The 227,282-nt window shown below is 44.4% G+C and overlaps 2 protein-coding genes and 1 non-coding gene across 6 annotated transcripts; 1 reads left to right on the top strand and 2 right to left on the bottom strand.

Annotated features, from left to right (window-relative positions):
- Window positions 1–5,767: 5,767 nt before the first annotated feature.
- On the bottom strand, window positions 5,768–46,416 carry MORF4L1 (mortality factor 4 like 1). Of its 2 annotated transcripts, XM_077827610.1 has the most exons (13): window positions 46,320–46,416; window positions 37,523–37,569; window positions 30,535–30,602; window positions 27,727–27,813; window positions 26,804–26,884; window positions 23,408–23,470; window positions 18,739–18,764; window positions 18,008–18,096; window positions 16,836–16,937; window positions 14,290–14,378; window positions 10,298–10,470; window positions 9,879–9,963; window positions 5,768–6,455 (listed from the first exon to the last, which is right to left on the bottom strand). In XM_077827610.1, exons 1-13 carry the CDS (start codon window positions 46,357–46,359, stop codon window positions 6,371–6,373), a joined length of 1,035 nt encoding a protein of 344 aa, XP_077683736.1. In that variant the 5' UTR covers window positions 46,360–46,416; the 3' UTR covers window positions 5,768–6,370. The 2 variants fall into 2 exon arrangements, with proteins under 2 accessions (XP_077683736.1, XP_077683737.1); XM_077827611.1 differs by lacking the exons at window positions 27,727–27,813; window positions 30,535–30,602; window positions 37,523–37,569; window positions 46,320–46,416 and adding an exon at window positions 27,469–27,562.
- A 508-nt stretch (window positions 46,417–46,924) lies between these two features.
- On the bottom strand, window positions 46,925–46,997 carry TRNAK-CUU (transfer RNA lysine (anticodon CUU)). Its single transcript has one exon. It is a non-coding gene; the product is annotated as a tRNA-Lys (tRNA).
- A 17,358-nt stretch (window positions 46,998–64,355) lies between these two features.
- ADAMTS7 (ADAM metallopeptidase with thrombospondin type 1 motif 7) lies at window positions 64,356–202,543 on the top strand. 3 transcript variants are annotated; one of them, XM_077829171.1, is made up of 25 exons: window positions 64,356–64,778; window positions 72,202–72,557; window positions 80,504–80,702; window positions 85,693–85,889; window positions 87,243–87,326; window positions 88,259–88,383; window positions 89,773–89,922; window positions 93,020–93,163; window positions 103,183–103,327; window positions 103,873–103,965; window positions 105,504–105,649; window positions 115,151–115,320; window positions 115,792–115,925; window positions 121,890–122,010; window positions 123,913–124,157; window positions 134,087–134,228; window positions 146,695–146,821; window positions 147,722–147,935; window positions 153,972–155,909; window positions 158,413–158,565; window positions 159,386–159,559; window positions 161,111–161,257; window positions 162,324–162,483; window positions 194,381–194,494; window positions 200,475–202,543. In XM_077829171.1, the coding sequence occupies exons 1-25, from the start codon at window positions 64,694–64,696 to the stop codon at window positions 200,636–200,638; spliced, it is 5,727 nt and encodes a 1,908-aa protein (XP_077685297.1). In that variant the 5' UTR covers window positions 64,356–64,693; the 3' UTR covers window positions 200,639–202,543. The 3 variants fall into 3 exon arrangements, with proteins under 3 accessions (XP_077685297.1, XP_077685299.1, XP_077685298.1); XM_077829172.1 differs by lacking the exons at window positions 64,356–64,778; window positions 72,202–72,557 and adding an exon at window positions 85,400–85,537 and having other exon boundaries at window positions 80,671–80,702; XM_077829173.1 differs by lacking the exons at window positions 64,356–64,778; window positions 80,504–80,702 and having other exon boundaries at window positions 72,425–72,557.
- The last annotated feature ends 24,739 nt before the right edge of the window (window positions 202,544–227,282 follow it).

Consider the following 227,282-nt stretch of genomic DNA (forward strand, 5'->3'; position numbering starts at 1 on the left):
CAATGGATTTAAAGCAGTTAGCACCATCAGGCAGTCCCTCAGTTCCTCTGACTCTGAGGATCAATTTCCCCTGTCATCACCAGGAGATGCAGTAACCCCTGGTTCTAGCTCACCACCCTGCAATATTTGGCATCTATTCCTCCTCAAGCAGATCTATTTAATGTCTCCAACTTTGCAAGGGTCACATAGTACATGGACTCACCTGATGGGAGTTCTAACCCTATCACATCAGTGATGGGTAAACTAAGATGTAAACTGGGACATGGTGACCTGGCTGTCAAAACTCTGCATTAAGCAGTCCAGGTAACTAAAGATGTTAATAGCTTCCAGAAAGCCATCAGATTGACCATATTAATTTAATGCAGCTCAAGCTGCTCTTTCCTGGTTCAGTATTTCCATAGATTCATAGCTTCCAAGGCTAGAAGGGATCATAGATGACCTACTGAGGTCCTGTGAGCCTCCAAAACCAGCCTCTCTTTCTAACATAAGCTACTCCACATGTAATTGAGTTTCCATAGCAACTAAAAAAGGTCCCTTCCAGTCCCACACTTATGATTCTATGACCATGATCTAGTCTGACCTCCTGTGTAACACAGGCCAGAGAACTTCCCCACAATAGTTCCTAGAGCAGAGCTTTGAGAAAAAATCCTATTTTGATTTTAAAATTGCCAGTGATGGAGACTCCACAAGGACACTTGGTAAATTGCTTGAAAGGTTAATTACTCTTAAAAATTTACACCTTATTTTCAGTCTGAATTTGTCTGGCTTCAATTTCCAGCCAGGGGATTGGGTTACTCTCTTCTCTGCTAGATCGAAAAACCCATGGTCAAATATTTGTTTCCCATATAGGCACTTATAGACAGTCATCACATCATCTCTTAACCTGATCTGTGTTAAACTAAGGAGACTGAGCTCCTTGAGCATCACGGTAAGGCAGGTTTTCTAAGCCTTTAATCATTCTCGGGGCTCTTCTCCAGTTTACAACATCTTTCTTGAATTGTTTGCAGAAGAACTGGACATAGTATTCCAGCAATGAGCACACAAGTGGCAAATACAGAGGTGTAGGAACAGAGGTTATGCATCCAAGGATTGCGTTAGCCCTTTTGGCCAGTCACACTGGGAGCTCACGTTTAGCCGATTCTCCACCATGGCCCCCACATCTTTTTCAGTCACTGCTTCCCAGGGAAGAGTCCGCCATCCTGTAACTATGGCCTACATTCTTTGTTCCTAGAAGTACACATTTACATTTGACTGTATTAAAACGCATACTGTTTGCTTGCGCCCAGCTTACCAAGTGATCTAGATCACCCTATCAGTGACCTGTCCTCTTCATTAATTACCACTCCCCCAATTTTTGGCTTATCTGCAGACTCAGTGATTATTTGTTTTCTTCTAGGTCATTGGTAAAAATGTTAAATAGGGAAGAGCCAAGAACAGACGCCTGCAGGACCCAACCAAGAACACACCTGCTTGATGATTCCCCATTTACCATTATATTTAGAGACCTATTGATTAGCCAGCATTTAATCTAATGTGTTCCATGTTAATTTTATATCATTCTAGTTTGTTAATCAAAGTGTTTGAGGTACCAACTCAAACACTGTTTGATAGTCCAAGTATATTATATCAAACACTGTTACCCTTATCCAAACTTGTCAGCTCAAAAGGTATCAAGTTAGTCTGACAGGATCCATTTCCCATAAACCCAAATTGCTTGGCAATAACTATTATCCTCCTTTAATTCTCTAAAAATCAAGTCCTGTATCAGCTGCTCCATTATCTTGCCCAGCATCAATGTTAGGCTGACAGGCCAATAGTTACCCAGGTCATCCCATTTGCCCTTTAATATTTCCACACTTTCAAACAAAGCTAGTTAAAAGCTGATCAGAAAATTAAAAAGAAAAAACACCAGAAGAGTGATTCCTGCTGAAAAGCTAAGCACAATGCAATCTCTTGAGAGATTAAGCCTTTGACATTTAACATTTGCTGGTTTGCTACTTTTTATACAGACATTGTGGCTTTCCTCCACCAGGTTTGTTCCATTGACACGGAGATGCACACGCAGCCGGTTATAGAACCCCTGCGCTGAAACACCCTCAGCAGCTCCTTTGGCTAATGGAGGTCAGTGGCTGTAAACAATTCCTGCATTTCCACGTTTTAGCATCTTGAGATTCCAGTTACATCAAGAGAAGAGTCAGGAAGGGCGGGCTGGGGGGACACACCCTTACACAGAATTCTAATCATGTCACTCCAGCAGAGACTGTGCACAATCTTTACCAGTTAGTGACCACTTACATGGACTAGGACAGATGAACATGTGAAATCAGCATGTGTACAATGCTGATCACAAGATGGTTTGTGTCTTTATGCCTAACACTTATCTAATTCAGTAATAAAACAAATGCCAATATATAAATCTTGAGTAAGGCATGCAGTTTTGTTCACCCTATCTCACAAGATTATAACTGGAAAAGGCACAAAGAAGAGCAACAACAATGATGAGGGGTCTAGAACAGCTTCCATATGAGGAGAGATTAAAGAGACTGGGACTATTCGTTTTAGAAAAGAGATGAACAAGAGTCATAGGTGCCAGCTCCCTCCAGGCCCAGGGGGCACTCAGCCCTCTGCTATGCCCTGCCCCCACAGAGTCTGCGCTTATCCTAAGGGTGGGAATATGAGAAGTCTACAAAACAAATGGTATGGAGACAGTGTTATTTACTGTTTCACATAAACACAAGAACTGGGGATCAACTTATGACATTAAAAGCCAGCAGCATTAAAAACCAAATGAGTAGTTCTTCACCCAATGCACAGGCAACCTAAGGAACTTATTATCATGGGACGTTGTGAAGGTCACAAGTACAACTGGGTTCAAGATAAGTTCCTGAAGGATAGGTCCATCAATGGCTATTAGCCAAGATGGTCAGGGATGCTACCCCACATTCCTGGTGTCCCTAAATTTGACTGCCAGAAATTGGGAGTGGACAACAGGGAATGAATCACTTGACAAATTGCCCGGTTCTGTTTATTCCCTCTGAAGTATCTGGCACAGGCCATTGCCAGAGACCGGATACTGGGTTAGATGGGCCATTGGTCTGGCCTAATATGGCCGTTATGTACTTCGGATAACTCACAAGAAGTGTATTGATTTGTGACTTCAAGATCACTGGAAAGTAGTGACTGCTACAAAGCAGTTGTTTACAGAGATGAGCAGAGAGGTGGTAACACATCAGGAATGATTTTATGGCTGAAAACTTTGGACTCATTTGGTCACTCCAATACCATCAGAAGAAAGTTTCTGCAACAGAACAGAAGGAAATGTTGTAAACCGGGTGAAAAGTCAATTTGCCAAATCAGTGTTGAAAGTTTATCTAAAAAGCTACATATACCATGCAAACACGTACCATAAAAGTTACACATACCATGCGTGGATAACGTGCTCTTTTGTTAGCTTGTTAAAAAATAAGAATATAATTTAAACATTCAAAATTCAGCCGTCGGTAGCCTCATGAAAAATGTACAGTTAAGACAGTTCTCCCTACCTGATCGAAACACAAGAGGCAGCATCAATGGAAGGATGAATCCAAATCTATCATGAACACCAAAAAGTTAAGCAATACAGGATGCAAACAGTTGCAGCAAAGGCTAAAGAAGTGTTTCATATTGTACAGCTGTGCTATAAAGATAAATTACTGAGCAGATAAATTTCTTTTTTGTAGAATTAAAGATTTAAACAGCAGATTTTCTTTAAATAATCAAATCAGACATTTGTGAGGGTCCCCTTGTCAGACTGGATTTTAAAGTTTAGAAGGGTGAGGGAAGGCAGATGTACAAGTGGTAGATGTACGCATAGCAAGTTTTAGGTTGCTATTGTTGTAGATTAAGTTTAAGATCGATAACCAAATAGAAGCCATGACAATGTCAGGTGTTAAGACAGGAAACTAGCTTTAATTCTGATTATTTTCTAAAAGAAGCTATGTTTTCCCAGGTTCTTATTTTAAAAGGTTTTTTGCCAACAGGGTGTGTCAATGATTTCAGACTGGAGAGACTGAATTCTGCCGCCTACGAAGACTTTACATATTCATAGTTCAACCACAGCAATATTTTCTCTTGCAAGTGTCTGAAATCCTTTCAAATGATCCCAGACTGGAAGCTTATATTTGGGTCAAGACCCACCATTGTGAAGTCCTTAGCAGGCGTGTGTAGCTGTAAAAATAAGAATTGAAGTACTGGTATGAATTTGCAGTGATAATTCAGGGTGATCAACCCTAATTTAGGGCCTCTGGGTGCTACCATTATATAAATATTTAATTATGTTAAGGCAGATGTCCGTTGAAAGGCTATGCCTCATTTATATCCTTTAACTATTCACTATGCCAGGGACCGGCAACCTTTGGCCCGCGGCCCACCAGGGTAAGCCCCGACAGGATGGGATGGTTTGTTTACCTGCTGCGTCTGCAGGTTTGGCCAATCGCAGTGCCCATCGGCTGGGGTTCGCCGCTCCAGGCCAATGGGGGCTGCGGAAAGTGGCGCGGCCCAAGGGATGTGCTGGCCACCGCTTCCACAGCCCCCATTGGTCTGGAACAGCGAACCGTGGCGAATGGAAGCGGCAATCGGCCGAACCTGTGGACACGGCCAGTAAACAATCAGCCCGTCCTGTCAGGGGGCTTACCCTAGCGGGCCGCGTGCCAAAGGTTGCCAATCCCTGCACTATGCTTAGCACTCAGAAATGACTAAAATCCATCGTACTTGTTGAGATTTTAATTTGTTAGATCAGTGCTTGGCAATGTGCTTTAACAGCTTTCAACCTTGTATGAATATACTGTGATTAAAGATACAGACGGAAAATTAAGAGGGAAAACTTGGGAAAACATTATTCTAACAAATTTTCGTTTCTCGTCTGCTCAGACAAAAAATCATATCAATACATATTTAACACATCTTAAATTTTTTTAAGGATTATCCAAAAGAAATGCATAGAACTCATTGCACTCAGTGTGTATTATGTAAAATTACAACCGCGACTTCATGCATATTGTTTGGAACTACCACGTTATTCAAGAGTTCTGGATTAAAGCCACTGTAGATGTACAAGTTTCTTCATGCATGGTTTGCATTATTAATCTGTCCCAATTTAGTTTAGAAAGATATACAAGTCAAGTATATTGCAACTGTCTTATCAGTAGATAGGAATTGAATTATTCCCTACTGGAGGGAGGAATCTAGTCCATCAATAGAAAAAAAAATAAATAAAGACTTTTGATGCTTCTTTACCACTGGAAAATGGGGTTTATTGAACAAGAGGCACACTGGGGCTTTTTGAGAAAAATACGCTAGTCCTACTTCACATTTTATCTGTCCAGGGTCACAGTCCTGTGAATTTCAAGTTTCTGCTGTCTGAATGGGTTGGGAGAGGCTGAAAAGTGGTCTGTTTTCAAAGTGATTGGTTTCAAAACACTGTTTCTAATGATCTTTTACAGCTTTGTTGCTGTTCCATGCAGTTTGATTTCTTTATTCAAAGAAGTTGGAGTAGGAGTGCTGTATCCTAATGGATTTCAGTTAGGAGTAAGGAATGCTGAAGAAGGCTCAGACACAGCACCTCCAAATTACAACTAAAAATCACAAATTCACACTTTATACTGGTATTTTCAGAATACTGCAGATTTAACTATGACAAAGCAATTTGATTTATGACTGAGCGCTAGATCACGTGAAAATGCTCCAACAGATGAAGCAGGACACAGGTCAGTTAAAAAGTCAAAATAGGTAATGTTTGAAATAAAAAAGTTTATTTGAAGACTTGAAAAATAGCTCCTTGAAAGACCAACATTTCCAGAACACCAAGATACAATACATTTTTCCATTGTGTTAGAACAGAAAAGTCACAATCCTTCAACTCACTAGGCAAGGAATGAATTTATGGATCAACAAATGCTATACTTCAAACACCAAGAAAGTGAGTCTGCTTGAAATTCAGACTAATTAGTAGCATGTAAGTTAGGTGATCACAACCCTGTGGCACACTTGTCATCACTAATCAATAATGCAGGTTAGGTAAGAGCTTAGTGTCAAAACAATGAACCTATAAACTTTAAGGAGCTCAGACAATGAAAATATGCTAATCGCATTTCTTTCCACATCCCACTGATGGGTTCCCAAAGCCTCCTTTTTAGGCTTCTGTTTCAAAACAAACAAAAGAAAACTTTAGAACTTACAAATGTCAGTTCAGTTTTAACACACACTTTATTCACTTCAAATTTACATAATCTGTGCAAGAGACATGTGCAATGGAAGGACAAAACAAAATGTAGACATGGACAGCACTGTTACAGAAGATCCAAGTATTACTTCACTATACAGAGGCATGCTGTTATACTGCTTTCCGATGGTATTCGGGAGGGGCTACTTCATAGTCACTGGCACTAAACAACGTGGAAGCATTCTTCGCTAAATACCTGTGAAAAATATACACATTCAGAAATTAAAATACCTTGTTGCTCATTGTCTCAAGATTTCAGTTTTAGTGTACACAAACAGTTATTTCACTGCTTGGAACCGGATTCCAGCATATGCTGTTGAAAAATCTGTCAGTCTTTGAACAGCCCAGAGAAACACCGAGTTTAATTCTGGACAGGTGTCAGACGTTGTACTATTGAAATCCTCCCTAGTGCCTCACTCAGAATTCCAATCAGTGAAATCATATTGTCAAACAAATGAGACCACAGCCAAGTGTTGCCACAAGACCTCCGCCAGGTTGAAATAGGTTCCATTTCGTATCAAGTGTCTGTCCTTTCTGGACGTCTGCCAGTCACTCAAGCAGGCAGGTAAGAAGTACCCTACTGTTCTGTACAAACAAGTGTGGTTCTTAACAGGTGCTAGGAGAAGCTTTGTAACTAGGGCCCCACCAAATTCACAGCCGTGAAAACCACATCATGGACGGTGTAATCTGGTCTCGTGCGCTTTTACCCTATACAATAGGGATTTCAAAGGGGGGACCAGCACGTGTCCAATTGGGATCCTGACCCAAAAGAGAGTTGCAGGAGGGGCTGTGGTATTGCCACCCTTACTTCTGTGCTGCCTTCAGAGCTGGGCGGCCGGAGAGCAGTGGCTGTTGGTCAGAGGCCCGGCTCCAAGGGCAGCACCCAGCCAGCAGCAGCGTGGAAGCAAGGACGACAACCACACCAGGCCACCCTCCCTTCTGCGCTGCTGCTGGCGGGGGCTCTGCCTTCAGAGCTGGGCTCCCGGCCAGCAGCCGCCGCTCTCCAGCTGCCCAGCTCTGAAGGCCATGCCGCTACCAGCAGCGCAGAAGTAAGGGGAGCATCACCGCACCCCCCCCACAATAATCTTGTGACTCCTCCCCCCCCCAAACACCCCCCTCCTTTTTAGGACAGGATCCCTACAAATTAAGGCACCACGAAATTTCAGATTTAAATAGCTGAAATCATGAAATTTACAATTTTTAAAATCCTTTGACCATGAAATTGACCAAAATGGACCGTGAATTTGGTAGGGTACCATTTATAACCAAGGCTAGTAGAGGAGTGGCCAATAAATATGGCATTCTACAAACGGAGTGCTGCAGCGATACTCAGGCCGTCTTTGTAGGGCAGATTCAGGTTTCCTCCCGAACCACAAGCTTTTACATTTTAAATGGGGATATTCTTATGGTTCTGTAAGGCCCCCTGTGAGAATCACTAATTTTATCACCTATTGCACTTCATTTACTAACATTTTCAAACGTTATGGATTCGCTACCAATTGCTTTTAGCCTGTCTTTGATCTATGAAATTAAGTCAGTTTTCAATTCTTCACAATAGTGTTAAAGAAACAATGGCTTTATTGAAGGAATAAAGAGAAAGCAACAGCAACAGAATGTGGTGGTAAAAAGACTAGATATAAACAGGTAGTTAGCGCATAGAGAAAATAATGGTATGCCTCTGGAGTATTAAGACACAAGGCCAAGCAATTTCAAACATTAAGTATTTAAATTGCCTACAAGACTGAGACTGCCTGACATTTCCCTCCCATACTGGAAAGCAAGAATCGTGCTTGTGCATTTGCCGGGGATTATAAGCATAGACACCAATGACAATTGGAGAATTAACCCTGCACCCGGAGTTCTAAAGCATAAGCCGTAACTAGAAGTCCTCTTAAATTTTAGAACTGCAGAGGATTCTTTCATAAATTAAAACTTAATCAGATTTTAAGTTTCTAAAATACAGAGGACTGATTCTTTAGAGTAGACAGCTCCTCCACTAACAGAGCATGAACTTCCCGCTTTTCGATTTCACATTTAAGTCCTATAGTAAGATAGAGTAATACTTTAAAAAGCACCTAACTGACGTAAGAGTCTAAGTGTCTCGAAGTGCTATTGAACAAACGGGACTTAGACTTTGTTTGTAACTGTCGCCTTGCACATATTTCAGGAAAGGCAGATCAACGAGTTCTAAACGCATCAAGAAACAAATGGCTTAAGCTTGGCCTTTCAATGAGCTGAAAGATGGTCTCGTAGCTCAGCTACTTAACTGGGATTAGCTCCCAGCTCTGCCACATACTGAGACACTTTGGATAAGTCATTTAACCTCTTTTGAGCTCTATTCCCCATCTGTAAAATGGGGAGAATGCTCCTCCTCCCCACACTTTTGTCTGGACTGTCTACTTGGATAAGCTCTTCATGGCAGGGACCATCTCTTATTGCATGTATGTAGAATTGGGTGCCAATCTTGACTGGGGCCTCTACACACAACTAAAATATAAAGCTGCATAATAAATTAAAGATGTTTTTCATTAAGGCAATCATAGATGAGTTTTTGAAACTCCTGATGGAATTGCTCTGATTTAGCAGTTTGCAGCAGTGCATGCAAGAACAAAAATGGATCTTTTTTCTACCCAAATGGTTTGATTGATCTTTTTCCTTTTAAACAGCAGTGTACTGGAAAAGAGAGGGAGTGTATAAATTGGGCTTGTTTTTGGCTTAATTGGCTTGTGAGTTGCTAGTTTTTTTGCTTATAGCTTGTTGCTTTCTTTTTTTAATTGATCAGCTCCCAGCAAGCATGGGGCAAGCAGGGGGAAGACTCAGGGGTGCACAGCAGGCCCACCACAGTCCCAGACTGCAAGCTGCGGGGGAATCTAGTCATAGTGTTGGGGTTCTTAAGGATTGGCTTGTTTTGAAATGGGATTAGCTTGATTTGTGGCTTATTGTGAAAGTTGGGTGCTTATTTACCACGTGAAAGTTGGAAACTGCTTCAGATGTCAAAGAACTTTACTGAATGTGAGTAATGACAGAAAAACTCAACTGCAAAAACCCATGCATTTCACCTTGGTTATGTGCCTTCACATGGAACCACACACTTGTCTCTAATCAGGAACAATTTTGCAGTACGTCAACACAGAGTGCCAAAGCAATTTCTAGTACAAGACCTCTCGTACCAACTCTGTGTTGCTACAAAGGTATGACTCACTGCAATATTAACCAAGCAAGCTTTTTTCAGTTTAGTTAGTACAGAAAAATTTAAGCTGCTTTAGGTAAATTTAGGTCCTGAAACTTGAAATCTTTAACAAGTTACAGCCTATTGTGCATTTTACTGAAGAGTAATACTAATTATGCATAACTGACCACCACCACAAAACTGCAAGAAAGGCTGTCAAGAGATCGAAGTGCTTGCTCTGGATTAGTGTTTCAGATTAACTGTGACATGCACTGTCAATATGATAATCAAAATACTGTCATAAAAAAATTATGAGTCAGAAAGCATGCAGGTCACAGTGTATAAACACACACATGCTTAACATTAAGCATATAAATAAGTGTTTGCAGGATCAGGGCTTTAGCGTTTTTAAAATACCTTCAACACACAAACATGAAAGGCTGAACTTACTTCAAGAAATCATGCAAGTAGTTTAACAACAAAGCCAGGCTCTTCTCATCAAGAGGGGTGTAGGCAAGCATAGCTCCAATTCGTACTGTTAAGAAAAGCATAAAGTTGTCATGAAAAACAGTCAAATATAACAAGTTTCACCATACATGAGTATAAATCCAAGATCTGTTCTAACTTCAGACTGCCATTCTTCCCTATGCAAGCTTGTCTAAACAACTATGTTTTGAAAAGTTCCATTCTGAGTAGGTGATTTGTGGCTTTGAACATTGTATATAAATGACCCAAGCATAGAACTGAGTCATTTGTTTAGGCATTTTACTCTGATTCACTGTATTATTCCAATTAACAGGACAGAAAAGAAGTCGGAGCAATGTAACCATTTGTCCCTTTTTATGGTGGAATCAAGATGCCATACTTACCAAATAATCGTAGTAGGTGTGGTGCACCATAGACCTGTGACATAGGTGCATCAGGATGATCTGCTAAAATTTCAGCATACTGTGGCCTCTCAAATTTGTACAGCAGCTGAGTCCCCAGCATTACATTGAAGTACTCTTTTATTCCAGCAACAACTTCATTAACAGCATATTCTCTGGCAAACAGAAAGGAAATGTGAAATACCATTAAAAATTTAAATAAAAAACCAAACCGAACACCAGGGCTGTGATTTTCTCGGGATAGTTGTGCACTTGACTTTTAGAAGTCGGAAGAGCCAGTATTCATAAGATGGCACAGAGAAACATATGCATCATTCTAGTGGTTCTGCTTTTTAAAAATGGGGTATTCTGGCTCTACATGAAGACATGCTTCAAGCCAACTTAGTTCTAAGAAAAAAGTGACTAAAAGGAAACATTCTGCCTTCCCACCTGCATCTGATACTTATCCAAATGCATGACTAAAGTGGCACATTCAAAGCAAGATAAAAAGGCGATTTCTTAAAGTCTTGGAACATACGCTCGTCAGTTTCATGCCACACACATTACTAACTTCAGCAACAACTGGCATTGGAATGAAGTCAGAGCTGGGTTTGATAGCTCAAGCAGTCCTGCACTTCATGATGGCAAACAATCATTCACGCAGCTGAATTTTAAAATATCTAACCACACTTTTTCAAAACCATAATACATATGGCCCTACAAATCTTCAACTCCATTGTCTGCACCAGAGCCATGCTATGCCTCCAGCTTTAAAATAGTCTGTTGGAGGAACCCTTCGATGTGCCCAACAGCATGGTGGTCTCACTCTTCCTTCAGTTTAGGCCACACAGCCTCATCGGCTCCTGAGTCTGAGCTTCAGCACTCCTGCTTTATACCATGAGCTGTATTCAGTGAGTCCAAGTGAGACAGACTCCTGGTAGAGGCTAGTCCACCCTTCCAGGATTAATGCACCTCACCCAGTATTTACAGTCACACTCAAGCAGCGTTTTCAAAACAGCAGGGCTTATTAGGCAGCTGGAAGACAGCACAGGAAGTCCTGAGATTAGCACAGAGAAACAAAGGTTAAAGCACAGTCCATTCTGGTCAGTCCAGAGCCCAGCCATGCTGTACTGAACTCCATTTTCAACGGAGGAAGGGGATGTCAGTCCAACCTCCTTAGTTGGTTCCCAAGTGAGAGAGAGAGCGCTCAAGTTTCTTCCAGAACTCACCCTCCCCTCAGTCTTCTGTTCTCAATTTGGGGTTTTTGCTTAGCTTCTCTGCTGAGAGGCAGGGAAATCCATGAGTTATTGGAGCTTGCATTGTCTTGTTGACCAGGGTTGGTTTCAACCAGTTCTTTAACGACTCTTCACTCCACCCAAACAGGAAGGGGACACACGCCCTTATGACCCTCAGAGACCCTGAGAAATAATTTAATCCTCCCCCACTCCACCCCCACATTGGGTAGCCATGCAAAGTTGAGCAGGAAACTGAGGCACATATTGGCTTCATACGAAATATTACAAACAGTTCCCACTTCATCACACATAGCTTTGACTTCTGTACAAAAGAGGTCAACTACTGCATCTCTCTTAACAGAAGAGACACTCAGTCCTTATCCCTGTAAGGAAATTCAAAACGTTGAGGTTACTGCTTTTAACTTTACACTTCTGTAACATCAGCAAAGAACATAAGCCTTTCACATCGAACAGATTTAACATTTGAGGGAAAGTGCTGTGCTCTGCATAGAAGTAAGGAAGGGAAAAAGATGTACCATCCGGAGAAAAAAATTCTCTTCCCCTCAAGTTAGTTTTATTTCTACAGGGTTCACTTACCATAGCGAATCCATTAAACCAGGCTATTCTCCTGACATTTTGCAAGGAGTCCAATAATACCCAAACAAGAGGTCAGGACACATCAAGAACAGGATGGAAGACATGGAAGTTCTAATGCCATGATATAAATCAGTGTCATCCTCATCTGGAACACTAGTCACCCAATCTCAAACGATATTGTAGAATTAAAGGCGTTTTCAGAAAAGGATCATGAGAACAATTAGGAACGTGGAAGACTCATTGATGAGAGATTGAAGGACTGATAGTTTATCTTTGAAAGTAGACATAAGAGGGAATGTGACAGAACTTTATAAAATGAATGACATAGAAAAGGGAGATTGGGAGCTTCTGTTTTCCCTGTCTCAAAACAAAAAAAGGGGGGGGCATTTGATGAAACTGAAAGATGGCAAATTCAAAACTGATAAAAGGAAACACTTCCATGCAATTCAATTAGACTGGAATTCATTGCCTCATGATTTAATGGAGGCAAAGGGATTGGACCATTCACTTGGAATACAAGCATACCCAGCATTCTAGCAGTTAATACCAACAAAAAACCTTTCAGGTCTTAAACCAATCTCTATTAGTAATTAAGGTACGAATTTCACGGAGGGTACATTATCTCATATCTGCAAGCTGCAGGGTTTCTTGTATCTTCCTCTAAAGCACCCGGTACTGGCCACTGTGAGAGACAGGATACTAGACTAGATGAACCCCAGTTCTAATCCCTAGGTTTCTATTCCCACTGACATCATGTGGGTGTTTATTTCAATGGACATTGGATCAGACCTTGGATCTGGGAGAATCCCGTAGGAGCCCTTACAAGATGCACAAAGAGGGTAAGATACTGTGCAGCTTCTTAGAAGGGCTTCCCCTCATGTGCCTCAAAGTGCATGACAGAGCATTCCAGTAGTGTCCAGCCCTAGAAAAATCCACTAAAAGAGAACTAAAACAAAGCTATTAAGGATTGCACAGTTAAGCACTCAGAAGTCAGAAAGTGTAAGCTACGGTCTTGCAGGAAACTTAAATAGTGTATTATCTGCATACAAACAGGGGGCAACACTAAACAGGGTGTTATAAGGGAAACGCTAATCAACCTAAGCTATTCAGAGCCACTCCAACTATAACAATTATATATAAAGACATGCAAGCCCAATTTTCAAAAGTGTAAACCTAGATTTTGGCATATACAGGAGCACAAGATTAGCCCCCTTTATGAACAGCACTTTTAGCAACTGGACCTTGTGTTACATATACCAATAGAAGGAGAGAAACAAGCAGGTACATTTACACTGATATTTTCAAAGAAGCTCAAGGAATCAGGCTTCTTTGAAAATTCCAGCCTGACAATTTGGTAGCACAGAAGTTATTTAATTATTCAGGTTCACTTCTTGATTTGCACTGCAGGTACTCAAGTACCATTTGTATTTAACAATTTCTGTGGTCGCTGTGAGATTGGGAGAGGTTTCGATCAAACTGACCTCCAGGTTGTATTTCAGCCTTCATTTTAATTGTAACCATCAGTCACTTTGTGCTTTAGCCTTCATTTGGGGATTAGAACGTTCCTTTCGGGCTGGGGACTGGTCACAAAGGTGAACGACTATAAATGGGAGTCGGAGAACCATCAACTCGGATTAACTCTCTGCTGCTGTGTTCTGGATTTGCAACCAGGAGGCATAACTGACTTGACTCTACCCAAATCTAAAAGGACAGGGCTGGAACTCCTTGGTCTAAGCACATAGCTGGAAAGCTGCAGTTTGACCACCTGACCACAGATGAGACACTTTAAGGATGGGTCTGTGAGGGGGAAGCCATCCACCACCAGATAATGAAGAGGAATGGAAGAGGAAGGCAGCAAGAGTGGTCTACCTTGCTTAAGGATGCTGAACAAACCCAAGGCTGACAAGAGCAGGGAGATCAAATCGGGTGGATTGTGTTCAAGGGTTTGCGCTTTTCCAGAGATCTAGAACATTCTAGTGCTGTTCCACAGTAAAGATCTGTGGTTAAGAAATTCCTGAGCTAAACTGGGCCCAGGATTACGTGTGGTCCATTTACAAGGAAGCGGTGCTCATCCAGGAAGGGGGACTGGGACAGGCTGTAACAGTCAACAGCAGAAAGCCATTTTAATGGCTAAGACATGCCTTTTAAAATGCCATTACTTACTTATTATCAGTGTTTCCTCGTGATTTCTTGTAGCTTGCGTAATCCTCTAAAATTGAGTCAACGTTCTTCTTGGCAGGAAGATAAAAGAGCTATGAAAATCAAAGAATAAGTAGATGGACTAATGCAAATAGTCTCACCTGCAGAATATTTGTGTCTGCATACTGGTTTTAAAGTACTGACAAATACAAGAGGAACTTTGTAGAAAATAATTTTTCTACAACATTCAGCTGTTGAGAATTTGGAGCTAGGATTTTACTTAACCATGAAGGTATTAAATCACAACTAATCATTCCATCAAGTTTGCCCCTTCTCTTTTTGCATGTTACATGCTTTTCAAAAGTCATCTTTTACTGTTTGACTAAGCAGAGCTCCTCAGAATCTAGAATATGCAGCTATGAATTCTAGAACATCAGCAAACAAATCCCTACATGATCTAGTGGATATAGGTAGGAATTACAGAACTCCTCCCATCCAGGGACAAGACGGAGCACCACAATATCTTTATGCATCAAACCTTGCCCACTATTTTAAGTTATCTAAAATAAAGTATTCTATTCTAAATCTAATAGCGGATAGCATTGGGTTACACACAAGAGTCCAGACTCTTCTCTTTTGGCTCCCTACAGATATCAAGGGCTCCTCATTTCTTGTTCACTCTCTGCTAAGATCTGCTTGCTGACAGCAGACATATTTCAGACACCACTGAGCACACCCTGTATGTTTGTAAATTGTAATGCATGCAGATGGAATGTCTATCTAAAGAGGGCATCACCCAACTGCACCAGAGCACAGAGAAGCAGAGGAGTTACTATTCAAATGCATGTGCCATTAAGGATTTTAGATTCTAATGTTTAACACTGTACATAGAAGCCATTATATATACACATACAAGCCACAATTAAACTGTATATTAGTTACTATACTCACTTTTCACTTCTGAAACATGAGCTCAAATACAAATCTTTTGTCACAGCTGGATGCAATGAGCCAATTCCTTTCACAAGAGCATTCCAGTCTGAGGAGATTCAGAAACTGATGTTCCCAGAACTGGAAAAAGTACTGTACTGAATACCACTATTAAAGTACATTTTCAGAGTTGCATGGGAAAGCGTCCACAGCCTTATTTCAGGCTCAAGTCATGGCTACTCATCTCTTAAAAATGTGACTTCTTTTAAAAGCAAAAGGAAGTAGTTGTGGTAGACTCTTACAGGCAGACCCAAGTTCGAGATCCACTCTAGGCTTTGGTGTTCTCTCAACTCCTTTCCTATCCCGAAGGTTAATCATAGAAGCATAGGACTGGAAACAGCCCCCAGCACTCAGGGCAGGACTAAGTAACTACTAGACCATCCCTGACAGGTGTTTAACCTGTTCTTAAAACCCTCCAATGATGGAGATTTCATAACCTTTCTAGGCTTAACTATTCCCATGCTAACTAGCGTGACAATTAGGAAGTTTTTCCTAATGTCCAACCTAAACCTCCCTTGCTGCAATTTAAGCCCATTGCTTCTTGTCCTATCCTCAGAGGTGAAGAACAAATTATTCTTCTCCCTCCTCCTTGTAACAACTGTTTACATACTTTAAAACTGTTATGTCCCCTCTCAATCTTCTCTTTTCCAGACTAAACCCCAATTTTTTCCAATCTTCCCTCATAGGTCATGTTTTCTAGACCTTTAATCATTGTTGTTGCTCTTCTCTAATTTGTCCATCTTCCCTGAAATGTGGTGCCCGGAACTGGACACAATACTCCAGTTGAGGCCTAATCAGCGTGGAGTAGAGCAGAAGAATTACTTCTCGTGTCTTGCTTACAACACTCCTGCTAATACATCCCAGAATGATGTTTGCATTTTTTACAACAGCGTTTCACTGCTGACTCATTTAGCTTGTGGTCAATTATGACCCCCAGATCCCTTTCTGCAGTACTCCTTTCTAGGCAGTCATTTCCCATTTTGTATGTGTGCAACTGATTGTTCCTTCCTAAGTGGAGCACTTTGCATTTGTTCTTATTGAATTTCATCCTATTTATTTCAGACCATTTGTCCAGTTTTGAATTTTAATCCTGTCCTCCAGAGCACTTGCAACCTCTCCCAGCTTAGTATCGTCCACAAACTTTGTAAGTGTGCTCTCTATGCCACTAGCTAAATCACTGACGAGGATATGGAACAAGTCAATGTATAAAATGCTGCTATGGACCAACTTTCTCTACCAGCTAAAATGAGTATGTATCAAAAGGCAAACAGCCACAGGCAACATCATGAGTTTAAAAGGGCAAGCTGACATTTTAGTTTATGCCTGCCCAGACTTAAGAAGCCTCCAGGATGTGCTCTTAACATGCAGCTCTGCTGAACATCACAGGTGACCTGTGGGAAGAAACCAGCTGGTACCTACAACCCAGTCAAATAAGCCTCAAGTAGACATAATACCAAGTATACTTTCAAAAATAGACCAACACATTCCCCCAGCTGGAAGGAGCAGAAGTTCCAAACTGTCAGCTGACATCAGTCTACATGCTTATAGATAAAGGATAATTTTCACAATGTGAGGGTTACCTGTTTTTGCCTGGTGATCAAATCCCAGTCATCAACAAGCCATGGTTTCAGCTCTTCTGGAATTTTTACCTTTACTTCAACTCTGTTCATAAAGGTTTCTTCCTGAAGAATCAACAAAAAAAGAAGTCATCCTTCTTTGGTCATTATACCCAGGTAAGTCTTAATTTTCCAAAATGTAGCTATTACATAACAGTCTATCAAAAGACTCAAGACTGCAGCTGCTATTGTTACCTCAAAATCTTATGGAGTGACACACAGTTCAACTCTTGCCAGTTCAACTCTGTTAGACAAAGCTATCCCCATGGCAGCACTTCAAGTCTAAGATATTAACCTTACAAAACTAGTAGAGCTTTTCCACTTGAGAGCATTACTTCTCTTTTCTGTTACATTACCTATTCATTAATTCATGCTTACACCACCACTTTGTTGAACAGGGACAACAGTCAATAGTAACAGCTAATCATAAGCCAGCTTTTAAGTAGTTGCGTAACTATGCAACTTCACTTCGTTACAAATGCCTCATGCAGTGCTGACGGCTCAGTGTCACCTCTGACTCTAGACCCATATGTCTGATATTCTTTAAATGCTATTAAATAGATCTATTGACAAATTAAGTGTTTTCCTCCAACCAAAAAAAGTTTAAGACCACTTAAATATCAGAATTTATGAAAATAAATATTTTTTTAAAATAAAACCGTTAATGGAATAGTTAAGTCCCACAGCTGCAAACATCATCTCTGAAATACTTAAGATGCAGCCTCAACTAAAGCAGTGCTTCGAGATGGAAAGAACAAACTCAAAGCTCTCCGATTTCAGTCTGAAAGCTGCTCACAACGATAGCATGTTAACTGGTGGCATTTTCCTCCGTATACTTATCTTTTGCCAGAAGCACAATGATAGCTTGGAGTGCTAGGTCTGGAAATTCTGTATTAAACAGGGATAGGACGCTAACTCAGGTAAATACAGTACTCAGAATATTTTTCCCCTGCTTCAATTACTGACATATTTGTCATGCATTTGTGACCAAAAAGATAAAGCAGATCAAAAGCTGCAGATTTCAACAGGAACTTGTTTAAAAACCAGTAACCAAAGACTGAAACAGAACTACTAAGACAAACCATTCAATCTGTTACAACTAAATGGAGAGTTACTACAGAGTTAAAAATACATACACTTTCAACCGTGGGATCTACTCGAGCCCTTTTCTTCCTAGGAGGCTGGGGAGTCTCGCTGGTACTGCTGCCTTCCCCAATTCCAGGAGCTACACATACAAAAAACAGCTATTATTTTGTTGGCAGATGCATTTTATATCTACACTAACAATAGTATTTCTACTGACATTTTCACTAAAGGACTTGTTTGACTATACGCAGGTCTCAAACTGCAGATGAATTCATTGTTTTCAATAAAAAAAATCATTCCCCCTCCTGAAACCATCCCCTACATTGATAACTTGGACACAAAGATTACAGGTTACAACGCAATACAAGTTCTATTGCGGACCCACTCTTACTCCTGCATGTCCCCACTATGCTACAGCAGCTGAGCCTGGCCAATATTCCACACTGAAAGAAAGAATACCCAACACCTGTTTAATCAGAGAAAGAACGATTCTACTGCAGAAGTGTTATATGCAAACAATTTGTGTTGTTTTTAATTTGTAAGCAGTCCTGACCCTGACAGACATTTCCATTTGTATGATTTTAATGCTTCCACCTGGTTAACAGCCTAAAATCCGAGGCAAAAGTTATTTCATAAACTTAGTTGGGCAGATCATCAACCAAGTAAATGATCATAGCCCCAGTGAAATTGGAACTATAGCAATTTACATCAGATGAGCATCTGTCCCAGTAGATCTTCCATTATGTACCAAACACTAACTTACGAATAAAAATATGCTTACTTTTCTGTTTGTTCTTTTTTGTTTTCCTGCAAAAATGGAAAAAAACCCACATTATTTCAAGTCTTAAGGTACCATAAGAAATAAGTCTTAATTTTTGTGGACACCCATACACAAAGATCTCTAGAAAGTATTTAAAAAGTTAATCAATAGGCAACTTGACCCAGTAACCCAGGACAATGAACAAAAGCCCACCAACCCGCTTGACTACATAGCGAGAAGAAACTAATAAAATAAAGGAAGGTAGAGGTTGTCACTAATGTAGTGTCATTTACTTTCTCCAATATAAATATAAAGGTACAACCAATGAAGTTAAATGGCAACAAAGTCTAAACTGATAAAAGCTATTGATGGCATGCTCTTAGCACCATAGTTAATCCTATGCCAGCTTTTTCCATTTAATAGAACATTTACAAGACTGTTTTGATGGAATGGTAGTGTAAAAGTAGGTTATATAGGTGGGGATTAAAAAAACCCACAATGCATGGCTAACTGATGGAATTCTCTGACACACAATAGAGGCCAAGAACTATTAGTATTCAAAAGAGGTAGTGACATTTATTTAAATAATATCTACAGTGCTGTGCAGAGGTGATACTTCAAAGTTACCTTGGGTAACGTGCATATCTTGGGTAACTAAATAAAATTTGTAGCTGGCCAGTATTTCAGGTATTTACTATCATAAGCTCAGTGCTGTGAAAGGAATACAGCTTGATAGGGAGGTTTATAAATTAATTAAATCTCAGTCTAATCTTGGGTAAAATTGGCATGTTTTAGTATTATCACAGATGCAGAGGATGAGAAAAAATTAAAGTAAATGGCAAGGTCAGATTGATAAAGATGTGTGAAGCTAGTATGGATTGTCTTTCACATCTGCATCATGATTGACAAGAACAGTTCACTACCATACTCACACACCACCAGACACTGTTCAGCACTCGCTCTGCTCCATGTACCTTTTCAGGTTTCTAATTAAAGGCAAAACTTTAGACTGTTCTCTAAACCCATTACACTTCAGAACAGCTTTTCATATTTTTATGCTAAACACAGAACTGTACAGAGAAATCATTTCCATGAACAACTAGAAAATCTAAGTTTGTTACTTTAAATGAAAACATGTAAACCCCCTTCAACTAGTTTTCTTAACATTCACAAATGCAGAATGTGCCTAAAATCATATAAATTATGCCTAAAATGCAAAATCAATCACATACAAGCACAATTGTTTTCTAGGATATAGACAACTGCCTGTGTTACATATGCATCTGCTAGGCCAAGCCACTGGTTCAAGTTGTCTGGATACAGTCCTAAATAAGATCTTAACCATAATTCTGTCACATTCATATTTGCCTATCATCTTCAAGGGCAGATTTCTAATACTACCATGACTTAGTCCAGATAAATTTGGATGATGGAACAAGAACTATCTGTCATAACTGTTTGGGTCATGTTCTTTATAATGTGATGACTAACAAATATGCTCCCATACACTAAACATGTTGTTGTGATTTTGTTCCATACTGTAAGAGTGAACCTTCAGAAATTCAGTACAGTGTCAGGTCAGGTCTCACTCTATTCATATTTTAGACACCAGTAAGTCAGTGTTCACATACAGAACCTTTTTTCACAAAGGAGCCTCCATTTACACTGTTTTAGGGCCCAATCCAACATCCACTAACATCCAGTTGGCAAAGAATCAGGCCACTAGTGAAGCTGCATGTGCATTGGGTTTTCCCCAACAGCTTCTGAACTCTTACCCTGTATGTGACTAGGTACTACCTGGGTAACAAAAGGGGACAAGCAGAGCCACCACAGAAGTGGTGGGGGTTAGGGAAGAAGAGGCATTATAAGAGTTACTTTTTTCCCCCTACATGGGGTGCGTAAAATGTATCAAAGTGTTTTGCAGATGTGAATGAGGAGTGTTAAGGCAATAGATCACTTCGCTTCCCACTGAAATGCAGCCACAAACAAGGTGGAATAGCTGTCATCCTATGTCAGTTTGTGCGGGGGAAAAATAGAAGCAGACAGGCTGAATGTCACACAAGTGGAATTCTGACCAGAACACAAAGGCAAAAAAGTTACTCTTAAACACACCAACTAGAAGCAGAGGCCTGGGGGGGTCTTTATAATCCATAAGAGAACTGGAGCAATTGTGATAATTAGGGAATATAAATTAAAGCATTTAAGAACCACTGCAATTTGTCAGAACAAAGAATCCTCCTAGGTCTGGAGCGGTTCTGTTTTTTGCACGATCGATATGTACAGTATAATGCAGGTGCCTTGTGCTCTCCCATCTCTCAGATCCTTAAATTTCAAAGCTATTGCTCTGTATTAGGTCAAAGTGACTATCATTTTGCAAAAAGTCTGACAGACAGCGGCAGTGCAGCAGGGGACTACTAAAAAAGCAGCAAGACACCAAGGTCTCCTGTTGAAATAGGTTAAAAATAGCTCACTAGTAACAGGTAGCTTTTAAAGAAGTAGCTGCTCTCTGAGGTTTCTGTGACCGCCAGTCTGCCGAAAGAGTCACCTCTACATCGTACAAGGCTGCGCTAATCACCACTCTCTATAGTAACGGAAGCAAGACACCTTAGTGAAAGGTTTATTACGAACAGAAGTAACTCAAAGTTTTGTGACCGCAGCTGTGGAGGAATCGGCTTAATCCCGCTGTTGAAGCGGCACTGAACAGCAGTCTTCAATTTGACATTTACTCAGTATCTTTCACCCTGAAGGATCCTGAAGTATTTTACAGGCTACATAGACAGGAAAAACTTTACCTACTACTGAAATGCAGTCCTCTGAGCCTGAACATGGCAGCTGTTTAACAGCATTACAACTGAGGACAGGAAGTGAACCTCACTAACCAAAAGACTGAAAGGTAAATGCCATTTTAGTGACTGTCCAGAAAGCAACAGAATTCTGGGGCCTTTTAGTGATGTCTGGTTTTCAACTGAAGTCTATATTTTCAGATGCAGAATTTTAATGGGCATGTTCTAATCTAGCAGTGGGCAAAAGAGTTTGAACAGCTCATCTTCCAGAACTCAACCACATCTTGATAACAGAAAACACATCTAAGCAAGATTTCGTTTTCAAACACTCAACCTTAAAATATAGTTTCACTTCATAATATCATGCTGTGCTCTCATTCTGCCAGTGGAACAAATTATGCCACTTGGCAACAAGATGACTTGCCAGTCAGCCAGCTCAGAAATGCCACCTTTCCAACACCTTGAAGTGTACATGCGGAGAACTGCTTCCGACCATGTGAGCTTTCAGAACAGAGAACTGATACATGACCACAGTTCCCCGTTAAAAGGAAGTCCGAGTTTAACTCAGCCTTTTTAAATTCAGCATACAAGTTCTTGCTGTAGCATTAGGCAATAATATGAAAGTTAAAGCTCGAAATTAACTTCACATCTTAGGGACTTGAGTTCTATTATTCATGCAGCTTTACCTCATTTTGCTAAAGGTGGACACCTGAAACATACACGTGTTTCAAAGGATGGGTAGAGCCTGAAGTCTGAATCTCCTATCAAAGGGAGAAAAATGTAAACAAATTCCAATTCCCAGGTTCCTAAATTGTCAACGCAGTTGCCTTGGTAGCACTTCTGGCCAGAGCTGTAGCAAATCATGCTATTTAAAAAGAACCACAAGACTTCCATTTCCTGACTTCTCTAACAGGTTTGCCACTGGCTCTTGTGTTCTGATTCCCTAAAAGTACAGAATGTCTTTCTTCACATATTCCAAAGCACTGGCTGCCTTCTGACTGCTCGCTAGCTGTTCTATGTGAAAAAACTTCTGTAGCTAGGTCAGCCATGTCAGAAGGTCAGAACCCCCGAGTTGTCCAGGGACAGCAACCAGAAGCCTGCAATTTTGCAGAGAAAAGTACAGGGAAGTTTATCTCTAGAAAATGTTAATCCTGTTTTTTTGATAGCCAACTGTCATTGTATGGCATTCTTCCCATCCGTAAGAACAGCACCATAAAACAAATTTGTATTATTAATACAACTAGCACATTACAAATCATTGTATTTGGTTAAAAATTACTTAATACCCTCAGCATACTTTTCTAACATACAAACTATAGCAGGTTACAGAATATGGATTTTGAAAGTTCCCAAATCCATAGTTACATGAGACTCAATCCTTACATTCACAACACCATCTATGAGCAAAGGCCAGAACTTAGCCCTACTGATGTCAATAAGAGTTCTGTCATTGATCTCAGTGACACCAGGACTTCACCCTTTGGTAAACAGGTAGCAGACCAAGACTAGTCTTCTAAAACCACCAATTTCTAACACACAAATAAATAAATGGAAGTCTTAAAGTTAAAATGTCTGCAGTTCCTTTTTAAATGGATGCACAGAATTCTCACTGAAGAGCGCACATCTCATAGGTTTGTATACTTTCAATTGGCACAGTGCACATGTTTAGAAATAGGTAAGAGCTACTAGCCCATACAGACTTTTAAAAAGAATTTTAAGTAGCAACTGTACTTTATGGAGATGTTGTCAAAGTAAGAGTTACTTCCACAGTTGTTACCTGTGTTATCACCAGCACCTTACATTATTGCAACTTAAGACTTTAAGAGCCTATAAAAGAAATCTACAAAAGCAAGGAAATTTGGATTTCAGGATGAAAATCCTGGTGTGACAATCCATCCTTAACTCACCGCGTCGATATTGTAGGGGTCTCCAAACAGCAAACTGTATGCGCTCCATCTCGTCTGAAAAATCTAGGCACAATGGGGGTTGAGTTAAGGACAGAGTGTCAGACCTGATATTTAGCCTTTAAGAGAATCTATTTAAGCTTCAAAAATTTACCTTTTAGAGGACGTTAAAAACACATTCCACATCCCTGGAGCATGATACACATTTACATTGTTATTTCCTTGCTATATTGTTTGGGTCACTGAAGAGCCAAATTTTTTTTGTTGTTGTTGAATTTTTAAATTAAAATTTTTCTTTTTAGATTACAGGCATCCTCCAAGGATGCTACAGAAGGTAAATTCTGAGGCCTAAACAGATTGACAGTGTTACCCCTCTAAAAATGTAGTTAGATCAATTACTTTCCCTCCCCCACTAACCACACTCTGCATCTGCAATGCCCCTTTGTTTTTTTAAAATGCCAGTTATGGTTTCTTTAAAAGAAAAAACCCTTATTTTAGTAGTGCAATTTGAGAGGATATATTTGCAGTTCTCAGATCCCATCTTCACTTTCTGGCTGAAGTGTTCTGCAACTCTCTGCCTTACAGTCGCAGGCACAGTGTTGGGATACTATCATGGGGAAGTGATTTCTCTTCCTCAGTCTCCATCAGAAGGGGACAGGGAGAGTTTCTGCTGTTGAAGGAAGCCATTGTACATCCAAGCTGCTAACTGAGGAGAAAGCACCAACGGTGCTGACAAACGAAAGCGAGGAAGAGCAAGTTCAGTGCAAGAGGCACAAGGCCCTTATGCTAAAAAGGTACCTTTACTACCATGAGGTTAGGGCCCTACCAAGTTCAGTCATGAAAAGCGTGTCATGTACTGTGAAATCTGGTCTCCCCCCATTGAAATCTGGTCTGTGTGCTTTTACCCTATACTATACAGATTTCACAGGGAGACCAGTGTTTCTCAGATTGGGGGGTGCTGACCCAATAGGGAGTTGCAGGGAGGTCACAAGGTTATTTTAAGGGGGGTTTGCAGGATTGCCACCCATACTTCTTGGCAGACAGAGCAGCGGCTGTTGGCCAAATGCCCTGCTCTGAAGGCAGGGCCCTACTGGCAGCAGCATAGAAGTGAGGGTGGCAATACCACATCATGCCATCCTTATTTCTGCGCTGCTGCTGGCAGCAGCTCTGCCTTCAGAACTGGGCTCCCAGCCAACAGTCGCAGCCCTCCAGCTGCCCAGCTCTGAAGGCAGGGCTGTCGCCAACAGCAGCAAAGAAGTAAGGGTAGCAGTACCGCAACCACCCCTACAAAAACTTTGTGACCTCCCCGCAACTACTTTTTGGGTCAGAATCCTTACAATTACAACTACCTGACATTTCGGATTTTAATAGCTGAAATCATGACATTTACGATTTTTAAAACCCTATGTCCGTGAAATTTACCAAAATGGACTGTGAATTTGGTAGGGCCCTACATGAGATGAACAATAGCATCAAAAGCCAGTTCACTATTCCAATAACATCTTCCCTTTTCATGGATTCCTCTTATTGATCTGAAGATCCATCATTGATTAACTGTTCCCCACCCCAAAAATGAGAGACTCTTATCAAGGTTTAGGAGGACAGTTAACCTACCTATGACAGTGTCCCAGCTACTATGGGACACTATCAACCCCAGTTTCTGTTCTGGGGCAACAGAAGAAGAGATACATCCTCCTCTCAGATGCTGTTTCAACCGTGAAGCAAAGCCAGGGCTTGAAAACATGGTTTCAAAATTACACAAAATAAGACAGGCTCTTAAAGAAAAAAAAGCCCACACCAGAGTGGTGTTTCTGATGTGCTTTATAACTAGAGTGATTGAGAGGGTTATGATAGCAACTTTGAATTTCATTGCTTTTCTGAGAGAGTTAAATCTTTAGGGGTCACTCCTGCTCACCTTACTCTCACAAGCCATCCCAGTGAATTCAACTGGGACTGCTCACATGAGTAAGGCTAGCAGGAGCTGGTCTCTAATCTTACCATTAGGAATGTTCAATACCATGCAAATTAGGAGTGGGGAAAGTCAGAACTCTGATCTCAAAAGCATGGATACATATACTCATGATATTAGTAACCATAACCCTGTTATGGTAACAGAGCAACACAGAAGCACAACTGTACTCTTACCAACTTTACTGTCCATAGAATCAAGTGCACTAGGCCCTTCGACAGGAACACCAGCTCCTGTCAGTTTAAATCTATTATGCTAACTTAATAGTGTTACACTAAAAGTGTCTAAATAACACTTTTGACATCAAAATAGAAGATCCAAAACAGAGATACATATTTCATAATGCTAAAAAATCACCATCATCAAAAGAATGATACAGGACCTAAAAAGGAGATTTGAAACTACCATCAAATGCCTTTATTTTTAGGAAATGGTGTCAAACCTTAGCCAGCTCTCTCTTGACAAAGACCAAAAAGCAAATCAAGCTAGGAGCTCAAAGTATCACATTAGCAATGAATACCTTCAAAAATTAATCAAGCCCACCACCTTCTGAAATAAAATATTAAAAGTACATTGTGGCTACGAGTCTGGAGCGAATTTTGCTCTAACATTAAGTGCCTGGATGTAACTGAGTCTAGATATAACACCACAATCCTAGTCACTAAAACCCTACAGATGGAACTGAGACGATCTGTTGATTACTTGTGAATATACGTTTGTTTTCTAACGAACACTTGAGCTTGGGTCTGGGTCTCTCAAGCTTGCAATTTTAACATGCAAAGCCATTTTGTTTTAAGACCCACACACGTACTTAGCATTATTTTTGTCCAAAGAAATAGAATAGTTAAAGAACAAAATGCAAAAAATGCAACTTGTGGTAAATAAGCTAGTATTCCATGAATGGCAGAATATCACAAAACTTCATTTGCATCCTAAACCGTCCTTTAATAAATATACACCATGAAGGCAATATGAAATCTATTCTTTTGAGCTACATCCCTGTCTTCAAGGATTCTTTATTACTGTTTGCGTGACCAGGGTTGATTCTGCCATTCCATGGGGAAATATCAGTTTCACTAAGATCTACCATGTGAAATATGATGTGCCCTTATAACTTTTGTTCAATAATTTACGAGAAATTGTATGTAAAGACTGGTGCAGAATTTAAAAATGTAAGTGCATCCAGTCATGTAGTTTCAGCAACATGTGGGTACTGCATTAGTGAACAGTGCATTGAGAGAAGGTTTTGCTGGATAGATAAGTAGTTTGTCACAACAGAAGCACTCCATGTTTATAAACTAACAGTTCTTTGAATTTTAAGCAAAGATTTTGCACTTTAAATTTAACCTCCGGAAACTCACAAAAGAGCGCTGCTTAAGATTTAAGTGTAATGACTGGTAAGCAAAGATAATTTTTAAAAACCTTCTTACACTTCAACATTTTTCTGTTGCAGACCAGATGTCTTCTTGCCTGGAGCAGCACCTCTCATCTTGCCCTCTGCATATTGTTCCCTTTAAAAACAAATTCAGCAATAAGAGTTTACTGTAAGAGAAGCTATTATCTTTTCTAAAAGGTAACAGTCCATACAAACATTTAGAGAATTTGTAGTGAATGGGTTTAAAGAGAACAGACACTGAGGAAGCTCCTTCATGACACCGGGGGGGGGGAGGGGGTGGGAGGGGTGGAGGAGGAGAAAGAAGAATCCAACTACTGACAAGATTGAACTTCATTATATAGTTCTGACCAACCATTTTTACTTACACATGGACACCCAACTCTTCCCCACTCCTCCCAATATTCAGAATTGAGAAAAATACACGGGAGCTGCTTCAGAAAGATACCTACTAGAAATTTGTATTCTAAGAGGTCACTTTTTTCCAGAATAAAACAGCATTCATATGGATCAATACATGTAGAGCCATCTTATAAAAACTTAGTCTTCAATAAGAGGACATTACTATTTTACAAGATATTTTAGGTGACTATTACATATATATACACACACATCTATGTTTTATTTTCTGAGATACCACAAAGCAGTCTCCTTCATTTAAAACTATTTTACCCTTTTCCTTGCAACTTAAAATTCACATACTTCAGGTTTTGATTACAAGCTATCGGGAAGTCAAGGAGTAGTGATCCATTTGGCTGAAAGATTATGAAGATAAGGACAGGTCCACGTTAGAAGTCTGAAGACAGGCACAAAAAACAAAAAAAGGGAAAGACAATATGACTACCACATTCCTTCAAATCTAAAAAGCCCATCTACTCCCTTGGAGATTTATTTCTTGGGCTGAAGCACTGTAAAAAGGAAATCATGGTAAGTCAAATCAGTCTATCACAAAATACTTACTGATTGGCCTTTTGAAGTTCTTTCTGTTTCTGCAGATTCGTGTCCACGTATTTGAGCACTCTGCTTTCTGGAACCCATTCATCCCAGCTGAAAAATTAAACCATCATTCAAAAACACTACATAATTAGATTCTGTTCCCAATAATCAATTAAAGACTTCACAGGATTTGAGACTGAACTTTTGCTTCTGTAAGTCATGAACTGGCACAATTGAAAGTGTAAGTTACCAGATAAAATGCATTCCCACTGATTGAAGCTTTAACTGTTTCTCTAGGACAAAGTGAAATTCAGTCTTTCCCGCAGAGGTTGCCAATTGTGAAAGACTCCAAATCTTAAAATTTCCTTAATTTTTTTTTTAAGTCCAGTTTTTTTTTTTAAAAAGTGCTACACTTACTGTAACATGGGAAATCTGGAGCCATAACTAATTTATGCAGCAAGATAAATTTACTGTATCTTTTCCAACATATTTTATAGGTGAACAAATTCAGCAATAAGATCTTACTGTAAAAAGAAGAGCTCTGATTTCTCTCTGTAAAGGAAACCAAGATGGCATGAACATTTGAAAAATCTGAAGTAAATGATTTAATAAACATATGTTGGAGAAATTGCCATTGTAAGCAAGCAAATTCCACTTTGATAAAGTGCAGATAATCTTTCAGCAATTTGACAAAGGATTTTAAATTAAAAGCACATTAAAAATGGCCATGTGAAATTATGTACACGTTTTTCAAAATATATCAAGTTGTATGTTTATTTATATAAATGTGTATGTAATATACAGAGCTTTGTAAATTAGAGTTTCTCAACCATTCATTTCATGGTGAAGTAATGATCTCATTGCAAAAGTTGTCAAGCTTAGAATGTCAATATGGTAAAAACAAGTTCACTATAAGTCTTCAAGATTCTTAAGGTAAGTTTAGTGTGCAAGTATTACAAAAAACAAAAATAAAATACATCCAACTGTACATATATTAGAGGCTATATATTTAGGATGAGGCCTTGGTGAAGTATTTAAGCCACTTGATCTTTGCTCCCAAAGTTTATATTGTTGCCAGAAACCCTCAATAGAAGAAAACTGTACAACTGCATGAGAATGTATTATGCTATATATGACATGAAAACTACTTCCTACCAAGGCTTGCAGAACACACTGGAAGCCAAGCAGTTTAAAACTCATGTATTATAAAGTCATAAATTAAAAAGCCATACAGTCCCAGTTGTCTAGATGTTGCAGCAATGCCACTTTTAATGGAGATAATTGGAAGCTTGGAAAAGCAAGAAAATAATCAAAGGCAAACAGTTAGTGCAAGTGGAGAAAGACAAGAAAAAGTCATTTGACACAGTCAATGACACCCACCACTACCGATTAAATAGAAAAGAATGGATTTTAACTGATCCCAAAGAGTCAGCATGAACTTAGCAGCAGGCACAAGCGTTCAAGTTCCAACTTGTTACACAAGTGTTTACATGAGGACACTCCTTTGGCTGTTCACTGCTTTGGGGGAAACATTTTTTGAAGATACCAGATACCAAAACACGAAGTTTAACTTGGACCTCGCTACATGCTGACCAAAAAAAAAAAAAAAAACCACACAAACAATTCAGCCTCGTGTGTCCACAGTGCCTTTTTCAGAGTATATGGCAGCAATGTTCACATGAACCAAAACGACTCTGAAAACTGCGGTCTCTGAAGGAGACTGGGAATATGAAATGCTGCAAATTCTATCAGCTGCTAAGGAAAAACAAGTATTTACTGCTCCTACACTCAGTGTTAGACCAAAGAATATAGTTAAACTTGAACTGAGCAATAAAACTGAGGGCAGTCTAGTAATATTCTCCTTTTGAAAATAAGAACACTTCGCAACCTGCAAGCGCCATGTGGATGCTGCATCACGATTGTTTACAGAAAGCTGGTGACCAAGAATAGGAACAACTTGTAATCAAAACATTTTATCAATGATGTTGTTCTCAATCCTTATTGATCACCCAAAAAACTCACAAGAAATATACTTGCAATTCCAAAAGCAAGATGCTCACACAGACTTTTTAATCTTTGGAGACATGAAAGAGAAGTTTTAGTTCCTGAGAGGAAGAGAGAAAATTCTAAAAATCTCATCATTTTTACAGAAAGGAAAACCTTGTAACCAGCTTTACTACAACCTTCCATCACCCCTGACCTCAAACAAGTTTCTACCCAACAGGCAGATGGTGCAGTAGAGACTGAAAGCCTCACTTATCAGAACTTAGGGCACACATCCTCTCATCTATTCTGAGAGCAGCCTTCCCCATCATGCCACTAATCCTACTCCCTTTTACATCACCTGTAGTATTTGATTACATAAACAGAACAGATGTGTCTGACTGGAGAAAGTACTGCTCCACTGTTCAACAAGCAGGGATTGTCCCATACCCCAGTAAACAACAAAAAGTTTTTTGTATCCTATATCTTCAAACCTAGAAAACATTGAAAGAGTTCTCAAAATGGGTAGGCTGTGCACTGGACTGCTGCGATAAGGCAACCTAGTTAATCTAGCAGCACTTTGAGCTAGTTTGACTATCCAACTGATGCACCAAGGAAATGTGCCTTTAAAAACAAACAATTATTTGAGCAACATTAGCTTTGTATTATTCCAGGCTTTAAATGGTTAGGCTTTGCTGCAGTACATTGACTTAAACCCAAGTTAATTTCTGAGCTAGTGAAACATCTTCAATTGACTTATGCTCGGGAGTGTCAGTCCATTAAGTTAACACCATCTTGGGCAATCAATAAAGGAAAATTAAGTCTTGTTTTCAGAGACTTATTACTCACTTTTTATTCCAACCACTGTAATGTATAAAGTATTTCACTTGTTTGTCCTTTATGGCAACCTTTACACACTGAAATAAAGAAGAAAGTTGGGTTAGCAATATGATTTGGGGAAAAAGAAAAAATCTTTGGAAGACTGATTAAAAGCTTTCAGTCTAAATACAAAGATTGCCGTGCAAGCCACTGAAGCATTTGGCAGCAATGTCACCACAGACTAGAAATTTTCCAGCAAAAGATACACAAAATATTTAACTGAAATACAAAGCCTATAATAATGTATCAGAAGGGCTATATAAGCAGAACAACTAACTGATACTCAGCCACCCAGAGGTTTTTTGAAAGGCTTAATAACTTCTATTAGGAGGAGAGCAAGAGAACATGCTGCTGAACAGAAGACACAAGGAGCAGGTCACTTTAATCTCTTCAATACTCTCCAGATGGCTAACCAGAAGTCACGTTTACATAGTGAATGACTCAAGGCTTGTCTCACTACCATACTGCGGGTGTCTATTAAGCAGGTCTAGTGAAGACTCACTAAATCAACAGCAGAGTGCTCTCAGGTTGACTCTGGTACTCCAGCTCCCCAAGAAGAGTAAGGGAAGTCGACTGGAGGGCATCTCCCATCCATGCAGTGCAGTGAAACCACCACGGTAAGTCGACCTAAGCTATGTCAATTCCAGCTATGTTATTCATGTAGCTGGAGTAGCTTAACTTAGGTCGACTCACCCCAGTAGTGAAGACAAGTCCTCAGTATCATTGTTCGCATGCATACCCCTATCTCAGAGTTAATTACAGGAGAGGACTTCACAAAAGTAAAGAACTATTTTGGATTTCTGCAGCCACATAGCAAGCTCTACATTCAGCAGTAACTGTTTGCAGGCTGAAAAATTTCTGAAGGATAAAGCTTAGCTTGGTCTCACTATACTAGAGTGAGGTAACCTAAAACATTCCAAGCCCTGAATATCTGATCAAGGTGAAGATAAACTGTTGTTGTTACACACTTTAGCTAAGATAGAGTATACAATAAGAGTAAAACATAGGTAATTATAAAGAGTAAAACAAAATAAGCTGCTGCACCAGACTACAATACTATTCGTAGATTCATAGAATAAGGCCAGAAGGGGCCATTAGAGCATCAATTCTGACCTCCTGTGCATCACTGGCCATTACATTTCACTCACTTACACCTGTATTAAACCCAGTAACTTGTGTTTAGCTAAAGTATATCCTTCCAGAAAGGCATCCAGTCTTGATTTGAAGACATCAAGAGAGAGAATCCATCACTTCCCCTTGTTCCAACAGTAAATCACCACCGTTAAAAAATTGTCCCCTACTTCCAATTTGAATTTGTCTGGCTTCAGCTTCCAGCGACTAGTTCTGCCTTTCTCCATTATATTAGAAAGGCCTTTAGTACCCAGTGTTTCCTCCCCATGAAGGTACTGATCCACTAATCAAATGCTCTCAATCTTCTTTCTGATAAGCTAATCAGATTGAGCTCTTTAAGTCTCTCACTGTAAGACATTCTCAAATCACTTTGGTGGTTCTTTTCTACTCCCCCTCTCCAATTTGTCAACATCCTTTAAAAATGCTGACACTAGAACTATTCTAGTATCGGCCTCACCAATAGAATATACAGAGGTCAAAATCACCTCCCTACTCCACACTCCAAGTACCTCATTATCCCTGTTTCATATCACATCACACTAGGTTAGGTTGTTAATTGCTTGGTCACTAGGATCCCTAAATTGTTTTCAGAGACACTGCTTTCCAGGATACTATTCCCCCATTTGGCTGGTATGGCCTGCAATCCTTGCTCCTAAACATGACCTTGCATTTGGCTGTGTTAAAATACAATGTTTGAATGGGTCCAGGTAACCAAGAGATCCTGAACACTCTGTACAACTGCCCTGTCTTCATCATTTACCACACTCCACCAATCTTTAGCTACATCCAGACTGAGAGCGAGTCTCCTGGTCCTACACACACTTTCCCTACCTCTGACTGACCTACTGGGAGCATTCCTAGCAGCGCAGCCGCAGTACCATGGGCAGCGGTGACACAGCGTAGCTGTGCTGAGTTCATAACCAGCAGTTTCAGGCAGGTTTGTACTTGGCACAGCTAAGTTATGCCTCTGCTGCTGCCCTGGCTACTGTGGCTACACTGCTGTTTAGACTCCTGCTAGCTCAAGGAGGGCTAGCGAGAGCACGTGTGCACAACCAAGAGAATCACACCCCTACCTCACATGTTAGTGGTAGATTTTGTGTCATCTACTGATTTTATCAGCAGTGATTTTATATTTACTTCCAGATCATTGATGAAAAAGACATTAAATAGCGTTGGACCTAGCATCAGTCCCTGCAGAACCCCTTTAAAACACCTCCATTTGATGATTCCCCAGTGACAACTACTTCGAGAGCTGTCATTTAACCAGCTGTTAATCCATTTAACATGTGCTCTGTTGCGATTTTATAGTGCTTAATTTTTTTTTAATTGAAGTGTTGTGTGGTACTAAGCCAAATGCCTTACAAAGGCAAAGTATATTACATCTGCACAGTTATCTTTATCAACCAAACCTGTGATCTTCTCAAAGAACGAAATCAGGTTTGTTTAACAAGACTGTTTTCCATGAAACCTCGCTGACTGGCATAATATTCCTAGCATTCAATGCTGTATTAACTGAATTGCATTTTGTCCAGGACTGACGACAGGCTAACCAGCCTATAGTTACCCAGGTCTACCAGCTTGCTCTTTTTTGCATAGTGGCACAACACACACACTGTCCTAGAATTTTCCTAGTATTCCAAGGTTTATTAAAATCAGTGGGCCAGAGATCTCCTCAGCCAACTCTTTTTGGACCCTTGAGTGCAAGTTATCCACACCTGCTGATTTAAAAACCAATCATTCATCCCTAAGAGTTTACAAACCATCTAAGTGAAGAACACAGATTAGAATGAAAAAGGCACGTGAAGTTCAAGTCAATCAGAAGGGCAAGTTTTGTGGACCCCAGTATTTTCCTTACCAACTGATCCTTTTATGGAAACAGACTGCATTAGTCTCAATTATGGAGAAAAATCATTCCTTCTACACTCCCAGCTGTCTTATATAGGGAGATGGAAGAGCACAGAAGTATAAAATAGTAGACTAAAGGAACCAGGGGGTGGGGGAGGAGAGAGAGAGAGAGGAAAGGAAATCAAGGATACTACATACCATAGACTACAGACTGAATTCTCACTTAAAATGCAACTTCTTTGTGCCATTCAGGCAGCACAAAGGGGTCAGATACTGGCTCTAAGTGGACAGCAGGAATTACTCTGGCAGACAGTTCTTGCACCATCCACCTCACCTCCACCTAGGGGATGTATTGTGCAGCATGGGAGAGAAGAGATAAGCTGATCATACTCCGGTGCGTGTGTGATGCACAAGAGATCACACAATAATGGCATAAGATGGAGCAGCCTACAAGCTGCTCCAACTCACAGAGGAGTCTGGGCTGGTGGCAGCAGAGACTGGCCCTCATAACTAGGAAGCCATAATGATTTCCCTGGCCATCACCTCCCCTCTCCTGCGTCAGGAAGAGCTCAGATAGAGGAGGCAATCTGGACCCAGGTGCACACATTCAAAATGAGCCCATCTTCAAGTGCCAGGGGAAGGGAAGGAACAGACTAAATAAAATGCAACAGATTGCTATTAGAACAAACTTACTGCTTTAAGTTTTGCATCCATTGCATTATGTTAGTCTTTGTCAGCCCAAAACTTAAAGAAAAAAATTTAGTGTCTTAGCTGTAAGAGATACACTCTAAACAACAAACTGAAGTCTCACTGCTAGAGAGGTACTCTTGAAAATGTTTACTACATTACAACGACCACTTCTAGATGGCATAAAGAAAATTTGGGACATTTGTAATCAGTCTCCCTTTACCTACTCCATTCCAATCAAGTCCTCCCTATAGTAATTTTTTTTCCAATTAGCCTTTACAGATACTAAAAACTATTAAATTAAAGCATCAGTTTTCCTGGTAGGTCTAAGCATAAAACTAAATATCTCAAGAAAACTTCTACAAAATTCCCCAGCCAACATGCCTACAGTTCCTTCTTGGTTCAAGAGGAAAACAGAGTTCTAGCCAGTATCAAATAGATCAGGGACAGAACTTTTAAATACTCAGATGATACTGCACAAAGGCATCAGGTGAAGACACAAACCAAATGGTTTTAAAAAAATGAATAAATGTAGCAAACTCAGACTCGCATATGAAGCGCGTACATGTTCTTTTAGTAACAAAGCCTAATGCTTAGTTCCTGAGATTAACACATTCTCACTTCAATTTTTAGGAGGACACTGTCAATCAAGTTTGTTTTAAATTTAATCCAGGATCTATAGCCATCTCTGAGAGCGTTGAGAAATAAAATTGGTCTCAGTTCCAATTTTGTCTTGTCTAATGAACACGGACTTTGTTCAGCATCTGCATTCCTAACGAAACTCAAATTAGCATAATAGTCATGCATCAGCATTAGGACCCAATCTTGTGATGTGCTAATGCCTCCCACAGAGCGACAGGTACCTCAACTCTCATTAAGGTCAACAGAAAGAGTGGACCTTTAGTGAGTATACCAGGATAGGTCTTTAGGATCATGGCCCGTAAAGCCATGCCTCACTAGCGCTAAGCTACCACGGTATTACAAATGGTCGAACCTGCTGTAATGACTGGCTTTAGAAATTCACCCTAATTGTGAGCTCAACTGTGGGAAAGTGGATAAATGTTTACAAAGTGTTCCAGTCACATAGAACAATAAACATTGATGGGAAAAGGTACAAAAGGGAGAGACAGACTGAATTAGTCCAATCAAGGCAGCCTCCTGATCGAACTCCAGGACTGTGTTAAGCTCATGACTGGTAAACAAGAAAAGCATGGGACCTAAAATTGGTGCCTGAAAATAAGCCTGTTGGGGGACAAAATGACAAAGGGATGAGTTATTCCACCCACCACTCTTTTGGGGCCCTTAAAAAAAAAACCCAGAGTTTTGGGGATAATTTGAGGATGAGTGCAACAACTGCTGACTGAAAGAAGGGAAGAAGCAAGCATCACCATTGTGGCTGCTACTCCCAAAGGCTCCTGGGGCCCTGGAATCCACTGAGACATTGTTGGACGTTCAGCATCCTAACCAGCCCAGGCCAAAAGAGGGACCCAGAAGACATTGCCATCTCCACTGGCTCCAAGTGAATCTCAACCACCATGTAGTGCGTCAGACTTCATCTCTTCCTCCACCCCTTGTGTTGTTCTTTCCCCTTCTTAATCCTTCTCTTTCCTACCCCTCTTCTTCTGCCTTCTGTTCAATAAGAGTCTTGTTAGCCAGCAAAGACAGCATCTTTTGCAACACTACTGTAAGCCTGTAACCAAAAGACAGTAAATGCAGTGCCCGTACCAACCCATGCTGGTACAAACCTGCTAGGTCACAAGAGTGGCTGATAAAACCATGTTCTCTGTCTGTGTTGCAAGCAGTGAGGCTGAAAGTGAGATCAGGCACCAGAGAGAAGCTGCATTTTCTCTCTTGTGTGTTCTCCTCATCTTCTAGGAAGCAGGATCATACTTTAAACAACCACTATCTCAGCTCCAGCCCCTCTCAACTAATGTCTTCTCTTTCCCCCCCAAAAGGACTGTTATTAGCATCTTTAACTCCATCTAGGACTGTCAAACAAGAGCAGTTTTCCTTCTAAAGGGAAAAGGAGCAATGGATGTTCAAATGAAAGCCTTAAGACTTTACATTTAAAATGTTTTAATTATTTCTCCTTTTTCTGTATCTTCAATAAAAGATAAAGGATTTTTAATGGTGTTTGCGTCACGGTACTAAGCAGGCTGAGGTCTCTGTAAACCAAATCCCAAACTTTAACCCTGTTTAACGTTGGACAGGGACAGGATCATATTAACACTTTTGGCTTTTCAGGCCCATTGATTCCATCTCAATATAACAGACCCGTCCACATGCCATTACTACCTCTGCAGGAACTATTTTAGTGCATTTGACATGGTTCCTGAATCCTATCTGAACGGAATGCATAAGACAGAATGGGCTTTGACTACTTCTGTAGATCTAGTACGTACTGAGGAGAATTGGTTACTCACCCATATCCACCCCTAAAAAAAGGGTAGAAAACATTTGGAATTGGAGTAATCTCACTGTATGAAATATGTTGTAGTCCTGCTCTGCCTTAGAATACCCTTTTAAAACCTCTCCCACTACACCTCATTTTGTCCTAGTACAAGACAGAGCTTTTTTGGTTTTATTGTTATTCATTCTCCCTTGACGCAATTAGGTGTCATTTTGTCCCCACCTACACAGATTTACAAGCAACCTTAGAGCCTAAAAAATTTTTTTTAGAAACTGATCTGACTAGAAATATGGTATGGGGATAGAGGGAGCTTCAGTAACCTGAGACAATTCAGTATTTTATCTAACAACTGAAAGATTAAAGTATTAAGAGATGACATTCATGATGAATGGGAGGCCAAACTGGAAGCCAAACCAACTTCCAATTTCTTATTTTGTAATATATGAATACATACACATGCTCCTTAGAATCCGAGAGCATATTTCGAAATAGCAGACTTCTAATAGGAGCCTACATGATATATATTCCATTTGACATTTGGTGAAATCTTTTCATGTTTTTACACACACGCCTAGGTCCATTCACATGGCTTCAAATTCCCACTTACTACCTCCATTACACCTTTATCTTGCAAGTTTTTAATTTGAATATCAATATCCAACAAATGTATGTGCTTTGCAGTTTGTAAAACTGCAGGTTTTTTTACAAAAAGCAAAGTAATTTAATATTTTCTTTTCATCGGTTCTCTCCTCAGTTTAGCTTGAATTCTTGACTCAATCCAATCTAGTGCTTAGCCAATAGGCTACTTAATCCATTCAATTCTTGTGTTCTTTATGTAAATGCTATTTTTTGCCGTCATCTGCAAAAATGAAAATCCAGACATACCTTTGCTTCATAAAGGAGAGGTCCATGAAAACACAGCACTCGTTCACCTGGAAAAATGTGCAAACAGCCATCTGATTAGACATATTGATGAACAATACTGCATACGAAGACATGCATTTTACAAAAAAAACCACAGGAAACCAAATGCCATTAAGAGTGCTGTGCCAAGAGACTGTCCAGTGGCAGCATATTACCTACACATGTCAAGCTAGAAAGCAATCCAAAGGTGGTCATAACTTCAAAAAGCACCTGCTTATAAAATGGAAGATGAGTGGAGGGTTAGCTCAAGGCTCTCTGCACCACCAATCCCCATGCTGGGGATGTGCAAACGGGTTGCCTGCTGAGCAGCCTCACAGGGGTGCCTGTGTATCCCCTGTGCTCTGCAAGAAGGACTTCTGTGCAACCCCTGCACAGGCTGGCACTGAAGGCCACACTGTATGGAATATCTTGGGCTGCCCCAGATATCTGTTGATGCAGATACATAATGGATGCAAATAGCACAAAGCCCTCTCTCTATTCCAGCCCACAGCCTGGGGCAACAGCTGTGAGGGAGAGGCACAGCAGCCCTATACCCAGGTTCTGAGCTGGATTTTACCTGCCTAGCCTCTCTGCATTTTAACTGGATAGAGTTCTATTATGCTGGCTTTACATGAGTGGACTGAATTTCAACCTGAATGTACAAGCAGTAAATAGCACAGCAGAAACAGGTCAGTCTTGTTGCAACAGAGTTAAATTCTTTTAGAGTGCTCGGTTTCATTTTGTTTTGAGAAAGGGAACATGATTCTCTCTTTTCAAGCCAACCTACTGTCTCATTTTAAAATTATGGTGCAAAAGCAGCCTAGTATTTAAATAAGAGTTTTCCTTTTCCTGGAGGAAACTCAGCACCTGACATTTCTATTGCAAAAAATAAACTAAAGAAAACTAGATATAATGACATCAAGTTCTCCCCCTCTCCAAAGGAGCCAAAAAAAGAGTATATCTGAACAAGGGCACGGGGGAAGGGGGAAGAAGAGGCTCTTTCACTTTTGAACAGATTGTTTTTACAATCAGGATTTCAGCTGCTATAAGATCCCTATTGTGCAGTTGTTTACAAAGTGGAAGTCTCATTTATTTAACATAAGATCTCAGAGGGCAGATGTTTCCTCCTGTACAGTACTCCCTTGTAATAAAGGTCACACCCTTCACATTGGTGACCAGTTCTGAATACCAAAATAATTAAGCTGTACCAATAACTTACAGGGTTACAGTCCACTACTGAGTACCCCACATTCCCTTCCTTTTGCAAGGCGGCCATTTCTAGCTTTGTCTGTCATTCCTTATTCTATGCCTACAGAGTAAGCTGAGTTTTAATAATCCTTTAACTGCATCAAATATTTAGTGATCAATTTACTAAACCACTTTTCCAATTAATACTTTATTCCCAGATTCAATATAGTGGTACAATAAAATAGATTTGGAGAGTTCACTGTAAATGCTAATCAGCGGGATTTCATGCTCACAGTGGGTCAGAAAAAAGATTCACTTACATGAGAGCAAATTCAAGATGATAACTTTGTACAGAAACTGTTTTAAGAAAGGTTTCAGAGTAATAGCCGTGTTAGTCTGTATTCGCAAAAAGGAGTACTCGTGGCACCTTAGAGACTAACCAATTTATTTGAGCATGAGCTTTCGTGAGCTACTGTAGCTCACAAAAGCTCATGCTCAAATAAATTGGTTAGTCTCTAAGGTGCCACGAGTACTCCTTTTCTGTTTTAAGAAAAAAATCCGTATGAAAGTGGCTTGCCGAGACTGGTTTGACATTTTTAGACACCAGCTTAAAAATATTTTGCACAGAGGAAGTACCCACTTTGAAGTCTATTGTGTATTTTTATTAAAATGTGTTTTCCATTATGAATATTTAATCTTAAAACCAGTTACTCAGCATGCAAAACAGCTATTTAAAAATTATGACTATACTATTTCACCTCTATTTTGCACGGTTTGTTAACACTACTAGAAAACAAGCCTTGTTTACCTGTTCTTAAAAATGAAGATTTTGCCTGTGTTTAAGAGGCGTTAGGCTATTTACATAAATAGAGACCAAGAACATTCTGTGGCATTATGGCTGCAAGACACCCAGCACGGAGAAATCAGAAAGGCTGACAAACCTTCTCCCCCACCACCACACTCAAACATTAGGAAGAAATTTACAAGAGTCTTCCCTAACACTAACTTAGATCAAAATAATTCCAAATCATATCTATACAGTATATAGACACACGAAGTGCACTACAGTGAGACCCCACCTTTATTTATTCAGTTCTCATTAAAAAAACAAAACCAAACCCATTTTTGAATGGAGCCATTTTTTGGCCAGGCATGCTTTACCAATGTTCTTGAATGCCAAACTATGCCAAGTGGTTTTGTTGCTTAGTAATGCTGCTCCTAGTTTCTAAGCTAGAGCTGGTCAGTCCATGCTGCTGTCCCGAGCTCGGAAGTTCTTCTGCCCACATGGCACAATCTTGGCTTCCATTGGGCTCCAGATAAGCCCCCCCCCCCCAAAAAAAGACAAAAAACCACACCTTGCAGGATTGGGGCTTAAATGCTTAATGCTACATTAATTTCACATGTGGAAGGTCTCATGTAGTCCATGGGATTCTAATATATACATTAACGACCTGATCCAACACCAAGTGAAGTCTTTCCATTGACTTCAATGGCGTTTCAGTAAATTGCCAGTTGCTGGATCAAGATCCAGAATGGACAAGATATAATGCAAAAGACAACTTTGCAAGATAAGTCTGCTTTTTAAAAATAAGTAAGTAAATACTACTAAATCCAGGGAAAATTTTTAAAGATCACTTGGTGTCAGCTTTTCTGAAGCTAAAATAAAAATGTGGCATATTATATATTACACCAGAAATTCACATCATCAGCACTTATGATACTTCTCTTTCCTATATGAATACATCTTAATCTGTGCATTTAAAAAAAAAAGCCACCAATCTTTCAAATTGCATATTTAAATATGAAGAAAATCTCATTTTCTTAAATCGTAGTGAATCCATTATAAAAAGCTAAAAGAACTCTCCCCTCTCGCCATCCCCACCCAAACATTCCCAATAGGATTCCTTCTACAGATAAACTAGAGCAGGGGTTCTCAAACTTCATTGCACTGCGACCACCTGACAATAAAAATTACTACACAAGCCCAGGAGGGAGGACCAAACCCTGAGCCCACCCAAGCCCCACAGGGGGCGAAAGGGATTTCAGCCCTGGGCAGGTGTCCTGTAACCTGAGCCTTGGGCTTCAGCCCCAGGCCCCAGCAAGTCTAAGCCAGCCTTGGTGACCCCATTAAAACGGGGTCACAACCCACAGTTTGAGAACCACTGAACTAGATAAAGGATATATTTGAGTAAGCCACCAACCTTAAAAGGGACACTCAATGCAAAAAAGCATACCTAGTAAACTGGTAATATACCTGGTTTCAGAGTAGCAGCCGTGTTAGTCTATATTCACAAAAAGAAAAGGAGGACTTGTGGCACCTTAGAGACTAACCAATTTATTTCAGTTAGTCTCTAAGGTGCCACAAGTACTACTTTTCTTTCTGGTAATATACCTGTTTATCAATTTCTTAGATTACAAGTGAAAATATTTTTTTTTACATCAAATCTGTCACTATTTATGTTCTGTTTACTAATAGGCTGTCCTCAGCACAGAGTGAAGATCAGTTAAGTTGATTTAATTTTAGATTCCTAGTGCTGTAATGTTTGTGGTTTAGGCACCACAGGGAAAAGTTTGTTGAAGTAAACGTTTTCAGTTGACTTTATTTCCTTTTGGGCTGTGAACATGTTTATTTTGATCTCAGGCCTCCTAAAAATGAAGTTTTATAAAATTTAATTTGAGCCAAATTTAAGTTGATGGTGCTCTTCAACTGTGAAACCATCTCACTTCCTTCTGTGAAGTTTCACTGAAGTAGTTATATAAGGTTTTGCACACCATCCAATCTGATGTTAGTGGAATGATTATAACATAAATCCCACCACAGAGACAATGAAATTCCTGAGCTTTGCATAATTTCCATACTAGATACTGAAGTTTTCTATGCAGTGTTGATGAGGGATTAAACACTTTTTTAGAGCCGAGGTGGCCAAACTGTGGCTCATGAGCCATATGCAGCTCTTCTATTGTTAAAGTGTGGCTCACAAGCCCCCCACCTTCTCTGCCTACCAGGCTGGGAGTGGGGGAGCTCAGGACCGCTATCTTGCAGTGGGATCGTGGGGTAGGGGCTTCTGTCCAGCACGGAGGCGGGGTCTTGGGGCTTCATCCCTGCAGGGCACACCTGCCAGGACTTGGGACTTCAGCAGGAGTGGGGCTGAAGCCTCAAGCCCTGGCTCCCAGCAAGTGTGCCCCAGCTCTCAAAACTTCTGAAGATTTGTTGTATGCTGTTCCTGTCGGCTTGTAGTCCATCTTTGTGTGGAATGGAGGTGTGGAGGGCTTCTACATCCATAGTAGCCAGGATGGTGTTTTCAGAAAGATCACCAATGGATTGTAGTTTCCTCAGGAAGTCAATGGTGTCTCGAAGATAGCTGGGAGTGCTGGTAGCGTAGGGCCTGAGGAGGGAGTCTACATAGCCAGACAATCGTGCTGTCAGGGTGCCAATGCCCGAGATGATGGGGCATCCAGGATTTCCAGGTTTATGGATCTTGGGTAAAAGAATACCCCAGGTCGGGTATCTGTGAAGATTTGTTCTTGTGCTTTTTCAGGGAGTTTCTTGAGCAAATGCTGTAGTTTCTTTTGGTAACCCTCAGCGGGATCAGAGGGTAATGGCTTGTAGAAAGTGCTGTTGGAGAGCTGCCTAGCAGCCTCTTGTTCATATTCCGACCTATTCATGATGGTGACAGCACCTCCTTTGTCAGCCTTTTTGATTATGTCGTCAAACTTGTTTCTGAGGCTGTGGATAGCAATGTGTTCTGCACAGCCGAGGTCATGGGGCAAGTGATGCTGCTTTTCCACAATTTCAGCCAGTGCACGTTAGCGGAAGCACTCTATGTAGAAATCCAGTGTTGTTTCAACCTTCAGGAGGAGTCCACCCAGAATCCTCCTTTATGTAGTCTTGGTAGGAACGTCTCTGTGGGTTAGTATGTTGTTCAGAGGTGTGTTGAAAATATTCCTTAAGTCGGAGGTGTCGAAAATAGGATTCTAGGTCACCACAGAACTGTGTCCTGTTCGTGGGGGTGGAGGGGCAGAAGGAGAGGCCCCGAGATAGGACAGATTCATTCAAAAACCAGTTGGAGAACACTTCAATCTCTTTGGTCACTCGATTACAGACTTAAAAGTTGCAATTCTTCAACAAAAGAAACTTCAAAAACAGACTCCAACGAGAGACTGCTGAATTGGAATTAATTTGCAAACTGGATACAATTAACTTAGGCTTGAATAGAGACTGGGAGTGGATGGGTCATTACACAAAGTAAACTATTTCCCCATGTTTATTCCCCTCCTCCTCCCCCCACTGTTCCTCAGACGTTTTTGTCAACTGCTGGAAATGGCCCACCTTGATTATCACTGCAAAACGTTCCCCCCCGCTCTCCTGCTGGTAATAGCTCACCTTAAGTGATCACTCTTGTTACAGCGTGTATGGTAACACCCATTGTTTCATGTTCTCTGTGCATATAAATCTCCCCACTTGTATTTTCCACTGAATGCATCTGATGAAGTGAGCTGTAGCTCACAAAAGCTTATGCTCAAATAAATTTGTTAGTCTCTAAGGTGCCACAAGTCCTCCTTTTCTTTTTGCGAATACAGACTAACACGGCTGCTACTCTGAAACCTATATCATTATTGGTTTTTCCAAAGTTACTGTTATTAACTGGCCAGGTTATGTTTCTTTTGCAATAGCTCTAAGGATAGACTTCAGTGTTGTACAAAATTAATCTCCGAAGCCAACAAAGCTTAATATACCCCTACAGTTGTCATTTGTCTATTCTAAAACCACCACCTATTTTTAAACCAGATTTTATGGAGTAAGTTGAATCTTTCATGGAAATGTGTATGTCATGTTTCAGCCCAATGAGAATTAAGGCCTGGTCTACACTACAGAGATAAGCTGCCATGCATCGAGCTATGTTGACTTAACTATGCAAGTGTCTACACTAAAATTTTGCTCCGACAACATAACTGTCCTGCTACACCGACTTAACTCCACCTCCATGAAAGGCATAGAGCCAATGTTGATATAGTTACGTCAATGCAATGTCAGTATAGACACTGTGTTGCTTATATTGACTATTACTGGCTTTCAGAAGCCATCACACAATGCCCCACACTGATGGTACAATCAGTAAAGCGCTCCTGGTGAGGCTGCACACTGACGTAAGTTAGGTTGACTTAATTTTGTAGTCTAGACATGCCCTAAATATTAAATTAAACTGGGGGTCTGTTATGAACAGAGGCAACCATAGCTATAGCAGTGTTGCAAGTCACCACAATAATCAGCACACGGGATTTTACAATATCCTTAAGCCATACTTAAAAAAACCATGTCATAAGGCAAGATTCAAGATCCCTAATTGGGCTATCTTATAAAAATATTTTAAGTAACAAAGTAAACATACTTCTCAACCTCAAGAAGGGAAAATCTTGACAGTCCTACTAAAAAAATCTTTCAATGGCTTAAATGCCCACCGATGTCCATGGGAGTGCTTTGATACACACCTATGAGAAAAACAAAAATCAAGCATATTTTGAGTAAAGGAAAAAGTCCAGAATCTCACAGGTGAGCTGAGAGTGTTGAGAAGTATGAAAAAACTAAACAGCCATTTCCTAACCCTTTCTCTGATCCAGGGAGTATTAACATCCTAAAGGTCCTCTGTCTCCTCAGGTACCAGAGCAGAATGGAGCCCAAATCTTGGCTAGCTAAAGGTCTCATTGAAGGATTGCCAAGGAGCTGCCAGCGCTCTGTAAGATGGAGCACACATACTGCACCTACCCCTCCTTTTACCAGAAAGGGGTAGCTGGAGGAGACTGCTTCCAGCAGGAAACCGTCCACCTTGAGCTAGGCTGCAAGGCCACTCAGATTCATCATCACCTGCCAGGATGGGTCATCTCCATGGGTTATAACTGGCCTTGGAGGCTGCATTTCAGCCCCACAGTCCACAAATCGCTAGTTTCAGATACACAGTGTGTACAGAAAAGGAGGACTTGTGGCACCTTAGAGACTAACCAATTTATTTGAGCATAAGCTTTAGTGAGCTGTAGCTCACGAAAGCTCATGCTCAAATAAACTGGTTAGTCTCTAAGGTGCCACAAGTCCTCCTGTTCTTTTTGTGAATACAAACTAACAGGGCTGCTACGCTGAAACCTGTCACAGTGCAGACAAGTGGTACAAAGCACAGAGCGATAGAGTGGCTTCCCCTACAAAAACTGCAGCAGTTGGTTGGTTGATGGGTTGGGTTTTGTTTTGTTTTTTTAAGAGAACCATCATTTCCTTTTACCGCTCCCCCCCGGCCCCGCAGAGTTAGAAAAAATAAACTGCAGCCAGAAGATTAAAAAGGCCCTTCCCCAGTGCAGACACGCCCCAGAGCTTTGTGCAATACTACAGCATGGATTGGCCACAGGATCAGCTCTGCTTGCCTCCCCATCCCCCAGACACCCCTACGCCCATAGCCCAGCCAGGGCCTCTCCCTGCACCCCCCCCGACCCCCCCCCCCATAGCCCAGCCAGGGCCTCTCCCTGCACCCCCCCCCGACCCCCCCCCCCCATAGCCCAGCCAGGGCCTCTCCCTGCACCCCCCCCCGACCCTCCCCCCATAGCCCAGCCAGGGCCTCTCCCTGCACCCCCCCCCCGACCCTCCCCCCACAGCCCAGCCAGGGCCTCTCCCTGCACCCCCCCCCCGACCCTCCCCCCACAGCCCAGCCAGGGCCTCTCCCTGCACCCCCCCCGACCCTCCCCCCACAGCCCAGCCAGGGCCTCTCCCTGCACCCCCCCCCGACCCTCCCCCCACAGCCCAGCCAGGGCCTCTCCCTGCACCCCCCCCCGACCCTCCCCCCACAGCCCAGCCAGGGCCTCTCCCTGCACCCCCCCCGACCCTCCCCCCACAGCCCAGCCAGGGCCTCTCCCTGCACCCCCCCCGACCCTCCCCCCACAGCCCAGCCAGGGCCTCTCCCTGCACCCCCCCCGACCCTCCCCCCACAGCCCAGCCAGGGCCTCTCCCTGCACCCCCCCCGACCCTCCCCCCACAGCCCAGCCAGGGCCTCTCCCTGCACCCCCCCCCGACCCTCCCCCCATAGCGCAGCCAGGGCCTCTCCCTGCACCCCCCCCGACCCTCCCCCCATAGCGCAGCCAGGGCCTCTCCCTGCACCCCCCCCCGACCCTGCCCCCATAGCCCAGCCAGGGCCTCTCCCTGCACCCCCCATAGCCCAGCCGGCCTCCCCCTAGCCCCACAGGCCTGCCCAGCCCCTCATCAGCCATACCCCCCCGACCCCCCCATAGCCCAGCCGGCCTCCCCCTAGCCCCACGGGCCTGCCCAGCCCCTCATCAGCCATACCTCCCCCGACCCCCCCATAGCCCAGCCGGCCTCCCCCTAGCCCCACGGGCCTACCCAGCCCCTCATCAGCCATACCTCCCCCGACTCCCCCCCCATAGCCCAGCCAGCCTCTCCCTGCACTTCCCCAGCCCCACACAGCCCCTCCATCACCCACAGCCCCCTGCCCCGTCCCCCCATAGCCCAGCCGGCCTCCCGCTGTAGCCCCCGCCCCCCAGCACACACAGGTCTCCGGCCCCCCCCCGGGGAGCCGTGGCCCCGGCCCGCACTCACCCTCCTGGAATTTGGGCTTGGGGTCCTGCTTGGGCGCCATTTATAAGTGACTCTCCCTCCTCCCCACCCCGCCCCTCCCAGCGGGGCCTCGCCCGCTCCGCCGCATTATAGCGGCCAGCCCCGCGCATGCGCGCCGCCGCCCGAGGCATGCTGGGATTTGTAGTCCTGTGCGGATTGAGGCCCGGGCCCCCGAGCTGGGCGCTGCTGTTGCGGGGGGGAGGCCCCATCGCTGGCATTGCAGAGCCAGCGACTCCCCGGGCAGGGACCCCATCGCCAGCTGTCCCCAGGGGCCAGCCCCCGGCCGGGGCGGTATTGCCTGCCCGGCTCCAGGGAGGCGGGCATGGGGCTGGCATTGCTCCGGCTCCCGGCTCCCGCTCGCAGCTCCGCGGTGCCCCTTTCCTCGCCCTGCCGACCGGGGCCGGGAGCCTCGCCCGCTGCCCTGACACGCTGTGCACGAGGGGCCCTGCACGGTGCCTGGCCGCGGGCTGCCGCGAGACGCGGCGCGGGGGTTGTTCCGGGCGAGCCGGGGCCGTGCCCAGGGCGTGCGCCCCGCGGGTCGGGCTGAAACCTGGTGCACTGGCTGAGAGAGGAAAAAGAAAAGCTCGCGCCCAACGTGGGGCTCGAACCCACGACCCTGGGATTAAGAGTCCCATGCTCTACCGACTGAGCTAGCCGGGCACTGCAGGGAGGCTGCCAGGCTTTGCTGTGGATCCTGCCTTGCCCGCCTCCGCCGGTTTGCAGCGTGCGTCCCGCGCTCCTGCCGCAGGCGGACTTGGAGAGGGCTGGGGCAGGGTCCCCGGGCTGCTGCACTAGGCCGGGCCCGCGCCTTTGTCCGAGGGCGATTTGCTGCCTTTTGCTTCCCTGCGTCGCGGGCAGCGGCAACGGGTGCAAAGCCGGCGCCCTCCCGTGGCTGGCCGCGAGCTGCGGGACCGGGGCCGGGGCCAGGGCTCCCACGGGATGGTGCCACCCTTCCCGGACAGCGCCGTTCCCACGGCCCCTGCGGGGGGGGAGGGGTGTCAGGATCATGCCCCCACCCGGTCATCTCTCAGCGGCTCGGGCCAACACATCGCGCCGCTCAGCTCTCCCAGTCTGTCGTTTCCAACGCCAGAGCACCCTTGCCCCAATCCCGCGGGCTGCTCCGTGGCCTGGGCGGCTCCAGCGCCCAAGCTGCTTCACCCGGCGCGACCGACGCGGCTTTCCCCTTACCCGCCTCCTCGAACCCGTGCACGCTGGGAGCCCCGCTGTGCACCGGCAGGATGCAAGAAACTGAGGCTCCCCTGCTCCCCCCCGGAGTGACTCAGACGCTCCCGCTGCCTGCACCACCCTAGCAGAGCTCGGCTTCAGGGCCTGAAGCGTTCCCCGTCTCAGAGGCGAAAATCCCAGCCCTGCCTCAGAAACCGCAGAGTTTAGTTCATAGTCAATCGTGAGAAATTGCAAATTAGGCCCAAACTTGTGTGTTCACCCTGTGTGTCCCTTTGCTCCCAAAATACATCTGCGCTTCTGCTTTTGTGACTAGTTTTACATTCATTGGATCAAAAGGAGTATTCGGATCTCTAACGTGGGGTGAGCTATGATCACATTTTTCATGTATTAACCAGTACCAGGTTGAGATCAGTTGGACAATAAGATGGAGGGGCCAGGAGACTGGTCTTGACCGTTCACAAGCACACAATTCTGTGGCTGTCAAGTCCACACCAATGGATTAGTGAGTACAGTGTATGTGCCCACCCCTCCACCAAACACGATTGTTTAAAGGTTGCCAGACTTGCAATCCTGGGGGGACTTTAACTTGTCGGTGCTCTCTAACATTGAGCCTCTTCACCCAGGTGCATGTTATGTGCTTCATATTTTAAATATTTCCAATAAACATTAAAAAAAAATGAAGCCAAAATGTAAATACCATAAGAGATGAAGTATTCAGGTGTTGCTGGCTGCAGGGGCCAGAGTCGTGGTAGCGGTGTGCAGGTTGTACCCTGGGTACGCACCTTCCAATTGTGCTAGATAACATCTCACTGGGAAAACTTCCTCTTCCCACTGCCCGTAGTCAGCTACTCGGCCCATTTTGAGGGACCACCTTAAACACAGAGCTAACCTGCTCCTGCTGCCCAGAGAGCCTGGGGATGACACAGTATACAAAGACTAATGAACCTAGTAAAAAAGTCAGTTCCAGCAGTGAATTGAAGATAGCAGCTCTGGAGGAAAGGGAGACGTCTTTCTCCCTGTCTGCCCTGTGGAATGCTGGGCTCCAGGCTGAGCCTCCCTGCAGGGCTCCTCTCCCATCACCACAAAAGCCTTCACCAAGGAACTGGAACCCAGCCAGCCAAATAACTGGTGCTTTATACCTCCATTAGGAAAAATATAAATAGCTTATGCATGTAAAAGCTAAAGAGGCGTAGCAGAGCGTTTGTTTTTTATTTGTGTTCTAGGTCTGAGAAATCTAAGAATTTGTACTGGAATTCATTCAGACAGGTATGTTCTGAATGGCCGGCAGCCAGTGCTTTTGTTTATAGCAGCGTATGTTGGTCAGCTTGTCGGACAGCCATTCCCCATTCCAACTAATCCCGTACCTAGGGCCCTACCAAATTCACAGCCATGAAAAGCATGGCATGGACTGGGAAATGTGGTCTTTTGTGCACAGATTTCACAGGGGAGACCAGCATTTCTCAAACGGGGGTCCTGACCCAAAAAGGGGTTGGGGGGTCGCAAGGTTATTTTAGGGGGGGTTGCGGTATTGCCATCCTCACTTCTGCACTGCCTTCAGAGCTGGGCGGCCGGAGAGCAGCAGCTGTTGGCGGGGTGCCCAGCTCTGAAGGCGGTGCCCTGCCCGCAGCAGCACTGAAATAAGGGTGGCAACACCATACCATGCCATCCTTACTTCTGCGCTGCTACTGAAGGCAGCTCGGCCTTCACAGCTGGGTTCCAGGCCAGCAGCTGCCGCTCTCCGGCCACCCAGCTCTGAACACAGCATCGCCACCAGCAGCAGTGAAGAAGTAAGGGTGGCGATACCACAACCCCCCTACAATAACCTTGCGACCCTCCAACAGCTCCTTTTGGGTCAGGATCCCGACAACTGCAACACCGTGAAATTTCAGATTTAAATAGCTGAAATAATGACATTTAAGATTTTTTAAATCCTATGACTGTGAAATTGACCAAAATGGGGCCATGAATTTGGTAGGGCCCTACCCATACCCTTTCACCATGCAGCGCACCTCCACAAATTAGGAGAAATCCATCCCCTGCAGAGAGCCAGGGCAAGGTATAAGTGGTGCCTAGCCCTTGTTCTGTTCTTTTGCAGAGGACTCAATCTTGTCTTATTGTAATTTATGATTGGGTAGCCCCCAGTGGTAGGGGGCAGGGCTCAGCAACCCTGGTACTGTCTTCTAGTTTATGTCCTATGTTCCTAACGCGCATGCTTCAGGGTTTCAGCCAACCACTGGCAGGGGTCAGGAAGGGATTTTTTCTCCCCGAATGTATTCTGGCAGGGGCTTTTATCTTCTTCCTCTGAAGCATCAGGGTTGGCTGCAGCTGGAAATGGGACATAGGATGAGGAGGGCCAGGGCCCTGAGGTGGCAGCAAGCATTCTCTCTCTCAGGTGCGTGGCTGGCCGGTTCTTGCTCACAGGCTCAGGGTCTAACTGATCGCCACATGTGGGGTCAGGAAGGGATTTTCCTCCAGGTCAGACTGGCAGTGACCCTGGGGATTTTTCACCATCCTCTGCAGCATGTGGGTGTGGGTCACTTGCCAGGATTATCTGGGTGTATCTCACTGAATCATTTCCCTGTCCCTGCAGGAGCCTCAAGCACTGGTGCACCTCAGGCCCTCGTAGTTCTCGGCCTCTGGTCTCCAGTGCTTGTTAGACTTTGGTCTCCATTCAGCAGTCGGGCTTAGCATGTGCGTGCTGGTGTTGGTGGCCTGTGAGATACAGGAGGTCAGGCTACATGACCTGGTAGTCCCTTCTGGCCTTGAATTCTATGATTCCAGGCTGTGAGCTACACACAGGATGCTTCAGGCAACACTCTGCTGTGTGCACTCTGCAGGCCAGGGCAGGATTCAGCCCTGTGATTCCACAAATACAAAATAAATAAATTCAAGTTGATCTAAAACAAACAATTTGGGGAGCAGATGTTTTAAAAAAGCAGCTTTTTATTGGCAGTTTAGTATTGAGCCTTCATTAAATAGCATGAGAAGCACCTTGTTATAAGAATGGTACAAGGGTTTGGCTATTTACAGGCCATTCATGTTTTTGTACAAGTCAGGCATAAAGAATCACTTTAAAAATTGTTCATACTTTGCTGCCCTTCTGTGATAAAACTCTCTCCATTTTCTTAGGCCAGTTATCCAGTGGAAAAGTTTATAAATAATCTTTTAAAGTAAAACTCTTCTAAAAAATAAAGATTCTGGTGGAGCTGTCTGACACCCTTATGTCAGTTTAGCTAGCAGGTAAGCTCTTTGTGGCAGGGACTGTCTTTGTTCTGTGTTTATACAGCACCTAGCACACTGCAGCCCTACCCCAGACTAGGGCTCCTAAGCGCTGCAGTAATAGCAATAAAATAAAAATAAATAATAATACAGTGTAAACATCACTCTCTGATGTTGGGCTCTCATGTTGCTGACTTCAGCTTGCCACAGAGCAAAATAACACATACAAATAAATACACACTTTACAATTATTCATGTTAAGACTCACATTTAAGACAACACGTTTTGTATTTGGGATGCCAGCGAAGACTTTGTACCCACTGTGCTCGCATTGTGCCCACAGCAGAGAAACGATGCCATGCTGCGCTGAGGCAAATGCAGCCGTCCCTCCAGGTGAAGGGGGAGATCCCCTGTTGGCTTCTCTCTTTGACAAGGCAGGACTGTCTCGCCAGGGCTCGCATGTGCAAGGAACTCTGTTCAGCCTGGCTCCGGAGCTGAGGAGACAAAAACAGTTTTATACGGGGCTGATGATTGTGTCACCCCACGTTATCAAAGCGCAGTTCACGCGCACCTTTTCCACATTCTTCGCTATTGTACGTGCAAAGACTCCCCGGGGAGTTCATTTCGAGGGGATCCTTGTCCTTCCTGAGCGTTTGCAGTCACCCTGGTCGGCTCGCACCCCTAGAAGCAATTTGCAGTTGCCTGGAAATGCACCGCCAACCCCATTGCTAACCGACAGCACCCGCATACGATACACCTGAGCTCTCAGACCATGGGCTACATCCCCAAGAGCTGGTGCTTTTCAACCCCCTTCGGTTCTTTACTCCGCCGCCGGTGCCCGGGGAAAATGCACCGATCTGGCGGAGTTTGCAGGAACTTTTGGGTCTCCTTTGGCCTTCATCCGAAGGAAGGGCTCGGGCCGGGAGCGCACGGGGGCTGCGCCGCTGGGCCTGGGTCCATGCCAAGCGTTGTCAGGTCAGCACGGCGACTCCTGGAGCTGCCCTGGAAGCCTGGCTTCCAAGGTGGGTCCAGTGCGCCTTCCCGGGGGCTGCCGCAGCCGCTCCCCCGCGGCTCTGGAGGGGGGTGCTGGTGAATGAAGGGGCGGGTCTTTCCCTCTCTGTGTTACCCGGCTCCCATCCTCCGGCGGCCGGCGGGCGCGCAGGGGCCCCAGCACAGCTCCCGGCGCGGCTGGCGGAACTCGGGGCGCAGCAGGCAGTACAGCAGAGGAAGAGGTCGGCGTGCACCGAGCAGCAGGCTGGCTCCCAGGGCAGGGCGCCCCAGAGGCGGGGGGCCTGGCTGGGCAGCCAGCGGAGGAAGAAGGCCAGCACCGCGATGGTGGGGGCCCGGGTGAGCCGGGAGCCCCGGGGCCGGGCGCTGCCCAGCCGGCGTAGCAGCGGCCCAGGGTGGCCAGCGGCAGCACGAAGGCCAGCAGGACCTTCTGCAGGTGGTAGAGGGCCAGCCGGTGCCGGCCGTCGGGGAAGCGCAGCCGGCAGAGCGGCTCGCCTGGAGGAGAGGGCGGCGGGCAGGGTGGCCAGGCAGGCGGCGGCCCAGAGGAGCGCGCAGAGGCAGCGCACGGAGCGGGGGCGCCGCAGGGCGAGGCCAGAGAGCGGGAGCGGGCCACGCTGAGGGCGGTGAGGAAGAAGGCGCCGGCGCCCATGTCGAGCACGGTGGCGGAGAGCACCAGGCTGCAGAGCGGGCCCCCGCAGGGCCAGCCGAAGTCCAGCGCCGAGTCGGCGGCCCAGAAGGGCAGGGGCAGCGCGAACTGCGGGTCGGTGGCCGCCAGGTTGCGCACGGAGGCGTTGAGGCTGGAGCGGGGTTGCCCGCCGCGCCCAGGGCGCACACGCCCAGGTAGACGGCGGCGCTCAGGATCCGCTGCGCCGGGGGGCGCGGGCCCGCACCGCCAGCTCCTCCAGGGTGCGGAAGGTCGGACGCTCCCGGGCCGAGCCGTTCGGGCGACCCCCAGGCGCGTTGGCGGGGCCCCCTTCCAGCCAGGCCGCCCCGCCGCGGGCTGAGAACATGGCCCTGCCGGGGCTCTGGTGGGGGGCGCAGCCTAGACGGGCTGCAGCCGGGGTCGCCTCTGGGTCCCTCGCAGGGCCAGGGGGGAGTCCGGGAGCTGCCGGGGAGGGGGCGGTCGGCGCGCAAGGCTGGGCGCCGGGACCCGCAGCCAGGACTGAGGACCCCGGCTGCCTGGTGGCCGGCTTCGAGGCGCTTTTATCGGGGAAGCAGCCACGGGGGCGCCTCCCCTGGCCCCGGCGATTGTCCGCTCGTGCCTGGCCCCTGGCAAGGAGGGCGGGCTGGCCTGTCCCTCGCCGCCTGCGGCCGGAGGGGCCGCCAGCCCCGGGGTCGCACGGAGCTGTCCGCGGTGCTGAGCGCGGCTCATGGGCGGCTCTCCAGGGAGGCGTCTTGCCGCCCGGCTCGGGGGAGCCTGGGCCCGCTGCCGCGCTTGGCTGATGGCTCGGCTCCTCCGACGGGTGAAGGGAGGTGAGAGTCTGCCAGCGCCGGGCTGGGGGGACCAGGGTGTAGGGCGCTGCCCTGGACTGGCGATGCGGCGGACCTGCCGCGTCCCCTGGCCCAGCCACTCCCGGGGCAGGGATCTTGTCCATGCGCTGCGCGTTGCGGGGCGGGTGCATGTGAGGCTGTTCCCTCTGCTCGCTGGGCTGGGGGCACCCGCTGGAGACCATCAGCAAGGGATTAAAAACCCCCTCCTGCGGGTCTGCTTCTCCCCTTCCCAGCGCAACCGTGGGTCACCCAGCGCCCCCGCCCGAGGCCACTTCCCACCGGCTGGAGGAAAACAAACCCACCGGGCGGTTCCCAAAAGGGCCTGAGCCTCCCATTACCGCCGATGCAGCCCAGGTGCTGCTGGGTCACAGGGACAAGGGTCATACCTGTTACACACACACAGAGACACACTCACAGGGACACACACTACCCCAATACATTGTCACACACACAGAGAGACGGACACACCTACCTACATAGAATCATAGAATATCAGGGTTGGAAAGGACCTCAGGAGGTCATCTAGTCCAACCCCCTGCTCAAAAGCAGGACCAATCCCCAATTAAATCATCCCAGCCAGGGCTTTGTCAAGCCTGACCTTAAAAACTTCTAAGGAAGGAGATTCCACCACCTCCCAAGGCAACGCATTCCAGTGTTTCACCACCCTCCTAGTGAAAAAGTTTTTCCTAATATCCAACCTAAACCTCCCCTACTGCAACTTGAGACCATTACTCCTTGTCCTGTCCTCTTCTACCACTGAGAATAGTCTAGAACCATCCTCTCTGGAACCACCTCTCAGGTAGTTGAAAGCAGCTATCAAATCCCCTCTCATTCTTCTCTTCTGCAGACTAAATAATCCCAGCTCCCTCAGCCTCTCCTCATAAGTCATGTGTTCTAGACCCCTCATCATTTTTGTTGCCCTTCGCTGGACTCTCTCCAATTTATCCACATCCTTCTTGTAGTGTGGGGCCCAAAACTGGACACAGTACTCCAGATGAGGCCTCACCAATGTCGAATAGAGGGGGACGATCACGTCCCTCGATCTGCTCGCTATGCCCCTACTTCTACATCCCAAAATGCCATTGGCCTTCTTGGCAACAAGGGCACACTGCTGGCTCCTATCCAGCTTCTCGTCCACTGTCACCCCTAGGTCCTTTTCCGCACACTCCCCCCAACACAAGCTCTGTAGCCTGATCTATAGATTATATATTAATTACTTAGGCATTCCCCGGTATCCAGAGGAGGGTTGACAGGTTCTTGTCTCAAGACCAGGCCCAGTATTATTGAAATGACGGTGTAGTTAGGAAGCCGGTGGGCACAGGTGTACCATTCACACTATGGGAACTCTTCTCTATTTACCCTTAGCACAACCACACTCACTTGTCTCAGGAAGGTGGCTAGTCATAATACAGAAAGTACTTCTGGACATCCGTGCTCACACCATCCCTTGCAGAACAACTTGCAATGCTACCCATTATCTTCCTTATCTTCGCTAGTGGCCGTCATTCTGGCCCCTCCTGCGGACTACTTCTCTCTGTCCTACCCCCCTAGGCTGGGATACAACTTGTATAATGTGTTACACTGATGCCACTATGGCTAATGCATATTCAATAGGGATTTCCCCCTCCCCCATTTGTATTTCCTAAGTCTGCTAATGTTGAGGTGTCCTACTTTTTTAGGTTACAGAGTAACAGCCGTGTTAGTCTGTATTCGCAAAAAGAAAAGGAGTACTAGTGGCACCTTAGAGACAAACACATTTATTTGAGCGTGAGCTTTCGTGCATCTGATGAAGTGAGCTGTAGCTCACAAAAGCTCATGCTCAAATAAATTGGTTAGTCTCTAAGGTGCCACAAGTACTCCTTTTCTTTTTTAGGTTAGTATATTAATTATTTCAACTCATTATTATATAGGTCAGCTCGTTGCCATGGCACGCTTATGGTTGGATGTTCTTCCCAAAACCTGCTGTTAGCTCATGTTTCTGTAGTTGGCTGATGTCATTATGGAGAAAATTCCCCCATATGCTCTACTTCCAGTTCTCCAAAACTTAGGGTTGACTGTTGGGGCGTTTATCTGTGCCAAAGTTCATAGGCCGCAAGCCTCCTGCTAGCTGCTGAAGCCCGTGTCTTACAGGATACAGGCCTGAAGTTTCCTTGTGGTACTGCTGAATATAATGAAGGTGGCATAATAAAGGCAAGGCAGTGAATATAGTAAAGGCAAGTTCACACCCACAAATGTTCACTCCCCCCAACACATGGTGTCTCACACACACACAAATGGGGACACACACTCCCCTGAACACATGGTTACACACAAAGGGACACCGTCACACACACAGAATTTAAAATAAGGAAAAGTGTGTAAAGACAGACAATCCCACTGGTAACCCATCACTCAAAGGGGGTCCCAGTCCAATCCCCAGGCCAGCCGCTTGCAGGGAAGGGCTGGCTGGGGACATGAAAGGTCTGGGGGGGAAGGGACTTTTCCCTTCACAGAACGAGCCTGTCCAGATTCTGGTGTTCCCCAGGCCTCTGGCTTTGCCATGGTAAACCCCTTTCTGTGAGAATGGATGGGTTATTGGAGAGACAGGCCCTGAGAGGGCACAGTGCTTGGCACTGACTGGCGAACAGAAGGCCAGCCCTGTCACTCCTCCACCTTGAGTGCATTCTTGGCCAACCTGATGAAACACCCAGGGGGCAAGATGGGTTGGATAGGACTCCAGGACATTGCTGTGCAAAAGAGAGAGGGGTCAAGGCTTTGAGGGCCCAGCTGTGGATGTGAAATGCACAGCTCCTTCCTCCCCCATCCTAAAGAATGGACAGGGGTGGTAATATTGCTAGAGTAGCCTCTGCATAATGCACAGGCAGCCTACCGGGCTTCAAGCCGCTCTAAGTGAAGGTTAGCATGTAACAGGCACTGTTCCCCACCAGGAACCATCCCTTTGCCAACCCTCCTCCTCCAAGGGTGCTTTCTCTTTATTTTGTGTATTTAGTTTGATACTGATTTCAAATATGTGTTATTAAAAAACAAAAAAACTCAAATACATCTCAGGTAAGAGTTTGATCTAGCTATCCTGCAATCAGAAGATGGAGTGGAAATGGTGGTTTCTAGATTATTGTTCTGTATCAGCATTGTTCATATCTAGTTCTATGAGACTAAGACCCTACCACAAGCTTCAAAGAGATCTGAGATCTCTCCTCACCTCTGCACATGTCGTCAATGTCAGGCTAACCAACAGCCAGGACAGGCTTTTGAAGCCAGCATGAGATCCATTTGTTTCCTCATGCAAAATTATAACAAACAGCACATATTTCCTCCTTGCTGCTTGTTAAATTTTGCTTTGTAAAGCAACTGGATGGCAGCAGTAATGGGGATGCCTGCTTGCAGTTGCACTAGATTTCCCTGATGAGATCATATCATGCTCCTGTGTAAGAGAAAATCCAAAGGAGATCTTTAAATATCAATGTAATTTGCATGGTGAGACAAAAGTTTACAGTTGCTACTAATGTTTCTTATCATAGATTAAATACTATGGTAACTGGTCATAAATACCATAGGTGGCTAGATAGTTAGCTAGAGAGAGCATTGTATAATCCTGGGGGAATTCTGCACCAAAAATATTCAAAATTCTGTGCACAATGTTTTAAAATTCTGTGTATTTTGTCAAAACACCACAATATAATCATGCCAGTTTCAATTATTTTGGTAATTTATTTCAAAATACAAGCATCTCTGTAGCAATATAGACAACAAAAAAAGATTAGTTACTAGGCATATTAATGCAGAACATTGAGTAAAAATTCATTTAAACTATGATACAGAAACATATTTCCTGCACCCGTCAGAAGCAGTGCAAAGTCTTGGGGAAGTCGGGGGTAACAGAGGAGCTGAGGGAGAGGGAACGAGTCTGGGAGTGAACTTGGAGGGTTGTTGGGTGTGGGTGGGAGAAGTATGCAACAGATTTGGTGGGGGGGGATTATTAGGGAGTTGTGGAGCCTCCCCCATGCAGACCCAGGCTGACCCCCAGCCTCTCCCATTCAGTCAGGCACATCTGCCCTGTCCTCGTGTGTCCCTGCAGGCCCCTACCCCGTCCCCAGGTGTTCCTGCACCCCTCTACACCCTGTCTCCATGTGGCCCTGCGGCCCCAACCCATTCATCCCCTGGATCAGTGCTGTCATCCCACTAGCTCCTGAGCCCATGCCCCACTCTGCCCCCCTCACTAGCCTTTCTGAACCACAGTCTGACTCTCCAGCAACCAAGTGTGACCTTCTCTGCCCATCGGGTGCCTCCTCCCCTGACCCCACTGTGAGGAATACAGCTCCTCCACCAGCTGACTGCCCTCTCTTCTGATGCCACAGCAGCTGCTGGAGAGCAAAAGGTATAACTGCAGCACCTCTCTAGTGGAATCTATATTCTGCAGAGAAAAAAAAAATCTGTGGGGGACATGGATTCTGTGCACATGCTGTGGTGCAGAATTCCCCCAGAAATAATTGTAAAATATGCATTTTCTGTATTGTGAATGAGGTGGGAAGGGAGATATCCTGGTAAAAATAAATTGTTCATAAAAGTTGTTGTCAAATCTATGACAAAGCATACCTGTTAAAGGCAATTTTAATTAACCTTCAGCCACTCCACTGTGAGCAGTTTTCCCAGCCTATGCAAAGCTAGGCCTGCTCAAAACTGGGATAAGCAACATCTGACTAGAACCCAGGTGCTATAGACAGTGGTGTTAGTAATTCATTTGATTGTAATGCTTCCTACTGCATCAGCTCTGACCCAATATCCCAACCTGGTTTTGTTAGAAGACACAGGAGGGACTGTCCTGCTGGAGATGCTGCATTATGGATGAATGATAAAAGCAAGTGCCTGGCCATTAAATCACCCATCTCACTTTCTGCAAAGTAGGGGTGTGTACCCAGCAAATTTCAACAGAAGTAAATATATTCTGCCTAATTTAAATTCCTTCTGCAGTTCACTGAAGTTATTCTGCACTTGCACACCCCAAAAAACAGCTGTGTAGTCTCTCTGAGAAAGGGCAGCTGTCCTCCTCTAGTCCAGAAACAGCACATTTCCGTAGCAGTGATTTATGGCCAAAATTTTCAAAAGAACTCAGCACACACAACTGTGGCCAGATTTTTTTTAAAAGAGTTCAGCATTCTAGGTGTGTTGAACTCCCCTGAACAACTGGCCACAACGGGAGCTCCTGGGGCGGGGTGGGGCGCGATTATTCTGGAAAATGTGGTCCTTTTTTAGATACCTAAATGGGATCTGAGCTCTTGAAAATCTGGGCCATAGAGTTCAATCCTTCCCAACGCTAAGTACCATCTGTGAAGGGCAAAGCACCCTCAACTTCCACTGATCTAGGTCCCATTGCCTGATTCATTCATAGTCTGTAAAAGGCGGAAAGCCTACCTGATAAAAGACTATCTAAACTGAACCTGTAGCCATGTGTGGAGCTGCCTCAGACTGGGCTCTTTACCAAAACACAAGCACACTATTCTTTCAAATATTACAAAAGCACTGAAAGAGCTCTCACATGTAACATAGCTGGAGCATACCCACGTCTATCTAGATATTGCTAGGGTGGCCATCTCTCCGTTAGCTTTTTGGACACAAATGATTCATATTATCAGGTTAAAATGATTGTAAATGGACACATCTGTGAAATCAGGCCAATTTATTTAAACAAATGTCTAATTATCCAACTGTTTATGGCTAAACTTTTATCAGTTTTGTTGTAAAAATCTCTCCTTGTCATTCCTTCCCCCCTCCGGGGCCTTTTCACACATTTCAATCATCAGCCAAATAAAGACCCAAACCAGCACAAAGGAAAAAAAGAGTAGCACAAAGAGACAAGTTTATGGGAAAGCTACTGGACATCTAATGCAGTTTAGAAATGTGACCCAGGTTTCAGAAATGCCGCCTCCCCTCTGCCCCCCCCCCCCCCCAAAGAGATAGTCAAATATAGTTTGAATGTCTAAGGGAATAATTATTTCCACATTTTTAGCATGACTGGCTTGTAAAATATCAGTGACGCTCAGGCAGCATTGCTTTACTTGAGATAAATTATATATTATTATTTTATCTTATACCTAAGCATCTGTTGATCAGCCTTAAACAGACCGTGATTGTTTGGTTCCCCCACCAGGTGTCATGCTCACTGTAAAATACAGTACCTTAAAATGTGATCAATATTATTTTCAAAACAATATTCCTGAAAATCAGAAAGGCAAAAGGGGACTAATTCTGCTCTCAGATACATACCCAACCCCAGTGTAACCAAAAATAGGTCCTTTAAAGTAAGCAGAGTAACTGCATTTAGCCTGGGGTAGCTGAACAAAATTTGGCCAAAGTGTAGCAAACATTTTGAATGTGTTTCAAAACATTCATAAATCTTTTTCTTTAAGGAAACATGAAACAGTGGCTGGATTTTCAGAATTGCCCAGCACAGATCTAATTCTGCCCTCACTGAAGCCAGAGTTGGGCCAAAATTAAGTGCTCTAAAAAAATCTCATCCATTGTGTTTTTGCAGCGATTCCCATTTGCTGGAACATCAGCTATTGGGGTGAAATTCACCCATGGGCAGAGGGCCAGAACATTTGATTCAATAAGTTAATTCATAACAGATAGAATCTGTCAGACTCAGAGTCCTGCTGCTTCACCTGACCACTGACTTTGCCCCTATCCCCTACTCCAGTCCATTTAGCCCAGTATCATAGAATATCAGGATTGGAAGGGACCTCTGGAGGTCATCTAGTCCAACCCCCTGCTCAAAGCAGGACCAATCCCCAATTTTTGCCCCAGATCCCTAAATGGTCCCCTCAAGGATTGAGCTCACAAGCCTGGGTTTAGCAGGCCAATGCTCAAACCACTGAGCTATCCCTCCTCCCAAAACTTAGTTAACAAGAGTGCAGAAACGGTCTGTAGTTGGTAAAGTTTCTTCCTGTTAAGTTAGAGGATGCATTTAGCTTGCTAAGTTTGATTTGGGATGTCAGTTTTTTGCCTGCTGAGGGTTTGTGTTAGTGCTGCTTAAGCAAGAGTTACCTTACCAGTGTCCTGTCTTCCAACAGCGGCCAAGGCCAGGTGCCCCGGAGGGAATGAACAGAGCAGGGAATCACCAGGTGATCCGTCCCATCACCCATTCCCAGCTTCTGGCAACTTTAACAATACATAACGCAAAGACTAGCTCAACTGTGCTTAGCAAGACCAATAGGTCTGGCAATGAAGTACTTCCTTAAAAAGCGTCTGTGGGTCTAAGAGAACAAAAACTTAACATCCTGTTTTCATGAGAATCTTGCATTTAAAAAAAAAAAAAAAAAAAGCACAAATAACCCTCCAGCATGTACTTCTCTGAAACCAGACACTCATTTTTGCCATTCATTAAATCTCTTCCCTTTCCTCCCTATTCAGAGCTTGCCTGGTGATGAATGTCAGCAACGAAGGAGGGATGCAGTTAGCAAAATGAAATAGGATAATCCTGCTAAATTACAATAATTGAATGTATTTAATAAAGATGTATCATTTCCTGCACTCCAAGTGCTGTGCTGAAGCAGAGGTTTAAATAAAAAATACTTAGCAAGGCAGAGCCTAGGATCATATTCTCCTTCAGCCATTTCTAACCTGGGAGCATTTATTCTGAGGGCTGTATCATGGGTCTTATTCTATACAGAGAATGTGCATGCAGGTTGCAGAGCACAGTCACCCCAGGGCACTCCCTGCTAGCCACACATGGTACTGCCTCAGTTTCCTTCCCCAGGCTGGGTCTCCTCAGCTCTCCACACACTGCTCTGTGCGGGAGATGGGGCTCTGCTCACCAGACATGACTTAGACAAACTCAATCCCTTTTAGGGTAGCGGAAATCCAACTAAAAAGTCCCAACAAACAAACAGCTCTTCTGCCCTCGAAGGGCTTTTCTTCATCCCACTTTCAGGGCTCTGTTCTCACCCCTTTGTAGGCTACCTTTGAGAGTCCCCAGTCTGGCTACCTGGAGTACCATTTTCAGTCCCTGCTGGGCTTGTTCCATGTACCCTTCCCTGCTCCATTATAGAACCCCAGATCCACAGGAGCACTCAGCTGACTCCTGCAGACCCTGACTCAGAGCCTTTCACAGGCATCTACCTCCTCTCTGTGATTCAAACCCCCACCTGAGTTCACTTAGCTCTTTCATAAGGCCCAGGTGTCCATTCATGTATCTGCTGACCCTCCTTAATCCCACCCCCTCAGGCTGGAAAGCAGTTAATTCATGGCATAGGCACGGCTGGCCCCAGCTCCCCTTAAAGGGACTAGGGACCATGTGAGCATGGTACACAGGAAAATGTAGCCCTATGTGCCTTATGTACAACATACAATTAGGGTGACCAGACAGCAAATGTGAAAAATCAGGACAGGGGTGGGGGGCAATAGGAGCCTATATAAGAAAAAGACCCCCAAATCAGGACTGTGCCTATAAAATCGGGACATCTGGTCACCCTACATACAATTATTATGTGAGGAGGGGGAGAAAAAACGTACTCCAGTAAATGTCCAGACCTTGTCCCAAGTGCTAGAGCTCAGTGGAGACACCGCTTTGTTGCATGCTCCTGCCCAAGCTTTCAAAGCGAAAGCTCACCAGGGTCAATGGCTCCTCAGGTGACATCGCGAAGGCACGTCAGTTTCATGGCCAGTGGTGCACAGGGAGCGAGAGGGCCAGCATCACATCTGACTGCCTTTGGCTGCCCTAACCCCATGGCTCGGGCACCCATTTTGCAGCTGGGTGAACTGAAGGTGGCCCGTCAGTGAGAGATCCAACGAGACTCAGATCAGTGACCTTCAGGATTGTAGTTGAGTGCCTTCACCACGCACCATGGCACCTCTGTTTCGCACTGTAAATAAATATCTTTGTTGCACTATTATTTGAGGAGTTGGGATAAGTATTAATTAAATCAGTACCTATAGAAATTCCAGCTGCTGAGCAGCCTTCTGTAGGACAAAGGAGTAAGGAAGGGTGGTTCTGTGATTAAAGGCCAGGTCTAAGAATTAGGAAATCAATGTCCTATTCCCATCTCCACTGCAGACCTTGGGCACTTAACTTCCCTGTGCCTCAGTTACCCCCACTTGTACAATGGGGATAACAACACTATTTCTCTAACCTCTGTTCAAGTCCTAAACCTGTGCAAATAAGGTGAGTCAATAGCAAGTGTGAAAAATTGGGATAGGGTGGTGGAGGGTACTAGGTGCCCATATAAAACAAAGCCCCGAATATCGGGACTGTCCCTGCTGGAACAGCTTCCTGGGGTTTATCATCAATAATAAAACGGCCCATTTTTGACCCACGTGGCTAGTCAGAGTTGGGGGGCCTGGGAGCAGAAATCAGTGATTGTCAGGTATTTCTTGGATGCAGCTTTATTTATTTACTAGGACTGTACAAAGTCATGTGTCTCCGAATGCAGAAGGGATCAAATAGCAGGAAACAGCTTCTTTTGCTCACAGCCCCTAAAGCATTCTCTTCAGGCTTCACCCCTGATCCCAAAACTTCTCCCCAGGTTTCTTCCGCAGTCAGACACCATGCTTACAGCTGCTCCTTCTGCCTGTCTGTCCCCCAATCTGCTCTGCATTTGTGTGTGTTCTCCCTTCCCTCAGACACCCCACCCCCTTACCCAAAACAACAAATAGCAAAAGTCCTCTGCCTGCTCATTCCAAAAACTCCTAGGTGCACTCACAACCCCTTTTTGTCTGAGGGGTAGGGGTGCCTTGTGATTAATGTATCCAGTTACGTTAATTGAAGGGTGCGTCCACATCCAATCTCAAAGATGTTTGTGATCTAAGCAGTCACCAGCACACAGCAGAGCAATAACAATACAGGGGAGCATACAGCAGGCCACCACTGAGATCAAGGCCCTGTTGTGCAAGGCGCTGTACATATGCATAGTAAGATGTAGTCTCTGCCCCAAAGAGTTTACCCCCTAGGTTGCCAAAACAAACAGTACGGGCAACTTGCCCTGGTCACACACCTAGAGAATCTGCTGCACAGCGGGGAGTTGATCTCACACCTCCTGAGTGCCAGTCTGATATTGCTTTGGGTCCCAGCCTTGGGACAGGTTAAGGGGTTCATCCCACTCCCAGAAATAAGGTCCAATACTTTCAGACCCTGTAACAGACATTGCTCCACCTTCCCCCCACACTGGTGGAGGAAGAGAAGCTGGTTAGTATTATTTAAATTAATGTTAGCTTTATTTCTAAAATCTCATTTCTGGCGACCTTGAGCCAGCAGCGCGGGACTTCTTGGAGAATGTCAGAATTAGACCAGCAGGCTGTACTGGGCAGTGGGCAGATGGGCACAAGTTAGAGCAGATTTGGGGCTACTCTAACTGACAATGGGGCATCTAGTCTATAGCTACTCCCGGACTCTGGATGGCCCCTCAAAGATGCCCTCCCCCTCCTGCCCTGTGCAAAGCATAGCTCCGGGGCAGCTCAGAATCTGGGGCCAATGTGTATAACTCCTCCCAGCAAGGTCTGCTGCGTACTGCAGTGTTTGAAGGGGCAGTCTTGTCATCTTTGTATCTCGGTCTTTACTTTGTTTTTTAAACGATTTCCCAGGGGGATGTAAGTTCTAGGGCGCTGCGGCTGGCCTGCCACCTTACCGGTCTAGAAATCACCTGGCGGACGCTTAGCCTTAGATAAAGTGGCTCCTGGGGTTACCCTTACATCTCAGGTTCCTCTTCACTCCTGCAGCAGCAGGGACCGGGGATCTGTCCCACCCGGAATGGGACCACGGAGGCCTGGGGTGGTTTATGCCCAGCCCAGCAGCACACTGAAGTCTCAGGGCAACCCCCCCTGCTCCCAGCCCCCGCCGCGGGACACGCAGCTGCGCTCCACGTGGGACGGGCCCCCCGGGGCCACCTGTAGCGCCCAGCTGCCCAAGGAAAAGCCCTCGGCCAAGGCAGATAACTCAGCGGGGGAGGCCGAGCGGGGCGGGGGACGCACCGGTGGGTGCTTCGCAGAGCCACCAGGCGGCTCCCTCGCACCAGCCCGAGAGGCCGGGCCCGGGGAAGGAGCCGCAGCGGCGGGGGGGGCCCGGGGGCTCGGCGGGGAACGTCTGAGTCACTCCCAGCGCTGGTCCTGCCCCGTGTGCGCGGCGAGCAGCGGCTGCGGCCCCGGCCCGGGACACGCTGGTTTCCCCCGGAGCCGCGGGGCGCTTGCGGGGCACCCGCGGGGGCTGTTCCCTTTCAGCCCGAGGCGGCCGGGGTAACGCCCGGGGCGCACACGCTGACAGCCGGGCACGGGGCCGGGGCCGCCGCGGAGCCGCCCCGGGAGAGCCGGCAAGTGCCCGCCAGGGGCCCCGGGGCGAGGACCGGCCCCGGCCGGGGCAAGGAGGCGTGCAGGCAGCGGGACGCGGCGCCGTGGGGCGCCGAGGCGAGACGGGGACATGCCCCTTCGCCCAGCCCGCCGGGAGAAGTGAGCCCCGGGTCGTGCCCAGCATGGCAGCCCCCCTGCGGCGCCTCCTGCTCCTCGCCGGGGTCCTGGCGGGCTGCGCCGAGCCGCCGGACAGAGCCGCGGAGAAAGGTCTGTACCCCGCGGGCGGCTCTTTTGTTTGCATCGGGGGAAGCCGCTGCGAGTTTTGCACCGGAGCGGAAAGAGAGAGGGAGGGAGGGAGGGAGGCGGCGGCGGGCGAGCCGCCTTGCCGGCCTGGCTGCAGCCGTGTTTTGCGGGGGAGCCTGCGGAAGGCTGCAAGCGGCTGCCCCGGGGCGCACCGGGCGAGGGAGCTGCAAGGTTTGCAAAAGCGGGTTTGCCGCGGGGAAGCGGGCAGGTGGGACTGGGCAGTGGCGGCTGTTTCTCGGCCGGAGACACGCGCGGTCCCGCCGGACAGAACCCGGGCCAGCTCCGCTCCTGCCCGTGGGTCCCGGGAGAGCCCGCTCAGTCCGGGCCCTTCATTGCAACGAGTCGTGTTCCGCCCGCCGGCGGGTCCGGGGTCAGCTGCCTCGTACCGGCCGGTGGACACCCGTGTGCGGCAGGAGAGGAGGCGGTGAAACCAGGAACAGAGGTTGAGCTGGACCCCACAGCCCCGGGGATCCGTTTACTGAGCGGCTGAACCATGCGCTTGGCAAAACTCAGCCGCAGGGTAGATGCAAGGGCCGGCCCCTGGGAAGCGGTGATGGCCGTTGACCCGGAGAGGAAGGGGCATGTGTCTAAGCGCTCCCCTGTCTCCAGCATTAGAAGCCCTGTAATGTATCCCCAGCAATAAACTCCTGGCTTGCAGCAGGTACCAAGAGATGGGAAGACTCTTGAAGGCTGGGACCCTTTCCTCCTTAGAACCAGAGCATGGTAGGACTGGGAGGCACCTCGAGAGGTCTTCTAGCCCAGTCCCCTGCACTCAAGGCAGGACTAAGTATTACTTGGCCCAGACCAATTCCTAGAGAGTCCCCCAGGCCTCAGAGCCGGGACCCTCCATCACTCAGATTCCCCATGAGCAGAGACAGAGGAGAAACTAGTGCAGATGCCAAAGCAGGCAAGAGGTTTGGGGAGATCCCCTGGCATACAGGGTGCTTTGGTACCTTCCCCTGCTGTAGGTGCCCTGACGAGGTCACACAAGTGGATCTACTGTACAAGCCTTAACTAGTCACCACATGTATCACTAGGGGGCAACTGTTTACCTGAGGAGACTTTGTCTCAGAAATCACATCCGCTGCAAAGTGATTTTCCTGGACGGTCGCCGCATACTTTTTACTTTGTCCCTTCCGGTGTGACAGGCATTTTTTTGTGGGTAATATAGATGTACAAAGACTGTTTGGTTTTAGAGGAGCAGCCGTGTCAGTCTGTATTCGCAAAAAGAACAGGAGGACGTGGGGCACCTCACAGACTAAGCAATTTATTTGAGCATGAGCTTTCGTGAGCTACAGCTCACTTCATCCGACTGTTTGGTGCTTGCAGTATGGACAGACCAAGGGATCTATACGTCTTCGAGGCTGCTGTGCCGAATCGTGTCTCCTGTCCTTTTTACAAGGGGTTCTCCTGGGGGAATTCTACGTCACCATGCATGCACAGAATACATGTCCCCCGCAGATGGCTGCCACTACGGGCCACTGGACCCAGCAGAGCCCAGCTCCAGGGCCGGATTAACCTTTTGTGGGCCCCAATGGAGCATGGTGCAGGGAGGTCAGTCCCCAGAGCGAGGGGCCAGCCAGAAGCAATGGGGCATGGCATGGCAGGGGCGGCCCTGCTCTGCCCAGTGCGAGGGCGCTATTTACAAACCGGCAGTTGCCAGATGCACAGTGGCCCACCTGGCCCTCTGCTGCCAGCATGCCCCTTCCCCTTGGGGGTGGGCCTAGGCCACACCACACAGCCTCCCTGCCCAACACCCCCTGACTCCCTATGGCCAGAGCCCCCCGGACCCACTATGCCCAGTACCCCCCCAAAACCCTCCAAACAAATGCACAGCGCCTTGCACACCAATCCTGCCCAGCACCCCCCTGCCCACAGCCCCACCACAACTGCCCAGCACCCCACACAGAACCCCCACTTCCTAGTGCCCCAACACACACATCTTCCCTGTCCCCTTACGACCCAGCACCCCCCAAGACTCCCCAAGAGACCCACTCCCCATGCCCTGTCTCCCGGCTGCACTCACCAGTCCTGTTGGGAGGTGACCATCTGCTGAGCTGAGCTGGCCGTGCAGCCAGGGCTGGTCCCAGGGCCAGGAATCGCTCTGGCCCCTCGGGAGTGGCATGATCAGCCAGGCCAGGGCCTGCCCCGGCTGGGCTCCCTCAAGACCCACTTGCCTGGAGGGGCCCAGCCAAGCCCCCTCTCCCCGCAACAACCTCCCCTCCCCACACCTGGCTGAGACTGGCCAGGCTTCTGCACCAGTCCCAGGCAGCTCGGCTCCGGGGAGTCAGGCGGGGCCCCACAGGTGGTGGAAGCGGAGACTGCCCGGAGCTGGAGGTGCCCTGAGGTCCGGCCGGGGAGCCGAGAGGAGCCCTCAGCCAGCCAGACAGCCGGCCGGCAGACCGAGAGAAGCAAGTGGTTGGCCGGGGGAGCCAGTGGGGTCTCTGTCACAAGAGGCACGCCCAGCTCGCACATAGAAGACACTGCTGGGGGGAGGGAGAGGGGGCGAGAGGGCTCCTGGCAGCTGTAGGTCCCCGCACGCCCTGAGGGAAGGAGAGGGCAGCGCACAGGAAACTGGGACCAAGCATCAGGCTGTTTCTCCCTCTGCATCCCTGGGCTCAGGGGGAGGTGAGCAGGTGTCTGGGCTGGTGAGGGGGGCATGGCTGGGCTCTGGGGAGAGGAGGTGTGGGTATCTGGGCAAAGGGGGGGCTCAGTAACTGGGCTTTGGGGGGGCAGGTATCTGGGCCATGGCGGCCCTGTGGCTGGGCTCTGGGGGGGGTGGGGGTTCAGGTATATTGGCTAGGGGGGGCCATGGCTGGGCTCTGTGGGGGAGAGGTTGTGTGCGTCTGGCCCCCGAGCCCGAAGGGGCAGAGAAACAGGAGCTGGGTTGTCATAGGGGTTTCTTTAACTCTCTACTCCTGGGGGAGTTTTTGTGTGTCTGTATTGTTACAGACATACTTGCTGACAGGTATTTTGAAGTAAATTACCAAAATAATTAAAACTCGTGTGATTATGTAGTGTTATTTTGACAAATAAAATTTGCAGAATTTTAAAATTTGTGGTGCAGAATTTTTAATTTTTTGGCACAGAATGCCCCCAGGAGTAAATGGGGTTTGGGATTCTCTTCTGGGATTGTTTGTTTCTATTAACTGTTGACGACTATTTAAAGAGATTCTGTGGTTAGGTGATGGTTTGTGGCTTCTCTGGAACTCAACTCTGGGGGAATCAGAGTACACTTTCCTAGAGTACTGGGCTGTATTATTCATGTTTTCCTGTGTCAGGTGGCTCTTCAAATGATGGAGAACATAAGAATGACCATTCGGGTCAGACCAATGGTTCACCTAGCTCAGTATCCTGTCTTCTGACAGTGGCCAATGCCAGACGCTTCAGGGGTAATGAATAGAACACAGCAATCATCAAGTGATCCATCCCCTGTTGTCTAGTCTGAGCTTTGGGCAGTCAGAATCTTAGGGACGTGTAGAGGCTGTGTGCTTGACCATCTTAGCTAATAGTCATTGATGGACCATATGAACTTATCTAATTCTTTTTTGAACCCTGTTATAATTTTGGTCTTCACAACATCCTCTGGCAAGGAGTTCCACAGGTTGACTGTGCATTGTGTGAAGAATTACTTCCTTCTGTTTCTTTAAATCCTGCTGCCTATTAATTTCATTAGGTGACCCCTGGTTCTTGTGTTAAGTGAAGGAGTGAATAATGAAGTGTTAGTTACCTTCTCCACACCAGTCATGATTTTATAGACCTCTGTCATATACCCCCTTACTCGTCTCTCTTCTACATTGAGCAATTGCAATCTTTTTAATCTCTCCTCATATGGAAGCTGTTCCATACTCGTAATCATTTTTGTTGCGCTTCTCTGTACCTTTTCCAATTTTAATATATCTTTTTTGAGATGGGGCAGCCAGATCTGCATGCAGTATTCAAGGTGTTGGTGTACCAAGGATTTATATAGAGGCAATATGATATTTTCCATTTTATTCTCTATCCCTTTCCTAATGGTTCCTAACATTCTGTTCGCTTTTTTGACTGACGCTGCACATTGAGCAGATGTTTTCAGAGAACTATCCCTGGAAACGCCAAGATCTTTCTTGAGTGGTAACAGCTAATTTAGAACCCATCATTTTGTTTGTATAGTGGGATTATTTTTTCCAATGTGCATTACTTCGCATTTATCAATGTTTCATCTGCCATTTTGTTGCCCAGTCACCCAGTTTTGTGAGAGCCCTGTCACTCTTCTCAGTCAGCTTTTGACTTCACTGTCTTGAGTACTTTTGTAACATACACAGACTTTGCTACCGCACGGTTTACCCCCTTTTCCAGATCATTTATGAATATTTTGAACAGCACTGGTCCCAGAACAGATTGTTGGTGTACTCTGCTATTTACCTCTCTCCGCTGTGAAAACTGACCATTTATTCCTACCCTTTGTTTCATGGATCGGTAACCTGGTTACAAGATAGGAGAGGACCTTCCCTCCTATCCCATGACTTCTTACTTTGCTTAAGGATCTTTGGTGAGGGATCTTGTCAAAGGCTTTCTGAAAGTCCCAGTATGCAATATCAACTGGATCACCCTTGTCCACATGCTTGTTGACACCCTCAAATAATTCTAATAGATTGGTGAGACACAATTTCTCTTTATAAAAGCTGTGTTGACTCTTCCCCAACATAGTGTGTTAATCGATGGGCCTGATAATTCTGTTCTTTACTACAGTTTCAACCAATTTGCCTGGTACTGAAGTTAGGCTTACCCGCCTGTAATTACCAGGATCACCCCGGAGCCTTTTAACAAAAATCAGCATTATATTAGCTGTCCTCCACTCATCTGGTACAGAGGCTGATTTAAGGGATAAGTTACATTATCACAGTTAGTAGTTCTGCAACTTCAAATTTAAGTTCCTTCAGAACTCTTGGGTGAATCCCATCTGGTCCAGGAGACTGACTACTGTTTAATTTATCAATTCGCTCCAAAACCTCCTCTATTGACACCTCAATGTGGGGCAGTTCCTCAGATTTGTCACCTAAAAAGAATGGCTCAGATAAGGGAATCTCCCTCACGTTGTCTGCAGTGAAGACTGATGCAAAGCATTCATTTAGCTTCTCTGCAATGGCCTTGTCTTCCTTGAGTTCTCCATTAACACCTCAACCATCTAGTGGCCCCACTGATTGGCAGGCTTCCTGCTTCTGATGTACTTAATTTTTTTTTTTTTTTGCGGTTAGTTATTGTCTTTTTCTAGATGCTCTTCAAATTCATTTTTGGCCTGCCTAATTATACTTTTACACTTGGCTTGCCAGAATTTATGCTCCTTTCTATTTTCCTCAGTAGGATTAAACTTCCAATTTTTAAAGGATGTAACCACCTTTTTTATTCTGCTGTTTAGCCATGGTGACATTTTTCTGGTCCACTTACGGTTGTTTATCTATCTATTTATTTATTTATTGGGGGTATACATTAAATTTGAGCCTCTATTATGGTGTTTTTAAATAGTTTACATGCAGCTTGCAGGCACTGAGCCAAGATAACCCTCACTAGGAACCAAATGTAGAACGTGTGACATCTTGCAAAGTCTCAGGGAAGGGCAAGAGAGCATGGTGACCCATATCATTTGGGAATAAAAGTTGCTAATGCAAAAAATGGAAATGAGAGTTGGAAGTATTACATCAAGTGAGATGGTGTTAGAATGTGTTCTGCCACATCCGATAAAAAGCAGAGATGGGTTCAAACTGCAAACTTTGGCAGACACCTGAAAATCTGTGGCTGATCCTGGCAATTACAGGCTGGTAACCTAACTTCAGTATCTGGCAAAGGGCAACAAAATGATCAGGGCTATGGGACACCTTCCATACAAGCATCCGATGAAGTGAGCTGTAGCTCACAAAAGCTCATGCTCAAATAAATTGGTTAGTCTCTAAGGTGCCACAAGTACTCCTTTTCTTTTTGCGAATACAGACTAACACGGCTGTTACTCTGAAACCTTCCATACAAGGAGAGCTTAAGAAGACTGGGACTGTTCAGCTTAGAAAAGAGATGATTAAGGGGAGTATGACAGAGGTCTATAAATCAGGACTGGTGTGGAGAAAGTGAATAAGGACGTGTTATTTACTCCTTCACATAACACAAGAACTGGGTGTCACGCAATGAAATTAATAGGCAGCAGGATTTAAACAAACAGAAGGAAGTAATTCTTCACACAACTCACGGTCAACCCGTGGAACTCCTACCCAGAGGATGATGTGAAGGCCAAAAGTATAACTGGGTTCAAAAAAGAATTAGAGAAGTTCATGGAGGACAGGTCCATCAATGGCTATTCACCAAGATGGTCAGGGACACACCCCCATGCTTTGGTTGTTCCTAAACCTCTGACAGCCTGCAGCAGGGACTGGATGACAGAAGATGGACTAGGTGGACCATTAGTCTGACCCAGTATGGCCATTCTTCTGGCTGTTCAGATTTGGAGGTTTGGTTCAGTCCATTATAAATCAAAAAGTAGCCATTTGCAAATTTCAGATCTGTATCTGTATCTGTATTTTGAACTCTTTTCTCTTCTTCAGTCTCCTCATCATAAGTAGTGTCAATAGAGCTGGTTTCCTAAACTCTCTCTGACATTGTGTTTCACTAATGCTATACTGGAAGACAAAATATGTATATTAATGAATTTCATGCTCAATGTCTATCTCCGACTGATTAAAACTGGATGTCATTTTTTGAATTTTTGTCAAAACCTTTAATTGAAAATTTTATGTTCTCTGGAAAAAAAAAAACCTAGAATTTGTTTATGAACATTTTTATTTTTTTGGGTGGCAGTTTTCAAACAGCTGTAATTAAAACAATCAAATTAAACTCTTCTCTATTGAGGATTAAATATTTACATTTGAGCTACTATTGCTTATGAAGTTCCATTATGAGCATGTAAAAATTTATTCAAGTTAAACAACTACTCACCCAGAAAACACCTTCTCTTGTTTCAGAGGGAGACTGTCTGCTCTTCATCACTACTTGTCTAATGAAACTTTCATATTTATTTGGGATTGTTTCCTCTGGAACTTTGTAAGAATACGGGTGTTAACTCAGGTGTCCTGACATCATTCCAATTTGAATAATTATATCTGCTCATGTAATTTAGCTTGCCTAAATTCTCCCTCTCAGATAATCTTCACTTCCTGTTCCGAATTATTGTGGTGTAATCCTTTGCTCTTTTAAACAGCTGACACTTATCATCACATATGTGTCTCCAGTTCAGAGGTGGGAAGAATGATCCCTCCCTACTGAGAATTTGTAGACCCAATAAACATAAAGTGCATTGGGATCCTTTGGGATGAAAGATTATCATCGTCTTTATATCTGATCATTGCAAATATTTTCTTCACAGAGACGGTTCTCCGGCAATATTCTGGCTATGACGTTGTTCATCCAATCCGAGTTGATGAGAGCGGATCTTTTCTGTCCTATGATCTGGCTCATCGCGCAATTCACAAAAGGGCCCTTTCCTCAAGGAACAATTTGCTCTCCTTTTATGAGCTGCATTACAAAGGACAGCACCTAAAATTCAATTTAAGCATTAATAACAATCTCCTTGCTCCTGGGTTTGTTAGTGAGAGACGATATGGAGGAATCACCAATGCCAAGATCCAGTCTTACAATCACAACTCTTGTCATATGATTGGAGAGGTCCAGAACTGGGCGCTGAAAGGTGGTTTAGCAGCTCTTAGCACGTGTGATGGGCTGGTAAGTGTTCCAGTTGAATTCAGAAAAATGATGCTTTAATCACAGGGATATCAAAATATTAGAAACGATGGGTAAAATCCTGGCTCCATTGAGGACAATGGCAAAACTCCCATTGACTGCAATAGGGTAAGGGTTTTACCCTTCAGATTTGATGCTGCCTCCACTGAAGTTAACGTCAAAGCTCCAATTGACTCCAGTGGTGCAGGTTCACATCCTGTCGGCTTGTCGGCTTACCTGTTTGGGACTATGCTCTCTTGTCTTCTTTCCATACCCCTGTAGAAAGTAGATTTCAGGTGTCAACCGCTGAAGACTGTCCTATCTCATGCCTCCTTCATCTGCTATAGTCCAAATGTGGGATCACAGAGGACTCCATTAAAAACAGTCCGTGCAGAAAGCTTAAAGAGATTTATGGTGAAACGATTCATGGTTGATGAAACTCATCATGTTTTCTGGACATCAGTGCCAAAGTCACACTCTGCTATAACTAATTTAAATCAGTGAAAATACCGGGTTTGTGTAGGAAGCAGCTAAATTTGGGTCTGAAACGAAATGACCTTTCCAGTGAAGGAAAGATAAAAGGTACGATAAATCCAGTCTGTTTCCATTAGTTATTAGACTAGAGTCACACCTGCCTGCCTTGCTGAGGATTAAACAAGTCAAAGGGTAACATTTTCAAAAATGCCTAAGTGACTTAGGACTCTAAATCCTATTTTCAAAAATGACCAAGGAATTTAGGAGTTGACGTGAAAGTCTCATTGAGTGCCCAGGTCGTTTTTGAAAATAGGATTGAGTCTTACATCACTAAAGCACTTTTGAAAATATTCTCTTCTATCTTGATCAATATAATTAAATCCAGACATCGCCGTTTCCATGCAGATGTCGTGGGGCAACAAATATTCTGATTGTCTTACAGCAGGCAGTCGAATGTATGATGTATTTGTCTTCTAGTGCCTGGCCCACAGACCGAATAAAGGGACCGACGACTGGGGAAATCCTTTTTAGCTCAAGTGATAGAGGCCTGAGGTTTTGGAGATAAGGAGGGCTCTAGATGTGGTTGCCCAGCAGGATGTGTGTGTGAGAGATTCATCTAGTAATTGTGTCAGTTGCCCTGCAGCATGGCTTAAGATTAATGTATTTAAACAACAGCAATATGCATCCGTGCATTGCATTCGTCTTCTGGCACGCGATGCTTTTTTAGAATCAGTAACCTGGACAGGTTACAGATTTGGTTTTGGTTTTTTAACTTGAAATTTAGGCATTTGCCACTGACATTCTGTGACAAAATCTTGATGTTGTTGGTCAGATGCTCAGCTTGTGCAAGTCAGTGTAGCTTCATTGCATCTGGCCCCGAAAGCCCTGTTGCAGATTACTAAGCAGTGGGCAGCAGATCGAACTCTGCACATAGCATCAGTTGATCTATTGGAGAAGGTGAAGGTAGTAACAGTGAAGATCAAATATTTGTAACTATTACCTGATGCTGAATGTTATTTGGAATTTAAGAATAAAATTTGGGAGATGCTTAAGGTGTCAGCTAATCACTGCAGAGATCAGGAAAGGTGTGATCACCGTGTGCAGGATGTACATCATGGAGAGAATACTGTAAGGTGCTGAGCACATCCTGGGAGGTACAGAGGACCCTTAGTTTCTACTGAAGGGAACGGGAGCTATCTACGCTCAGCATCTCATTACATTGCAGGATCAGGCCCTTTAGTTTGAACTTTCTCCCTAAGTTCTACAACTTATGAGAAGAGTTTCTGGATTTTGACATACAGCTGCTGAGTAAAGGGCGGAGATGCAGTGTAGTGGCCTGGGCACCCCAATGGGAACCAAGGAGTTCTAAGGCTGCCTCTTACGCTGACTGCCTCTCGGGCCTCGGTTGCTTTTCAAATCTCTGAAGTTGGGATGGGAGAGTAAAAACTACTTACTTCTTGAGCTGAACAAATGCCAAAAAAATATATATATTCCCAAGCATTCATTCAGATAAAAGAGGTGAATTCCTTTAGGAGGAGCCCATAGCCCTTTGAGTCGCATGTTTGCGAATGTCTTTCTGAGTGAAATATTGATTGCCAGATTGTTCAGGGAAAGGGGAAGTGTCATGAATGCTCATGTGAATGTATCTGCCCATAGATACCCTGGGCAAATATATAGGCACACTGGAAGTATTCACAAGGCCATCTTGAAAGCTATTTATAGGTGATGGACTTATCCAGTCAGGAAACAGAAGCAATACCATGTGACTTAGATGACCAGCCCCATTGCAGGAGTTAGGCATAAACAAATACTCAAAGCAATAACTGTAAATAGTTCATAGGCTGAAGTAAGTTCACATGAGCCATTCATCAAATAATATTCAAAGAAGAAACAGATTAGTGAAAATTGACGTCTGTTTGCAGATAATCCACAATCAGGAGAAGGGACTAATAACAAATGCATTATTTGCTAGGAATAACTCAGCCAGCTCAGTCCCTTTCACAGGGGTGTTGGGAGGACTAAGTAGCTAGTTTGTAAAGCACAGTGAAGAAGAAAAGTACAATGTAAATGCTAAGGATTCTTATTTAAAAGTGGATTTACTAAAGTAATGATTGACAGGAAAAATGGTTAGACTAGAAGAACTTCGCAATATGTAGTTTAGCAGAGCTGGTGAGCAGCTATTTATCATATGGTCAACTTATTTAGAATCACAAGAGAATAAACAGTTTAATGCTCCCAAATCAGTGAGCTTTTCAACTTCGCTTTATATATTTTTTCTTAAAGCTAAACCTGAATTTTTCAGCAGACAGACATTAAAACACCCAATGCTATACAAACAATATATAATGTCATATATAACAATTGTTGAAAGTAATGCAGCATGAGCTGTGCCTTCATTATAAAGGGTTAATCGCATATCATTTGGAATTGTGCTAAGAATTACTGTATGTAAACAAGGAAGACAATACAGTTCTGCAGAAGCTGGAAGCTACAGGGGTAGGACACAGTGGCTTGCTTTTATGTGTGATGGTAATACTTTACATTCTAAACTTAATGTTGTTTCCATCCAACTTGTAATGTACAAGTGACTTGAAATTTCTGCCTGTGACAAGATCAAGTGTAATTAGCATTCCTCAAGGCCAAATACCTCTTATCTTTTTGATCAACATCTGGTCTAGCATTCGTTATTTTGTGTAAGTTATAGTAATTACATGTTTAGTAGTATCGTTCCCCTGCCTTTCTAGCTTTGTGTTTTTATGACCACGTTTCATCTCTAACAGATTATTTTTAAAAAAGACCATCACACTTAGATCCTTGCTGTCCAGAAAATTAAAATAAAGCAATCTTTATTCCTTTGCCCATTAAGGGCCTTATTCTGCTCTCTCAAACTGGTTTTCTGCCAGTGTAATTTCATCAACTTCAGTGAAGTTACTTCTGATCTGTACCAGTGTAAGTAAGAACAGAATCTGTCCTATGTACTGTATAGGAATTACTGAGATAAAATAAGGAATTATCACATGCAATATGCAAAAGCATTAATAAAATTGTAAATATTGACGTGAAACATACAATCCCACCTGGAGCAAATCTCATCCCTTGATAAAATTTAATTTAAAATATTTTCCCAGGAGAAAAATCTCCTTGTGATGAAAATGTCCCTTTTGAAGGATATTCTGGGCGGTTATTAGGCAGAGGCCATGATACACATCCACCTTCCATTATGGGTGGGGGGACAGAATAAAACGTATTAAGAAACTAATTGAAAGCTCCCTAAGGAATAGATCTGCGTAAGGGACAATGTCCCTGGAGCTCCCATCTCCGCACCCCTATGTTGTAATGATCTTCCCAGAGACAGCATTAATAGCCCGTGTTTCTGCAAGTCTCCTTGGTACGCCACACTGCCAAGAATGCACCTGGGGCAGTCCTGTCCCTCTCTGAACACCGCGCGACAGGAGTGTCAGCCCCACGCTCATGGAATTACGGGAACAGCCCTTTGTGCTGTCAGCAGAGAGAACCATCCCAGTTACGGAGCTGAAATCCTCAGAGCGGATTCCAGGGGCTGCCGTAACCCTCCCATACACACCCGACGGCGAGCTGTGCTTTACTGCACGGGTGTGTCCCCTCCACACACCGCAGGTACAGCGTGAAGGCATCGTTCAGCCATAAGATACACCTTGGAAACAATGTAACCTGAAAAATTAATGGCTTCATTCTTAAATGAGAAAAGTGAGGTCAGACTGGCCGTGCTAAAAGCTAACCCCCTGGGCCTTCATTCCTTAACGGAGCTGCAGACTGCCACGGGGTCCACTCACTGCAGGTGGTGCCTCCTGCTGGCAGCTCTGGGGAATCTTTCCAGGCCCAAGGTCCCCTTCTGCTGCTTGCTGCCTGCCCTGCTGCCTCTCTCTCTGCGGCCACTCTTGCTCTGGGCCCTGCAGCCTCCTTTTCATGACTGGGCGCTCTGACCAGGTCACTCTCTGTTTCTCCTTTCCATGGTACCAAAGTCTCTCCTGCCAAATGGGCTCAGGTAGTCTTCCCATTCACTGCCCAGCCAGTGCCACTTCCTCAGTGGCTGGAGGGGAACCCGGGCCTGACCCCTACTCTGGGTTCCATCTCAGGGGCCTTTTCTTCAGCAGCCAAGGACCGTTCCCTCCTGGACCTTACTACCCTTCCCTAAGCTTCTTCCATACCTTCTAGCTCTCCCCACCCCCCTGGGTTTGCCAGCCTCACAACTCCCTCCTCCCAGGGAGTGACTGCAACCTATGCTCTGCAGCCCCTCTCTGGCTTTATAGGAGCCCCACTTGTTCTTGCACAGGTGAGCTTCCCCTCATCAGGGTCTTCCTCTCAGATGTAATTCTCCCAGCTTCCTGCCTAATAGGTTAATTGGCCCATCTTGCCTCCATTAACCCCTTTAGGGCAAGTGTGGGATGGACACCCCAGCACACAGACAAGAAAGAATCAACCAAGCATCAACTGGAAGATCACATGAACTATTGTTAAAGAATATGGCTCATGTGGACAAGAGCCGGAGACCCACACTGTCCTTGGTGTCCCAGCCTCGGGATTTGCAGTGGAACCCCCATCTCCTCCATAGGCTAGAACACAATATTAACCCCTACATTTGCCTGATAGAGATGGGCCCAGTTGGGAAGCTCTGGTCCAAATACAAACGTCTCCAAAGTTTGGATAATTGATTTTTTTATTAGTGTTTCTGGGCCCCAAGGGCAGAAGGCATCAGACACACACAGAGGTTGTTCTGTTTGCAGGAGGCATCGTGGAGGATAGCAATACACAGGACAAGGAACTAGGTGGTTTGGTGGGGCTGGTGTTAGCAACAGAGAGAAGAGAAGAGACACCATAAGAAATGAATTTCAGCTCCATGAGCCTGGTTTTCAAAGCTCCAGCTGAAATCAATGGGGGCTATAGATGCTCAGCATCTGGGAAATCACAGACCCATCATCTTTTCCATGGAGACCACTGGGTTACCACCACTAATTAAGGCCACAACCGTGCAATTGGATCTGTACAGCTAGACCCTTGTACAAAGCCCATTCAAGACACTGAGGCCTTGCATGTGCATAAGGGCCTGTCTTTGTGAATCCGGTTGCAGGATCAGGGCCTAATTTGGGGGGGTAAATCCTGCTCTTCGGTGGTGTGCGGCTCCTGTGGGACCCTGCCAGACCCAGCCTGGGCGTGTGAGGTTGGAGCATGTTGGGTTCACTGTGGGATGAAGTAGCAGGAGAAAAAAAGGAGCGTGAAGAAGTGGCCTACACCAGAGCGTCTTTGCATGGCCTGGGGTCATGCGTCAGGTAGCCTGCCTCAGTTTCCCACTCAAGGGGCTCCTTAAGGAAACTCCACACACCCTTTTTGTCCAGTCACAACACCCCTTCTTGGAGTCTGGATCAGATTAAAATAAACTCAAGGATGAAACTAAGTCCAAACCAAAGTCCATCCATTTAACCCTCATCAGGTCACTACCAGTCATTTCCTGCCTGTAGTCTCAGTCCCCCATCCCAGGAATCTCCTCTGTGCACTCCTAGCAGTCTCTAATCACCCTCCTTCCAGGCCTTCCTGCCTAGGGCTTGGCTTCCCGCTTTGGCAGGCCACTCCCAGGCCCTACCTGGCTGGAGTCGCATTGCCAAGTCCCCGGACTTTCTGCTGGAGCCAGCCCACTCCTAGCAGTCCCTGCTCTCCCACCGCAGTAGCAACTATCCCTTCACTGCGCTCATCTTCTGCGCTTTATAGGGAAAATCACCTGATCCATACCCAGATGTGCCTCTTCAGGGTTGGCCCCAGGCCTCCAGCCCTTAAGAGGCAGCCACCCTGTAATAAGGAGCCATAAGTGTCCAGAAATTCCCTTTTTCAGTGTCTTTGTAACAACAGCAAACAAACAAAATAGAAATAGCTCTGAAAGCCACCGGAGCAAAAGTGAATTGAGTTGTGTCTCTGTATGCCATGTGGCTGGAAGATTTCCACAGTGTGGAACTAGCCCTCTGGGGAAAGGAGAAGCTAATTGCTCGTAGTCAGGCCTCTTGTAGCATGTGAAGCCTGGTGAACTGATGATCATACTTACAAAACGTCTCCTGGAATAAATGGAGAGTCTAACAACAAGGCTTTATTGTGCCACATTTTAATCTTCCCTCGTTTTTTTCCTGCTTGTGGCATGCAAAAGTAATGAAAATGTCAGATCAAAAGCATAATAAACAAAGCTGAAAACGAATGGGTTATTATGTAAGCATCCTACACAACAATCCACTTCAGACAAGCCAGACAGAGAGCAAGGCTACTCCACAGCAATCAATGCAGCTCAGAACCCACAGAGTGCTGTTACAACATGCAGACACATTCAAATCACATTTCTAGCAGCACTACCCTCCCGCAGCTCAGTGATCATCCACGACTGAGAAACCTACAAACTCCTTCTCCAAAACTCCCTGTTCCTAGGAATGAAACAGATACACAGAGCAAATTCAGAGAGGCTGAAGTCAGGAGAATGGGAGCATTGCCTAATTGTAGTTACTATTGATATCGTTCAATATCACAGATTTGAGACTCAAACACAGAGCCCCATAGCGATCAGCAGTGGGAGAGTTTATTAAACAAATGAAAGCATTAGGATTTCATTTCCTGCCAAAGGAAAGATGCCAATAGCACCTCCTCGTTGTGCTGTCCGTGCAATTGTTTGGCTCAGTGAGTAACTCTGAGTTTCCCAGCTTTGAGTTCCTGCAGTGAACTTGGACCCCTACAGCTTCGTGTTCCTCTGCTTCCCTAAAGATGTTCTGATGCGTGAGCATAAGAAGCCAGAAGCTGGCACTTTGGTTAAGGGTGGTTAAAAACCATGGGTGCTTATACCGTGTAAATGGGCAGCAGCAACTACCTTGAATTTAGAGGGACACCCTAATAAAAATACTGCAACGTTCTACAAAAAACTACTCAAAATGCTGGAATAGCACTGTGATAAGATGTAGTACGTTGGTCTGTTACAGAAGAGTAACAGAACTGTTTAAATAAGGGCAGAGGCAAAGAGTGATTTTAACACAGGAGAGAAAAAGAAGCTTGCAACTTACTCGCCCACATAACCTTACTGTTCTCTCTTGGTGTTTTCTGTGTCTGCTTGTCTTCAGAAGCCTCTGTCTGTCTCTGTCTAAATCCTTACTGTTATTGAGCACCTCAGCATCAAACAGCCTTGCCCTTTGTTTCTAACTGGAGGCATTTAAACTTTGCAGTGCATGCATGAGTTTTGCTTTCTGAACCCTAACCCTAACCCTAACCTTTGACTAGTGTGTTCAGTCCACGCTGGTTTGTTGTTCTGTGTCTGGGAGCTTATAGTTCTCAGCATGGATAAAGGGGCAAAAGCAACATCTTTACAAAGCATCTATTTCTGCATGACAAATTCTGCAAGCCCATCCCACTGTAATTGTCTTCACCGTGAGCCAATGCATCATACAAATGACACTGACTTTCTCTCCCCCTCCCAGAGAGGTGTATTTCGGCTTGCAAATGAAGACTATTTCATTGAACCTCAGGCTACAAATAAGCACGAGGACGGGACAGCCCGTCCCCATAGGATCTATAAACGTCATGCTCCAAAATATGAGGAAGAAGAGTCGATAGTGGAATCCAGCAGAAAGCGAGACAGGAAACAGCCCGATACCTTGGGAACATGTGGAGTCCAAGGTATTTTATCTCCTTTATTGCAGTTTCATAGTGAGTCAAAAGCAGCTAGAGGATAACAGATTTTAATAATAGGACAATGAAAGATAAACACTTGGGGCCCCATCCTGCTAGGTGCTGAGTGCCTTTGATATCAAAGCTCAGCATCTACCTCCTGTGCTAAAGCATTCAGCATCCTCACACACAACTCTGCCTGCAAGAGGGATAGAAATTGAACATTAATTTGATGCTAAATCATACTGAAGTTTGGGGTTTTATTCCTGGAATGTATTGTACTGCAGGTCCAGCGTACCAACTAGCAATAGGCTGGCTAAAAAGAAATCTCTTAGGTCATCCAGAATATTTCCAGCAAAGACATACCCAAACTGCAAGTGCATTTATGCCCCAAAAGGGACAGAGCCAGAGCCTTCACGAAGTCTACTAATCCAAGACAAGTTTTGAAGTGGGAGATGCTCAGGTACTACAATGAGGGTAGCACAATGAAACTCTAGGATAAACAGATGTATCAATAGCTTGACAGCTATTCTCAAAGAGAGTGCCAAGTTTCCAGAATTGTAGACAAACATTATTTCCGCAGACGTTTGTATTATGGAAGGGCTGGCCGCTTTTCAAATTGCCGGTCATGAGTGAGTGACAGCTGCTAAGGAATTTGCTTGTACGGCACCAGGCAATCATTTTGTGGCATTCATAACTTGAGTCCCACAAGTAACAAGGGTTACGCTGGAGGGCAGCATTTTTATCGTCACGTGGCAAGAGTTCTGCATTTGCTACGTCTTCTCACGTGCATGTGCTCAGTCACTGCAGCCCTAAACCACAAGCCACTGATTGCCATGTTTTCCTTCCACTCCAACGTCAACTTTCTGCTTCGTGGTGACTGTTTGTTTTCTTGCAAATATGAGTTTTTTGTGACTTAGCAGCTGGTTGGACTTTCAGAGTGAAATAGTGGCTCCACTGAAGTCAAATTCTTCCAGAGCAGTGGGCTTCCTACATTCTTCTGGAATTTAGGTGGGGATTATTTGATCTAGAATAACTGATCCAAAATAGGAGAGATGTGAAGACTGAAATCAGCAGGCTTCCTTTCCAAGAAAAGAGCATGCCTGGAAAGACCAGTGGCCCCCTCCATAAATTTCAGCTTTTAAGGCCATCAGGGACCATTATGGTCACCTAGTCTGACTTCCTGAATAGGACAGGCCACCCAATTCCACTCAGCTATTCCAATATCAAGCCCACAACTTGTGGAAGAGCTAGAAAATATCTTTTAGAAAGACATCCAATCTAGATTTAAAGACTTTAAGTGATGGCGAATCCACCACATCTCTTGGTAAACTGTCCCAATAGTCCATTATCCTCACTGTTAAAATTTTGCTCCTTAACTGTAGCCTGAATTTATCTAGCTTCACCTCCAGCCACTGGAGCTTATTATGCCTTTGTCTGCTTGATTAAACAGCCCTCTACTGTCAGGCATTCTCCCCACATAAGTACTAACACACCATGATCACTACAGCATCACCCAAGAGTTTCCAAATTACATTTTGTACCTCAAACATTGACTGTTCTATTGGACAGGAGCTAGAGCAGATTCGATTTTGCAGGCTTGGGAGTGAACCTGTGCCAGCCTCAGAGAAGGATACCGTGTCTAGTCCCTTATGAAATTCTGAGGCTTTTCACAAAGATGTTACCACTCTCTTCAGAGGCAAAGGATAGCCCAGTGATAAGAGCAGTGGCCTGGGGACTGAGAGACCCATATTCAATTCCCTGCTCTGCCACAGATATCTTGAATGGCCTTGGGGAAGTCATTTATTTCTCTGTATCTCAGCTTCCCATCTATGAAATAGTATTTTCCTACCTAACTGGGGTGTTCTGAGGATAAATACATTAAAGATTGTGAAATGCTCAGTTGCTGTGATAATGGGGAGCTGTGTAAGTATTTTAGACAGGCTTCTCAATTGCCAGGGCAGGAAGCAAACGGTACATTATTTACCTTGTGTGCCAAGGCAGAAAGGTTTAAATGCACAGTTCCTTGGTTATGAGCTCCTTTGGAAAATTTGTAAATTGAATCCACTGCAGAACAGGTGAGACCCTCCACAGCTGGTCCAAGAGCCCAAATTTTCTCAGTACTTGCTGCCACAGAAAGTATCATCAGCACAATCACGCGTCCTTCCGACAACGAAGGAGACAGAAAAGGGTTGGTTAAGAATATTACCTAATATGCTTCCCATCCTCACCGTGGCTTCTCTGCGGCTGTGGAGCATAGTAGAATTCCTTCCCAGGTGAAGTAGGGTGGATGGTACAGAGCGCCACTGGACAGGAGCTGCATTTTGTTCCCTGTGCAAGGTACACTAGATAGCGGAGGAGCAGTAAATCTGTGTGATGTGTAACTCTAAGACACTATGAACATACTTTGAACATACTGTGGGCTTGAAGCAGGATTCACTGGGTGAAATTCTATAGCCTGTACCATGTGGAGGATGAGACTAGATAATTCATAGGTTTAAAGGTCAAAAGAGTCTACTATGATCATCTAGTCCAGAGGTCCCCAATCTGTGGGGTCTGCCCCCCCTTAGGGGGGCATGGACGAATGTTTGGGGGGGGGGCATGGCTAGGGCCTGGGCCAGCCCCCACGGGGGAGGGGCGGGGAGCGAGTGCCACCCGGCTCCACTGCTGGCCCCAGCCGCTGGCCCCCTCTCTCAAGGCTCTGCTCCTGGCCATGGCTGCCAGCCCCATGCTTGGGACCCCAACTGCTGGACAAGGCCCCTGGACAAGGCTCTGCTCCTGCCCCCAGCTCTGGTCCCAGCCTCGGCCCCTTTCCCTCTGTCTGCGTCCCCCACATCCGAGAACCGTGGCCCTACTCCTGGCCCCGGCTCTGGGGAGGTGGGGGCATGAAGTAAAAAGTTTGGGGACCACTACTCTAGTTTGACCTGCATAACATAGGCCAGAAGACCTCACCCTGTGACTCCTGCTTCCAGGAATCCTTTCCCTCTGGTTGATGTAGAGCACATCTGTTAGAACTCTGGGCAGTCTGGACGCTTGTATCTTGCCCCAGCAGAAGTTGGCCCAATAATATTACCTCCGCCACCTTGTCTGTCTCATATCCTTGGGCTGACACAGCTACAACACCACCACAAACAACCTTTCAGAAACTCATTCAAGTCTTGATTTAAAGTCTTCAGATGATGGACAATCCACCCCATGCCGAGGGAAAGGTGTTCCAGTGGTTAGTTACCCTCACTCTTAAAAGGTTGCACCTAGGACTGAATTGGCCTAGCTTCAGCGCCCTGCCATTGAACCTGGTTTACCCTTGTCTGATAGACTGAAGAGGTCTCTATGTCAGAAGTCTTTCCCTATGTAGGTATTTGTATACTGTGGTCAAGTCATCTCTTAGCCTTCTCTTTGTTAAGATAAATAAATTGAGCATCTTTAGTCTGCCATTACAAGCAAATGATCCCTTTTGGCCTTAAAAATCTATTAATTTATGATAATGAATGAGTGACTCCCCTGGGGCCTCGTTTGGCCAGATGATGATGCATGTAAATTTCCACTAGAGTATAGATTAGTAATTTAGTCCCAATCACACTATGGAAAAGAACATGTAGAAAATCTGTAGGATTTCCATTATTCTGGTCCTACCACTTTGGATTATTAAAGGGGCTGATTTCATTTATAAAACAATACCCAGCAAGAAATGGTACATTCACCACATATGCTGTTTTCTTCCAATGCGTCCTGCGGCATTCAGTGAACATACACGTACAGCAGGGTGAGTATTTAAGATGGTGTTTGCAGTTATAATTATATACACACTTCCTTTGGTGTCCAGAACTCCATGTTTTACCAGTTGCACCACATCATAAGACCCACATAAGTCAAAGCTTTACAGCAAAGACTGCAACAAAAATGAGTTCTAAGTAAGTTATTTTCATTAAACTTCCACGATGATATCTTAGCACTGGAGACTTCTCAAATTATCTGGATATTTGGGATTCTTTAGGACTAGAGGGCAAACTTTCTCTCATTATTTAAAGCACAATGCAGACCGTAAATATGTACAAGTTTATTGTTAATGAAGTAATCCTGACCCATTCCAGCCTGAACATAAAAGCAATTCCAGCTCTTTATGATGTGGTTAGTAAAGCTCTTATTTAGCCTGTGATTGACCCTGACACGGGGCAGCATCACAGAAGAACTCTCCACATGAGACTGCCCAGTTGCTCTATGTAATTAGGCCCATTCAAGCTTCCCTTCAGCATCATGCCATCTTTTCCCCTGTTTTTTTGCATGAACGCTCTTGCTGTCTCTCCCCAGGGTGGAACGCCTGGTGGCAGGCCCAGGGGATTCTTAGGGGAATTCCATCTCCTGTGCAGCCCTGCAAAGCCTGAGGTTAGGTCTTTGGTGGCTTTTCTAGCTTGGTCAGGACCCTTGGAGACCTTTAGGATTTGGTGTGAACCGTCAATCCAGTTTATGGGGCAGTGAATTCATTGTATTAGGGAGCTGTGGTCCCCTGGCAGAACCTCCTGTGCTGCATGGGTGAAAACGGCCCAGATTGTTCAGCCACTAATATTATTTATCTATCATGTATGTGCCCAGACACTCCTTGAGGGTTGCATAATAAATTGGTATATAAATAAAAATATTAATAACTGTGCAATGTAGGTTTCCCGTTGCTGTTTGAGTTTCTCCATGACCCGCGTGCAATATTCCAGGGCAGAGTTCCAGTAAAAGAACTTGAGCCAAACCCACATTTGGATTTCTCTCCAATACGCTAATGCCACCAAGCAACGGAAAGAGTTCAGAGGCCTTTCTTCTAAGTGGTCTTTTGAACATGTGGCTCGACAGAGTAGGTAAGAGTGAGTAAATGGTCTATCAGTCAATGGTCTGTGTCTTGAGAGCTCTAGTGGCTTAAATGGAATTAGTTCCTTTTTAAAAAAAAAATCCTCTTATATTCCACCAAGCTTTCAGCTGTTATCGAAAGCCCATTCCCTTCTCCATTCTTCAGAATCTCCGCAAAGCCTGGAGACGTCTGAGAAACGGAGAGAGAGATGGGAACAGAAACAGCAGAGGAAGCGAAGAATAAAGCAGCGCTCCATCAGCAAGGAGAAGTGGGTGGAGACCTTGGTGGTAGCGGACACCAAGATGGTGGAGTATCACGGAAGTGAAAATATAGAAAAGTACGTGCTGACCGTAATGAACATGGTGAGTGCTGGGTTCCATGACCGTGAAATCCACTGGTGTCCTTGGAGGCCTAAATATAACCCATACAGGTCAGTGGCATATATACAGGTCATTTGCATTTCCAGGGTTCAGCCCTTTCCAGTCATGCCACTTGCTTGTGCAGGGGAGGAAGGCTGTGGCTAACGCTCCCTTACTCCCCCATGCACACATGTAAGGCAACTGACAGTTCTCTGCTTGATAAATACATGGAAAGTCATAGCCTGCCCTCATTTTGGGCCTGATCCTAAGCAACGAGAGTCAATGCAAAGATTCCCATTGACTTTGGATCCAGTCCTTCGTGCCCACGACTCCCGATGTTTCCGGTGTTAGTGTCACATGTCACACAAGAGCTGCAGAGAAGATGCAGTCATGTTTAGCAACCTCATCTAGAAACAGCTTCCTGCAGCCCACCAAACAATGCTCTAAGCTGGGGCCAGCTGACCCAGGACCGAGTGGAATACTAGCTTGGCTAGCATTGGATATGTGAATGGCTTTCCTACGAATGTGTCCTTGTGAACAGTTAAAGGGAAAGAGGCAAGTAAAGCAGCCAGTAATAGGTGATGAAAAACCCTGGCACAGAACTAGGAGAGTGTATGTTATGTGCCGTAAGGGCTGTAATAAAAGTCAAATGCAGGCTTGAAAAGTTAACTACAGTAATTGCATTCATATGCTTCAACAGCGAACATTGATGCTTAATCTTTCAGAGCTCAGAGACTCATTTAATTGGAAGGTAGGTGGCATCTTGGGTTAATGAGCTAGCCCTTCACCTCCAGAGACCCACATTCAGTTTTGTCTGAGGTCACAAGTGGAATGAACTTAGTGATCTCAGTCTAGTCACCTGCTGGTATTTGCTCATATCATAAAACCACCAGGCAGTTTAGCATAATTTGGCACAATTAGCCTGCTCCTCTTTTGGGACCGAAGTAACACAGGTTTGGATGTGGCTAGCGGTTCCAGCAGAGGCTGGTGGGGCATCACCCCGGATGGAGCAAATGGTGTTGCACCAAGTTGGGGCAGTTCCCCTTGAGAAACCATATTCGGTCACTGCACAGCGTGAGCACGCTCCCACACTCGGTTTTGGTTGAAATTCGCAGCTCTAATGATTTCTAGTAGTGATTTGGGCATGTCATTAATGTTTAGGTCCAGCTCTGGGTCTGAACTTCCCTGGAGTTGGACCCATTCCTGATTCTAAGGAACTTCTGATTTGGGGCTACACTATCCAGCAGTGTCTTTTAGGACCATGCTTCTCTAGCCCATGTGTTTGCCATGAGTATTGCAAGCAGAGTGATTGCTTTCTCCTGCCCATTATTTCATTGGCTGTTTATATTTCTGCAGGTGGCAGGTATATTCCATGATGCCAGCATTGGAAACCCTATCAACATTGCAATAGTTCGTCTTATCCTGTTAGAAGATGATGAGGTAAAAAGAAAACTACATGACTAATATTTTTGGTCCATTTCCATCTTGGCAGCTCAGTATGCTTCTGTATGGTCAGTTGAGAACTGGCCATGAAAGCCCATAAACTCTCACTTTCATCTCATGTGCATGTCCAGAAAGATCTTGCACAGAATAAACACAGACACTAGAGACTCGATGCAGTGACTGCTGCATGGGTGGGATTCTCTTGGAAGCCAGCGGGAGTTCCACAGGCAGAGAAGCTGTAGAAGCTGGCCCTTATATTGAGAAGTAGCCATGTATTCAGTAGTTCATAAAGGATTCCCAACAAAATACAGGCATCATCCTCCCCATCCAGCAACCTACGGGAACTAGCCCTACTGCCTACTGGACATGCTGTTTTGCTCTTGGCAGCATTTCCATTAAAATTAGGGGCGGGCTGGCTCCACTCTGGCAGAGAGATGACTGTGAGTTAGGGTGTTTCCTAGTAGATGTTGTAGTCTTCTCTCTAGTTTCCAGAATTGGCTTAGTCCCATAGGAGCATCCCAGCTAGCAGCACTGTATGATTGATGTGAAATGCTGGTTGTTTGTGCTTCCCAGCTGCAGTTATCATTCTCAGCTAAGCCTAAAGCTGCTCAGCTGTTTGATCTGTTTCCCACAGCTGCATCCTTGTAAAAGATTCGGCAGCCTAATGGGAATATTTGCCTGCAGGTTTTTTTTACTTCCTTCACTAGACTGTCTAACATTTCCACTTGATCATAGTCAAATGACAGTAAAAAAGGGGTGGATTCTGAGCTCAGCTATGTGGTGTAAATCTGGAGTAATTCCATCTAAGTCAGTGTAGTTACTTCCAATCTGAATTTAGTGTAACTGAGATCAGAATCTGCCCCCAGTGTCTCTAAGTGACAAAAGGGACAACACCGTGACAGCAGACTTTTACTTTCTTATGTTGGTAGGAAGATTTGAAAATCACCCACCATGCAGACAACACCTTGAAAAGTTTTTGCAAATGGCAGAAAAACATCAATGTGAAAGGAGATGCCCACCCATTGCATCATGACGTAGCTGTCTTGCTCACCAGGTATCCTGCTTTGTGCTTTCTGCTTGCGCTAGCTCTCTGGTTTCAGCAATTTACCAAGTAGTTAGAAATACCTAAAAAGCTGGGAGATAGAGAGAGACACTAGGCTGGAGAGAGACACTAGGATCTAATGTGTGAGAGAGAAAGAGGAGGCTATTTAAATTCCATTTTCCTTATGTGGGCCCTTTTTTGACACTTACACATGTAACTAGAGATGCAACCTGCTGTTTTGAGATTAGCCTATTCCCAAGATTGGCACTAGCCTCAGAGTTCGGATCCAAATCTGGAATATGGATTCAAATTTACCAGCATCTGGGGCTGTTAAAATGCAAGGTTTTGGTTTGACCCCATCTCCAGTTTCCTGACCCCCACGGGGGATGTTCACTTGTATAAACTTGCCATTTTGTCTTATGGATTTGTAAAAGAGCATCAGGGAGGGTGTCTGATTCCCAGTGAAATCCTGTGGGATTTGGGCACTTGGATTCTTTAGGCTTCTTTGAGGATCCCAGCCCAAGTGTGTTTTCCTTATGGGTAAGGGGTACAGTCTGCTGGCTTTAAGCCACTGTAGTCTGGTCTTTGGTGATCTCAAGTCGTTTCACTAACTCCCAATACATTCAGAAGCATGGCATCTCCCACAACACCCTCATTTTCTCCAGGAGATTTACTTTGCAATAGAAATAAGACACTGTAGGGCAGTACATGCCTGTGAGGTTATTGTTACTGTTCTTCTTGGGTGGCTGTAGTCACTTTGCCATAGCTATCTGGGGCTGAGGTAATCCCGCAAGAAATGCACCGGCCTGTTGTGTCCCATTGCTTAATTATTCCCAGCCCCAGCTGTACTTTTAAAGTGGAATTAATGGAACCAAGCTGCTTTTGATTTTAAATTAACCAGGCTCCTTAGTAAGATGGGCTCCTGGGAGAGCAAATGGAAAAAGAGGGCCATAATTCTGTTACATTCAGATGCATCCACTCTTTGTTTCTGTTTAAACAGTTAATATGTTGTCACCTTTTATATACACACTATATATGTTACAGCTGGGTTAGCTAGATACTATGTCATGTCACAGGATGGAACCCCAGCACCCAATCAGCCAGAGGCTGCAGATATAATTGCATTGTGCAAATTGTATCCATCAGGTACACAGCACAGAGAGCCTACTGTATCGAAGTGAGACCAGAGTCCCTTCTACTTAGGGAGATGTTTACCATCCCCTACTCAATACAAACCTTGCAACATTGGGCGTTCCCCTTTCAATCTAATTGCTGACCCCACTCCAGAGTTTTCAGACAATAGTTTTGCTCAGTTTTATTTTGACACTTTGGAAGATGCTACGATTCAAACAACCGGTTTGTCCTGTGTGTGTGTTTTGTTTTTCCCCCTGCATGTAAAAGGAAAGACATCTGTGCTGCAATGAACAGGCCTTGTGAGACTCTGGGTCTCTCTCACGTGTCAGGAATGTGTCAGCATCACAGAAGCTGTAATATAAATGAGGATACAGGACTTCCCCTGGCTTTCACCGTGGCACATGAACTCGGACACAGGTACTTAGGGATTTGTTTAATCTCTTTCATGACCCCTCTCCTGGAAAGACACACCATTCAGCTCTTACTTTAAAAAGTGCAGGTGGTACACAAAATGGGAAAATATCCATCTGTAATCATAGAATAACAGGGTTGGAAGGGACCTCAGGAGGTCATCTAGTCCAACCCCCTGCTCAGCCTTGCCTTACTCAGGCAAAACTCCCTCTAAAGTCAGTGGAAGTTCTGAGTTTACCCTGAGGATTTTGCTCAGAGAGTTTCATTTTTAGAACTTTATTATTTTCTGAGTTTAAACTGTCTCTGCACACTCCCAGGAGTCCCAGTGCAGTTACATTCATATGTCAAATCCAGTCTGACTGAACTCTGACTTCAAGGCAAGCTGAATGGTGTTCTGTAAATGCACTGGCCCAAGATCAAACCAGAGTTCGTGAAATGTTTTGAACAAGACTTTTTAATTAGGAATTCTTCAAATTTAGTTTATTTATAGAATTGGTGACAAATGTTTGGGTTGTTTTTCCAACCTGTTTAATGCAATTAACTTTTGGAAAGGTCTTTTAAATAGCAGTTTAATACAGCTTCAGGAAACCATTATATATTTTAAATGTTAATTTCGTCTCATATTGTGTATATCACATTTCTGTGGGTAAGTATAGATTATCTGAAGTTTAATTTAATCAGTTTTGTTCAATAGTCTCATCTTTTCCTTGTTTGAGTTTGAAATAAGAAAGACTACTTCAAAATTCTTTTATATTTACATAAAAATATATACCTTAAGGAAAGTACCATGTATTGATATATTCACTGACTTGCACTAAACTTTGAATTCATTGATCCATTAATTAAATGTTTGCTTTACATTTTCCCCTTCTACGTCCCCCATTGGGTTTGATATCAGCTATACCACATAGATCCTCTTCTTTGCAGGCAGTATTTCTTCCACATTATTTCAATTACATTTTTAGCAAATGCCTCAGAAATATACAGAAGTGAATAATATGTCAAAATGGCAACTTACAGACAGCCTAGACAGCTGTAGTAAACCACAGCCTTTAAATTAAGTAACACCATTTACTGCGTGCTTTGTTGTCCCTGTCAGCACCTGGATTCATTGTCTTTTATATCTGTTGCCCCTGGGAGCTTTCCAGATTAGATGTAGTTACTGCTGACAGTGTGTAATAAATACATTTCTAAGTCCATGCATTTCAATGAGTGGGAAAGCAACAATATAGGCATTATTAAGCTTGGCGGCTGTGCATTTTCAAAAGCACAAAATGAACCATTTGTGGGAACAAGGAGCTAGGCAGTGACTCCCCAAGGTTCAGACTGTGAACAGCACGTTCCTGTACGCCAGTGTATGCAGTGATTATATGAGACAAATATTTGTTCATCGAGAACAAATTGGAAACAAGCTAATTTTCATCATCCTCTTCAGGCAGTTGGGCTTAGTCAATCATTCTTGCACTGAGTTCTCTAGCCGCATTCTGATCTCACTTGCCCTGGATTTAAGCCAATGACTTCAGCGGAAATACTCTGGACTTACACCAGTGTGAGAGGAGCAGCAGGCCTCTGGGTTGGAAGGACATAGAGTAACTATGGAGAGGAGATTATGAGGCTGTATCCCTTTCATTTTTGTTTGTGGGCAAAATTTTCAAAACCACCTAAGTGACTTACAGTGGGGCTTGGTGCTTTGGAAAATTGTACCCTGTACATTTTGGGTTTTACATACATCAGATAATAACTCACAGGGCCAATTTTAAGTGTGAGCCACCACTTGGGACTCCACACTGTGGGAGCCTTGCAGTCTTGCCAGTGTTGACTCACCGCCCCACTGCAAGAAAAGAGCTGCAAGTATCTGCCTGAATTTTATCCAACTTTGCTTAGTCTGCACTCAGTACCCTTTGTGCATTCACTTCTCAGGACCATTTGTGCAAGCGTGTTTTACTGGCAGCAATATTCATGGAAAGTGCACTGCAAAGTTGAATGCACGAGTAGTTGTGGAAACCTAATTTTAAATTCATACTTGTGGCTATAGCATGCTTGCCCAATCAAGAAACAATAGCATGTGACTTATCTGACCAATCATAACTAACCAAATGTAGCTCTAATACAGCAAGAATCAAATACTTTCTGTGGGGTTAAAACAATAATCACATGAAAGTGCATCAAATTTCAAACAAGTAAATCTGAGGAAACTGCCAACTGTTCTCAGGTATTGTGCGATCAGAAAAGAGGCTCATTGGATGCTACATCATCTGTTGCGTATTATCCATTCAGCTCTGCTTATTGTATGTGTTGTCCTGGTCTCCACCCTGCCCTCTCTCGACAGGCAGCAAACCCACCCCATGTCCACATCTCCACTTCCAGCCCTGAAACTCAAAATTGCCGAGGGAGGTTGTGGAATCTCCACCACTGGAGGTTTTTAAGAGCAGGTTGGACAAACCCCTGTCAGGATGGTCTAGATAATACTTAAGTCCTGCCTTGAGTGCAGGGGACTGGACCAGATGACCTCTCAAGGTCCCTTCCCGTCTATGTCTCCATGCCCTGCTGCAGGCCCTGCATAAAGTGCAGTAACGGAGGGGGGGGGATTCCCAACATCACCCAGCTACCTACTTCCCTCCACACATTGATTAGTTATTGGTATACAGCAGTGCATTAAGGCCCTCACTGTGACTGGAGCCCCATTGCTCTGGGCACTGTCTATACACCCAGGAGTCCCTACCTCACAGAGCTCACAATCTAAATAGACAAGGCAGAGAGAGGACGGAGCTTGCCCCTGTCACACAGTGGATCAGTGACAGAGCCAGAAATAGATCACAGGTCTCCTGGTTCCCAGCCCAGGGTTCAGTCCATTGAATCAGCTGGGTTCACACTGACAGTGATGTAACTTCTATTGCATTGGACCTGGCTTCATTAAAGTTGACGACGAGGTAAAATCTCTGTGCAGAGCAGTGGTGTGTTAAGAACAGAGTAACTGGGAGAAACTGTCCTAGGTCTTTGTAATGAAAGGCTTGATGTGAATGTGCTAGAAAGCAAAGCACCTGTGCTGTTGTATCCAAGTGTGCGGCTCACCTCTCCTTTGTGGGACTGTGCTCTTACACAGTTTTGGGATTCAGCATGATGGAAGCGGCAATGACTGTGAGCCAGTTGGGAAAAGACCTTTCATCATGTCTCCACAGCTCCTGTATGACACCTCTCCACTCACCTGGTCCCGCTGCAGCAGGGAGTACGTCACACGATTCCTCGAGTAAGTCCCCCACCCTCTCTCCTTACTTTCCTTCAATATCTGTGCTAGTGTAAGGGCTCCTCAGCCAGTCAGGAGTCAGGCGCCGTAGTCGGAGGGGGCCTGGATGAAACAGAGAGCTGGACTCAGAGCAGCAGGTGCAGAACACGTCTGATTGCTACTGGCTGGCCGCCTTCAGCATGGGCTTGGAGTGGCTGGGCTGCCTAGTCATTGGTAGGAAGTTCAAGGACTTGAGAGTGGAAGGAGGAAAAGTCTTATGTAGCGGTGAGGTGGGAATGGGAGTGGGGGTGGAGGTGGGTTTGCCCCTGAGGAAGAATTTTCTGGAGGAACAACAGGTCTGAATTGTGAATGGACTTGGGCCTGTGTAGCCTTGATCCATCCACAGCAAGACCCACACTACATCAAGACTTGGCAAGGACACGGGGCCTTCAGAGGTGGCTTATCTCATCTACTGATCTCTCATGTTTAACATTCTTGGGATGCATTTTTAATCTTCGTTGTGCTGTATTTTCAGTGCCTTAAAAAGGGAGCTGCAAGCCCTTTGTTAATGGAGGAAAGGCTCATTCTTTTTCACTCGAGCTTCTGGAGATAACTCCTCAGCCTCTCCTGTAAATGGGATTTTGACTTCTTTCAGCAGTGCATCTCACTGAAATGCAGCTTGAAAGGGCTTTCAGGTGTGGGTCATGCAGAAAGGACCATTCAACAATGAGCTGCAGATGTTCTTGATATTGGCATATCAAGGCAGAGAATGGGACAGAGGGCTGGGACCTTTGATAATTGGCAACCAATGTTTCTGATATTCTAGAACATGCATCACTTGAATCATTTCCTTTGTCTTCAGCAAATGTTGGTGCCTGACGTACTCCCAGTGTTATGACAAATTATTGAGATTTTTATATGGGGCCAATTTGCTGACATGACCATAAAGCAATCTATATAATGAGATCTGAATGCAGGAACTGGGGGTGAGTAGAAATGTGCAACCTCATTCTTCCCCCATTTATCGTCCATGAGCCCTTGTGTGTCCAGACTCCAGATCACTGGTATCTAATTTTGACAGCTGACAGGGAACCATTTGGGAAGTCGAAAGGAATTTGCTTTCGGACAGCACCTTTCATAGTCAATATTGCCAAGGGGCTTTCCCAAATAGGGAGTTAGATGACGGGACTTAGGCATTGTGGAGACAAACTGAGCAAACATCGGGGCCCAGTTCTCTGAATTGCTGGACCCCACCTTGACATGCAGTCAGCTGCCCTTCATTTCCACTGGACCTCAGCATCTTGCCGAATCAGGCCCTACATGAAGTACAGTCACAGGTCTGGCCATTGGAGCCCTTTGTGGAGAGGGGGCACGCTGGATGGGATGCTCGCAGTGAAATCCTGGCCCCATTGAAATCAATGGGAATTTTGCCGCACTGTAGGGTTACTCCTCTCTCTTGCTGAAAAGAGCACTGTCGCAACGCCACCGGTCTCCTTTCTAAACAAAGTCCTATTTTCTTTCCCACTGCAGCACACGCGCAGTGACGACCATCCAGCCAACCGGTGTCCGCTCACTCTCAGGCTCCGGAGCTGTGTAAAACTTCAGTTCCAGTCTGTTCTACATTTCATTGCCTCGTGCCACTGACTGTTAATCCTGATTGCTAATGCACATTTAAATCACACGCAGCTTTCTGGATCACACGTCCTTCTATCCTGTCACATAAACGCGTGGCATTACGCTATATCCTACACAAAAGGACCTGGAGCACTATAAGAGACGTTCTTTTGAATATAAAAAGAAAAGGAGGACTTGTGGCACCTTAGAGACGAACCAATTTATTTGAGCATAAGCTTTCGTGAGCTACAGCTCACTTCCTTGAATGTGTGTGTTCCATTGTTGCGCTCAGTGTAGATCCTTAAGACCTGTCCAATTTTCTCCGTTTAATTACTAGTCGGGATACTCACAAGTGCAGCACATGTGCATGCCCAGAAATACTGGTTCTGCTCTCACTCACGCCAGCGTCTCCTCACTCACGCCAGCATCTCCTCACTCACACCAGTGTCTCCTCACTCACGCCAGCATCTCCTCACTCACGCCAGCGTCTCCTCACTCACGCCAGCATCTCCTCACTCACGCCAGCGTCTCCTCACTCACGCCAGCGTCTCCTCACTCACGCCAGCGTCTCCTCACTCACGCCAGCGTCTCCTCACTCACGCCAGCGTCTCCTCACTCACACCAGTGCAAGTGAGAGGAGAACCGGACAGAGCATTTTGACCAATTCCGCCAAAGGGAGACGTGGCACCTGTGCTTTAGTTGTGTCATTTTTACATCACACTGACCTTAACAACTGGAAAAGTAGGACTGTAGCCACTCTGTAGACCCTGCTCCCCACCCCTGCACAATATAAGCAGCAGCAGAGTGCCAGGGAAAAAGGGGACACTTCAGTCTGGAACGTTCCACGCCCCTACGGCCTCGCACTGGCAAGCAGCGTGGGCAGCAATCTGGGGCCAGACAAGCGCTGCCCATAAGAGTGCTTGTGATCTCTCCTTTTCTGCTGCTCAGGCATTCCCAGCACCACTGCAAACATGACTTGAGAAAACCCAGGCACTGGCTTGTGCCAGTTGCCTTTGTCACGCTCTTGAGACCTGGTATTCTCATAGCAAAGCTTTACCTTGCTTTATCCTCTGCTCTGCACCGAGTGACTTTCCAAGGCAAACTAATTCTGTTGGTCTCTGGGCAGGAGGTATTCCATGCTGTAGCTAGGCTGAGACACATTCTTTTGTACAGCTGTTTATTTTTAGCACCACACTGCTGACTCTTCAGTTTGTTATTGGGTTCGTAAGACTGGTGCCTTGAGATTTGCATCCATCCGTGAGTACCTGGCATTGCTGGGACATTCCGCTTCCTTGCTGCAGGGAAAAGGATGAGAGGGCCTTCAAGAAGCAATGATAGGGGAAATTGCAGCTGCATCTCATCTGCAAGGAACCGAGCAGCCAGGCAGAAGGCCTAGCTATGGGCATGGCGTGCAGGCTGGCTGTATGACTGATCCCGCGTCTCAGGTACTCAGCTCTAAATGACAGCCAACAGCTTAAATACACAGCCTTGGCTCTCAGGTAGTGTAAGCTGGTGTAGATCTATGACTTCAGTGGAGCTATGCTGACTTTCACCAGCTACTGATCTGGCCTTCTATTTTTAACCTTCACTTTTAGAATAGGAATTTCCTGATCACCATCACCTTGAGCTGCACTTAGTGTCCCAAGAAAGAAAAGGATCATCTGGATGCATTTCCAGTTAATTTCTGTCTCTCTCCTCCCCCAAGAAGGGCAGCTCTTCCTTCAAGGGGAGAGAACACTTCAGCAAAAGTATTTCATTGTCTGTGACATCCCTCGGGCCAGGGAAAGGGGATGGTGTGAGCACAGAAATGTCTGTGTTGTTAAAATAATGTTGGCAGGAAAGTAGGGAGGTATAAGCCAAGGAATTAGACCCTCATGACCCGGGCTTACTAGATATGCCTGGAACAGTCTTTGCATTGAAAATTGCACTGTTCAATTTTGTATAAAAGAGAGAAAGAAATCAAAAAAAGATTTAAACATGTGAAAACAATTCATATATTAAATGGAGAGCTGCCCTGGGCGTGCATCCACGTGAATCTGCATGTCTGACTCGGAAGCCTCTGGGCCTGAATATGTGAGGGGCTGAATGCTATCAATGCACAAGAAGATCAGCCGCACTCAGCTGGCTGAGGTCCCAAAGACCAGAGATGGCCTCTCCCTAGCGACTCTTCCTCCTCCCTCATTGTGACTAGATTTTTTTTTTAAGTGACCAGCATCATTTAAATCTAAGAAATCCACTGTGAGTCTGGAGGAGGCTGTGAATCTTATTGCCCCCGACCGCTAATGGAGACCCTCCTTTGGCTCAAGAATAGCTCTGCTGCTCATGGATCCAAGGGTCGCTGGTGCAAGTCCCAGCGAAGTTGGCTGTTGCCACGAGTAGTTCAAACCACCCCGTGGAATGGACCCGGGGAGGCAAGTCTGGTATGGGGTCTGGTGGCTTAAATAACAGACTTAGGAAGCTACACCAATTGTGCACTCGCAATCAAGTGCATTGTCAAAGTAGGGCACCTGTGTAGTTTTCTCCCTCTAGCCTTAGCAGAAGAGAGTATTAAGGCTCTTAGGTGACACCATTAAGGGGAGAGGTTCCATAGTGAAAGTAGAAGACTGACTTTACTATGGGGGGAACAAACTGCGCCCGTTTCATGTCTCATCAGTGCCAGATTTCTCCCAGCCCTCTCGCTGTCTAGGCCAAAGGAGGGAGAATACTTTTGACAGGTGACGTAAGTACCCTTGGAGGTCAGAGGCTGGCTGCAGGTCTGACAGGAACTGCAGCTCAATGACACACAAAATGAGGGAGGATTTTGGCTTCCAAAGACGATGCATGAATACGGGAAAAGGGTTTCAAAGGCAGATGCCAAGAATGAGAAAACGAAGTGCTTTCCATCCTAGTGCCACTCCCTCTGTGTGATCTGAAAAGCAGGGGGCATCCAAAGGTGTCCATGTTGTGACGGCACTCTCTGGCTCGATGGCCATCCACTAGTCTGTCCTCTTGTGTATCACAACCCACCAGCACCACCGCACACCAACCTCAACAACCAAAGTATTCCAGTCCACAGGAGACTAGACTAGTATGTGCCATAGGCAGGGGGGAAGCTCATGGAATCAAAAACAAAATATCAGGAGTAATTATTCTTTGTCTGTTTGTTACAGTTATCTAGAGACTGAATGGCCATACCAAATGCCAGGGAGAGATCAAGGAGCAGGCTTTTTCGCCCTTGTTCTTTCGGACTGAAGTTTCACATCAGACAGTGAACAAACCAGTCTTAAGGAACAGCAGTGCAATGCCTTGGGTGTAGGTGGCACTTAGAGTCCAACTCTTGTAACTTGACTTGACACTCCGCTGAATGCATTGTTTCCTTTCTATAAAACACCCTTTTGATGTTTTCCCATGAGCAAGTAAACAAAATAGCTTTGGAGCTGCCAGGCCGTGACTTTGCTGGACTCAGAAATTAATGTAAAGCTTGCAACAGGAATATAATATTTCCTCCAGTCACATGATCAGCTCTTCATTTCATGCCAGTTCAGCACTATAGTATTCACAGAAATCCAGACCTCTCAAGCATGGTCTAGAGGACACTGTGTCCTAGCTCGAATTAGACTTCGATACATTTGGCTGGAAAGACCCAACCAAGTTCAAAGCAGCGGTCTGTTTAAAAGTGCTGGGCACCTGTCCCAAAAGGAGAGTCGCTGGGAAGCTGCCTGTGGAAAAAGATCCATGTAATTTTAAAGCATTGTGTTTCCAACGGGGTGCATGGGGCTGTGAAGCCAACGTTCTGACGGGAAGGGTGAGGAGATAGGCAGCCTTACTGGGCAGAGACACTGTGCGTTAGGCCAAAGGGGGAGTGCTGTCTGGGACCGGACTGGCTACACCCTTTGGAAAGATACAATGTGTCTGTCCCGGGGGGTACACTCTCCTCATTGAGTGTTGTGGAGAAGTGTATCTGACTGTGTGATAGGCTATAACCCCATGTACTGGTAGGCCTTGTCTACGTGAGAACAGCAGGCCAGTTTCACTTAAATCAGTTTCTAAATCAGTCCAGTTAACCCCCTGCGCAGATGCTCCGATTTTGGTTTAAGGCTGTCTTATTTTGCGTTAATTTGAATCTGTTCCCAGTCACCTTAAGCCAAACTGCTATAATCCACTTGTACACTGAAATCGGAGTATCCAGGCAGGGGTTTGCATCAGGTGAACCATGTTAGTTTAAATAAACTCCTTAAAGTTAAACCGGCGACACTTGTTCATAGACAAGCCCGTGAGTAATACAGCAAAAGCATTTGATGGCAATGAAGGCAGATCAGGAACACTCCAGAATTAAGTGCCCATGGGGCATCCTCTAAACGTATCCTCCTGCCTCACTGATGTTTACTAACCTCTGAAGACTTTAGCATCTGAAATACCACTATCAACAAACCTGGTCGTCTTTGCTTCTTAATAACTGTAGAAAGACCTGGATGTTTCAAGAGGTAAAAAACACGAGCTATGAGACCAGGGAACGTGGCAGTGAGGAACATTAGCTCGTACTGCATACAGCAGTAGCCACGGAAATGCAGCCTCCTTTAAAGGTGCTCTCCTCAGTACCTACCAGCTTCATTTTTGAGGGTTGTAGCTTGGAGATGCAGATCTGAAGGTCAGTGAGCTTTGGTGCTGACCATCTGTATTAGCAGGTCATTGACATTAACGGTATGACGTATGAAGCACCAGGACATCTGCCATTAGCCCTGTTTGCTCCAATGAGACCCTTTCCTGTAAGTGATGAAACTGAGGTCATGACTTCCTCAGAGTGAGGAACTTGGCTGTGACCTCATTACACAGCTAAAAATCTGCCACTTGTTCCTGGTGAATGTGCCATTGGTTGTACTCCTCCAGGGAGTCGCTGAGATGCTTTGCGATTGGTAGTGGGATTCTCTTGTAGCTCATCTGGAGACAAATGCATGGTACTAAATCAAGCAAAGAGTGCTTGTCCTGTCTGTGAATGCTAATCATGGTGGAAGTCAAGGGTGTTGTAAACCGACCTGAATTAACACCCTAATGCTGAAGAAATAAGCGGTTGCAGTTTTATAACAACTCCCCCAGGAGTGCTCTTTGCTCATATTGTGAGTTGGGTAAGGAGTTACAAGGAGTCAGGAGTTTAGAGCCTCATCAGACTGTTGCTACACGCATCTGTTTTACTATTGCACTTTAATAGCTGATTCCAGGTCATAAGGCTAGAAAGGATTTTGCAACCAAACCCATTCCAGCAGCAATATTGCAGGCTCAACCCTCTTACCAGTAAACTAGGAACTACCCAGAGAAGCACCACTAGGTTTAAGTAGTCTGATGGTCCCTCACAGCCCAAACAGGACCCTCTGTTCCATATTCCCTTTCTGGGGAAGCCTTTTCAGTTTCCTAAGACCAGCAGGAGTTGGACAGATGTCAAGATTTGAGACTCATTGGAAGACGTTTTCTTTGCTATTACCTTGTTTTGTTACACATTAGAGAACTGTCAGATCCCCTTGCATCCCACCCTCATCTGCCGATTGCAAATGACAGACATTTAACCCTATCTTTCCGTATCTCCCCACCCCCATGGTATGTAGGTGCCCCATTCATATACGTAGTAAATTAGCATATTTTCCAGGAACAAAGTATAACCATTTCCAGCAAGTGCATGTAACACATGTGCTTGCCAAGGGGCTTTGGGTGTGAGAACCTTGGTTTGCACGGGGAAAGCTAGTCACTAACTTCTCCCTCTCCAAGCCGTTCCAGGAGTATACACGCCTCCAGGACATGCTAAAGGGGACATTTTTGCAGAAGCTGTTGTTAAAAGGACTGGAAGGAGATCTCTGTGTTTGAATCCCAGGCCCGTGCTCCAATTTGTTTTATTCTGGAAGAGTCAGGATGCTTCTGACTTGCTTTAGCTAAGTAAAGAAATAAAGAAAGAAAATACCTAGCCAAGATGTTTTTAAACCGTAGGACAAGTGTTTCGGTGTAAGCTTGGCTCCTTAGAATGACAGAGTTAAATCTTGGATCAGGGTCTGCTTCCCCACAGAGGAGACAAATTGATTTGAGTGCACTTTACTATGTGTGGGTCTCTTGGACAAGGCCTTCCTGCCGAGATCCTGTCTGCTTTGCATGGTTTTTGAACTCTTACGGCATTGGCGTCTCTTGAAAACCCACCTGTTTGTCCCACATTTCCCCTCGCTCACTGTGGTGTATGGTGGTTGATGGCTGCCCTTCACTTTGGAGGCAGCTGCATTTGAGCAGAGCTGACTATAAATGTGAACTGCATTGGGATCCTTCTGTACTGAAAGCGCTGTCTAAATGGAGGATGCTATTGGTGTTATGCCTTAAAGTGTCCCCTTCCCCAAAATACAGGACTTAAAAGAAAATTAAAGTTTGTCTCTGTAGTTGTTGAAAAATATCTTTCATCTCCTCTAAATGCACCGCCTCTGCCCCAGACTAATGCATTCTCCTGGTCAAACTAGATCACTGCTCATTTTGCAGTGCAAGCACAGTGGCCTGGCTGAATACATAACTTTCTGGATATCCACAAAGCACAAGGCAGGAGGAAAAAAGCTGCAATGGAGCGGAAATAATTTCATTTGTCTTTTTCATCTCTGACTTTATCTCCTCTATGGGGTTAAAAATCCATCGTAACATAAACATCCTTAAAGATTCCTTTCAAATGCTGGTAAACATTTTTTTAAAAATATTTTGCCTCTATCCCTCCTGCTGTGGTGCTTTGAAACACCATTTGGATTTTGTTCCTGAATCTAATAAAACTGCTGCTCGTTTTGTCTACATCTTGTGGTTCTGTGGAAGTAAACATTGTCACAACTTGATGTGCAACTGTTATGCTTGGTCTCCTACGCATACTGGCATCCTCTTTAGCTCAGCAGCTGGCCTTTCTTAACTAGCATTGAGCGAGAACATAAACACGCTGATGCCTCACCACTGACATAAATGAAGCAGTGCATAGTCTTTTCCACACACTCACATTTGCGATGCCCTTACTTGTCCTACACCACATAGGAAGCACCCACAACTTACTGTGCTGATTTTAACTGGGAATAGATTGGATCTGCCAATAATTTCCTTTACATTCCCTCCCTGACTTGCTAGTAAGATATCCTGGCGATTTATTTCCATCTCGGCACTAACCGCATCTCTCTAGCTGACCTGATTTTGCAGCTCTTGACCTTAAGCTGTGCTCCTTTCAGGGTAGCTGTGACAAGGAGCCTGTGAGCTATTATATTTTAAATGACCTGCAGAACTGGTGCTGTCTTTTCCTTCTGATAACAACCATTGCACTGCAATGAGCTCTCAGAGACCTTTAAATGAAATCGGTAACGGGAGATATTGTTCCATGGCTGGGGTGCAGGAACGAGTGCAGGTTTCTTGAGTAAGGGATTTATAGACACGGCTTCAGAAGCGTCAGGCACAAAGCCAGATGATGGGAACAGGGAAAAGTGTCTCCCATAATAGGAACGAGGCCAAGAGCTCAACCCTGCAGTACGCTCTTGCAAGGAGAGAATTTAAAGCGCAGGCTGTCTGCATCAAGCCTGCCACCTCATCAAACTCTAAAGGAGCAAAACTAATAAACAGAGCAGAGGAAACCAGTGCTGTTCCATCTAGGCCTAAGGAAGGGTCTGCAGACTCAGAATTTCTTCTCAAATTAACCTGGTGCAAGAAAATCCCTGACAGCTGCTCTCAGGGAGGTGTAATTTTATTGCGAACATTTCTCATCTTGGCAGGTTAAGAATGTGTCCGAGCAGTGTTTTGCCCTCTATGTTGTGATAGCTCATTTAAACACAGTAATAACTTACTCGAGTGCTTTCAAGGTACCACAGTAAAAACCAGGCTGCCTCCCCATCTTTGACAATGAGGATTTAGGCTGGAGTTATTTGTATTCAGACCGATGGGTGGAAGATTTTTCTTCTCTTGATTTAATGTTAAATGTGGGGGTCTCTTTGCTGAAGTTTTCAATGGGGTCTTGCACACAAAGTGGGCCATATCCTGGGAGTTTCACCATTGACTTCAGCAGGAGTAAAATGGGTCCCCCATTCTGAAATACTTTACAGGTAGAAATAGAGCAAAGGGGTAATGCTTGGGAATAGCTGCTCTCATGCTGCCCGCACAGAACATTGTATGTACATGCACTGGGGTAAGCGGTAAGTGTTGGAAATCCTCACAGCCTCACTGGCTCAGCTGAGTACCTAACACTGAGAGCAGGCTCTCCCATGAAATCTCAGGTCCAGCAGGGGATCAGAGCAAAGAGCTATTGGTGCTCACCAGCTGCAGATGACTCATGGCTGCCATTTGAGTCACGACTCTTCCTTTGTTTGTAACAACAATTCTAACATTCTACAAGAGCCTGTTTTGCGAGTCTCTTCTTGCCCTACATTGATCCCCATCTGCTTGAGTCTGACTTGTCTGTTTCATGTTTGCAGTCGAGGCTGGGGGTTGTGTCTGGATGACCCACCTGCCAGAGAAGTGGTAGACTACCCCTTGGTTCCACCAGGAGTCCTCTATGACGTCAGCCATCAGTGCCGGCTGCAGTATGGAGCGTATTCCGTCTTCTGCGATGACATGGATGTAAGCCAGTTTTGGGTGTTCCTGCAGTTTTCCTTTATGAAATGTCAGAATTTGTGAATGCTGAGTGACAGGCTGAACTGTGAGAGTCTTTGCATAGACACTCACTCTCTGCTGATGAAGGGATAAATAAATCCTGCATTATGAATTGTTAGAGGCGAAAACACCACTGTTATCTTGGCTGAATTAGGAGAGAGGTTGGTTTGTTTGTGGAGCCCTCTGCCCCCAAAGCTCCTCTTCCAATAGATCCAGGGAGCCAAACTGACAGCACACACAGACATTCTCTCCTCCTGGTTTAAGGAAGGGTCACCGTAAAGGAGAGGAAAGTAAGGGGGCTAAATATGGGAAAGCGAACGTTCGAACTGTCAGAGAAAAGGGTGGCCAGAAAGGCAGTTCTAAGACAAAAAGGTCGCTGTGGCTTTCTTTGCTGACTGATTAGATCAGTGGGATAATTCAATCTGTGAACACGTTTCAAACAGGTCCGATTTGGGCTGGCCCTTTGGAATGCTCAGTAATCCCCATGCTGTGTCCACGCTTGTTTTCTGCAGAACGTCTGCAATACGCTCTGGTGCTCAGTGGGGAACACATGCCACTCCAAGCTGGATGCTGCCGTCGACGGCACAAAGTGTGGCGAGAACAAGGTAATTAGAGTAAATTGTATTTGCAGCCACAGTCGATTGCAGAGTGTAATTCCACAGCATCAGAACTACAGCTGTGAACATGCCTAGAAATGGATACATTCGGCTCCGTTGAATTTGTGTGTTCTGATAATTACTTAAACGTTCAGCACTGTTGAGTATTCAAACAGCGTATGCTTCAAATCACCGAGGCAGCCAGGTGCTAATGTTTGCCATGTCACGGCTACCGGCACAGCTTTGGTTAGGTGAGGTCTAGAAGGACCTAGCTACGTATATTTTTTCTGGTACATTGCATGAACTTGCACAAGGATCAGCACATCTGTGGGGTGTGGGGGAAATGGGGGATTTGATCTCCTCTGCTTAACTTTAAAGGTAAAGGGTAAAATCCAAAATTTTGCAGGCAAAAATACACCCCTACATCAGAATGCTTAATATAGACCCAGTCATGCAGTCCTTACTCTGGCACAACTCCAGTGGCTTTCAGGAAGAGATCTGCCTCAGTAAGAATGACAGGACTGGGCCCTAAATCCATTGAAGCAGCAGTTTGCTGAAGCAGCATAAGAGGTGGAGTTGTGTTTTGCTCCCTGATGCGTTCACATGGCAGCTGTTGGCCTTATGGGCCTGACTTTCCAAGCATTGCATATGCAACTGCAGCCTCATTCACACTCAACTTTCCTCCAGCCCAGCAGAGCGTAGCTAGAACGAAAGAGGAGAATTAACAACCAGCTCGAGGCCGCCGTTCCACCTGCTTTTTTGCAGTAGCAGCACCCAACAGACAGAGAAATCCCTATGTGGCATAGGGCTAGGGTAGCAGCTCCTCTGCCCCATCTCCAGGTGTAGAGGGCGTGGCAAGGGCAAAGGAGCATGGCCAGAGAGCAGCCACAACCAGCCAATCCTGGGCTGCTATAATGACCCTTGGTGGGCTATTCCCAGTGCGCACATCACAAAACAATCCTGAGACTCGTCTAAATTGCATCTTGGGACCAGGACAGTGGCTTCAGGTTCAAGTAGCATAAAACAGAATAACTGTAACATAAAACCATTTGTACGTCCCGCACTCCTGGGCAGAGCTTAATGCAGAATGGCTGGTCCCAATAATCTGGCCCTAAGAGTTTAATCTGTAGTTCAATTCTACAGATCATGAAGGACTCTTGAGGCTTTCCCTGTAGAACCTGCCATCTTACCCGTTCTCGGGGTTAACTGGGTAACCAGCTGGTAGAGCCTTTGTTATGACACCAGAACCAAAGCATTAATCTCAGGCTGGACACATGCGCTGCCTAGGCACTGTCAGAAAGCTGGAGCGCGAGTTGTGGTGAAATAGGTGTGTGTGAATCCAAACTAGTTTTACTCCCATGTGCACACCTCCCACTAACCAAGTGTCCCGGCGTTTCCCATTGCGCTGTGATGCCCACCACTCTTGTTCGGAGTTCTCTGTACTGCACGTTCACCAGATTAGGGATTTATAAACGAGTGCGGTTGGTGCCTTGTAAGAGTATTGTTAAATGTCAGCTGGCCTCACTCTTGTCTGGGTTACTCTGCAGTGGTGCTTCAATGGAGAGTGTGTGCAGGTGGGCTACCGCCCGGACTCTATTGATGGAAGCTGGGGAACCTGGAGTTCTTGGTCTACTTGCTCTCGGACATGTGGTGCTGGCGTGCAGAATGCAGAAAGGCAATGCAACAACCCCACGTAAGTTAAGGTTCTTGCTTTGTCTAGATGTGATTAGATTCATTAGCTAGGTGACTTCATTAGGAAAACCCCATTTACAGCACATATGTGAATATCTTCTTATCATCTAGCAAGGAATGACCCTGCCCCAAGCACAAACCACTTGGGCAGCGACCTAGTGATGTATTGCACAGTGAAACAGTAACAAAGAGGTGACCCACAGAGAGGATATTTTCAAATGCCATTAATTATATCTTTTAAAACATCTCTAATTTTTGACAGGCCGTGTGCGCAAAAAAATTCTTCTGTGCAAATTATTGTGCTGTGTGCAAATGTTTGTGCGCACGGTGTTTCCCCGTGCCCACGGGGTTTAGGATCTGTGCGCACGCACACACACGACAGCTTAGAGGGAACAGTGAACAGCATACATCTGAAACAACACAAGCAGTTCAACTGATGGGGCTAGCTAGGAATCTGTGCAGTGGAAGGTCTGTGGATTGAAGTTTAGAGTTTTCTTTGTTACCTTTACATGCAAATCACTCATGATTAGTCCAGGCAGAAAGCACCTGAAATCCAATTCAAAGGAAAGGTCAAGATGAAGCACTTGTGAATGTAACACATATGCAGTGTCTTTTTTAATGCCAAAAAGAAAAAATGTTCCTTTAAGCAGATTCAGAATCACCGGGGAAAATTTCATCACCATTTACTGTCCTTTGTTCTCAATGAGCAGTTTGCATACAGGTTATAGCAAGGTGTGTGAGCCACAACAAGAGGGTTTCTTTCTGTCAGACTTTAATGTGGCAGCGGCCAAATATGGCATAACTTTCTAAGAAAGGTGGCCCTATAATCAAAGCATCTGAACAACAGACTATGGTGTAGCATTGTCTATTCCACGATTTCTGGGCTGATACAGCTGATCCCCAGATGTCTCTTCCTTCCCCCACCAGATAACTCTTGGACTGTATTAGAAACAAAGGTTTCCCAAAGGTTACGATGTCAGAGCCTGTGACCCAAGGTGAGGAGCTGGAGTTATGATGAACCACAGCGACACAGTGGGTTTAAAGGATATGGGGCTATGTCATGCCATCAGTTCATAAGCAGAACTTCCCATTAAGTCTATGATAAGTTCTGCTTAAAAGGCAGAACTCAAAAGATAGGAAGGTTTTCTAAAATGAGCCCCCCGAAAAAGTGCCAGGGCTGGTGGTAAAAAAGAGTGAGGATTAAGCAGGATAATCTGTAAAGTGGGGACTGCCTCCAAGCTCCTTGCAGAGGAATATTTTCACAATGGTCTGTCCTTCCAAATGAGCTTTGAAATGACATTCCAGGTTTGCAGAACTAACAACACAGACCTCACAATTTAGGTGCATGATTAACAGCACTCCCATCCTAAGTGTTTTAATGCACGCCCCTGGTTTTCCTGAGGTCTTTTGAGTACACAATCAATCACAACCACAAGAGCAATTTTATGGTCCTTACTTATTTTTCAGGTGGCATTCAGCCTTTCGTGGCTTAAGGAGTTTCAGAATCAGGTAAAGGTCTCTAATGAGCCCAGAATAGGTTCCCTGGTTAACCGCTTTCATAAGTACATCGTTTTAGATGTGCAATTGAACTTGGTTTAAAAACACCTGTATGTAATCTTGTTTCTAGGTCAAGAGCAAAGTTTATGTTTGACATGAGTTTTGCTGGAGGAGTGCCGTTGTCATTTACAGAGTGTTTTAAACACAGCCACAGGCATGTAGGAGAGCAAACACTGCAAACCTGGCAGAGCTCGCCCAAGGAAATTATTTGTTTTGGCTGCTGTAGGTAAATCTCTTTGGCCTTGCCTTTCAGATGGAGCGAACATGTATATGAATAGGGTAGTTTTTCTTCTTTAGGGGTTTCCATAACCATAAAACATAAATTAATTTTATTTTCTTTAATTCAAGTTTCCCCCAAAGAAACTGTTCAGGGAAAATGTAACTTCCTTATGGTCATATGGAAATGGGCCATGGGAAATGTCACGACAAGCTGAAGTTGACAAAGGGTTAAGAAGCAGGAAACAGCTACAAATAGTGCCCAGATGTGCTGGTAGCTTCCAGACATAAAAAAATAACTCTATTTACTGGAAAAGAGTTCTACTAATTTAAAAAGACAGGGAAGAGTTAATTTCTTTTTTTTTTCTTTTTCTTTTTTCTTTTGGAACAACTTTCCCATTCTACCCTAGAAAACAAGGCAGAGCTTGGCATCTCCTACACACAGAGTGAAAACTCTTTCCATAATTTAAAAATTGCTAGCATGGAGCATTGAGGACATGATCCCAAACCCATTGAAATCAATTGAAATTGAAAGATTCCCATTTATTCCATTGAGTTTTGAATCATATCTGGCATCAAATGGCCCTTCCACCTCTCAGGGGCCCTGGTGGCCTCAGGACAGCCCTACAAACAGCCCCTTGCCTCAGTGTCCCTTCTTAGTTCCACAATAAACTTCAGAAGCAGCTTTTACAAGTCCAATAACAACCCTCCTTAGGAGCTAGTTTTTTTTAACAAAGTTCAAAATTAAACACAAAAAATTTCCCTCCAGCCTTAAGCTGGGCACCACCCCAAACTCCCCTGGTCTCAGGGATTTCTTTCTTGAGCAGACTTCTCCCAGCCCCTCCTAGCCGGGCAACTCCCCTGGCCTCAGGATCTTGCCTGCAGGAATCTCTCATTCTCTACAGTTTCCTGAGCTTCTCCCTCTCTCTAGCAACTTCTTGCTGCCCTTTGATTCTAATTAAATCCCACATCTCATCCCAGGCAGGCAGGTTAACTGTATAGGCTGGCGAGCTGCAGGCCTAAAAGGGGCAGGTCACCCCATTACAATACCCTTAATGAACTGCACTTCCGCTATATAAATGGTGTGGGGATGGGGGAGGAGGGGGTTTCAACTGCAGACACATGTTCATGTCTGGGCTGTGATCCAGTCCTGCAGTCCTTGCTCACATGAGTTGCCTAATTGAAGACGTTGCCCATTTCTTTGATAGCCCTCCAGACTTTTTTGCATTAAAATAATTTTGAGCTCATCCTGGTTCTGCTGTAGTCCACTTTTGACTAGTCACCTTTCAGTGATGGGAAAGGAGTTCAGTCCCCGTAGCTTCTCCAGTCTTTGGCCTCTCTACTCGGACTCCTTACAGAATTGCCAAATAGTGCCAGTTGTTCCTTCAGAGTAGATCTGAGGCCGATTGGGAGCCATGTGGAAAAGATGGTGGGTTCAGTTGGTTGTAAATGCTGACAATTTCCCCCCAAAATCATCATCATTATCTTCTTTTTCAACATCTTCTTCAAACATCTTTGTTTGAGGTCAGTGACTTTTATAGCCTTCTTCCAAAACTCCTGATTGGTCTCTCTAACGTCCCCTGATATCTGGCCATGTATTGATTCTTTGGCCTATTTTTGGTCATCTTCCGTCCATGATGATTGCAAGGGCATTCCTATCAATATAACTCTCAAGTCTCCATTGGACACATCCATACCAACGTAGCGTAGCCTCCCTCAACTTATCTTCAATTGAGGCAACCCACATTAGGATCCTCACAACCTCATTTCATTTCCTGTTATGGAGTGTCCAACCATTTCATCATCTCAGTATCTTCATTTCCGTGGTGGAGAGCATAGCGATTCCTTTTGTTGTGACTGGCCAAGTCTGTTCCATACATCCCAAAAACATTGTGCCGAAAAATTCAAACCAGCTCTTCTATTGCAACTTTTGGAAACTCTCTCTGCATCACATGAATTCCAGTGTTCTATATGTAAATAGATTGTTATGAAATCACTTATGCTGCTGGTATCAGGCACTTAGGCATTTATTATATTACAGCTAGAGTTTGGCAAATAACAGATTTTTCACTTTACCGGCAACTTTGAAAAGTAAAAAAAAAAATAGCTTTAGGTTGAACCAAAAACATTTTTTTTAATTTTTAGCAATTTGAAAAGTTGAAAAAAAATTAATTTCAGGTCACACAGAATGTTTTGTTTCGATTCTGACCACTTTTAACATTTTTGAATATTTTAAATTTTAAATATTTAAAAAATAAAATTAAAGGAAATTTAGAACAAAAAGTTGTTTGAAGCAAAAAAAAATCAAAATATTTTGATTTTTCAGATTTTTGTTTCAAATGAACAATTTGACAAAATGGACACAAATCTGTGAAACATTTTGGTGTCCCCAAACTGCCTTTTTTGCCTAAAGTTATTTAAGATGGAGATTAAGATGATTAAGAGAAAGTTTCAGATGAAAAATTTCACCCAGCTCTAATTAAAGTAGCACCTATAAAAAAAAAACCCAGTGGGGGTCACAGTCCTTTTGTGCTGGACTCTGAACAGAAAATAAAAAACAGTTCCTGCTTCCAAAAAGTTTACCATCCGTTCAGGTGAAGGTTTCTTTTCCTTATTTTATAAAAGGGAAGGATCTGGAAAGCAGCTCTAGCTAGTGTGTGTGGATGTTATGTCTAAACTCCGTGTAGGATTTGATGGAATACATTATTATCAGTGATAGCAGATGACAGGACAAGGAGTAATGGACTCAAGTAGCAGTGGGAGGTTTAGGGTGGATATTAGAACAAACTTTTTTACAAGGAGGGTGGTGAAGCACTGGAATGCGTTACCTAGGGAGGTGGTGGAATCTCCTTCCTTAGAAGTTTTTAACGTCAGGTTTGACAAAGCCCTGGCTGGGATGATTTAGTTGGAGATTGGTCCTGCTTTGAGCAGGGGGTTGGACTAGATGACCTCCTGAGGTCCCTTCCACCCTTGATATTCTATGATTCTATGATTCCACATCAGACCACTTCCCCAGTGATATCAGTTACACTGATAAAAATGACAAGTAACTCCACACCAGTATAAAACTAGTATAAGTGAGATCAGAGCCTGACCCAATGAGCTGATGTGAATTCAAGTTAGGTTATGTAGCTCTATATATGTTTCAATTAGTAAAATGTGGTATTGCTCCTTGCCACCTCTTCATGGTGCTGTATGTGTGTATGATCTTTGGACCTTTTCTTCTGTCCCTGAAGTGTAAATAAATAGTTATAGCAATTGTTCTACTAGTATTTGTTGGCCAAGCATCTATAAAAAAATGTACCAAGGGCAAACTGTAGAGGTATGGGCAATATAGAGGCTTCTGTAGTGATGTAAACAATATGGAGACAAATGAGAACTCACTTACAGCTGACTATTGAAGAGAAAACATGGTCAAAGTATTCTAGCTGGCAAAAAGTCTCTCCAGTGTTATACTAGTGCAAACACTTAGCACAGAATAAATCACATGCAAAATCAAGTGTGATGGTCAAAACTTTTGTTTAGCACATTTGAGATTTTCACTTTTCTAAGCACTCATGAGAGGGACATTCTTTCAAAGGAGAACAATAGACGTATGATTAACTAAACAATCACTGTAATTAATTGTAATTTTATAGATGTAATAACTGTGTTGTACCATGTGCTCCAGTCACCTGTCACAGAACATTAGACTCAAGGAAGTTACGCTGTGGATGTTATTTTCACAGCACTTGGAACATAAAGGGCTCAGTCTTGCACCCACAGAAGGCAATAGCTGTTTTGCCATTGATTCCAGTTAGAACAGGAGCAGACCCCGGGTTGGAGACCTGTCCTTGGGAAAGCTGAAGAGTAGCACTCTCCAACACAGACCCAAAATGGGCCACATTCTGATCTCTGTTACGCTGGTGTAAACCTGGAGTAACTCCACTGAGGGCTTCATTTCAAGGATAGAATGACTCAATGTTTATACCCACATGACAAGAGGACAGGACCTGTGCCTTCTATTTATTAATACAGAAATAGACTTAATGACATTGAGGATCTCTGTTGAAATGTTTCCAATAGCTGGTCCATTTTTGATAAATCTGTGGCCAATTCAGGAAGATTATGGTTCCAGTAATCCATGCTATTAGCCAAAGCAATCTCATCAGGGCATACTAGCAAAGATGGTAAAACAGATGGCTTTATTTTCTGTGGAACGTAACCAGCCAGTTTTATCTTGAGAAATGGCAATCATTTGTCAGTGATTGAAAACACTGAGGAGATGGCTGAGACTACAGGTTCCTACATAGATAATGATTCTTGACTGCAACTGCAGGAAAGAAGGGCTTCAAACTTCCAACATTACCATTGACGCTTAACTTTAATAATAATTTTTATACCACCATAAATCAAGCCCGTAAAATTGGACATATTGGTAACAGTAAAGTCACATTGTTGAGGTAGATCCAAAACGTAAATTTGGTTTTTAAAAGTTCTACAAAAAATCTCATAGAGAAGTCATAGAAATTATTTAACCTGTGCTTTACTTTATTTTATTCTAATTTTAAAAAATAAAATAGGGGTTTTGTCCCCCCCATTTGGCTTTAAATATTCCCCTGCAGTGTGGTAGTCCAGACATTGCAACATTCTGCTATGGCAGAACAACCCAAAAGTGCAATTGTCTAGAAACAAACCCAGAAGGAATTAGTCAGGTTCCATTGTCCTAGTGCAGTGAAATGCAAAATGTAAACAAGCAGACCCCTGATAAAAGTCAATTATACTTTAAAAATTCCGTCACTTTCACTAACTTGAATAATTATTGAAAAGAGCTCAGATCCCACAAAGTTTCCTTTGATGCCACAGCCTAGAGGCCTGCTGTGCTGTACAACGTGTTTACAGCACCGGATGCTTGCTGTGTGCCCACGGCTGCCTGACTGGGATATTCCTCTCTAAAGCATGGAGTCAGCGGAGAGGTTCAGCTGAACTGGAGGCCATCACGACAGCCATGGGCCTCAGGACTCACACCTTTTGATGTAACACAGACACTGGCAGGGCCTCAGATCTTCCTCTCACAGCCAGTTCACTGGCTCTTTGGGAAAGTTGCTTCTGAATGCAGCTATTGTTTCAGGGTGGGGGGAAAGGAGGGGGCAGAGAAGGCAGGAACCCTGCACTAAATTGTTGCTTCGTTATTTTTTAATTGGTGTTCAGCTCATTTCTGTTTGAAAGCCAGAATTCTATGGGCTTATTTGTTAACAAAGTCTGTTGAAAGATGAGCAAAGGACTTTGTCCCAGGGATCAAAGCTCCCTTACCCAAGATGGCAAACAATGCTTCCTCTTTTTTTTTTTTTTTTTTTGGGGGGGGGGGGGGAGAATGACATAACCTGAAAACAAGAGAGCTAGGTCTGAGAACGTCCACTTAGTAAAAGCCATCTTTGAGCTGCTGTGTTAATAAACCATCAGCAGGTCAAGTTCTAATCCCAATGGGTCCAGTAGACACATCTGCCAATTACATCATCAGCAAGGTTATTAATCTAGAAACAAGTTGTATAGCAGGGACTCAGGGCTTTCTTAATTTCACTGTGAAGTACTGGCTTTACGATGGATTTGGGTTTAACCTGGAATGTTTGCTGCTTTTATGGAGTTGTTTCTCAAAGATATACTGGCAAAAAGCCTGATACATCATTCACTGAAGTCAGTGGTAAAGCTCCCATCAACCTCAGTGAGGATCTGCCCCAGAATAAAGAAATTTCCTAATAACTGACAATATATCAGCAGGGGAAAGAATGAATGGATATGATTATCAGATACAGAGACACCAGCCATTGGTCTGATGTGACACAAATAACTTTCTTCTGTGGCACTTTCCATTTGGATATGTTAGCTGCAAAAAAGCGAGCTCCTTATTTGCGTTACAGTTGTAGGTCTGTCTGAGGAAGGAAAATCGTACTTATTAAAACTAGCAACAGATCTGAACCAAAACCACAGATCCAAACATACCAGAGCTTCACAGTTCAAATCCAGATCTGTCTTCCCTCTCTAGAATAGTCCTAATCAAACAGCTGACTTCAAACTTACACACATACACCCCCTGAAATATGGGTATCTTCAGATCTGGGATGCAAGGCTGAAACTCTGAGCTGTCTCTTGTTAGCACAGGTAATGCTTTCCATTCCATTCGATTGCAGAGTCCACGTGGCTACCTTCCGCTCTCTGCTATGCTGCGGGAATGCCACTCAGTACAGTGGAGTTATTCTGGATTTATGTTGGTGCAAATAACAGCAGAATTTGGCTCCATATAAATAAAAATGAAGTCACAGGGCAGGGATCGGCAACCTTCAGCACGCGGCCCATCAGGGTAATCCGCTGGCAGGCCGTGGGACATTTTGTTTATGTTGACTGTCCACATGCACGGCCCCCCGCAGCTCCCAGTGGCGGCGGTTCGCCGTTCCCAGCCAATGGGAGCTGCGGGAAGCGGCAGCCAGCACATCCCTGTGGCCCATGGCTTCCCGCAGCTCCCATTGGCCAGGAATGGCGAACCATGGCCACTGGGAGCTGTGGGGGGGCCGTGCCTGTGGACAGGGCCGTCCCTAGCCATTTGGGTGCCCTACGCAGCCCCCCAGGCCTCCCGTTCCCCTGGGTCTGGGAGGCAGGAGCTGTGGGGAGGCACTTCTGGGGGCCCCACAGGCCCAGAGGATTAGCGAGGGGCCGGGAGGAACCCATTCCACTTCCCTCGCCCCGGCCCCAGCTGTGTCGCTCGGGGGAGGGGGCTTGGAGGAAGGGATGCCCCTGCCCCGCACTCACAGGCAGCGGTGGGAAGCAGAGCAGCCCAGCCCCAGCCCGCTGTACTCCGCCAGCTCCCAGCCGCGCTGCTCCGCTTCCCGCCGCAGGTGAGTCGGGGGGGGAAACCTTTCCCTAACCTCCCCCCACCCCCACCGAGCAACATGGCTGGGGCCGGGGCAAGGGAAGCAGAGCAGGCTGGGGCCGCGTTGCTCTGCTTCCCGACACCGGTGAGTGCGGGGGGCATCCTTTCCCCCACCTCCCCACGCTCACCGGCAGCGGGAAACACAACGCCACAGCTGGGAGCTGGCAGAGTGGAGCGGGCTGGGGCTCCGCTTCCCGCCGCTGCCGATGAGTGCGGGCTCGCTGGGGGGAGAGGTGGAATGGGGGACGTGCCAGGGGCGGAGCAGGGAGGAAGGAGAGGAGGTGGAGCGGAGAGAGTTGTCTGGGGCCCCAAACCCGCAAGGGATGGCCCTGCCCCTTGCAGTGGGCACAGCCCATGGCAGGGCCAGCCGAGGGATAAGGCTGGTCACCAGGGCTGGTCCTGCCTCATATGCAGCATGTAGCTGCCTAAGGCACCATGAAATCTGGGGCAATTTGGTGCCCCAAATTTCATGGTGCCCTACGCAGCTGCGTATGGCTAAGGACGGCCCTGCCTGTGGACAGTCAATGTAAACAAAATGTCTCGCAGCCCTCCAACAGATTACCCTGTTGGGCTGTGTGCCAAAGGTTGCCGACCCCTGTCACAGGGTGTCAAATTATGTGGACTTTATCTGAGAAAATCTCCATGGACTTTAGACAGGGTTTTGTTTGACTGGGGAATCTGACCCAATGTGGTAAGTTAAAAGATTAGCAGCCAACGGGGATACCACTCAGAAATGTGCCCCTTATATTCTATGATAATTTAGTGAATTTCATCCTAATGTGTTGCACCTGCTTTTGTTTTCTGTTCTCCTGCTCTTGGTGGCAGACCGAAGTATGGCGGTAAATACTGCCTTGGGGAACGGAAGCGATTCCGGATCTGTAACATGAAGCCATGCCCCACAGACAAACCGTCCTTCCGCCACATCCAGTGCAGCCAGTTTGATGCCATGCTATATAAAGGGAAACTCTATAAGTGGCTGCCAGTACCGAACAACAGTAAGTCCAACCCCCTGAGCCTCTATTTGCTAGTCAATTATTTTAATTTGATTTTACTAATGATCTGTGTTAATGGTTAGAATCCATGCACAAGGCCAGTAAGTTTTACCTTTCAGTGCTGTCATATTATTATTATTTTATTATTTGCATTTCTGTAGCATCTAGGAGCCCAAGTCATAGCCGAGGACCCTATTGTATTAGGGACAAAATAGCGAACGAAAACAGGCAGTCTCTGCCCCAGAGAGCTGACATTCTAAGTTGGCAGCATTTCAAGTGAAGGGGTCATAGGTGCATTTGCAGGTTTAGTTTATGGGTCAAAAGATGATTATTCAGAGTAGAGGAAAGTCCTGACAGTGGAAGTCGTGGTTCTGTAGCAGGGATGGCTCTAGTGGGAGAAGACAGGACATGGGTGGAAGTCTGCAGATACTCTTGGCCCTGCAGGTTTATTTACAGTCTGTTTGGAACCCGCAGTCAATCCGTGTGAGTTGCACTGCCGCCCAGAGGACGAATACTTTGCCGAAAAGCTCCGGGATGCTGTCATTGATGGGACTCCATGTTACGAAGGGAACACAAGCCGGGATATCTGTATCAATGGGATCTGTAAGGTATGCTTTGGGTGTCGTCTCCCTTCGTGAAACATGTCTTTGAGAACCTGTGGAGGGGGCAGAGTTATTTTGCTGACTCACCCTAGAAGCCAGGCCAGCTGAGTCCCCTTTGTTTCAACTCCGCATAGCTCCCTGAGGAAGAGAGACTTAGAAGGAGAGACCAGGATCTAGCTGAGAAAGGCCCAGTTATGTCTGAAAGCACAAGGCTGGTCTTAGAGATTTGTTAAACGAAGACAAACCCAGGACAGCCCTATTGAGTGTGTGGTGCGCACGAAGGAACGGTGTAAGGACTTTGCCTGCTCGCACCAAAATAAATGTTTTATTGACAAACATTGTTATTATTTTCATACCTGCGAATGACGGTGTCTTTTCCTGACTCATGTGGATGGGGTTTTATGAAAATAAGACACGGCCATAATTGGACCCATGTTGTGGATGGGACTTGGCCTTCAGGAATGGAAGTAAAACAATGGACAGGTCTGAACAAAAACATTTTTATCTTAATATAGAACCCAGACCCTGTGGGTTTCTGATTTTTTGAATTTTTATTTTCTTTCTTTGAAACTCTATAAAAACTAATGCTGGCGTCAGGCCGAGCTCTGCTGACTGACACCTGGGAAGGACATTTCCCAAACTCAAGTGCTGCCAAAGCCAACGGGGAGGCAGATAGGAGGCATAGCAGCCAGCCTCAGGAAGCAATTCCTTTGGCAGAAACACCCTTCAGCAATACCATCTGCAAGGTGTCGCTGATGAAGAGCAGACTGTACAAGTTTTGTAGGCTGTCTTGCTGCTAAAACCCTCCTCAGGACTGTCGAATCATGCCTGCCTTGGAATACTGTAGGAGTCTTCTTTAGATTTCTGTAAAGACTTTTCCAGGGGACAGAGGGATGCAATCTTGCAAACTCTTACTCACACATACAGCCCTTACTCAGGTGAGTAGTCATAGAATCATAGAATATCAGGGTTGGAAGGGACCCCTGAAGGTCATCTAGTCCAACCCCCTGCTCGAAGCAGGACCAATTCCCAGTTAAATCATCCCAGCCAGGGCTTTGTCAAGCCTGACCTTAAAAACCTCTAAGGAAGGAGATGCTACCACCTCCCTAGGTAACGCATTCCAGTGTTTCACCACCCTCTTAGTGAAAAAGTTTTTCCTAATATCCAATCTAAACCTCCCCCACTGCAACTTGAAAAGATTTGAGATATAATGACTATGATATAATGAAAAGTCCCAAGATTTGGGATATAATGACTATGCCTCATGTTTTATCAGAAAACATTTTCACAAAGAAAATCCTCTATTTTATATTTTATAACTAAGCTCTATTTTTGCCTATTAAAATAGGGCCTTACCCAGTGCCCTGTGACATTAATGGAGAGCGCCCCAAAGTCGTCAGTGCCCATTGGATCAGACACGTAGAAGGCAATTGGAGGCATCTTGGTTTTGCAGTCCATGGACCAAATTTATTGCTATCTTAAGCAGCTGCAACTCCATGGACTTGCATTGACAGGGCTGCCCGCTCTCTGAAGAGTAATGATGGTTCCCAGGCAATTACATGTGAGCCACTTCCCTCCTCTTGCAAGTGCCCTAGAGCAAGCAGAGGAAGAGTGACCCGGACAGCACATGATTGGGATTCAACTGGTGCACTGACAGTCAGAGTCCATCCGTGGCAGGTGCATGGTACCTGCAGCAGCTCTTAGGTAAAAATGTACTTGAAGGACTGCCATGAAGATGGGAGTGTGTACGATGCAAGGGTGAAATTCCCCCCTGTGCCGATGACCAGCACAAGTCCTCACCTCCACTTAAACCACCCTCTGCACAGAGGTGATTTGCACCCTAATTCCTTGGCCAGAGATGTTGTTTATTTGTGGGTCCATTGTCCAGCCCCTCTCACAGTTGCAGCACATGGTTTCATTCGCAGCCAGCTGTATCAGCCTGCAGACCACACACAAGCAGATTTTCCATTCCATCGAGTACAATGAACCATGCAGGGATTACAACCGTTTCACTTTTGCTCCATGGCGTGGACTTCCACCGCCTGGGTTAGCTGTTGTGTAATAGTGGTGTGCGGACAGAAACAGTAGCTGGGCTAGTGCAGTGCTCAGCTTCTGTGTCAGCAACGTGCTCCTTCGGTGACTTGCCAAAAGCTCTCTTGTTCCCAGACGGCTTTCACCGCCAGATATTCCCAAACAGAATTAACGAAAACAAACCCAGCCAACTACTCGTATGACACTGGCCAAATTCACCACCAGCTTCCTTGTGCTTGGAGGGAGTTATGCCCTACCAGGACACTCCTTCTGTGCACCTGGCTGTTGAGCCAGCTCATTCAGTGTTCCCGGTGGGTCATTTACTCCGCTCTGACTATAGGGGAAGTGGGAGTGGATCTGCAGACAGGAACGCAGCATCTGGCACCGACCTGTTCCTAGAAGCCTGGGAAAAGGCTTGGGCTGCAGTTGATTGTGTTTATTTGGTATTAGCCTGTGAACACAAACAAGCCTGAAGGAGGAGGGTGATTTTTGGCTCTATACATCATGGATTGACTACAACTGGGTGAAGGCTGGGAAGCCACCCACATGTGCCAGCAGTGAACTCGACCTATAGTTCTCACGGGGGGTGAATGGGTAAAAAAGAAACAGCCACTGGACAAAGGGAAAAGATAAGTCCTTATCTTCCTGCTCATGTGAGTTGCTATGTACTCACCAACATCACTCAGAGCAGAAAGGAAGCTAAAAGCTGAGCAGCAGCGTGTGTGTGAACATACTCAAGTCTTGGCTGCTGCCAATCGGAGAGAGAAATTCCCAGACTCAAAAGAGGAAACCTGGTGCTGCCTGTTCCCCTTTATTGTGTGTGGGAAGAAGATGGTTGCAGAACGACACCAGCACTACAAGACTTTCCCAGATGTGTGTGGGCTGCTGGACCTTTCACTCCATATGGCCCAGAGAGGAGGTGGGGAAATAATCAATAAGCAATTATCTTTGCAGCTGCTTATGTCGAAACCATTCACGGAAAATCTCACTCTTCCTTAGAAACAGCCATTCAGATTTTGTTGCCAGCAGAGCCAGAGTCCAAAGCCCAGTGGCAGCTGCTTCGCCGAGCAGAACTCACAGAGCCGGGTCCACTTTTAGTCTCAGCTCAAAGGGTTGCAATCTTCATGTGATACGTACGAGTGAAAAATGAGATTTAGCAGCCTCGTGTGCAAATGACAAGTTAGTCAGCCAGAGCTTGCTGCACACACAAAAGCTGGCGCTGTCTTAGCCTCTGACACCAAAATTAAAACAAACTCCTTGGTTCAGAACAGGAGTTACGGTAGGAAAAAGTAATAACGTTCTTTCCCCATCACAGAAATAAAACTGTTTTCCTGGACACTACTGCACCCAAATGGGACAACTCGCCTATTCACACAGTGAGAAGGGGCACTCACCTCTTGAGTGCCTTGAAGTGGCTGGGTGCGGTACTGCAGACTTTTTCTCACCCCTGGCACCCCGGATTGGCTGCCAGCCAACCTTGGCGGGTCTTCAGTGGCTTGGCCCTCTGGCCATATCACAAAGTCCAGATGAACCCGGGGGTACTAAAGCGTCCAGTAACTAAGAGTCTCTTTGCCCTGCTAGGGCCTTCATCCCTGGCTCAGGGCCCTTTAGATTTGGCCTTTTTGTCCAGGCTCCCAAATGAGGCCTGTCCCCTTCTTGAGCTTCACAGCACTTTACCTGTGGCTGATAGGGGCTGGCCCGCCCTCTGCTCCGGGTTTCAATCCAGGGACCCTATACACAGCAGCCATGTACTGTTTATTCAATCTGTCGCTGCTATTTCCCTGGGCCTCTTGCTACAGGGCCCTTTTATCTCCAGCCCTAACTGTGGGCAGTGTCCATAGGTCCTTCTCCCTCTGCAATCGCAGTGTAAGTTCAGCCAGCCACGAGTGCTGTCTGCTTGTCGGCCTTTGGCCGAAGAGAAGCACCCTCCTTCGCTCCTCTGCTCCCTGCTGGGAACTGACCTGCTAAGGCCCCTCAGATTTTTTTATGTGAGCCTGCCGAACTCTGCTTGGTCATCGCTAGCCCTTCTAGCCTGTGGAGGACCAGGTCTCTCTGCCTTCTAAGATGGCCACGCCAGGGAGGCCTCTCTAAGCAAGCCTAGAGGATGCAGCTTTGCTGCTTTTTTCCTCCCACCTTGCAGCTTCTTGGGACGGGGTGTAGCAGAGCAGCAGGGCCTCCAGGAGGAGACCACGAAGGCCTGGTACACTCTGTCACACGCACATACTAAAAGGACCCTTTAGGCATTCACTCCGGGGCTTTTACTGAACTAAAATCAAATGGATACCTCTGGTACTGAAGGGTGAGACACTGGGCACTGCCACCCGCATGTGAGGGCACACAGTATGTTAGCAGAATATAAAAAATCTCCCTGACACGGCACAGAAGCTGCGCTGGCAGATCTGTCAATCAGGAGGCTGCCCTCTCCCAGCTAGAGAGCGGGGTTTAGCACAAACAAAGTCCGAGAGTTCTCGTCTCCTACCTGACTGACTCCCTACTCTTAGGTTCCTGTAACAGGAGACCATGAAAGAAATGAGCAGAAAGGTAAAAGGGTGGGCTGTTACAAATAGTATTGCATCCAACTTTCCATCAAAATCTGTGTAAAATTGAAAGGATGCAAACAAATGCTAGATGCTCACAGACAGGCCCAGGAGAAAATGGAAACAGGTATATGGACTGCATTCTTGCCAAGGTGTTTGAGTGCCTAACTTCAAAAAGACACCCAGGTGCTGTATGTGTAGCAATTTAATAACTTACCAGCACAACCTGGCTTTGGTGGCTCTTCAGTGAACTGCCAGACCTGACTCCTTCATCCCTTCTGAGCAGGACAGGTGGCAGGAAAAGTGGTCATGAGTAGGTGTACAGTTAGAAATCTGACATTGTGTGCCTCAGCGTAAGGTACATCCGGCTGGCTTCAACCCTGTGTAAGTGTTTGCAACTTCACTGAAGCTAAATGAGTTGCATCTGCTTGTACCCTGATCCCTAGATTAAGATGAACCGAACTTCAGAGCCGTTAGCTGAGACCGCATCATTTGTAAGAAGAGAGATAGAACAAGCGCTTGGATATTACAGCTACACCCTAGGATGGTGAAGTGAAACCAAATAGAAGGCTGGAATAGAAATGTAATAACAATACATTATTCTTCAGCAATGGCCGCGGACAAAACAGTTCAGGGCACAATCACCAAATTCATGTCACCTAAACATCCCCCCACCCCATGCTCCTGGGACAGGTGGGGGCCTGAACTAGACCCCCGGATCATCAAGTCTGCTCTCACTTACACTGGCAAAAGCAGTCGCCCTCGGGGCTATTGTGTTGGCTGGGGACTGGCAGAACACAGCACATTCCAGCCCTGGACATTGTTATTATCATTTGGAATTAATGTTATTGTAGAGTCCAAGGAGCCCCAGCTACGGACCAGGACACCATGGTACTAGGCGCTGTACATTGCCTTTCCTTGCCCCTAGCCAGAGACCCAGCCTACCCCATGCACCAGGGAAGCAGGAGGAACTGGCTATATATAAGTTCAAGATTTCCCCCATGCCAGAATCTGGCCCTTAATCTCCCTGGGTAACCCGTGTATCTGTCTTCCTTATTTCCCATCCTACCAGTGACAAATGGTACACTGCCAGGCAGGCTGCTCAGTGAGCCTGGTCCTTGTCACATTCATTATTTCCTGTGAGGACTGGTGATCCCATCATGACACTCTGTGACTCGCGCACAGTTTGCTGGCATTGAGAGACACCTGTGTGCTGTGTGATGGAGAAACAGACCCACTGACATCATTAGACCAGGCTGCCATGCACTGTCTGCCTTTCTGGGAGTGTATAATGCAGTTGTTGGAGCCAGCAGAAATTGCACTCCTCTCATCATTTAAAACCAGAGCCTTGTGATGAGATTGTCACTACCAAGCGTGAGCTCCTGGAGTTCTTGTGTTTCAGAATGTGGGCTGCGACTATGAAATTGACTCCAACGCGGTCGAGGATCGGTGCGGGGTGTGCCATGGGGATGGATCCACCTGCCAGACTGTGAAAAAGATGTTCGAGGAGAGCGAGGGTCTGGGTAAGGTTGTCTGTCACAACCGTCTACCAGCCTGTCCTTGAACTTTTGCTGGTTCCTGTTCTGAAAGGGAACGTTTGTGAGCAGCACAAGTTGGTGAGAATGCACAGCACCTGCCATGTTCCATAATGTGGCTCGTTTAGGAAGGGAAACGGGTCATAAAAGGTTAAACAAATACTGATAAGATATAGCAATACAAGGTGCTCAGAGGTTTTGCAGCTAGAAGGGACAGATCCACCACACAGATCCTTTTCTCCAGGAACCCTTCAAGCCAAGGCTGGAGGCTGCTGGACTGGAAGGCCGGGGATGTGCTGTGGAATGCATGCGTGAGCAGCATGTACTCCTGGCCAGTTCATGCTGGCAGTGGCAGCATTTGTAGTAACTTTCTGGGGATAGATAAGCCTCTACTCGGCAGATCACCATGCCGCTTAGGGGACACAATGAATGAGCCAGTGTGGTGGATGGTACCGGTCTTTCAGGGTCCTCGACTCAGAACAACACGGTTACCTAGAGCGAGTCACTTAGCATCTTTGGTGCTTCAGTTTTCCCTGTCTGTGAAACAGGGAAAACACCAACCTCACAAGGAGACTGTAGTTCATCACAGTTTATAAAGGGCTTTGAGATCCTTTGGCAGAAGTTGCTGTAAAAGTGCAGTGTACTGTTATTATTATTTATCATTATGTCTTTGAGCACCAAATTCCCTCACAACTTTTTTTTTTAAATAGGAAAGCTCTGTTTCCCTTCCATGCTTTATATGTTAAAATGCCAAGATGGTTTTTAGATAGATAGAGACAGCACTCCTTTTAATAAAAGAAACATGACTGGAACTTTGTAAAGTATAACTAAGCTCCCCTAATAACTAAACATTGCCCTGAAAACTGAGCAAGTGGACAGAATGAGGTTAGGTCAAAGATCTTGCCAATTTGAATAAGAAAGAGAAGGAAAAAAAAAGATTCTGGCTTGTTGTTTTAAATGATTTTCTTAATACAAACACCCTTAATCTGTAGATCCAGTTTTCCCCTTTATCAGCAGTGTGGGGGGAAGGGCAGGAATGGTCTGCAAACAGGAACCCTTCAATAACACGACTGTTAGGAAATTCCAAAGGGGAAAGTGGGGTCAGCAATAAAGAGAAGGTAAGTTATTGCCAGTGCAATTGTTCTGAGAGGTACTGGCTATGACATGTAGGAAGCTAAGGGAGTGATTCCGTCAATATCACTCATTTCATTCCGATTTATCTTTGTTAGAGACCAAAAATTTGAAATCACCCTTTGCTATTTAATCTTGCTCCTTTTAAAATCACTGGTACTTTTGCAGTTGACTTCAATGGGGCAGAGATTTAGCCTTTGGAACAGAGACATGTTAACCTGAATATCATCCCAGAGTTTACTGCCGGGAGTAAAAATATCCATTTACAGACCTTTGCCGCTAAGACGTTGTCTGCACTCTAAAAAGAAATCTGAGTTAGCTGGACCTATGGGTTCAGCTTAACAGAAGGTTTAAGAGGGTTTGGATGGTCTATGTGGACAAGGTAAAAGCACGTTAAATCCATTAAATGCATTAAAAGCACATTAAATACAATGTGGACACGGTAAAAGTACATTAAATGCATTGGTCAAGGCTCAATGGGGACACTTTTAGCTCTGCAATGGAATGGACTAGCAGAGAACACAGGCTGGCTCCATGTAAGATTCTGCATGTGGCACATTGGACAGAAAGAGCTATTTTATCTGAGCCCCCCAGTACCCCCTGATGTTGAAATCAGCAGCTAAAAGACAAAATAGTCTGTTTAATCAGCATGGCGGCTCTCATTGCTCTAGCGATTTGACTGGAAGTGATTGATTTATTTGGCCTGGGGTTCTTCTGTTTGTTTGACTGCCTGAGATTGACAGTCAGTGAAATTCCCAGGTTACGTTGACATTGGGATGATCCCAGCTGGAGCCCGGGAGATTAGAATTGAGGAAGTGGCAGAAGCAGGAAATTTCCTGGCCTTGAGGAGTGAAGATCCAGAGAAATACTTTCTGAATGGCGGGTGGACCATCCAATGGAACGGAGATTACAAAGTGGCTGGGACAACCTTCACCTACGAGAGGACTGGAAACTGGGAGAACCTCACATCCCCTGGGCCCACGGGGGAGCCCGTCTGGATCCAGGTACTTGTATGATGTTTTATTTTGCCATGTAGCTACATGTGACGGGTGCGAAGATCTGGGTGGGGCAGATCAACCTGCAGCAAGGCTCTTTACAAATATAAACTTAAAAAAGTGCCTGCGGCAGCTAGGAAAAGCCCTTAGTCCTTATTCGCTGATAACATAGCTCTGATTATTATTAGTAGTAGTATAATATTGCCTTGAGACCCCATCCAAAATCTAGGCCCCATTGGGCTAGGGACTGTACATACACCTAAGTCTCTGCTCCAGAGAGCTTACAATCTAAATAGACATGATGGACAAAGGAATTATCTTCCTTTTACAGAGGGGAAATAGAGAATTAAGTGACTTGCTCAAGGTCACAGAGGAATTCTGTGGCAGAGCTGGGATTTGAACCCAGTGCTGTCAAGGCTTTATCTATAAGACCATCCTTCCCCTTGATTAGGGAAGCATTAAGTTTTAAAGCAGAGCAAATGCCTTATCATGGCAAACTGGGTGGAATTTCTCTCCCAGTATGATTTCAAATCAGCAAAGCAAAGCTGAGCCTATCAAAATATTTTCAATTTGTAGTAATTGCAGCCAGTGGAATAATTTTGATTTTCCTCACTGAGTCCAATTTAAGCAGTTGCTCTGGTTAGACAGCACGCTTACAACTATGCACAACAGAACCTGGCAAACCTACCGCCAGATCCTCCCAAAATGAAGTGTGCATTTGGTGGACCTCAGAGCAACAGACCGTTAAAAGTCTTATGCAAGGAAAACGTTGGCCTGGTGGTCACACCATCTCGCTGCTGCTGAGGAACGGGAGCACTTGCCTTCGCAGCCTGCAGAGCCAAACCACAAGCGCTGTAATCCCTTTAGGGGAACTTGGCTGTACTGTGTTGGCAGTCAGACACCTTAGACTCTGGAAATCCCTTCTGCTCTTCCTTTTCCCATCAGAACTCACAGCTGCCTGTGGGATTTCTCTGTAGAAGAGCACAGTATGCCTAGCTCTCTCTGCTCATGGGGCAGTCAGAATTTCACCGCAAACTGGTGCTTAGATGGCGACTAGTAATCATGCATGTTTCTTTGGGAACAACTGTAATTAGCAGCCAGAAGGATTCGCTTGATCTGACACGCATATTTCCCAATTAGTGGGTGGATCCAGCCCATGTTCTTTCCAGCTGAAACTAATCCCAAGAGAAGCATTCCTCAAAATATTTACACAGGAGAGAGAAGAAATGTCTATTTCCTGAATTCTTTTTCTTATCTCCTGGGGAAAGAGATCACAACATTTTTAATAGGGTTAACAGAGCCCTCAAGATGAAACAGTGCTTTGACATAAGACCCCTTGGCCTAGATGCCCCTTCCTGAATGCAGCAGCAGTGTTGGGTTGGGTTGCAATGCAATACCATGACAATGCCATCATCCCATGACAATGCAGTATTGTGACCTGATGGCATCTCGCCAGCCCCTCAACCATCCTGTAGCCAAGAGTCTTGGCATGAGAGTCCACCCATGGCCTGCACTAGGCCACTAACCATTCGGAGAGTGGGGGCTGATGGATATGTATACAAATATAACACTTGGGTTGCAGTGTTAAAGGTGTTAAAACCACAAACGACAAGAATCTCTTACTCAGGGCAAAATCCAGACCCTCCATTCTCCCCAGCCCCCAAGAGTCATGTTTCTAGGCTGTAAAGAGGCCTTTCTCATGAACACAGCTCTGTAATAGCAGCAAGAGGGGAGCACCAAGAAACTTTCCGATGCAAATAGAGACAAAGATTTTTCCCCTCTCTTATTTTAAGTTATTGTTTCACCCTTTGGCTCAAGGAGATAAGCCAAAGTTGAGAGCCTTGCAGGGTTGCTTTCGTTAGAATAATAAATTGATGATATGCATCAGGTATATTCTCGATGCTATCTTGTTTATTTACCAAAAATGTACCCAAAATCCTGACTCCCTGAACACAGCAGAAACAAGCAGCAGCAGGCAGTTTCCATGCTCAGAAATCCCCAAGTCTGACACTCCAGCGAGCTCTGTGCCCAAGAAGCCCTGTCCCTCTGCTTCCTCTCCAGGTCCCACTCAGAACTCCTTCCCCTGTCTTTCTGCCTCCAGCATACACAGCCTGGAACCAATATCCCAGCCCCTGCGCCTGCCCCCAGGGAAACTCCTCAGCCCACATGGTTTAGCTATGACCTACCATGCAGCCTAGTACTGGGTGCCAGTCCCGCAGTCCGCAGCTGGTTTTACTACAGGGCTTGATTGTCCTTCCATTGAGCCTGAAGGAGAGTGCCCGCCCCGTTGTCTTTAATGAGGTCTGTTATGGTCTTTGGATCCCAGGCCCCCGCTGGAAGCCATCAGCACCTTCTAGTGTAACGTTACACAGGGATCAGCTGCAGCTCAAATTATGAATCTAAATTTCCATTTGGGGATTCCAAAAAGGTCTTGTCCAGAGACTTTGGAGACCCCAGTACAATTCCCTCCTCTGCCACAGACTTCCTGCGAGACCTCAGGCAGGTCGCTCAGCTTCTGTGTGCCTCAGTTCCCTGTCTGCACAATGGGGCTAACAGCACTTCCCCCCTACCAGGGCTACTGGGAGGATAAATTCATTAAAGCGCGTGAAGTGCTTTGAGATCTACCGAGGAAAAGCGCTATAGAAAAGATGATGATTCGCCATCCATTCAGATTTTGCTTCTGTGGTTCCGCAGGTCACCAGATCCACCGTGAAGGAATAGGAGTTCTGTCTGTGCAGTTCAGCAGACTCTTGTTTGTAGGGCAGGAGGCTCCTCTTCACTTCTGCCCATTCCCTTTATCTGTTAATCTGATTACTTACTTTTAGCAAGGGGAACAAAGTTTCTGTCTCCTGCCCAAACTTCTGCTCAGTGTGAACCTGCCTCATACTAACTAGCAGGTAGGTTTATGTCTTTCAGGTAGCCAGACTCACTTTACTAATGAGGTTTTGATCATTTTTCCTTTTAAAACACGAGCTCTTCTAGGACCAGCCAGCCGTCCCCTCTCCCTCATGTTTAAATACCTTTCCAAGCAGCACTACTTTGCAATAAAGGCCCCGTGTCACTATTTACATTAACTAACTCAATTGTCAGAGGCTTCTATTTACGCAAGCTCAAAATTTCATTCCAGCTGGATCTCTGCCAACTTAACGTCCAGCACAGGAGTGAGTCTTTAAGATTTAAGAATAGAGGGGGCTGACTTCTCCTCTCATTTTACACCACTTTACAACTGCGTCACTGTTTGACTTCAGTGGAGCTACGATCGTTATACACCAGTGTTAGTGGAGAAGGCCGATAAAATGCTGCCCAGAGACAGCTCCATGAGGGGAAAGGAGCCCCTACACAGAGTGACACTGCAGTGGTCTGCTGGGGACAGGCTTATGTGGAATTTGGACTTCAAGTTCCAAATCAAACCAGTCAGACCCCAGGACATTCAGAACGAAGCCTGAGCTTTCTACTTGCCTACATCCTGTCCAGTCATCGGCCGATCTCGCTGCGGTAGGAGCTAAGGACAGCGCTCCACCATAGTCGTGAATTTTTGTTGGCTTTTGTCAACTCTTGAGTTTTCATGGTGTGGGGGCGAGAACGTCAGAAATCATTGAATCATAGAAACATAGGAGTGGAAGGGACCTCGCAAGGTCATCTAGTCTATCCCTTCAGTTTGAGGCAGGACCAAGTCAGCTTAGAGACAGCATCCCTGACAGTGTTTTTCTAACCTGTTCTTAAAAACTTCCCGTGACAGGGATTCCACAACCTCCCTGTTCCAGAGCTTATCTATCCTTATAGTTAAAAAGGTTTTTCTACTGTCTGACCTAAATTTCTCTGGCTGCAGACTAAGCTCATTACTTCTTGTCCTACCTTCAGTGACCATGGAGAACAATTGATCCCCATCCTCTTTAAAACAGCCCTTAACACGTTTGAAGACTGGTATCAGGTCCCCGCTCAGTCTCCTTAAACATGCCCAGCCCTTTTAGCCTTTCCTCACAGCTCAGTTTTTCTAAACCTTTTATCATTTTTGTTGCTCTTTTCTGGATTCTCTCCAGTTTACCCACATCTTTCTTAAAGTGCGGCACCTGGAACTGGACACAGCGCTCCAGCTGAGGCCTCACCGGTGTTGAGTAGAGCAAGACAATTATCTCACATGTCTCACATACCACAATCCTGTTAATACCCCCCAGAATGATATTAACCTTTTTCGCAGTTGCATCACATTGTTGGCTCATATTCGATTTGTGACCCACTATAACTCCCCCAGATCCTTGTGAGCAGTACTGCTCGCCTAACAATCATTCCCCATTTTGTACTTGTGTGTTTGATATCACTGCCCATAACAGAAAATGAAGGCCTAGTTCTGGGGATCAGCTAGGGGGACGTCAGCGTAGGAAGGAGAGGTTATTGTTACGTGTGCGTGTTCCTAAAAAGTCAGTGTACATTTTAAGAAATCCACTGCACAAACACATCTGCTGGGCAGCAGGGATGGAGGAGGGGTGGGAATAGGTCCTTTGCCCTGGTTATTTCAAATGTTAATTTCAACAGGCTCTTTTCTTTGCTTAGACTAGAGCAAACAACCAAGGGAGCAGAGGTAGCAGTTAATGAATTTCAGAGTTTATTTATTCCAATGATGCGCTGTTTACTTTAACATTCCCCTCCTTCGCCTCTCATCCCACCCCACCCCACCCCACTCCACCCCCAGATTGACAAGAGAAGTCTTTTTTTCTTTTCCCAAATGATGAGAATGCATATTAGATTTCCTCCAGCTGGTAGGTTACTCAGGAGTTCTAACCCAAAACTTCCCCCCGTATCCTGGGCTCTCCTGTGACTGGGCTGGGCAGCCTGAACTCACTTTTGTTGTCCTTAGTCCCCCAGGAAGCCTTTTCACAAATATGTACATTTGATTCCCCATTCGAGGAACACTCTGAATAAGAGCAAGACTTGAATCCCAAAAAATCCCTTCTCAATGGCAGTTACAGAAGATCTGGTGCTTATTTGAAAATTGCCCTGTTCTGCAAACAAATCATACCATTTTACTTGTCACCCTACTCAGTGTAAAAACATTGCCGGAGGTATTCTGTTTCAGCGCCACTTTATCTTTTAATTGGCTGTGCGTGGCTTTGTGCGGGGCTATCAGTCTATATGAAGAGACGGTCTGAAAAGTGACAAGGAAATTGCATAATTTTAAAGCAATTATTTCTATGTGGATTGCACAGAAGCCAATTCTCATCCTGATTTTCAGCTATGGATCTGGCTGTGCAAATCCACATACTCACAGCTGCAGACGCCAGCCCTGGTTGGTTTAACACAAAGTCTCCCAGTTGACGGAACCTCTCGAAGCTTTAGAATGGGAGTTACTTGAGAACAGTTCTCGTTAGACTATGAGCCTGACCCTTCTATTGAAATCAATGGGCACTTTGCCCCTGACTTTCATGTCAGTAGAACCAGCCTCTACCCCCTTGTGGTTCATAGTCTGTTCATCTCTAACGACTGCAGTTCTACATCTGAACAATCAGTTGCCCAAAGGTTCACACAAAGTGCAGCATACGATGATGCCTCTTTGAAATACAGCCAGAGCGAATCACACGTGGGCATTTGGGTTTATTTGTTGATTTAACTGCATTATTCCGTTTTACTGCCCCTTAATACATGGAAAGACAGATTGCATCTGCTTTGTGAGCTGTGTTAATTCAAGGGGGAAAAGCAAAGGAAAAAGGAAATAAAAGACTCCCTCGGTGCAAGGCAAGTTGTTCTCAAATACCTGAAGGGGAGGAAGGGGCTCCCTAGGAATTCTTGGCTTTGTAATTTTGCAGCTAGACACTTAGACCACAGATTTCCCTACTTAATTATTTCCCCTTGTGTTTGCATTCACGTCCTTTGCAGGCTGCCTGGGTAAAAAGGTAAGGACAGCAACAGCTGACATGAGAAGCCTGCCTGTATCCTTTCCCTGGGATGCCAAGTTTTGCTGTATGTGTCAAATGGAACTCCAACCCCCAGCATCCACAACCTTATGACATTCCCTTCCACGAGTGGGGTGGGAGGGAGACAGGAGATCCTGGGGCTAATCCTCTGCTTCCTTGAACTCTGTGTTGTCATTTACGCTTGTGCAAGGTGAGGGCTTGACCCTCTGCCTGCTGAAGTCAGTGGTGCAGGATCATGCACTCAGTGCCGCGTGGGTGTTTGAAGTTACCACTCGTGTAAGTAAGTGGGGAATTCTGGTTGGATACTGTATCATGCCCACTTTGTACAGGTGCACATGGCAGCAGAAGGTGCAAAGCAGTGCACTATCAGGCCCTATATTCTTATTGTCCCTGTATTATTTGAGTGTTATGTCTTCTATTTGCAATTAATATGTTTCCCATCATGCATTATGCCACCACCAGTTTTTGATAGTCCTCTTCCAGAAGCTAGTTTCTGTCTCTACTTGTAAACAAAAACCTGTAGTCTAAGTATCTCAGCCCAACCTGGGACACCCTTCTTCATGCTCTTGCAAACCCAAGCCTTTCCTTGCAGAAATTAATTGTAGAGCAAGTCATGCGTTCCCCAGCCTCACTGGCCAAAGGGTCTATGCTATGCTTCATGGCACAAAAGTTTTGCATAACTGGCCAAACTCTCAGGCAGCATAACCCTGGCAATCCAGCCAGTGGCTTTTATTTATTTATCTTATAGTTAATTAAATATTTATTAACTCTAAGAAGTGCCTGTTACTGCTGCCATGTTATGGGACCCTCCCAGTCCCTTACAGAGTTTGGCTAAGTGGTTCAAGGCCTCTTAAAACTGTATTTTCACTTTCTTGATGGCACCTCATGCTTCTTTGGCGCCTCTTCCTGCATGTTGGAGCTACCAGTCTACCATGATGGGTTAGAAGTGGCGGTTAGGTAAGCAGCAACCTGTGGTACTTTGGCCATGTTTTCTGCTTTGATGGAAAGGCTAGATTGTATTAACACATCTGCTTACTTGATATTTATCATTTTTAGAAAGAAATAAGAGAAATCGTAAAGTTTTCTTGTCCTAACATTGTCAGTATCGTTTTCCCTTGTTAATGTTAACCATTCGGAATGCCTTACACCAGAAAATCTCTGAAAAGCTTCCTGGGATTTGTAGCCTAATTAAAACCTTCTGACAATGAGGTTTCACTATTCATCAGAAGGTTCTTGGAAGGAAGCCCTCTGCTCCACCAAAGTTCCAAGAACAACAGAGCTTTGGCGATAATGGAAGCACTTAGGCTAAGAAAACAAGGCTAAGCCCACAAGCTTTCATGAGTGCTGTGGCTTTGCTGATTGGTATGTGAGGCAGCTTGGATTGAATTGATATTAACCAGTGAATCCATTTCAGTCATGCGGAGATCGAGCCCCACATTTCACATGGGAGGAATGCATAACATTTTTTCAAGTGTGTTTTTGCTAACTGAAGATTGTTCTGGGTACTTATTTCATCTCCGCTATTTTCCAGCTCTCTGCGCTAGCAATTCTTAGACCACTGCAAGTTAGTGTGACTCTGCTGACTGCTTTGCTTGGTGCCATATCACCAGGGGCTATGGTCTCAACAGATTATATTTGCTAACCAGAGTTGGGGATGGGCAGTATTTGGTTGGGAGACCTCCAGGGAAAACCCAGGTGCTTCAGGAAATGGTGTTAGTCATGGTTTTGTCTCCCAAGTCAGCAAGGTGAGCCACCCACTTTTATTCAGATGATCATGCCAACAGTGGAAATGACATAGGCCAAGAGAGTTATTTTAAAAACAAATGTATTTTAACTCCTCTCACAAAGATTTAACCAAAGGCCTCATTTTATGATTGACCAGCTCAAATGCTTTACAGCAACGACTTCTAGAACATGCTGCTGCCAGAAGATTTTTGTTCCCACTCTCTCGTCACCTATTTTAAAGTACAAACTTGAATTGCATTCCCTTCTGGCTTCCCTCTCACACCATCTTAAGACAAGTCAGTTTTAATGGTTCACACATAACAGTGTTTTTCCTGATTTCTACAGCATCAGCATTTCTTCTCTGCCTTTCTCTGGGGTGACAACAGCCAGTCTCTCCTACAAAGCCAGGAAAAGCGAGAACCTCAGAAATTCCCATCACTTATAAAATTCCTCAGTGGAGATCTCAGGAAAAGTAATTTACACGAATTAGCATTCAGGCAGCTCAGAGCCAGGTAATCAGGCGGACATCCAATGGCTCCCTTCTGGCCCGCCCAAAAGTTTGGTATGTTCCACAGAGTGTGGAAGAGTTCATCTACTGAGTCTGCAATTAACACAGCCTGTTCCCATTCTCCTTTCATTCAGTTAGGATTAAAGATGAACTTCAGCCTGCACTCTGGAGCCAAAACCCTTCTCCCCTTTGGGAAAGCTTGGCCCTGAACTTCATGGCTTGCCCTTTATATAAAGAACTGAACCAAACCATCAAGAACTTTGGGAAAGTCCTAATCTGGCCTGCACTTGGAAGCTTGGCCTCATCTCTGATTAGAAGGGAATGCCTTTAACTATTTCCTAACCATAATATCCTTGCAATGGCTAATTTTAACACCACCAACCTTCACTAAGCTGATGTGGTGCTAGGAGGCACTGTGTTTTGGGGGGTGAGGTTTGTCAGATAAGACATAAAACCAAAGTCCTGACAGTCTGGACCCTTATCAAAGGTCCTATGGCACTTTTATGGCAGAGGAGGGAAGACAAAACAAGAGGTGTGAGCCCCATGGATGTGAGTAGGTCTCAGTTGTATTAATGGCATTGCACCTACCGCAATTTCCCTGTTGCTTCGCTTGGATTTGCTAATTTTCTCCCCCTGTTCTAAAACTCCTGGGTAGCATTGCTGGAGTAATTGTGATGGCTGCAGCTCCGTGGTGGGGGAGGAGAAGTGATCTTTATAAACACTTTATTTTTGTACTTTCGAAAGCACTTTGTTGCTTGCAGAAGGTGCTGTGTGAATCAATGTATAACAACAGGTTTCAGAGTAGCAGCTGTGTTAGTCTGTATCCGCAAAAAGAAAAGGAGGACTTGTGGCACCTTAGAGACTAACAAATTTATTTGAGAATAAGCTCACGAAAGCTCATGCTCAAATAAATCTTGGTGTCTAAGGTGCCACAAGTCCTCCTTTTCTTTTTAATGTATAATAAGTTTGCTACACTTGGCCAGCTGGGTAAATTGTATGGCCCGTGCTATAGAGGAGATCAAACGAGATAATCACAATGGTTCCTCCTGGCCTTCGAACCTATGATTATGAATTATCCAGGCCCACCTCCACATTTCCTTTACTGCTGCAGTTGAATCAGCCAGGGAATGACATCTCTATAGTAATGTCAGATTTGTTGCCAGTGATCCCCTGAACAAGAGGCTAAAGGTCAGATCCTGAGTTCATGTTAGGGTTACCAGATAGCAAGTGGGAAAAATCAGGACACCTTTTTTTTTTTTTTTCGGGGGGATAGTTGCATATATAGGACAAAGCCTCTAATGGTGGGATGGTCCCGATAATCTTGGGACATCTGGTCCCGCAAGTTCATTTACACCCAGTGTCAATGAAATAGCTCCACTCAAAGTATTGGGCACTAAAACTGGCCCAGTATCGGTGTGTTCTGGTTGAGCTATTCAGCATCTAAACACCCTCCCACACTGCAGGGGCCTAGAGCTCGTGCTCCAGCCTGAGCTCAGAAGATTACATGGCAAGGACACAGCCTGGCAGCCCGACTCCATGAGTCCAAGTCAGCCGGCACACCCAGCTGCAGATTTGTCTTTGCTGTGTAGACAACCCCTAAGGGCCTTGTGTATTGAACAGTACTCTCTCCAGTCTTCTCCAGATCACTCTATCGCACGCAAGTATGTTTGTGTATGTTATACCGCTGCATGGCAATGTCTTGACCTATACTAGATGCCGGAAAGCCCCATCAATGCCAACAGAAAGTGGTTACGTTGCTGAATGAGCTGTGACTCGGTTTGATTATCTCCTCACAGCTGTTGTTCCAGGAGACGAACCCAGGGGTTCGATACCAGTACACTATCCGAAGGGAGTCTGACCATGAGAACGAGATTCAGCCCGCAGAGTTTTCCTGGCGATACGGCTCCTGGACTAAGTGCACTGCCACATGTGGGACAGGTAAGTTTGTCGACCTTTTCACGTCGACCTGATACGCTTAAAACCAGTAGCTTTGCTCTCACACACTACTTTACAGCAGTAAGGGGAATAGAGGTGATTTTTGTAAAGTATTCCATGCACATAGAAACCAAGGAGTTCTGGTACAGCACATCCCATCTGAAATCAGTTTTACTAGCTAGTCCACTGATCAGATCTGTATGATGCTAAAATATTTGCTTAATCATTGGGGGTTACCATCAAAGTTAAGGTACCAGAATAGGTCTAGTTCTCGTGGGTACAGTGTAACCTCCCCAGTAAATAGGTCTGGAACATGCCGGTTCTGGCCAAATCTCTGTAAACATCATGTTTAAAGGGAACAAAACAAAATAATTCATTTGTGCCACATTTTACATCACAACCTAGGAAATACACATCAGAACAGTTTGCTGACATTTGTCTTAGAAACTCTTTGGCCTTAGGTTTCAGTGGGTTTGTAACACAGAAACAGCTGCTGGGGTCATAAATATCCAGACCAGACCCCCTGCGGAGCTCAGGCGCTTGGAGACTGCACTTTATCAGCTTTTTCCTCTTAACTTGGTGTCCTGTTACCATGCTGGTTGCCTGGAGGTTTCAGGGCCTTCTGGTTAATTCAGACAAAAGAGTTTTAGAGAAGTTGAATAAACATAAAATTGCCTGTATTTGGGTTTGCACAACACTATTTTAAAAAAAACAATTTCAAGCATCTCACAGAGGATCAGATTTGAGAGATTCCATGGAAATGCCTCATCCCAGCAGATCCCTGAAGCATGCAGGGCAGGGCTCATGCTCTTCCTTGATCTATATCCGTGATTCGCCATTCCCTCCACAGCTTTCTCCTATGCTCTTCTCCTCCTCCTTCCTGGTGATCAGTCTGTCTGCTTCAACAGCCTGTTTCAGGATGTGTGTAATGGGCTAGACACCACGAGGTGCCCCCTCGCAGCCAGACATCACAGCTCTCTCACTGGGCTAGCGCCCCCTGCCAATGGTCACGCCAGCACCTGGACTGTGTCTCTGCATAGTAACTCGGCCCTGCGGCCAGGACACCATCTTTCGTGCACCCTTTCCAGGTCCCAGTTGTCCCAAACTAAAAGTCTAAAAATGTCTCTAATGGAAACAAAAATCCTTCACCCTTTCTGGGGCTTTTCCTCAGCCGGGCTTCAGCTCAGCCTGCTGGGCTCCACACCCCCTGTGACTGGCAGGAGACTCCAGTCCCACCCTCTGCTCTGGGGTCCAGACCAGGACCCGCTCCCAAAAAGCTAGCTCCCAAAACACCCGGTCACCCAGTCAAAGCAATCACCCCTCATCTGACCTTTCACTCCTCGTCATCCAAGGGAACCCACACAACACCCTCCAAAGCCAAGCCTGGGAACTTAAATTCACAACTCTGCTAGACACTATAAACCGTGGACTCAGCAGAGACCATGATCGTATGGCTCATCACAACACTTTGTAACACACCCCACTGTCTACTAACCCTTAATTGCCCGCTTCCTTTTAAATTTAAATGGTCTCCTATAGCATGTGTAAACCCCTTATGCTTGACAATCTGTCCCAACTTGTATTTAGCTCAGACACTCTGTTTTCCTTCCCTAGACCTGAAGAAGACCTCTTTGAAGCTCTAAAGCTTGTCCCTTCCACCAACAGAAGTTGGTCCAGTAAAAGATATTACCTCGCCTACTTTGTCTCTCTCATATCCTGGGACAAACGCAGCTCCAGCACTGCCAATGTACATTTTGCAGTGTTAATTAATGACACTTGGTCAGGCTGCAAGTAAACTACAAGTCCCAGTGAGTTTCCAAACTGGCAGAGTAATGGAGACAATTTATTCGGCAGTTAGAAGAGTGGGAGGCTAAGGGGTGTACAGCTGTCTGTGAGTTTTACAGAACCACTTGTCCAATATGAGGAAGGTTAAACTTTCAAGTGTTTGTTACAGAGATACAGCAGAGAGGCATATACATTGCTACATGTCTTTGAACTTTAAATTTCTTTCCTATGATCCCATGGCTCCCTTGGGAGGTTGAAGCTTTTGAGGTGTGTATATGTGTGTGTGGTCCTCTATCTCCTCTCCAGCTTCTCAGAGGCAGCAGAACACTTTGTTTTGATTTTACTCCATAAACAGAAACGAGAAGAATCTGTCTCTTGTTTTGGTTTTGGCTTTATAATGACATATTATCTTCCTTTCTCATTGGTTTTGAGGGTGAGCGGTGACATAGCATGGGGCTATTATGAGAACTGTGGTCTAGCAGCTGAATGTAAAACTTTGGTTTTGTGTAGCTGCCTTGCAAAGAGGCTCACACTTGAGTGCACAGTTTGCAAATGTAGGAGCCAGCGTTGCACTGCTGATGGCCTTATTCAGAAGCCACTGAGGATTATATTACATAATTATTATGGTCAGTATTTCCCACTGCTCAGAGAGAGAGAGAGAGAGAGATTCAGTGACCTGGGTACATGGAAAGTTTGTGGAAAATCTTACATGATTTTCCTCTTTGTCCTTCACACACAAAGCATTTGTGTGTCCACTAATCCCTGTGGAAAGTCATTAGAAGCTGAAATGCTGCCTAGCACACGTTCTTTATTTTGAAAGGACATATTAAAACCCGCCTTAATGATCAGCTATGTCAGGGCGCTCACCCATTTCCATTCTTTTAACTGAATTTTATGTTTTACGCACCAAGGCACCTTCATTCTCCAAAGAAACATTTTTTCCTGTCCTGCAGTGGGTTCTAAGAAATCTGTTTCTAACTGAATCATTCTTGTAATCAGTTGAGAATGTTTAAAAAAAGTCTGCATAGCCATCTCTTATAGCTCCCCTGAGACTGGTACCTTGAGATGTATGGACAGTAATCTCACAGGGCATTAGGCACACATCTTGTAAATATTTTTGGAACTTTCGAGTGGTTATTTCTCTTTTTAAATAAATGTAAAAAATAAAGTATCTGACCCAAATATGTAAAGACAAAGGGGCCCAATCCTTGCTCCCACTGAAGTTCATGGGAGAGGTTTGCCATTATCCTTAACTGGAGCAGGGTTGGTGGGTAAGACACACACACACACACGGCAGATTACATTTCCAACAGTCCAAAGATGCTTTTGCCATCTGAGAAAACTTTATCCCTACAACTCCTAATTCTTAATGTAACCTAGTGGCCTGCGCCAGCTGCTTCAGCCAAAGAAACTCTGCACTGAGTAAATCCGTAATAACTTATCCCCAGAGAATGTTTCCACCTAGCCCCCAATGGTTAGAGGTTGGCGTATGCCCTGAAACATGAAGGTTCGTGGCACATCTCAAAATCCTAGATTTTTATACTGGTTCTCCACTTGGTTGGGACTAGTGCCTCAAATAGCACACTGCTGTGTGATGAAGGATCGAGATGAGAGAGAGAGAGAACTTAGCTCACTCATTTTTATTTATAATCAGTTTCACTTTGGGATTTGCTTGTTTGTTTTAATTTATCATGTTTCAAAATAGAAGGAATAGGAAATCAGATGGTCAGACAGAGTCACAGCTATCCAACCTGCCCCACTGAGTTGATCCTGATCCTATTTACACCAGAGTGAATCAGGAGTCACTCTGTTGAAGTCAATGGAAATGTAAAAGTGGTGTGAAATCGGAATCAGGCCCATTGATTTCCATGGGGGCGGTCTGAGAGGGCATTTACTACTACCATCTAATGCCATAGGGCTAGGCTGCAGTGTCACCATCTGCCCCCGGAGTTACAGTTCTCTCCCTTCCTTTCCCTTGCTGCATGGGGGAAGCTGCATCAGTCATACTCCCAGCATAGCTTATTTCCCACTTGGCTTGCGCATGTCAGCTGCACTGGCTGGCATTTTAGGGGGCTGCGCCTCTGCCCACCACACCTCCACCACCCGCACAGGAGCGGGAACGGCAGTCTGATGGCACCCAGGGCTCATCATGCCACATAGTAAGGGGACTAAGAGCAACAATTTGTGCAAAATTCCCCTCGTCTGGACAAGGCTCCGGCAGCTCAGGGTCAGAGCACAGTGGTGTGGGAAGGCTTGTGCTGTGCTTGCCCTGTAAATAAACAGGCCTTCAGGCACCAGGGCTGCCAACCTCACACATTTCACCAGCGCCAGATACCCTCCGAAAATCCTCACTGACAAAGCTGAGCCCAGTGGTCTGGGAGTTTCCTCTTCTCAGCAGAGTCCAGGAATTCCCTCTGCCGCCGGACTTCACAGCATCTTGGTTTTATCGTTAGTTACAGCTCTCCACAGGCACGGCAGAAGTGCGCGCGGCAAGAATTCAAAAAAAGGGTGTCAAAGCTGCTTGTGGAACGCGAGGTCAGCCGTAGCTGCGTCTCCCCACCAGGGCTGCCAGAGGGACGCAGGAAGTGTGATTGGACAATTTAGCCGTTCGCTGAGAGTGTCAACAGGGCAGGAGCTGGCTTCTTGCCGGTCAGACTTTTTTTTTTTTTATACTGTTGCCAAAAGTACATCTGTAAAAAACCGATATCCAATCACAGACGCAGGCTACCGGCCTGCCAACTGGGAGATGTCAGGGCTGCATGCTAGTGGGTCCCTGGAGCATGGTTGTCATTCGAACACTAAACGAGCCTCCACATCTCTTCCTTATTTGCAGGGAATCTTGGATGCTTTTGACAGCTTGTAGATAGGCCCTAGCCACAGCAGAACCAAAGGGCGAGCCCTGTGCACAGTCAAACACTGCAGCAGCTCACCAGAGTCACTGGTACTGAGGGTTTCCACTCAGCTCAGCTGTAACAATAGTGCGACTAGAGGGGGCTAGCGTTTCACAGCAGACACGTGGGTGAGATCTTCCACCCCCACTCGGACAGCGGTAAAGTCCGCTGCTTACAGGAGGCTTGCGGTAGCTGTCTTGCGCTGGGCCGGTTTATTTGGAGACCCCGAGGCAGGCTATACGATTGAAAGCGCTCCTTTGAGAATCACTGCCATTTCCGCTCAACAAGGCCCCGTTCTTGGTTAACCCATAGGCACTACTGTAGTAAACATGATTAACGATAAATAATACAAATATCTAGGGCTCACTCAGACCTCACCTCTGTGCAGAACTGTATAGCACAGAGGCACTTTCTGCTTTCTCCAACCCCTCCCATGAGCTGGGGCCAGGGGCCATGCCAGCCCTTGCATTCTGGCAGCACAATTACATGAGTCTAACACCACTGCTAGCCCTAAATTCCCCGTCAAGAGGAACAGAGGGAGCTTAAAGCAAGGGGATTAGCTCTGCCCAGCTAAGGTTCGTTGAGCTGGGCCCTCCCAGGGAGAGCATAGGTGCACCCTCTCAAACAACAAGCCAGAAACCAGATTCTCCTGGCTCTCCTGGAGGCTTTGTGCATGGAACACCCCTACAGCTGGATGGACCTCCAGAGCAAAATCTAGCCCAGAACATCTTCTAACACCCCACTAAGTTCTCATCTCACATGCCTGGAAAAACTCTAGAAAATGTAGCAGAAAACAACAGCCTTTCTGTAGGTTCTCTGAACTGCCCTATAGAATTTATTAAGACTTGGGTTCTTTCCTGGCTCTGTTGTTGGCCTGCTGGGTGACCTTGAGCAAGTCACAGCCCTGCTCTGTGCCTCAGTTTCCCCATATGTCACACGTTGACCATGATAATGATGCTGACATGATAATTTGTAAATTGTTTTGAGCTCTGATGATGAAAAGTGCTAGCTAAGAGCTGGGGATTATTATTATTATTATTATTATTATTTCACACTCTTTTAGGATGGTTCAAAAACTGATCGAAAGGACACAGTATAATTCTCTATTAAAAGTCTGTGTCCCACCCACTGGTGTAAATCAGCAGTGCTTCATTGTCAGTCGGTGGAGCTACACTATTTACACACATTGAGGACCTGGCCCTGTATGTACTTAGCATAATTTCTATAGACCCTTGTTGGGTTCGTCCCTAGTAAATTCCATTGGACTTTTCGCTGAGGGAGATAATTTTTCTGCATTTTCTTTTCTGTCGCTGTTGAGTATAAAACATCTGTCTGTCCAAAGAAGCTATTCACTGCCTCTCCTCCCTGCTTAATTCATCCAGCCATGCCACAGGCCAGTATATATGAGATGAAAGGCACAAGTCAGAGGCCAGAAATACCAGCACTGAGGCATCACCGAGTGAATGTGGCAATGGCTGCAACTTGCTAGCAAAGAGAACACATCTGTTTTGTACCAGGCTTGTTGCTCTGAACTGTTTAAACACAGAGATAGATCATAAGCCATTGTGGCATAGAGAAGGCCCATGAGGTTCATTGCAGTTAGTTGAGATTAAAGTAACCTGGCCTTGCCAAAGTTTATCGGAGTCCAGCAACAGTTCTTGACGTGATTTAATCTCTACCCTGCAGTTCAGTGGTTTGACAAGCTCGCGCTTTTCTGATTAAATCATTTCTACTCACAGCGTAGACAGGAAGAGAGGAAGGATGAGCCTATGGTTCAAGGGCAGAAGTGGGAGTCAAGAGACCTGGTGTCTGTTCCCAGCTCTGGGACAAATCACTTAACCTTCTTGAACCTCAGGTTCCCTGTCTGGAGGATGGAGCTAATAATCACACCCACTAAAAGGTCTTTGGAGACTCCATTGATTAGTGTTTGTAAAGTGCTTTGAGCTCCTCAAATGGAAGGTGCTATAGAAACACAGAGGAGTTATTTACTGGTCTGTTGTTCTCACCTGTGATCACTAAAACCCGTCATTTTCACCTTACTCTTCTTAACTGTCCACCCTATAGCTATACCCGCAGAACATCTAACCCATTTCTTATCAACCCAGTGCAGGTGGCAAATGGTGCTTCCTCTTTCTTTGTGCTTCCCAGATCCCTCTCTTCCATCACCACCCCTGGCTGCTCTGATTCAAACACTAGAGTCCTGGGTCCATTTCTACACCCTGAATTTACCTAGCAGAAAATGACCAGCCACTACAAGGGCATGACAACGTTCCCTGCAATGTGTATTGATCATTTCAACTTTTACCAGCATTTTGTCCTGCCCACCTGGCTGTTCTGTACTCCAGGCCTTTCTCAGAAAGACTCCAAAGCCCTGGTTGGTCTTACTGAGCACAGTGAACTGCTGATTTATTTATTCTTTTACACCAAGGAAGTGTCTCCATGTCCGAAAGCATGTTCCTTTCTGGCTCTAGTAGCTTCTGGGAAAAGGGGCTGAAAGGAACATGTACATTGATAAACAGTGAGGAGTCCGGTGGCACCTTAAAGACTAACAGGTTTAATTGGGCATAAGCTTTCATGGGTAAAAAACCCACTTCTTCAGGTGCATGGAGTGAAAATTAAAGATACAGGCATAATATGTGCCAATATATTTATGCCTGTATCTGTAATTTTCACTCCATGCATCTGAAGACATGCGGGTTTTTACCCACGAAAGCTTCTGCCCAAATAAATCTGTTAGTCTTTAAGGTGCCACCGGACTCCTCGTTTTTTTTGTGGCTACAGACTAACACAGCTACCCCTCTGATAATTGATAAATAGTGACGTTTCTGAAACAATATACTCGCATGCTAGTAATTTCAGACCCTTGTACCTTGCAGTACATTCTGTTTTAGTTCCCATGTAGTAATGAATTACTCTCTTTCCCAGCTAAGGAAAGAGGTTAAGGTTAGAGGGTAAGCCAGCCATGCTGTTAATGGGACTGCTTGTGCAAACAGTGTGACACCATCTTGTGATCCTATTAAATTCACTGGTCCAGCTCTGTAGGGCAAAGGTCACCCCCTCGAGGAAATGAAATCTGCGTGTCAGGCCAGGTTTTGTTACCTCCAGGGGGACAAAGCAAGCAGGTGTTGAACTGGGGATTTTTATTTTTATTGTAACCTGCAGTTTATGGAGTGTGGTCTGGGCCTAACAAGCATTTACTGTGGGAGCCATGGCCTTTGTCGTTTCAGAGGCGACCAAGGCTGCGTGAAGAATCTAGTGTAGGTGACTGAGTGAGGGGTGCTCACCTGGTGTAACTCAGCAGAGCACCGGTCACTTCACCGCAGCTGTGCTAATTTACACCATCTCTCACACTGGTGTATATCAATGCTTATTGGTGAGATTAGCAAATCCGTCAGTAGATGGGGGGCTGGCACACAGCTCCCGTGATAAGATGAGCTCTCTGCTTACCTGTGAGATGCTGGGGTCCTTAGCTGGTTTTGAACACACAGATTTTTCATAAGGGGAAAAAAACACCCAACTAATGTGTGTGCTAGCTCTGCATAAACAAACAGAAGCAGCCAAATGATGGTGAGCCAGGTGAGAGGAATTAGAAGCACCGGCAGAAAAATAATAAATTGAAACTCAACTAGGAAACATGCAACCTGTACATTTAGGGGGAAATAATTGCAAACTCTTAGACTTGATAGAAGGGAGACAGCTAGAAAGTCAAGATGCTGAGGGTGTTAGAGGTGACAGTGGGCAACAAACCAGACATGAGGTTGAAATAGAATATGGCTGGAGGAAAGGCTGGTGCCGTTTTGGGTTGTGGATGTTCATAGAATCATGGAATCGTAGGACTGGAAGGGCTCTCAAGAGGTCATCTAGTCCAGTCCCCGGCACTCGTGGCAGGACTAAGTATTATCAGACCATCCCTAACCTGCTCTTTAAAATCTCCAATGATAGAGATTCCACAACTCCCTGGGCAATTTATTCCAGTGCTTAACCACCCTGACGGATAGAAAGTTTTTCCTAATGTCCAACCTAAACCACCCTTGCTGCAATTTAAGCCCATTGCTTCTTGTCCTATCCTAAAAGGTTAAGGAGAAACATTTTTCTCCCTCCCCTTATAACAACCTTTTGGGTACTTGAAAACTGTTATCATGTCCCCTCCCAGTCTTCTCTTCTCCAGACTAAACAAACCCAATTTTTTCAATCTTCCCTCATAGGTCATGTGTTCTAGACCTTTAATCATTTTTGTTGCTCTTCTCTGGACTTTCTCCAATTCATCCACATCCTTCCTGAAACGTGGCACCCAGAACTGGACATACAACTCCAGCTGAGGCATAATCAGTGTGGATTAGCACGGTGCCTTGCTTACAACTGGCAATATATACAGAGGAGCAAAAACTATCCATGATTGCAAGTTGAGAAACCCTCCAGCTCCTCGAATGGTGCAGCTCCCCCCACCTGCAGAGAGACTGGTTCACAGCTGGTTTTTTGGTGGTTTTTTTTAATGTTTCAACTGTTTATAATTGAAAGGAAATGAAGTTTGTCATACACAATGTTGTCATAGGTAATAATGAACAACATGCCCATTGCAGGAAGAGTCAGCAGGAGATCTTTCTTATCCTTTCACCAGATGCTTCCTATTTTAGCTAGTCAAGGTTATGAGTAAGTGGATAGATACATGTTTGTTCATGCAAACAATTGTGTTAAAATAAGCTGGAGGGTCCGAAAAATTAAGCAAAACTCCCATTGACTTCAGTGGAGCCAGGATTTAATGTAGGGAAACTTGCACTCCCCCACTGGAGTTGTTATCATAATTACACTATGTTACAGAAATACCCTTATTATTGCACCAGACACATGACATGGTGAGCCTTTCCTCTGGGGTCAGATGGAGATGGTGGCAGGTATAGATCATGCTACCTACATTGTGTCTGAGTCTCTACTGTTCAGAAACGCTTGGTATTGAGAGAGTCCGTTTATGCAGAGGCCGTGTGTAATTTACCTGATTGTTAAACCACATTGCAGAGAGCTTTTCCATTAGCGACACCTGCACTTGTGCAGCTAAAAGAAGAGAGAAAAGGAGTACTTGTGGCACCTTAGAGACTAACGAATTTATTTGAGCATGAGCTTTCGTGAGCTACAGCTCACTTCATCAGATGCATACCGTGGAAACTGCAGCAGACTCTATATATACACAGAGAATATGAAACAATACCTCCTCCCACCCCACTGTCCTGCTGGTAATAGCTTATCTAAAAGCCATTTCCAGCACAAATCCAGGTTTTCTCACCCTCCACCCCCCCACACAAATTCACTCTCCTGCTGGTGATAGCCCATCCAAAGTGACAACTCTTTACACAATGTGCATGATAATGAAGTTAGGCCATTTCCTGCACAAATCCAGGTTCTCTCACTCCCTCACCCCCCTCCAAAAACCCACCCCCATACACACACAAACTCACTCTCCTGCTGGTAATAGCTCATCCAAACTGGCCACTCTCCAAGTTGGATACTATTAATTTAGGCTTAAATAGAGACTGGGAGTGGCTAAGTCATTATGCAAGGTAGCCTATTTCCTCTTGTTTTTTCCTACCCCCCCCCCCCCGATGTTCTGGTTTAACTTGGATTTAAACTTGGAGAGTGGCCAGTTTGGATGAGCTATTACCAGCAGGAGAGTGAGTTTGTGTGTGTATGGGGGTGGGTTTTTGGAGGGGGGTGAGGGAGTGAGAGAACCTGGATTTGTGCAGGAAATGGCCTAACTTCATTATCATGCACATTGTGTAAAGAGTTGTCACTTTGGATGGGCTATCACCAGCAGGAGAGTGAATTTGTGTGGGGGGGTGGAGGGTGAGAAAACCTGGATTTGTGCTGGAAATGGCTTTTAGATAAGCTATTACCAGCAGGACAGTGGGGTGGGAGGAGGTATTGTTTCATATTCTCTGTGTATATATAGAGTCTGCTGCAGTTTCCACGGTATGCATCTGATGAAGTGAGCTGTAGCTCACGAAAGCTCATGCTCAAATAAATTCGTTAGTCTCTAAGGTGCCACAAGTACTCCTTTTCTTTCTGCGAATACAGACTAACACGGCTGTTACTCTGAAACCTAAAAGAAGAGAGTAGCAGTCATCTCCTTTGTGTGCTGGAACTTTAAAACAGAGGGCCTCTCTGACTGCTGCAGAGCCAACTGTGCGGCAGCTACCCGCTAACAGAGTGAGCCGCTGTACCGGTATTCATTCTCTCTTGGAGACTTGATATTTGCTCTTTCTTCCTTGTTTTCCTTAAACTGAAATACAATACTTTGTCCTGCCTGGAGTGCAGGGGACTAGACTAGATGACCTGCTGAGGTCCCTTCGAGTCCTACACTTCGATGAAAAGTCAGCTAGACTGAGGAATGTATGCTTCGCTCTTTCGGAATGGATGAACAGAACACATGGAATGTGAAATTTCACTCAGAGTGAAGGTTAAAGTGTAATGAGGCGAATTATATTCATTTTACATTATTGAGCAACCGTTGATTTGTTTAAATACCTACTGTATTCAAGGGACCAGGGAACTTAAATGTCCTTGCTTATTCTATGTTATTTCCTCACCACCCTGAGCTTTGAAAGTGAGTTGGCAACGTATAATCTGACACATTTCTTTCTTTTATTCTTTTTCTTTCTTTCTTTTTTTGACAGCTACACATTTAGAAGATCTTTCTACCCTTGATCTATAGGTTTCTGCTTGGAGTGCCCTAGATTGGATCTAAAGTCAGAATCTAAGAATTTATTTCATCCGGCCAAACAGATAACACATCCCGCTTCCCTGGGGAAAATCTTGCATTGCCTGCTGTGTGTTTTGTATAGTAGAGACTTGGTGCCCTGGGTGGATTGGTACTCTTTCTAACCCTTCACCTCTACGCTGCACCAACCAGTGGGAGATGTGTATCCAGGATTCTCTTCCAGCACTGTGCAGTTCCAGAAATCAGATTGTGATAACATATCATGTATTGGGTTTCCTCCTGCCCTTTTCACATCCACGGACAATGCAAGCGTTGTTCCTCCGACAAGCTGTGCCAGTGCAGATGAGTGAGAGAGGGACAAAATTAAGTGGCTGCTGAGCAGAAAGGTGACCGTTTGTGAGTTTCATGAACGGTATGAAAGATTCTGGGCAGGCATCACGGACAAACTCTGCAGAAACAGACTTTTCACGTCATTTAATTTTTAAGGATTTTTTTTCTTTTCTTCTTAGTTGTCAGGTTATACGGGGCCCTCCTGTAACATGTTAGCAGTGGATTTTTAATGGCCAAACACCTTGAAACAAGAGAATAAAAACCACACGATGCCAGTGCCTGACTGGTGGTTTTGTAGCTTACCATTTTAAAGGAGCTATTGTGGGGAGTTCATTTTATTCCTCCTACATAAGCAGCATTATCCTCTTTAATTTTTTACTTTTTACAGGCTACTTTTTTGGTTGATTTAAATTAAGGAGCTGAGGGAGGGAGCTGCCGGCAGTATGGCTAGCAAAGGGAAAGCTCAGACAAAGGCGCTGGTTGTTAATACTTTATGATATGTGCTGTGCATGTGTGTCTCGGAGCGCTGCAATCTAAGCCTGACATCTGCTGACCTGAGGCCCAAATCATTTCATTCCGAGGCCACTTAATTATAACATTCCATGCCTCAAGCCCCCTATAAAGGGGGCTGATTGTAACAGCTCCCTGCAGGTGTGCAGCTCAGACACTCAGCTCTTGACACACCAAAGCCATTTTCAGTGAGGGCCCCGCTTGCCACACTGAACCTGTGTTTGCTGCCTCTCTCTGTCGCCAGGTGTTCAGAGGCAGATCGTGCACTGTGTTGAACAGCTGGCTGGGCTAGTGGAAGAGCGGTACTGTGACTCATTGACCCGACCCGACGACAAGCAGCGGACGTGTAGCGAAGAGCCCTGCCCAGCCAGGTTTGCTTTCCTTTGCTTTTCCATCTTCTCATTCACCCAGCCCCAGATGCTCTCCCTACTTTAACAGAGGGGCTGCGGGAGGGCAGAGTCTCAGCGGGTGCAAATTAGCATCTGAAGTCAGTGGATCTACACTGACCTACAGCAGCCTGGGCGCTGTCCTGTCTGTATAAAAGTGACCACTGGACTCCATGATTCTGCATCCGACTCCCTCCACCCTGGCCTCTAGTAAGAACTATGGCCCCAGTCCTGCAAGTGGATCCATACAAGAGACCTTTTGCTCCTATGCAGAGCCTCATTGATGTCCATGTGAATAGGCATTTGCAGCTTGGGCCTGTAGACAGATCCTCAAAGGTATTTAGGTGCCTAATTCCTATTGAAGTCACTGGAAGTTAAGAGGATCCAGGTCTGAGCTCCCCTGGGTTAAGGCTTTGCTGGAAAGGCCATGAACTCGCATGCTGCTCTATAGATAACAACTCATGCCACACAGTACTGCAGATAATCTCAAGAACAGATCCTGAATCCCAATGCCCTGAACTTTTTGGGAGGTTGAAATCCAAAACCCTGATCATGAGCCAAGTTTCGCTAGTGACCCCTACCTTTATAGTGGCCCCTCTGACCTCTAGACAGAAGAGCAGGAGAGGCTGCTGCAGTCCCAACTAGCCTCTGCTTTGCAAATGGCTTCTGTCTTTACACGTAAACCACACTCCAGGCTCCCAATGCCCGCACAGATTGGAGTGTTTGAAATCCAGCTCAGAACGTGGAGACATCTCTGGGAACATCTCTGTAACACTGAGTGTTTCTCTATAACAAGGAGGATAGATATTTCACTGTCACTAACAACAAACCTGCAAATGTGAGTGCTCACTTCGGCTCCCACCTTTTCCCCTTTCATTTTCCTAGGTGGTGGGTTGGCGAGTGGCAGAAATGCTCTGCCACTTGTGGCGAAGCTGGGCTCATGAAGAGGACGGTCCTTTGCATTCAGAGTGTGTGGCTGGATGAACAGCGGGCTTTGCAGCACACACAATGTCAGCATCTCTCCAAGCCAGATGCCACTGCACCCTGTAATAGGGATATCCTCTGTCCTGCTCAATGGGCCATAGGCAACTGGTCTGAGGTGAGAAAGTCAAAGGGTAAAGAGCACATTAGTCTTAGTTCCTTGGGAAGCTTGAAGGGTCACTTAGATAAACATACTCAGGGAACAATGGGCTCTGCTGGAACCACAGTGAATTTTAGAGCAGTGGTTCTCAACTGGGGTCCACGGACCCCTAGGGATCTGCAGACTATGGCTAAGGAGTCTGCAAAAGGTTGTTGTTACCATAGAACCATGGTTTTCAATCTGTGGTCCACGGACCTCTGGGGATCCTCAGACTATGTGTGGAAGATTTCCAAAGGAGTCCACACCTCCATTTGAAAATGAAAAAAAGTCGAGACCCAACTTTTTAGAGAAACAACAACAAGGAGTATGGTGGCACTTTAAAGACTAACAGATTTATTTGGGAATAAGCCTCCTTGTTGTTTTTGTGGATATAGACTGACGCGGATACTCGGTTTAGAGAACTAATCCTTGATTCAGGTGGCTTGTTCATCACTGTACTCACACGCAAAGCACAGGGCCCTCGTTAAGAATTCTCTGGGAAATCACTACGTCCTAGAACAATCTCAGCAGTGAAATACTTAGCGCAGGGGCTGGCTCAGATTAAACCATTTTAAAGAGGGGGGGGAAGAGAGGAATTCAGACAGAAAACTCAGGTTGGGGGAGGGGGAGGAGGTGTCTAGCTCTCATTCGAACTCCACCTGTCAGACATTCCTGGAACTAGTTGGAGTCCTGACAATTTAAACATTAAAATTCATTTTAATTCTCTCCTTTTTTTGAGGAGCTGCAATTATAAAAACCAGATCAAGTGAAAGGCAGGTTTGTGACCCAGACAGATCTTAAAATAAAGAATCACCCCGAGGCTGTTATAATCTTTTTTCCTTCTTCAAATTTGGCTGTTTCCTCCATCAGGGTCTAGTAAAAACTCGGTGCTCGGTGCAAAGAATTAGATTGACAGAAATAAAAGCTTTTAAAGCTTTTTAAATATTTTGCAGCACTACAAGTTTCCACCCTAAACTTTGGCAGAATCCTGCACATGTTTTGAGCACACTGCAACATGGAGTTTTAGGGAAGTCGGGAGAGTTTGTATGTGTGTACACACTACGGGTGTGTCCACGCTAGAGTTAGACACCTCCAGCTGGCCTGTGACAGCTGACTCCGGCTAAGGGGCTCGGGCTCAGGGTCTGTTTAAGTGTGGTGTAGACCTTCCGGGGCAGGCTGCAGCACGAGCTCTGGGACCCTCCCTCGTCACAGGATCCTAGCGCCTGGACTCCAGCACAAGCACAAACATCTACACCGCTGTTAAATAGCCCCTTAGCCCAAGACCCGCAAGCCTGAGTCAGTTGGCCTGGGCCAGCTGCCAGTTTTTAATTGCTGTGTATACAGACCCTTGTCCATGGGTGGTTAACTGCTCTGTACATATACTGTCATATATGGTCATGAGGAAATTGACTCTTCACTTTTAAAAAAGAGAGCAGGCTAGAGTGTATGACTATACAGAGCTGCCCAGGCTGTTCACTGATCAGCTTACATGATGCCCTGCTATTTAAATAGATAAATCAGTCAGGTGAATTGAGGTAGCAGAGGAATTCTCATAAGAATGGGGAGGTTTGGGGATGTGGGAGGAGTTTGGCAAAGAGTTAGGTCAGCCAAAGCAGGTGGCAAAGCAAGAGTTTATTTTCTGTAAAATATTTTTTCTTTGACATTTGACTATTTTTTAAAAATGGAACTTTTCATTATGTATATAAATTTCCAAAAAGTTACATTTTCATTAAAAATGTCCATAGAACATATATTTTCATTTACTATATTATATATATATAACCTTTTTGATTTTTTGTATTGCCATCTTTGATGGGTCATCTTAATCACAGATTGGATTTTTAACTAAAAATCATAATTTCAAATTTTAAAAAATAATTTTAAAACTAACTTAAAAATAAGTTTTGGTTTTAAATTATTTACCAAAAACACAACAGAATGAAAAGGTGAAAAGGTGAATGGAAGAATGTAAATGATAATTGGGAACTGTTTAAGAAAATATTTTACTAGATGCCCCAAAAGCCACAATTCCACAATCAAGAAAGAAGGCTTCACTGATCAAAAAACCAACTTATCTTAGAGGGGAAGTGAAAGAAGCTATAAAAAAATTATATATATATATATATATATAATATAAACAAATGAGAGAAAGGGGACATTTATAGCAATGAATATAAATTAGAAACATGAATTGTAGAAAATTGATAAGGGAAGCAAAAGGATACAAGTAGACCTTTATGGCCAGCAGTGTTAAGGACAATAACAAAGAGATTTACTAAAATGTATTAGGAACAAAAGTAATCCTAACAGTGGTTTCTCCATTGCTCGATGGAAATGGTAGAATTGCCCATAATAATACAAAATAAGCAGAAGTGTTGAATAAATATTTTTGTTGGAGGGGAAAAACAGATGAAGTATTCATATCGGATGATGATGAAATTCTTTCCATTTCAAGAGTAACTCAGGTCAACAGGTCTGGATAACTTGCATCTAAAAGTTTAAAAGGGGCTGGCTGCGGAGCCCTCTGGACCATTTATGGTGATTTTCAATAAGTCTTGGAACACTGTGGAAGTTCCAGACGGCAGGAAAAGAGCTAAAGTTGTGCCAGTATTTTAAAAGGGTCAGTTGGAAGAGCTGGGTATTTATAGACCTGCCAGCCTAACATTGATCCTGGGCAAAATAATGCAACAGCTGATATGGTACTCAATGAATAAAGAATTAAAAGAGGGTAATATTATTTATGCCGAATATGGGTTTATGTTTGATATCTTTTTTTGATGAAATTACAAGTTTGGCTGATAATGGTAATAGTGTTGTTGTAATATATGTAGACTTCTGTAAGACATTTAACAAGTTACCACATGACATTTTGATTAAGAAACTAGAATGATCCAAAATCTATGTGGCATACATTAAATTGATAAAAACAGGCTAATGATAGGTCTCAAAATGTAATTGTAAGCAGGGAATCATCACTGAGTGGGTGTGTTTGCAGTGGGTCCCACAGGGAACAGTTCTTGGCCCTTCGCTAGTTAACATTTTTATCAGCGATCTGGAAGAAAACATAAAATCATTCCTGATAAAATTTGCAGATGACACAGAGACTGTGGGAGTGGTAAATAATGAAAAAGACAGGTCAGTGATCCAAAACAATCTAGATCGCTTTGTAAACTGAATGCAAGCGAACAGCATTGATTGCAATATAGCCTAACGCAAAGTCATGCTGCTAGAAACAAAGAACGCAAGCCATATTTACAGGATAGGCGCTGCTAGCCCAGGAAGAACTTACTCTGAAAAAGACTTGTGGGTCATGGTGGATAATCAGCAGAACATGAGCTCCCAGTTCAATGCTGTGGCCAAAAGGCTAAAGTATGTTGTTAAACTTTTCCTCTGCTTGTTGGTTGCCACCCCTGTGAAGTTCCTAATCTCTCCCTCCTTGTGCTTCCTGATAGTTGAGATCAGCCTGCTGGGATCCCCTAGATTCAAACGTCCGGAGACTGGGGCCAGAGCGTTCTCAGTGGAGGTTTTCTACTCTGGAACTCAGTTCCCTTGTGCCTTAGCTGTCTGAGCTTTTGGACCTTCTGGGTACAGTGTTGGGGCCACCTGTTTTCTCAGGCTTTGGCGTACGTAATAAGGAATGGGCTACAGACATTGCTCCTTGTTCCAGTTGTGTTTTTATGGTGACAGCAGGGTGGTGTGAAATAGACTTGGATCCTGCTAAGAGATGTTAGTACGTTGTAACATGTTATTTCAGTTCTATTTTGTAACTGGTATAAATGCCTGGCAATGGGCCCTTGTTGTTATAAATAAACTGCTCCTTGTGCCAAGCACATTCCTTACTCCAGATTCACTCATATTTTACATTTCTAAAGAGCCTGTAACCTACAGTAAACGGAGGCTCCGTCCTGCCCTTTGATACTCAGGCAGAGGCTGTGAGCTGCTGAGTCAGCAACTGATAAATGCAGGGAACCTTGGGGCTGACTAAGGATGGAGAAGATGCTTCACTGGATCTGTCCTCCACACAGGAGCCCACGGGAATTGTAGTGGGGACCATAAGCTCTTTGCAGTCCAGGACTGGCCCTTGGTTCCCAATGGGGAGAGCAAAACTAAAACATCATGAATTGATTTACATTTAGAACCAAAAAGGTATTTGAAAATCCTTCACTGACATGCTGAGAACAGAGTTCAAGAAACCAGTGTTTTCCCCATAGTATTAAGCATACATCATATGCACATAAAGCCAGAATGAAGACACACACCCCTCCTGCAATGCCACCCCTACTTGTCCATCCATCCATCCAAGTTATTCATACTGCCTTCCTTCACCATAATGTGTGGGCACCTCACAATTTGCAATGTATATATCCACACAACACTCCTATGAGGTAAGGCAGTGCCGTTATCCCCATTGTACAGATGGGAAACTGAGGCACCAAGAGACTAAATGACTTACCCAGGGTCACGCTGGCAGTCTGAGACAGAGCAGGGAATTTAGTAGGGCTTGTGCCCTAATCACCGGGCCAACCTTCCTCTCTGTTCAACCATGCAGTAGAAACACAATCTTGAACTCTGTCTTAGTATGTTCGTGAGAACGGGCCTGTTTTCCCCATATTTTGATTGAAAATATTAATACACTTGTTCTTTTTAGTATATGGGCCAGTGACACGAATGGCCCATGTCAGAGCTTTCACTGGTCAACTAGGATTTCTCCAGTGTGGGCGAGCACCCAGGGTAGACGGCCAGTGTGCCGGCTCTGTGCACATCTCATAACCAACCCCCGCACTGTGTGCCCTAGGGAGAGGATGTGACCTCCACTCCACTCACTTCACTCCCCAGCTGCCTTATTGGTCCCTCAGAGAGCCATTCATAAGTGCCAAGGGTTAGCTAGGCCCTTAGCAGCATGGGGAACTGCGGAAGCACAAAGTTGGCACCTAATGACGTTTGCACAAATGTAACGTACCCACCCCCATACACGCATTCACATGGGTCTGCCCCCAAGCACAGCTTGGCCAGACCCTACATATAAACTCTGCAAATAGTCTGAGAAGTTAATCTGTGCAATTCACCTTGAATTCTGATTGCGTTGCTTTGGTCACTATAAATTAACCTCTTGCCCAAACTGATATATTGTCAACCCAAATATATGGTATTTCTATTGAAATCCCCTGTGCTTAGGTTTGCTTTTCTAGTTTGATTATGTAAGGGACTTTGTAATACATGACTAATGCTATATACATCAGTTATCATGAAGCATAATGATCTGCGGCTCATTCAGAGCAAGTGTGATGTTAATGGAATTACATATTAGGTAGGATAATTTCACTGAACTTATTTCCAGTTTGTGGGTCTCTTTTATACTGAATATTGTCAATGGGTCCATTATGTGCTTTTCCTCAACCAAACATCTTATTAATCCTCGTTTTTCCATTTACCAGGCCCGCACTCTTTATTTAACAATCTCTTTCAAGAGAAGGGGCAGAATTCATGGCAACTGCAGTTGAGGCTATTAGATCATCTTATCCAGTCCTCTCCACAAATCCCAACTCCACGAAAACTTTCTGGCCAGCATGTAGGCCAAGTTTCAGCCTGAAGTAAAATAGGCCAAGATATAAATACACCAGCAAAATGGTTTGTAACAGAAATATTATAGGCTCACTACCAGACCTTTTTTTTTTTGTAATATACAGATTTCTTGGTACTGTATATCTAGCCAGCAGAACTAAGTGCCATTATATCTAGTAAAGCACTCCTGAGTCAAGTTGGTTGGAGAAGGTACAGAATTTTTATTAATTGCATGAGCACGCTGCTCAGTTGAAGTGTTTTCTGGCTTCTGGTTTTACAGGCTCAGAGAGCTAGCACTGATATTAGCATAGTCACGCCCGTGCAAATATTAAATAATCTCATTTGCAAAGCCACTCCCATGGTTGTATGGTAATGCATGTCCTTGCTGTAATTTAATGACTACTGTTTCTCATGCTCTCGTTTCTGATATTTTCATTTCTTTTTCTTCTCTAGTGCTCAGTAACATGTGGAAATGGAACACAAAGACGCCTTGTTTATTGCAGTAACAATACTAGGACAACTTGTGATCCTACACAGAGACCACTGTCAGAAACTACTTGCTCCCTGAAGCAATGCCAGAAGAAAATAGAAAATGCCAACACTGACTGGTCTGGCAGCGGATCTTCAAGCAGAGAACTATTTAATGAAATAAATTACATTCCCAATCATCACATTTCCCACTTCAGCCCCTCAATTCCGAATAATCCAAAATCCAAAGACAAGAATGTCATAACTGAGGAAGATTTTTCAAGCAGCAGTAACAAAAAGGGAAATGTGTTTGTTGATGATTTTTACTATGATTATAATTTTATCAATTTCCATGAAGATCTGTCCTATGATCCCCTGGGTGAGAAAGACATCAAGAGTGAGGGGTTTAAACCAGATGCAGATGGCGAGGCAGCTAATAACCTGGAGGATTCTAATGAAACGTCTCCTAACATTCCATATAATGTAAAACCAGAAGGAGAACGCAATGAAGGAAATTCAGCAAGAAGTGAGACAAATACTTCCGCAGATGTGCATAATGAAGAAAAGGAAAAAGCTGGGGTTGGAGACAATAAAACTCTCTTCAGCATAACTGAAGAATATGAGGATATCAGGACATCCACTGCCCACTACATAACCCCCTCCTACATTGGAGAGGAGGAGGAGGAAATGCATATGCCACTTTCTGAAGATCAGCCATCCACTGAGAATGGAACAAGACTTTATTCTATAAACAGCCAGGATAATCTGCCCACTGATAAAACCCAAGGAGTCCTTCTGACAAGGACCATTTCTGAAGAGGATGCAACAGTCACCATCCCCTCTATCAGTTATCCTTATCTGGCCATCCCCACTCCACCACTGCCTGTTGACAAGGGCAGTGCTGGTGGAGAAGAGATGTATGACATTTGGGGAAGTACAGGAGAGCCTGGAAGCAGAGAAGAGGACGGTAAAAGCACAGAGGTTCCTATTAACAATGACAGCAAAGATGATGGCTTGGCTGGTATTGCCCGGCCAGGCCAGGAAGATACCAATGAAATGGATTTGGTCATCATTGATGATGGTGAAACTGACTCCAAAACCAAAGATGAAAAAGCAAAGGCTGGTATAACCGCAACAGCGGAGAGTGCAGATGTGAACAGGCCCGCACATAACCCACCTCCCCAGCCAACGACGAATGAGCCACTGCATCCTGCAGCAAAGGACACCCCTTTCCTCTCCACTGAACACAGATCTGAGCAGGAAACAGGAGGCACTAGTAAAGACACTGACCCCACTATGGGTTCATATAACTCAGATAACAAAGAACCGGATGACCATACATCCCGTGCAGAGGATGTACAGAACCAGCTAGATGATTTCAGTGCTGTCACACAGACACACAACCCGCAAGCAGCCACCATGGTAGCTCTTCCCCTGCTGTGGTCCATGCCCCCCGACATGCATGAGCCATCCACACAAGAAAGCAGGACACTTACATCAAACAGTCTAGCCCACCAGGGTGCCCAGGCACCAGCCGTGCCAATATCCTCAGATCCAAACCCCACAGCTGGTCCAGAAGGGACGCTTTCAGCTTTGCCAGCCAAGTTAACCACAGCATGGTGGGCTGAGAGGGAAGCAAATGAAATAAAGACGACTCATTATACAAAGGATGTGTTTTCTGATGTGCCTGGGGCCACCCGCGCAGGCCCAAATGAAAGCACGGGCCCGGATGAGAGCTCGCCATGGGGCACCCAAAGGATATTTGCTAATAGGGATGGAGAACACGGACCATCTCTCCCCACGCCCAGCCTTCCAGACCGGCAGCAGCAGGAGGCAGAAGCAAAGGAGGATTCTTTCCTATTGCTCCCTGCTACCAGAGCAGCCACAGTAAAGACCAGCTGGGAAGTTGGGAGCTGGAGTGAGGCAAGTACAGCTGAAACCTGTGAAAAGAGTAACCCAGGCACCGTCTGGCAGATGGGCCCCTTCCTTTAGCAGGGCTTTGTCGCGCGGGGCGCTCTTGTTGGGCTTACTGAAAAGGTGCTTGTTTCCCAGATCCATTCTTTCCCTTGGCCAAGCTCCATTTCCATGTGTTAGCAGAAGGAATCAAGTGGGAAGGGTGCTAGTGGTACACAGGGGTGGTGCGCAGAGGTGCCCTGTCCGGGGGTGGAGATCAAGAGCAGGAAGCTGGCCAGAGCTTCCCAGTGCACGGGCGAGCACACGCACTGTTATGCTCCTAAGGGACGTGGCCTGCCTCCCCTGCACACACTCCAGCTCTGCTGGTTGGTGCACAGGGGGTGCTGTTGTACCCATCCCCGTTGGGGCCGTATGCTCCCACTGAAGCAGCCTGTGCCCCCCCCAGCACAAAGGCTGTGGTTAGACCAGCCCTTCCGTTGGCCTCACAAGCGGGAGAGCAGGGAGAAGGCTCCACACTCCCTCCCACACACTGTGCAGCCACTGGAGGCCTAACCCTAACTTAGCCCCAACTTGGTGAAGCATGGAGCAGCCTGTACAGTCCCATTGTGCACAAAGCCTCACAGGGAAGGGTTATGTCACCCCAACAGCCAACCCTCCCCAGCTCCCGAGCGGTGATGTGGCCCAGCCCTCCACTTCGCTCAGCGTCTACATATATAGTACTGCAGTGCGCCAGCAGGCAAGAAAACGTACTCCAGACCACAAATGGGCTTCCAGTTCACTTCCACTATTGGTATTACTGGACCGCACGGGGGCCCCGTCAGGTCAGGGCCCTTTTGTGCCAGGCACTGTACAGACATACAGTAAAATGCAGACCCTGCCCCAGAAAGCTCAGTTACACCTTTGTGTGAGAGAGCCTTAAAACATGGTAAAATCACAGGGATTCTATTCGCATCAAGACTACAACTTACCAGAAAAATTATACAGCACTGAGTCTGCATATTGAGCTACTGTCGCTAATTATTAGTGTCCCTTTATTGTAAGGCGATAGCTTCCTATGGCTATTCTTTGGGTAGACTTTGCAATGACATACAAATGGCTGATACAATTCATTGCATGGTAATGAAGTGAGAGTCAAAAAAGCACAAAGAAAACATACATTAGTGTGCCTTTCTGCTTCCCCAGAATAATCTGAATTTCCCTCCGCTGCACTTTCTCTGTCAGGAATGTCTTTTACAGAGCTCCCAATGTGCAGTGGGTCTTATCTGCTCAGGGACATCTATGTCACAGCAATGAAACAGAATTACGCTGGTTTAACTGAGAGCACAATTTAATCACATATTCTGAATGTGGCTCATCAGTTCCTGATGCAGGGCTAGAATAATGCCCATGTTCAATGACCTTTTTATACATCTTGTGTGCTTGATTGTCTTAGACTGATATTAAGGATTGTCCCAAAATTCTTAAGTTCTGTACCCAAACTTCTCAAGAGTCTCCTTGTAATTAGGCTTTAGTGCTGCATAACCATGAGAATAATGTGTGCTCTGGAAAATAAGATGCAAGAGATAAGCCCAGAGAGGAGAACAAGATGCAGGCTCTACACTTTGGAAGGGGACTGATAGGAGAGAGAAGTTTATCAGAACTTGTATCACATAAAAAGACTTGAGACGTGAACTACAAAAAAAAAGGAATGCTTGGCCTTAAAGGAAATGAGGAGGAGTTTCTTTCCAGAGAGCAGTTAAACAAATGAAGCCAGCAATATTAATTAAATGAAACTCTAAAATTAACCAGGCTAAATCCAACCCTGTTCAACTAAAGACCCTGGAGCTGCACCCACTTACCCCGTGACTTCATGGCCCAGTAGGTGCAGCTACTTCCTAATCAGTTACAAACTCCTGGTGGGTAATGCCAAGTAACAGTCAAATACATGGCTCTGTAAAGCAATACAGAAGGCAAAGCTGGAGTGGAGAAGAAAGGACACAGTGTCCCAGCCAGAGCAGACACAACTAAAGTTATTCTAGAGAAGCTCCTTTCCAACTCTTCTTCCTCCCAAAACACAAGGAAGTCTGAAGTCCTCTAGGAATTGATTAGAGAATGAGACTCTTGCTGGGGAATTTGTAAACTAACACAAAGACTTCTCTAGCAGGGATAAAGCTCTCGATTAACTTCTTTAGGATGGTTTAAATGTTCTATAGAAAGGCTTTCATTCTCTGTTACATTCTGTGGTTGTGATTCACTGTTGCATTGACAGAGATGTAACACCACTGACCTGCAGTAATCCAGTGGTGAACTGGGCCCTGCAGGTTTTAAGACACATTTCTGCAGAATCCCATTTAATTTTTATTGCATCCTTGTGATTTCACCTCTGTCAAATTCCATAGGATTTTTCCATGAAGACAAGTTGTTTGCTTTGCTGCCTCTGTAGCTCAGTACTCCCTGATTGCTGAGCTTTGGTTTCTGTGTGTGGGTGGAGGCAGGGGTTAATTTTTACTCTGTGTTACTGACTGTGTTCCAGTGTTCCACAGCCTGTGGCTTAGGAGCTAGCTGGAGGACGGTGCACTGTAGCACAGGTAAAGATGAAGATTGTGTTGCTGCAAATAAACCTGTCCCTGCTCGAAGGTGTTACCTGAGACCATGTTCCTCGTGGCGTATTGGAAACTGGAGTAAGGTAAACATAAAGATATTCAAACCAAAAATACGGAGGGTATTTGGACTTCCCTTCTCCTTGCCCTTTATTGGTGTTTCTGGGTATGTCTGCATTGCAAAGAAAAACCCAAGTCTCAGAGCCAGGGTTAATTGACTCAGACACGCTGGGCTCAGGCTGCGAAGCTAAGAATAGCAGCGTAAACATTCCTGTTGGGGCTGAAGCCCAAACTAGGAAACCTAGCGAGCATAAAGAGTAACTAAGTGGGAACATAATAGCGCTGATTGGAAGGGAGTCAGCAAAAGTAGGAGTAGAATCACTTAGGGTGGTCAAAAGAGGCATGGGCTAAAGCTAAAGAAAGGAGAGTTGTGGGAGGATACTGGGGAATACCTTGGGGGCTTTAGGCTCCCAGAAAGTTTCACAAGAACCCCTCATAGCGCAAGACTTTTGAAACTAGGCTGGACAATCCCATTGAGAATGAATGGTAGGCAATGCTCCTGGAATGGCAGGATTACTGTGGATGATTTTAATAGGTCTTAACTTGCAAGATCTGTGGATGTGGGGACATGACCTCAAAAATCTGTCACCACTAAAAATGCAAATAAAATCCTTCCAGAGTGGAAAGCACTGGTGGTGGAAGTCGTGCTTAGGACCCTCTCCAGCTCGGGCCAGCTACAATCATGGAGAGACCCAAAGGCAAAACCTGAAAGAGTTAATGAAAGACAGAGCTTGACAATTCATTTCTTTAATAGCTGGGTAAACTCAACTTTGCCAGAAAGATTCATGTCTGGACACTGTTACCGCCTCTGCTCCACCAGCCTGACTCCTTGTATTGTTTACTCAGTGCTCCAAGAACTGCGGAGGGGGACTGAAGGTTCGGGACGTGCACTGCGTTGACACCCGAGAACAGAGGCTTCTGCGGCCCTTTCATTGTCAAGCTGTTTTCTACAAGCCCCCAGTGCAGACTCCCTGCCAAACCAAGCCTTGTCTGGACTGGTATACCTCATCCTGGAGAGAGGTGAGGGGGATTTCTAGAGAGAGAAGGTACACGCAATACATCGTCAGAGATGGGCCGGATCCAAACTTCCCTAGAGTTCAGATGGTCCTGATGCGGGCCTGTCTGTAAGGAATACATGAAGGGAGAGATGGACCAAGTTTTTTTCAATATGTTTTAATAGCTGTTTGCAAATAACCAAACACTATCAAGTGTCTATTAAATGATGAACTGCCAAACTATGATGAAAACTGGGTTAATCTCAGACACGTGTTGAATGTTCTAATGGAAATTCCAGTAGGCAACTGCTGCTCTTTGTTCTCTTCCACTTGCCCCCATAGGCTTCCATGGGCAGATCAATAGCCCCACAAACTAGGAAACTAATAAATCTGGTGCTGTGTTCCAAACCCTGCTGTTAGTTAGATGTAAGAGAATCCTGCTGAAGCTAGCCATCTGCAGTTCCCACCAGGAGGTACCCTAAGCAGGCTGGTGAAGGCTCTCAGCCCCAAAATAGCTTGTAACTTCTCTGTTTTCCTTTCCTGTTTTTTCTTTGTTTGCTGGAGATGCCACAGAATGAGGCATTCTGGGATATCATTGGGGAGAGGCATTCTGAGATTACAAGGAGACTTCTGGTATTTGTGAAGCCACATAATGATGCATCCCGGGGTATCTTCAGTTGGAAGATTCCACAGAAAAATGTTTAAATGGTTAATTAAATGTTATTTTTTCACTGATTTTCTCCTTCCCCATCAGTCTGAGCTTGGCACAGTCCTCACACGCAGTTCTGCTTTCGTAACCTCCATGCTTACCCTGCAGCGTGGGATTAGCCCATTATCTTTTATTCCATGTTCATTTTTGCCTTCAGCTTTAAAAGTAGCCTGTCAGCTAAAAAAAGGAATCTGAAGGCCTTGAAATCTATTGTTTACTCTACACTCTCCCAGTCAAATATCTTCCTAACCTGGATCCATTTATCACTACATGCCCCATTCATTTTCTTATCTGTATATCCAGTAAATATATTTTTTGTCTGGTTTGTGATGTGATGTTTCACATCAGCACTTATTTTTCATTCCCTTCCCTGCAAATACATTTCGCTGGCATTTTACTTTTGCTTAGCCTCATAGTGCAGCGTATAATGGCTATTATTTAAGAAGTACACAGTAGTACCAGACAGCTTGTAGGCCACATTCCACACTCGGTTCAGCTTGTCCGACTCTCGTTGATGAGAAGTCAGTGGGAGTATTGTGTGAGCTTTACTGTGGGCAGAATCTGACCCTCTAAGTATTTGGATCTAGGAAGTAGTAAATGTATATGAGCTGAAAGCTGCTGTAATCTTACAAAGCTGTGTGTGCCTAAGAACCAAACTTCAAATCCATTTAGTATCCTCACTTCCACAAATGAAACCACGCGCCGACAATAGTTATAATCACAAAAATGGGCATTCAACACTGGAGGCAAATTTTTCTTAGGGCTGCTTCACACTGTAATTCCATAAGAAACGAGTAAGTGGGGTGTTTTTCCCTTTCTGGTGCTCCAGACTGATTCTGATTTGATGGTTTGTTTGTTTCTCCTTAGTGCTCTGAGTCATGCGGCAGAGGTGAGCAGGAGCGCTTAGTTACGTGTCCAGAATTCGGACGGTGTGATGAAATATTAAGGCCAAATAACACAAGACCCTGCAACACTCACCCATGTACCAAATGGGTAGTGGGATCATGGGGAGAGGTGAGCAAATGTTTAAGGGAAATAAATGTCTCCTGCAGCTGAATTTCTCTTGGGAATTAATCACATGTATTGTTTTTGTACAGCTGTTTTCCAGGGACTTGATCTCAGATAAGCATACACCTGCTATACCACCTGGTCCGTAACACTGATTTCTGCAATCAAGCCCACACAATTGATAACAGAGTTTATAAGGCCTTGTCTACACTTAAACATTTTGCCGCTTTAACTATCCTGGCTTAGTTAAAGCAGCAAAAAAATCCTAGTATAGATGCATAAACGTGCTTCTACCAGTCTAGCTTATTTTGGTTTGGGAAAGTGAAATAAAGACACTGGTATAAATCACCTTATACCACTATAACTATGTCGATACTAGGGCTTTTCCCCACATAACCATGTTGGCAAAAAATCACACCCCTCACTGCCATAGTTATGGTGGTAAAACTTTTCAGTGCACACCAACGTCCCAGTCCATGTCCATGTACCTGAGAAGTGAATGGAGACGTATTGTGAGTGACTCAGTTTCAATAAATCGAACAGAATATTGACAAAAATAAACCACACTGAAGAGTTTCTCATTGACTAGCTTTGCTGAGAAAAGGCACTCGGGAGAATTCGGTTTCTAAAGAAGTCCTGTTTTGACCAGGTACGTTGTAAAAACTGGACAAGCCAGGCCAGCTGTGAAGAAAATAAAGGTTAATGGACATGTGTTGCTAACCGTGCCTCATGTCCAGCCAAACAAGAAGCCTCCCACCTCCTCAGTCAGCAGAATTAATCTAGGTCTGTTCACTTAGCGGAAGCTAACGTTGTGTGCATAAACTCTGGGTTACGTGCAATAGAAATGCCTTTGTATCCTATACAAACAGAACTAACTGGAGCAGGGGATAAAGGAGAAATAAGTTCTACAAAGACAGTGTAGGAATTTTGCTCGGGTGCCACTCTAAACCTGTGAATAGCGATGTAGCGCATCAATATTTAAGTGCAGTCTCAAATCCAGCAGCAACAGATATAAAATAAACCTTAATTCAGGATGCAGCTGATTATATCCCAGCTAATTAACTTTCTGCAGTGCACAGCTCCCTGTGGTGGTGGCATCCAGCAGCGACAGGTGAAGTGCATGAACACAAACACTGGTGAAGCTGAAGAAGACAGTAGCCTATGTGACCACGAAGAGTGGCCAGAGAACACCCAGAAGTGCAATCCCCAGGACTGTGACCATAGCGAGTCAAGTAAGTGTTTAAAAACTAATGCAGGGTCATATGACTTCAAAAACTTAGCACAGAAAATTCAGGGATTCAATATACTTCTTGCCAGTGAAATTAACATTACATATTTTTCTCTTTAAGCGAGTCAAGCTGCACAAGGGCTTGTGCAAGGCTTTCCAGTGTAGAAATTCTGCATTTCATGAACTCTGCTGAGGTTTGTTATGATTTAAGGGAACTGTAGACAGTTGAACTTTGCTTCCAGTTAAGAAACTCTAAAGTGGGGGATTGCATTCAGAATAAATATTTGCATTAAATCACTTCTGTATTCTAGTGCAATCTTGTTGATAACCCTGTAATGATGCCACACCTAAAACAGTTTGGATTCACACACAATGTGGAGCCCATTTAGGAAAGCTATAATAAAAAACCTTTTGTCATCACAATTTAGAATTATTAATCATCTAAAGGTTGACAGTAGATTAAATTTAGCCATACTCAGACTCAAGTAACAATGGGCTCACCTTTAATAAGTAAAGATATTATAGCAGCCACAATACACAGAAGCTGGGCCATATCTTCAGCTTGTATAAATCAGTAGCTTCCTTGCCTTCAATGGAGCTAAGCTGATTTACACCAACTGCAGATCTGGCCTTTTCAGTTAAGCACAGATAATGTCAGTGCTGTTGTTCAACCTTAGAGCCAATGATATTTCTATGAGGCAACAGGAATGGTTTAAAAACCATCCAGATGTTCCAGTTTGGTATACAGGAGAATTGGGATTTGGGGGGTTAATCCTTCGAGGTGCTGAACACAAGTCAGCAAAAGCCCAAGTCAGCAAAGCACTTGAATGAATGGCACTGCTCACATGCTTAAAATTAAGCCCATGCCTCTGTGCGTGGCTGGATCAGGCTGGAGGACTGAGCCCCTGGGAGGACTGAACCCTTTGCGAGGTTGTTCGTGTGATGCAGCATTGTGCTTTACGTAATGTCCAACAGATGTCAGAATTTAGAAATAGCTTTACAAGAAAACATGGTTTTACTGGACATGAAAACATCTGTCTGGCTGCAAAGCAGATGTTGCATGAGGTTATCACATTTTCGTCTCAGCCATATTAAGTAGCAGAATAGACATTATACTGTACTCTACAGGTGGGATTTTCAAAAGTGCTCAGCATTGGACTAACTCTGCTCTGATTGAAGTCAAAATGAGTTTTACCAGGGACGCCAGTAGGTGCAGTTAGGACAGCACCGATTGAAAGCCCCTCATTGACTTTAGTGGGTCTTGAATCAGGCCCCTTATCCTCTGTTTCTGAGAAGGAGTATTTAATTCTGAGCAAATGTAGCAAAAAAATTTGAATTTACTTGGGGGGAAAAAACAGACTGAAGCTTTTGATCTGAACATCCATGCCCCCACCCCCCAGCCATCTCATTGGCTTTCCTCGTCCTCTCATCGGGACTGGCTAGTGTGTAAAATAAACACTACTAGTTCATATGTTATAAACATTTGTCAGCCTGCAGTTCCACCCACTCAGCGAGGAGTCAAGCATTGCATGGTGAAGATTTATTATGCCACTTCAGATATGAATCATGCGCAATGCGCAGTGTGTCGTCTGAAAAGACAGAATGAAATTTCAGGATCTCAGGCCTCCTAAACGTCTGTGCCGTGAACTTGCCATATTGATTTACATAATTGTCCTGCCATACAGGAGAAGTCCCCTCAATACTGAGTTTTACGAAGGAGTGAAGTAAGTTCCAGGTTTACAGTGCGGGACTCGGCACATCTGTGCAATAATGCAATTGCCATATTTCCTGTAGAGATTGGAAACATTCCAGAACGCATATTGTACCAGCCAGCAAAATTGAACAAACCAGTAACTAGATAAAAACTCAACATTTGCCCACAGGATCTGAGATTCCACAGCTATTTCCTATAATAAGTACAGGGAAATATAGTGCTGCATCATTTCACACACTGTTGGTAAATGTTGTTGAAATGGCATGCACTTCCTTGAATTTATGGTCTCTTTGCCCCTTACTAAGCTGTGCTCTGAAAAGGACTGAAAACCACATTGTCACACGGTGCATTTTCTGGGTTCGGTCAATGTAAATATTGTTTCTAACAGAACTTAAAGCCTCCCATTGTTTGTGTTATCCCATCCTCACATTGCACTTGTGAACCCCTCAGGGTAACTAACCGGAGGGAGCAGATTGTGGCTGGTAATCTGAAAGACAATGGGCAAACCTAATCTTTTAGGGGAAAATCCTGCCCTCTGTCTCCACCATGGCTATGCAGAGTGTTGCCTGGCAAAGTGGAGCCAACACAGTTCTGCTATGTGGGAAGGGAGTGCTATAAAGAGGGAGGCGTACGCAGCCTGTGGCATGGACATCCACAGAGCAGTGGCTGCCAGGCAGCAACACACATGGGGCAATGCTATTGGATCAGACACTGCATAGACCTTCCTACCCTGCCAAGGGGGCACACTGGCAGCTGCTGCAGCATCAGAGCTGCAGAACAGCAGTAAGGTAGGGAAGGAAAGGGGGGTGTCCCACAGCCCTTTGGCGCTACCCAGAACCCAGCCCAGCTACTCTGGCAGGTTGATGGGCTGAGAATTTGGGCCTTTCCAAGCTATATTCCTTTATTACATTTATAAGGAGCAGCTATCATTCTTTTTATGCATGGCTTTAATGTATTTTTAGGACCTTCATTAACCCCTGATATTTTATTCTCTTTTCCTGCCCCCTTCCTCATGTTAGTGGGAAATGTGTAGTCCCCTTTCAGATCCCTGCACTGGCCAGGAAAGTGGTGTGAAAGGAGGAGTTTTGCCCAGTTCGTATATTTACGGGGGGCTCTCATCTGTGAAATTAACATAACTTTCTGAAGGATGCTAACGTAATAGGAGATGACAGTCTTGCCTTTAAAATAATACAATGCAGAGCATTGATAACAGCAGATCGCTCGCACCTCCTCAGCAAGCTGGGGCAGCAGGAATGTTCCCTTTTGCCTGGTTCACCACCCCTGACTAAAGGCAGGTTTTCTCCTATTAATAAAAAGAGTTTTCAGCTAAGTTTTAGTCCTTTCAATGGTCATAGATTTGATGCATGTTTTTTAGGCAGTTTGTGGACACATGTTTTTCAGCTCTCTACATCTGAATAGCCTAGCAGATGGGTGTGTAGGTCTGCAGGGTCCTTGACTGGAGTTGTTTTGTAATGGCACCAAGGAATATCTAGCTTGGGGAAGGCAAGGCAAGCAGCTGACATGCACATAGGTCCAAATCAGAGTATTCAGAGATTTCACGTCATTAAAAAGGAAAACAGCAGAGAGAAACATGTTGCCAATATGGAACCTCAGGCGATTGATAGTCCTTGTGGATGGAAAATCATACGGCAATATACAATGATTGTTCTCTTCCTTTTCCTCCCTTTGTTCTCATGCTGAATAGCAGTGATAAATAGGCTCAAAATATCTCTGCACTGATATATATTTGGATGAGTCGCTTCCCCGTGGTAATAGGACTGTATTTCTATAAGCCTAGGAAAGCCTCATGCCAGAGGCATAGAGTGAGAAATGTGTGCCAAAGGGCCCTAGTGATGTAAGGGGCCCTTTAGCAAATGACCCCTGCTACATGTGTTTCCTTGAGTAAAGGACAGGTCACAATGATCCTTTCAGGGTGGAGGCTGCACAAGAAGCACTTATGATTAACCCTTTTCATGGTTCAAATTCATGCACTCAAGGTGGGGGAAATTCTCATGCTTTGGGGCATCTCCACGATGCTCCTTTCCTAGGACAGTGGCAGTGTGAATGCCATAATCTAGCCCATCGCGGCCAGCCAGCAGGGGGTCTGGTAGCCATTGTCAGTGATACGATAAATCACTTAAAGTAACCTTTAACCAGCAATTATTTCTGTCCATCCTCAGAGCTGCGCCGGGGTACAGCTGTTAACAGCCATGCCAAGTCTCTGGGCTGCGTGGGGTTCTTGGGCCAGGCTGATGGCCTTGCCCCTACATGCCCGTCACATTCTCCTTTCACCCAGACTGAATACGAACCATGGAAGGGTTAACAAATGGTCTGGAATTTAGACCCAGATCACACTGATTAGGGATGCAACAAGGCAAACTAGGTGGGGTGCAAAGCTGGCTAATGAGGTGTCAGTGGTCATGGTTAAAATACAGGCATTTAGAATGGGGGGTTAATATGCCAGAACCAACTGATTGCAGATGAATTACCTGCACTGTAGATTGAACTCATCTTTTGGAGCTTCGAGCCAGAAATGTAGGTTAATGCCCAGTAGCAATCAGAGGCTCCTCTAAGAGCTGGGTTAATGCTGAACAGTTCCAGTTCATAGCCATGTGTTTTGAAATGCAGCAAAACCCAAAACACTGGGATTTCATTACTCTAAATGCAGGAGTGCTGGGACTCGGGTGACCAGACGTCCCGATTTTAGGGTCTTTTTCTTACATAGGCTCCTATTACCCCACCCCTGTCCTGATTTTTCACACTCGCTGTCTGGTCACCCTAGCTGGGAGAGTTTTGTAGAGTTTACACAGAGCGACTGATAAAATGTGAAAAACTAAATCCTCTTCTGCCTTCCATTCTACCTCCACCCATCCTTCCCCAAGATGCAAACAAGAAAAATCCTTAAACTCTCACCGTTTTAAACTAGGTCAAAAACTTAAAGCTGTAAAATCATCTTAAATCCACCTGTCCCCTAAGAAGTCTCTGAGTTAAATTGGTGGCAGTAGGCAATTGTTTTCCTGTGGCCCATTGCAGAGGGACTCTGAACTTTATTTCAGTCCAGTCGTGCAAACAACTGTAACTTACTGGGACTATGCTTCCCACACAAAGCAAAGAATACACGCTGCAGATTGTGAGAAAGGGCAGTCACCTAACCTACTTGTGAAAACAGCCTGTCCAAATACAGACAAGCTGACGTGAGGTATCCCTAAAGAAGTCGGCTCTTTCCTTGACTCTTAGAATTTTGATGCACATTTTCTTTTCATTTTGGTTCAATCAAGAAAGCGTCCACTGCTCGTAAGCAGCCCTCATTCCCTCGGGCAGCTGTGGTTCAGAGCCATGGGATGTCATGTTACGAAAGGCGTGGCTAGGTTCCTAACAGACTACGGTGGAGTTTGCAGGCAGAGTTAAGTGACTGGACTCAGAAGAAGCTTGCAAAGCGTCCTGGGGGCAGCTCAGCGGGCCGTGTAGCATTTTGTTGTGTGACACACTCTGGTCAGAGAGACCTTGACACTCATACCCTTCAAAACCTGGTGAAGCTGTGGCTGCGTGAAACGATAGTGCCCCTTGCTCATTGTGCTCAGATAGCAGCTTTGCAATATCCCAAAAGCCAGCTTGCTATAAGTCACCTATGTTATTGACATTGAGCACATGCAGTTACCAGGAGTGAAAGGAGATTCACTATGCAGGGGAGGGGAGAAGTGGCTGCAAACCCTCTGACCCCACTTAGGCCAGTTTAAATATCGCTGAGTCACTGACACAGCGAGTTGCGAGGCCTCTTTGCTTACATCCCTGACAGACTCGGAGGAATATCACATGCTGTACTTGAATGCTTGCAGTGGTTGAGCACACACGACCGTGTTATAACCTTTACTGCTTTGTAAATCATAATTTCCCCACGCTCTCTTATTTTGCTTGGTCTAAAAATTATCCAAACCAGCTTCAGCAGTCACCAGCAGCAGCAAGGTGAAAAGAAATTTATCCAAGTTATTTTTGCCCCAGATGAATAACACTGGCAGCTTTCTTTGAATCTCTGAACCACTACAGCTTAGAGCAACCCCCATTTGTCAGAGATGGAATGTGGCTGGGACTAAGTGGGACTAAACAGTTTCTTGGATTAAGGAAGGGGAGAAAAAACAATGGCTGGATTTGTAGCTAGGTTATCTAAAGTGCCAGTATCTCTCCCCTTTAAATCCAACAGTATTTGAGTATTTCTGACCAGGCAGCTCCCAGCCTGTTTTGTTTGTAAACCTCCATTTGCATCGTTTAATTTTAGACCATAGTTTGGTTTTCCAGCCCCCTGCCTTCACTTCCTGCTCCGTGGCAGGGATAAGGGAAGCAGACAGGACAGGAAACTGAGGAGGCCATGGCCCAGCGACTGTCTCAAGGAGCCAGTTATGGAGGTGTGGCAGGCCCACTTCAGTGACAGCAGCTGGCTTTTGGATTGCTGTTTGGCTTGGAGGCAGTTCCCCCAAACCTTCAGCCCTCCCCCAGTTGGCTACAGTGGAAGGGAGCCAAACTGGCTGGCTGCTGGGGCTGCAAGTGGCAGGCTGGGAGGAAGAGTTCATAGATTCTAAGGCCAGAAAGGACCAGTGCAATCATCCAGTCTGACCTGCTGCATTACACTGGCCATAGGACTGCCCTAAATTAATTCCTGTTTGAACAAGAGCAGATCTATTAGAAAAACGTCCAGTATTAATTTTAAAGTGTCCAGTAATGCAGACTCCTTAGTAAGTTGATCCAATGGAGAATTACCTTCACTTAACAATTTGCACCTTGTTTCTATTCTGAATTTGTCTACTTTCAGCTCCCAGCCATTGGATCTTGTCAGACCTTTGTCAGCTAAATTGAAGAGCCCTCTATTATCAAGCATTTGTTCCCCACGTAGGTAGTTATACACGGTGATCAAGTCACCTGAATTGTCTCTTTATTAAGCTAAACAGATTGAGCTCCTGGAGTCTCTCACTAGAAGGCCTGTTTTCCGGTTCTTTAATCAGTCTCATAGCTCTTCTCTGAACCCTCTCCAATTTATCAACAGCTGTCTTGAGTTGTGGACATCAGAACTGGACATGGGATTCCAGTGCCAAATGCAGAGATAATATAATCTCCCTACTCCTACTCAATATCACCCTGTTTATACATCCAAGGACGGGGAAGTTGCTGCCACTGAGAGTCTGGACTGTTTAGTGCCTCTCAAGAGTCATCTGGAAAATGGCAGAGGAGCCTTTATCCCTCAAGTGGCTCTGACTATTCACCCTCCTTGTAATCATCTTTGGTTTTTGTTGCTCTTTCCCCCAGATTTCGTGGGTGCGTGGGAATGTACTCAGGAGCATTTTTGGGGCTGAATCCAAATCAGATTGTGCTACTATAACCTAGAGAAAAGTAAAGTGCTCTGCAATACAACTAAATAATTATGGCGGTAGAATGAATCTAAGACATCAGATTGACAGAAATTTACTTATTTCCATAAATTAGCCTATTCTAACACTCTGTTCCATCATACTATTACGTAGCTGACAGCTGCAAAGAGTATTTTTTATGATAGGCTGTGCAGATAATCAACCTTTGGGAACACATAAAATCAGAAAGCCAGCCCTGAAGCTGCAGGGTTTTTCCACAAACCAGTCACTTCAGAGCTGCTTACAAAAGGCTAGTTGATCTTCTGATCTGTTGCATGAAAATTTAACATTCCTTTCCTCTGCCACTCTTACCCCTCATCACTGTGCAGCTGGGCTGCCATAATTGCAGTTATGTACCTATTTAAATTTTGGAGGAAGCATATTTGTACTGTTCCTATACGGGGGAGTCTGAATTCCCAGGGGCATTTTGAAGAAACCTTGAGCGAGAAGCAGGACGGCCATATCAGGAGGAATAATAACTGCACAAACCACAGAGAGAAGGAGAGATCTCAGTTTCAGGAAAGTTTTGTGCTTGCAGTATCATTATCCAATGCCTACAGTTATACTTTGATTCCATCCAAAGCATTCTGTGGCCAGGTAGCATGATGAGTAGACTATGTAGTCAGCAAGTCATAGAAGTAATTCTGTCCAGAACATTTACAATACAAGAAATCACTTCTTGAATTTTCAATGCCTTCGATTATTTATAGCCATTATTATGCACATCCAAGTTATACCTTCATTCAATCTGCATCAGATCCGAGAAGCAGTCTCCTCCCGTGTGCCCCGCACACACCAAAATGGTGCCAAATTGTTAGAGCACATCTAGGTTGGTAAAAACATTGTTTTTAAATGTTTATAGTGTAACTTTTTAGAAGTAGATGAAAACTTCAAATAATATAATTGCACACACCTGTAAGGCTTAAACTAAAATTCTCCCACTCCCAAGATAAGTAGAAGTCTGGAGCTGGCAAGGGGTCCTCCCTTGGGCTGCTAGAATTCAGAAATAATTTGTGTACTATGAAATCTTCCTTTGTTCACCTGTGTGGGCTGCGGAGGCTGCACATTGCCAAGCAGGAGGGGGGCGCATCCTCTTCTCCTCCCTCTACCCAGTACTGCCTCATAGTATGACCTCATCAGTCCACAGGGACTGCGTGGATGATCTTCTCAAAAATCAAAGGCACTTCGCCATTCGAAAGGGAAATGTTGGTATCTTAGAAGCTCATAACTGAAGAGTTGTAAATACTAACTGGCTACTTCCAAAGAAATGTATCATGTCAACATTCACACATCTACATTTGCAAGAAGTTTGGTAGTGCTCTTAGGTGTATGTCATTATTTTACTTGGGTGCTCTGCATCACAGTAAGAAGTTATGTTGTGCATTATTTATTACATTTCAAAAGATCTAAAAGGCTCTCATAAGAATATCACATATAGGAAGGAGACCATCAAATGTACACTAAAGTAATGATCACTTATTAGGACTAATGGTTCTGATTGTGATCCCCTTACTTATACTGAGTAGTGGCGTACCGCAGAGTAATGCCACTGAAATCAACGGGCTACTTTTAGAGTAAGGTGCTACTCAGTGTGAATAGGGGTAAATGTTTCAAATAAAAAAAACTTTGCTAACAAAACCTAACCCTAATATAGGGTGAAGGAGAAACACCAGACAATTTGCAGTTTTCCTTTCTAGAAAATCTCTCATCTTGCTCTGTTGGTGATTTTTTATTGGACGAAGCCTGGCATATGTGGGATGGAAATCAGATAGAACAGATGCCAAATACATGTGCTTTCATTTCATGTCTTTCAATTCTCTCTCTGTTATCCTGAATTGTAGATCAGAATTTTATGATAAAAGTCTTTAATGAGCAGTGAGATAAACACTGCTTTAAGGAGAAAGATTTGAATCATAATATTGCTCACCATAAAGTTTGGCAGTAGAAAGAGCAGAGTAGAATTTCTTTCTTGTGAAACGTATCTGAATATTTCCATTCCTGTCCTTGAGGAAAGGTTAGCTCACTTAGCAGCAGCTTAAGTATTTATGAGTTCAGTGGAACTTCTGCATCACTTTCGCTCAGAGCCAAAACATCACTTGATGCTAGAGGAGAACTGGGCACTTTGGCTTAACTAAAATCATTTCACATTTCAGAGTAACAGCCGTGTTAGTCTGTATTCGCAAAAAAAAAAGGAGTACTTGTGGCACCTTAGCGACTAACCAATTTATTTGAGCATAAGCTTTTGTGAGCTACAGCATTGCATCTGATGAAGTGAGCTGTAGCTCACGAAAGCTCATGCTCAGATAAATTGGTTAGTCTCTAAGGTACCACAAGTACTCCTTTTCATTTCACATTTGTTTCCAATGTTCAAAAACTAGACAGAAGATGGAGTTACTCTGCCACAAAAGATGAGGCCTGGTAATGCACTGAGCTGCCTCTGGAGTCTGGAAAAGTAGGAAGAACAATTACAGCTGTTGTTGAACAGTGACAACTGTGATCTGTCGTGGGTGTAACTGGCACCGAGTAGGATGATTCTCAGAACTGAGCACAATCTCAGGATACACCGAGAAGACATTTCTGAATCAATGAACCCTCCCTCCATGTCTGCCATTTCAAGTTCAAGCTTCTTTCCTCACCCTTGAGGCCCTTTGCAGCTCTCCCTCTAACTACTGTCTTGTTACCTTACCTCTCTTCTCTTCACACTGCCAACAGTCCTAGCCTTAAACACCCGCCTGCCCATTGTCCCAGCTGCCTTTGTGCCTTCTTCCACACCACCCATTGTGCCTGGAACCATGCAATGGGCTGAGCAGGAAGGGCAGCAGGGCCCTCTCCTCCTTTAAAAACTTCTCAAGAGTTCTGCTGCAATGGCGCAAGAAATCAGCCAACAAGTGATGGCGAGGCTTCAGGCAACTCCAGGAAAAATGTATGGGTCAGAGCCTCAGTTGGTGTGAATCAATGTAGCTCTAGTCAGTGGCTTCAACGAAGCTGCATTGGTTTATACCATCTGAGTATATTTGCACATAAAAATTGTGCGTATACGTTGCATATATTTTAGTGTTTTCTTTCCCTTCTCTTTGTACGTCACTTGTCGTTTTAGAGCCAGACCCAGTGAAGCAACGCTGTTCACTTAGTGGGATTACTCATGGAATAAGGTGCTACGCACTTTAAGCCAGTGGTTCTCAACCAGGGGCACACATACCCTGTGGGTACGCAGAGGTCTTCCAGGGGGTACATCAACTCATCTAGATATTTGCCTAGTTTTACAACAGGCTGCATAAAAAGCTCTAACAAAGTCAGTAGAAATTAAACTTTCATATAGACAATGACTCGTTTATACTTCTCTACATACTATACTCTAAAATGTAAGGACAATATTTATATTCCAATTGATTTATTTTATAATTATATGGTAAAAATGAGAACGTCAGCAATTTTTTGAGTAACCGTGGCTGTGACATTTTTGTATTTTTATGTCTGATTTTGTAAGCAAGTAGTTTTTAAGTGAGGTGAAACTTGGGTACACAGGACAAATCAGCCTCCTGAAAGGGGTACAGTAGTCTGGAAAGGTTGAAAGCCATTGCTCTAAGCAACAGCATCAGATTTTACCCCTTAGATCTGTGTTTGTGCAGCACCTAGCACAATAACATCTTGATACTGATCGGAGCCTTCTGGGCACGACAGGAATAGGAGTAATAAAAAAAATTATTTTTAAACACTTGGGATGTACGAGGTGATTGGAAAAAGACAAATGTGGTTTTGATGATCAGGAAAAGGAAAGAAATTATCTTGTCAATTACAACGTATTTCAACCCCTCATCAAACAGACTATTAAGAGACTATGTGTGCGTTCATTAGAGGATAATGGAAACACTAGCAGTGAGCAGTTTGAGCTTACAGAGACCTAATCAGACCAGACAAATTTGATTGTTTTTCTGATAAAAATTCAGAATTAGTAAATGAAGGGAATGCATTAGATGTAATATACACAAACCGAGGAAAGCATTTGATCCAATGTCTCATGAAATCTTATTTGCAACATTAAATCAATTTGGCTCGGAAAGGAGCACTGTCGCATGGATTTCAAACTGGCTGATGTGCCACATACAAAGGCAATGTTAAACAGCAAACCATACAGCTCTAGGGACTAGCAGAGTGTTAATGAAGTTCATGGAAGTTACTAAATCAGGAGGTGATACAGATAGAAGTGAGGACAGAGATGTAATAAAGTGAATAGAAAGAAAGGCAGGAAATAACAGTATGATAGTCAGCTTGGTAATAGCCAATGAATCTATCTGGAGAACTATCGCTGCAATTTAGACAATCAGTGGGAGCCAGCAATCTGAAAAGCAGTAATGCAGAAGGAGATCTAAGTGTGATAATGGGCCGTAAGTTAGCTACAGGTTTACAATGCAGTATGGCAAGAAAAGAGACCAGTGGAATAGTGGCTACAGCATAAAAATATCAATGGCACAAAGGAGGGTAGTGATAACTTCTCTCTAGGATAATCTGGGAGACAGCACATGGACTATTGCATCCGGTTCTAAGTAAATAGATGTAGAGAAATTGGAGGGAGTTTAGAGAACAGTAAACATTATTAGGAGGCTGGAAGGTGTGCTTTGCACAAGAGCTAAACAGAGATATCTTGGCTAAGCAACAATTAAGTGGGAACATGAAAACCACCTACAAATCTCTGATGTGTGCAAACAGCAACAGGGGAATTGTCCTTTCAGAAATGCAAATCCGGAGCAACTCCACGGAAGGCACTTACGTTTCACCAGGGTAAAACTGGTTTGAAAGTAGCCCCGAGGGTGGAGGGGAATTGTTTAGTGTGGTACAAGGAGACAGAACTAGAAGTCATAGGATGTAGTTAAGAGAAGGGAAGTTGGAACTGAATATCAAAAGAAAACTTGCTGACAGGAAGATCGGTTAGATTGTGAAACAGCCACTCAATTCAGTGGTGATGTCCCATCACTTGAAATGGTTAAAACAAACCTGGCCTAAACACGAGAAAATGTGCCATCAAGCACAATCCTGCACTGACCCCTGGAGATGCTGGACTAGACCTGGACATTTCTGTCTCTAACCTGAACAATGCAGACTATTTACTGGCTTTATTTACTTACCTTGGCTACAGGCATAATGCTCTTTTATGTAACAGGGACTTTGTTTCTTCCTTGCTCCTTTCACCATCTGTCAAAGAAACATATACATGTGCCATGGTACCAGACAATCTCCTGTCTACTGGCAATCTCTCTGGGGCTGCCAGGGTTAACATTACTGAAAAGCAAAAGCAACATAATGAGAGGATTAGATGTCACCGATAATAGCCTGTTAAATATTAGTCGTCCTTATCACTTTAATGTGTCTGGAAAAGAGCTTTTTGTCTGCCCAGAAAGAAACATTGAACCCTTCAGAGTTTTGTTTAACAAAGAATGTATTAAAAGCTAGATCCAGTGCAAGCTACTTGTGCCTAGAGTTGAGAAGTTCAGCTGAAGGAGTGTATTGGGCCTTTGCTGTAGAATGGGACCCTGCCATCTAAATGAAGGCCCCCAGGCTACTATCTCTGGGGATGCAGAAGGGACTGCAAAACAAACAGAACCCCCAAAAAGTTAGAAATAGCAAACAAAAGACACAAAGAGACTCAACCTCCACTAGACCTGTATTTATCATCTCTTCGGCAAAGAAAATCCTTGGTGAAACTAGACAACCCGAGAAGTAACCTTGCCCATTTTTACATTTTCAGTAATTGGTGGAGTAGCTTACATACAATCCAGAGAAACCAATCCAAGCAATGTGAACCACTCATTTAATTTGCTGAGATCAAAGTTACTTGTAGCCTTAACTCATATTTATAGAGTTACAGCGACAAAAGACCATTAGATCATCTAGTCTAACCTGCTGTGTATCACAGACCCTTAAATTTCACCCCACTGCCCCTGTATTGACACAAATAACTGCTGTTTGGTTAAAGCGTATCCTTCCAGAAAGGCATCCAGTCTTGATCTGAAGATGTCAAGAAATGGAAAATCCACCACTGCCCTTCGTAGTTTGTTTCAGTGGTTAATCATTCTCACTGGTAAAATTGTGTGTCTTATTTCCAAATTGAATTGTCTGGCTTCAGCTTCCAGCCATGGGTTCTTTTTATGCCTTTCTTGGCTACATTAAAGACTCTTTAGAACCCGGTAAGTGTCTCCCTGTGAAGGTATTTATACCTGGCAATCGTATTTCCTCTCAGTCTTCTTTTTGATAAGCTAAACAGATTGAGCTCTAAGTCTCTCACTGTCCGCCATTTTCTCCAGCCTTCCAATCACTTTTATGGCTCTTTCCTACATCCCCTCCAATTTTTCAACATCCTTTTAAAAACGTGGACACCAGAACCATATGCAGGATTGTAGTCTCTCACCAATGCCCTATGCAGAGATAGTCACCTCACTGCTGCTACTCACTACTCCCCTGCTTAGACATCCCAGGATCACATTATCCCTTTCTGTCACAGCATCGCACTGGGCGCCCATGTTGAGCTGCTTGTCCACTATGACCCCTAAATCCTTGTCAGAGTTACTGCTTTCCAGGAAACAGCCCCCCCTTCTGTAGGCCAGGCCTGCATTCCTTGTTCTTAGATGTATCACTTTGAAATTAGCTGTATTAAAACACATTTTGTTTGAACAGGCCCCGCTGACCAAGCAATCTAGATTGTTCTGTGTGGCTAGTCCATCGTCCTTCATTACCACTCTGCCAATTTTTGTGTCACCACAAATGATAGCAGTGATTTTATATTTACTTCCAGAGCATTGATGAAAACATTGAAGAGCATTGGGCCTAGTATCAATCCCTGTGGAACCCCACTAGAAAGACCCCCATGCAGCAATGATCCCCGCTGACATCTACTTTGAGATCTCTCAGTTAGCCAGTTCTTATTCTTAGCCAGTGCTTTATCGATATTGTGTAGTGCTAATTTTTTAAAATCAGGATATTGTGTGGTACTCGTTCAAATGCCTTACAACCATCTCAGTAGATTACTTCTACTCCGTGCCCTTTATCAACCAAACTTGTAATCTCATCAAAGAATGAAATCAGGTTTTTTGATAAGACCTATTTTCCATAAAACCATGTTGACTGGCATTAATTATATTCCTAACCTTTAATTCTTTATTAGTTGAATCCTATATCATCTTTTCCACTGATTGATGTCAGTGTAATCAGCCTATCATTCCCAGGTCATCCTGCTTGCCCCTTTGTGAATATTGACACAACTTTAGCACTCTTCCAATTTTCTGGAATTTCCTGATATTCTAAGATTTATGAAGAATGAACATCAGAGGGCCAGAGATCACCTCAGCCAGCTCTTTTAGGACTGAGGTGCTAGTTATACAGGCCTGTTGCATTTAAAAATCTTTATTCCTACTAGATATTGTTTAACATCCTCCTTGGTTACTAATGAACTGAAAAGTACTTCATTATCTTCATGTGATACAGGTGAAATCCTTTATGTGAAATCCTGCTTTCTTCCAACAACAGAACAGAAATATTTATTGAACAATTCTGCCTTTTCTGTATCATTATTAATAATTTTACCATCTCCATCTGCTAATTGGCCTATAACATTGCTAGGATTTCTTTTGTTCCTAATATACTTTAAAAACCTCCTTATTGTCCTTAATCCTGCTAGCCTTGGATTTTTTCCTGATGTCTTTTGCTTCTCTTATCGATTTTCTAGACTTAATAAACTTCTAAATTTATATTGATTCCTAGCTCTTTCCCCTTTTTTTCAGTTATTATCAATTGTTATATATTGCTTTTTTATTGTTAATGGCTATCTTCAATTCACCACTGAATCAGGATAGGCTTTTAGCCAAAGGTGTCCTTTTTCTTGATTGTGTACTCATGGCTTTTTGGCCATCTAATAAACTCTTCTTAAAGAACTCCCAATATTCATTCACATCTTTCTGTCTAAATTTTTCCTCCCAGTCAATTTCACTCAATTTTCTTCACCTTTGAGAAATTAGCCCCTTTGAAGCACCAAGTATCTATATTACTAGTTGGGACTCTCTTCTCTTTGCCCATATTGAATGTCATCAGGTCATGATCCCTGCTCCCTAGGCAACCTCCAGACAGTCCAGTGATTAATTTATCTGTATCCATCATGATGAGGTCCAAAGTAAAGTTATGCCATGTTGGATGCAATAACTTTTGTATTAGAAAATTAACTTCTATATTTTTAGAAACGAATGCCGTTTCTCTACTGCTGCATGTACCTGTAAGTTCAAATCCATTTTGTTTCCATCGTAGGTGCAATGTAGAGTAGAGCCGTGCTACTAGAGGAGGGTCACACTTTTAAGGTTAGTTTTGTCATTACGTCAGGGCCCGTATGCTACTTCAGGCTTAATCTCATTAGATCTGTAATTAAGCTAAGTACCTTTGGACCTGATTAATACTGTATTGGATTGGAGAAGTCCAAAGAAAAAGAAGATAGGGAAATCTATATATGTGATATACCTTGGTTTTAGCAAAGCTTTTGATATGGTCTCCTACAGTATTCTTGCCAGCAAGTTAAAAAGTATGGATTGGATGAATGGACTAGAAGGTGGATAGAAAGCTGGCTAGATCGTCGGGCTCAGCAGGTAGTGATCAACGGCTTGATGTCTAGTTGGCCGCCGGTATCAAGCGGAGTGCGCCAGGGGTCGGTCCTGGGGCCGGTTTTGTTCAACATCTTCTTAATGATCTGGATGATGGGATGGTTTGCACCCTCAGCAAGTTTGCAGCGGTCTCTTCCAACCCTAATCTTCTATGATTCTAAGTGGTGTTTGTGATGTAATTAGGTGGCAGTCTTCCTCTGAGGTCCTGATCCAAAACCCATTGAAGTTAATGGGAGTCTTTCCGTTGACTAATGGGATTTGAATCAGATCTTTCATATGAAAAACCAATGGTCCTGATGATTTCTTGTAATTAATTATCTCCTTTCCAATAGCAGATGCTTTCTGTCCAGATTCCATAGGGGTAACAATTCCATTCTGCTTTTTGAAAGTCCCTTGTTGCTTCAATTAAATACAATCAGACCTGTCCCTTAACTGTCACGTAGGGTTATGTAGGGTTGCTGGCAGGGTTATAATCACTGGCTTGTTCCACCTCAAAGGTGGCTGCATTTTAGTGATAGGTAATCCCTGTCTGTACAGAGTCTGTAGTTCTATAAGGCACTTAAGGAATGTTCAATTAAATTCAATTAGTAATAGTAGTAAGGAAATGTTTTGTTATTTGAACAAACAAAGAAAGTGTATATCCTAGACTTTGCCAGAAACTACTATGGTGAGGGCCATATAAATACTGAGCTATATAGCTATGGATTTACTAGAATAAGCATTTGAGTACATGTTCAACACACAAATGTCTATTTAAAAAAACAAACCCTAAAGTTCTTGGTTAAAAATGACAAGGATGTTCAATATAGCTCAGGGCAGGAAACATCAGTGGGAAACACAAACATTTCCTGCCAAACTACGATGAGTAACAAAACCTTCACATGGCAGGAAGTGAGAGCTATGTAAATCCACAGGTAAAAGCTCCCAGAAAAAGGCATGAACATAAATTTGTATTCTCCTTTTTGTCTTTAAGCAGCTTTTACAGAACAGGAGTCATAAAGGCTGCAACATTTCTGTGTCTGTGTTAGAAGAACAGAGAACGTTTCTGTAAAATAAGCTCCCATGATATCAGCAAAATCATTTATTTCTCTTTCTGTGACTATGTTTATGTTGGCCATAAACATGCAAATAAATTCAGCACAGTTTAAAGGTTAAAAACATCATAATTCTAATTTTTAAAAGAGGCGGCAAAGAGATCAAAAATAAACAAACATCTCACTTTTAATTATCTCTACTCTAATTAAAGAGAATCAGAACAAATTAAAGCCAGAATCCTATTCGGTCTCCACGGTATAAATTAATTAATGATCGTATAGAAGTTATTTTTAAGCCAGCTTCTAATTTTAAATCCCCATCCAGCTGTGGGCAAAGATGATCGTATCTATCTGTGTCCTTACATGACCCACAGAACAGACAGATTGGAGAACCACACACACTTTCACAGAGTTATCCTCACAGCACCCCGCCGAGGCAGTAACGATTTATTAGCTCCTTTTACAGGTGGGAACCTGAGGTCCAGAGAAATTAAGTGACTGGTCCAAAGTCAAACCGGAAGCGTGTGGCAGAGCTAGGAGTTGAACCAAGATCTTTTGAGTCTCAGTCCATTGCCTGCACAAGAATACCCTTCATTTCTCCCCTGTGATGTTGAGAGGCTGCATATTGCAATGGTGGGCACAGTGTAAATGCTGTTGGTGATAAAATGTAGTCCATAAAGCTCTACGTTGGTCTAAAAGCTCTGCATCAGATCACACTCAAAGTTTTCATCATGACCATAAGGGCTAGAAGTTAAATTTATTTTTAAATGAAAGCTCAAATTCTGTGGGAACTGATGCTACCCTCAGGAACTGGTGGGCCAATGTGCCACTCCATGCCAGCACAAACCCACCTCACAACTGGAGCCAGTTGGAGAATTGTGGGAAGTGAAATAGGGAAAACAAGCCTCTGAAGTGTCCAGAGCTTCCAGTAAGTATCTGAACGTTCAGCTCCCTCTCCAAACTGCACTAAGTCACTAAAGCCTTCTGGGGTTCACCCATCACTGGTACAGGATCCCCAGATTTCCACTCATTTATGGTATTGTGTGCTATGCACACTGTATAGCTTCTCTTCCAAAGAAGCAATAGAAAAGCTAGTAGAGACACGTGGGAGGTTGTTCATGGGTCATTACCCAACCTGTTTCAAAATGCTTTCAAGTCAAAGTTTAGTTCAGGAGCTGTGTTGCTTAGCACATTGTCCACTTACAGTTGTATTACTGTTGGGCAAAACACACAGGTTTTATGTCCCCTCATGTGACTAGCAGTGTCTGCTGTAAGAATGCTTGGAACTGCAACAGCATGAAAAATGAATCACCTTTCACCCCTAGATGGAGCTAAATTTTTGGAGAGGGTGGTAGAAAAACACCCACAGTGCAGCTGTCCATGGGTAAATGGAAAATTTCAGTTTGCAAATGCTGGAAGCGTTTTCAGTTTCCAGTCACAAAATCCATTACCCCGCCCAAAAAATCCCTGTCTGTGGGTGTGCAGAGATGTTAGTCTTTGCCAATTGCTTTGCTGGTTGGGAACTTCCATTCAGCTATGAGCATTGCCTTCATATGAAAACCTCACAATTTCTTGTTGACTTTCAGAACTATTATCTGGATGTCACACTCTCGACCACAGTTCCTAGAAGATAAGAGCAGAAGCAGCTTTTGGAATATAGACAAGGCTGCCAGTGAGATAAGAGAGCCAGCAAATGCCTCGGTAAAGCTGGTTGCTGTGTGCCCTGTGTCTCTGCCCTACCCTTTTGAGCCCAGGAGCAATGCAGAGGGTCATCTCAGCCACATTAACCACTCCATCATCAGATAAGAATTTCTCCAAACACTTAGGCAGAAAATTGGAAAAGAACTATGTAGTGCATCTAGTTTTATTACAGCCTTGGAAGCAAACTAAGAAACAAATCCCATGGCAGGAGTACCAAGTAACAGGAGCCCTTTTATCTAGAAGGCAAAGCTGATTGAAACACAAGGGCAGCAGCTACTTTATATTCAAGCAAAATGTCCAGGGGTAAACAGAGGAGCATGTCCTCATGTCACAGTGAATGCCAGGAGATGCATAGTCATTGTGTGTGTGATTCCTTTTGTTCATATCTCATCTGTCCAGGATAAAATGACCCTTTATTATGATTTTTCAGAGCAGTAAGAATATTGCAGAGGTATTAGTGAAGTTGTCAATTAACTCATTCACTCCTACCGTGCTGCTGCAGAAACATGGTCTTGAGATTTGTTTATTTTTTAAGAGAGAATAAGAAAATAGTTCTTTGCTGATTAAATCAGCAGACCAGAAATATTGAGAGGACAAGTTCGCTTCGCTAGGATTTACTGTACCGTCTGCATTCTGTTCTCCGCCAAGAACGCTTTAGCACATTACCTGAAATTATTATAGGTCATTCAATGATGGGCCTGAGCTGCAGGGGTCCTAATTTTTTTTTTAATACCACTGTGAAACTTGGATGTGAGCCTGTGTTCGATCCTGAACGGTATGGAAATGTGTCCCAGCCAAGAACTGCGCAGCATTAACCCAATTTAAAAAAAGGAGGGGCCCAATTCACACAGAACCTAATGGGGAAGTGAGTGCAAAGGTGGCTTTATACCATGTTTATGTTATTCCCACCCCCATCCTGGAGCTGGCCTGGGGCCATTTTGGCCCATGCCACAATTTAGGGCAGCCTCAGGGCTGCTCTAAAGTGTGTTTGGCTGTCTAGAGCCCCATAACTTGGCCTTCATGTATCCCCATTGGAAAAGAGCATACCATTTAGTTTCCCAGTTCCTGGATGCCAGACTGACAAACGCGTTGATGTGCTGTGGTCAGAGTTAAGGATTGCATTATAGTGCAATCCTGAGAATGCGGGAGTGTCTCTGTACATGAGATTTATTTGTAGAGGGACAGTGCATACATGTGCTGTATGGGGTTTTGAGACATGTTAAAGAAGGATCCCTCACCTAGGCATTTCCTTGCTTTAAGGGTTTCTGTGGGTTGGTGACCCACCTTAATGTGTTCTTAGCTAAATTTTCACTTTTTGGGAGTTATATTATTTCTACGCAGATCCCTTAAACTTAAGGTGCAGCCCTAAAAAGAAGCTAATGCATTACACAGGCCACACAGCAAAGATGATCAAAACTCTTTCACACAGTATGAAAAGAAACAAAATCACTAAGCAGAGTTCCTTTCTAACAGAACAACAATTCCATCATCTCCTATGATTAATAATGAAAAGTCAGTCTTACTTTGTTGGGACTTGGATTTCCCCATTTTAGCCAGCACACTGTGGCTAAGAACACACTTTTTAAATGTCTGGTTCAAAGTACAGCTCCATATTACATGTAACTCTGTGGTGGATTTTCTGCTCAGGGGACCTATTAGTGAAACCATTTCTCCTTTGGAGCCAGAAGGCTAATTAGGATCTAGTGAAAAATGTATTAACAAATAGCATCAGGAGAGAAAGATCTGCTGTTGCCTAAGGGTTAAGATAGGCAGCTGGGATCTGTCAGCATTATTACCCTGGTCAGAAGTATAAACATGTTGGATAATGAGCAATGTATACATACAGAGTACCATTAAAATACTTTGTCAATTGTTGTGTCATTAAAACCAAACACTTCATTCCCTATACGTTGTCATCAACTTCTGTGTTTCTTTCCCTGATTCTCCCCACCACTGCCACTTGCCTTTTCATAGTAAATTTCACTTGCTGGAGTTAATTTAATTCAGGTGTGTTGAAGACCTATGTACCAGCTCCCCTAGAGCTGATGGGGATGGTCAGCCATGCCTATTCCTGAGATTTGTGCTGGAAATGGTCCACCTTGATTATCATGCACATTGTAGGGAGATTTCAGAGTAACAGCCGTGTTAGTCTGTCTTTGCAAAAAGAAAAGGAGTACTTGTGGCACCTTAGAGACTAACCAATTTATTTGAGCATGAGCTTTCGTGAGCTACAGCTCACTTCATCGGATGTAGGGAGAGTGGTCACTTTGGATGAACTATTACCAGCAGGAGAGTGAGTTTGTGTGTGTATGGGGGTGGGGGGGTGAGAAAACCTGGATTTGTGCAGGAAATGGCCCACCTTGATTATCATACACATTGTAGGGAGAGTGGTCGCTTTGGATGAGCTATTACCAGCAGGAGAGAGAGTTTGTGTGTGTGGTTTTTGGAGGGGGGTGGGGGGGGTGAGAAAACCTGGATTTGTGCTGGAAATGGCCCACCTTGATTATCATACACATTGTAGGGAGAGTGGTCGCTTTGGATAAGCTATTACCAGCAGGAGAGTGAGTTTGTGTGAGTGTGTTTTTTTTGGGGGGGGGGGGAGAAAACCTGGATTTGTGCTGGAAATGGCCCACCTTGATTATCATACACATTGTAAGGAGAGTGATCACTTTAGATAAGCTATTAGCAGCAGGAGAGTGGGGTGGGAGGAGGTATTTTTTCATGCTTTGTGTGTATATAAAAAGATCTTCTACACTTTCCACAGTATGCATCCGATGAAGTGAGCTGTAGCTCACGAAAGCTTCTGCTCAAATAAATTGGTTAGTCTCTCAGGTGCCGCAGGCACTGGACGAACACATTGAGACAGTCCCCACCCTGAAGAATTTATAGTGTAAATAGAAAGCAGGTATTATTATCCCCATTTTACAGATGTTTTAAAGGGCTTGATTCTCCACTGCCCTGTACCTTGTGTAAAGCAAGTGCACAATAGGTGTGCAATTTACTACTCTGGTTTGGTGGCCTTTAGATCTAGATCTGCCCGTAGTCTGGGGGTGTTGGGATCCCACTCTGAATTTCTCCAGAGTTTGTGCGTGTTTGGATTGTGGGGTGCGGGTGTGGGTTGGTTTGGGTCTATCTTGCACTGAAGCGTGTAACGTGGTATATATGCTCCTGGAACTTTTGTTGTTACTCCGAAAACAGGGCTAGTGGAGTCACAACAGCTGCATTGTTTTCTGATTTTAGTTCCTTCCTCTCCATAAGGCTATTTACACGGTGCAGTGCCTTGTTGCACTTGGTACTAGTTAGCAAGTAAGGTGAATATAAATGTAGTGTTTGAATGGGGCAGTGAAATAACGAAGGACTTTTCTACAAAGCTAAAGTTGGCCTCGAAGAAGGTGTATTAGAAATCACTGCAACACATTCCAATTTTCAGAATCATTTGTGCATATAAGTCTGTGTCCTATTCCATGGATGGGGAAACAGCAGTAAATGTGCCATTGAGTTTCCTTTATTTCTTGTGAAATACCAATAATATGCAGTCAACAATTGGTATTCCCAAATGATACTTTGTCATTGATTTAATGTAGGAGTGCTACCTGTTGGACACTTTAGAATTATTTATCACTGCACTCAGCAACATGAGGAGCATGGTAGCTGAACTAGCATGCTCTGACATAGGTAATACTGGTTGTTGTCTGCTGAGGTGAGGCGTATTGATGGAGGGGCATAGGAGAATGGCTTTAGGTGGGTGGACTTCACTCAGTATGGCAATCAATCCAGCATCTTTCATGGACACCAACTGCTTCTACGTTTTTTGTTTAAAGTACACACACGCCCTTTCAACCACAACACATCCTCAAGGCTGTGACTTTGTCCTCTTCTGTATTTGTGCAGCAAGCAGGAATGGCAGGGTGTTTACCAGGGGTGGGCTTTAGCTAGTAAAATCTTGATTTTTACTGCCCAGGAAACACTAGGCAGGCCCAGTTTAAGACATTTTTCTATTTTAAAAACAGTTTTATCAATAGACACCACATTATACATGTCATGACTCATATTTCCATTTTCAATATTAAATAAACAAAAGTCAAAATCAGTCGATTAGATGAAAACGCCAGTAATGCAGGGTGGTAGGCTTGCAGCATTAAGCAGTCAGAAGCAAGCAGAGTTGCAGATACCAGCCCAGGTCATTTGGCCATGCAGCGTTCTATAGCTGAAGACCAACTTTGATATAGTGGATAGACCGAGCCTAATCCTCAGTTTTGAATGGCTGTACCCAAAGTTTGAACAGATTAATTCTGGGCTTGCTGAACATGCTGGACACTGATGCAATTATTTTTCCCAGTTTCCTGATTTAACCAGGTTTAAGCTGATATTTACCAGTGTCCTGTCCTAAACTAGTTGCCAGCTCTAACATCAAATAGCACAACCGGGTAAATAATAATAAATTTAATAATGATCATTCAGATGCAACTGCCAAGAGGTATTTCATTCCCTAATTAGAACAGTAGATTTTTCATATCACAGGGTGAATGTCTTGTGCAATTTTTATTGAAGTGACCATGTTTTTTGACCAACTCATCCGGAAGATTCCCGCCCCACCCTCCCCACAAACAATCTCTGTGCAGATAACTTTAAAAACTAAATCCCAGTAGGCATTACTGCCTAGTGCATCCAATTAGAAGGCTGAAAGAATCTCTCTGTTTATCTTATGCTTTGCCTTACACCAGTCTGAATGTATAAGGACCTTTAGTGTTCTGGAGTCTCATCCTAAAAAGAATCTCAGTTGTTACAGTGATAGAACTCCTTTGCTGGCTATTTAAATAGCCCTGCAAAGGAGCCTCTCTTGAAAGCCTTTGATAAGGAGGCCTTTCAATGAGGAAGAGAGACCTAATCTGAGCAACAAAATATTAACCCTTACTTAACTAGTTTGAAAACATTCCAAAACACAAAGCCATTTTCCTAGCTCCGTTTTTTGGCATTTTTAGGAGACATACAGGAGAGAAGAGAAGAGCTAAAACTGTAGGGACAGGGGTTGCTACAGCTTCTGGCTAATCCACTGCCCAGATTTTTTGTACACAACTTGATTCTATAAAATTTGGAGAACAATAGAGGGGTTTTGGGGATGAAGGAGCCCAAGCTCAGGTCTGTAGCAGAGAATAAAAATATGTATTTCACCCCCAAAGTGCCACTTATGAAATCTGTGTTCAGAGCTACTCTGGTGGGTAATTCTCTGTTAAAATAGCCTTCAAAAGATAAAGGGAAAAAAACAAGAAGATTGGCCAATAATGTGATCATACAACAAATCTCCCCATCACTGAAAATTTCATTTAATTGGGAGACATCGGCATGCTCCTTAAAGCACTTCTCCCCTCCCCCCTCTGCCCCATTTTAAGAAATCATGCTTTATCTAAGGCTTCAGAATGTGGTGAACTCAGCCAACATTAATTAACACTTCCCCCTCCTCTAAAGCAATCCTGCTTCCTGCAACCTGGCGGTGTGTGCAACTCCTGTTGATATCAAAACAGAGAGATCAGTACATGCCACTAATAACGTAGGCCGAAATATCACTATCCCTTTTACCTTTGTAGTGTAAAAAATGTTGCTTATGCAAAATAGCTGCCCATGAAGATTTATTTGTTGCAATAAGAATATGATTATTTTCTCATTTTGGAGTTAATGCAACTTGCAAGAGTTTTGAGAATTCTTTAGTACATGTATTTAAATTGGTTTCATATTTTGGATAGGAAGTCACAGGGTCGCGTTAAGTGACTCATTTAGACATAGTTGGCTCTTTCTCCCCCTATTGTTCATACGGAATGAAATGAAAGAAAGGGCATTCATTTTTCATGAGTTTAAGAAAAGTCCTTCAGTTCTGGTTCTGCCTCAGCTCTTGGGAAAGGAGAATTTCTCTGTCATCAGATCCACAGACTGAAAAATGGATAATCCCTCTTAACCTCTCAAAAGACACAGGCATTTTTTTCCCTTTGTCTACAGTTCTCGAAGTCAGACACTTAGGAAGTGTTAGATGTAGGCTACGTAATTGGACTGTGCTTTAGTTCAGGGCGAGCTGTAGAATGGGACTGGTGTCACCTCTGACCTGGTGATGTCATCACTTGCGCTAGATGGGAACAGAGCACTTGCATTCAGAATGAAAACACTATTCTCCTTGGGGTCCGAATGTGTGACATCCTCCCCGCCCATCACTCTGTTATTTCTACACTGCTGCTGCCAGTGAAGAAGCCATGGTTTAAAGGGGCTGTTTCTTGTAATGTGTAACCCAGCTTAAAAGCAGATTTAGTGATCTCTGTTTACAATGTGTTTCTCTTTAACCACTTGATGGATTAGCCTCTCACAGCTATGAGCTGTCTGCAATTTTACAGCCATAGTTTCTTCTCCAAAATAATCATTTCCAGAAAGGAAAGGATAAAGCTGTGTAAACGCCTATATTACAAAAGAAAATAAAAATGTTACATAGTAAGTTGCGAGGAGCAAGAATGCAGCATGGACTAACAAGAGCCAGATCTTCTACATCGGTATACTGAGCTATAGCACATCATGGCCAAGATTTTCAGAAGTAAACCACTGAAGCTAGGCTCCTAATTCCATATTTCGAATAACTGGCCCGATTTTCAAAAGTGCTGAGCACCGTTGAGTTGAGCTGAATGTTCAGCTCTTATGCAAATCAGCCCGCTAGTTTGGGTGCCTCCGGAATCTAACTTTAGACACCCTGTATTGAAAATCTTGGCCCATGTTTCCATGGGTAAAACTCTCCTGGTTATTATCAGAAATACATTTAATCCACAAAGTCTTCAAGAGATTCTGCTGTCTCTCTGTTAAACCTCTCTGCGACACAGAAAATTACCAGGTCTTTGGAAAGTCTTTGATTTGCTTCTCCCAAAATAATTCACATTTTACAGTTCCTTGCAAGAAGTGCACACTTAGTTGCAAACCACCCTTTTTGCACTTACCAGCAAAGCATTGTGTGTGCTTCCCATGCAGGAAATGGTGCACGTCTTAAAGAAGCCAAAAATTGGAATCCAATATGTTCACTGGGCTGTAGCTCCTATGAATGTGTCGGGTTTTGGATTCCTGTATGCACAGGCGCTGGAACTAAGAGTGCTGGGGGTGTTGCTGCACCCCGTGGTTTTCATCATATACACGGTTTGCAGTTTGGTTCAATGGCTCTCAGCATCCCCACTATACAAATTTTTCCAGCCCCCCTGCCTGTATGCAGCATGCAGCCCAAGATGCTTGTAAAAAGCATGAGGGAAGACAGGTCTCTTTATGGCTTAGATTAATGGACTTTCCAGTTTATAAGTCTGGCCAACAAACCCTTGCATGAGGATAGCCACCAAAATAAGAAAAGGAATTAGTATAATAGCATTGTGGCTGTTCCTGTACAAATGTTAAACACATTGCAAGGTAATCTATGGTAATCAGCTTTTTTTAAAGGGAATTTAGTGCTGACTGAACAAGTCAACAGTAATGCAAGTTTCCCCACACAACTCTGCACGGTGTTGTATTTCGGCCACTGAAAATAAATCGGATATTATTATTTGTATTACAGTTAGCAGCTAGAGGTTCCAGCCAACACCTGAGCTCTAATGTGCTGGGTGCTGTATAGACAAGGCATAAGGGACAGATGTAAACACTTTTCAGTCCCTACCGCCTCAAATTCCCTCATCTAGAAAGAGTCCCCCTCAAGGAGAATAGCAACAGGCTCAGAATCAAGGAACAGAATCTAAAGAAATGGAAGGTTTCAGAGTAACAGTCGTGTTAGTCTGTATTCGCAAAAAGAAAAGGAGTACTTGTGGCACTTTAGAGACTAACCAATTTATTTGAGCATGAGCTTTCGTGAGCTACAGCTCACTTCATCGGATGCAGCTGTAGCTCACGAAAGCTCATGCTCAAATAAATTGGTTCGTCTCTAAGGTGCCACAAGTACTCCTTTTCTTTTTAAAGAAATGGAAGTTGTGTCTTTATTTTTCTCCCTATCGCTTCCAGGGCTCTGATGTGACTAGCCCATAAACATGAATTGTATTTATTCTCGATCATCTCAGCCTGCCACAGTCCATGCATGAGATCCTGCCTAAATGCTATGGTGATAGTCCCTTTAGAAATGCACACACAGGGGACTCTGATATCAGTTGTGATGGAAAGTAATCAACAACAAAGGTGTTAAACCATTTTCTTTAATGACAGTCCACAAGAGAGTCTAGTTTCCTGGTTGCAGGCATACAATGTGCACCCTGGCCTCTGCACGGTAACCCTGTATTTACACAGCGTCCTTATCAGACGTTGGAGTGTAGTAGTTCATTGGGCTTAATCACTATAGGACAAGGACCAAAAACGAAAATGGGGGACAGCAGGGCAGGAAGCTTATATCACTTAATTTATACATTTCTTTTTGTAGCTGTGCACGCTCCAAGTATTTTATCTTCTCCCTCTTAATACAGTGACCAAGGACAGAGCTTATTTTAAAAGGTCAGAAAACTATAAAGAGAAGTACATATTTTCTCTCTCTCAGTTTCACACACAGATATACATTTGCCAAGATGAACAATATCTATATATTCAGCTAAAGAGGCTATCAAAGGCTGGATTAAAGACGGACATAATGGGATGATATTTTGGAGAGGGGGGGCAAATTTTCAATGGAGTTCTGCCAATCCGTGTGATCTACAGCCTATCAGATAGAAAGAGCCAACATGGACTTCATCACAATTAAGCCAACATATTGCCACATGCTTACTTGCTCTCTAATAAATCTATTTTTAAAACAACAGCTGTTACATCTGGAGCATTTCACGAATGCTTGAGCAGAGCTGAGCTATGAGTGGGAATGACAGCAGGCCCCAATCCTGCAGGTGACCCCAACGTGGCAGCTCTGAAGTCAACAGGGCTCCATGGGAGCACAGAGCTCTGCCCACCCAGAGACAATTGCAGGATCAGGACTTTATTCTGTACAAGCTGAAACCCAGAGGAAAAATATCCACAAGTCCTCTCAGTAATGAATCCAACCCATATTCTCTAGTTATAATTCCAATGTAATTAGAATCACAGGACTGGAAGGGACCTCAAGAGGTCATCTAGTCCAGTCCCCTACACTCATGGCAGGACTAAGTATTATCGAGACCAACCCTGACAGGTGTTTGCCCAACTTGCTCTCAAAAACCTCTAGTGATGGAGATTCCACAACCTCCCTAGGCAATTTAAGTCCATTGCTTCTTGTCCTATCCTCAGAGGTTAAGGAGAACATTTTTTCCCCCTCCTCCTTGTAACAACCTTTTATGTACTTGCAAACAGTTGTGTGCCCTGTCAGCCTTCTCTTCTCCAGACTAAGCAAACCCCATTTTTTCCAATTTTCCCTCATAGGTCATGTTTTCTAGACCTTTAATTGTTTTTATTGCTCTTCTCTGGACTTCTGTGTGCCCTGTCAGCCTTCTCTTCTCCAGACTAAGCAAACCCCATTTTTTCCAATTTTCCCTCATAGGTCATGTTTTCTAGACCTTTAATTGTTTTTATTGCTCTTCTCTGGACTTCTGTCTTTCCTTAAATTTGGCACCCAAAACTGGACACAATACTCCAGTTGAGGCCTAATCAGCACAGAGCAGAGTGGAAGATATTGCTTCTCATGTCTTGCTTACAACACTCCTGATAATACATCCCAGAATGATGTTTGCTTTTTTTGCAACAGTGTTATACTGTTCACTCATATTTAGCTTGTGATACACTTATGACCCACAGATCCCTTTCCGCAATACTCCTTCCTAGGCAGTCATTTCCCATTTTGTATGTGTGCAACTGATTGTTCCTTCCTAAGTGGAGCACTTTGCATTTGTCCTTAGAGAATTTCATCCTATTTACTTCAGACCATTTGTCCAGTTTATCCAGATCATTTTTAATTTTAATCCTATCCTCCAAAGCATTTGTAACCACTCCCAGCTTGGTATCATCCTCAAACTTTATAAGTGTACTCTGTATGCCATTATCTAAATCATTGATGAAGATATTGAACAGAACCAGACCCAGAACTGATCCCTGTGGGACCCCACTCGATATGTCCTTCCAGCTTGACTGTGAACCACTGATGATTACTCTCTGGGAATGGTTTTCCAACCCATTATGCATCCACCTTACTGAAGCTCCATCTAGGTTGTATTTTCCTAGTTTGTTTAGGAATAGGTCATGCAAGACAGTATCCAAAGCCATACTATAGTAAAAATATACCACATCTACTGCTTCTTAATCATATCTATTCATCTTTGAATTATTTTCTTTAGAGTAACCAAATTTAAACTGTTGAATTCTCCTTGAAAAAATAAAACATTAGCTGATTTACCTTGAATATCTTTTAACAATTTAAGAAATAGCAGTTGGTTTCTAATCTCAGTGGTCCATCAGAGGGAGCAATGCAGTCATGCATTAGGTTGTGCCTTTATAAGAAATATTACAAACCTGGGTCCATATCTTGCTATCTTCCTATGGAAAATATAACAGATTTCTGTGGGAGTTCTGCACTCAGAAGAATGTGCCCCGTAATAAACAGGGTAGGTTAGGATTGTTGATTTATTTACTTGTAGCGATTGCTCACCCAGTGCAATTTGTACAATTCAGTAGGTCAAAGGACCATGCTGAAAATGGTTTCAGAGTAGCCGCCGTGTTAGTCTGTATTCGCAAAAAGAAAAGGAGTACTTGTGGCACCTTAGAGACTAACCAATTTATTGGAGCATGAGCTTTCGTGAGCTACAGCTCACTTCGTCGGATGCATTCAGTGGGAAATACAGTGAGGAGATTTATATACACACAGAACATGAAAAAATGGGTGTTATCATAAGTGATCACTCTCCTTACAGTGTGTATGATAACACCCATTTTTTCATGTTCTCATGTTTCAAGGGTGGATGTGGTGTGTTAATACCAATGCATCTCACACTGGATACATGACTGAAAAGAGATAGGAAGTTAGTTTTTAAAAACAAAAAAATGTCTTCTGGCTAGAAGTCCCAGTGCTTCTAGACTGACATTCTGAGATGGGACTGCCTCAGCATTAGAAAAATCCAATCACAACTTTACCATTGCATAGGTGAGAAAATATGTTACATGAGAGCGAGGGATATATATAGAGAGAGGTATATAGGTGTGTGTATATAGGTATATATAATTCATTTGTGTACACACAAATACACACACACCAGTACATACATATATAAAATTTTCTGTGATAAGGTTTGCACAATTAATTTTAATATGGAAATAGAGTCTGGGCAGCTCTATGAGAGGCAGGAGACTGGGATAATACTTTTTAAAGTCAGAACTGGGACTCAGAAAATCACAAAGGCCAGAGGTCAGAAGCTTAATTCTCTGGTTTTGCCAACTCAGCTCAACGCTGAACTTTTCCTTGTTATTACAAAACCTATACCAGGAAGTTTTTCCCCCCTCCAGCATAAAAGTAAATGCCTATGTCTGAATGGCAGCCATTTAAATGAAATTTAAAGTGACTTTCATGCCAACTTGAAAAAACAAAACAAGTTTTCAGTTCCTAACATGTCAGCACAGCCCTGGCTTTAGCCAGCCCCCCTTCCCCCCCCGCCTTTTTTTTTAAGCAATTGCTCTAGACTAATGTTTGGAATAAACTTGTAATTTGGGATTTGCATCCAGATCGCTAGTTAGGATTCTAAAGAAATAAATACAAAGATTTAACTGAAAGCAGGGCTAAATCACAGGACGCCCTCTAGAGATCTGGAAAAGTAGATTTTTTTTCCCAGCACAGGAACAAGCATCTTTCTTTCCGTGGCTGTTAAGTAAGGATAACAAACTAGGGGCAGGTTCGTAATGGTCCTTAATTCCTGTGGTTGTTTGTTCCACAGCCTGAGGCCAGACCTTGACAGTGCTCAGTCTGCTGTACAGACCCAGTTTAGCCTGCTGGTAGAAAGCTCCATTTTGCCTGAGGAGCAGAGCTGACAAACACAATCTTCATCATGGAGCTTTAGGCTCTTTTAAATATCCTGGGCCCAGGCCATTGAGAACCATGAGGATAAGAACCAAAAACTTGACTAACTCTCTATTCTATTGGAAGCCGGTGCAGAGAGCAGAGAACAGGTTTGATGTGCTCACGGTAGCCATTGCTGAGAAGATGCACTTCCACGTTCTTGTACTATTTGGAGTTTCCATAGGGAAGGTGATTTCCTGCCCAGATCTATTGCTTTGCTGTAGTCCAGCCAGGAGGTGACAAAGGTGTGCATAACCAAGGCCAGGTCATCGTCCACCAAGGTGGGATGGAGTCTCCTACCCAACCGTCAGTGTGCTATGCAACAATCTTTTCAACTCTGTAATCTCTGATGATATAATTAATCTAATCTTCTTGAGGACAAGAGTAGACCCCTTGCAAGTTATCAGTGTACAGGGACAATAAATGCAATAGAGGGGTCACCACTTGGCTCACACACAAAAATTGAAGCCAAGTGAAAAGTAAGGTAGGCAGGAAAGTTATTGTGACAGTGTGTGTAACACGTGGCCAAACACCACCTTCAGGTAAATCATCTGGAATAAATCTTTTTTTGTTGTTGTTCGATAAAAATCACACCTTTGTGGCTAACACATGTGTAAACAGTGGAATATCAAATATGAGTAAGAAGCTGGTGTTACCTCGAACACGGCATTAGGGAGACCATTAATGAAATATTGTATTCAGTTCTGGGGTCTGCAGTTTAAAAAGGATCAGACAAATTGGAAAGGGTTAAAAAAAGAGCTACAAGAATGATTAGCGATCACACAGTGGAAGCCTAAAGAAGCTCAAGCTACTTAGCTTAGTAAGGAGAAGTTTAGAAGTGACTGGACTGTAACCTACAAGTACCTACATGGGGAGAAGATTTCTGATAGCAGATGGTTCTTTAACAACAGACATAGGCATAATTAGATCCAGTGGCTGGAAGCAAGACTAGAAACAAGATCCAACATTCTAACAGCGAGGGTAATTAATCATTGGAACAGCTCATCAAGGGATGTGGTAGGATCTCCTTCATTTGAAGTCTCATAAGCAAGACTGGAAGGCTTTCTAAAAGTTGTAGCTTAGCACAGTTAGAAGTTAAGGGCTTGATACAGGAATTAGCTGGTGAAATTATCTGGCCTGTATTATGCAGAAAGTCAGACTATGATCATGATGGTTCTTTCTGGCCTTGAAATTCTATGAATCTATAAATAATGGAAACATTGGAAAAAATACACAGTGCCCAATGGATGTCAATCTCAGTATGTCCCCTCGACGCTTTAGTGCTCGTTGCCCAAGGCTGCAGTACAAATCTTATGGGAATTCTGGCTAGCTAGAGCGCTGGACGGCTACAGCACTGGGTATTTTTTAGGCAAGCTGTTTCAACCTCTTTGCGATATTTTTGTTTTTTCGTTTCCACCTATTTAACCTCAGTGCTTAATGAACATTATGGAGAGCTCAAGAGCTGTCATCTTTGCAACATCCCTACAGAGGACACTTCTTCTTCTCCTCTCTTCTGTTCAGTGTCACTTTCAAAGCGGAAGTTCTGTAAGTACTGAGATTTTAGAGGCAAAACTGAGAAATTCCACAGGAACCTGAAATTCAGCAGGTTTGGGTTAACCTGAGGTCATTCCTCTTGTTGAAGAGTAAATGATTACTGAACCCTGTAGAGGTGAAATGGTTTCACTTGCGTAAGTGACTGAGATAATGGCATAAGATTGTGATTGTGAGCTTGTGCATTCAAATGAACAGTTTTAACCAGTTTTATAACCCAGAGGGTCAATGATCTGTTAAGATTTCCATCACACACCTTTACTTTCAAGGGGGTTGCTCCAGGCTGAAATGTGACAAAAATTTTAGAGGGACAAGGTGGGTGAAGTAATAGCTTCTATTGGACCAGGTTGTGTTGGTGAGAGAGAGACGAGCTTCCAAGCTGACACAGAGCTCTTCCTTAAGTCTGGGAGACAAAGACCAGGTCTACACTACAAACATATTGGTATCATTGCATTACTCAGGGGTGTGAAAATCACTTCTCGCCTTAGCTACCACCTCTCGGGCAGGTGGATTAAATACGCAGACAGGAGAGAGTCTCCTGTCAGTTTAGTAGCATCTTCACGAAAGCACTACAGCGGAGCAGCCAGGCCGGGGCAGCTGCAGCACGGAACGTGAAGACAAGCCCTGACTCAGGCCACTGCTAAATACAAGGTGGAACAGATAGTTTAGCACAAGTAGTTAACACCTATTTCAAGAGACCATTCAAGGTGCATCCGATGAAGTGAGCTGTAGCTCACGAAAGCTTATGCTCAAATAAATTGGTTAGTCTCTAAGGTGCCACAAGTCCTCCTTTTCTTTTTGCGGATACAGACTAACATGGCTGCTACTCTGAATCCTGTCATTCAAGGGGAAGTGCCCTGTTAACTCCCGTCCAGTCATAGGGAGGAAAAGGGAGGGGCGAAGCAGCTCTGCGGGGCAGATTTGGGTCACAGATTGTTGTAATTAGCCATCAATCCAGTGTCTCTCTTCAGTCCATAATTTTTAGTGTTTTTGCAAAGTCTTTGTTTTTCCTCAGAGGCTTTGGAGATATTCGGCTTACTTCTCAATAGACCCATGCCCTGCAGCGTCTGGGAGTGGGACACTCCAGACACAAGTATGTCTTATGGCCTGACATTGGCAGAGAGCAGCAAACATGCTGAGGGAACCACCTCCCCATGGGGCCTGTACACCGAAGCTTGCCTGCTGACGCACAGGGATAAGAGCTGTGAGGAGGGGAGACAGAACGAGACCCTAATTCCGAGGCACGGCCATCCTTACCCATACGCAAAGTACGCAGCTGCATAGGGCACCAGGAAATTGCCCCAAATTTCCTGGTGCCCTGCGCAGCTGCATGCTGCTCCAGCCCCTGCTCCGCCCCACCCCGCCCCTAGTCCACCCCTTCCCCAAAGCCTCCGCCCCTGCCCCGCCTCTTCCCGCCCCCACTCCACCCCTTCCCCAAAGCCCCCGCCCCTGCTCCGCCCCAGCCTTGCCCCCACACCACCCCTTCCCCAAAGCCCCCGCCCCTGCTCCGCCCCAGCTCTGCCCCCACTCCACCCCTTCCCCAAAGCCCCCGCCCCTGCTCCGCCTCAGCCCTGTCTCTTCCCACCCCTGCTCCGCCCCAGCCCCGCCCCTACTGCCCTGAGCTCTGCAGCAGGGCTGGGCCTGCACTCACCGGCGGTGGGAAGTGCAGCGACCCAGCTCCAGCCGCACCACCAGTGAGAGCTGGGGGGTGGTTTCCGCCCTACCCCCCAAGCCAGCCCTGCACCCCCACACAGAGTCCTGGCTCCCCCCCCCACACACACACCCCATGGGGGGGCTGCATAGGGCCCCAGAATAGCTAGGGACGGCCCTGTTCCCATTTTGCAAACAGTGCTTTCAGAATTCAATGCCTAGTGCCATGGACATGTTTAGGAACGGGAAGCCAAGCTCTATTGGCTAGGATTTGAAGCTAGACAAGTTCAGAAGGGAAATAAGGTGGGATTTTTTTTTTAAACAGTGAGGGTAATTAGCCATTGGACCAACTTACTGAGGGACATGGTGAAGACTCCGTGACTTGAAGCCTTTAACTCCAGACTGGTTATCTTACTCAAGGATTTGCTGTAGCTCAAGTGGAGGTTAGGCCTTGATGCATAATTTACAGGATGGAATTCTCCGGCCTGTGCTGGGCTGGGGGTCAGACTAGATGGTCAGAATGGTCCTATCTGGCCGTAAAGTCTGGGAAGCTATAAACAATGAAGAAACACAATGAAGTTACTCCACTTTCTCAAATGTCTGTAGCTCTCTATGAAAATACCTGATGTCTACTAAAAAAACCAACAACCCATGTTGACTACTGAGCCATATGAAAGTGTCCAGTGATGGCTTCTGTAGTACCAGTTCTGTAGTACAGTGTCTGCCGTGATTTTAAATCACCTACTGAACAAACCCATTAAAGCAACGCTAAGGATCTGCTTTATACCCATTAAACTCAGGCGGAAAAAGGCCAGCTCAGGCACTCTATGGCTCAGGGGCCAGACTATGGGGTACAGAATCTCTGGGCAGGTGCCGAATGCCATCACACTCTGACATCTGGTCCTGTAGTGAGGTGCAGGCCACTTCAGGGGACAGGTTGAAAGCAGCCCCTCAGGTCCACCAGGACTATAGTGCTACCTTTGCATGGTGATTGGAATGGGGGGAAGTGGACAGCTCTGGGTATCCTGTAAACCTAGGCAAGAGCCACTCACAACCTGGCCCTTTGCTTATAGAAATCAGATAGGGAGCAGATTTCTCATTAAGATCTTGAGCCAGTTCACACACACACGGATGTGGAGTTCCTGAAAACCGCAGCCTGGGCTTTCAAACTCACCCCCCACCACCACCACCCCCACCCCAGCAGCCAATGATTTTAGTACATCTCAGCTTTCAAGGAGTTTGAATGGATTCCGCAACTCTGCTGACTGGGCTGGACATTGTAACCATGCAAAGCAGCCAGCTTCTAGCTAATGGGGGCTCCCTTTAAATAGATGCCCTGAGGGGAAGGATAGTAGAGGTAGGGTGTTTAAACAGCTTTTCACCAGTGAGCCAGCAAAATGAATTAATGGATAATGACTGGCATTTAGGGGCTTAGTCTATTGTAAACAGGTTTTTCAAGCCCCAAAGAATTATTGCCAAGCAGGAATAGCTGAGGGAGAGCGCGAGAGAGAGGAAAGATCTCCACTGAAATAGGAAATTCGTTTAAAAAGCAGATTGGCTTTGTTAGTGAGAGGCTGGGAGGCCAAGTGTGGAATCTGAAATGGGCACAACAGTCTCTGCTTTCCACATTGCACAACATTCTTTCCATTAACAACTGAGGATAAAATTCTCTCTCCTGGGAAGCAGGGCATTGGCCTTTCCCTAAACAAAACCTTTTGTCCCTTGAGCTGAGGCAACATGAAGTGATGGTCAATGACCAGTATCCCTCCAACTCAGTACCAAATCGTGATAGTGTAAATAACAGGAGATTTGTGTTTAATAATCAGACCTCTTCTGAGTCTATGAGACTTGTCCAAGTGTTTAATTCTGCACGATGGAGGGCAGTTACTAGTGGAGTGCCTCAGGGATCAGTCTTGGGACCAATCTCATTTAACATTTTTATTAATTACTGACTTTGGCACAAAAAATGGGCGTGTGCTAATAAAATTTGCAGATGACACAAAGTTGGGAGGTTTTGCCAATACGGAAGAGGACTGGAATATCATACAAGAAGATCTGGAGGACCTCGTAAACTGGAGTGATAGAAATGGGATGATATTTAATAATGAAAAGTTATGCATTTTGGTACTAACCAGAAGAATTTTGCTATTTTGGGGGATGTATCAGTTGGAAGCGACAGAGGAGAAAGACCTGGGTGTAGAGACAGGGAAGTATTAGTACCTGTCTACAAGGCACTGGTGAGACCTCATCTGGAATGGTGTCTACAATTCTGGTCTCCCTTGGAGTGGGTGGGTGAAGTTCTGTGGCCTGTGATGTGCAGGAGGTCAGACTAGATGATCATGATGGTCCCTTCTGACCTTAAAGTCGTGACTCTATAAGAGGGTGTTGCCCAAGAGTGGACAATACAGAGAGAATTAGCAGATTTCCACCACCACACATCAGATCTATACTTTGGGAAGGATCTAAATTGTCCTTTTAAGAAGGAGTCCATTTACTTTAGTAATTCCTATAGATTACAGGGGGAAGTCGAACTGGGCAGAGGTGCTGTGATTTAATGGTGTTTAAAGTAGCCATGTGCATGGGCGGAACGTGACTCCCGAATTTGGGGAGGCTGGGTGCGAGCGCCAGAAGCTCCCTCGAAGTGGGGCAGCCCACTGGTGCCTGAACTGTGACGCTGCCCCCTGCTCAGCCTCCTCCCTTGAGGCCCTGCCCACACTCTACCCCCGTTCCACCCCAGACCCTCTTGGCCCCCTCCCCCAAGTCCCCTGCCGCTCGCACTTCTCTGCCCCCTCCCTTGAGGCCCCCTCCTCCTGCCGCTCCTCAGCGGGTGGGGGGAGCCTCAGGGGAGGGGGCAGAGAGCTGTGAGCAGCAGGTGGGGGAGAGCAAGGGGGGGGCATCAGGGGGAAGAGGTGGAGCGGAGGTGGGAAGAGCAGCAGCATGGGCAGGGCTATGAGGGAAAGGGATGAGCAGGAGTGGAAAACCAGGGCACTGAGCCATTTGAGCTTTGCCCATTGCTAGTTAAAATTTCATGACAGCTTGGAATATTTCAGCTGAACGAGAGGAGCATTAATCTGGTGAGTATGACAAACTCACAGGTGACCTTGCTCACTGAGCTGATTGATTCCTGTGCAGCATAAATCTAATGTTCCCACTGAGACAGGCAGAGTGTTAGCATAAAAACTCAAGAGGGGACAGTGTTTGCGTTTATTAACAGCTGACCCGTGACTCAAACAAGATTTGGGGCACACTGATGGTTTTAAATTAGGGTCTGAAGATGGGAGGATTAGAGGAAGATCATAGTTAGACCAGCAGGGTTTTGTGACTATATTGCCAAGGAATGCTACTGTGATGCGGTAATCCATAATGGATAGTATCTTAAACCAAGGCCAAAAAGCTGATGTTATTCTGATTAAAAGCCATCCAGTTAGTTCATGGTGCTCTTGTAAGAATGTAAAAGAACTCAACACTCCTATGAAAATTATGTGCCATACAGACTCTGGGGATGGAGCATTCATACCCAGAAGTCACCTGGAAGCATTCCTCTGAATTCCAATAGTAAGGTGAATGACTGGCATCCACAATGCTGCACTGTGCCACATACTTATGATCCGATTGACCATTATCGTATAATTCACTGATTTGGAAATAAAGATAGAACAGTTAAGGGACAGACTCAGGCAGATAAAATCATTGGTACAGACCTGCCATGAGTCCCACTAATAATAATAATTTGCATTTATATAGCACTTAAGACTTCAAAGCCATTTCCAGACATTAACTGATTACCAGTAATCTCTGCAAGGAGCTGAATGACATCCACTCCAACTGACTTCAGTGGGAATTGCAGCAGTACATGTCTGATTAAAGAGCCTGCTGTGAAATTGACATATGACAAAACTTAGCCACCCCAGTGCCTTTTAGTGTCCCAAAGACAGGCAGCGTTATCCCATGAAGTCGCTGTGGGGGAGGATTCTGTCTCTTTGATGTCAGCACAGAGCCCCACCCCCATCTATGCAAATCTTGCTACTCAAGCTTTGTGGCCCCATGACTGATAAATAATGAATAAATACGATTATTCTAATTGCTTGATTTTGCTAAGTTGATGTCACAGGCCTTATCTGCGATGGGTGAGTTTCCATTGGCACTTAGATTAGATGGGAACAAATCTGAACATTCAGCCCTAAGGGAAAGAGGACTCTGCTTTCCAGGGCTGCGCTGGTCTTTGTTCCTATATTTACTTTACTGTCAGCCAAATACAGACTTTTGCATCAAACCTTGTATTCAGGATAATATTATTTCTGTGTCTTCATTTTTTCTCCTTCAGCCTTTATCTGTGAGCGGGACCGCCTCACGTTCAGTTTTTGTCAAACCCTAAGGATTCTGGGAAGATGCCATCTTCCAACTGTCAACGTGCAGTGCTGCCGAACCTGCCGCCAGCCTGGTCACAGTGCTCGGGATCGTGGGAATGAACGTGTCTCCAGGAGGTGAAACCATTTAGGTAGAAGGACCCTTTATGGGGAGGGGAAAAACAGAGCTGTAGAAGCTTCAAGAGAACATACATTATGCAGTGAACAAAAGGAACTCCTTAAAACTAGGTTTTGCCACGTGGTCTGTTAAAATAGCAATGCAGAATGTAGCTACAAGTTCCTCCACTGGGGATTTTGTATGGTGCTCTTTAAAAACACAGGGAAGATTTTTTTTAAAAAAAACTACACTACATGGTGCTCAAATGATCAGCCTGAGAAACAGAGCCTAGCTCTCACTAGACAGCACTCAAAGTCCTGCTAGTTACCATGGAGAAATGTACTGTTTCCTAGCAAGTAGCTGAAAACAGATACAATTTTCCATATCTCGTGTCATGCCTAATGTTAGACAATATACAAGAGAACATTTTAGGAAACAAACTTAAAACAGAATAGCAAACATTTTTGGGAGATCTCTCTAAAAGACGCATGGTGCTGTCATTTGACATTTTCAGCGTTTGGTTGGTGTTGGCAGGCCAGCACAAAACTCTGACCAAGTGACTTTTTATTATTATTAATTATTATTATTATTATTATGTATAAGTGAGCATCTATGATTCCAAACAGTGTAGCTTTTGCCTTTTTCCTTTTTTTCTTGAGGGACTCAAAGCTGGCACCCTACTTTTGTAATTTACTGAAGAATGTTTACAAATTGAAGTTAGCTCTACATAATTTAAGAAACTGAGACAGATCAAAGTGAGCAAGGAAGCAAAATACCTGCACTAGTCATTATCACCAAGAGTATTAGGCTTGCAGATCCTCCATTATGTCTGAGTATTCCTCGCCCTTTTAATGCTGCCGCTGGTTTTCTGTGTAAAAGTGAGGGTACATATGAGCGTGTTTTGATGGAGGGTAAAGGGGCGAGGAGATCAACACATGAATGAAGAGACAAATTTATGTTGGAGGAAAAATTACATTGTCCCCGGCATATATTTGTAAAGAGTCCAGAATACTATCCTAGTCTAAGTCATGAACAGTGTATTAGAACTGCATCTACTGCTATTTTACCTTCTCCACATTATTCCTCTGGAAGGCACAAATGACAAATTGGATTGTTAATGGCATAACTGGATTTCTGCATGTGATTACAACACTTTGTATAAGTTTGGTGGTTAATTAAGGTTTTGTCTTTGTTTCTACAAATTTAAAAATCTTCTTTCTGCTTATATAGCTTTACTTTCGTTAAAGTTAGTTGATTCTTTTAACTAGACTGTCCAATATTGTACAAGGAAATGGTACATAATTATCAAGGCAGGCATTGTTCTTATCTGTCCGGGGTCCAATAGTGACTGTATGTTAATCCCTCAGTGTATTAGGAAGGACGTATTATATTGGTCCCTGGAAGAAGGTCCAAAACATTCATTTGTATGTTACTCTTCAAAAAAGACCAAATAATTGTAGACAGTGAATAAAATCCTACTTGCACTAAAATAAATGGGATTTTGCCATTGATTTTAATTGAAGTAGGAGTGAGCCCAGTGTCAGTTAAATGACGTTTGTGCAATACAATTGTACCGTTCAGAATAAGTGAACCTTTTCTAGTGCCACCCTGATTTGTACTGTGTGAAGTCATTTTCAGTACAATCGCCAAGATGACAAGGGGAATTCCTGTGTATAATGTGTGTGTAAACTGCAGCCCATCACTTTACCACCTGTATTTTGTTTCTTTCCAAGCTGATGTAAATTTTTTATATTTAAAGAGATTGTGTACGGTCTTGTTTTATTTCCCAGCAATCGTGCCGTCCTGTGCAACATTTTGTTGTATTCATCAGGGCTCTAAGATTTTACTGAGAAATAGTTTCTAAGTTTGTTGTTTTTTTAAATGGCTGTAGCTCACAAGTGTGTTAAATTAAACTGTTACAAAAGGAAATTTAATGTTTGCAGATTTCTCTGTTCTCTCTGTTCAAATAATTTTTCATTAAAATCCCATAGAGAAAGTTTATATACCATGAAAGCGCTGGTTGCCTGACAACTTTCCTCTTATATCTGTAGCAGAAACCAACAATCAGGATGCTTCAGAAAATACCTGGAGGCTGCTGATGGAAATTATTATTAATGTTGTGATATCAAATATAAAGCATGTAGATATATGCAGATTTGGGGTAAAAATGTGAAAGGACCTAGGTGGCTTAGGACTCTTTTTGACTTCAAAGTCACTCAGGTGCTTTTGCAGATTTTACCCCTGTGCCAGACAGGTTATTTTCAATGATAGTCCAAATTTCAAAGTGGCCCAGGGTATCCAAAACACAGATGACTAAAGTTTGGCAAATATGCTAATTTTGACACTTCGACGAACATAAGTACCTTACTTGGAAATCTAGATGGTCACACTCCAACAGAATTATTGAAATTCTCCTTTAAAATATATGTATTTCCATATATTTTATGATGAATGGAAGGTTTGATACCTGATACAACTGGTTCAGGTAGTCAAGATGCTGTGAAACTTAAAAATATAAGTTGCTGATGAGGAAGAGAAATCTAGAGTAAAAAAGACAATTCTTTCAATGGTGCACACATCCCATGCCGCTAGAAGGAACTAGTCATAATGGCTTCTTCCCAGCCATTTTGTTTTTACTTATCATGGCGAATTCTCACATAGCTGCAGTGATTCTCCGTAACATGAGAATTATAAAACTTGCCTTTCAACATGTGATCCTCCGTTAAATGAGCATTGGACCATCATTTTATTTTAATTAATATGTGAGCAGATCCAGCGGCACTAGCCACATTTCATCAAAAAGACATGGCAGCCTTTAAAACTGAGCTATTGAATTGACAAGGATGGACATTGTACAATTAAACAGAAGTATTCATTCAAGTATATTTAATTCAAGCATAGTATCACACCAACCAACACCTGCACACCAAGTTATAACAGAAGCAACTGTACACATGCTACAAAAATATTCCTACAGCACTTTCCAGTTCAACATCAATGTAGAGAAACACCACTGGATTTTGCTACATCCTCTAATTCAGCATGAAACCAACAGAATAAGGAACGTTTCCAGCTCTAGGTGATGTATTCTGCTGTAGGTATTCTGTTTATGTGAGGCCAGTTTGAAGCTCTCTGTTGAATCATAGACTCACTGGCATGGTGTATATATGCCTTAATTATTTGCCCTTCTTTGTTGCCGTTTGGAGGTCAGTTTACATTCATGACAAAGCAGAGCAGAATTCCAGAGCAATTTGGTGTCTCTTGGTATCATACAGGTGACGCCTCTGTTGCATGCACAGCTGTATATGCCTTCCCTTACATAGCCTCAGCCATTCAACACCTCTGTCAAAAGAGACAGCGGTATCTGTGTGCTTAACTTAGCCCAAGCACTCAGGGACTATCCTGTAGCTATCCAGAAGGATTCTAATGCCTGAGAATAGCCTGTGCCAAGAATAACCTTTTCACCACAAAACGATGCTTAGTGTACGAACTACATGTGCCAAACATTGTCCATTACTTCCCTGAGTACAGAGCAATTGGGAACCCCTCTAGTGAGAGAGTTAGCTGGTTGTCCTGGCTACAAAGAATAATGGATGTTCCTATGGCTCAAGCATTACAAAGATCATAGTTCTTTTATACTGGAAACATTTGTGCTGTGCACAAAGGCAACCAGAGATACAGATCTTGTGAAACTAATGCCTCTTTCACCCGGTCCTGTAAAAGCAAAGAACAGTGGGAAAGACTCAAAAGCCTCACTAAACACTTTGCTGTCATTAACACTCTGCATTGCCAGTCAAGTTTGCTATACGGATATGGATGAATTTTTCATTCATGGAAACCTGGCAGACCTGGGGAACTGGCTGGAGAGTGATATAGCTAGCAGGCACTACAGAAACACCCGAGGTGTTGATGTAAAGTTATACAAATGCTTCGCTCTTGGGGAATTTAAGCCTTTGAGGGCTACAGTGATGAAATGTACCCCCAACAGCAGAAGACACAGGTTACACGTGAGAGCTTTGTGCACCATGCATTCCAGTGCGATAACATCCTGGCAGAATTTCACAAAGCTGTTAATGTAGCAAAACTAACTAGCCCTGCTCTCCAGGTCACACATGGAAGCAATGTAGGGGGAAATCAGGTGTCCCTTGGTAATCTGACACAAGACTCAGTTTGCCTTTCCAGAGAGAGCCTGCTAAACGATTAGACTAGTGTTACATCAGTGAAGGCAGTTAGAAAACACATGGGTGCAGCAGAGCCAGTGCTAGGCATAAGCAAAGTAAGCAATTGCTTAGGGCTCTGAGCAGCTTCAGGGGGCCCCCCTATTCACTTTTTATAATATATTGTGGGGGAAGAGCCCCACAATAGTCCTGCTTCGGGTCCCTAATGGGCTAGCACTGCCTCTGGGGTGCTGCTTACTAGTTGTAAGGGAGCTACAGCTGCCTGGGGACACGAGGGAGGAGGAATGAATGTGCACCTGGAAGCAATATTGTTTTAGATTTCCAGGTGCATACTATGGTCCAAATTACACCTCTTCGGGTTGGAGAGTTGAGGTGGGCAGGAGCAATCCTGCTGCACTGCCCATGTGATGGTGGCAGGAGGCACCATGCCTGTGAGACCAACGGGCTGGTAAGATGCCACCAGGCAAGGTGGAGAAGATGCACCATGCACCCCACCCTAATCAAGGCCAGATTTACACCTTACTCGCCCCTAGGCACAGCACCTCCCCCTCCCCACAGCTGACCTTCGTGTTTTCCCTAAAAAATGAAACTTTTAACCCAGTTTTCACTTTTAGACGCCATTAGAACGCCAGCAGCCCTGAGGCACGTGCCTCACAGGAAATCCGGCAAAGGCCCTAGCACAGCTCTTCAGGTGCCATCAGGAGTTAAGGGGGGGCAGGTCCGCAGCCCTGCCTCACTCAGACATGCAGCGACCCAGTGCAGACACTCGGGACTCAGACAGCCAAACTGCACAAGAAAAGAGGGTGGGAAAACAGACTGGAAGGAGGGGGAAGGATCATGGTGATTCCAAACATCCAGGAAGCAGAGGAGGAGGGCAGGAGGAGAAACACTCCCTTCCCAACAGCCAGAAGTAGGGGCCAGGTGAAGAAACGTGCCACTTCTTCCCAGCGGCCAGTGGGAGTGAGGAGAGACTGGAATCAGAGCACCACTGAATAATTACGACTTCCCACTCACTTAGAGCCTTCCCGCTCACAAACCTGACCCTGCCCTGCAGCCTTACAGACATGGCATTATGGCAATACTCAGTGACGCTGGGCCTCGCTAACGATGCAGAGAGCCAAGCGGTAGGCCTAAAGCAACCAGCAACAGCCTCCCCTTCGAGGGGTATTGTGAGGGGGCGGATCGGCCCCACGCTGGGATCACAGGGGATAATCCTTCTCGCCACAGGTACTATGTCTACATTCTACAGGCATGAGAGGAGAAATGAGGGATGAGGGTAAAAAGAAGTTGTCCAATAAAAGAAATTACCTCACCCACCTTTTCGCTCTCTACACGGCAGTTAGCCTCTGGCCTCTGCTCCATACAAGCACCAACCATGTAAATCAAATCTTACTCTTGCCTAGCTCAAAACAGTACAGCCAGTGCCCTCCTGTAAAGACCTGTTCCAAGTTAATTTAATCGAATATTTCAAGAAACTGTGAACCACAAAAGGTCTTAGAAGATCAGTATATCCGGAGCAGAGCTGTGTGCCTTAGAAATCCAACTAGTTCCAGCTGTCACAATACTCAATTTGGAGACCACTGCAAGGCTTTGGGGGGGGGGGGGGGGGGACTGGTGAAGGCAAATTCCAAGCACTCAAATTGTGAGCAGTTGGAACTAATTTAAACCAAAAGCACAGCTACAAATCTAGCTTCACAGATCAACTCCATGCCAGAAACCCAGTAGACATTCATAGTGGTTGCTTAAAATGCTGCAAGAGATTTGCAAGAGAGTGGTTACTTAATCTGCTTTAAACTACTCTATGGGGATATATAATATATATACACAGACTTTCCATTTGATTTCCAAATACTTGACAAGGTAGACATCCCAGGAGGATTCAAATAAAAATGTATGGTAACACAAGTAATAATATACGATATTTTGTAATGATCTGAAATATCTGGTAAACTGAGATAACTGCAATTCAGGAAGGGAAAACACAATATGTAATTTATTCAGAACCTGTCTCTTAAACGCTTGTCCTCACAAACTGAAGAATGATACCTTCCCATAGGTGCTGGAACTAAAGGGGCCAGCTTGAAGTGGTTTCCATCATACCCAGGGTTTACAGTTTGGTTCAATTGCTCTCAGCACCTCCACTATACAAATTGTTCCAGCACTGCTGAGGTTCCCTGCTTACTCAGAGCATAAAGTTAACCACATGCTTGAGTGCTTTGCTGAAGCAAGTCCCTAATTACTATATAGGTCTGAGTCACATCCCATTGAAGTAGACAGGAGGCTTTCAGTTCTCTTCAGTGAGAGCTGGATTGGAGCCTAACTCATGCATTCTCGGGAGCATATTATAGTCTCTCTGGAAAACAGCAAAAGTTATTCAAATGTCCAAGAAGATCAAAAGAAGTGTTATTGAGCTCTCTTTGGTGGCATATTTTTGCATTGAAAGCTAATCAGCTTATCAATTGTTTGCCTCCTAATTAACAAGCATTATTTTTAATGTAACAAAACAATCAATGAATCTGCTTTCCTAATTATTCCTTTTGATCTTTGTGATAGCAAAATTACAAGAGATTGGTTATAAATAAGTACTTGGTTTTGAGTTCCAAACGCCAGCACATTTTCGTTCATAAGTCTTTGGCAGAGACTGCTAGTCATTACAGTCCTAAATCTTTGCTACTGTACCCTTCTTTCCCCACATGATCATCAAAGCTGCATGGCCGTTCATAAAAATCTATTACAAGGGAGGGGTTTGTAACATTCTCTCCATTATGATCATGAGAAGTCATCGGCTTACAATACACCATAGATGCAGACATTTCCACATGCCAAAATTTCATTTTATTCTGCACATGGAAATAATCTGTATGAGACTGATAGTCCTTAAGAAATATATATAGTTTGCAGTCTTTGTATAACATAAGGGGACTGTAATTTACTGAAACAGCTCTACCATTTTAAGCCTAGGGTCTTCCATCACCAGCAGCCCCATTCCGCATAATATTCCAGAGCCTAACGTGGAAAGCTTTTTCTCCAATCTACCATGACAAGAGTTTTCATCCCTTCTCTGAAGAGTGACTGGAAAATGGCACCTTCATAGTTGACAGACCTGTTCCCTGTGTGCAGTGTGAGATCAATTGAGGTTAGTGACAAAAATAAGTTTCTGTTACTTTTTATCCACATTAACTCTGCAGAGCAAACACAGCTGAAAGAATAAGCTGCTTTTGTGCACCAGCAACAGAATTGTTTACTGAGTTACAGAGTGCAGGGCAAATCAATAACATCTGTGCAAATCTTTTCAGTGCACAGGTGTCATTGAGGCAATGTGGCTGCACCAGGGAGACTAAAAGTACATTTTTGCCCCCAGAACCCTTTTTTTTTTTCTTCAGGTGATGAAGACAGAGGCCGACGCTCAGAGATCAGGATGAGTTCACAGGGGCGATGGCTTTTCTATCTATCTATCTTCTTTACTGTAAACCAGAACGGGCGTCACTGACGCAGCTCCATGACGCTGCTTCCAGAGTCAATTTCCAGAGCGGACCTGTACATTAATGTCTTTTACTAAATACAATTGTCAAATAAAATCTCAACTGGCACCCTATGTAATGATTTAATAAATAACACATGGAAAAAATTAGCATAAGGAAATTGTTTCAGGAGTGGACGTTAACCAATCCTCCAAGTGCACATATTTATGTTGTACATTGAGGATCAATAGCAGGAATTTTGATCATTATTAGTTTGTTCAGTGAAATCCTAGCCTTGCTGCAATATATTCACCCAAGGATTCCTGCAAATGCTCAATTACGCAATCATTGTTTTAATTTTTAAAAAAGCCAGCAGATCATGCCTCACCTCAATTTGTCATTAAACTGAAACAAATTCAGACACTTGGTATGTGGCTCTGTGAAGCTTGCAGGATAGACTCTTTCCCTCTGTGAGCTTTGACAGCCACCTAAGTGATGTCAAAATGAAAGGAAGCTTTTTTCACAACATATTCAAGAAGTCCTGGGCTGGTGGGATCCCTTAAAATGCCTCACAGCTCAAGTCAGCCATTCGAGTAAGAACCATTTTCAGGGTTGATGTTATATACCAGGGGTGGCCAAGCTTGCTGACCCTCCCAACCGCATATGACAATCTTCAGAAGTTCGAGAGCCGGGGCATACCTGCTGGCTTTGGGGCTTCAGCCCCGCAGGAGGCGCCGACTGGGACTTGGGGCGTCAGCACCACTCCTACTGAAGCCCCGAGCCCGGCAGGTGCGCCCCGTGGGGCTGAAGCTCCAAGACCCACTCCCCGTTGGGCAGAAGCCCCTACCCCACCATCCCACTGCAATTGAGAGGTCCCATGCTCCCCACCCCCCCCAGTCTGGTAGGTGGAGAATGGGGGGGCACGCCAGTTAAAGAGCCACATGCAGCTCACAAGCCACAGTTTAGCCACCCCTGTTATATACCGGAGACTAGCACATACTCCAGGGCTGATCTGCACCAGGTGGAAGGTACTTGATTGGTGGGAGCTGAAGCACACAGGCTATAGGGTTATTCCCTACCCTTATTTGCCATAACTGAGCCCTTGTCCATCTGGTGACAATGTGAGGGGTTTAACGGTGGAAAGAAAACTTGGTTGGGACTTCAGTCAACTCAGCATCAGTGTTATACGGGGGATATATGGGATCGGTGCATTGCCTGGTGCAATGGACTCTATTAGCAACTTCCTAGCATAGATCAGGAGGAGCGATACATGTGAAAACTGAGGCTCTGATGCGGGTAGGTTTTAGGCCTCTGTAAGATAGCGGCAGGCGGTGTGAAGTCCAGGGTCTAGCGTCTTTGCGCGAGGGGCTTGTGCCCACACTGCGCGGGCGTATTCAGCAGAGAAGTAGCACACTGCCAATGCAGTCGATCGCAGAGAGGACGTCGATGTCACCAGCTTGCTGAGAATGTTGTTTAATCTGCCAACTTGGCTTTAGTCTTCTCAGCGTGCAGTCGAGAGTAACACCGCGGAATGCGGGATTCATGGAATGAGGCTCTTTCGTCCCAAGCCAGCTGATGTTGAGTTTGCGTTTGGCCTCTCAGCGTCTGAGATGGAATGTGGTTGCCTGCGTCTTTGTTGGGTTTGCGTGCAGTTGGCTGGCTGCATAGTACTTGTCTAGGGTGTTAAGTGCAAGCACCAGGGTAATACGCCAAACTCCTTGTGCTGTGTGGACGCAGAGATAGTCTGCGTAGATAAAGCACCTTGTGCCCGGGCAGGTTGGCTGGTTGTTTGTGTAGATATTGAATAACATAGGTGCTAAAACATTACTTTGTGGGAGGCCATTCTTTGGTCCAGCTCCATTTGCCACAAAAGTTCATAAATAATTTTTTGTTCTCCAATACGGTCCGTATTAGCTTCGGGAAGTGGTGGTTCTTCGTTACCAGTAGCGCCTTGGCAAAGAGCCCCTGATGCCTGACTGTGTCATAGGCAGCTAAGAGATCATCAAACATTACTCCTGAATCAATCCCCTTTCACACCCAGTTTGGAGCTGTTGAGTCAAACTCAGTAGCTGTCCAGAGTGACCCAGGCGAAAGCCAGCCTGTTCGTTGAGAAGATGTAGTTCAATAACTGGTCTGAGGCGAGGTAACGGTAGTTTCTCAAGCCATTTTAAAATATCACACAACAGTGAAATAAGCTGAAAGTTTTTGGATCAGATGGTTCCTTACTAGGCTTCAAAAGGGCCACTACATTGGCTTGTCACGAGATTTTCAGTATCTTGAGCTGGATGAGACAAGTATTGAAAATACTTCTGTGTGTGGGCCAGAATGTTTGATCTGCTCAGTTCAGATGTCATCGAGGCCTGCTGCTTTCCCTGTTTTCAGGGCACTGATTCTGGAGTCCAGTTCCTCCATGGAGAAGGGCGCCGTAAGATCTAGATTGCTATGGCTGTTGACATCACCATTTATGATGCCTGGTACACTTTGTCATTGAAGGGCAGGTTGACGAAATTGAGAAGGATCTCTGGTGGCTTGTAGATGGACGTTATGGAGATCTTGTCGAGCTCAATGGTGAGCAACTCTCTATTATTCTCTTCTATTTTATAGGTGGATGCAGTCCTGATGCCTGGTTTAACACATATGGCACTGACAGACATATTGGCTGTGTAGTCTCTCAATAGCCAACAGCAGTCCTGATCTCTCGGGTCATTTATCCTGTAATCCCCAGTGAATCTGGGGTAGACAGAGAAAGTAGGCACAGTGTTTTGCACAAATATCAGCAATTATTTCCTGTTTAGGGGATGACAGTCCTTCAGTGTTTATGGAGAGAACAGTCTGTGAGAGACCCAAGAAGGACCCCTGGTATCCAGGCTTGGATGAAAGTTCTTGTCATTGACGTCTTCCTTTGCTTTGTAGCATCACAGTGATAAGAAGTGGGAAAGCTGTAGTATGTGGCTTAGTACGTAGTTACCAGAATTTGCAAATTTCAAGGCCAGCAGGGACCATCACGGAAAGACTCCTGCTATGGCCCCCTTTGCCATAGTAAGGAGTAAGTGAAGCCTATTGGAGTGGACCCATAACAGCTAAACATTGTGGCCCAAATTCTTTGCTTGTGTAAACAGGCCAAATGCCATCGAAACTGATAGAGTTTCATCTATTTACAGCAGCAGAGAATTTGATTTGTCCCAGCTTCTACATTTCTAAAGATAAATCTGACATCTTTCACAGAAAATTAATCAGTAACAATTCCTAATTGTGAAGAGTCTCAGAGGGCACGACTTCTTTTTTTTTTTTTGGTAATTTAATTCTAATGAAGTTTTTAAGGAAGAGATTTTCTCCAGTAAATGTTAAGAGTTTTGCTGAATCAGGTCTTAAGTTTCTGTTGCAAGGAAGGGGGCTTTTCTATCTAAACAAGAATAAAAAATAAATGGAAATGTAAATATTTCCATGCATTACGAGTTCAAAGTTCATCATTTCCTGTTGAAGAGAAGCCAAGTGTTTACTGGGAGCAAACTTTATAAATGTATTAACTTGCTTTGCTCAGTTAAATAGCAACATTCTGACTAGCCCCTTGTAGCCAAACAACTGTATTAAATTTCTCTTATTTTCTGACCTTCTTTTATCAGTATACAGGCACTGCAGGGGCATTACTAGAATAAGAACTGCTAAAGGGAGTCTGAAAATGCATGCATGAAAATAATTATACACTGAAAATGTCTCAGTAAAAAGGTGGTCATTGTTGACACTGCGTTGTGAAAATCCACACCCCTGACCAATGTAGTTATACCGACATACGTTTGTCATGTAGACCAAGCCTATGTCTTCAAATGCATGTGTCCAGCACCTCACACAATGGAACCCTGATTTGGATTTCTGGGCACTACTTCAGTACAAATATTCAGTAATAATAATGGATCAGTAGGAGCTAACAGAAAAGGTGTGACCTGGATATAACACAGACGTAGAAGAGCCAGCCTGCTGAGAACTGAAACATGTGTCCATAATGCTACTTGACTTTTCTCCTCTACTCCATGGCATGCATTTAATCTCCCATTCACCTGCTAAGAAAGAAGCCCGTTTTGAAGGCCGGAGTTGTTACACCATCTCACCTGCTATAAACAGAACCCAGAGTAAAACAGCTGATCAAGCAGCTCCTAAATTAGAGCCTTATTCAGCACTTCATTATGATAATTGGACTTTCTAATGGAGAATTTCACAAGAATCAAAACCAAATTATTTTCCTTTGAGACATTTTACTTGGAATTGCTATTTTAAAATAAATTGCACTCGCAGTTGGGATGCTTTAGAAATATCCCTTCTTCCTGGTATGACATTTATAGGCACAACTAGTGAATGAGTTCTGTCGTGTATAAGAATTGGATAGTTCAGGTGCAGTCTAGCGGGCTTCCTTGTCTTCTATTGCAGAAGCCCCCAGAACCTGGAAGAGCAGCCATGTATATATGTACTTCACCGTATATGTTTGTACAGTTAGTAAAAATAGTTATTTGAAAACCAGCTAGGCCCATGTGGCTTTCTCAAATTCTTTGCAGCGTGAAAAAAGCAAAGACCCAACAAAGGCGGTTGTCTGAATGTCTCTGACATGGTGCAGCAGCTAGGCAGAGGATTCCTTACAGACAAGCTTAGAATCAGACTCCCAGCACCAGGCAACAATTCCGTCACTACTGAGCCTGCAGCTAGGAGAAATTACCATCAGCACGACACTATCAGGATTAGAGGGTGTGTGCCATTTCTCTACCCTTGTGGCATCTCTTTACGGCCAGGGGCTGAGTACTGAAACAGCAATGGCCAGTTTATGTGAAGAATCCAATCAAAGAAAAACACAAACACAGTTACAGAAATGTTGGGCACAGCCACTGATGTCGCCCGCAGGGCAGCATTGACTCCTTTGCAAGATGAGGGAAATGTAATTCTTTGCATGTGATGCTGCAATCAGTTCAGGAGCTAGGATCAGGGGAGGAAGTTACCCGTTTCAAGAACAAAGCCAAATCTAATGTGGTCTTGGCATCTAAAGCACTTACTGTATTGTAAACCTTGACTGTTAATATTACTGTCTAAAAAAAAAAAAAAAAAAAAAAAAACAAAGCTTGTGCTAAAGCATAAAATAGATATGAAAAAAACCCTACATAAAATTCCATGTGTGAATCCCTGCCGAGCACTCGCAGAAGGGGAAGGAAATAGCTGTGTAGCCTCTTTTTATGTTAGGTGAGGTACAAAGTCCACCAGGAAAGTCATTAGCGATGAACCTTGGAGGTTGGGTTTTGCAAATTCAAGTATAGAGATGGTTTGAATTAGGGTCTATTTTGTCCCAGACTACCACAGCTTATGGGGAAAGAGGCTTTGGATAAAAGGTTTCACTTTTGTCCTAACTCTATAATGGGCAAAACTGGGTGGCAAAAATACAGGTTGATTCAGATACTGGTTCCATTTTATACTAACCACCAAAGATGAGGGATGGGGAAGGTTGGTTCCTACTCATCTGTACAAGAAGGATATTGGCCCACGCTTGTTGCCGTTGAAGTCAATAGCAAACTTCCACTGATCTTAAAGGGCAGAGAAAAAGGAAAAATCTCCAGGCCTAGCACCCACTGCCCACAGAATCCCTGCTGCAATAATGGGCTTGATCCTGCCTCCATTTGAATCAATAGTCTAACTGGCACAAAGAAGTTCCCAGTTCTTTGCTTTTCCTTCCAACCTTCCTCTCCTGAAGTGCAATATTTCATTTGCAGCAGCTGAGTTTAGGCTGTAATATGGGATGAGGATGGAGGATCTATCTTAGTACCTACACACGTGTGTCACTTGAAACTACTGTGAACATCTTTGGGGTACTCTTGCTTGGATTACGTTTCACTGACATTTTCCACTGTACATGAATGGAAAGTAGTCTCTCTCTTCTAAGGCAGGAATTTTGCAGTGTATTGGGAGCCAGTGGCTATTATAAAGGGCTTGGACAGGGAATGGATGGGACACATTTTTGCTTCCTGATTGGAAATGGATCATGTGACCCTTACATAACAGAGGAGGAACAGAGGCAGCCCAGGGACCTGTCTGGAAGCTCCGCTGTCTCCAGCCTCTTGTTATAAAACCTAAAAAAAAAAAAAAAAGTGGTGTCAGAAAACAACTCCTGTGCAAAGAAAATCTCATAGCCAATGTGGGGAGGAGGGTCACTGTAAAATCCCCTCCCAGCCTCCTGTCAAGGCAGTCAGACTGGTCAGCTATTCCTAGGCTCCAAGCCCAATAGTTCCCTTTTAATTTTAAACCCCAGGCCATCCACTTTTTACTGAAATATCCTAATACTACCTGACTCCAGCTCCTCTTGGAAATGTGTTCTAGCTCATTGCTTTGCTGTAAAACAGCTCTTTAAATCTCTTCCATATGCCAATTCTTTGATGTAGCCAAGCCCCTGGTTCTGCTCTGTTGTGGCTTAGTGACCATAAGAACCCCGAATTACTGGGGTTCTTATGCTCTGAGAAGAAGGACTCCTGCTCTGAGAAGGTGGGTGTAGGGATGCTTACTGTGGGATGCTGCACAGAGTCTAGTCTTGCTGACGACATAGGTGGGAATTCATATTTTTCCTACATAACTTTGTTACTTTCACCTCCATTTGATTCCATGCCTGTTTTATAGAATAATCAAGGGTATTTCACCCCAGTGGGTGGAGTTTCAAGACATTATTTCTTACACCTGGAAGACCATGTCCACAACAACATGTTCTTGGTAGAGCAGGTTGCTGGAGGACCTGTTGTAGTGTCTCATTTTAGAGTCTGATGAAAATATATGAAAAAAGGATACAAATATCTCCAAATGACTTGGCTGAAAGAAGACACACTATCAAACTCTCAGCTTTCTCTTCGGGGAGTCACAAACCACACTTAGAAAAGGAGGACTTGTGGCACCTTAGAGACTAACAAATTTATTTGAGCATAAGCTTTCATGAGCTACAACTCACCTCATCAGATGTAGCTCACGAAAGCTCATGCTCAGATAAATTTGTTAGTCTCTAAGGTGCCACAAGTCCTCCTTCTCTTTTCGCGGATACAGACTAACACGGCTGCTACTCTGAAACCACATTTAGGATATTAAGATTTCACCCATGAGGGCTTGTCTACATTTGGAAATTTACTAAAATAGCCATTCCAGAATAATTATTCCAGATTAGTTATTTCAGCATACCCCCTCTGTGTGGGCACTTAGCATACCCCTCCTGCTTCGGCACTCGTATTTCTGTATTGTCAAACCAATAACCAAGGTAAACTGACTCTCTGGGGTCTTTTTGACCACCTGGTTGGTGTACCTTGAATGCTTAACACCGTACAGAGCATTAAAGGGTGAAATCTTGGCACTGTTGAAGTCAAGGGCATTTCACCCAAAATGTTTAGCTCCTGAGCCACCCTCCACTGAAAGCAATGGGTGTGTCTCCACTGACATTGAAAAGGAGTTAGACTAGGCCATTGGAGGAGAACAAAACCTGCCTGGCAAACAGAGACATAGTAATAAAAGAAGGTAGCGTAGTGGGCGGGGGTGAAAAAACAAGTAATTATTTAGCTAGTATGTTCACATAGCATTCATAACCTAATTGTATAAGCACCACCCTTCAGTTTCCCATAGACCAGAGGAAATCCAACAGCAAATGTCCAGGGCCATTGAGACATTCTAAGTTCTTTTTAGTTTTAAATTTAGGCTTCCTATTATGTCTTAAGGGACCAGCTCTTCCCTCCTCTGCTCTCTGTAGACTGTTACTATTGTTCATAGTCCAGTTGTGATGCTGCATTGTTATATTATTAGCAATGTGCCAAAATGTCACTAGGTAGCAAAAAACAACTCATTACCCACATAGGGCCTGAGCCAAAGCCACATGGAAAGACTACCATTGGCTTCAAAGGGCCTCAGATCAGGCCCTAAGGCTATTTCCTCATCTCCTTTTGCTGCTGTACCTATGAACCACGGAAGCACAAATAATTGGGCAGGTTGCCATGAAAGAAACTGTAAATGAAATGGAAAATAATAGCTGGATGAGGCTTTGAAGAAGTTCATAATACACATGGCTGTTTCAGGAAACAGAATGTATGGTAAATACAAGAGACAAAAGCACAGAGCAAGTCTTTTAAATGTGTCCTTGGATTAGCCTCACTAAATATGAATTCAAATATTGTACTTATACATTGGTAAGTGCTCATGAGGCAAAGCTGAGCTCAGTATTTCCCTGGATAGTCACCTCAAGAGCTGCCTGTTAAGAAAAGCTGGGTCTGCATTTACCTCATGATCATCCACACATCTGATCTCAGAAATTTTCTATCAGGGCATTTCTACTGTGCTCAGTTTTCATGGAGTTTGATGATGCCATTGCAGCAAGCCCTAGAAATTCAATCCCAGCTGCAAACATATCCTCTGAGCAAGGAAGCGGGCACACTATTTTTGTCCAAATCCTCTGGATTTTTCACTTTAAGACAGTAGTTATCACAGCACTGATCAGAGCTGGAATTAGGAGATCATATGCAGCCCAATCCTCAGCTGCTGTGATTGGGCTCTGATTTGAAACTCATTGGCCTTTCCAGAGGTCAGTCATGTAATAAACAAATCATGGTTCTAATGAATACCATTCTGTCAGGTCCGATGGGCTCCAGACTGGGTAGTGATCCCAAAACAACCCCACTGCACTGAACGAGAGATCAGAAAAGAACACACCGCCTTTCAAACTGCAAAGCAGAGACTCAGGAAATCAAAATAAGTAAATCCTCACGCTACTGAATGCTGCAACATTCTCATGCACTGTGTTTTGTAGTGGATACATTGTTTCATTGACAAATGAGTTGGAAAAGCTTTGTAATAAAATTCAGTGATTCTTGAACTCGTTAAAACTCCGTGTGGTTGTACGTTAGCTATTTTGCTTGTTAGCCCAAAATCCCAGCACACAACCTGAGCAGTCAGGTTGTCGTGTCCTTGGGAGCTTGCTAGAGGAAAAGGAGATCTAGCCCCATTTGTTTGTCTTTCCAGTCGTTTTAGTTTGTGTATTGGACAGCACTCCATGTGGAGTGACAGGGTTCAGAGTAGCAGCCGTGTTAGTCTGTATTCGCAAAAAGAAAAGGAGTACTTGTGGCACCTTAGAGACTTCTCTAAGGTGCTACAAGTACTCCTTTTCTTCATGTAGAGTGAGTTTCTCCTGTTATTTGTGGGGAGAGGAGGTTGTTTTGTTTGGGGAGCGGGTGCAGGTGCTGTAAACAACATGGTTTGGAAAGTAAAACTTCAAGTTTTTATTGTGAAGTAGCCAGTCTGATCTTTCTGGGCATTATTTGATATGATGAAGTAGTGGGCTCTGATTATAGAACTGCTCTGATTTCTGCTAAAAAAATATTACCTAAAAAAATTACTGCATCAGATTTAGCCCACAAACAACTTCCGTGGCTGAAAGAACTGAACACTTGCAAACAGAAGGTTCTTTTTTCCTAATCCATGAATCAAATGCAAGTAGAAACAGCAAGGCATCAATCTGCATACAGCTAGCTGGAACTTAATGGCAAATCTTTTCAAGGTTCACAAATCGATTCAGGTGAATTGAAAACAGCAAAATGTTAATTAAGGATTTCATAGGCCATTTCTTTGTTTTATGTACATTTGAAATTTACTCATGATTATATAGATGTATCATATAATCCTAAACACCACTATGGAAGTTCCTGTCGGTGGGGGAAACATTTAATACTCAACTCTCTACTGCTATGATTTCCAAAATTTGCCTTCTCACATTTTAATTGTTAAAAATAATAAGAAATATTTCAAATGGCTAGTTTGGGGGAAGTTCCTTTCAAATAGGAGACTGATTGCACATCTAGATAAAAGACTAAAAAATCAAAATCAACCAAAAATATCCATAAATTTAAAAAAAAAGAGAGAGAGAGAAAGAATCTTTATTTCATTCAACAAGAGACTGCAAGAGGCTGACATCCCAACCTTCACATTCCTTGTAAAATGTCAGACAAAAGCACCCTTATATTCCCCATTTTAGAGAATTACATTACTCATCTCACCTCCCATTGCACCCCAGTATCAAAACAATCCAGCACTCCAAAATACTGTAATTTCGCCTGTCATAAAACTCTGGCACCCAATATCTCCCTGGACTCCCCTCCAAACACTGAGAGAGCTTGGATCCACATCCCAGCTTCTTCAAAGATCAGAGCCAAAAATCTGTGCATTGTAGTCCTCCCTGATTCAATATGCTCATGTTTCTATGTTTAACGATCTTTTTTTTTTAAAAAAAAAACTTCTTCAGTGCACTATCCCACATGATATTGCTCTGACCTTAAGGCTATTTACATAGACTGAGCATTACGTTTTGAAATATTCATAAATGGTCTTTTCCTATATTTCCCACAGAGGAAACAAAGCAAACAAAATGCTTTTTTAACTGTGTTTCAGCAAAGTTTCCTAAAATCCATTGTGCTACTGTGTTTTGGCAGTGGCTTATGGCAGCTAATTACCAAACGTGGAAAGATTTACACAGGAGCTTAACATGCCACTTTTTGGAGTAACACATTATAAATTAAAGACAGGCTTTTTTGGACAAGCTAAAATTGTCATGGTACACTGGTTTCTTTTTTGTGGAACTATTGTTATCGATGTACGGATCTATTGAGAAATCCCTCCAGGAGGTAGCTTTAGACTCAGAGTTAGAATGGATCAGATTGGGCAGTCTATATTCTCTTTGTTACCTTCAGATTGCAACACGTTTCCTTGTAGGCAAAAGAAGGTTGGTGTAAGAGCCACACACAATGCATATTTCAAAATGCCAATATGCATTCCAAGACTCTTTCCCACAGTTACCCCCAACCTAGCAGATGCACACAACCAGACTACCAATAATTAAGGACGGCATTAAAGACACAAGAGAAATGCCTTCATATTTATGGTTCCATGGCATTTTTTATAAAGAACTAATAAAAAAGACAAAATTATTCCAGAGATTAATTGGGCTCTGTAATAATTTGATTCTAAAATAAAGGTTTACAATTATTTCCTTAAAGGCATGGTTCTTGGTTAGGCATGTGTAGGCTGCATTAGCAGCACTGGGTATGTAGAGGTGATAGTAAGTTGTTCAAACAATGCACTGTTCTGGACAGGGGATAAAATCTGGATTTGTACTAAGAGTTTTGAAGACATGTACAGTAAACTATCCATATGATCCAGGCCACTCATGCTTGTGGAGCAAACTTTTAATTTTATTTTTGAGTGACTAATACTTTTATGGGAAATGACAGAAATGGATTAATTTAAATGAAGCCACTTTTTAAAATAAAAAAAAGCAAAATTTTATGATCTACCATGGAAAGGTGTGAGTAAATATGTTCAGTTAAATAAATGGATCAGAAACAAATGACTCACAGTTAGAGCTCGTTGAAATTTTTTCATCATAAAGTTTTGTCAACAACAACAACAAAAAGGCATTTCAAGCTATACAAATGGTTTGTGGAAAATTTTGTTCCATTGAAGGTTTTTCCATTTTTCTTCAACTAGAATTGAAAGCCCAAATGCCTTTGGTTTCAGGGGGTTTGGTAGTTCTATACCTTTCTCTCTCTTTTTTCCCCCTTCACTATTCTTCCCTTTCTAGTGGAATAAAGGGGTGAAATAAAGAGAAAGGAGAAAGAGGGGAACAGCAAACTGAAAGTTTTTCATTTAGATGAAAAAAATCAAAAGTTTTCATGAGGAATTTGGAAATACACAAAATCTTTTCATGGAAAATACCATTTTTTAACCAGCCCTTCTCAAAATATTAATCTTAGCTCAGTCTTAGTAAATTAACTAAGCTTCATTGTCCCCTAGTCATACGGGCCATTGGGGTTTCTTTAAAGAAAATGTGACAAAAGTAAAGCAGGAAGCCGCTAATTTCAGCTAGACAGTAGGGTAAATCATCAGCTAGCGCCCTGACCAAGTAACCATGCTGGGCAGTGGGGATTTCTATAGAGGAAGGTTGGAGGAATAATTCTTGCCCCAAGACTATGGGGCACTCTGCAGAGACCAGTAATTGGAATAGCCTCCACAGCCACAGGCCCCCTCTTCTGCAGGTGAGGGGAGAGTCCGGTGACCCAAACTACATCCCCAGAGCACCCTGATGCAGGAATCCCCTGGGGAACTTGGCTCTCCCACCACACTGGGGATATGCACTTCCAGAATGGCCACTCAAAAATCCTCCTTCCTGGCCTATGCAGCAGAACCATATCAAGGAGTAGGGAGCAAGATTTGCCCGTGTATACAACCTAACAGTGACTTGATGAGAGAGGCCCACACCAGAGCAAAGCGTCTGAAACCTTCTGCTGTCCTCTTCCACAAACCTTGCAAAAGTTCATATTCATATCTGAACTTTGCTATTCTGGCCCAGGGATGTCCCAGCTCCTCCAGCCACTCCATGAACAGAACTCCCATTGAGATGAGGTCTTCTAGGATTTTCAGACCCAGCGAGTGGAGACTAGAAAGAACACTCAACTGCAATGACCTAACTGCTGTTATTCTTGAAAAGTATTGACAAGATCCAAGAGAATGTAGACCAGGTAGTTTAACCTCTCTGAATTTGGAAAGTTATTGAAATCTACCGTGGATAAACCAGTGGAAAGTGACTTTGAGGCATGAGGATTAACTAACGTAATTTAACTCAGATTTAGGGGGAGCACTATATGGCATTCAGAGCCAACATCACTGAATATACTGTATTGCAAACCAGGCAAATATACAGCCGTTGGCTTTACTAGTGTGGGGAAGGAAGCCATGCCACTTAGGGCCTGCTGCCATTCGCCTTGCACAGGCCAAACTGCCACTGAAGGATACACACTAAATAATACTCCACACACACTAACACATAGATGAACTACAAGGAACTGATGAAAAGAGAGAGAGAGAGCTGAACACTTTAAAGTTGTGAAATAAACCCCTTCCTGCAGAACATGGAGCGTCATCATTTGTATGCAGAATTTACTTTCATCACAGGCAGAGCTGGGGCTGGGCTGTGGTGTTTGGATCCAGATCTGACCTGGTGTAAAGCTGAAGAGGGTTTCGAGCTGGTGTTCTAGTTGGATCCATCTGACTATACCATGGGGTGAAGACTTGGAATTCATATCCTGACTTCTTTGAAATCCCAGGGACTTTGCTTCTGGTGCAAATATAAGGCCTTTTCAGAAAGGCGGTAGATTTCTTTGTGTGGTCTCCTACATTATTGGTTTTATATCTATAACTTCTAGTCATAACCCAGTTCCCAGGACATTTCTGCAGCAAGGAGTGTGCATATGAGAAGTTAATGATTTGCATGATTTTGCATGGCTGAACAGTGCGTCACCCCACAAAGGGACTTGGCCTTTTAATAATCAGTGGATCCACAGAGAAGGCTGGGGTCACATGAAGATAAGATCACTGGGCCAAGGAGGGTGCTGTGCCAGTAGATACTCACGCACAGAGCAGGAGTCAGGTTTCTAGGAGGGAGAGTATAGACTGCAACTGGCTCAAAGTCTCTCAGATCTATTATCTGCCTGGTAAAGTAAACATCCATTTAGAACTAGAGCAACTGTCCAATAAAGTGGAAACATCAGTGTGACTGGAAACATTAGCTGGGGAATAAACTGAACTCCTTTGGCCTCAGTTTTGCCTGTTAAATATCAAATGTCTTTTGACAGGCCACAGATCCCTCTGGCACTAGAACCTGAAATTGCTAAAATTACTTTCCAAGGGATGGGGAAAGTGGAAGCCTCTGCTAACGCAGCAGCCTCATTGGAATGCTGCAGTGGGGTTCTCAGGGGCAGATGCTGCTCAGTTTTATGCCCTTTGCAACCCAGCTGACATCACTGTGGGATGCACAAGGCATGAAGGCTGAATTCAGCCAAAAGAGCCTGGAAGGTGCTGAGTGACTACCGGGAAGTGCGGACCTCAACTCCAACTTGACCTCAGTGGGAGTTAAGGGTGCTCAGCATCTCACAGGATCAGGCTTTAAATCTAGTGATTGTCTGGCTTTACCCCAGTGTCTCTTACTTTATGTCCTCTGTGCCCCCCAAGCTGCCTCTGAGTGATGATGCAACCAATGGGCCCTGCACTACTTCCATCGCTCTCATTGGGAGTTTTGTCATTGACTTCAACAGGAACTGGACCCAGCCCACTGTTCTGGAGACAGATGTGGTAAATGTAATTCCCATAGTAGCGGTCTCACTAACTGTGTGAGTATGCAAGCCCATGCCTGGATCTGCCCTCACATCCCTTCCCTATTGGGTCATGTATGATATGGAAATAAAATGGGATGATCTGATTAAGAATCTGATAGGCGCCTGCGTACAAAAGGAGAATAAAACATGCCACCAACCTCCTGGCAGTGGTCTCCCAAACACAGCTGTAAGACAGAGGAAAGGAGGACTGCCAAACTGAGAACCTGATCCTGAGATTTTGTGGTTGGTATCATTCACGGCTCTACTCTTTCTACTATTTTACTCAGGTAAAATGTGCTCTAGTCTGGCCTGGGAGGCACATGAGGATTTGGGAGGACATGCATCAAGTGGGATTACTAAATGCAACTGAAATAACCAGGCGTCTCTAATATAAACAAAGTCCAAGGTCATGCCCGTCATCAGATCACTAATCAAAGCAAGCGGCTCGTCATGAATGGAGTGTTCATCCACGGAAACAACTTTAGGCTCCAGCTGAATCCAGCCATCTGTAATGGATCCTACAGTGGAGCATTTTACTGCAACAAAGGGAAGAGACGGAAAAACCAAATGAAATTTGGACATAATGAAACCAAAACACCAGAGACCTTCAACTGACAAGTGCACCGTCCGTGTCTGAGGTGGAAGGCAGGAGGCCAAGAACAGCAATGCATAGCCATGGAAGTAGAAGCAAAGCTCTGATCAGGGATGTCTCCGTAATGGGGGTAACAGATGTTGCTAGAAATTCACCAACCCAATACAGGCACACTGTCACTGCTGGACAGGAATGACCATGGGGTGGCCAGCAAGCAGAAAGCGTTCCACAGCAAGGTTCGTTTTTCCAGTGGAAAGGCAGGAATAAAAACATGGAAACAGGAGAAATGGAGCAAAAATTGAACTTTTCCTTTTGTTAACCTTCCACACCAAGATTTCCTTAGGGCAGAGGTCCCAGGAAAAACAGAAAATTCCAGCACTGAGCTTTAAATAAAGTGGTAGGATATAGAGACTTCCCCTGCTAGATCTGTAACTGAAGTGGAGATGAGCTGCTGTGTGTGCAGCTCCTTGTAAAATTCCACAAAACTGTCTTCAAATCTGCCAGCGCAGGGATCGGCCAGCGCATTTCAGACTCACTCAAACATCATTGGTCCAGACAGTTAGCATTATGGGTTGCTCAATCCCCCACTGAATAAAGGTCTGAGACAAGGCAGAGATTAAAATGATCTAACGAAAAATCAGTCTCCCCAGGCACCTCATGGGCCAGCCTATCTTTGGGTGAGTTCTTCTAGCCCTAAACAGAGCACAGATGTCCTTTTCAGCAAGAAAAATGTGGTTGGTTTGATTAAAGTTTCCACTGATGAAACATGGCTTTAAAATGACAGGGGGAAATAGTTCAGGTTGTCAAACAAGCCAAAGCTTGAAAACATGAGTTTCACCAGTAGGTTTGCCCATCTCAACTCTAAACCAGTCCCTGCACCTTCTTCTGCATTAGCACAATGGTCCACATTTAAAATAAATGAGACAGGAGTATCACAGTGCATCCATTCCCTCTCCATTAGACTAGAATCTACTGCTAGAATGCCTACTTTAAACAGTGACATTATGAGAAGCACCTAGATCTCTTTAAAAAATACACAGCCATTTCTCTCATTCCAGTCCTATGAGCGGAACTTAGTGAATAAGCCATAAATATTTTTTAAATTAATTGGTTTTGCCTCTTTTTCAGTTGGTGAATTGTTTGCAAACAAATCCCAATTTTCTCAGACGATTTTGGTTTTCAGATGAAATCAGTGAATAATCCTGCAAGTAGTTCTTGATCCGTACCTTCCGAGGTACATAATGATCGCCAGACCAGGGTCAATCTACTCCTTTGTCCTGTCTCCAACAGTGGCCAGCACCAGAGGAAGGCGCAAGAAATGGCATAATAGTCAGTTATGGGATAATCTCTCCACAGGGGAAGTTTCTTTCTTCCTTGGTGCATATATTCCCTATTTATAATTCCAGTTGTTTTGGAAATGGACCACAGGGTATATTTCTATTCTAATTGGATGAGTATAACCTTTAGAATCAGATTCCACATACAAATTATTATAATTACAAATTCAAAATTCACTCCCCACAAATATTCTGCAATAGTTGCTTAACATTTGCTGTTTTGGCAACCATTCTTGCCAGTAAATTAATTCACTAGAATATTCATGGAAAGTGCACAGAAAAAATGTGCAGACACAGTCAGGGGGAATGTGCTAAGATATAGCCATGAAAGAGTTGACTGAATACAGGAAAACAATCTGTGATTGGAATTATCATAACAAATCAGTCCAGTTTTGCAACAGAAAATATTATATTAGCAAGAGAAATTTGAGGTGACTAGGGTAGTGTCTCCTTGCTTTCGTACTAGAACTATAATTTGAAAACATCTTCTCATGGCTAAAGAAACAGGATGGGCCAAATAAATCCAAGCATCCATGTGACTTCAGGGGAATTGTACCAGAGATCAGTTTGGCGCAGTTTTCCCTCTGAGGTGAGTGATTTCTTGCAGGTATCTTCAAAGAACAGACCAGAGTACATAGATACCTGCTGTGGGAAGTGTTAATCATATTTTTGACTGTATCACTCAGTAAAGTTCCCTGCAGATAGGGTATAAAGTCTGATCTCTATGGAGCAGCTCTCGCTTACACCGGAGTGAATTTAGCCCATGGAGCACACCATTAACAACTAAGAGCCAAAGCTGCATGTGGTCTTTCAGCAGACATAATCATGGGACATGAAACCATGGGCTGCAGTGCCTGGTTCCAATATCTCCTTATTTAGACAATAAAAGACAAACTGTTGCTCTTTTTGCTTTTCACATCCATCTTCTTCCTGGGGAAAGAAGAACTTTCACATATTTTCTGGTAAGAAGAGATTCCATGCAGTGACATAATTCTGCAATAGCAACAATGGAAAGCTGGCCGGGACACGCAGTTGGCACAACCAGTCTGTTTACGTATTGCCGCTCTGACTTATTCGGAAGGGATGGGTCCCTCTGCAGCCAACCCGCACGAACTCAGTCCCTTGCGATTGTTTCTTTTGACATTACATTTAACTGGACTCGCGAGCGCGTCGTCAGTGTTATCTGAGTTACTCCAAAAGCAGGGTATGCGAAAGGCTCTTTTATTTATGCAGACAAGATAAAATTTTTACTTCATATAAGACAAGAGTCTGCATTTATTCAAATAAAAATATATATGAACTGCGTGGCCCGCCAGCAGCATTACTGCAGTACTTGCAGCCATTAGAACACAATTCTCCATAACGGAACTAAGAGAGAAATCATCTCGTGTAGGGACAAACTGCATAAGAGCAAAATCCTGTGAGACTTGCAAAGTCACAGGAGGCTCAAAACGCAGCGGACATGCTGTGGTGGTTCTCTGCAGTGGAACACAGACAGCAGATACAGTGGGCCTGTTGGGGGCCTAGCCAGTGGGTGCCACATAAGGGGAAATCATCAGGCTGCATTCACCAGCCTTCCTGCAAAACAGAGTGGCTTGTGGTTCAGCTCCACGGCCCATAGCCAGTGTGCAGGACTGAATCCCTCCACTACGCCTTTGAGCACATTTGTGAGAGTGCTCTGCTCATGTTACGTGGACAGTGTGCGCCATTTCCCAGGATTTGGTCCCTACCCTGCCCACATTCGGTCGCAGCCATCTTGTTCTCCAGAATCTAGGCACACACACAATGTTATTCCACAGCATTAGAAGTCTTGAAACAGAGACTAGCGAACCTGATGTTCCATTGGAACTGCACCGACACCTTTCTAGGATATCCGCATTGCTGCTCCCTCTTGACTCCTACATCCCTGGTGTTTCGGCCATTTGGCCTCTGCTGCACCATTCCCTTCTCCAATGACTAACGGTCTTGCCTCTATACCAAATAAATAACCAACATCTGGTTTTGAGATTGCCCGGCAAGATCCGCTCTCTGAGGCAAAAAGCTGGAGGCTACACAGAGAGGAGATCTAAACATTTACTGAAAACAAGATAAAACCAGATGAGCATGAGACAGGTTCAAATGATATGTTCTAGTGCTTTGATGCATCGAGGTGTTACAATAGTGTAGCCAGGTATAGAAGGATTTCTGAGATAAAAAATTAATTTATTATTTACACAATGGCGGTTGATTTACTGATCTTAATATAATACGTAACATTTGGTTTTTATATTGTAATAGTGCAAGGCCAAGGTTACATGAAGTAAGTTTGCCTACCTACAGTGAATTCATCTGGCTATGTGATTATTTAAACCAAAGCAATGAGTTTGGATTACTTAATGATCTGATAATAGGTCTCTTGAAGGACACAAAGAATGTATTTTTTCCCTACTCCTTACAGTTCAAAATGAGAGTAAAAAATCAGATCAGCTTTCTGGGTGTAGCTAGTGAATGACCTGTGGGATTGAAAAATCATGTCAATATTTTAATAACTTTTCTCTGCTGTGTACGATGTTTAAAATGGGTTCCTTAATCTTCATATCCATTCATACTGTGCACATTTATACTGTACATGATATCTAAACTAGTTCTGTGTGTTCCTGCAAAAAGGAGGGGTGCCTCTCCAGCTCTGAATAGAAACCCTGGGAGGAAGAAAGTACGTGTGCATGTGAGAAGCGAGGAGGAAAGGGTTTAAAGGAACATATCTGGGCACCTAAATCCGATGAAAACTTTCATTTCAGTACAGAAGGAAATAAACAAATTAAATGTAGTGCTATAAAATATGTCTTCTAGCAAAGCAGGAGAGTGAACGTAAGTCATTTTAGTGATGGCTTTAGGCACAGGCTGGATAGGCAGCTCCCTAAGGACCCACCTT

This window comes from Eretmochelys imbricata, chromosome 10 (genome assembly GCF_965152235.1).
Source record: "Eretmochelys imbricata isolate rEreImb1 chromosome 10, rEreImb1.hap1, whole genome shotgun sequence".
Lineage (NCBI taxonomy): Eukaryota > Metazoa > Chordata > Testudines > Cheloniidae > Eretmochelys > Eretmochelys imbricata.

Excerpts from the sequence above, each read along its gene's own strand:
- ADAMTS7 (XM_077829171.1), top strand. The coding sequence starts at position 64,694 with ATGGCAGCCCCCCTGCGGCGCCTCCTGCTCCTCGCCGGGGTCCTGGCG. Across the intron at positions 88,384-89,772 it reads GTAGCTGTCTTGCTCACCAG|GAAAGACATCTGTGCTGCAA; the intron begins GTATCCTGCTTT and ends TGCATGTAAAAG. Across the intron at positions 155,910-158,412 it reads AAGTTGGGAGCTGGAGTGAG|TGTTCCACAGCCTGTGGCTT; the intron begins GCAAGTACAGCT and ends ACTGTGTTCCAG.
- MORF4L1 (XM_077827610.1), bottom strand. The coding sequence starts at position 46,359 with ATGGCGCCCAAGCAGGACCCCAAGCCCAAATTCCAGGAGG. Across the intron at positions 14,379-16,835 it reads TGATCACCAGGCAAAAACAG|CTCTTTTATCTTCCTGCCAA; the intron begins GTAACCCTCACA and ends TGATTTTCATAG. Across the intron at positions 9,964-10,297 it reads ACACCTACTACGATTATTTG|TACGAATTGGAGCTATGCTT; the intron begins GTAAGTATGGCA and ends TTTTCTTAACAG.